The 288,358-nt window shown below is 38.1% G+C and overlaps 1 protein-coding gene across 2 annotated transcripts; it reads right to left on the minus strand.

The window, feature by feature from the left end:
• Positions 1-511: 511 nt before the first annotated feature.
• Positions 512-213,039, minus strand: THADA (Thyroid adenoma-associated protein homolog). 2 transcript variants are annotated; one of them, XM_083111408.1, is made up of 24 exons: positions 212,936-213,039; positions 132,940-133,037; positions 131,935-132,059; positions 128,342-128,584; positions 117,594-117,864; positions 108,837-109,054; positions 80,573-80,826; positions 76,881-77,071; positions 71,614-71,982; positions 66,933-67,088; positions 61,944-62,318; positions 58,845-59,023; positions 53,525-53,695; positions 52,839-52,975; positions 50,763-50,935; positions 49,687-49,895; positions 45,249-45,381; positions 44,222-44,449; positions 34,582-34,866; positions 29,710-29,901; positions 25,394-26,194; positions 17,285-17,417; positions 15,053-15,315; positions 512-2,142 (listed from the first exon to the last, which is right to left on the minus strand). In XM_083111408.1, exons 3-24 carry the CDS (start codon positions 132,054-132,056, stop codon positions 1,606-1,608), a joined length of 5,640 nt encoding a protein of 1,879 aa, XP_082967534.1. In that variant the 5' UTR covers positions 132,057-132,059; positions 132,940-133,037; positions 212,936-213,039; the 3' UTR covers positions 512-1,605. The 2 variants fall into 2 exon arrangements, with proteins under 2 accessions (XP_082967534.1, XP_082967533.1); XM_083111407.1 differs by lacking the exon at positions 212,936-213,039 and adding an exon at positions 136,612-136,787.
• Between the last annotated feature and the right edge of the window lie 75,319 nt (positions 213,040-288,358).

Raw genomic sequence — 288,358 nt, forward strand, 5'->3', positions numbered from 1 at the left:
GTGTGGTAGAATTAATAATAAAGAAAAAAATACATGTATATATAAATTAAAAACTCAAAGTAAGGGTAGGTAGTCTCGAGTCAAGTGTTGTAAACATAGTTGGTTATAAAAAAATGGGCAAGGTTTAAAATCCTTTCCAAATCTTGTTGTATCTCAACAAATGTACAACCAGAAGCTGACCGTATTGTATAAACACCTGTAAATCATTGATATCAGGTACCAAGGCTTAAATTACTTTAATAAGATTAATAATATCAAACACTGCAGTCTATTATTTATTGTATATGAGACTTGCAGTTGGAAATTCGCCCAATTTGCTAACTGGTTAAATCAAAACAACACCTTTTACGTTATCATGCATACAAAACAGGGCCATACCTAGGGTGGTTCCAGACCACCTCCCCTCTCCTCTCAAAAATCTTACTCCTCTGTGCATTTAGTGTAATATTAAGCATAATTATATACATGTCATACCTCTCATGTAGAGATGCAACTCACATTTATTCCAAGTAAAGATAAGCCAAATCTCAACAAAATTCATGACACTTCTTAAACTAAAACTTTCACCACACACACACGCTTGTAAATTCAATGTAGATATATTTAAAAATATTGCATAGCATTGAAACACTGTTACATTAAAATGAACTTCCACAGTCTTGGAAAAATATTTTACACAGAATGTTTCTCTTCATTCATTTGGTACAAGAGTTTTAAACATCTCCGTTTTGTCACTAATGCACCAATTACTTAAGAAATAATGCACCCTGCGCCCTTCTCCGTCTGTTGCTTGCAATTTTCGTTGGCATTGAATATGCTTCATCTTCTTAAAAGAGTAAAATATTATCATTATAGTCTGCACCAAAAAATATATCTGACAGGAGTCTGTGTGCTTCAGTAGGTCTCACTGTTCACCACTGAGCATTCTAATATTATAAATTCTATGCATGATTGTACATAGATATTTACTCATGATTTATCCCTTATTTGTGTCAATGCAAACCTTTAAGAACATCACCAGAAAATGAATAAAATAAAGAGAAGAAATGTACAAAAAATTATATAAAATTTATTATATCTACATTTACTTAAAACAAACTCTTAATTGCACCATTAAACCTAACAGTTGTACATGTAGACAAGAAACTTGATGAGGAAATTATTCTAGTTTCGGAAATGCAACTTCATTGAACCACCACTTGCAGTTTGTTCAACAAAACATGGAAAGTGACCAGGAACATTATATTATCTATTTAGTTTGTAGACGTCGAAATGTCCCTTCGAATATCAACAGAACACACACACATACACCCATAAATTCACAGAAGAAAAAATAATTTCTTGCAATGCAAATAAAAATCTGCTGTTTACTTTAGAACGTCAAATGTAAAATTGGTACAGAGTTCATTTAAAACGCTGTCACAACAAATTTCCTTTGTATAAAATCACAGCATTCAAAAAAATACACACATCAGATCTACTTCATGTGCTTAGTGAGAAAACTTCAAAACATGATCCGTAAAAAAGGTCATATGTAAATTTTTTCTCCACAAACCAACAAATAAATATTGAAGGCACCAGAATTTGTATTTGTTTGCAAAATGCTTATTCTTCTTCAGTAAAGTTTTCCCTTTGAGAAGGGTTGCTGCACCAAAAGACAATCCCATTTGAATGCGTACAATAGGCTAACAAATTGTTCATGGATCCTTCCCGGAAAACATGCTCCAATTTTGTTCTCAGTTGTACTTGAAAGAGAAAGAGCACTTTCACTTCATAAAATGCTGTAAACACACTCATTATCTTGTAAATTCTCTGACACATACTGCTGTAGGTTTGTGACAATAATCGAGATGCAGTAGTCACTCTGGATGCCAAAGACATCTGGTCTAATATATTCATTGCTGTACACTCAAGGTAACAAGTGAGAGATACTACACCTTGACCGAGTGAGTAATGACTTTGTAACCACTCCATCACATCACGAGGCAAATCACATTGAAGCATTTTACAGATATCTTCATGTCTTTGTTTTCCTCCATAGCTGCAGAGAAAATACTTCAAATATTCAATTGCAATATCAGTTAACATTACTTCTTCAGCATATGTATTTGTTTCACCTTTATCAAAAACTCTTTCTTCATCCTAGAAGCAAAAAGAAACAATAATTAATTAAATAAATGTTGTATCTTAAAATTATTAAAATATTATTGTAGGAATTTAATATTGCTACTTCTGCTAACTCATTCCACACATGAATGATGTGAGTAATAACAATTCTGCAAAATACGTATAAAGCTATCCGTACACGATCAAATGAAACATGTACAACACATTGAATTCCACACTTAAAGGAAGTGACATCAGAGCACGTGTCATGTTTCTTCTTGCATTCATGGTTACAGTCCAATAATTTCTCATTAGCAATGGCTCTAAATAAAACCTTTCAATATAAGACCGTTGACCAATCAGAAGCACATGCTATGAAACTCAATTATTGAAAAACAGCATCAAGACAGAATGAATATTTTGTAAAATTATTTTGTCATTATGATCACACAGTTTTTCTGGTGGATTATATTTATAATACTGAGAGAAAATACATCACACTTCTTTTGAGTTTCCGAAATACATCTTCCTATGGAAAGAAATTATTCTCTTTGTTACAGTTGATCTATTTATTTCTTTTTCTTGCTGTACACACTTCCACACACTTCAGTAAAATTGTTTTGAAATGATTCTTTGATCATGTATGGGTGCAACCTCAGACATTTCAAGATTTCCAATAAATAAGAACATTGTTCAACAACTGCTTCAGTGACAATCAGATCATGTAAAGACAGCTTAAGTTAAGTCTCTGCTTTCCTGAAATTCAAGTAATCAGTTGATTATCTCATTTTGAAAACTGTACTGTCAGCTATTATACGAGGGTCATACTGAAAGTAATGAGCAACAATTTTTCATGAACCAAGTTTTGGTTTTATTAAAGAAAAACATGCTACATCATAATCTACAGACTTTTCCTTACTTTTCAACAAAGTCTCAATTTATTTGAATGCATTTTTGCCACCTTTCTGGTAGCTTGAATATACCCTTACGGTAGAACTCCATTCCAGCTGCTCGAAGACACTGACCCACTGCTTTCTGTATGTCCTACGTCGTCTGGTAGTGTTGGTCTTGTAACGGATCCTTCACAAAACCAAACAGATGACAGTTGGAGGGTGCAATGTTGGGACTGTAGAGAGGGCTCCCATGCCATTTTCCCAATTTCCTCCCTGGTGAACTGAGCAGAGTGCGAGCATACATTATCATGTTCAAGGAAGGGTTTCTTTCCAGGACGTTTATCCCACAATGCACGATGGAGCTTGTGAAGTGTTTGGATATAACGGTGAGCATTTATGGTTACACCAGCTTCAAGAATGCACCCTCTGCTTTCCATGTTGCATTTTGTGGAGGCAGTTTGTGGGTAACTGCTCCGAGGCTGATCTTCGATGCTCGTGTTTCCGTCTTTAAAATGTTTTACTCATCTTCTAACACTGCTAGCACCCATGCATACATCTCTATATGCACGCTGAAGTTTAGTCTGAATTTCAGCAGCAGGAATTCCCTCCTTAACAAGGAATTCAATCACAGCACATTGTCAAAACGAAGCATCACCGTCAGCCATATTTAAACAACTGACTGCACTCACGAGATCAAAGCTAATGACATCACACTACCTCGATGCGTTCAGTAAAGTCTATATTTTGTGATGATTTACTTTGTTTGCATGTATTGATGGATTCTGATTTTTTTTAAATTGTTGCTCATCACTGCCAGTATGCCCCTCGTATATTCATGACACTAGTTTTTCACACATTCACTTTCAGATCTTCACAAATATTTAATCTGAACAAACCTGGCCAAAGCTCTTGTTGAAATAAGAAAGCTTTCTGTTTCAATTTTAACAATACCTGCAACTTGCATGCTGATGGAAAGGACATTCTCTGTTAAATTTACCTGTGCAGTACAGTGACTCAGGAGTAATAAATTACTTGACAATAATAAAGTAAACACTTCTGGAGGATTTAAAGAAGAGTCCTACAGTCTACTATGATGCTTTGCAGAAAACAAGTTGTGATGAAATAGGCAAAGGGATGCATTTCTTTTTGTAATTCGTTTATTTAGTGATTCCCAATCAAACATTTTAAATGTATTTTTGATTGATTTGTTGTTTTAAGTCTATTTTATGCACAGAAAGGCTAATCGGGACTGGACATACAGTTTATAAAGTGGGATCCGAACCACTGTACCATGTGTCTCCACCAGGTATCGAACCAGGGACCCCTTTACCACTATGACATCGGGGAGGCACTTGAATTTATTTCATCTAATGTAGCAAATTACACTGGTCAGCATGGAATTCCTCCTTGAAATGAAAATGGGTGTTTCTTATGTTTTCGAGGGTGCTGAATCTAGATCTCATAGCCAAATTGTTCCATCACCCATCAATTTTGAGGGAGAAGATATTTCTCGACTCGTTGTAATGAGCTCATCATCGAGCAAAATATCAGGCTTTTATAATCTGCTCCAAAGATGGCTCTGTATATAAGTGAATAACTATTGTATTAAATTTCAAAAAAGTGTCTACAGAGATTCTCATAAGGACAAGTATTTAATATACAGGGTGGCTCAATAAGTCACTTAACACCCCCAGTACAAGGCCACTGCGGCATGGAACGTGAAAATGGCGATGACCAATCGTTGCCTGGCCAAGGGGGAACCACATTGACGTCACCCACATGGTCGGCAGCCATCTTGATGTCCGCCATATTGTATTCAACTTCAGAAATTTAAACGGGAAGGGGGTCGTGCGACATATCAAAATGGGCTAGAATTTCACCAGGAAAACAACTGTGACATTTGTTTTAACCTAACTTTAAATCTAAGGGCGATTCCTGCATGGGAGAGTGACATGTCCTTTCCTTTTTGCTTAAATGTTTATTGTTCAAATTATCGTTAGTATGTGATTATGTGGTATATATTGTTTAGGCCAATCACTGAAAATGTCCGGATATTGACTTACTGGTATGTACATATCTTGTAGTATTGGTTGACATGGGAATTACGATTGTGTTTTGCCTTTACATAAAAGTTTAAAAGAGTGATGATGTGAATTGATCGTGTCAAGAGTAGCACATTTCCTTTTTCACTGATCTGAACGAAAATGCCACTAACACGTGAGGAACAGATTGCCATCATATTGATGTCAGGGGAGAGAAGTACGTGTGACATTGCTGCAGACTTCAATAACCGCAATCCTGCAAGACTACTGGTGTCACTACTGGTGTCACATGTGGCCGTCAGCCAATTGCTGGCAAAGTTTCAAGATACTGGATCTGTGGACGACAAGCCACGACATGGGCGTCCGAAAACAGCCACGGATGAGGGTACTGCTGTAGCGGTGTTGGCATCATTTGCAAAGTCCCCAACCCGCAGCACATGGAGACTGGCACTGGAAAGTGGTGTCAGCATGGGTTCAATTCAAAGGATTGTACGTGACCACCACTGGCATCTGTATAAGATACAGCTGCAGCAGCACCTTAGTGAGGACGATCCAAACAGGCTTTTGCAGTTTTGTGAGTGGGCTATAGCACAACTGCAATGTGACCCTGCCGTCGATAGCAAGATTCTGTTCAGTGATGAGGCTAATTTTTATGTGTCGGGGGAGGTGAATAAGCAAAATCTGCGGTACTGGTCACCCAAAAATCCACATTGGACAGATCCCAGCAAGATGACAGGAGGCGGGAAGCTAATGGTGTGGTGTGGTACTTGGGGTTCCCGACTTGTTGGTCCCTTTTTCATTGAGGGCAACTTAAATGCAGAGGGCTACTTGCTTCTGCTACGGGAGCAGATCTTACCATCCTTACTGTCTGAGGATGGGAGCTATCCTGAATGGTTCCAGAAAGATGGTGCTCCACCGCACTATGGGATGATAGTCCGTCAGTACCTGGATCAACAATTCCCTCACCACTGGATTGGTCGCCGAGGAACTGTGGAATGGCCTGCACGCTCACCTGACCTGACACCATTGGACTTTTACCTCTCAGGACACCTGAAAGCCATGGTGTATGCTACGAAAATCAGGGATCTGGCCCATTTGCGCACACGCATTGTGGATGCCTGGACTGCAATAACTCCTGAGGTTCTTCAGAATGTGGTAAGGTCATGGGAGAGACGATTACACGTGTGTATTGTGCAAGAAGGACATCATATTGAGCATGTTTTATAACTTAGTGGTATTGTTAACTCTGCAACAATTAAAGTTAGGTAAAAACAAATGTCACAGTTGTTTTCCTGGTGAAATTCTAGCCCATTTTGATATGTCGCACGACCCCCTTCCCATTTAAATTTCTGAAGTTGAATTCTAAATGGCGGACATCAAGATGGCTGCCGACCATGCATGTGACGTCATTGTGGTTCCCCCTTGGCCAGGCAACAATTGGTCATCGCCACTTTTACGTTCCATGCCCCAGTGGCCTTGTACTGGGGGTATTAAGTGACTTATTGAGCCATAACTTCGTGGTATTGTTAACTCTGCAACAATTAAAGTTAGGTGAAAACAAATGTCACAGTTGTTTTCCTGGTGAAATTCTAGCCCATTTTGATATGTTGCACGACCCCCTTCCCATTTAAATTTTTGAACTTGAATTCAAGATGGCGGATATCAAGATGGCTGCCGACCATGCGGTTCCCCCTTGGCCAGGCAACGATTGGTCATCGCCATTTTTACGTTCCATGCCGCAGTGGCCTTGTACTGAGAGTGTTAAGTGACTTATTGAGCCACCCTGTAGTATCCAATTTCCTCTTAGAATCTTGTATAAGCAATTAAAAGAAAACAGCAAACATGTATTTGTTGAGCAAATGCATTACTTCTTACTGAACTTATTTTCTTATACTTCTATATATTCAATCTATGCAAATTTTGTTTTCTACGTTACCCTCAAAGTATTACGTGAAGTGAATTCTCTGAAATGTCTCGTACGTGTCGTAACCAACCGAACACCTTCTGCTACATTTGCAGAGAGTTATCACAAAAATCTCAAGGGAAACCTTTAACTCCTCTTGTGAGGAAGGCTTATGAGCTTTATTTTGGCTGCAAGGTTGGTGATCAAGATAAAGCATGGGCCCCCAAAATATGTTGCAGTACTTGTTCGAGAACTGTCGTTGGTTGGTTGAACGATACCCATAAAAGAATGTCATTTGCTGTGCCAATGGTGTGGCGTGAACCACGTAATCATCTAGATGACTGTTATTTTTGTATGGTGAATGCTAGTGGTTTCTCCAGCAAATTGAAACGAAAATTGGAGTACCCGAACATACCGTCTGCTCTCAGACCTATCCCTCACAATAACTTAATGCCACTGCCAAAGCCTCCGGAACAATACACCGTGGATTTAGAACTGGAAGATGATGCAAGAGATGCATTTTTTGGAATGAGAGAAGAAGAAGATGATGAGTTTCATGCACCCATGACCAACATCCTGCACTTAATTACTCAAACTCAGTTGAACATCCTAGTTCGAGACTTGGATTTACCCAAAACAAAGGTGCAACTGCTTGGATCCAGCCTTCAACAGTGGAACCTTTTGGAAAGTGATGTAAATGTGTCATACTTCAAGAAGAGGGAATCAACGATTGCAAAGTGGTTTTCAATGGAGGGTGACTTAGTGTATAGTACGAGTAACAGTGTTAGAGGATTGATGAAGGAACTTGAGATCGAATATGACTTTGATCAATGGAGACTTTTTATAGATTCATGAAGGGTTAGTTTGAAGGCTGTTTTACTTCATAACACTGTTCTGCAGCAAAAATGAGGTTTTCAAATGAATGAGTGTTCCTAAATGGAATTTTCACGCTGAGTTCAGTGGTGCAATCCGTTTTTTCCTATCACGTCAGGTTTTCGAGAAAATCAGGAATTTGTGTTTCATAAAAGTCCCGTTTATATACCACAGGAGGGCATGGAGAGTATGTGGTCTGGAAACACTAATGTAACTGTTTTTTGTTTCACAGCTGGTAGAGTGATTTGTATTCCTAGTGCTGAACGGTTGCATGAAGTGACAAATTGTGTATATTCGGACAACAATGTTTTCACGTGGCTGCAAAAACGACCCGAACACTTTCTCTTAAGTATGTGGGAAGTACATGTTGTGTAAACAAAGACTAAAGATAACGCCATTCACCAAACAAGCCTACCTTGCATATTTTGGACTTGTGCTTGGCAATGAAAATAAACCATTGGTACCCCAGAAAGTATGTAAGACTTGTGTGGAAGGTTTGAGGTTCTCGATGAAAGGACAAAGAGAGAAATTCTATTTTGCTCTGCCAATGGTATGGAGGGAACAATTAAACCATACGGATGACTGTTATTTTTGTCAAGTTCAAGTGCAAGGTTTTAGTGCCAAGAACAAAAGTGACATAGTGTATCCACATTTGCGATCTGCAATGAGACCAATCAAACATGACGAAAGTCTACCTATTCCTTCTCGTCCATCTTCAAGCTGTACATCGCCTCGAAAGGAAGTTGTAAGCGATACAACGTACATCAGTGGATCAGTACAAGTGATAATACCCCACACTTATTTAGTCAGACCACACTGAATGACTTGGTACGTGATCTTGCGTTACCAAAGGAAAGTTCTGAACTGTTAGCTTCTGAACTGAAAGACAGACATTTATTGTTACCTGGCACTAAAATTTCATGTTACAGATCCCGGGAACAAGAAATAGTTTCTTGATTTTCAGAAGAAGGGTCTATGACCTTCTGCAATGACATACCGAAACTTGTAAGGTGGCTTGGTGTGAAGTATGTAACTTCTGAATGGAGGTTTTTCATAGATTCTTCTGTAACCAGCCTGAAAGGTGTTTTACTCCACAATGGTAATGTTCTTGGATCTGTTCTATTACTTCGAAAGAATCATATGAAAGTTTGCAGTTTCTATTGCAGTGTGTGAAGTACTCCGAGTATGGGTGGGTTGTATGTGATGACTTCAAAGTTATCAACCTTTTACTGGGACTACAAATGGGATACACAAAAATGACCTGTTTCCTGTGCGAGTGGGATAGTCAAGACAGACAAAATCACTGGCAAAGGCGGGAGTGGCCAACCAGAGAACTCTTGACACCCAAACAAAGAATGTTAGGCATGTGCCCCTTGTGGAACCAACGAAAGTTCTTCTCCCTCCTCTACACATTAAATTGGGTATCATGAGTCAGTTTGTACGTGCCCTAGATAAGTACATATGTAGTGTTTATCAGAGAATGACCCTACATAAGCTGAAAGCGGTCTTTTTACTGGACCTCAGATCAGGAAAGTAATGTGTGACACCAATTTTGAGGATACAATGAGCTAAACGGAAAAGCAAGCCTGGGAGAGCTACAAAGATGTAAAAAACTTCCTAGGAAACAGAAGGAGTCCAGTTTACAAAACCATTGTGAACACCATGTTGGAAAATTTGAGAAAACTAGGTTGTAACATGAGTTTGAAGTTACACTTCCTACATGCTCACATTGACTATTTTCCAGATACCTGTCTTGGATTTTACAGCGAGGAACAGGGTGAATGTTTCCATCAGGATTTGAAAGACATAGAAAGAAGATACCATGGTTGGTTGGACTGTGAACATGATGGCAGACTACTGTTGGTCCCTGAAAAGGGAAAGTTCTTCTCATGCATATGGAAGAAGTTCAAAAAGACGAAAATTCCTGCCTGTAAAATAAGTGAGGTCACTGTAAATAATATCACTTGTTGGTAGTTCTTGTGAACTGTACGTACACTGTGTTTACAATTACATAATTATAATATACACCACGTTTTTAAGCATGGCAATGATCTTGTAGAAGGGTGTAAATATATGTCGGTAATGGTTCAATATGCACATTTTGTTTTACATTTTTTTTTAACAATCTGGACGTGATACAAGAAAACTGCTTACATATTTGGAATCAGCGTCCCAAAATTAGGGGGAAACGACATTCGAAACCAAAACATCAAGAAAAAAATTTCAAATTGCAGAGCAGTGTAATGGGAACAAGTTGCCATCAATACCGCTGGCTCATGCATTTCACATGAAAGAGACGTATGCAAACCTTGAACGAATGTTGCAGAAAATATGTTACCAAGTACATCAGTGGAACATATGTGTGGACTTAAAAGTTGTTGCATTGCTGAATGGGTTACAAGGGGGTTACACAAAATTTTGCTGTTTTATTTGTGAGTGGAACAGCCGAGCAAAGGACAGACATTATACTGTAAAAGAATGGCCACTTCGTGAAGAAAACATTCCAGGAGAGAAGAATGATCACTGCCAGCTTTAGTCGAGAAATCAAAAATTTCGTTACCACCTCTCCATATCAAGCTCGGCCTGATGAAACTGTTGGTGAAGGCAATGGATAAACAGGGACAAGGGTTTATATATCTAAAAGAAAAGTTTCCATGCATAAGTGGTGCCAAAATAAATGAAGGTATCTTCATTGGTCCACAAGAAAGACAGCTATTTCAGGATCCCAATTTCAGACAAGTTTTGAATGACACTGAGAAAAGGGCATGTGATGCTTTTGAAAATGTGTGCAAGAACTTTCTGGGAAATAAAAAGTCTGAAAATTATGTGGAAATAGTAGAAGAACTGATTTCCTCTTACTACAGTTTCGGATGCAACATGTCACTGAAGCTGCATTTCTTGCATTCCCATTTAGATTTTTTCCCGGAAAATATGGGTGCAGTTTCAGACAAACATGGTGAAAGGTTCCACCAAGATGTGGAAACGATAGAGTGGTAGATGGAATGGAAACATGTTAGCCGATTACTGTTGGACTCTTATGCGTGAGACCCCAAAGGAACAATACAAGAGACAGAAGACAACAAAATAGCATTCTACGAACCTACGTGTGTGAATAAAGCATGTCTGCAGATTGTGAAAATGTTACACTTTTTTACCTTACATTTTGTGCCACTTTTATGTTCTCTTAATGTATCTAGATGTGAAGAAATTTAATCTGGACCATTAAGTATGAATATGTAAATTTTTCACGCTACTAACTGTATGAAATATTTGATCTTTACATGTAAGTTTTGCGTTTAAAATTAAAGGCCCTCATGTATGGTGTGTCCGTTTATAAAATTAGAGCCCAAAACGTTTACTCATTTCTTCTTTATCCTATTTTTAGTACAGTGCCATCTATTTGTCATATTCGACTCTCACTGAATGCATTGGAAATTTTGTAAATTTTGAAAGTTAAATATTTCAGAATTGGTGGGTGATGGGAAGAAAACGGTTTTCAGATTCTCAATCAGAACCTCGAAATCTATAAGAATCACTAAATTTTGCCAGGAGGAAAAAAAAGTTCCAATTTGCCGACCAGTGTTATTAACATTAGGCTAATCACTATGATAGAAATAAATGAATACAGTTATCAATTTAAGTTAATGAAATCACACCCAAAGGAATGAAAAATCATGCCTACCAAAAATAAGTATGGTTTATAACAGAAATAGCCTTCATCATGTTAAGCTTATGCTGTTTGAAAAATAATGTTTCCAAAATGTTCAACTTTAACATTGAATATTAATTTTTTTTCCATTTTTCATATTATACAGGGTGTTTCCGGGCTGATGATGCAAAGTTTCAGGGATGATGGAGAAGGGCACATGTATCAATTTGAGATAAGTAACCCTGGTCCGGAAACGACTTAGGCATGACATCATTGCACAAAGTTCTGCCATACCCATTGGAACAACCCCGGGGTCGTTCGAACAATGTCACAGGCAGCGAGAATTCTTGCCAGGAGATCCTCTTCAGTCTACTACAGGTGTCTCATACACAAGTCTGTCTCGTACACAATCATGAGGAGTGGGGACAGGAAACTCCACTGCACTGCAGATGGCGTGATGTGTACGTCTCCGACATGGTCAGTCCAGATGTGAAGGTCGGTCGACTGTAGTCTGTGTTTACAAGTTGAAGTGTAACAGTAGATCAGCCGTAGTGAAATGGAGTACACGGTAGCGGACTTTGCAGACATGATTTTCATGTACGGACAAGCAAATGGAAACAGTAGAGAGGCCGAAAGGTTGTATTGGGCCAAGTACCCACGTAGGAGACATCCGACCCACACCATGTTTCCAAGTCTGTTCCAACGGTTAAAGGAAACAGGGCATATGGAACCACAATACCAGGACCGAGGAGGACAACGATACGTACAGACTCCCGAATTGTAAAAAGCAGTGCTTGCAGGTGTGGATGAAGAGCCTTCAATCAGCACCCGATCAGTTGCATGTGAAATGGGTGTCGCACACAGTACTGTGTGGAAAATAATACGGGAACAGCAGCTACACCCCTACCATCGTCAGAAAGTGTATGCTTTGTCTCCTGCTGACTTCGGACCTCACGTCGAGTTCAGCCAATGGTTACTGCTATGCTGTATGGTTGATCCTAACTTTCCTGCGTGTTATTTTCTCGGATGAACCCTGTTTCACCAGAGACAGAGTACTGAATACTCGCAACAGTCATGTATGGGCAGGTGAGAATCTCCATGCTACAGTTGTGATGAGCCAACACAGATTTGCAGTGAACCTGTGGGCGGGCATAGTCAATGATTATCTAATAGGCCCGTATCTTCTTCCTCCCTGCTTAACTGCACCAGTGTACTGTGTACTTGTGTTTCTGTGAGACATACTCCCCACGTTGTTAGAACATATCCCACTTGATCTTCGTCAATGTATGTGGTTCCAACACGATGGAGCCCCAGCTCACTTTAAACGTACTGTTCGTGAACACCAGAGCTGAACACTGTTCGTGAGCGTCAGACATTCCGTGAAAGGTGGATGGCAAGAGGGGGGCCTGTTCCGTGGCCAGCTCGGGGTCATGTGAAAAGTCTTGTGTACGAGACACCTGTTGAGACTGAAGAGGGTCTCCTGGCAAGAATTCTTGCTGCCTGTGACATTGTTCGAATGAACCCGGGGTTGTTCCAATGGGTATGCCAGAACTTTGTGCAATGATGTGATGCCTGCAGCGAAGCTGGGGAATGTCACTTTGAACAATTGTTGTCAATGTAGCAGCTTGTGAAATTTGTGCAGGGAATAGAAGTATTACATCTTCATACACCGATTTTCGCTTATAACTTCCGACTAAGTTGTTTCCGGACCAGGGTTCCTTATCTCAAATTGATACATGTGCCCTTCTCCATCATCCCTGAAAGTTTGTATCATCAGCCTGGAAACACCCTGTATATACTCAGTGGAACCTTGATTTTATATTTTTCAGGAGATAAAGCTGGAAAAAACTTAGAAAGCAGGAAATGCAAAATCAGGGAATATTTCTTAACATTTTATTATGTTGGGACCATCAAGATTGAATGTACAGAGTGGTGCAGAGGCAACTGACACATTCCAAATTTGAATACTGAGCCTGCACGATACCTTGTTGTGATTGTCGGGAAGGAGAAAGGTAGAGGAGACGATGCCATTTCGTGTAGTCAGTTGCAATGCAGCATTGGAAAATGCAGCAACGTGATAGCTGTTATTACGAAATAAAGTGTGACAGGAGTGCAGTGCATCTTTAGATGGCATTTTAATGTTGGTCGACATGGACACATAACATCTCAGAATACCATATTGGCTTGGGTGAAGAAATTCCAAGAAACGTATAATGATTATTAAAAACTAAAACAAGCCATTGTTGATGAAGTTGCAGATTGATCAGGACCTACAGAGATGTGTCTATGGCAACTTCAAGACACGCTTGCAACAGCATTGATGTAAATGGAGGCGATCTACTGTAGTTTTCAGCTTGTACTCTGTAAGTAATAAATAGCATACTTGGACCTATTTGTGGATGGTTCCGCTTATTTTCCCATTTCCATATATTATTTATAATCATTTGAAATGTGTCAGTCAGCTCCATGCCACTCTATATAGCGGAGAAAAATGTAAAATATGGGTTCCACTGTATGTGTTCAATTTCCTCATTATACAGAAGGTTGTTCGCTTTATATCCGACAATTGTCGATTTGGTGCTGCCACCTGGCATATCATGCTGGAACTATGGCTCTGCTGGCGGAAGCAGTGTTGTGTCTGACCTTGTAGGTGCGTGAGTGTTGGTAGTGAATGTTATCAAATGGCGCCGAACATCAACTGGTATTGGGAGGGTTACGTAATGGCCCTTTTCCATGCTAAGTTTTCATACGTACGCATTGTGAAACTGTATGAAAAGTACCTGGCGAGTTCCAAATGGAAGAAAGTTGTCACAATGGATGAATCATATGTTCATGTCACTGCTGGTGGTCACATTTGGGCGATCACATACCTCGACATTGATGGCAAGGGGCGCAGCAACTTTGTTCGTCAGTGCAGGGAAAGTTTCCCTCGTGGCTTTATGGTTGTGATGGGATTCAGATATGAGGGTAAGTTGATGATACGCAAGGTGGACAAAAACATGAAGGTGAATGCCAGATACTTCCAAGACTCCATTCTGACACCTATCTATTGGAGAGACATCCCACAATTGTATGGAATGGATGTGAACCAGGTGTTGATCCATATGGACAAGGCTTCGAGTCATATCACCAGAACATCACTACGTTTTTATCAGGAAATGGCAGAGGAATTAGGAATTCATGTCATTCCGTTTGAAGACATTCCTGTGAAAAGCCTAGATGCCAGTCCAATGGATTTTTGCACATTTGGACTGTTGAAACGACGTCTTCAACATCGCCGCCCGCGCACCCTGGATGGTCTATGGAAAACTTGCAGGGAGGAGTGGGACAGAATTCCCAAGCCTGTCCTGCGCCGGAGCTTGCTGCAATGGAAACTGCGATGACGGCTATAGTCCACAATGCTGGGGGTCCAATAGAACATGATCGGTGGTGGCGGTGCGGTATCTCTTAAGGTGAGTACCCGTCAAACATGGTTGGATATAAAGCGAATAACCTCTGTAAAACTTATAGCACCAATGTGAACAATTACTAGTGGAATGAAAACTATTATCATTCATTCTAGTTTAAAAAAAAGATCATGTATTACCATTGTTTCCTCCTCTACAACTTCATTATCTTCTTTCAAGGACCAATACAGAAGAACTGCAAGACAAGCAAGGGGATTGTCTTTGCCTACAGTTTCTACAAAGCCCCTCATGGCAAGAGACAATGCAAATACTGGAGTAACCTTCTTGAAATCACTTCCCATTGCTACAAGAGGAACAAGGTCAGACGCCCTCTCTCTCACTTCTGCATCATCATCTTGAAGCAGGTTGATGGCAGCTGTCCACAAAGTACACCTATCCATAACTGGAAAGATACACATAAAATAGAAAGCTTTTCTTGAATATTTAGGGCATGTACTTAAGGGCACGAGGAACAGTTTGTGTCCAACCGAGATGCAAGTACCCTAAACTTCTCCTCCCCAATGACCTTTCCCCACGTTGAGCTGGGGAAAGAGAGGTCTGTGTGCTGGATGGTCGTAGGAGGATAATAAAACTTAGCATTATGCATATGGGAGTACTAGTTTCATTGTTCCCTTGGACATATCGAACTTTGGATGGCACAGAAAAATACATGAACGGAAGGAGGACAGGTTAAAGATTTGATTGTCAGGAGGAAATGTCGAAACTTCCATTTGATTAGTCATAACTTGAAGTTCAAGTTGTGCTTTTTTTTCTCCATAAGGAAAACATGCTATTCTGAAAATTCTTATTCATCATATTTTTCAAACATCGTATCTAGCTTAATAATCAAGTTTACGAAATGCTTTCACTTGCAACATGGGGAGAAATTCATACTCTCTTGTTCACTGGTTCTTTTTAAGTAATAGTGCCCATTCCGATATTGAAATACGCGTAAATGCACACCTGGTGCAAAACTGTCGCTCTTCACCTTACCCCTTCAAGTCTGTATGATATACACGTGTACGTACATTTGGAGATTTTTGTGTTCAAAGTACACACATATGTTCAATGCACAGCTAGCAGAAAACTGCTGTTAGATGCCATCTATTGATGGTAGATAAACTGTTTGAAACAGTTGATCATATGAGGCTTAGAATTTTACTGCCATCTACAGGAAAGGAAAAAGAACTATACAGTAATGTTAAGAATCTCGATTTTACTTCAATAGTGACAAAAGTTAACTAGATTATGCACAAGAAAAATTTATTCTTGTTGCAGATAATGAAGTTGAAGACAAAAATGGAGAAGACATTTATACACCTGGAAATTGTGGTGATCTTATATAAGAGTGGTGTTACTTGCAATATATTTTTAGAGGTCAAAATATTAATTTTACAGGACTATCAGGAGTTGAAAAGAATCTTTTATCATGTTTTAGTTCCTTTCTCATTATCCTTTGCTCAAGAAGTGATCCATCTTGTTGTGGATGACACAAACTATGCACAACTAACACAAAGTAGTGACCAATATAAATATCACTTGGAGTGTAGGTCATTTAAATCTTAGCTTCAGGGGTTAATATCATTATAATAAGCATGTGCACATTCTTTTTTTAATATTACTGTTGTATCAGTTTGGTTATCTTCATTACTTCTATTTTTCCTCACACATGAAAGACGGCTAGTAAAAATATTTTCATCAGGTAGAAAAGGGAATTCTGGTTCACAAGTAGAAAATAAAGTATGGTATGTATGTATGTATGTATGACAAAACAAACAATTTGTTTGCTTCTGTAGAGTGCAATGTCAATGCTAAACCAAGACCAGTTATTTGCTTTCATGAACAGTAACCTAGTAAGTTGTGAAAAAAAAAGTATTTACATAAGAATGCCATCGATTTTGTAATAATTCTATTATATATGTTTCTGCATACCTTTCTTATTGCAGCAATACAAAAAGATAATTATTCATTTCACTTTCAATCACAATTTGCAGTTTATTCTCTCAATTCTACAGTAATAAAAAGATATGCTTGGAAAAAGCCAAAAGTTAGGCATGCAATCAACACAATTTATTCTAAACGATACTCAGCCACCCAGGGAGCACATAAAAAAAATGTTTCCTATATAAATTGCATGTCATTTAGTAAAATATAAAGTTTGGAAATTACACTGGGAAACCTCATTAGTAAATAAATTTCAATCACTATGTTTCTAATATTTACAAACCAGAATTATTCAATTATACTGGAACATATTCATTAATACTGATTTCACTATATTTTTTGTTTTCATGACTTATATGAGTTTATTTAAGGTTAGCATACACTTTGTGCACATTCTGACAATATATAGTAAATATTTTAATGCATACCTGAGAGATATGGGACCTCTTCAGTGAGTAGGAAGAAATTCTTCACCAGAATCTGAGCTACCATCTCCTTGCAAGAAGTGTAATTTTCAGACAATGACATTTCCAATATCATTTCACAATATTCGTGACCAATCTGAAAAGATTAATAGAAACCATTTGTCACAAGGACTGTCACAAATTACAAGAAAGTCTAAAGTATGATTTAACAAAAACACTACAGTATAGAAAAATAAAATATTAAATGTTATTGATAGTGAGAGCTTCAATTATGGTGCTTTGTGGAAAACAATTCTATAGATTTCCTTTCCTTCTATGTTGCGTAGGTGACGTACATCTTAAATACATTAACACAAAATGAAAAATAATATTATTTATTGGTTGTACTGAATGAATTGGCACATCACAAGGTACTTTCTCGCTTAACTGTGGAACATTGTTGAAATTAAATTCAAACTGATGCAGCAGTGTTGATATTGACTGACATTCTTATTTATGATGTTAATTTTGATAGAAAAAAATAATACTAATAAAAACATACCTGTAGCGGTAAATGCCCAGATAAAATCCAAAATTCCAAACTTACAAGTGAGAATCATAATTTGAAATGTTGGTGCTTGTTGTATTCAGAACTGAACTCATGGTCATCCCTCATGGTTTGTTTGTGCTTATGTTGCCTATCACATACAAATTTGTAGCTACAGTTAAATGTACATTTGAAGCTACTCCTAGACAATGCATTTTTGTAAACTATCAGGGTAGCTACGATTTTTTGATTATGAAATTCCCTGACATTTCCAGGTTTTCCAGTCCAAAAATGAAATTTTTCCAGACATGTTTATCATCATGATTTTTTCCTTTTGAACCTTGTGTTTTTCAATTAAATATATAATCCGTTAATTATTATGAATATTCACTTTCACAACTTTTTTTTTTAGCAAATTTCAGTCTACACGCACAAAAACAAATAAAAATTCGAAGAATAAAATATAAAATTACAATCGGCATCAAATGTATTGGGTGCTACAATCATGTGCATCTAGCCTTCAGGCTAAGTTAACAGATGTACATTATTTCATCATAACTAATCTCCACAATATAAAAACAACAGAAAAAGTTCATAAACAACATAATCTTCATAAACCTTACACAATTTTTCAGTTTCTAGCGGATTTATAGTGTCATAGAAAATGCTGCTTTTTTGCTTACATTTATAAGTACACAGCATCAGGAGAAATTTTTGTTGCATATAGGAATTCTATAGGAAATGCCAACAAGACTAAGATCTATAAAATAATAGACGATAACCTCATCTTCACCAACCTTTCCAATAATTATGATCATATTGTCAATGTACTTTAGTTATCAATCAGATATCTGGACTGCAAGTTTCACTTCGATATTCTTTCTAAAATTAGTGAATTATAAAAGTGAAAATTTATTACAGAAATTCGAAGGAACCATAATTTCGCACAAGACAGAATCAGAAGAACGAAAGAAACAAGTTTCTGAATTGAATATCTTTTTGGGAGTGGAATCACAAGAACCGAATCCAGAAGTGGAAATGAGCCACTTGTTCCTTGTGCAACTTTTTCTCTTGCACGTAAATTCCAGATGATCTGCAAAATTCCCTGACATTTCCATTTTCCAGATGATCTGCAAAATTCCCTGACATTTCCGTTTTCCAGATGCATAGCAACCCTGAACGGTGCAGCTGAGGAAACACATTATTTTTGAATGGCCAATACACAGCAAGGAGGCAACAGGCAGCTTAGCCAATGCAATGTTACTAGCCATGCAATGCATCATGCATCTGTAAGCATTAGATATGGACGATATCGGAAATTTGATATCACGATATATCGTCAAGAAAATATCATCACAGACAATACGATACGATAATTTTTCCGTATCGTGGTGTATTGTCTCCACGATATACACTAGCGTGCAAAAGTCTTTGCCCAAAGTCATTATCTGCGATTTATGTTATGAAACTCAAATAAATATCAGTTTTGACTCTATTCTGGAATGTCTTTGGTGTATATCAACAAGTTAGAACAGCCTACATTTTAATTCGGAGCATACATAGTCGTATTTTATATGAAAAACCAGACAGATGTCGTGATGACGACAAATTGAACCTGTATGTGTATACTGAATGTTGCACTTATTCCTTTTTTCATATCAAATTTCAGTGTGTATATTGACGAATATGTTCTATTATTATTTTTTTAAAGATATACTTAACATTAATTTACATTTAACGTACATTTTGTAATTTTATATGATTTGCAATTATATCTTTCTTATTGCGGGTGAAATAATATAATATTCACGAAATGAAGAAAAGACAGGAATATTCAACTGAATTTCGTGGTAAAATACAAATTTTATCAGAAGAAGGTTATACTCATGTGAAAATTGCAAAACATTTGAATATTCCAAGGAGAAGTGTTACATATACGTTATCTCGTCTGCAAACAACAGGGACAAATATGATGAAGAAACATTCTGGACAGTCCAAAAGCACAACAAGAATGCAAGATAAACATATTATCGTCATGAGCAAGTAAAATCGAAGACTTCTAGCAACTGCAGTTGTAGAAGATACAAACAGAATTAGAGAAACTTCGATTTCGGTTGATACGGTTAAGAGGTGACTGCGTAGCGTAGGTTTAAATGGTCGAATATCCTTTCAAAAACCTTTCTTGTGGCCTCAAAATAAAGTGAAATGTCTGAAGTGGGCTGACACATCAAACATGGACATTAAGACAGTGGAACAAAGTGTTATAGACTGATGAATCGAAGTTTGAATTGTTTGGAACAAAAAGACGATTATACATTCGAAGAAAAGTCGGAGAACGAATGCTTGACAGTTGTTTGAGTCACACTACTAAACATGGAGGAGGTAATCTCATGGTCTGGGGTGGTTTTGAAGGAGGAAAAGTTGGAGATTTGGTGCAAACAAAGTCAACAATGGACAAAAACATGTACCATAATATCTTAGTACGTAATGCAGTGCCATCTGGAACGAAGACTATTGGAAAGGGATTTATATTTCAACAGCACAATGACCCAAAAGACACGTCCAAACTGTGTACGAACTATTTAAAAACAAAGGAGAGGCCAAAAATTCTCAAAGTGATGTTGTGGCCTCCACAATCACCCGATCTCACCTGATTGAGAAACTGTGGGATAAGTTGGACAGAAAGGTTCGTATGATGGCTCCAACGAATCTTCAAAGTTTGTGGCAGTGTTTAGAAGATGCCTGGAAAAATATTGGACACGAAACACTGCAAAATTTAGTATCTCGAATGTCGAAGTTATGTCAAGATATGATATGTGCTAAAGGGGTCATATCGATAAGAGCAAAATATAAGTTTATTTACGTTGTTTATGTTAACTAATGAACCTCTACATTTCTATTTTGTTCAAATGTGATATAATATAACATTTCAAATAAAGTTTATCTCATTCTTCAATATATTTTGTTCATTTTTGACAGTTATTACCTTTGGGCAAAGACTTTTGCACGCTAGTGTATATTGCCAAATATCATGACGATATATTGCTGGCACAATATATATCACCAAATATTGTGATGATATATCACCAAAATATCGTGACAATATATTGTCTGAATGATATATCGACCAACAATAGTGAGCATTGGGTGTGTCTCATTGAAAATTCCTTGAAAATTAGTGAATCCATAATTGCTGCTCGTCGCCTTTTCCGCAGACTATTTTCTGGGATTATCTTAGAGCAATAGTTCACTAAAACAAATCATACAGCACTTGAGGAGTTGAAAAACTCCATTCATCAGGAAACTGCTGTTGTGGGGGAAGAAAAGATAGGAAGAGCAATGCAGAATTTTGAGGAGAGGGTGCAGGAGTGCATACAAAAAAAAAAAAGTGTCAATTGATATGTTACTTTTCACACGTAATTTAAAAACTGAATTGTAAAACCTTTCTTCTTGTGCAATTAACGATTTTGTAACTTGACAATCAAGTGACTCTTGAGGTTTGAAAAACATGCATTATTTATTACCTTTTCAGTGTTTCAGTAATTTCATATGAAGGGCTCAGGTGTAAAACACGGTAAGTGTCATTTTGGTCATTTCTGAGTTCATTAAGAAAAAAGGTTATTAGAAGGGTCAATATTGCTGACACAACCTTTTTCTGTTGTATTTTTCTTGTAAGAGTCAAACCCAACTAGCCTAACCTAACCACCACACATTATATACTACCTCAAAAAGCTACCAGCCAATGGCAATGTTTGAAACAGTTGTAGCAGCAATTACCTATTAGAAGCTATACTCTAGATCAGTGGTTCTTGAACTTTCCTAGATGGCGGAGCCCCTTCAGAGATCACTCGCCCTCGCGGACCCCCAAGAATTAACTCAAAGTTTAAAGCCCGGAATTTGCATCATACATATTTATTTCTAGTGTTGCATCACTGATTTTCACCATTTAAGGAAGGGAAAATTAAATGAACACATATATTTTATATTTATTTGCATTTTATTGTAATGTTAAATGTAGCAATTAATCAAAAGTATATAAAATACAATTTTTGTATTAATAATGAATACTAACAAGTAGGGACACAAATTTATGGTAAATAAAAACTGAGGAGAGCGGTAAATAAAATGTTAGATCAGCAGTATATACCAGCGGTGGAAAAAAAAATTGGCACAAACTTTTTCATCATGAGAGGAAACAACATACAAAAGAGCTATAAATTGATAAACTATTTCTTCATTTTTATATACTGTACACATACACAAGTACTTAGCTGTCCAACCAAAAATAAAACATCAACACAAAATCAATTCATTTCTAAAATACATATTCGGGGGAAGAATGGAATGCAGCTTGACAGGGAGCAAAGTTTTCGAACTGAGATTATGTGCATGGGAAATCCCAATTTGCAGCATCTTCCTGTGATGTGATCGAAGATAAAACGTTCTTCAGCTGCAAGTGGTAGGAAACTTTAGGCAAACGTTTCATTACAAATCGACAGTTTGCGCGCACAACCTCGATTGCCGGTTTTTGCGTGTTTTCTACTTAATTTGATGATATTTCACGGTTATTTCGCGAAAAAGCGTTCATTTCGTGGAAAAGCACACATTTCGCATTACTTCGCGAATAAAACTCCTGCATATTTCATCATTGGGGGTGTAGTTACGAGCAGAATGTTCAAAATTGCATCTTTTTTTCACATTTCGCGATTTCGCGCATCGCGAAAATTCAATGTCCCTACTAACAAGAGATGACACAACACTACTTGTTAATCTTATTTCCTGTGAGAGGAATGATGCTGCATTTCACTGACAAGTCGTGATATATCGGGCTTAATGGTAGAAATCTGAATCCTAAGTTCTGATTCTACATTTTCCAAACGGTTTCTGTACTTTTTTTAAAGATAGATGAGAGCAGAGAATGATTTTTCACATAAGTAGGTTGTTACGAAAGGCATTAATACTTTCATGGCCTTCTTTGATAATCCAGGAAAATCATCCTGTAAGTAAGCCCAAAAGTTTGCAAGTGTCTTTTCTTTGAACTGCATTTTCAGAGCACCGTCCGTTGTTAATTCCACGAGTTGGTCTTCTTCTGATTCTGTAAGGCTTTCTACTTCATGCACGCTAACTGAAAATGGATCCCTGATCCAATTTTATGCTTGCATCAGGCACAGCAAAATATTCTCTGAACAACTGCTACAAGTGTTTCAAATGTTGTGCAAAGAGTGACTTGTCGTTCTCTGACAACTCTTCTTCAGTGGAAGGAAGAAAATTTGAGAAGTTTGGAGAGGTCTCCTCATATTTTCCATTCAGTATACGCAGACGCCACAATTCCAACTTTTTGATCATCGCTTCGATCTTGTCTTCAACTAAAAAGACGGTTACTTTTTCTCCTTGAAGGCTTAAGTTCAGATTATTTAAATGGATGACGATATCTGATAAGTATGCTAACTTGACTAAACAGGAAAAATCATTCAAACGATCGCTGAGATGAAAATGCTTATCCAAGACAAATATTGTTATTTCGTCTCTCAATTCCCAGAATCAAGACAAAACTTTACCTCGTGACAGCCAGCAAATTTCAGTGAACCAAAGTTGATGATATTCACTGTCCATTTCTTTGCAGAGCTGCCCAAAAGGTTTTGAATTCAGTGACTTGCTTTTTATGAAATTGACAATTTTCATTGATTCATTTAAGGTCTGTTGAAGCTCTTCTGGTATCTTCATGGCCACTAGTGCATCCCTGTGTCAATTTCTTTTATTCAGGCTGCAAGTCCAGTAAGCCTTCCCGACATTACTCGTGCTCCATCTGTGCTAACTCCAACGTATTGTAACCAGTCCACATTATGAGATATTATAAACGCGTTTAAGCTGGCAAATACTTCTTCAGCTGTAGTGTGCGTCAAATAGGAGATGAAGAGCAAGTCCTCGTAAACACTTTTGAGATGTTCATATCTAACGTAGCACATTAGCGTTGCTTTGTTGTAATGTCTGTGCTTTCATCCAGTTGCAAAGCAAAATAGGAGGGGGGGGGGCATGCAAACTCTTTCTAATAACTGCTCCTTAATATTTTCGGACAAACTGACGATTCGCTTCTTAACGGTATCAAAGAGAGATCTTTGGCACCTGGTAATACAAGTCCTTCAGCAATTATGTGAGGTTTTCCAGTTTTTGCTATCAGGTGAGAAACTTCAAATGACGCCCTCACGGCATTCCACTTGTAGACCTTTTCACAATTTTCTTGCTTTCGCGAAGCTCCTTCTCCTTACTTCTAAAATAGTCAATCCTCTTTGCGATGTGTTCTTTGTGTCTAGTTTCAAGATGCCTTCGCAGTTTCGATGGTTTCATGGCTCCATTGGACAATACGTCATAACATAACACACACTGTGGAAGTTGCTTGTCTTCTGGGTCTGAACACGTGAAACCCATGAACAGATATTCCTTGCTATAAAGGTGGCACTTTCTAAGAAGACTGGTAGGTTCACATTGCTTCGAACTCGACGCACCCTCATCATCGGAACCCTGCACTTTTTTGTTTCAAATTCAGCCAGTGGTCCATCTTAGGTCAGAAGTCCCAAGCATAAAATTCACTGAGGAAATATCGAGAAGTAACTTTACCGTTACCCGACAATATGCAAAGGGCCGAACAGAAACAACTCGCGATTACTGAGAAGTCTTTGCTAACAATCGTAGACTGACTCAGATGCGAACGCTGCAATCCTTTTATATGCGGCTTACTTCGAGAACATACTCCAAGGGACGAGAAAAATTCTTAGAAGTAGTACAAGACTTTCCGAGGACGCAAACATCACACGATTCTGAACGGCTGTGAAGGCCGCTTTTGTTTGTTTGCGCTGTGCAGCAAAGTCACGCACGAAGCAATCTGAGCCAAACAATCAAGCATCCCCCCCCCCCCCAACAAGCACCAGCCCAGGCAGCTCTCAGCCAAAACATGCGTGCTGTTGCTGTGGGAACTGGCGATGCTTAGTCATATCTACGTTTTCGGCTTATCTACAATTCAATTTATTTTACCTCAGTAAATAGACACCATACATTTGTATAATTTTTGTTCTTTCATAATTCATTCTTAGCATTAAAGAGTAAATGCTCTTGTCTTAGTATTTTTCCAAACCTTTGTGGAAAATTGGGAGGGTTTTGCGGACCCCCTGGGGGTCCGCGGACCACAGTTGAAGAACTGCTGCTCTAGATAAATTGTTTTTGTGTTGCATTTGCCAATTTCAGAAGGCTTCACTGAGTCCAATGCAAATTGTATGACATGGCAATTTTCACTGAAAATTGAAGAATGGCACATTTTACTTTATAACTAAAAAATTACCAAAATTTCACTTAGCATGTTTCACACCTGAGCCCTTCATATAATAGTTACTTAACCTACATTTTGTAAATGATTAGTAAAAAAGGCTGTTGTTATAATGAAAAAATATCCCACAAGCATGCTTGCACATAGGCACATTAGGATTTAATTGTACCAAACATTCAGTGCACATATTTATGTCAAAAATAGAGTTTCTAATATGTACTAATACAGCAATAATAACAAAAATAGGATTGATTTCTGATGTACATACCTGATCATCATGATCCATGAGTTGAATTGCTAGATTTCCACTTAGTTCTAAGATTGCACACTGTAGATTTTCGGACTTCTTTTTGTTCATGTTCATCAGTAGATTTTTAAGGAACAGTGCACTACTATTCACACGTGGATTTCCTTCAGCACTTGAAGTGCTACCATATTGCAAATAACAAAGAACAGATAATGTTTTGGCATAGCATTCTGGATACACTTTCACATTTTCAGTGTTTTTTAGAACCGAATCGGCAACTTTTGTAGATGTCCTTAAATTTTCCTTCCAATCTGTTTTGTAACACTCTCTCACTTCTATAAATTCATGTTCACTACCAGGTACAGTTGAAACTTCAGAGTTTTCATGTTTAAAGAGCCACAATATATAATTCAAACCTGCCAGCACAACATGATAGTCTTGATGACTTAAAAACATGTGAACAGTCCCTTCAATGTTACAATCACTGATCACAATTCCACAATCTACCACCGTATGTAGAATATCAAGATAAGTGTACACAGCTGATAAAGAACACAGTCCATTGCTAATAATACTATGTCCATGATGAGCATTAGTGAAAAAACTAGAGATTAATTGCATTACTTCTCTCCAAGTATCACTTGTCACTTGGTTGTAGTATTTACGAATAATAACTTGCAGCAACTTCAAGTACATTCGTCTGGTAATGTGACATTTATGTTCCATTGTTAATAGCCATATCGTGCTATCCAGCCATGACTGAATTTTATCCTTTATGTTTCTTGCACTATCTGGTGTGACTTCTGCAAACAGATGGGCTATCTGATTTAAAAAAAAAAGGAAGTTAAAAATTAATATGGTTAAAATAAATAAACACTGATGCAAACGATGTAATCAACGATTTATGATGAATACAGTAATGACAAAATAATAACAACAACAATTACTGGAAGTATTTGTGATGTTCTTGGGCTTTACGTTGCACTTAAATGCCTAATATTCTTGGTATTTTAAGTTGATTCAACATTTATTATTTCATTACATATCAATTATGCCACAGACAATCTTATTAAGAAGGAAGATCAATTATTATTTAAACACATTCGAATTCAGTTTTCAAACTGTTTTCAAACACCTTCACACATCGTTGAATAAGAATCAAGAAGACTCACACAAGCTCTATTTATACTTCCCTCAAGAAAGAACAGAAAGTGCATTACAAAACAACTGAAAGACACATTTACAATCATTTTACTGATGAAGTAAACAGAAATGCTTAAAATCCTTTGGTAATCAAATGAACAAATTTTATGTGCCACTTTCTAGGCCTCTTTTCTTTGATATAAAAATTAACACTTGCCATCATAAAGGTTATAATTATTTTTTTTAGAATATAAAAGAGATTTCATGTTGAGGGGAATAAACAACGCGGTTGATAATATAACACGTAAGCGAGTTACTAAAGATATATCCACGAAACTTACTTGTAAATGTTCTATTAATTTTGATGGCTGAATATTGACAGCGGTCAGGCTCATCATGTTTACCGCTATTACAACAGCTCAAACCCATCGCACGCAGCAAACAAAATGGCTACACCAGCACCCCTAGCAGTAGTCGAGGAAACAACAACAGGAACCGGAAGTCAACCTAACAGTAAAGCATCGAGTTCCCAAGTGGTTGGTGGCAGAGGCCATCAAAATTAATAGAACATTTACAAGTAAGTTTCGTGGATATATCTTTAGTAACTCGCTTACGTCTTATATAAAAAAGATGTGACATATTACAGTTACAGAACTTTAACTTTGCCTACTTGGATTAAACTTTATTTTTTAAAATAAAGGTGAGGATTAAAGTTACGTGAAGATGAAGCATGTCAACATTTTTCTTTCATATTCTTGAACAATTTCATGTCACATGTACACCTTTCTGTTTTAAAAAATATGACACCATGTTGTTCATATATGCTTTCCAGATTCCCCTCTCCACTGCATCATGTACTGGTATGTTTCATTCATGTTTCACCATCCGTATTTGTTTTAAAGGAGTGTTTACATACTTGTGGACCACCCTGTACATTGACCAATATAACATGTGGCCTCTGATATCTTCCTGGACTACAAATATCCTGGGATTATACGAGTATCCAATTTTCATAATTCTGCACACAATTTCGATGACAGCCAATTTAAAATTCGGAAAACTGCCTAACTACAGCATAGAAATATTCTGACCATGTAATGGTAGACACTGGAAGAGTATCAGTATCATTAGAGATACATACTAAGGAATGCATAAACTTGTCTAAGACAAAATTGGTGTAAAATCATGATTCATTGAAATTTTTGTATCTCATATATGAGGAGGGTCACCCTGATGGTGCAGTGGTAGCGTCGTCACCTTGTAATCAAGGGGTCCCGGGTTCGATATCCGGTGGAGGCACAAGTAGTTCGGATCCAACTTTAAACTGTAGGTCCAGTCCCGATTAGTCTTACTGTGCATAAAGTGGACTTAACAGTTGGGCTGAAAAGTTCGTAGGCTGACTCATAGATGGCGTTACTAGAATTAAATCCATGTGATTTTTACTTAGTACTAACCTTCAAAAGATACGTGTATAAATTTCACAGCTGCCGGATAATTAGTTCGTGAGATATAGCATTGTGAGTGAAGCAGCTTTTGTTATTGTGAAAAAATGGATATAAAAGAATTTCGTGTGTTAATAAAGCATTGCTTTTTGGCGAAAAAAAATACTGTTGAAGCCAAGGCTTGGCTTGATAAACATTATTTGGACTCTGCACCAGGAAAATCAACCGTTGAGAAGTGGTTTGCTAAATTTAAACGAGGCAAAATGAGCATCGAAGACGATGCACGCAGTGGACGCCCCAAAGAGGCTGTTACCGACGAAAACATCAAAAAAGTCCACAAAATAATTTTAAATGATCGTAAAGTGAAGTTGATCGAGATAGCTGAGACTTTAAAAATATCAAAGGAACGTGTTGGACATATTGTGCATGAATATTTGAACATGCGAAAGCTGTGTGCAAAATGGGTGCCGCGCGTGCTCACAATCGATCAAAAGCAACAACGTTTTGATGATTCGGAGCAATGTTTAGCGATATTCAACCGTAATAAAATTGCTTCCCCATCCACCATATTCTCCAGATCTGGCCCCCAGTGACTTTTTCCTGTTTGCAGACCTTAAAAGAATGCTCGCTGGAAAGAAATTTAGCACTGATGAAGAGGTAATCGCCGAACCTGAGACCTATTTTGAGGCTAAAGAGAAATCGTACTATAAAAATGGCATCGAAAAATTGTATGACCGCTATAATCGTTGTATCGCCCTCGAAGGCAACTATATTGAATAATAAAATCGAATTTTGTCAAAAAAATATTTTTTACTATGTTAGCCTACGAACTTTTCAGCCCAACTGTTAAAACCCAAATCAACCAACCAATCATATGTGAGGAGCTGATTTTCTAAACCTTTCTTGTCCATCAAAAAATTTACGTTGTAAATCATGTAAAAGTGCTTTGGTATTAGTCTACTACAAAGTCGACAGCTGGATTCATGACTCTTTGCAGCACAAAGATACTGTTTCCCTAAAATCTGTACATTTTTGTAGCCTACATTTGAAGACAATTGCACATTTTCATGACTTGCCACTTACATGTGTTTGATGGAGAAGGGATGTTTTGAAAATAAGCTGCTCACATGTGTAGAAGATGATGAACTGAATGCCAATTTAGGCACTAGATGCTAACTTTACAGCTGAGCTGATATCGATGTCAATTTATCAATAGCCAGCCTCTGTGGCAGAGTGGTTAGAACAGCATGCTACGGCATCAGGGGTCCAGGGTTCGAATCCCAGCCTACACATGGGTTTTTGTGAGTGTCCTTTCATCAATTTCATCCTCATCTTTACAATTAGCCAAAAGCGGCAGAAATGTGAAGTAAAATCAATCAATCATCAACACTGGCTAATACTTTCCCGGAGCCCAGGTATCTCATGGAGTCTGCAAAAATGCCTTTTGACACTCTTGTGGAGTCCAATTGGCCTCTAAGCTGTGCAAAATATATAAATTTATTTCATTTTGCACCAACATTGTGAGTGTATTTCACAATTAAATGGTAAGTGTTTAAATATTCCAATTATCTTTTCTGTAATTAGTTTTGAAGCCAAACTCTGGTAGATTGATGTGATATCATTGTGGTAATGGTACAGGAGAGAATCAATACATGTTAGCGTCCATATGGGTATCAGTTAAAAGTGCCATGGGATCATCAATAGTTAATTTTCTTAATCTTCAAAACTAACAATAATTCAGGTTATACATACATTCAGCAGAAGACCATGCATTCTGTTATGAGAAACTTTCCTTGGAGCAGACAATTCATCGAATGCTTTAGTCAGGTACTGGCAGTATTGCTCTGGAGATATGAGAGCTATTATGGCTCTAGCTACTAGAACTCTTGTTTTATAGACGGGACTTCCTAGGCACTGTTGTAGATATGGAATATACAGATTTAACTGAAAATAAAATAATATTAATAAATATAAAAAATATAAATACGGAGAAACTAGTACTCACTTTTATCTGCAAAGCTGTTTTTTCTTCTTTTTCGATTAATTTCAGTGGCCACTGCCACCATCCTCGTTGGAACTTGCTGCGCTGTTGCTTGGCGTGCGTCTTTTGTTCGTAGTTCTCTGGCTGCCGCTAGGTGCGCTGTTAGGTGCGCCGTGCATCTTGGTGCGTCGTCTGCTATTTCCGGGCGATAACTGCTGCAGTAGTGGAATCTAAGTGTGGTGCGCTTGCCCGCTATCGATGTTTAGTTCGTGCGAGAAGTGCATTATGGCGTGCGTTTCCTTGATTTTGGTGTCTATGAGCGTGTGGGCAGTGTGTTTGACTCGAACCTTTTGAATTTTATGGCTATTGTATTTGATATGTCTAGCAAGACCAGTAGTGGGTTGGGCTTTTTTCGCATCTGCTAGGTGCTGTTGGATTCTTTCATTGACAGATCTGATGGACCTGCCGATGTAATGAGCCTTGCATTCACACTCTGCATCATATACACCTGGGTTGTCAAGGGGAGAGAGGAAGTACCGTTTGTGCTTGTTCAGTTTATCAGTTATTTTGGAGTTGGGTTTGTGCGCTACTTTGATGCCAAATGGGAGAAGGGCTTTGGCTATGCGGTTGGAAGTGGTGGGATGGTAGGGGAAGGCAAACCATTTATATTGGTCGCTGGGGGTTGGTTGTGGCTGGGCTGTTTGTGGATGGGTTGATTGTGGTAGGTTAGGGTGTCTGACCTGTATTTCCGCCTTACTGCACCAAGTGGAAAGTTGTGATTCAGTGTAGCCATGTTTCAGGGCTATTTCTGTGATGGTGGCTATCTCCTCTCGTAGATCCTCTTCTTTGCCACAGTAGGAGAAGGCTCTTCGATAAAAGTTTAGCCACACATTGACTTTTTGCTTAGGGGGATGGCTGGAGAGAGCATGTATGTACTGGTTGCCTGCATCCGGTTTTCTGTAGACGGTGGTTGTGAATTTGTTAAGTGCACGGCTGATGGTGATGTCCAGGAAGTTGATTTTACCAAGTTTTTCATGCTCTACGGTGAAGTTGAGCCTGGGGTGGATGCTATTTAGCTTGTTCACTAGGAGGTTGAGTTCTTCTGCCTTTTTGTATACAACTATTGTGTCGTCCGCGTACCTTCCATATCGGATGTGTTGTAGTTCTGGAGTGTGGAGTATCTCTTTTTCAGCCAGGTGCATGACGATGTTGGCTAATGGAGCTGATAGCGGGTTGCCCATCGCTAGGCCCTCGGATTGGTTGTAGAATGGGCCTTGCGATGGGCAACCCGCTATCAGCTCCCTCAGATTGGTTGTAGAATGGGCCTTGCGATGGGCAACCCGCTATCAGCTCCATTAGCCAACATCGTCATGCACCTGGCTGAAAAAGAGATACTCCACACTCCAGAACTACAACACATCCGATATGGAAGGTACGCGGACGACACAATAGTTGTATACAAAAAGGCAGAAGAACTCAACCTCCTAGTGAACAAGCTAAATAGCATCCACCCCAGGCTCAACTTCACCGTAGAGCATGAAAAACTTGGTAAAATCAACTTCCTGGACATCACCATCAGCCGTGCACTTAACAAATTCACAACCACCGTCTACAGAAAACCGGATGCAGGCAACCAGTACATACATGCTCTCTCCAGCCATCCCCCTAAGCAAAAAGTCAATGTGTGGCTAAACTTTTATCGAAGAGCCTTCTCCTACTGTGGCAAAGAAGAGGATCTACGAGAGGAGATAGCCACCATCACAGAAATAGCCCTGAAACATGGCTACACTGAATCACAACTTTCCACTTGGTGCAGTAAGGCGGAAATACAGGTCAGACACCCTAACCTACCACAATCAACCCATCCACAAACAGCCCAGCCACAACCAACCCCCAGCGACCAATATAAATGGTTTGCCTTCCCCTACCATCCCACCACTTCCAACCGCATAGCCAAAGCCCTTCTCCCATTTGGCATCAAAGTAGCGCACAAACCCAACTCCAAAATAACTGATAAACTGAACAAGCACAAACTGTACTTCCTCTCTCCCCTTGACAACCCAGGTGTATATGATGCAGAGTGTGAATGCAAGGCTCATTACATCGGCAGGTCCATCAGATCTGTCAATGAAAGAATCCAACAGCACCTAGCAGATGCGAAAAAAGCCCAACCCACTACTGGTCTTGCTAGACATATCAAATACAATAGCCATAAAATTCAAAAGGTTCGAGTCAAACACACTGCCCACACGCTCATAGACACCAAAATCAAGGAAACGCACGCCATAATGCACTTCTCGCACGAACTAAACATCGATAGCGGGCAAGCGCACCACACTTGGATTCCACTACTGCAGCAGTTATCGCCCGGAAATAGCAGACGACGCACCAAGACGCACGGCGCACCTAACAGCGCACCTAGCGGCAGCCAGAGAACTACGAACAAAAGACGCACGCCAAGCAACAGCGCAGCAAGTTCCAACGAGGATGGTGGCAGTGGCCACTGAAATTAATCGAAAAAGAAGAAAAAACAGCTTCGCGGATAAAAGTGAGTACTAGTTTCTCCATATTTATATACTACCGCGTCTCTCTTTTCCCAATTATGAATAAAAAATATATATGCAAAAGTCTTCATAGAAAACAATCCATAACATTGTTAATAAAATTCAATGCAATTGCAATTAAGGAAAGCACAACAAATTAATGTGGCAAAAATTTAGTGAATCAAGATATTTTTTGTTCATTTGTAATTATACGAGGTGGTATCAAAAAGTATGGAGACTAGTTCTGTAACACAGCAACAGATGGCTCTACAAGGCTGCACACACAGTCACAGGGAGCACCAACATTCATAATTCACTAACACCATTGCGGAGATCCAACACGAATCACATAAGGTGCTTCATACAGTTTATAAAGAAGACTTGCACAGCAATCAGTGGCATGACCAGGATATTCGAAAGGGAGGGGATTATGTACACTTTTTCCGGTAATCAACCCCATTTCGCCACCTTCTCGTACTTTTGTTTTGATGTTCTTTTTTAGAAATACTGGGCCAAAGGGGGGTTTATACCTCCCCCCACCCTTTGGGCACGCCACTGACAGCAATACAGTGCTTCCAGCATTCTTTTTGTTTAAAAAATTACTAACCATTGTTATAACTGTATCTTTAGTCAAAATGAAAATAAATGTCTGATGAAAGGAGCGTGTGTTCTCCTGAAACGTCACAAAGAAAAACTGTCTTCTTATGCTTGTTATAACCGTAAACTACAGGAAAATAATTCCAGCATTCCTGCTACTTCTGGAATGTGTCCTGGAAGACTTCTTGTATTGCTGTGCAAGAGGACAATTTTGAGGGCGATAGTGTGTAAATGTAGATAAATAAAGTACTTTCTTGTAAATAGAGCTAGTCTCGAAACCTTTTGATACACCCTCATACTGAATAGTAAATTGAACACTGTGCACAAGTTATGCCTGACAAATTTCAAATAGAAATTTCCAGTATTACAGATTGGCAACACTGTCTTGCAACATGTAATACACCCAGGAGTTCAATTCATCACAGAACATTGGAATGTGTGCGACTGTATTTCTGCTGTTGTTTCGAAAATATTTAAAAAAATTAAAAATATGAAAAAATATTTTTTTTCAAAATAAAAAATGGTGATGCATTCATGACCTATAATTTACATAAACATGCTCGAAAAAATACAAAAATATGTTCCTCCAACAATATACATTGTAAATTAATAAATTGCATCCTCTGATATAGCTATTGTCAGCCAACAAAACATCTCCTTTCTACTTCAACTAACACGAGAGAAGCAAATCTAATCCACTTAGGAAATAACTAATAAAGTAAATTTTGTACACCTTTAAAAAGCAAAAATATGCTGAATATAACAGAAAACTTGTTAAAATATGCTCAATTATGTAGAAATGACCAAATTCAACAAAATCGTAAATTTGTCTTGCTTAAGGTTTTCGTATTTTATCATATTCTGTGCTTGTCATATATGCATACTTGTTGGAACCTGGATTTGTATGAAATCACATTTGTTTTTTTCCTTTGTATGTAGCTAAGCAAAAATGACAAATGTCGGTTATGAACACTGCTAGGAACAACATACATGAATTTCATGTTACATATTTTGAGGTACCCATATATTTTCCATTTAGTGTATATTATTTCATAACGTGATATTTTGGGCATTTCTCTAGTTTTCAGTGAGTAATCAATGGAAGTATATTTGTGGTACAAACATTCAAATATATTTTCCAAAAATTTTGTAATTCTTATATGATACGGCAGGCCGGTTGACTTAGTTTCACTTAATCTTCCTATAGCCATGAAAATCACATTGCAAAACTCAAACGCCATATGTATTGTGTCCTTCACTACTGCCATATTTTGCAAAATTCTCCCTATCCCAAAAGTAGGACACGAATGGAGGATATGATTAAGAACTACGAAAATTATTATTTAATATTTTTTTTACATATTTCAGTGATTTCTTACATATTATGCATTAAGAGTTAAAAGTCTTCAAAACACAGACACTGAGCATCATGCAAGAAAACTTTTTAATAAAAAACAACTAATATGTACCCAATTAGTGTAATTAATGAAAATTAATTCTTACTTGAATATTGGAATCTGTTCCTTCCAGAGACGAAGGATAAAGTCTTCCCAATATTTGTAAGACTGGATAGAGGCTCACATGTAGATCAAACACATTCTCTGCAGTTTTCGAAGCCACCGTCACAGCTTTTATTTCCTTTAACAAGAACTCAAACAAAGAAGGGAATCTGAGGAAAAAGATTCTACCAGTCATTCGATTCTTCTTTGACAACTCATCTCGAGATCTCTTCACTCCAAATATTCTGCTGATAAGACTACTAAACAGTAGAGAAGATGAGTTCCTCTCCTGTAACAATAATACTTAATATTAATCATCACATCATGTGGGAGTATACAGGATGTAATACACAAGACATATATTTTAGTTTTGTTTCTTCTATATGCATAACATTTACATCACAATTAAGTTGTAGGAATTGTGTGAACATTTTCAAATATGTGGAAATATATTTACTCGTTAAAATGTATTCAATTATTTGTAACAAACAGAAAATAAAGTGGCAAAGGTGTCTTACGACAGCCTGTAACATTATGCACTGCAATACTATTATATTTATTAACTTTTGTACACAAAGCAGGGACCTGTAACATAACGTAACTTCTAACACTTTCAAGTTACGAATGGAACTATCGATATGTGTTACAAAGGTAGTGGCATTCCAGACAATAACGGAAGGACTGGGCCTACCCACAACCTGGGTAAACTAGGCGTACCATTACTCAACAACCTATTAGCTTCAGGTGCTGAGTGGAACGGGTCTCGGATGGAACGGGTACAAATGTACCCATACATACTGTACCGAAACAGTGGCTACTGGGTACAAAAGGGAACCACAGGTTGCTAACTGGTATGGATGCACTATGACCAGTGCATGTGATTAGAAAACCAGTACATGGATAGAAATGGATGAAGCAGGTAACATTTATAACCGGAGGTTACAGAACCATAATGCATATTGGGCATATCCGAATTAAGTTTACTGTCATTTAAAATTCCAGAAAATCAAAAAGAAATAGCAATAAAATAATACTTCTTTGTTTAATAACTAATTGTAATGAATTGAAAAAAGTAATTCACCGGCTTTCTGCATAATTATTTATCAGAAACATATCTGTAAATACTATCTAATTTATCTTTTATAATGGGTTGCGCAGAAGACTACATATTCATGGTTTGGGCAATTAATATTAAGAATGTACGCTAAGTCCGATCATGTTAATTTGTTAATAACAGTAATAAGCTATGGAAGCTGTTCAAAGATCGTCACTATGGCAAACCATTAACAGTAGGTACCATTAGGTTTACCTGTTAGTGCAAAATATACTAATTGTATCGACCTGCACAGTAATTCGATATTAGTCATTCTTGCAATTTGTTAATAGGAGTCATGCGCAGTACGCACCATTAGGTTGCATGCTCGCACGTAAATATATATTGAAGGGTTGGTAACCTAACATTACCACCGCAAATATTTCATGAGCAACAATGAACATTGAAAAACGTTTTGCACAGACATAAAGTTAGGAGGGGGACTCATGAAAATAGTGGATACAGTACTTTCAAGAATGTAAGGAAATATGATTTTCAACACAAACTTACGTTTTTTTATTTGAAACTCCAAATTATTTTTAGCACAATTGAAAATAGGAAAAATACATTAAGAATGGCGTTTGTTACATTGTAATGCTTCAATTACTTCCCAAGTAATTTTAATTGTAACTTGAAGATGAGATGCAACAACTGATATAAACCTCAGCAGTGTAGTCATGCATCTATCAGAGGACAACATAAAGAATGAAAGAGGAAGAGTTATAAAATGTAACTTTTATTGTGTAGAACTAAGAACGGTTTAGGATGGAATTTAAATTCCAATTTACATGTACGTACACATAAACATTGTCAATATTGTTCTTCTACAGTGCCAATTCTCTCTGTCAGAGCTGGCTGCCTCAATGCGATGTTTCATGTCCTCTGAGGTTGTAGGGCTATCACGATAGACTTTACTTTTTTAACCTACCCCCAAAAAGGAAGTATAAGGGAGTCAGATTGGAAGACCGGGATTGTACAGTAGATTAGATACCAAACAAACAAACCATTGGTGCAGTTAAAATGGCAAACATATTCGTTACAACACACAAATGACGTCAAAAGGGGAAACATGTTTATTCCGACACACAAATGAACAGTCAAAAGGGAAAACATGTTTGTTACAACAAACGAATGAACTTCTTAGATCTTTGTTTTAAGCGTCAAATTCACATTACAATTACTTGGGAAGTAATTGATGTATTACAATAACACAAACCTCATTCTTAATTGTATCTGAAGATATCAGTTTGGCAGTTACGCAGAGATAGGTAATTAACTCTGATAAACTTACTATTCATTTTTCCACATAAGTTATTTTCAGTGATCGATTTCGCCACTCGTCTGGTGGTTCATGCCTGATAAACCCACCAGACGAGTGGCGAAATCGATCGCTGAAAAAACTTACGTGGAAAAATGAATAGTAAGTTTATCAGAATTCAATTGAGCTAAAAATAACATGGGGTTTCCAATTAAAAATAGTAACTGTGTGTTGAAAATCATACTGTCTTACATGGTTGATATTGCATGGATATATAATGAATATCTATAAAATACATGAATGTGATCTGGACATTTTCCGATATCTGTGGATATCACCTGGCATTATATTGTAAAATGAACTTTTCCATTACATTTCTCCCTATGAAGCTCATTTCCCTTAACAAAATCACTGTCAAGGGTATTCTCCCCACACGTACACGGGATGAGAATTATAGCCCTGTGTAGAATTTTGGCTTCTCTCTCTCGCTGAAAGTAAGAAAGGTTTGGTTCATGTAAATGCCGATAGATGGCACAGAGCAGATATTACGTCACTCAGTCTACTGATTCAGTATAGGTATTCTTAATCACTTCACTCCACTTCCAGCTGGCACACTTTCAACTCATAATCGAACAGGGCACCCGACATGACGGAAGAGGTCAACAAGGGATTGGAATTAGTCTGGGGGTTTATATAATTCATTCATCCCAGAATATGCTCAAATAATAGGACCATTAAATAAACTTAGTAGTCCGAAGAATAAATTTCATTGGACTGAATTTCATGAAAATGTCTTCCAAGAAATAAAACTTGTATTCTTTCTTGATCTGCTTCGGAATTAATCTCTAACCATTATGTGTTCAATTATGTTCTACATTCAATTGCATATTAAAATGCAAAGTTTGGTTAGAGGTAAAGTCAAGATGTGCAAACGTGAACACAGCTGAACAGTTTTACAATTGTGCGAAAAAATGCATTTCTGGAATAAATATTAAATACATGCCAATAGAAGAAATTTCGAAGTTTGAAGAAATGTTGACGTCAAGATGGGAAGGTATCAAACCCATACCCATTCTGCAATCGATTCATTTTTTTGAGCCCGCAAGTTTCACCAAAATCAGATATGGACGAACTGCTAATTCAGAATTCAAGGAATTCATTATCAGGAATTCAGAGTTGAATACACTACCATCAGCCTCTATCTCATCCCTACCTAGACTGAGATATAATGATGTTTACTCAGACTCAGATACAAGTTTTCAAAGTGATGAGCGACGTGACCAAGACATAACTGAGGTAAATGCACAAAAAGTCAAGGAAGGTTCTTACCTTCTTGTGGAATTTCCATCAAAGAGAATGAAAAGGAATGTGTACAGGTATGCAGCAGTGGTGTTGAGCGACGTGGATGAAGAAGATGGGGAGGTCAAAGTGATGTGCCTTAATGTTTGCTCAAAACAGCAAAATCTATTCCAAACTAATGAGAAAGACGTTTAATATGTAAACTTTGAACAAATCAAAGAAATATTGCCTAAACCTACCGTAATAATGGAGGGAAAAAAAAGGATTTATTATAAATTGCCCAGAAATATTGATGTCTTCCAAAGTGCATAAATTTTTTAAAAAATATGATATATTCTTTAAGATTTGTTTTACATTAATGATTCTAAAACTATGATTGTTATTAAAAAGTGATTATTGTATATTAAAGTGTGTTAAATGTAGGCTTAATGATGGTTAGAAGTTCAAATAATCACACGCTGTTGCACCCGAAACCAAGCATGTAGCACCCGTAACCTGCTAAATGTTCAATTTTTAAAATAACTGTGTAAGACTTTCCAAATATGTCATTTGTTTATACTTCTGTCCCTTCGTATTTTTATTCATAATTTTTTGGTGTACTTTTACCGAGTTTTAAGTATTTGCAAATGCTCTCAAAAGGCACTTCCGAAAATTGTTGCACCCGGAACCACACATTCAAAAATTGATAAAAAAATAAACTGATGTGTAATTACTTTTCTCATACTCTATTTTATTGCTAATTTTGAGTTGTATTTTTCCATTATTGTATAACCGATTTATCTTTCATTAATAAATAATAAAACACTAAAATGTCTTATGAATTTGCTTCTAAATGTCACCCTGTAACCAGGTGTAGTTATATTGGAAAATGAAATTTTCCATTACATTTCTTCTTATCAAGATCATTTTCATTAACAAAAGTACTGTCGGGTGTATTCTCCCCACACTTACATGGGATAAGAATGTAAAATAGAAGATTAATTACACTAAACTTTTTTGGAATGTGTAAAAGTGTGAGTTGAGGTGAACTATCAAAGTCAATTTGTAAATATAATATCGTGAATCCATATAAAAGTGTTCTAGTTGACAAATTTGCCAGCTTCTGGTCCTAATCCTGGGTATGGGTGTCCTTTGTGAGTGACTATTCATCAATTAAATCACACCATCAGTTCTCCTTATTGTCACAATTAGAAAAAAATGGCAGAACAGACACCTTAATAACAAAAATCGTATGTACACTCAAAAGAACCATTTTTCACTATGGCATCTATCTACTTCCTATTTTCTAAAATGATGTTGATTTGCCATACTCTAATTAGCATAAGCTACCACCATACAGAATTCATTTATTTATTTATTCCAAGTTTCAGATACAGCACTTCTAAGGCCATTTTACACTGAAAACTCTAATAAATCAACAAGAACAAGTCAAGATGGTTTTAGGTAAAAACAAAGTAAATATAAACATGATAAGACATAAACAAGGAAACAAACAAAAGATTTACAGATGAGGGACAAAATAATACGAACACCTGTGAAATTAGAGAAAATCTTTATTACTATGGGGTTGGACCACCCTGTGACTGAAGTACACTTTGTATGCAACGTGGGACGATGCATAGAGGTCATGTACAATGTTTAAGGGAATATGGAGCCATTCTTCCTCCAGAGCAGTCTCCAATTCCGAAAGTGTGGCTGGAGGCGGACTTCGAGCACGCAGTTTGGACTCCAAATATCCCCACAAATGTTCTATAATGTTCAAGTCAGGAGACTGTGGGGGCCATTCAAGATGCCCTACTTCATCGTCATGTCCTTCGAACCATGTTCGGGCAGACCAAGTAATGTGGATAGGAGCGCTGTTGTCTTGAAAAAGCATCCGCTCCCCAGGAAATAAAGTCTGGACAAAAGGATGGAGATGATCCCCCAGAATGGTCCGATAGTGATTGGCATTGAGCTTCCCATGCAGAAAATCAAGTGGTCCCACACCGTGCCAAGATATAGCACCCCATACCATAATAGATACACCTCCATGCACCACAGTCGGCAAGAAGCAGTCAGGATGAAATGCATCTCGGGGCGTTCTCCACACATAAACGTGCCCGGTGGTCTGAAATAACGTGAATGTTGATTCATCAGACGAGATGACTTGTTGCTACTGCTGTGGGGACCAACTTCTGTGAGCTCTGCACCATTGGTGTAGCTTGACAGCATTATGTGATGTCGCAAACAGCTTACGAATTGCCACTCTGCCATGAATGTTTGCAACATGGACAGTTTTGGTTGAAATGGGGTCCTGGAGTTGTCTGTTAATTTCAGATGTTATCTTGGATAACGATTGCTTGTGCTTTTGGCCGCTATGCACTTCAACACCCTTCTATCTCGAGCAGCAAGCTTTGTCTTTCGTCCATTGTTGTGCTTTGAAGATGCGATCTTACCTTGTGTTGTGTATGCTGTCATAACGGCTGATACTGTGCTCCTTGCACACCCTACAAGGTTTGAGGTTTCCGTCACCGTGGCTCTAGCTGAACGTGCTCCAACAATCATGCCTCTTTGGAACTATGTCAGGTCTGACATTGCAGCGTCTCTTGAGAGTGTAAGATAGACGAATGCACCACCAATGACTGCTGTTGACAGACTAATACCTTCCCCTTCATGGCCACCAGGCAGCAGACTTCAGTGCCAAGTGGTGCTGCTGTACTGCCCGTGTGAAATGTGGCATACTTTTTCACAGGTGCTCGTATTATTTTGTCCCCCATCTGTACATATTCACTGTACGAGAAGATCGGAAAATACATTCAGGAGCAAAAATGTCGATGTTTGTGGGTAGTTTATTATAGAACTGGGGCAGCCTGTGGAACAGTGTGTGCTGTATAAGAGAAAGCCTAGCGGTAGAGTTGTGGAACAATTGAGTGTTTCGGGTCGATCAAGAGGGAACTCTGAAATTGAATTCTGTAAGCAGAAATTCAGATCTGTTTTCCATTGATGATTTTATAGAAACATTTCATATCGGCCAAATCGCGTCGGGTCTGTAGTAACTGAATGTTCAAAGTAGTCAGGATGTCAGGTTTCTGAAGATGCCGCAGAGAAGGAATTCTATGACGAACAATGGCGGTAAAGAAGCTGAGAACTGAATCCATGCTAGAAAGATTTGTATTGGAAGCCATGGCCCAGACTGGAGAGCAGTATTCAAGAATCGGAGAAATTAATGACTTTAAAAATAAGCTAAGAGAAGTTGGAGTATCAATTTCAGTGAATCTGTAGAGGCACATTGCACTTTTATTTGCAGCTGCGATGTGTTCCTTAAAGTTGAGTTTTTCATCTATGATAACACCTAGATCTTTTTGGGTCGTAACTGTAGTAATATAATTATTTTCAAGAACATAGTGAGAATGTATTTTATTCTTTTTTAAAGAGACTGTGAGGGAAGAACATTTCTGTGAGTTAAGTTGTAAATTCCACTTCCTACACCATGTGACTAGTTCGGAAAGAGCATTCTGCAGAATCACAGCATCTTGTGTGGTTGAGATTTCTTAGAAAAGTTTACAGTCCTCAGCAAACATGAGTATATTGACAGGAAGTGAGGAAAGTCCTTGAAAGAGATCGTCCATGTATAGGATGAACAGGAGAGGGCCCATGACGCTCCCTTGTGGCACACCAGACAAGACAGGAAGAAAATCAGAAGATGCAACTGAAAGGGTGACACACTGTGTCCGTAAGAATCCTTAATGATTTTTTCACAGATTGTAGACAGAGGTGAAAGGAGTGATATTGATCTGTATGATGTAGCACTATTTTTATCTCCAGATTTGTGAATGGGTACAACATTGGCTTTCTTGAACATCTGAGGAAACACACCTTCAGAGTAGCACCTATTTAGCAAGAGAGAGAGAGAGGATGAGCCAAGAAGTCAGCAGTGTTACGGAGGAAAATTGTGGGAATTTCATCTGGTCCTAAAGAGCGATGTATGGGTAATGAGGCAAGGAGAGATTTAACTTCTTGAGAAGAGGTTTTAATAGTGGAGAGAGAGAGTGTGAACAGACCGACTGCACGTCGGGGAGTGGCTTGGTTGTAGCATGTGAGATGAAGTTTTCGTGAAGGAAATTGTTGAATAAGTGCACTCTTTTATCTCCACAGGATGTTTCCAATTTGTACTTGATTTCCATGGGGACGCGTGATTTTTGCTTTCTTGAATTTAACAATGTAAATAATTTCTTTGGGTTGGTAAGACACTGTGTTGTTACATTTTCTACGTAGTCCTTATATTTTTCCTAAGTAAATACTTGGAGTGATGTCTAATGCTAGAGAAGGTTTGCTGTGTATGCACATTGGGGCTTTGTTTCCACAGATTCCAGGCTTCCTTTTTGGTTTTTTAACACCAGGAGAATTTCATTGTCAAACCACACCGGATATTTTGTCGATTTCGGGTTCTTGGTTCGCACGAAGTCTTTACACAGCGTGTAGTACGTCCACAAACATCTCCACTGATTTGTTGACATCATCATACTGCACCAGAAACCAAGTGTAGAAATGAAGAGCTTGGCGAATGTCATCCCACAGGCAATAAGGTTGCTTTTGCGGCCGAAACTTTCTCTTCTCCATGGGGGCAGGTACACAAGGACATCTAGTGAGTCGTGGTCCGATGGTAAAATGTTTCTTTCTGGGGTTACTTCTGGATCAGGCAGTGTTGCCAGAACGTAGTCTAAGTTGCTATCACCATGTGTCTTATGCATATTGAATTGCTTCAAACCAATACCATTCACGAATGTGTCCATGAACCATTGGTCAGCCAGGCAGTTTGTAGTACCAGACGTGGGAGTGTTCCAATCGATGGAAAGGTTAAAATCACCAAAAAGCATTACGTCACCACACATTAAGGTTGCCAAGACTGAATCCCTGCAGGCTTCTAGAATTTGCAAGGAAGAGTTTTTGTTTGGTCAATAATATAAGCCAATTAAAATTTTCCTACCTTTTTCGATGTTAATTTCAACCCACACGATTTCACAATCATGGTTCAGATCCTTTCGAATTTTGCTTTTCCACTTCACATTTACGCACACCATCACACCCCCTCCCCTTCCAACAGGCCGATCATTTCGAAAAATATTGAAGTGATTTGCAAAAGGCAATTCATTGTCTGGAACAGTGTCATTCAGCCAGGTCTATGTAAACACCAAGCAATCATAGTTCAACTGATCTGTCAGATGAGTAGTGCAGTCGGTGATTTTATTTTTTATGCTTTGAACATTGTGGTAATAAACTGAGAGGGAGGTAGCATTCCGTTGGAGGGGCCCGGGATTCAGATGAACATCACCACACAGGAGCGTGAGGCACAGGAAGTGACGGTAGCTGGCGAGGGTGGTTGACTTACCTCAAGGGTGCGGGTCCCGTTGTACCAGCAGCCGAGACATGGCTGCAGAGAGCTCGGGAACAATTTGAATGGCTGGAACAAAGTAACTCGTGTAACCAAGTATCCAGTTGGTGATCACAGGATCCCTAGCCCACAATGACGAGCCAGAGTGTAACTTCACAGTTTCATGACGTTGAAAGACACAAGTGGCACAAAAAACTACAAGAACACAGGCTAAACTTGAGGAGAGAAGAAACGTACTCTGTCTACCAGCCGCCATCTTGACTTGACAATTTCTTTATCTTAAGAATTAACATTCTTCAACATGGCATCCATCAACTTCCGGTTTTCCATAACCATGTTGAGTTGCCATGTACTAATTAGTATAAGCTAACACCGAACCAAATTTCACTTTTCTATCTCAATAATAAACATTTTTGAATATGGCATCCATTAACAGTAAATGAACTAATAACCTAATTCAACATGGTGAAATAATTTATTTCTGACATACATACACAATTGTTTTAATTGCTCTTTTATTTAAAAAAAAAAAAACAATGTAAAAAATCAAAACTGCAAGCTCAATGAAGCCTCATTTTATCCTCCTCAAACTTCTATTTAAGTATTAAAATTTGTTTACTTACACCCCAACTCCTCCCCTTGAAACCAATTATTGCTACTTTGACACCATCTGCAACATAAGGAGCAACCAGTTCTCCTAGTTTTGCATCTCTGTACAGAGCTCGAAGGATATTCAGAGAATGGACACGAGCCTCAACATTTGTTTCTTGCTTTGCAAGGGACAGCAAAGATTGCATCGACTCCTTAAACGTATTTGAGGCACCAACTTCTAATTCAGTTGATACCAAGGCCTATTGATGGATGAAAATATAATTAATTCATTTTTCTACACAGAATTCTTTACACCATCTATTACTTTTTTTAAAAAAATTAAACCAAAATATAACTATATATCAAATAAACACTAGTTAATTTTCTTGCCTTGTTAAAAAAAATCAAAATATAAAGAGAAACAGAAGAATGAAGAAAAGGGTAATATTTTGTCAACATATAAACAATGCACACACAAGGAACTGCAGCAAATGAAGATTTATTTGAATCCTCTATAAGGACTTCTCAGCAGATTTAATATTTTGGAATTTGGAATACTAGAGTAGTTTGTCGAAATCAAAATGAATTTTCAAAAAATTATTTGCCGACAAAGGCCAAAGATCCAGCCAGCATGGCCTTAATGGTTTTGCAAACAAAAACTGGTAACATAAATTAGATATGCTAAAAACCACAAAATTGTAAATTAATTTAGGAGTAAATTTTGTAACCACTCTCCTCCTGCATCTAAAACATAGCACTGCTATTGAAAATGTCTAAAGCAATAAATTGTCAATAAAGGGCACTCCTCTTTTCACACAAGAAAACGTATTGTCTGCCACTGTTGAAACAAACAGTATTTTAAAGGAATTTAGTGTTTTTAGTGCTGTACATATGAAAAAATACAATAAATGTACTTGTTGTGACTACACTGATTAATGAGGGCAGATAATAATCAATGCCTATTAAATTAGACGTAACTAGTTTTGTATATATAAGTCATTTCCTCTAATAAACAGACAATAGCAAAACTGAAATTAGTTGTCTAAATTTAAATCTTACCTGAACCATGAAAGGAACACCAGCACTTCTTCTGGTAGCACACATTTTGGTGTTCGGTCTCTCACCATTTATAGCGCACATGAGCTCTGCCAGCCAGCTTCTAGGCAACTGATGCAGGTCATCAACAGGAGATCTGGACAATCAAATTACATCATTAAATCATAAATCACTGTCATGCTTTTCAGTTAGTTCATTCAAAAATCATTAACTGCTTTTACCGACCCAATATTTCTAAAAATCGATTGCATAATTATGCCACTTTGTTGTTTTGTGTATAGAAACAATATGATTCAAGATGGATGCTGTAAATGTGGTTTTAATATTGCATATGTAAAATTTCATGTTTCTGCATTATGATTGCCTTTATTAACTGAGGACATGGTGTTTGGGATGGAGATGGTAGTGCGTCACTGCTTTGTTTGTTCTGGACAGTGGTAGTTAATGAAGGCTGTGGTCCTTCGAATTTAATCAGGAAAACAATCCAATTCACAATGCGGAAACATGAAAATTCACTTATATGCAATATGATTCAAGTATAGCAAATTTCTAAATTACAATTAATTTTTCAAAGGCAATGCCCATTGCAGTCACCTGAATAAATTAATTAAGGAGGTGAATGAATATATTTTCACATGGAATGTTTTCTACTTAATATCTGATGAGTATAATATTGGCTATCAGTAGGGCTGAACAAATACCAATGCTGATGTATCGATATTGGAAGGTATAAGTTCAAATTACTATTCTAGAATCTTGCAGGATCATCAAAATGTAACACTTTTGTGGAGTCTAAATATTCTGGAAATTATTTTGCTGACAGTATTGTGGGGAGGAATTGTACTGTGATCAAATACTTATATCATGTGAAATTATGAATATTTTATAACAAAACCTTGTTATGCTATAGTCCTAATGAAAATTATACGTTAAAATTTTTAAAAAAATTAACTACCTGAAATTGTGTCAATTTCAAAGTATCTACACTGGTATCAGTGAGAATCAATACAAGTATCAGCACTGCTATAAATATCAGGTCAAAGTGGTATCAGCTTGACCCTATTTATCAGTATAAGTTACAATTTCATATCAGTCCATCCTTAGTAATAATAATAATAATAATGATAATACTGCCTTCAAAATACTTGGGCATAATAAAATGGTGCCTTGTGATCAAGGCTGATAAATTGTATGAAAAATTAATATTAAGGTATGTAATTCAAATCAGCAGGAAAAGACAAATACAGACATAAAGTAAGCAAGAATCTAATATGAAGTAAAGCAGTGTTTGAAATTAGTGATTGCAAAACTAGACTATATATTTTTTTTTCCTTTTGACAATTATATATATATATATATATCCTATATGCACTTGTTAATTAAAATGTTTCACCTTTCAAGATACATATCACAGTAACAAATTAAGACATGTATTAATTTTATTATACTTTCTTCCATGCTCATAAAATATGTTTATACAATACATATAGTACATATAACAGTAAATGTGTTTTTGCTTCCCTGGCTTTCGCACATTGATGATTATTTGGATTGGGTGCCTAAATGTGATGCACTGGAAGCCAAATGTGGCCCCTTCAATATTAAGTATTCTTTAAGTATTAAAAACCTCTTTTGATATTTCATTTTAATATGTCACATTATGATTTATTATAAAAGAAAATCCTGATGAACAGATTCTATCGGGCTATCGACCACGTGAGTTGTGGAAATGATTCCAAGCTTTCCAGAGCTAACATCACTCTCATCTTCAGGGTAGAAGTGCAGTTCTGAGCGTCAACCTGGTGTATATACGTTCGTGGACGGGCGGATCAATCAAGTGGCATGTCTGCTACGTGCACGTTTCTGGTTAAATAACGCTAACCAGGCTGGGTCCAGTTCGAGCACCGTGTCGAGATTAAGATTGTCTTTTTCTTCATGAATGGCTATTGCTTCCTTGATAATACGGTCCAAGTAGTGTGAAGTTTTGGCTATGATTTCTGTGTTGCTGAAATCTGGTCTATGTCTCTCGTTGATTGAATGTTCTGCTAGTCCCGACTTTTCAGGGTGGAAATACTTTATGGAGCTTTGATGTTCTTTACAGTGCTGTTCTATTTTCCTACCCGTTTGCCCAATGTATGCTTTCCCGCATTTGCAGGTAATACGGTAGACTCCCGGTGTTTTGAGTCCTAACTCATCCTTGGGGTTGCGTAGTAGGCTTCTGATCTTTGAAGGTGGTTTGTGAATGGTTTTTATGTTATGTTTCTTTAGAATTCGACTCATAACTCCGGAGAGATTTCCGGTGTAAGGAAGGATGGCTATCTTCTGGTCAGCTTTGTCCATGTCCCCTCGTGTGTCTGGATTCCCCGATGTGTCTGGATTCCCCAGCGTGTCTGGATTCCCCGGCATGTCTGAATTCCCCAGCATGTCTGGATTCCCCGGCGTGTCTGGGTTCCCCGATGTGTCCGGATTCCCTGGTGTGCTGGTCTTCTTGGACAGTACTTGTTTTAATGTCATGTTGATGTTGTGTTCCGAGTACCTGTTCTGTTTGAAAGCTGTGCAAAGATGTTGTATTTCTACTGATAGAAATAAAGTAGAGAGAACTGTAGCTCGTTGAGATGGGTGGTGAAAACTGTTGGCATTGAGATATAGATCGGTGTGAGTCGGTTTCCGGTATGCACTGTGTCCCAAGGATCCGTCTGGCTTGCGTCTGATGAGAATATCCAGGAACGGCAGGCTGTTGTTCTTCTCAGTCTCCACATGGTGAACTTTATATTTGGGTGTTGATTGTTTAGATGATCTAGGAATGGCTGAAGAATTTCTTTACCATGCGGCCAGACGGCATATATGTCGTTGACATATCTGTAGAAGGGGGTGGGTTTCAACGGAGCTGTGCGCAGCACTTTGTGTTCAAAGTTCTCCATGAAAAAATTGGCTATGGCAAGTGAGAAGCCCATTGCCACACCATCGGTTTGTTCGTAGTACTGTCCACCGTAGATGAAGTAGGTAGACGTCAGTGTGTGCTTGAACAGACTGATGATTTCTGGTGTGATTGATTGACTGATTGATTTAGTTTATTTTACTTCGCGTTTTGTGCTTCTTGGCTAATTTGCGAAGATGGGGATGAGTGATGAAATGATGAAATTGATGAATGGACATTCACAAACAACCAAGCCCGACCAGGATTCGAACCCGGGACCCTTGGCATCGCAGCGCGATGTGCTAACCACTCGGCCACAGGGTCGGGCAATTTCTGGTGTGAAGTGGCGTTCTAGTAGTTGAAGGGAATCTTGAAGTGGCACTTTGGTAAAGAGTGACACAACATCGAAGCTGACTAGGATGTCATCTGATGATGTTCTGATCTGCTGAAGTGTCTTGATGAATTCAGTGGAGTTTGTCACATGATGTTCACATTTGCCTATCAGTGGTTGAAGCTGGGTTGTCAGGAATTTGGCAAGTCTGTATGTTGGGCATCCAATGGCGCTGACGATCGGTCTTAATGGCACTGCGGTCTTGTGTATTTTTGGCAGTCCATACAGTTGTGGTGGTATTGTTCCGGCTGGTGTCAATTTGTCCTGAATGGGTTTCGGCAATGATGTTTTCTTCAAAAGTGCTCTGATCTTTCTTTCAACTGCTGCTGTAGGATCTTGGGAAAATTTCCTCTATGTGGAGTCTGCTAGAAGTTCTGAAATTTTCTTGTCGTAGTCTGCGGTCTGGAGAATAACTGATGTGTTTCCTTTGTCTGCTGGAAAAATGTTAGGTCTAGGTGGAACGGCCCTTTTAAGGGCCACATAAGTTTCTCGACGTATGTCTTGAGCGGTCTCGTCGGGAAGATCTTTTACAGTTTGCTCAATACTGCTGATTATGTCCCTGATGAAGATACTTTTGGGTGCTGCAGCAAGTTTAAACCCTTCGAAAGGATAGATATCGTGACTTCATCCAAAGTCCTGTCCGTTAGGTTGACCACGGTCTGGTTGGTGTTCTGGTCGGCTGGCTTGGCTGTTGGTAGACTGGCTGCTTCTAGATGGCTGAGTTTTCTTGTTTGTTTTGCTGTAACCTGGTTCATTTGTAGTTCCATGTGGGCTCTGGTTGTGGAGTCGGTCCATTCCCAGTCCATCAGAGATACAGAAGATGCAATTTCTAGGTGGATGCCTAGTAGACTCCTGTTGGCATGCTCAAGTTCCCGGCATGTGGAGTGTACCCTTTCCTTACCAGCACCATGCTGGCGTATCTTAAAATTCTACTGGTAGCGATGTTCTTGATGGGGTATTTTAATGTGGTGAAGGTTGGGATGACGTTCTTGTCTCTGAACTGAAGTAAGAAAGCTAAGCTTAAGAGTAGCTTCGCTTTCTTGATCTGTAAGTCCTCGAATCTACAGATGTAGATTCTACAATTTAATTATGCATAGGAACTGACCAAACAACACACAATCTAATAGACTTACCTCCACAACCTGAGGCACAGTTTACAGAAGCCAACATATGCTTGTTCAAATGCCCCTCGGTGTTTTGTTTCTGCCAGCAATGCAGTGAAATGATCTCCTATTGCAAGAAGGCTTTCCTTGGTTATAAGCCCACCACCATCTTGTTCACGCAGTTTTCCTTCATTGAAAAGTGGTGCATTGTACGAAATTTCTCCAAGAAACAATGATACCTATGGCAGACATCAACAAATATAATTACTACAATATATACATACTTGTAGATTACAGAGACAGTATTATGCCCAGGATTTTTGTAGGTCGGGAGGGGAGAGATATGATGGTAAGTAACACAAGAGTTAAAAAAAAGCATTGTTAAATAACAAAACTGCACACTACAATCTATATACATAAATTGTAGTATTATTCATGTAAGTGCTCAAAGTGGATATTTCTAATGTTCTGTCAAGCCTTGGGGAGAGGGAAAGCTTATGCAAATTATCTTGGCTCTAAGCACTGATTCCCATAACCAATAAAACTACCGGTACTCTACGGATATCTCATGACCACAACCATATTTCATTTTACTTCTTTCAAAACATGTGTTTAACAAAAATTCTTTGAACTTTTTTTGTCCATGTTTCTCATTAAGGTATGATATGCCTATTAAGATAGTTAATAGTATCTTTATATGATTAGTTTACTAATCAATATTACGTATATTTAGCCTTCTGTTTCATATTTGGATCTGTGATCATGCCTCTGCCACAGTAACTGATGGTTTGCATTCTTGCAGGAGTTTGTAGGTTCGGCTTGTTTGCACATGTTTGATGCACACGTTAATATAATTTATAAAATAATTGAAAAATACACAACCTCAGTCATTTGTGGATATGATGTGATCACCACCATACTCCAGCTGCCTTCAATCCTGAAAGGTTGCTCCTGACTACCCATTCATTGGAAAAATTCCCATCTAAATTCACCCACCCCAGGAATTGAACCTGGGTCTCCCACATGGCAATCAGATATCCTACCAATTAGACAATCACGGTTCTTCACAGAAAATTCTACAATATTAGAATGTAGCCATGCTGTACCTCTTTAACTGTTCTCCAGGAGCACAACAAGACCATTTGGGCTGTCACACACCGCATCTTAGATCCATGGGCCAAAGAACAAGACTTGGAGGCTTCATCCAGATCACCATTTGAAACAACTTCAAATTTGATGCTGCTGCCAGATAATGCACTCTCCAAACAACGAACAACATCTAATAACAAAAACAATATATAACTGAAAGACTATGCATTATTATACACTTCATACATGACAAATCATTGAAAACAAAATTATCTAGCCAAATATAAACATAAAGCCTCAAGTTGTCTATGTTTGGCGTGGTTAATAAAGAAAAAAATAATGACACTCCACACACAATTAAAAATCAAATCATTGCAGTGAAAACCATTATTCGAAAGTACTGTTGGAATATAATAATAAATTAATGCATAATAAATGCAAACATTTCCACACTGTATTAACCTTTAAATGCTGGGATGTGACATACATGTCACATTCACGTGAGTTTGCTAAAGCAGAGATGTGGCATATGTGTCAGTCACACTTGGTTTTTTCTACTTTTGGACCATAGTTGTGAGTCAGGTTATGTTTGGACATAACATGTATTAGGTGCTACAGGAACCCTGCTTAATTAGAAACATTTAAATTGATTCTGGCTTCATCTGAAGGAGGGGAAGATTTCCCACTGAAAAAAATCTTGGCTATTACGATAGAAATTATATTTTTTCTCCAAAAGCATCAGCAGCAAGTGTGCAATTCTTGCCATGGGAATGGAACACATCAGACTGTATGTAGGTAAAAGCAAAGTAAAGTGCTCCCTTGTGTTTTGCAGCATGCCATAAAGATGTTTAGGGGGTGTGAAGTTAGGGCCGCACACTTTCTTGATCACGGCCGAAGGTAGGGGTGATGTGATCAGCACCAAGTCCCTGGCTGCCTATTACCCCCCCCCCCCCCAGAGTTTCATACAGGTACCCACTTTATATGACTTTGGAGCAGCTTGAACAGGTGGAAAAAATCCCAGTTGTCCCCCACCGGGGATCAAACCTAGGTCCCTCGCATGGCTACTGTGGTTTGTGGCTGCATGTAGGTATCGTTTTGAATCTTCACATCCTGGCATTGCCTACGTGGGATCCGACAAAGTTCAAATTTTGTAAAATAAGAAGGAATTTTAAATTTCTCACAGAAAAAAGCAGAGCTTTTACATTAGAAAATGTGTTTTTCTCTGAAAGTATAAGCAGCAAGTTCAAATTTCGTATAAGAATAAGATTTTCTTTTACTTTGTCTTCTTATTTTTCCATTTAGTAAAAAAAAAATTTTTTTCAACCATAGGCTTGTGTAGTGGAACCTACATTGACCAAAGAGTCCAGTGCATCCTTCTCCCATATGAGGGGAGGGGCAGAGTGGAGCATGCTTCCTTATAGCCCGAGTTGAACAGATGAAGGAGAAGGTGCACAAAGAATTTGGGCCAAAGGGTTCTTTTGTTTGTGCCTCAACTTCACTAAAAAACGAGCTATATAATTTGTAACTTTAGCATTTGTAGTTTCCAAGATATAAACTTTTATTTAAAACCTTGAGCAATTTTAAACTTCACACAGAAAATCACACCTTATTGCATAAAAGGGCCTTGGCATTTAAGGGCTAAGCACACTTGCACAGAATCCTGTATCTACTAAGCTAGCAAGCCAAATTTGTCACTCCACATCAAAAATTGCTAAAAGTCTGGCTAAAGTCAAATTTTCCAACCCAGATAATGAACAACACTGTTTCCAATGTTTCAAAGTCTTCTTGCTTGCATCATCATTGAACATGTACGTATATTAAGACTAAATATTTAAACTACTTTATATACAGCACATGATATTATAGTATATTTGTAAAAATGATAAACTATAAATACCTAATAGATGAAATATCGAAAGTATTGTATGGTTGTTTCAAGAAGAACAATATTATATCATGTAACAAAACATTCAGTCCTTGTAGTGACTCTGAAGTTATGAACAATATATTTTTTGTAAGAAATCATAAAAAGCTGTTTTAATTGTAATGCCAACCTCATCTGTAAAATTACACATGCAACATTGCAATCCTACCTGTGCCAATATTGAGAGGAACATGTCCCTCTGGTGAAGCACTATTTACAACATGTGACACAGCATCTGTCAGTTCGAAGCACAGGGAGATGGTTTCTCCCACCAATTGTCTCCATTGTGCACTATGGGAAATTTCACTGAAAGAAATTTAAGTTCAATTAAAGGGTTAAAATTGTGATATTCAATGGAAACTTTACCAGAGAACTAAAGGAGAATATCAATAGTTAAAAATTTATTCCACAAATATTAATATTGTACTAAATAAATGTAATTTTAAAACAATAATTTATTAACCTTAAAGTTTACAATTTTATTTTCTAAATTAGCTCCATGTTTTTTGGATAGTAAAAATTTTGATGCATTATATTTCAAGTATATCAATAGCCATAGTCAGGAAATATAAACTTTGAACTTCAAAAATTTGAATAATGGTAGTCTTAATAACTGAAGACTCACTTTTCATGAACTGACCTCCTTGTCTATTTCAAATAAATTTGGAAAAAAATTGTTACCATGGCACATAACAAATAAATTCCGCTAAACGAACTTATATGTAAAATATTTTGAGCAAATTTACTGACCTTCTGTTGGTCATATAATGGAGCTGATAGTGCTAATTGTCGATTCACATCATGCTTTTACAATCAAACAATTTAGGTTTTCCTCAATTCACACTTAAACCATACCTCATATTAACATCCTGAAGCACATATCGCAAACAGAACAAGGTTCCATACATTGGGCCACTTCCTGCAGCCATTAGTAGACTTCGCTTTGAAACATCCAACTGTTTCTTGAGCCTTCTGTACAAAATACTACATACTCTGAATGCTGATCTTTCAGGAATATCATTTTCCCTGCAACGAGGAGAATGATTATATATTTTTTTAAATACTAGAATTTAGGTAATAACATTTATTCTTACAATTCCACGGTTTCCTTTTACTAGCTGTAGAAGTACAGGGTTATTCAAAATTATTGTTGGGGTTTCAATGTTTTAACCTAGGAAGATCGTGAAACATACAGCATTTATAACCATGTCTGATGCAGACACTCCTAAAGTTTTATTTCATTGCAGACAAGTGTCCTGTAGATACACATTTGGTCACTAGGAGGCAGGCTTTACAAGATGGCAGGTTGGCAGGTTACAGCTCCATTTTTGTGCTTGCATTTTGTAAGTCTGTTACCACTGCCCAAAATACTTCTCAAAGTTTTCCTTTATGATCCCCATGTTGATTAATTGGTTGATTTGGTTTACTTTATTTCGCTGTTTTGCCACACTTTTTGATTTGCAGATTCCCTCTGATTTCCTAGGACTCTGTTGGAAGGCTCTCTAACCTGGTCAACTCGTGCTTCTGGTTTTTCCTTTATGCAGCACCCTGTCTCCTGAAACTGCGCATACCACTGGTGAATGAAATTTGTCATTGAACAACAATAACTGGCAAACTATGATGAAGTTCGAGCACAAAAAACCATGCCATGACCTGCCATCTTCAAATTCTGACTCCTAGTAGCCAAATGCACAACTACAGGAAATTGCCTATTATGAAAGAAAACTTTGAGAAAGCCTCCATCAGTTGGTATGGTTATCAATGCCATATGTTACATGACCTGCCCCGAAAAAAAATATTGGAACCCCAACAATGATTTTGAAAAACCCTGTAAATGGGATTGTACATGTTTGTAAGTTTAAAACATGATTAGAACAGAAGGTTTACACACGGATGGTAATTATTTATCAATGCAGAACATTGTATACTACAATCCTGTATACATTCAAGAATCTATGCATTAGAATTTATAATTGTAGATATACACAGAGGTGTGGCATGCAACTAAGCATTGTAAGCCATGCATATAAATAATAATATTTTAATCCGCATGTAATCCTACAGGGTGAAATTTAACATATTCAAATGTTAATCAGGTGGCTAGTTCGTTATGGGCTCAGTAATCATTAATGCAACAGATGTCACAGTAAAACACTTGTCATTCCGGACAGATACCATAGAGGTCCTTGTTCTTTGCTAGCCAGCACCATGATGCAGTAAGTGACTGTAGACTCCCATGTAAGCAACTTCAAGAATGAATACACTTTTAATGTTGTGCTCAATATTTCAGCGATGTCCTCATCTGAGGGATGGCGTAAATGACTGTAATTGTGTGACTGAAGACTTAAAATTGTTTAGTGCAAGTAATTTCACAAATTGAACATCATACAAGGGTCGTTCAAGGTTGACCGGGACTTTTATTTCTGCAGAGGAAATAGGTAGCAGAAGAAACACCAAACTATGTCAGTTTTTCAAAGTATTCTCCGTGTGCGCCGAGGCACCGTTGCCATCGTTCTGGCAGCTCCCGAATTCCTTTGGCGTAGAAAGAACTTGGTTGTTGTCGTAGCCACTGGAGGACATCGCTCCGCAGTGCTTCATCTGTCGTGAATTTCTTCCCTCCCAGATGGTCTTTAAGGGGTGCAAACAAATGATAATCACTGGGGGCTAAATCCGGACTGTAGGGGGGATGGGGCAGAACTTCCCAGCGCATGTCGGCCAGAGTTGTTGTTGTCACATTGGCCGTGTGAGGGCGGGCATTGTCATGGAGAAGAATGACATTTCCAGACAACATCCCAGGTCTTTTCTTGCGAATGGACTTTCGTACAGCACCACTCAACAATGTGGAGTAGTACTGGGCATTAATCGTGCTCCCTTTGTCCAGAAAATCCACATGGATAACACCCTTCATGTCCCAGAAGACACTTGACATGATCTTTCCAGCGGACGGCTGCGTTTTGCTTTTCTTGGGGGGCGGGGAACCTTTATGTCGCCACTCCATGCTGCGTCTTTTGGTCTCTCACTCGAAACCGATTCAGAAGCTGTTCACAGACCGTCCTGCGTGTCCACTTCTGATCGAATGTCAGCTGGTGGGGAACCCACCTTGCACAGATTTTGCGGAAGCGTAAGTGGTCGTGAATGATTGTCTCAACACTCCCGACACTGATATTCACCTCGGCAGCAATATCCCGCACTGTTACTCGCCGGTTCTCAAGAATCATTTGCTCAACACGTGCGATATTCACTGGTGTGACTGCAGTCGGGCGAATGTGTCCATGCGCTTCATTTGTCACCAGCTCCCGTCCTTCGCGAAACTGCTCACACCATTCGTACACTCTTGTCCGCGACATCGTTTGTTCACCATACTGTGCTTGCAATCATCTGAAAATCTCAGCTGGTTTCACTTTCTCCTTCACGAGAAATTTGATTACACACCGCTGCTCCACAGCCACAGACACACTGCTTGCTGCCATGTTCGCTGCAACTGCTGCGCATGCATGAAATACGTCATGCCCGGCGCTTACTCGCGAAGGAATACATTACGTCACCCGCACGTTTCATCATGATCCGGCTATTCATCGATTTTTTACGTACGAAAATCCCGGTCAACCTTGAACGACCCTTGTATTAAGGTATGGCCAACTCCATTAATCCCCACTCTACCATGAGAAACAGAAGCAGTGAAAGCACTACTTGAAGAAACAAAATTATTACAAATTGTGCACATAGTGTAATATGTGTCGTTCTCCTTGTGTGACACTTAGGGCCAGTTGCATAAACATCACTAACTGGAGATCAGATTTGACCTACGATCTGGGAGTGAACTAAGCTCAAGCTTCTATCATGTTGTATAAAGCTAATTGCCGATTTGTTAATCTTAGATCAAATCCTGATCTTTGGTCAAAGAAATACGTTGGCAACATGGCAAATCCAGACATGTTGCTAGTGTGCCTGTGATGTTGCCAATTGTCCAAAACTGAACAGCAAACATTTTTAAGTCGGTTTCGGAAAATGCACGTATTTAATATTTGAATAAAGAATAAATCTGAGGTGCTGGACGTAGTAAATATTCGAACATGTTGCAAATTTAGTAAAATTACGTAAAATTAGATACTAAACAGCCATTTATTGCTTGTACAAGTTCCACATGGATGATTTGTCATTGACAATGAAAGCAACTATTGGTTCTCGGTTGCAAAGAGGAAAAATATGTTTGCATAAATAGAATTTTTTTTAAATTTGTATTTCTTTTTAATGCTAAAAAGAGATATAACAACTTTCGTATACTCGGATTTGGAGCTATTGTTCATCTGAGGAGATGTTTATTATATTTATTTTGTGATTACACGATAACGTGTTACAGGTGGACCATTAGTTCCTGTAAGTAGTATACGGAATTTTCCTTGCACTTAATTGAATAATCTACGTTGTGAAATGCAAAATGTGTTTGCATTTTTCCGAATGGAAAGAAATATTGAAACAACAATGGCGTTTGTCCTCTCGGATGTAAATTATGTCCAAAACAAATAATATTCAAAATAAAATATGTGTTATTTATATATCAGGAGGAGAGAAAGCTTTACCAACTAAAATGCAACATTCTCGGTTCATAAAGCAGTAGATATATATATACTACAGCCAATGTTACATGCTCTGTTCCATTCTGCGGACAAAATTGGATTGCAATGACACTTGGCTGGATGCAGTAAAGCGAAATGGTAATATTTTTATACTCTCTGTTCATCCCAATGCAAGTTTTATAATGATATCAACAAGAAAACGAAAACGGGTCATATTTTCTGCTTGTATCAACACTTCATTGTTCTCAAGTTACCATTCTCTGATTGTGAAATTAAACAATATTACAATATGCTCTTGCAGTCATATTAGGCACATTTCAAGAAAAAAATACATGGTATTTCAAACAGTAAATAACAATGACACACAATATATGGAAAGAAAGAAAAATGGAAGAAATATTTATCATTGTTCACCTCGTTGTGCATGCTACTTCTTTATTATTATGGAAACAGGATTTTATGAATTGATTCTCCGGTCTTGCCATCTTGTTACGTTCACTTGCAACACATTTTACAAGCAAATATTCGTTAGTACAGCCATGTTACAACAGCTGAACTTCGGTCAATATCTGTTGATCAGAGAAAAATTGCGGGTCAACTTTGACCACAGATCGCAGGGACTTAATCTCAGTTCAACTTTTATACAACACAAAATCAGAGTTCAGCGTGACTGCAGATCAATTTTAAAACATTAAAACATTACACCCATGTGTAAACTGATGGTTCGTCACAGTATCCATTGTTCAACATTTACCCCTTCTTTTCGAAAAACTCAAAACAAACTCTGTCCTTGAAACATTTTCAGAGTAGTTAGAAACAGAGATGTCCAGCCTCCAGAGGCCAGGCCTCATGAGGCCCAACCTCAGCCTCGACCTCCAACAGACTTGCAAGGCTGAGGCCATGTGAGGCCAGAAGCCAAGATAAAGTTTGGAGGCTGCAGCCATTGGAGGCCAGAGGCCAAGATGGAGTTTGGAGGCTGAGGACATTAGAGGCTGGAGTCCAAGATGGAGTTTGGAGGCTGAGGCAATGTGAGGCTGGAGGCCAACCTTGAGCTCGGAGGATGAGGCCGTTGGAGGCCAGAGTCCAAGATGGAGTTCAGAGATTGAGGCCCTGTGAGGCTGGAGGCCGAGATGGAGTTTGGAGACTGAGGCCCATGTGAAGCTGGAGGTCATCCTTGAGCTCTGAGACCGAAGTCAAATGGACATCTCTCGGTGGCAGTGAGTCCAACGGTCGGTAGGTAGGCACTGGCCCTCATGGGCTGTTGCACCACACGTTATTATTTTATTATTATTACATTTCCTACGTCATAGGTTTTTAAACCATAAGATCTTGGAAAAACGTTTAATCAAGTTTTCACTGCATATCCTTAATCTTGTTTGCATTCATTGCTATCTATAATAAAAAATAATAACAACAGATATAAAGTTAAGAACATATCTGCTTGTGTTCAATATTTTAATACTAATATGCCAAGAGAGCTCATGTTTACTTATGTACATTTAAAATAAACACATCTGATGTTTTTAGAGAAACTTGACAATCATCACTGGGCATGTTGTAAAACAAAAGACAAAAACCAGTTCATAAAACGTACTTACAATTCAAATTCTATTTTGTCTGTATTCTCTTGCTTTGCAATTAATTCCCAGGTATTTTTACTAATTGAAAAATGAAGAAGAGCTTTAAGGATGTAAGCAGCAGTCACAGAATCTGCTGGACGAGGACTTTCTGCTAACAGCATGCATGTCTCAAATAGTGAAGAAACGTTATCTTCCTTCTGGAAAAAATTGATACAAACATTATATAGTTAAAAATTAATAATTAAAATGAGGTATATTATTCTGTTGTTTCAAACTGCAAATTTTTCAAATTGCATGTGATTTATTTTCAGCTTCTTTGAACTAAATAATTTAAAAACAGCTGAGGTGATACTGATGCTAATGTATCGATATTAGCCAATACCAATGATATCAGTTGGACTTTACATATCAATACTGGCTGATACTTCTCCTGAGTTTTGGTCTCTCGCAGGGTGTGCACAGATGCCGCACAACACATTTGCGGTAACAAATTATCCTGGAAGTTATGCATAATTCAATTTATTTTGCACCAAGATACATAACATAACCGGTACTTTAATATTCTAAGCATCCGTATCAGTGGGAATTGGTATGAGTATCACTATCGCCACACACCTAATTTCAAACATAAATATATATTCATGTTGAGGGTAATAAACAACGTGGTTGATAATATAAGACGTAAGCGAGTTACTACAGATATATCTACGAAACTTACTTGTAAATGTTCTATTAAGTTTCGCAGATATATCTTTATAGTGCAGGAGGCCTTAGAAAGTGCGTTTCGCGGGCTAACAGCAGATGTCGCTCGCACACTATTGCCGATACTCTCGCGTCGTCTGCTCCTCAGCCGAACAAACAGGCCGAGGTAGAAAGAGGCAGAGGTCACACACCCTTCCAGAACGGTGCAGCGAGCTAGCTGTGGCAACCGGGCTCGCTCATTCGCGGACCTGATTGGTTCTCGCAGACACACCCCCATATTGTCGTCTGCTGGAAGCCCGTGAAGCGATCTTTTTAAGGCCTCCTGCACTATAGTAACTCACTTACGTCTTATATAAATATATAGAATGTATTATTTTTTTTCCTAAACATTATGACAGTTAATAACAATTACATATAGAGCAATACGTAATACAATAAAAATGATGTCCTTCTGCACATGCTTCTAGTTTGTCCTCAAATTTTAAAATTATAATGAGCATATTTACCTTTAAAAAATGCTGGAATTAATAGAAATAAACTTTAACTAAATAAGATCCATGCAAAAAAAACTTTACCACATTTTTAAAAAATATTTCACATACATAAATAAGAAAACTGTACATGTGAAGTTGCATGTACTATTAAAAATAAATTTATAATTTTGTTGCATATATTTTAATAATTTTAGCACTTATTACATTATTTTTTTAAAATTTAGCAGCAGATTGTACAAATACATACTCATAAGAATATGAAGAAAAATTTAAGAAGAGCAACCAATAATTCCTATACATACAGAGTCAATGAAAGGAATGAGGGCCAGAAGGAGAAGGAATAGGAAATACTCACCAGACACTGGAAAAGGTTAAATTTTCAAGACTGCAGGCCACATCCTCAGATTTAGATTAAAGATGGCAGGTGAGGTGAACTGCAGGGATGTGAGGAGAAGATAGAGTGCTTGGGAATTGGAATGGGGGTGCAGATGTGGTTTGGTTCAGAAGGATACTGACTGGTCATTTCAAACCAGAGGGAGCAGTTACACTCGTGACTAATATCTACATCCTCTCCTATCTTTTCTGTACTGAGGTACTGGTGGATGATCATTACTAGGACTCGGTAGTTGATGACAAATCATCTTTTTTTTCAGAGCTTTGAAAACATTACTAAACCTGATATCAGACCATTTCCCTTCAGTTAGAAACAGAAAACATTATTTATTTATTTATTTTTGCATTTTTCGGCCTCTTTTTACTTTTAGGTAATTTTTCAGTATTTTTTGCCATTTTTTCATTTTTGAGGCTTTTTTCCCCCCTGCCTTGTTGTTTCGTGAATATTAAATGCATTTCCTATCATAACTTACGAATTTAAATTTCCTGACGTAAGTTCGCCGTTAATTGAAAATATGGTCAAAGGAAAGCACAATATTATTTTCACTGAAATGTTTGGCAATGCATTAAATAATTTATTGTGGTAAATTTATATTTCCAGCAAACTTAAAATACTTTGTGTGAAGCCTTCTTTGAGGCTCCCTTGGTGGCCTCTATTATTGTTCTAATCTGTGGTTTCAAAAATTAGTCACAATATAAAATAAAATAAAAATAGTATCTGCTGTATGCGATACTGATACACAAGTGCTAACTACTCTCTTGAAATTTATGAAAAAAATCAAGGTTTCAATTGAAGAGCGAAAATTATTTTTAGGTCAATTTTAAAGTATTTTAATGTCATTCTACAGTAATTTTTTGACATTTTTTAGGTCATCAACTTCCGAGTCCTAATCATGACACAAAAGCAGAGTAAGGAGTATTGTGACTGTTGGATTGAGACAGTGAAAGTCCAGGTTTTGGATGGATGAACAGTGGTTATCTTGAGGTTGAGGACTGGATATTTACCCAGAAAATAATCACCACAGATGTTGCAGGTTTTAGGTGCATGGGTTCTTTTGGGGTGAAAGGTAAGTTTGCCTGTGGCAGTGTGAACCTAGAGGTCATGAGAATGTCACAGGTTTTGCACCTTAGGTGGTTGTATTTGTGAGAAGAGGGTATTGGTTTTGGTGTGAAGGGGTATTTGCGACCAGGATATACCAATTTACTAATACTGACAACCGATATTTTGACATATAAAATTGAAAATGTTCCTTAAACAACATAAATGGGGTCACTAGCCTCCTTGATTAACGTATGTAACAGATGATTGTAATTGATTTTGATTTCAAAACAGGAACTACATAATTGGACATTTACTTAACAAAACCAAAGTAAATAATCTGTATCTGTATATTCATACACAATGGCAGAATTTTGCACTAAATAGGAAGTACAATGACTAATACCAGCCAAAATTAGAGTAATGATTAACCAGTTCTCAATGTTAAATCAATCAATCAAAATGCATTTTAAAAAAATTCATTCTTACCTGAAAATTTAAAATTTCCTTTGGAAATGTTTGCAAAAGTTTTAAAGCCATAAGTTTATTGTTTTCGTATGAGTCTTTTAAGCATTCGAGCAGTGTCTGGCCATTACTTTTTGTCCTCACTCCACCTGATCCTCCAATGTTATCAAAACCAACTGTCTTAGACACCAAAGTCAGAATCTCTAGAGCAGTGCAACGTCTCCCAAAGCTGGCTCCCGGAAACAGTGACTTAAACATGTAATCACAAAACCATTTCATGAACTCACTGTAACATTCTATTTGAGACTTAAGAGTTTGAAACTTGCAAGGCTCTTTCTTCTCGCACTGTTCAAGCTGGCGTTGTAGTGGCTGAAGGCTTTCTGCAAATCTTGTAATCATCTACAAAATAAAACAGGCAAAAACTCAATGATTAAACTGAGGGATGGACCAAAATGAAATGTTAGGCAATACCAATAAAGTGCCAATATAAAGTTTACAGATACCAATAACCGATATTCTACTGATCAGATATAAAACTTCAAATTCTCCTTGAAGAGTCTGGTGCTGAACCTGAATCTGGTCATTGACCTCCTTAATAAATATATGTTACAATGCAAAAGAAACTGTATATTTGGACATTTACTTTAATTATAAATCAGGGAACGGAGAGTATAAGTTAATATACAGGGTGTATCAGAAGTGCCTTACCACCCCCTTTCAGTTGCCAATAACTTTTCACCAAATGAAGTTACATCAAATCTGATTTCAGATTTGACATTCTGACAAAATTCTAGCCTATGGTCATATATATCACATGACCCACCTATCATTTTAAATAAAAAAGTTGAATTCAAGATGGCAGAACCAAGATGGCGGCCGTCCATGTGACATATTCCAAAAGGTGTCCCCCTAGGCCTATTATGTATCCCCCATATCAAATTCCATGAAAATTCAACACCGCCGATTTTACAAGGAGTGGTAAGGGACTTCTGATACACCCTGTACATAAATGCTATGTCAAAAAGACAGAATATTGCATTATCATCATCATCCTTTGCCGTTTCCTGCCTCTGGCTGGGTCGGCATAGAAGTCAAGCCTCTTTATTTTCTCCTGGTCTTCCACCACTTCTCTCTTTCCACGGTATTTCAATCTTGTCCTCTTCTCCTAACACTCTCCACTATCTGCTCTTTCCACCGACATCTTGATCTCCCCCTTGGCCTTATTCCCACTCCTTGTGCATTGTAAGCTCTTACTGGTAGACTTTCTGCATCCATCCTCTTCATGTGTCCAAACCATCTCATCTGTGCTGATCTATCCTGTCCTGAAGTTCCACCAACCCCACTGTCTGTCAGATCTCCTCATTCCTTATTCTATCCCCTCTAGTCTTCCCCAATATACTCCTTAAAAATTTCATCTCCACTGCCTGCATCTTTCTTTTGTCTCTCTCTGTCATTGTCCAAGTCTCTGCTCCATACGTAATTATTGGCACATAGTATGTGATAGATTACGTTCTTGCATTTCATAGGTACATCCCTGTTCCATATTAATCTTCGAACGTTTTGATATAGTCCAGACATTTGTCCTCTTCTGTTAACCTCCTCATCTATTCTTCCACTTTTCTCAATTATGCTTCCTAGATATTTGAAGCTCTCCACTACCCTCAATTCTTCCATGTCCATCTTTATTCTTGGTTCATTTCTGGCTGTTTCTTGTTGTTATTAACACATCACTCTTTTATGCACTGAATTTTATTCCTGCTCTTCTGATTTCCTCATTCCAACTATCAAGCTGTCTCTGTACTTCATCTTCCCTGTTCCCCATATTACTACGTCATCAGCGAATAACAGGGCCTTCATCTCTTCCTCTCCTATCTTCTTCCCCACCTCTTCGTTAATTGCATCCATTGTAATTATGAAGAGCAGTAGGGAGAGAGCACTTCCCTGTTTTAGTCCATTACTTATACTGAACCACTCCATTCTTCCCACTGGTGTCTTCACGCAGCTCTGGTTGGCCTTGTATGTGCTCTGAACTCTGCACACTATCTCTTCCTCGATTCCTTTCTCTCTTAGAGCCTTCCAAATCTTTGTTCTGTCCATGTTAAAATATTGCATTATATTATATTAAATTAAAAGATATTTATAGATACATCAGATTAATAAAATTATCCATAATTTTACCAATAAACTGATACACCGATATGCCTATATCGGCCGATATCAATCTGTCACATCCCTAGGTTGGATAATAAGGGCAAGATGGTCATTGCAGCTATAGTGATACAAATATTCTAAGAATGTACATCTTTAGTGTACTTCTAGTTATCTCCTTCTCTTGTATATTTTGGCATTTACCATGAGATGTTCATTGCAGCACACACAACCAGTGCCTAAAACTTTTCATCTAGGATTATACATCTTATGTGAAATTTGTCCAAGTCCATAATGGTAATAGATAAAAAAAAAATAATAAAAATAAAAATAAAGTGCTCCCCTGTGGTTAGCACCACACCATGAAGGTGTATAGGGGGTAACGCCCCACACTTTCTTGATCTGGTCGTGAGTGGGGGTGATGTGATCAGCATCATGTCCCTGACCACCTTTACCCCCCAGGGTTTTTCCCCAGGTACCCATGTCATTCGACGCTGGGTGGGTGCTGGGGCCATTTCCAATATTAGAAAAGCTCCCGGATTTGAACTGGCCGGGGATTGAACCTGGGACCTTTAGCATGGTCGTCAGACATGTTACAACTGAGCCACCATGGCCATAATGGTGTCAATACTTTTTTTAAAAAAAATGACACTGGAATCTACTCAATGATATGATGAGGAGTTACATGATCTAAAAAAATATTGATTTGGTAAAACATTCAAAAACTAATTAAAAAATAGAAACTTAATTTTGCTAAAGTGCTCCCCTGTGCATAGCACCACGCCATGAAGTTAAATAAAACTGTCCAATGAAGAATTGTAACACATATGATAATTGAAATATGAATGGATCTATTGAGTTGTTATTTTAAGTCCACTTTATGCACCAATAGGCTAATTGGGGCTGGACTTACAGTTTAAAGTGGGATCCGAACTACCATGTAATGTGCCTCTAATGAAACCCAGGACCCCTTGATTATAAGGCGATGAAACTAATTTCGAGGAGGATATGAGAAGCAGCAGCTAACATTAATGGAACAAAACTATTGACTCATTCAGTTAATATAAGTACTAATTTAGGTATATTGATTGGGTAAATTTTTTACAAATGAAGCATGGTGACAGACTATGAAATCAACAGCATTAACCTGTCAGTACATAGCATGAACACAGACTATGAAATCAACAGCATTAACCTTTCAGTATATTTTCTTCTTTACAAAGGCAAGACAGTGTGGTCAACTTACTTGTTCATTTGACTGAGTGAGAGAGTTTAGGCATAAGCATTACACTGGATTATTAATTTTGCCACCTTAGTAAAGTGCATATGAATTTGCAGTCCCTTGCAAAAACATATCTTGTGGCCAAAAAGACTAATTATATTGCGTTGATGCATAAGTTTGTAGCATTTGGTTTTGGTATGGCAACACTGCAGTGTTACAAGTTCGTTTACTGTTAAACGTTCATCATTTGGAGTGACATTATTGTGCTTGTGAATACACCTTGAATTTTGCAAATTTGAAGGAAGTTAGTGCTATCTGTGCACAAAAGAATATGGAGTGTGAAGTACAATAAAACAGACACTTCCGACATATTCATCTGCTTGAATTTAACTGAGGAATAAAGGCAGCAGATGCGACTGGAAACAGTTTTGCTGTGTACGGGGAGAATGCCATCAGGGAAAAGCAGGGTAAGAAAATGGTTTTCTCGTTTCAAAGATGGCAACTTTAACTTGAGTGATTCTGCATGTACAGGAAGATTGATTGATTGGTTAATTGAGTTCGTGTTTTAAGTCCACTTTATGCACAGTAATGTTAATTGGGACTGAAACTACAGTTTAAAGTGGGATCCGAACAAGTACGTGCCTCCACCGGGTATTGAACCCAGGACCCCTTGATTACAAGGCAACGAAGTTAGCATGTTCAGGAAGACCATTCAGCTATGATGAAGACTGTTTAAACACTTTAATCCATGATGATCCACGCCAGTCAACCCAACAATTGGTAAATGTGTACGTACATGAATGTTACCATCACTGATTACTTTTATTGCCAACAACTCAGATGCCTTGCGCGTGCATTTTCAACCAAAACTACCAGGAAGGCTGCATCGAGTGTTACTGCAACATGACAATGCACGCTCACACTCTGCTAACATGACCAAAGACGCTATCCAGGAGCTTAGTTGGGAGGTTATTTCACATCCCCCTTACTTACCTGATCTTGCACATTCGGACTTCTACCTTTTCTGCTCTCTATTCAACAATCTTCAAGGATAACAAAAGTGCTCCTGAAACTTAGCTTAACAACGTCTTTAACTACAAATTCAGATGATTTCTTCAGGCTTGGAATCGAAAAACTGCCCAAGCTTTAGTAGACAGTCACAGACAATTATGGAGAATATATTACTAATAAGTTTCTGTCTTCTGTTCATCTCAGATAAGTATCAAATATAATAAAATAAAAAACTTTTGCTACAGTGATTAAAAAACGCTACGAACTTATGCATCAACCCAATAGTAAAATTGTCCCCGATGGCACAGTGGTACCATCATCGCCTTGTAATCAAGGGATCCTGGGTTCAATACCTGGTGGAGACACATAGTGATTCGGATCCCACTTTAAACTGTAGGTCCAATCCTGATTAGCCTTACTGTGCATAAAGTGGACTTAAAACACTAAATTAATCAATCAAATCAATAGTAAAATTGTACCAAATGCAACACAAAATAAATAACTTACTAATCTATGTAACATTCTAAAAAATTTGCTTACAAACTTATATCAATAATCAAGCTTTATGTGAATAACTCGTGCGGCTAGTCAACACATACATTGAAATCAATTCATGTATATTTAATCCTTACCTTCTTGGTAAGTGCCACTGTTTGCTGCCTTACTGAGGGACTTTGACAATTCATATTGTACTTCAAATAATTCTTTATGAACATGAAATCCTCTGCTGTAAATGCTTCAGTAGTTCTTCGACTTTCAATAATCAGGCTTAAAGCTGATATTCTGAGCTGAAAGGTAAAACACACAAGGCTTAATAAATGTAATAATAAAATCATGAAATACACTAAAAATACTCTCAAAATGGGGGCAATCATGCATGCATGGAATAATGCTAAACAAAGAAGGGGGGATTTATATTTCCACCTGCGTGTTTCTGTGTAACAAGATTAGAATTGTTTCATAGTACTGTAAAGATTTTGACATTTGAATCTGAAAGTTAATATATTTAAAAAATACACTGGGTAATATCCATTATTTTGCAGTTTGGCAATGCTGGGGATAACTTAGTTGTGTGAAAACCATTTTTGGAATGTAATGTAATTCCAAAAATGAAGTCTTTATTTGGTCTTCTTTTAATGTATCTACTCATCTTGAAGAGTTCTATTTGTAGTCAGGTTGATGTATCTTAATCTCTTCTCCTCCACAGTAAAGGGGAGTCATGTATCTACAAATTTACTAATTTTTTGGGATGATACATTGATCTGACTTCAAACAGAGCTCTTCAAAGTTAGTAGATATGTTTAAAAAATGCAAACAGAACTATTTTTTTCGAATCACATTCCTCTGGTCTCGCACAATGAGTTATGGGGTATATTAGTTAGTGGTGACGTCACAGCAGACAACAAACCAGGATTTGAGTAACAATGAGTAAATGTGTTTTTCTCCTATCCAAATCAATGGAATTTTCCATCGGAAGGGGTAGCTTTAATCATTGTGACAGCAGTTATGAAACAAAATTATAATGTGTATCATACATCAATGTAAAGATGAGATTTTGGAGAATACGTCTATATATCACACATACCTTACAGAGAATAAGGTAAATAATAACAGGAGTAAGAAAATCATGCATTTTTATACAAAAGTTGGACATTCCAGTTTTGAGCACAGCCGAAGCCAGCCCGAAGCTCACCCGATCTCAAGTTGGTCACACTGGCACTATGGATGATGGGAAACCAGCAGCCTCAGGCGATTGGTCGGATTCCGTTTGGAGCATTCACTTTACTCGATTTCCTACTCCATTTATTCTTTACATACTCATCTGTAAGGTATATGTTATCGTATATAGACGTATTCTCCGAAATCTCATCTTTACATTGATGTAAGATGCACATCACAATTTTGTTTCATAACTGCTGTCACGATTCTTAAAGTTACCCTTTGCAATGGGAAACTCAATGGATTTGGATAGGAAAAAAATATGTTTTTATTTTTACTTACGTGAAATTTAGAAGATTTCACACTTCCGCATTGCACAATTTAATGGTGAATGAAGATAGTGGATCTTCGAAATTAATAGGATTGAACCATTAAATTGTGCAACACGGAAGTGTGAAATCTTCTAAATTTCACGTAAGTAATTTTAAACCGCGTTTACTGCAACCATCATGAATGTTTTTATTTGTTTAGACTCAAATCCAGCTTGTCATCTGCTGTGACATCACACTAATATGGTCCATTGTTCATGAACATGCGGTAGTGACGATTGGGTCCCAAAACTGGGGGGATGGGGGGGCAAGGTGCTAAAACTGGGGGAAGGGAGCAAGGACAGTTTGCTTTCCCTTGGTAGATAAGGTTTAGCATAGTGTGGGGGCAAAAGTAGCAAAAAGTGGTGGGGCAACTGCCCCTGCTCACTCCCCCAAATCGCCACCACTGTGAACATGTGATTCAAGTGTGACTTTTGTGCAAGTTATATATTGTGAGTAAACTTGTTAAAGACTATTTCCAATTAAAAGTTGTTGTTTTCCAATATTTGTTATATTTAATATGGTAATAATTACAGAATTCTGAAACTGTATTACAAAAATGGGGCAAACCTGAGAATGGAGCAATAGTTAATAACAACATTTGAGTTGCATTCAAAGAGTATTGAATACTTCAATTTACTTCATCAGTACAGAACAGTAGGTTATCAGTCTAGTTTCAAGTCCATGTTTTGTTGATTGATTTGGTTTATTTCATTTATCTTTTCTTTCACTTTTGGCTAATCGCTAAAATCAGGATGAATGATGATAGGATGAAATTGATGAAGGGGCACTTACAAAGAAAAACCCATGCCCACTCTGGGATTCAACTATGAGCCACTGGTGTTATAGCGTGTTGCACTGACCACTCAACCACAGAGATTGGCTCCATTTTTTGTGAACATACAGTTGAAGGTGGTGCTGTGTTTCAGGAATTCTGAGAGAAAAAAAATTAAAACTACATAATATCTAGAAGTATTCAGGTGTTGCATTATAATTTCAGAAAGAAAAGAAAAAAACTGTCTACAGCCATCTGTCATTATTTTCCATGGTATTTGAGGTACTTTTGTGTGTTTTACAGGACCTAGGGACTTTGTTAGAATTATACTACAAGGTTCATTCAATATATATACGGAAATATGTTGTAACAAATATTTATTACAAGCAACAAAACAACTACAGTACTATGTTTCAACATAGTCCCCCCTAGTTCAATGCACATACGCCAGTGCTTGATATGGGCACCGATTCCACAGGAAAATAACTATTTTGGACTTGTGCGTAACCACTCATGCACCGCTGATTGGCCTTCGTCGTCACACTAGAACCTTGATCACTTAGCCCATTTTTCAGTGGGCCAAAGGTGTGGAAATCGGAAGGTACAAGATCAGGTGAATAAGGAGGGTGGGGTAAGCACTCAAACTTTAGGTCTTCGATGTTAGACACTGTGACACTGGCAGTGTGTGGTCTCGCATTGTCATGGAGCAAAAACACACTAGTGGACACCAGACCACGTTGTCTTTGCAGAAGGGCTGGTTTCAGTTTTTCGCACAAAAGGTTGGAGTAGATGGTACTGTTTACATTACTGGCCTCATGTCATGTAATGTTCAAGAATTGGCTCCTTGTGGTCCCAAAACAAAGTTAACATGACCTTTCCGGCACTCGGTCTGGGAGATGAAGGATGTCGCCATTCCATTGTTGTCTTCTTACGTTCTGGTTCATAGAAATTAACCCAACTTTCATCTCCAGTGACAATACGATGAAGAAATGCCTCACCGTCAGCTTCATACTGGCACAAAAGCTCCCTGCACACATCAACACATTTTTTTCTTCATTTCCGGTGTCAAACTATTTTGAACCCACCTCGCGCACACTTTCCTGAACTTCAGTATGTCATGACTGATATGGTGGGCTGATCCTACACATATTTCCAACTGGGAAGCAATTTTACTGACAGTAATACGCTGGTCCTCCCGTATCAAGTCCTCCACTTGAGCAATGTTGCTTTCCGTGACTGCAGTGACAGAGCGACCTGGACGTGGGAAATCTTCAACACGGGTTGTTTAAACTTCTCAGTCCACTCGTACTCTTGTGATTGACTCATACAGTTATCACCATACTGAACTGTCATGCGGCGATGAATTTCTATCGGTTTAACGCCTTCACTCAACAAAGTTTCACGACACTTCGCTGCTCCAGCTTGGAGCACTTCTGTAAAGTACCGCCATCTTGTGAGCACTTCTGTAAAGTACCGCCATCTTGTGTAACTGTTTCCCAGCATCCCCTGTGCGAGGCAGGCGTGCCAGCCCCAGCTATGAATAGTTTATACATGCCTTCACAAAATAACAAACATATAACAATCACGGTCGTATTTTAGATTTCTTTATACTACAATTCCGGTTACTTATTGAATGCACCTTGTATATATTATGTGAGTCCAGATGCCAGAGCCTCACTAGTCTGAAAAATGCAGTCCCGGATGTACTATGTGAAAGGGAGGTTGACTTTTGGGTGTGTACAGTTTTGTAATGTGATTAGAGTTGCTCGCTAGATGGCAGTGAGGTCCTGCCTCATGAAGTACGCATCGTATGCATGATGTAATAGGACTGAACTCGGTGTCTTCGTGTGTGTGAGAGCAGGCTAAAAGTGGTGGTACTTCATCGCCGTACAAATTGTTGTGTTTTTTTGTGTAATATCCATCATTATAATACAGTTTTGTAAAGGAAAGTGTGCGAGATTTCATTCTTTCCCCCAACATGGGATCAACACACTCCTGGATTTGGGAAAGCTACGCCAAGTGTTTGAACGGTGCTGCTTCAGGGTGACTTCGGAGGGGGTCACCTCTTGTGCCTCAATGGGTTACTTGTACCACAAGCTTTAGTTTTTGTTTTCCCTTCACTTAAATGCTGTAACTATTACTCTCCCCACACAAGAAATGAGAAACACAAAAAGTTATTATGTATCAATGTGGAACATAGATCTGTAGCACCAGATTCTGTGAATATTTCATGGTTGGCTCATGTAATACTATTTTGAAATAAAATTTTCTTCTGAAAGTAGTCTCAAAATGAATGTGAAAATTTAAATGCTATGAAGGATTATGAATTTGGGATTAAAGATATTTCCAAACTTTATATACCACACTGTGATGGTAGTGATTAAAAAAAAAGGTTGATGAAACAAAAATAATAACAACAATAAGCTGAAGACTGAAAATATATTTTTTTTAAAAATTGAAATGGCAATGCAGAAGTAACAATTTTTTCCAGGTGTAAATACTACAACTTACCTCATCACTTTTATGAAACAAAGCTTCCATCATCAAACCATGCTTGACAATACCTTTCCACATATTTTTGCCACAGAATTCTGCATTCGTCACTTCCTCAATGTCATTTCCATATTTTCTTCTAGTTCTCCAGCACACAAATAAAATCTTAAGTTGATCTTCTGTTGGTGTTTTCTGCGTAGATGCTGAAATATAGTCACATATTTCTGGATGTTGTTTCACTGCCTTTGTCAATATGTTTTCCAAAAGCATACTTGATGAAGTTTGTGGAAAGGCCGCCAGAAGGGGATCTATCCAAACTGTTGCCCATATTTTCCTGTCCACTTCTTGCAGATGCCTCAGCATTAGTGAAAGAAAAGCATCTGCTGACTAGAAAAATTAAAGAGTAAGTACATAAACTCCATTCTGTGACTGCAGCATTTCTTAATGCAATAATAATATTAAATAATAATTAACAATGTGCATCAAGTTCGAGTTAAATCTAACAGAGCAATCACTAATGAGAAAAATAAATCTTCGTAATGTTTAACTACAATTAAGGCATGGTGATATGTCCAAAGAGAAGTTTGCCTCAGACATAAAAATACTGGCTACACATAAACAATGAAAAAGTGTAGATTTGAAAAGAAAAAAGTTTTCTTTACAATTATTACAGGCACATATTTTTGGCAAATAAAAAAGCAAAATTTCAGTACAAAAACAGTCAATTTTAGGTTCAAAAGCATAAATAAAATAAAATTTTGATTTTATAGTGGAGAAAAATCGTATCAAAAGCGGTATATAAAATTACATTTTGGTTTTAAAATTGTGAATGAAGGTGTAATCCTACATTTGATATAAAACCTGAAATTATTACAAAAATAAATATATCTCTTCCAACAGCCCATTTGTGTAGTTACCAGAGTATTAAGTTTATTCTTGTATAAAGGGTTCCAGTTTTGCTTCTCAAATATTTACAGCAGAATTAATCAATTTTCCGTGAATTGCATAACTCACAGGATATTTGATAACTTCAGAAAGTGTTGTGTCAGTAAAAAAAACTCTAAATTTCATCTTTAAGAGTTTCTTTCGCATCATTTGACAAAACAGGGTAGGGAAAATGTACCTCACACATTTCAGAAACATGAAAAATTAACATTATCATGTGCTTTTCACATTTTGTGTTTTCATCAAAAACAAAATATGCATGCCTCTAACAATTATCTTCTATATTTTATTATATTATATTATTATTAGTGCTGAGCCGATACCAATGCCGATGTATTGGCATCAGCCAATACCAGTGTTATTGGTAAAGTATCTGCTGAAATTTATTTGCCAATACTAACCAATACTTCTCTGGAATTTATATCATTTGCGAGGTCCACAAAAATGTCACATGACACATTCATGGAGTCTAATTATCTTGAAAGTTGTGCAAAATATAAAGTTTCCATTGATTTTGTATGTACGAGGTGATATCAAAAAGTAATTGAGTAAATTTTTTACAGCCAAACGGAAATGTATTCAAAAAACTGAAATATACATTTTCAAGGTTGAACATTACTCTACTATTCGCATAACATCCATCACATTTATTCATTTGTCCCACCATGACACCAGTTTTTCGATGCCCATGCGGTAGAAATCGTTCGGCTGGATGCGTAGCCAATGATGCACGGCTGTCACAACTTCAGTGTCACAGCTGAAGTGTTTGCCGGCAAGGTGTTACTTCAGGTGAAAGTGTGATGGGGCCAGGTCTGGACTGTATGCTGGATGCTTGAGAATTTCCCAATGCCAGGAATTTACTTTTTGTGTCACTGATGCAGCCACATGGGGACGGGCATTGTCATGGAGCATGATGACCTCCTCCAGAGATTTTGTTGAACGTTTACAGTGCAGAGCAGCTCGTAGACGATCCAGTGTGGCACAATATGCAGCAGCATTTACAGTTGCTCCTTTTATCCCCAAAATCAGCACGAATGACACCCTGGCTGTAACAGAAAACAGTAAGCAAAACCTTTCCTGCAGACGGGTTTGTCCTGAATTTTTTGGATGGGGGCAAGTTTGTTTGTTTCCATACCATACTCTGTCGCTTTCGTTCAGGGGTGTAATGAAAAACCCATGATTCGTCATCGGTAACAATGTAGTGACTACATTTCAGTTTGGCTGTAAAAAAATTACTCAATTACTTTTTGATATCCCCTCGTATATTATGTGAAAAATGTATGTTGTGATTACATAACAAGTATTTTTATAGTTTTTCTTGTATGTACGCATTGCTTGCATGATAGAATTATTTTCCTGTAGTTTACGGTTATTACAAGCATAAGAAAACAGTTTTTTCTTTGTGACGTTTCAGGAGAACACACGCTCCTTTCATCAGACATTTATTTTCATTTTGACTAAAGATACAGTTATAACAATGGTTAGTAATTTTTAAACAAAAACAAGTCAGAAAGGAGACTTGATAGGAAATTCTACCAGCTAATTCAAGAAGAACAAGTTATATACAACAACAATGAAAGAAGGGAAGCAGTTAATGTCACTGGTAAAATAGAAACTAAGAACATTGACAACAGATTATTTATAAATCTTACGGATATTGAGGTACCTGATGAGTATATAGAAATTTTTCAATTCGGAATGAAATTTTCAGTTGGTAGTGCTTATATACACAAGGAAGATTTCGTGATTTCAATAGAGAAAGCACTGAATTTCTTAGATGATGAGGAGGAAAAAAGAAAATTACGAAGTCTCACACATGATGCTCTTGATGAACGTTTAAGTTTTGAATACAACAGAAGAACTAACAGAGGTCCAAAATACACAGAACGGGAGAAAGAGCATATAAGGTTGGGAAAAAAAAGTTCATGGTTTCAAGATCTGGTTGAAAGAAAACGACATTTTCTTAATAAAATCGGACAAGGAAAATAAACCTGTCCTTATCCGAATTAAGGACTATAAAGAAAAAATGGAAGAATGTTTCAAATTAAACAATTTCACAGAAACCTCTCGAAACCCTATAACTAAAATAATAAATGAGGTAAAGAAAGTAATTGAAAGCAGTATCACGATACCAAGAGAAATGAAGAAAAAACTCATTGTCAAAAATTCAACCCTGCCGATTGCCTTTGGACTACCAAAAACTCACAAACCGGGAACTCCAATACGACCCATCATTGCAACTTTCACACATCCTGCATACAAACTATCCAAATATTTAGTTGAAAGACTTGCTATAATTAAACAACAAACACCATTCAGTGTTAAAAATGCATATGAAGTCAAGCAGAAACTAAAAAATATTGTTTGGAATAGTGAGTATCGTATTGCAAGTTTTGATGTTGAAAATTTATATCCTAGTGTCCCAATAGAAGGTGCAACAGATGCATTACACAGATGGCTTATTGAGATGAAGGTTAACCCAGTAGAATCATGGGAAATGGTTCGATGGTTTACTGTATGTGCAAATTACAATTACTTTATATTTGATGGCAAAATCTATCAGCAAAATAATGGTCTATCAATGGGAAACCCAGTATCCGGAATCATCTCCAGCATTTTCCTTCATTACATAGAATCTCCAATTGTTAATGCGATAGGTGCGGATATCAAACTCTACATCAGATATGTAGATGATGTGCTAATTATTGCTAAAAATGAGAACACCATCATGGAAGTATTTAAATCGTTAAATGAATCACATCGTCGCATAAAATTCACTTGCGAACCCATGAATAACAATGTAATTTCTTTCCTTGATCTGCAAATTAAGACAGCTGACTCAACAATTCAAACATCAGTCCATAGAAAAAAATTAGCGGGGGAAAAATACATCCATGCCAAATCAGAACATTCGCGTATAACAATGGATAACATATTTTTAAATTTTTTCCTGAGAGCACAAAGACTATGTTCTAATAATGAGGATATCAAAAATGAAGAAGAAAGGCTCTTTAATATAGCAAAAGAAAATGGCTTTCACACTAACAGAATAAACCAAATCAAAAAACAAGTTGCAAGAAAACTAAAGGAAAAGAGAAATACAGACAAAGATGAAAAATCTGTTGAAAAGAAATTTGTGTGCATTCCATTCCACAAGGGATTCTCACATAAAATTGCAAAAATTTTTAAAAGTTTTAATTTCAAAATTGTTTTTAAAGCACCAACAAGTTTGGAATGTACATTTAATGAATTCAAAATGAGAAACTCGCTACCAGATGTGGAAACCACAGGAATATATAATATAAGTTGTTCATGTTCAAAAGATTATGTAGGACAAACAGCAAGGAAAATGGCAATAAGATGGCACGAACATGATTTGGATATTATAAATCTAAACCCAAGAACAGGTTTGTCAACTCATATCATCGAAGAGAAGCATTTGATTAAAAAGAGAAGGGTTTTAAAAAGATTAACGGGAAACACAGAGTTGAATGTCTGGGAAGCCTCGTTCATTGCAGAAGAACACTGGAATAAATTAAATAATGAAAATGGTAACATAGATCCAGTGTGGAATTTTCTTTTTCACAAATGGAGTAAGCCACCATCTTTAAAATTTAATGTAACAGAAAACATCAAGAGACTTTGTGAAAACAATGATGAATTTGAATTACCTGATGATATTTGGGATTCATAATTTAAAAAATTCTAAAATAAAAATAAAATAGACTGCTTTTTTCACAGTTAAGTTGCTATATTACAACAATGTAACATTGACAACATCCATTATATAACAGATTCTTTTTGTTTAAAAATTACTAACCATTGTTATAACTGTATCTTTAGTCAAAATGAAAATAAATGTCTGATGAAAGGAGCGTGTGTTCTCCTGAAACGTCACAAAGAAAAAACTGTTTTCTTATGCTTGTAATAACCGTAAACTACAGGAAAATAAGTATTTTTATATTCTGGCATAATTTTTTAATATTTTAGAGCTTAAGTCTGGTAAATTGATGTTTGGGATTGGAGTGGAATACTCACGCAATAATATTAATTAATATTTTGAACAGCTTTTAATTGTTACAATTTTCAAGCATCGATATCGGTAAGCATATTGATATGAATATTGGTTCACAGAAGTATCAGCTCAGCCTAATTATTATGGTTTATTTTTGTCGTATTTTAAGGCCTGTATACTACTTCAATCTGACCTGAGGCTTTCTGGATGGTAAGCTGATACATGTATTGAATGAGCAAAACTAAGGTTATCAGAAGTTGAAAAGAACAAACTTTACATTAGTGTTAAGTATAGCTTAAGGCAATAATGCCAATAATTAACTTACATGAGTTCCCACAGCAGAATTTTCAACAGCTTGCAGTAATGAAACTGGTAGGTTGGGGATTAAGTTTAAGATCCTTTCTGCTCCAATCTGAATCCCAAGACTTGAAAATACAGCATATTTTGATCTTCTATGGGGTGACATATGTTGAGCAGTCTCCATTATTGTCTTCAGGAAGTTTATGCTGCTATTCCCTGTAAAATTACATGAAACTAGTTTGAAGATTGAAAATGAATGGATGAAAAGAAATACTCCTACATTAAAAACATCAATATTTTCAACAATTCTGATAAATACTAAACAAATAACATAAGGTGTTGCGGATATTAAGGGCAAACTCACAAAATACAGTCTGCAGTTTTCCAAATGTCTGTCCTATTCTAGAGCTTGTGCACTGCCCTATTCTAAAGCAAAGTTTAGAGTATTAGAGACTAGGCAGACTCCTGTCAGACATTGTGTTAGTTCCTAGTCTTCAATGTATATGATCCAACAATGAAAGAAAAATCTAAGTTTGTTGAGTTTGTGCCTAATATCCCAACACCTCATATATTATATGTACAGAGTAGAATTTGAGGAGGTATAATGGTTTCAAACCCCTTTCACACCCCCCCCCCCCCCCGCACCCCATTATTAATTTTTGGTACTGGAAAGGAAGAACTATATCTACAATGTATATAATATCCCAATGCTTGAAATTTTTTTGATGGAAATTTGTCAAATACCACACTGGGTAAATATATCCCCTGCACATTTCACTCTACCATGGTGCTGGGACGTGTGGAGGAAGAGCTTCACATGATCTGGCTGCCTTCAGCCCCCTCCCTACAGGGTTACTCTCCCCCATTGGTACCCAACGATCATATCATGATCAAAGGAAATAAATGAATCAGGAAACTACTTGTTCATTTGTTTGTATCTGATTATGCAACATTAAATATTATGAAAGAACAAACATAGACAATACCTAGGGGCATGCATATTTCGTTTTTGACGAAAAAAATAAATTTGAAAAAACACATTGTAGTGTTAATTTTTCATGTTTTTGAAAGGTGTGAGATGCATTTTGTGGCCATGTTTTGTCACGAAATAATGCGAAATGAACTGCAAAATGCGAAATTAACAAACACGAAATTTAGGATTTATTCACCGACGCGACACCTTCTGAGGTCTGAATTATCCTAAGAGTTATGCAATTCCCGGAAAATTGATTAATTCTGCTGTTAATATTGAAGAAGCAAAAATGGACTCCTTTACACAGAAATAAACTTAATACTCTGATAACTACATAAATGTGCTATTAGAAGAGAAATGTTAATTCTGTGGAATAAGTGTAGTTTTTAAATCAAATTTAGGATTATATTCACAATTTTAAAATCAAAATGTCTTTTTGTATACCACTTTTCATCCAATTTTTCACCGCTATAACACCGATATTTTATTTTATTTATCGCTTTTGAACCCGAAATTGACTCAGTTCTTGTACCGAAATTTTGCATTTTTATTTACCAAAAATATGTGCCTCTAACAATACCCATGTATTTGCCAGAACATGAAACCACACATCAATCATGAGTCAACAATCACTCAATTCATTCATCAACTGAGGCAGAACATCCATTCGTAGGTGTCTTGTCACTGTTACTTGTGAAAACTAGGGTTGGGCATATACAGGGTGTCCAGGCTAGAGGTAAACAAAAATGCGAAAATTACTCCTTATAATGAAACTCAGCCGATAGACCATCCAGCCCAGATTTCAGTAGTCCACTTATATGAACAATTGCGATATTGCACAGAAACTGCCTGGCCACCGAGATCCCCAGATTTAACACTAATAGACTTTTTGCATGGGGCTTCATTAAAAATGTTTTGTACAAGAGGAAAGTTCACAATTTGGGCGATACGAGACAGCATATCCTTGCACTAATGGTGGTCAACACTTTGCACGAACTTCAGTATCCTTTGGATATCTGTCAAGCTACAAACGATGTCCACATTGAGGTGTACCAGCGAACATAAAAACTTTGAGTTACTTTGTACAAAACCAGGACAATGAAGTCAGTAGCGTACGCAGGATTTTATCAAGGGGGGGGGGGTATTTCTAAAGCTTTCTCCAAATTTACATTACCATTGTTCTTTATACTTTAATTAAATAATAATACTCGTAATTAATTAATAATACTTATAATTAATTAATTGGCTAAATTACTAATAATAATCCTACTAATACCACTACTACTATTAAGTAGTAGAGATCTACATAAATATAGTATTTATGAAAGCAATAGGATGAAATTACTTTCTAGTCATTCGATATTTATGAAATTCTGGGAGCATTTCTTTGTATCTTTGTTACGAAATAATTGTGTGGTCAACGAGGTGAGACATTTTAAGTGTGAAGAAAATCCATAAAAACAAGAAAATATATTAAAATAAATTGAAATAATCAAGGTATGGAACTCATCCAAGGAGCTGCGATGGTCTGGTCGGTAGAGCATCTGACAACCACGCGGGAGATCCGGGTTCGATTCCTAGAATACGTTGGAATTTTCCCACTTCTTCCCCGCATAAATGTTCCCGATCATTCACATCTGGATTGTCTCGCTGTTCTTACCAACAAAACATTTTGCAATATTAAGCATATTGTCGTTTGAATAATTGTCTAGTCAACAAGGTGAGACATTTTAAAGAGAGACATTGAAACGTGCTGCGGTAAACAATGGGAAGGCGGACTGGTGACTTTATTCTTCTCCGCCTAGGAATTGTCTATACATTAGCCGCCTACAACGAACCAAGAACTTTCTTTAGTTAATTCTCACTGTTCACACAAAAAAAATACATGTTCATTGAACACTGGCGTACGTACAGGGATGGCTGATGGGGTTACAACCGGTACCGAAATTTTGAGAAAATCAAAATTTTCAAATAAAAATCCGTTAAGAACTTTAAAAAATCAAAATGTGTAAATGCGAAACCTAATTTAAAGTGAGTCCCGATTACTAATTTTTATCTTTGAATACAATTTTAATAGATTGAAAAGCTCAAAAAATACGAAATATTTTATTATGCATCCTGCCCTCCAAAATGAAACCATGTGCTTTCCATATTTACTATTCCAGCCCGAAAAATAAAATCCTGTGTACACCAGTGTATTGAAGATTGTTGCAACTGAGATACAAAACAACTTTTCTCTCTTTTAAATCATAGTTGCCTTCATATTTCACTTTCAAGAATTCGTGTTAATTTTCAAGCCATTCACTCTGAAAGACGAGTGTGTTTGGAATGCTGTGCTTTTCTCCGTGCTGCATGGAAATAATAATTCAAATTATTATTATTATTATTATTATTATTATTATTATTAGTAGTAGTAGTAGTAGTAGTAGTAATAATAATAGTAATAGTATTGTCCCAGATCTTTTTCTGTGATAAATTGGCCATTTAATTTTTTTCCCCACAGCATTTTTCATAATATTTCACAAGCTCAAGGGGGGGGTTTAAACCCCGTAACCCCCCCTTGCATACGCCACTGAATGAACTTAATACACTTTACAATTGCAATTGCGTGTATTTTTGTATACCTAGCCCGGATATCCTACATTTAATTTTTAAAAAAAGGCAATGATTATTTTGTACTCAAATCTGTGTAATAGCTTTGTTCACAAGTAAAGTTTTTATCAAAATTTTAGGTTAATACTAGCCTTTCTGCTCCACAGCCAATCCTAATTGTATGATATTTTGCATAATGTTGTTAGCAGAGTGCCTGACACTGTCCATATAATGATCCATATGCACCCACATGAAATCTAGAGCTTCAAATATTAAACTTGGATCTTTATGTAACAGAGAAAGTAGTATTAATGATGTATCTTCACTCTTCATACCAGAACACATTAAGTGAGTAAGCAACTGAAGCCCTCTACATCCAGCTAAAATTATACTGGATTCTGTTGCACTGAAAAATAAAAATAATGAATTAATTACAATGCAAATATAAAGTTACGATATGGTTAACCCTTAGATGCTGGAGCCCATTTCCCCGGTTTTGCCTAAATGCAGGGAGCATTTTGAAGCAGGAAATTTAAAATTCACCAAGATTTGAATAATATGTTGTTTTTTTTAATCTTGGAAACTACGAATGCTAGAATGACAAATGATATCTCGTTTTGTTCAGGAAGGATTAGGCTATAACCTTAAGTCCAAAAACCCTTAACCAAATAAAAGAAGAAGAAAATAAAATATCTATTTTTATTTACGAAATTTGCTAGGACGTGAGGGTTCAAGACATCTCCATATTACCTGATATGTGTACCATTCTCTTGGCAAAAATTGCTCATTTACTGCTGATAGTTTGGGATAAAAAAAATATTCCATTGTAAAAAGCCATGTGGCTCTTGTTTAGCAGCAAATTCAAAATTCTTATTTTAAAAAATATTTCTCATACTAGCTTTTCTTGTATGTACGCATTGCTTGCATGATAGAATTATTTTCCTGTAGTTTACGGTTATTACAAGCATAAGAAAACAGTTGCAAATCAAAAAACAAGTTGCAAGAAAACTAAAGGAAAAGAGAAATACAGACAAAGATGAAAAATCTGTTGAAAAGAAATTTGTGTGCATTCCATTCCACAAGGGATTCTCACATAAAATTGCAAAAATTTTTAGAAGTTTTAATTTCAAAATTGTTTTTAAATCACCAAGAAGTTTGGAATGTACATTTAATGAATTCAAAATGAGAAACTCGCTACCAGATGTGGAAACCACAGGAATATATAATATAAGTTGTTCATGTTCAAAAGATTATGTGGGACAAACAGCAAGGAAAATGGCAATAAGATGGCACGAACATGATTTGGACATTATAAATCTAAACCCAAGAACAGGTTTGTCAACTCATATCATCGAAGAGAAGCATTTGATTAAAAAGAGAAGGGTTTTAAAAAGATTAACGGGAAACACAGAGTTGAATGTCTGGGAAGCCTCGTTCATTGCAGAAGAACACTGGAATAAATTAAATAATGAAAATGGTAACATAGATCCAGTGTGGAGTTTTCTTTTTCACAAATGGAGTAAGCCACCATCTTTAAAATTTAATGTAACAGAAAACATCAAGAGACTTTGTGAAAACAATGATGAATTTGAATTACCTGATGATATTTGGGATTCATAATTTAAAAAAAAAAAAAAAATCTAAAATAAAAATAAAATAGACTGCTTTTTTCACAGTTAAGTTGCTATATTACAACAATGTAACATTGACAACATCCATTATATAACAGATTCTCTTTGTTTAAAAATTACTAACCATTGTTATAACTGTATCTTTAGTCAAAATGAAAATAAATGTCTGATGAAAGGAGCGTGTGTTCTCCTGAAATGTCACAAAGAAAAAACTGTTTTCTTATGCTTGTAATAACCGTAAACTACAGAAAAAAATATATATATATATATATTTCTCATACTATGAATACTACAGTTAAAATTTATATCTCGTTTTCTTCAGTATGAACTAGGCTATAAACCTTTGGTCGAAGAAACCTTATTTTCATTTAACAAGTAGAGGAAGAAGACGAAAGTCCCTTTTCAATTTATTTTTTTTTTTTTTTTTTTACAAAATTTGAACGATGTTGAACCCCATGTAGGCAACGCCGGGACGTGATTGTTCCAAGTGGAACTTGCATATTGCCTGATATGTGTTCCATTCTTGAGGTAAGAATTGCACACTTGCTTCCTAAACTTTCGAAGAAAAAATAATAATTTCTAATGTAATGATCGTTATTTTCTTTCAGACAGGAAATTGCCCACCCCCTCCCTCTAAATATAGTGAGAATAAAATTAAACTTTACAAAATTGCTACTGATATACATTAATGTCAGTAGCATATGTCATACTCATATGACACTCAAAATATGTATCTCAGAACATTATTTGATGTTTCCCCGATGGCGCAGTGGTAGCGTTGTCGCCTTGTAACCAAGGGTCCCGGGTTCAATACCTGGTGGAGGCACATAGTGGTTCAGATTCCACTTTAAACTGTAGGTCCAGTCCCGATTAGCCTTACTGTGCATAAAGTGGACTTAAAACAGCAAATCAATCAATCAGAACAATATTTGAAAAACAGGTTCTTCCCAAAGTCACACAACATTCCTTGTGACATGGGTGCCACAGCCGGCGTTAGCGACAATACCTATGTGTGACATGGGTTGCACGGCCAGCATCTAAGGGTTAAAATATTGGCAATTTTATACAAAACAGGGTTGCTACGATTTTTTTTAGAAATTCCCTGACATTTCCAGGTTTTCCAGTCCAAAAATGAAAATTTTCCAGACATTTTTATCATAATGATTTTTTTTATTTTGAACCTTGTGTCTTTCAATCAAATACATAGGTCCATTAATTATTATGAACATTCACTTTCACAATTTTTTAAAGCAAATTTCATTGTACACACAAAAACACATGAGAATTCAAAGAATAACATGAAATTACAATCAGCCTCAAATATGTTGGCTGCTATAATCACTTGTATCTAGCCTTCAGGCTAAGGCAACAGTGGTGCATTATTTCACCATAACACATCTCTACGATCTAAAAACAACAGAAAAAAATCATAAACAACATAATCTTCATTAACCACACATTTTTTTTAACTTTCTAGTGGTTTTACTATAAAATTCCTATATGCAACAAACATTTCTCCACATGCTGTATGCCTATAGACATGAACAAAAAGCAGCAATTTCTACGACAACCGTAATCATAATCTTCATTCATCTGATATTTACTTTCTGCTCAATTCATATTCTTACTACTACTGTGCAGAATCAACAGATAGCAGTCAGGCTAACGTTCATTATGGAACATTCTACTAGTGTTATAACCAGGACCCGGAAGTTGAGGACCGAAAAAATATGACAAAAAGACCCTTGAAAATACCATTGAAATTAGAGATAAGGACTGAAAAAAGAAGAAAAAAGACCTAAAAAATATGTTGTTTCTCTGATCATGTATTAATACAATTTACAATATCTTTTCACATGTTCCGGTCTGTTCTCAGGCATCACATGCTTCCAAAACACATACATTGACCAACATTAATAAAAAATTAATGGCTCTCAAATGTTTCTCACACCCTATGTGCTGCTGCACATGGAATCGTTTTTCCGCAGAAACTTTTGTTTCACACAGTTTACAGAACAGAATTGTTCCATCAGTTGAAAACACATAGTCTCCGAAATCGGTACAAGTTGTCGTAAGAAACATGATTTTGATGGTTTAACCTTAGGCATCTTGAAGAGTACTGAAACAAGTGGCCTCACAGCAGTGATTTATCCACACACCCCTAACACCCCCCCACCAACACCCTCCCAAATTTTGACGAACCCCCCCCCCCAAGCAGAAAGTGGAATGGATTTTTATATCAACAATAGAATAACAATACTTCAACATAAAGGAACCATTTGTAGCTCTACAAGAAGCGTAGTCCAATGGACCTTTCGATCAACTACAACCAAAGTGTCAAAGGAGGGTGGAATGTTCAGCATGGACATTTCCTGGAAACACCAGCTTCTTTGACAAGGCTTTGGAAGGGACACTGCCATCTGGAAAATGTCAAACTGACCTCTCGCCCTCCTTTTAGGGAGCACATACCGCACACAGTGTTGACAGTTCAGCGTTTGAATACCTAATTAAATATTTCTTACGTTACAGATTTGTAAATTGAACTCCTGAGTCAATTAAATTTACATTTTGTTGCATTTTCCTTTCGATTCTTTCATGTGAAAAATATACGATAAAAGTAAGGGAAGATATTCAAAGATACAGGTTTGACTTCTTGTAGAGAATTGTGTTACTATGGTTAGCAACACTATTTTCTGTAACTTGGGCGAGATGGATGATTTTGGAGTGGTAGAGAAGAGAACGGTCAAATGCCTTAGGCCTTAGGTCAGAATCTCAGTGTAGTATCCATATCAGTTCGTGTTGTTGTCGTTCTGCTTAGTGTAACAATGTCTGAAACTTTACTGCAAAAGTGGTTGAAGAAGATACGGGATTTTGAAAAAGGGAATGAAATCAGACAGAAAGAAACCAAAACGGTTAAGTAGAGAAGCAGTGACACTATATGTAGGTATAATTTCTGCCAACGGATATTCATAAAGTACCAATATAAAAAAAATTACTGACAGAGTATTCGATATAAAACGGCAAGTATTTCATGAAGAAGCGAAGTGATTCATTCACGTCTATAGTTGATGTAAGTGACCATTTTTGTGGCTATAAGAGTTCTTACTTTTGTAAAATAAATTATATATTAGAAAGAGAGTTGTAAAAAAAGGGGGGTTCACACGAGGTGGTTGCTTGGGAGCTAAGGACAAATGGGGTGTCGAACAAGCAAGACAGATAAAAATAGAAAAACATTAACGTCGTGGTGTCCTGTGAAATTACCGGCATCCTATTAAATTAAAGTTATTCTCAGTTTGCAAAGATATAGATTTAGTAAATATTGTCTTCCTCTTTTTATGTAGTCGGTTCCCTGAGATAATGACATATTTAATTTTTTCCAACTTTAAAGAGGAAGGAAAGGAAGTATAAGGAATTAAACATAAAAATAAATTTAATTTACATTAAGTCCCAAATTTATATCTGACCATAGGCGCACCAGTGGGGACACGACGGCGCTTGCCACTCACTGCCTGCTGGAAAATGTGGAGATAAAAATTTTGTTTGGTTCATTGTGCTCTTTGTGCTGGAAAGTGAAATAAATGCTTTCAATTTTTAAAAAATTGAAAAAAAAAAAACATTACCTCAATTTAGAAGTGAAAATTCCTTGCCTTCCCTTTGCAGCTAACATGCATTACCAGGGTGGCTACTCTAGAACCATGATAAAATTCAAGTATAATTCCCGGTTTTCAAGGTGAACTTTCCAAAAATTCAAGCAGATGTTTTCTCTATTTTAACCTTATGCATTACCGCCTCTCAACATCCACACACAAATATCTTAATAATAGAAAGGGTCTATGTGATTCCATCATCCAAAAATTATAATTCAATTAAAATATTTATTTTAAGGTGCTGAGTTTCTATTTACAATCAGAGACGCAACCACAAATTTTTGTCTGAGCGGGCAGGGAGAAAATGTCAGGATAAACGTACTAATACTACTACTAATAATAATAGTGTTAATAATAATGTTATTATTATAACATTATTATTATTATTATTTATTGATTTGTTTTATTTTACTTCGCTTCTTGTGCCACGTTTGGCTAATTTGCGAAAATGGGGATGAGTGATATGATGAAATTGATGAATGGACAGTCACAAACATCCATGTACAAGCCGGGATTCGAACCTGCCGGGACCAACATTGTTGTTGTTGTTGTTATTATTATTATTAGTAGTAGTAGTAGTAGTAGTAGTAGTAGTAGTAGTAGTATCAAAGACGTTATTATTCTCGTAAATTATGCAAAAAGGGGGGTAGAAGTTGGTGCTAAAGCATTTGTGTTCGAACAGATGATTTCAATTATTTTTTCAACACATGGTACAGTAGTTCGGATCCCACTTTAAACTGTAGGTCCAGTCCCGATTATCCTTTCTATGCACAAAGTGGACTTAAAACCACAAATCAATCAATCAATTTTACAACATTTTTTCATTTAGATAGTTCGGCACCCAGGGCCGACTCCCGCCAGCCCCTGGCTATGGTTATAAACTTGATAAGACTAAGAAAAGGAGGAATTGCGAGCCAAGCGAGCAAGAAAATTTTACGAAAATAATTTTTAATTGCATAAAATGTGAATAGGATTTGTATTTAAAAAGTTGTAATTTTTCACGTCTACGGAGAAAAATTGAAGTAGAATTCACGAATAATTCCCGGAGCCATTAATTCTCGCATAATTCCCAGAATTCAAGGAATTCCCGGTGAGTAGCCACCCTGCATACATTTATTTGCACATGTTTTTTCGGTTTTTTTAAGGCAAAGATTCACATGACTCCTAATTCCCTAGTCTCTCTCGTCCAGTATTTGAAAGATAAACTCTGAACAGCGTCAAGAGTATTTTCCAAAGTTTTGTAAGGGTATAGGACTTCAATATGAAATTCCTTGATCGATTTCGTTCAAAAGCAATACCAGGCATCTATCAACTTCCATCCCAACTTCTCACTATATTTTAAAGTCTTCATAATCATGCTCTAAATATATAGTTTCATTACTTTATTTCAGTTTGTGAATCATTGTTTAAATAGAGATTTGAAAACAACAGCAGAATTTGCAACTCACTCGCAACATAGAACTATTAAAAATTATATATATATGCATATTTTCTAACTGAAGCTAGAACAGGAGGGGGCAGGGGGCATGTGCTGAGGTAAAGAGGACACCGAACGAGCAAAGCAAGATTGTAAAGAGTAAACATCGTGGGATACTGTGAAATAAAAGTATTGTCGCTATGTTTAATTAATAATATGCATTATCAGTTTGCAAAGAAATAGTTCTAAAAACTTTCTTGCTCGCTTCGCTCGCAGTGTATTCATTTATTACGAGTCATATTATATCTGTATTCAGACATGCAAGCACGCGCACACCCATGCAATGCATTCTCACTGATATTTCATCAATGAATTGGGCACCCCCTAAAGATGAACTCTGACTTACACCTACGACAAGAACCATACAAATACAGTTAGAGAATATTGCACAAGTGTTCCTATTTTCTTTATAACTAGCTTAAGAATTGCATGAAATGATTTCTGGTAATAATATGTTTAAATTTTGTGTTTTTCAATGTCATCTCTTGTCTTTTCTCTAACGATTGATTAAATCAAGCAGTGGACATTATCGGAAAGCAATACTCCAAACGTTAGACTAAAATGTTAACATTATCACAAAAATCTATTTTCCATCTTTTCCTGCATTGACATATCTTTTCTACTGAAATGTTACGCAAAGGGAAGGGGGGGGGGGTTAATCTCTGCAAACATCTATGAACAAATTGAATTAGAAACGGTCCAAAATATTCATTTAACATCCCCAAACTTACACCCCCCAAAAGTTTCCAACACCACCCCAAGATAAAAATCCTGGATAAACCCCTGCCTCGCAGAACCGACTCCCACTAACATTGCTGCCAAAGAGCAAGGAATAAAACTCTTACAGTTGGCACTCTCCGCTGCCTGCTCCGTGCCTAGTATTGCCAACAAGTGGTAGTTAATTGTTGCCACAGAAAGATGTTGGTTATTGTTTCAGTAATCCTGCTCCTACGTGAGCAATTGTTAATTTTGTATGAAAATATTACAAAAAGTTGAAAGAAAGCTTAAAAAGGACCAAAAGGATGCAAAATATTAAAAAAAAAAAAAAAAAAAAAAAAGACGACAAGAGGCAAAAACTGGGAAAAAGGACAAAAAAGGCAAAATAAAAGTTACGGATTCTGACTCCATTTCGTGTGAAATGGATAAATACCTTCCTTGGATACATCTATTACATCACAAAGAAAAGAAGACATTTCCTCAACTTCTGGGCCCTGGTTATAATGTTGCTAACAAATAATTCTTTTCTTGCTATATGAAAATGTAAATGGCAACAAGATGTATAAAATAGCAGACAATAACCTCTTCTTCACCAACCTTTCTGATAATTATGATCATTGTCAACCTACTTTAGTTATCAATCAGTATAGCTGGACTAGAACTTTTACTTTGATATTCTTTCTAAAACATAGTATAAAAAAGTGAAAATTAAATATATTATCCACAAGCCTACGTAGAACTGAAATTCGAAGGAACTATAATTTTGTACCAAACCGAGAAACATAAGAACGAGAGAAACAAAGTTTCTGAACTGAATCTTTTTGGGTGGCATCACAAGATAAATGGAATTTCCGGAAAAGGAGATTAACCACTTGTTCATTTTGCAACTTTTTCACTTCATTTTCAGATGATCTGCCAAATTCATGCTATTTCTATGATATCCCTCCTTGTATTAAATACCAAAGGTTTTTGGTTCATCTGTCTTCCGTTCATTTTGTATTCTCTGTTTATTTAAAATATTGATAATAGACAATGGATCTGTTATTCTAACATTATTATCAACAAAGAGACTGCAAGTTTAAGTTTTCGTGGTCAAATACATGGCATATTTTAAATATACTCCCATTCCTTCACATTATACTGAATGCACTTTCAGTGAATATAAATCTCATTAGGGACAACAGGAGGAGATTCACGTTTCAGCACTTAAGGGGATAGACTACGGCTGCCATGGCCGTAGGCAGGAAAAATTTTCGGGGGGGGTTCATTCATAATTATTCCCAGGGCGTCGCCAGAAATTTGAATAATATAAATAATAATAATAATTGTACAATAATAATTAAAATTTCATAATAATAAAACAATTTTATTCCATAATAATAATACTAATAATTATTATTATAATATTATTGTTATATCCTTGAGGGGGCTTACTCAATCCAGCAGATGAGTGAATATCCAGCGCAAGTTTCTATTCGTTTTTTTTTTTACGTTTCATACAGTGTGTACTGTAATGCACAATTATTTTACTTCGTCATTAAACTTTAGATACCTTCAAGAAAAAACTTTAAAAGTTGGATGGAAATTTTAGTCATAAAGTTTTTGTTGTTTGACTTTAAAATTAAATTTTTGGAATTTTGAAAAGTGTGGAACCAATTATTCTCTTTAAAAGCTTAGCCTGGTGCATGGATTGTAACCTCAATCGCGAACGTAATGTGCTACGAATCTGGAGGTACTAGGTTTGAACTCCTATCAAGGGGGATTTATTTTCGACTTTATCAGACGGGGAATTTAAAAGCTGGAAAGGGAATTTTGGGACAATCATAAGGGAATCTTCAGTCTATATTCCTTGTGACGCAGGAACAACACTGGAAAGATGACAGCAGAAGTGAAAATGGAGGGGTCGCAGGTGGGCTGCGATTCCGAGAATAAATCCTGTTTCACTCAACTTTCAGAATTCCAAATGTATGAAAATTGTAGCTCGATCGTTTCAACATTGTCTCCTTGTATTTTTGTGATGCTTCGAAAAAAAAATTGAAAATTTGTTACAGATTTTGGTTTCTGAACATCCATTAATGCAACATGTCAGAAGTTTCGGGGGGGGTTTGAACCCTAGAAACCCCCCCTCTAAATACGGCCATGACGGCTGCTGCCATCTTGAAAATTCGTCCCATTCATTTACATGGTAAATTGCTACCGTGATTGTGTAGCTCTGAAATGGAATTTCGATATTCTGCTTGCAGGACATTGTTCTTCGTACTCGTCCGTGTGTGTACTCGTACCTATATTATAGATTGTATAATTACATTATGCGCATAATAATAATAAATCGCAAAATACATCTCTCATGTCTTTCCACTTAATTTTCTTATTTCACAAGAAGAATATTAAAAAACCGACTACGTGGATCACAAGAGGAAACATTTATGCTGCGATTGCTATACTTTTGTTACTGGCAAGATTGCATATTATTTTGCAATTATATTAACATTCCAGTATTTTATCACGGCAAATTGTGCTGCCACCTGCGACACCGCCTGGAACTTCCAGCGGGCGGAGGGATATTCGAGTTGGACAGCTTCTGCTAGCTAAAAGTTTTTCGAGTCTCGCAAGTCGCGAGTGTTGTGTTGTCAATATAAAATAAGAAATTACGTCACCACCAAGAAAGAAGAGAGGATTGTTTCTATTAGCAAGAAAAAAGAGGAGAGCAATTAACTTGAAAATTTAGCGAGAGAACAAAAGCAGTATAACTGTCTTTTATCACTTTCCTAATGCAGATAATATAAGAAAGTATAATTGTCATGCCAACAATTCCGGCCGCAAATTCATAGGTCCGCGAAATCTGTGTTCTCCATACCCTCAAAATAGCCGGAGGGGAATGGGCTGTACCGTTCCTCGACCCTCTCTCAGAGAGCTGTGTTGTCACCGCCAAATGGTCAAGGTCGAATTTCAGAATCCTTCTTTGGAATGAATGGTCGATTACCAGAGCCAGACCAGGAAGGAACTTTCATCTGTTGGGAGCTGGGCTATCTTTTCCATTGGAAAGGAAATATTACGTTTAAATGTACTGAACCCTTCTATTTTGTTTGTCCAAGCTTGTGTTACATATTTATGCTGGTTGATCACATGACATAATAAATAATAATGATAATAATTGACCTCCATGGTGGAGGTATGACAGAAATTGTCGTAGGTTCGAATCCCAAGCAAATATGCATGTGTATTTGTTCCATCGCTTCATCGTTCATCATCATCGTCGCAAATATCACAAAAGTTACAAAAGCGACGTAAGCAAAATAGAAATAGAAATAACAATAACGTTTCCATTATTTTATTTACATCCGGATATCTGCTTATTTTTCTTGTTTCCTTGAATATTTGAGAAATATTTGTTAAAGCATTATCACTAAATTCTATGAAACTATTGGCTGCGTAAGGTCCCTCTCAAGAATAATAGCGAGTAAATTATGATTTACTCAATGTGGGGTTTGAGAAATGAAAAATAATGAAAATTTAAAATAAAATATTTGAGTGAAAATAATGGAAAGTAGTTTACCTGCTGATAAAACTTTTGGGGGCCACGGACAAATCAACTGGATTTTACTGGATAAAAAAATGCTATGGTCCTAATAGGTGGAACACTGACTATCATGGTCGTATGCAATGGAGGGCAAGGGGGGGCACGTCCTTCTGGAAAATGAAGGTCCACCTAAAACTTATATATTTCACATATAATGTCATTTCAGTTACAGTAATTCATGTTCATTATTATAAATAAGTTGAAGAAAAACAATAATTTCAGACTGAAATACTGTTTTTCGAGAGGTCATCACTATTATGGGGAAAAAATGTGCCTCCCTTGTTCCCACCTGGAAAGAAAATTACCTTGTTTGCCCCTCCCTGGAAAGAATCCTGGGGACCCCCATGCTGACTAATGGTGCGATTATACCCAAATGACAGTCTGGCCTAGCTCTACTAACATGTAACGTATCATCATCTTTTATGTGAACGACAGAATTAAATTTTATATAATCTCATAATCAGTAGTGGTGACAATGAGAATGAAGATGCGAATGATTCTATTTCGATAAAAAGGGGCCAAAATGTGATTGGATTCAATGAATTAAATGTAAGAAATTGCTCCACGAAATTTGCAGAAAGGACCATTTATATTGTAAAAAATTCTAAACAAAAGCAATTTTTTACTTCAATGCTTCTTGTATTACTATATATTTAATTTACATTGTATACTGAATCTTATACATTGTAATACAGTGTTCAATTTCCTTTCTCTCTCTTTGTGATATTGCATATCTTGTTCCACTATCCCCTTGTTGAAGATAGATGTAAGTTTTGACGCATTTAGTTTCATTGCATTTCTTAACCTTTTCACATTGGGCCGAATACAATTGTAATAGAATTAATTATTACTTTTCTAGTTTACAGTTAACTAAACACGCACTATATTGACTGATAATATATATGTTTTTCCCATTTCCCATTTCATTTTAAACAAACATAACTATGTCATCTTACCCAGAGTTACCTTGTATGTTAATTGTATATGTATGTGTTGATCAGTATGCATCCATTTGCGTAATATAATGTTTTTAGTTTCACCTCATGTCCTCACTGTACCCCTTAGGACTGTAAAAGCAAACGATTCGCCAACAACCGGAAACGATCTATGCACCTGAAAGATCATAATCAGGTGAAAATGCACAAAATCAAATGATCCCTCAAGTGCCGGGTGAGGAACTCCCTTTAGTATGTAAGAAGGGGTGCTTCAAATAGTGGATAAGAACCCGTGGAGCTGGCCCTTGTGGCGGAGTAGTTAGCACATCGCGCTACAATGCCAGGGGTCCCGGGTTCGAATCCTGGCCTGGGAATGGATATTTGTGAGTGTCTATTCATCAATTTCATCATATCATCATCACTCATATCCATCTTCGCAAATTTGCCAAAAGTGGCACAAAAAGCGAAGTAAAATATAGCAAATCAAACCAAGCAGCCAGTGCAGGGGGAGGGGTTATATCCAGGCTACCATTCTCCTCATAAGGGGATACAAATATTGGGAGGGCCAGTTGTCCAGAGGTAACGGGGCCCTCGGTTGGACTCGTAACACATGAAATATCATCTGCATAGAAGACACAACATGAGATTTGGAACATGGAAGATCGTCACTACTACTGGAAAGGATAGTGAAGTAGAAGCGATGCAAAAATATAAATTTAAATGACTGGGATTAGAGAAAAGGAAGAAGAAGAAATTGAGTAAAGCCCTCCGTGCATTGTGCAATATTCTCCTACTGCTCTGTGTATGTAGTATGAATCAATGCTTCGTTTCTGTGTAACAATAGAAACTAGAAGTAACGTGTTCTATTTGCTTGTGTATAATAAAAACAACAAGTGGCCGCGGTGGCTCAGTCGATAACGCATCTGACTCCCATGCTGAAGGTCCCGGGTTCGATCCCCGGCCGGTTCAAATCCGGGAACTTGGAAGCGGCCCCGGCGCTCACCCAGCATCGAATAACATTGGGTACCTGGGGGAAACCCTGGGGGGTAAAGGCGGTCAGGGGCGTGATGCTGATCACATCACCCCCAGACACGACCGGATCAAGAAAGTGTGGGGCGTTACCCCCACACCCCCTATACGCATTCATGGTGTGGTGCTAAGCACAGGGGAGCACTTTACCTTTTTTTTTACCTTTATAATAAAAACAACAGTACATTATTATTTTCTTCGGGCACTCTAGAAATCAGTATTGACAAGAGATTCTCTCCCTGCAGGAAATGAAAATTCTGGGTACACACTTTACTACAGAGAGAGAGATCTGTAAATGCTAAAGTCGAATATTTTGCGCATGAAATGAAAAATTTCGCTATCGAAGAGTTTTACCACAGAGTAGATAATTTAGAAATTATCTAGTCTGTGGTTTTACTCATATTACTGCATTTCAGTTACATTTTCCTTGTAGTTTAACGACCAATTCATCTGCTCGATTTTTAGAATTACCGTTCTGTCTCAGTCTCCGTTCGTTCGTTCGTGTGTGTGTGAGGGGGACATGTGTATAAATTGATAATCGCGTTTTTATATCATGCTGATGCCACCTAATTTGCGTGAAAATTTTCAACCACCATTGAGCCCAACTAAAGAAAATTTACTGGTGACGTCACTGCTTATCTATCTCAATGGGGGGGGGGGGGTTGGTTAGCACATGGAGGAACAACCGCCCCCTGGAGATAAGCAGTGGCGTCACCAGTAATTTCTCTTGGGGTGGGTTCAAGGGTAGTTGAAACTTTTTTCGGGAGGTTCTGGGCTATCATAGCTTCCTCAGCCGAAATCGAAATTTAAAAAGATGATTTCTCATTTAGTTGATTTTCTTACAAACTGTAGTTCAATAAAACGTGATAGGAGCTTGACTTACGTACGAACATTTTGAACAGGTGAAGAAAGCTGGGAGGGAAGTGACGAATTCTGAAGTGATTGTTGGAAGATAGACCTTCCTAGGATATTGCGTCACGCCACTGGTTGACAGAGATTTCTGACCCCGGGGAGGGGAGAATAGAATTTGGTGTCTCGTGAACTTATTTCAGCATATTTTTATTTATGCCGAAATTATTTTTCATGGGAAAGAAATATTTGAATTGACTTACCTATTAAAAGGTTTCAGCTCCTAGTAGAGCGATCCAGACCATTTATCTTATTATTTGCAAATAAAAAATGATATTCATTTAACACAATATACGAGTTTCTCGCAGCGCCGCCATATTTCCGAGCCGACTTCCAAACAAAAAGTAGGAAAGTAACTACGCGTTGCATAAAAGACAGAATAAGTGAAACAGTAAAATCAGATATATTCCACTTTCTGAGGTTGTATTATTTAATACCGTGCGTCCATTTCGATCTGCAGCCGAGATATCGGGAGAAGCGTGGCGGGCGGCACTGACGGAGATGCCGACATTTGCGGCATGAAATGCCCGCTTATTTTTATGGACATATGCAGACATTTATATAAATATTGCAAAACGAGCACTAACCTGTGTTATAGGAGTATGGTTTTAATTTTAGTAGCTTAGTGACTGTATGTGCCGATGATTTTGACATGCCCACCTCTTGTGAAACACGGCGTAGAGGTTTGTTTGGAGAACGTTCTAACGCTGCACCAATATCATCGAGTTTTGCTTCGGTTAGAATCCGTCGTTTTTGCTTAGGTGTTTTAAAATTTAACGATACAGTTCCTCGTAATTTAAGGACAAGATGTCTAACCGTATCTTTGTGTTTAGTTGAAACGCATGGGAATTTCTGTACAAATTACCTACACACGTCTCGACACGAGTTTGTTTTCACGTAGGTACGTGTCATACATAAAAAAATCTTTGTTCTAACGTGAATCTTGCAGCTGGCATTCCAATCGTCTCACTGACACGTCACACATACACACTACAATAACACAAACAAGTAACTGCAAGTAACCAAGAATAACACTCTTGCGCACAGTACGAAATTAACACGCTCTTGGTTTACATTGCTCGCCACTATACAGGGTGCTCGGAAATTCCCCTTACAAACTTCTAGGGCAAGTAGAGGGGACTGAGTAGACAATATTTGGAATAGGAACCCATGTCCGGAAACGTACAGTTTCCGTTCTACAACCATGACAATGTATCGGATGTGCCTGTGTTGGTATGCAACCGGGTAGGCAGTACATGACGTCAGAAGATCAGCTGATGGCACGTGACATCTACAAATTGTTGCGTTCCACTGTTGACACAGGTGTTGATCATTGAATACAGTAGTACGTTTCTTTTTTGTTCCCTTGGCATTGTTACCAAATAAATTTGTTTGTATTATGGACTGAGTCACAAGTCATTCACTTCTGTACCTTACGTAACAACTCATTTGACATGGTTGTAATAAATGATTACACTTTAGGTCATCAGGTGATCTTGTGACGTCATGTACTGCCTACCCGGTTGCATACCAACACAGGCACATCCGACACATTGCCATGGTTGAGCACGGAAACTGTATGTTTCCGGACATGGGTTCCTATTCCAAATATTGTCTACTCAGTCCCCTCTACTTGCCCTAGAAGTTTGTAAGGGGAATTTCCGAGCACCCTGTATTTACAACTCTGTCTTCATCTAGTCGCGAAGGAACAAAAAACTCGAGCTCGGAGATTTCGGATTGCAAGGAAGCTCACGAACACTATTGACTTTTAACGGTTTCTTCTACAGCGTAATCTTGATACAGTGTTGCACATTCAAAACCTCCAAACGATCCCCATCGGCACAAAACTCTTTCAAGGATATCAACTTAAGCAGGACGTTACTGGTCAAAACTATGATTAAAATGTTTTATTATCTGTGGCTCTTAATATCGTTTCTAAAGCGTATTTATTTGTGCATATAAGAGCAGAACTTGGATGAATTACAGAAGAACTTTTGCGTGTTATAACACAGGTTAGTGATCGTTTTGCAATATTTATATAAATGTCTGCATATGTCTATAAAAATAAGCGGGCATTACAGGCCGCAAATGTCGGCATCTCCGTCAGCGCCGCCCGCCACGCTTCTCCCGATCTCTCGGCTGCAGATCGAAATGAACGCACTTGACATTAATTTTCTTGCTTTTATACAAATTTTGGAGATCTTCAGTACACGCAAGTTAGATAATAAATATATGATATTATATCTTTTTACATATTCATGTAATAATAAAAATGCAATATTATTAAATTTAAATATTTAATTAGTATTTAATTTAATTACAACTTAGTTATATTAATTTAAAGATTTACATTATTGTTGCTATTATTATTATTATTGAGACGGTTGGTTCAGATCCCCCTCCGAAAAAAATTCTAGATACATGCCTGAACGTGGACTACCTGTTGAGGCAGCATATACGAATACGAATATGTTTGTCCTCTTCAACGCGTTGCCCTGGGAGGGGGGGGGGGGGGGGCAGAGGGTACGCCTAATCAGTGGCGAGCGTGTTGTGTGGTAGACTCTCGTCTCTGGGTTCCATTCGATTTTGGTTATTTAGCGTCGCTTTTTGCAACTATTGGCTAATCGCTAAGATGAAGTTACATGACGATATGATAAAATTGTTGAATGGAGACTGCCAAAGAACACGCCCAGGCTGGGATTTGGACTCTGGTGTCGTAGCGCGCTTTGCTGATCGCTGCGCCACAGAGTACGGCACGCTAAATTACAAAAAAAAAAATTACTAATTATTGGTGTCGTTTTTTACTCGTATTTCTCGCGAAGGTGAATAATGAAATATTATATTTGCTTATTTAGCTCTTGTTTCAGATACACACTTGCTTGTTAAAGTTGCTTTTTGTTACGTTTATTTCATGCACAAAGGCTAACCGTGAATGTGTCTAGAGTTTAAAGTGGGATCAGAACCACTATATGCTTTACAGGGCGACGACGTTGGTTTAACATATACCCACCACAAAAGACAAACCACAGTGAAAACGGCAGTTCGTTGATATGCACAAAACAATTATTTATACACTCATACATACCTAAATACGTATATGTAAATACATATGCAATTACCAGGCTCCCGTGGTAGAGTGCTTATCACAGCACACTACGATCCCAGGAGGCCGGCTTCGAATCCCGACCTGAGCATGGATGTTATTTCTGAGTGTCTGTACATTGAGTTAATCACTCTTCTTCATGATTAGCCAAAAAAGTGGCAGAAAAGCGAAGAGTAAACAACATCAACCATCATATTCACACACAAATTTATACAGGGTGTCCCACGAACGGCGCAACTGGGAATTAAGAGTGGCGTTACTTGTAACCGAAACCTGTACATACATGAGTCATACACCAAATGTTAGCCCTGTCCAAGTAGATATTTTTAAACATAGAAACAACAAACGGGGTGCAGTGTTGTTCATGCAGTGTTGCCAAATGTAAGTGAAAGTGTAAATTTATTTTTCCACAAAGCATGGAAAATTGCATGTCAAACATTTGTACGGAAATTTGGACGTCAATTTCCACCTTGGGTAGGTGGACTATTTCGCATGGTTACCAGGAGTAGGTAAGTAACACTATTTTCACCATAATTTTCACTTTCTTTTTTTCCTGTTTCCAGTATTTCCATGTCATAGACCATCACTAAACATACCTTTTGTTGCTTTCAAACATCAACAGTGTTGCCACTGTACCTCATATTTTTTTTAAAACACCCATTTGGACCGGTACGCCTTTACGAGGCATTTCAGGATTGGCTATACGCGAAAACGATCGGTTTTCTTCTCTGAACTATAGATGGCGAAATAGTCCACCTACCCAAGGTGGAAATTGACGTCCAAATTTCCGTACGAATGTTTGACATGCAATTTTCCATGCTTTGTGGAAAAATAAATTTACACTTTCACTTACATTTGGCAACACTGCATGAACAACACTGCACCCCGTTTGTTGTTTCTATGTTTAAAAATATCTACTTGCACAGGGCTAACATTTGTTGTATGACTTATGTATGTACAGGTTTCGGTTACAAGTAACGCCACTCTTAATTCCCAGTTGCACCGTTCGTGAGACACCCTGTAGTATATATTTCGAGAACTAGACGAGCATTTACAATCCCTCCACACTCTTTAACTGCGGTGGGGCTACAAAAGTATTTCGCCTCTTCGCTTCCTGTAGCGCTTGTCGTTTCCTCATTCCCTAACGGAGCAGCGAAAGGGTTCAATCAGATCGAGTGAACGGGAGAGCGAGGTTTATACATTCAGGGAAAGCAACACGAGTGAGTTGTAAAAATAAGGGAAGCAAAGTAATAATTACTATCAGAGCAAAAGTTAAAATGGGATTAGCAACAGTACATAAACGATCAAGCGCATTGTTGGCTCTGAATATAAAGGGGAACACGTTGCCCGGTAATTAGACCTGCGAATACAAGTATTTGGACATAGAAGTGCGTTAAACGTTGCGAAGAAAAAAAGGTGCAAAACTTAATAGAGCGCGCTATGGATCTTGTATCGCAGATCTTTGGTGATTTAAAGTCTGCCAGGACTAAGCTGCAAATTCTCAGTCGAGAAACTACAAGTGCATATCATGCCCCAATTCGGAGAAAACTGCTTTCGGGACTTTGCGAATCATATAGAAATCTACACGAAGCAGAAAGGTACTTAGCAAAATTTGTCAATTTGGACGAGCGTTACTCGCATCGTGCATATCGGATACAAACAAACCAGTTCTTTACACTATGGACTTTCAAGGATTATTTTTACAGCTCTTCTTTCATCTATCGCCTCGTGTCTTATCGATCTTATTCAGTTTTAAGATGCGGTTATTTCATTCAGACGGACGGCCAACCTCGAGTATTGTATTCTATCAACAGGAGAGAAATTGTTAAGATGACTGACGAAACGCTTCGAGTTAATGCTTTTGATGTGCTGGTTAATGGTTTCCACATGATTGTTGAAAGTTCAGTGAGAAGAAGCAATGTGGAGACCAAAAATGAAGCTGCTGTTCTCACACAAGACGAGCACGTGAAGATTACAGAGACGATGAAAACAGATAGAATTGTACTCAACAAGGATCCAAACTTCTTTTTGAGTGAGACCAATGAAAACATTACGAAGAGAACGAACATTGATTTAAAAGAAAATGATATTCTACTAGTTAATGTAGAAGATAGGCATTGGGACCCCAACTCACACTTGCACCCAATTCGTGGCCAAGAGATAAATTTGCCTCAAGGAGAAGCCCTGGTCGTCACTCTTTCTCCTGCATGGAGGGTGAAAGATAATGAATCGCCAGGTGCATACATTGTAAATGACGAGCGTAGATATGGCATCGCTGCTAGGGCACTGAGCACTTCGCAGTCGCTCAGAAAGGCCACCGACGACCAGAATGAGTGCACTGGAAAAGAAGAGAGCGTCAAAGGGTCAAGCAGCCACTTGCCGCAGAGAGATTTTAAACTAAACCGTGATTTGCCGATAAAACCCCTGGAAATGAACTATATTATAGATTGTGCAGCACCCTGTGCTTGCTGCGACAGATATTTTGAAGGGAAAGCAAGGAGAACGATACAGGAAGCAACGAGTATTCCTCAGAAGGAAGAACTTGACAAGATTGCCGAGGCCGTGACTTGTCAGCTGGCAGAAGACCGTGGCAGAAGACCCACGGATCATGACGAGAGGGAACCGACATCTGAGTATTCTTCTAGCTACGTACACGAAAGCGGTGACATTTACTGCGAACTCTTGTCCCACGGCGTACAGTTTCCTTACAATGCAAGAGAACTTGAAAACATGTCCGAGGCCGTGACGCATCAGCTGACGGAAGACCGCGCAGGTCCACGCACGAATCATGGAGACGCTCTGTCTGCCGATGTGAAACCACCTGGAGAAGCCAGCACATCGAAGGAAGGAAGCACTGTTAGGAACGTCTACAGAAGAGGCGACGACTACAGTAGAATTTCTTCCCACGGCGTGCAGGTCGCTGGAAAGGAAAAACATCATGAGAGGAATTTTGAGGCCACGACACGTCAAATGGCAGAAGATCGTGAGGAATCGACCACGAATTATGAAGACGCTCTGTCTGCCGATGTGAAACCACCTGGAGAAGCCAGCACATCGAAGGAAGGAAGCACTGTTAGGAACGTCTACACAAGAGGCGACGACTACAGTAGAATTTCTTCGCACGGCGTGCAGGTTGCTGGAAAGGATAAACGACATCATGAGAGGATTTATGAGGCCAGGACACGTCAAATGGCAGAAGATCGTGAGGAATCGACCACGAATCGTGAAGGCGCTCTGGCAGTTGATGCGATCTCGCCCACAGACACTCAAGATTCGGGAGACGATGCAACGCAACACGGAACTACTAAAATGGATCGCTTTGATGGAATTAAGGTTCAAGTAGAGGAAACAACGCCCTCGCAGCTTGCAGATGAAGATTCGCGCTCTCGACGGGGCGAAAAGTTTATCAGGACTTACGTTAGTGCTGAGTGGGAGGACACGATGGTGATGGTTAACTGCGCTGTTCAAGCAAAAAAATCCTCTTCAATGAAGAGCTTGAAAGGGAAATTTTTGAAGAAAAGCGCGTTAACCGTCTTCCAGAAGGAGGTTGCCAGCTTGGAAGCAGCATTAGTATGGAGGTGCGAGGAGCTGCAATCGAAACAGGAGGAAGAGCTGCAATACTTCCTGCTCTCCAAAAAAAACAACAGAGCACATTACACATTGAAATTCGCTACGTTCCAATGCAAGACTGTAAAACTGTTCAGGAGGAATCTAATGAACCATATAGAACGAGAGTTCAGGAGGATTCTGGAAGAGAGAAGTTTCTACGAGATGGTTGGGAAGAAAAAGGAGAAGCCGCTTATGCCATGTTACTATTGCATTCAGTGTCGGCGGGGCTCCGTGGGAAGTCCACCACGAGAGGAGCGAACCCCCCCGGCACCTGAGATTTTAACTTTCGCAGGGAAAAGAGGGCAAATGATAGTTGTCCATACCGAAAACCAGAAGAAGAGAAAGGCAAACGGCGACAAAGAAGCTGAAAAGAGCGAAGGTAGTCCCATATCCATAGTTTATAACAGTGAATGGAAGCGTGCGGAGGAAGAAATTAGTCAGTTCGTGGACTCCCAGAAGTCCTCACTGCAGAAAAAGCTGTTTTCTACAAGTGCGCTATCTAGATTTGACAAAAAGATCCAGGATTTGGAAGCAAGCCTTAAACGAAAGCTTTCGGACGAACAGATGGCTTCCGAAAACAGACTCAAATATTATTTTGAACAACCCAAGCGACTCGACCACGAACATGCTGTGCGGTTCATGAAAAGTCATTGCCTGTCAATTAAGGAAACGAAAAAGAATCTGATTGAAGAGCTGAAGTTGGATTTTAGAATCCTTGAGAAGGAGATGGAGTTCTATAAGGTCAAGACAGGGTGCTGGAGAAGGTTGTCATGTTTCTGCCGCAGGAATTTCTGCTTGTCGAGTGAAAGTGGCTTATGAACATATAATTGCACGGATTCCGTTGGAGTGATATTGTTATTTCTGAGGTAGATAGATGAAGAAGCATTCAATTTGAGATTCAAATCCGTCTGTAATTATAAGCAAATAAAGAAAAATCTTTGTTATGTGTTATCATATGAAGGGTGTTGAATATTATATGCCTAAGGTTCTATTGCTACAAATATATCTTGAAAAGGATAATCATGAATTTTACGACTTTGGCACTAATGTCCACTTTAGTTTTAGTTTTCGTTAATACACCATGTAGCTATATTATTATTAAGAGAGTTTTTATAAACTATTTAACAAATATAATTTTAAAATTAAACGTGCCCCATAAAATGTTTTAGTTTTCGGCACATTTTAAGAATTTCGCAGAAATTTAACTATTTTGCATTAATTCTTCTCCCTGCCTGTTTCTAAACAACGTAACTGGGCGTACACTTGACTGTTTCGTTGACATTTTTTCTCAATTCTGGAAATATTACACTGCGGAAAACTAAGTTAGAAGTCTAAGTCCGCTTTATGCACTGGTAGGCAAATCGGCGCTGGACCTATAATTTAAAGTGAGACCCGAACAACTATATGCCGTTGGGGGTATCGAACTCGGGGGGTCTTTCTTTACCACTACGGAATCGAAGAGGCCCTCGAGAAACAAAACGAATTAAAGTGAAGAAGGTTTGGCCGGCAATATTTCCATTCAATCCGAACAGTTTTCTGATTTTTTCTTTGGGGGGGGGGGGGGCAGGGGCTTATAGTGACTTCAATTTCTGGATTCAAATATAAAAAGGAAATGCATATATTTGGAAGGAAATGTATTTTTTTAATGGGGAGTAGATTGTTGCATATTATTTATTATAAATATTACTGGTAGTAATAAGTAGAAGAGAACACTAAAATACATACATACAAAAGAGATTTTCATTAGGGCGCTAAATGTTGAGACGACCAAACGAAAACAGAATGGAAGAGATGAATCTCTGGTACAAGATTGTGAAGAAGGAGATGAAGTTCTGCAAAGAAAGAAAACGATGCTGGATCATCGTTCTGCCGCCGCCATTTTTGTCTTTGGTAGTGGGCAGTTGTTTACGTGATGTTTAGTGGACTATGTCTTGTGTCATGAAGACAGTCATCCAGAGATTGAAAGGAAGAGGAAAAGAAGAGAAATAAGATAAGAAGCAGAGGTAGAAGACGACGGAAATGAAACAGCGAATACCAAGAACGAAATTATGCTAAATCAGAGTTTGGAACTATCATCATACTCAATTTCCTTTCTTTAGGAATTAATCCCATGTTATGTACACTATGTAGCCAAAAGTCACCGGACACCCAAGTAAACGTGACGGTCAGGCCAAGGCAAATATATTAAATTCCTGATGGGACAAGTATTATGGCTCGGGAACGGATTTTAAGGTGCAGGCAGCACCTTTGCAAAAATATAGCTGCTTTCATAACAATCGTTTGAGATATGTATTAAGTAAAGTGAACACACTTTGTTGCATCTTTTCGTTATATTACCTTTTTTACCCATTTTTTACCCCCTCTTTTTTGTTTCAGCACATTTTTCCTACTCTTTTTTCATGTTTTGTTAAAAAATATTGGACAGAAAAAAAATTCACTCTTTTTGAGCAGCTATATAAAATCCTATAGTCTCATTTTGTAGAGCGGAACGAGAGCTATAAAATAGTACAATATAATCATTGCAGACCCAATAGTTCTTAAGATAATGTAGCAAAACCCGCGAGAGAAAACACAAACTTCAACGTAACCTATTCGGCAGAACCACCGTTCTCTATGCGGTCCGCGCGCATTATATACAGAAGGCGGGCGCTAATTAATCCCCCATCAAAATACGCCGAATTGCAAAATCAAAATAAATTAGGAATATGTAAATTCATATACCTTTCTTGAAATTTCCTTGTACTTTCTTTGGAAGAACCAAATCCTTCACTTCCTTCATACCAGCCGAGGGAGACAACCCCCACCCCCAACGAACTGGCGGTACGCTCAGGCTCTAAGGAGGCAAATTAAACCCTTTCGAGGACAACACCTCAAAACTTCAAGCTCCAGCCAAGTAAACAGGAGCAAAAACCTCTTCCCTACCCTAGAAACTCAGCTGTTGCAGTTGCAGCAGGAATAAGCATATCCCAAAGACGAAAGCAACAAAATTTTCCACTCCTACCTACACTCAGAGAACTAAATGCGTCATATAGATTGATGTACCAGAATGCATCGATTGATGCACTAAAGTGTGTTTTGTAGCTTCTTCAAGGAATCAGATTCACATTTGATGCATTGTGGTGCATTTTTGCATATCGTGAAAGAAACACCAAAGTGCATCATTTGATTCAAGTGAGGATTTCTTTCAGTCAAGATGCACTTTAATGCATCAGCTGATGCATTTTGATGCTTCATGTAGCTCAGACGAAACGTTTAAGTGCATCATCCAAGAAGATGCAGGAAGGTGCATCAAGGAACATCAACTGATGCATTAAAGTACATCTCGACTGAAAAAAAAACCTCACTTGAATCAAATGGTGCACTTTGGTGTTTCTTTCACGACATACAAAAATGCACCAAAATGCATGAAATGTGAATCTGATTCTTTGAAGAAGCTACAAAACACACTTTAGTGCATCAATCGATGCATTCTGGTGCATCAATCGATATGATGCATTTATTTCTCTGGGTGTAGCACCACCCTTCAAAAGAAAAGCCAAGTTACACGGGACGTTACTTACACCAGTAAGAATGATGATGATGAAGACAGTATGGAATAAAGTCATTTTATCAGCACCTTCTTGAAAACATTTTCAGAAACATTTTTTTTTCCTTTCCCGACCATAATTTGCACCTTAAAATCCTTTCCCGAATCATGACACATTCATGCCTGATCATGGTTCAAACCTGGGGTCTCTGGCTTGTTAGCGTGATGCTCAGAGCACTCAGCCACGGTGGTCGTCAACAGTGTTTCCCATTGTTGCATACGCAAATACCGTGCGTTCATTTCGATCTGCAGCCGAGAGATCGGGAGAAGCGTGGCGGGCGGCGCTGACGGAGATGCCGACATTTGCGGCCTGTAATGCCCGCTTATTTTTATAGACATATGCAGACATTTATATAAATATTGCAAAACGATCACTAACCTGTGTTATAACACGCAAAAGTTCTTCTGTAATTCATCCAAGTTCTGCTCTTATATACACAAAAAAATACGCTTTAGAAACTATGTTAAGAGCCACAGATAATAAAACATTTTAATCATAGTTTTGACCAGTAACGTCCTGCTTAAGTTTATATCCTTGAAAGAGTTTTGTGCCGATGGGGATCGTTTGGAGGTTTTGAATGTGCAACACTGTATCAAGATTACACTGTAGAAGAAACCGTTAAAAGTCAATAGTGTTCGTGAGCTTCCTTGCAATCCGAAATCTCCGAGCTCGAGTTTTTTGTTCCTTCGCGACTAGATGAAGACAGAGTTGTAAATATAGTGGCGAGCAATGTAAACCAAGAGCGTGTTAATTTCGTACTGTGCGCAAGAGTGTTATTCTTGGTTACTTGCAGTTACTTGTTTGTGTTATTGTAGTGTGTATGTGTGACGTGTCAGTGAGACGATTGGAATGCCAGCCGCAAGATTCACGTTAGAACAAAGATTTTTTTATGTATGACACGTATCTACGTGAAAACAAACTCGTGTCGAGACGTGTGTAGGTAATTTGTACAGAAATTCCCATGCGTTTCAACTCCACACAGAGATACGGTTAGACATCTTGTCCTTAAATTACGAGAAACTGTATCGTTAAATTTTAAAACACCTAAGCAAAAACGACGGATTCTAACCGAAGCAAAACTCGATTATATTGGTGCAGCGTTAGAACGTTCTCCAAACAAACCTCTACGCCGTGTTTCACAAGAGGTGGGCGTGTCAAAATCATCGGCACATACAGTCACTAAGCTACTAAAATTAAAACCATACTCTTATAACACAGGTTAGTGCTCGTTTTGCAATATTTATATAAATGTCTGCATATGTCCATAAAAATAAGTGGGCATTTCATGCCGCAAATGTCGGCATCTCCGTCAGTGCCGCCCGCCACGCTTCTCCCGATCTCTCGGCTGCAGATCGAAATGGACGCACGGTATTACTAGTATTATTTTACTGTTCTTGGTTCTTGAAATACTGTAATTTATAATGTTCGTAAAAATAATACTATTTCCTGGTGAGATAATTTGATTTTGCCTTGACGTTGTATTTATTTGTGCCTTTAATATATTTTTATGTCTACTTTCTTCAGATTGAAACATAATTTCTATTACGATTTTTAATAGCGATATTAATGATTAATTCATATGTAGTCCCAGTCAAATGTTGCTTTTGGTATGAACTGTCTGGCCTTCTATACCCAATGGGAGTCGCAAATGTCAGTGTTGGCCAAGCATCGTGAGGATTGGAAAGGAGAAGGCTTCGCCAAGAAAGCCAAATAACAGCGACAATTAGTTTGATTGATTTATTTATTTGGCTTATTTTTCGTTTTTCTGCCACTTTCGGCTAATCGCGAAGATGAGATTGAGTGACATGATATTATGAAATTGATAAAAGGACACTCACAAAAAACATCCATACCCAAGCCTGGATTTCGAACCCGGGAATCCTGGTGTCGTAGCGCGCTGTGCTAACCATTCGACCACGAAGGTCGGCACGACACTATAAAGACAATTGGACTCGTTTTGCCCTGAGCAGGTGTTATCCAAAGAAAAGCCACTCGGCAGGTATTGAACCTCAGATGACATTTTCACCAAGGAGTGTATTATTCCAAAGCTGCCACCTGGGTGGTGCAAAACTGACTTCTGTTCTAAAAGGCTCTAGGTTCGAATTATGGCCATGGTTTGGATATTTTAGTGCATTTGTTCTATTCCCTGCTTCATCGGCTCAACATTTAACCTCGCTGTGAAAAGCGACAAAGGTTTTGGTTCACTAGTTGCTCAGATAGGCAAATCGGAACTGACGTACAGTGGAGTTTCCGAGCCACTGTATAATGTGTTCTCACCTGGGATCGAACCCGGTCCCCTTGATCACAAGGCGACAGCGTTATCCACTACTCTATCGAGGAGGCCTGAAATGCAGATTTTGGAATTTATTGGTAACAACACGGAATAACCATCACCAAAACAATCTCATAGAAAATTCCAACCCAACCTGAGTCGCTGGTCAACCTAGCCTCGGAGACAGACAGAAATCAAAACAAAAGCAGTCGAAGGATGTTGGTTGAATATTCTGCGGGGAAGGAATTTACAGTCCCGGAAGGATGGGGAGGGGAGCTTGAACGAGGGTCGGCGCGTGTTTCGTATTTTGTGGGTGAATGTTTTATTTTTGCATATACTATTTTTTGCTGTTTGTAAGTAAAATACAGAGTGAGTAACTTACATTTTAGGAAAGGAATCAAATGGCAACATTGTACACACATAACACTATAACACTTCCTTATAGTAGTTTGGGAACATCAACTATACCTTTCATCTTTTTTCGCTAAATTAAATTGAAATATAAAACAACCTTTCGCATCTTGTCTAGTCCAACGCATAACATACTGCCAAAGCACATCTACGTTTCGTGTGCTGCACTAAGGATGGGTAAATTGTAGAGGAAGAACTGCAGCGACGGTGGAAAATGCAAATGAAACGGGGAACTATATTCCATCGTGGAATAAGTCACACTCTTGCGTTGGGCCCGCTCGCGAAACTATCGTTGGTGGCTGCTAGTAATTCGGAAGTTTCACCACCAGATGTCTCAGACGTAAGGGTGACAAACTCGTCTCCTTGATCCATCGCGTTAAGATAAAGTTTATGTAGGCAACAATAAATTAAGTGCATTTTGTATTTGAATTTTTTATTACAATTAATATCATGTAAGCTTAATGATTTTATTTAGTTAAGTGAGCTGCTTGCTTAATGGAAATTGCCATTTTTCACAATTGTATGTCAATATTTAATTCCATATTTTGATTAAAATAACTAAATATATATTTACATATCTAACACATTTTTGTACATATATATCCGTTCCCTGGTCATAAGCAATTCCCACTTCATCAGCAAGGTGATGAATGGTTCACATCAATAATCACAAAGAGTTATTGAACTTTGGCAACAACGTTGGGCTTGACTGTGTGATCGTTGTAGTCAATGGATGTTGGACTGGCCTTGAACGAAGCAAGCCATTCAAATACCCATCTTCAAATCATGTTTTATTCCCTGAACACTTGTATAATCATTGCCAGTCTCTCTGTCGCATTTTTCATGATACTTGCACAAAATTTGATGCACACTTGCTATTTCTTTCTTGGGCCCATTGTGAAATCACCACATGCACAACTCCAAGTAAAAGGACATAAATGGTCAGGCGGTTCAACCACCTGCATGATATTTTGTACACCAACTCCAAAGACATATTGGTACTATCAAGCACTGTTGCATCACACTATTAAAACTGATGTCCAGATGGCAGCACCAGTCCTGAAAATTCTGGATAATACCTTCTAGGACTGAGTTGAAACCACTTTGACCGAAAATCAATACCAATGCTAATAAAGCACATGTATTTATGTTATTTTTTAAAAGCCTTTAATAATAAACAGTGGTGCAATAGTCCATGAGGGCCATGCCAGTCTCACTCCCACCTGCCAAGGTGGGATATCTATCATCCAACCAGTTACGGGGTAATGCGTGGTCAGCATGATGAACCCCGTCGTTGTTTTAGGTTTCCTAGACCGGGCTACCCTACTCATTCGTAGCTCCCCAATTTCCTAACGATGGTGGGATAAGGAAAAATACTATGGATTACAAAACAGGCTTTTTGCAATATTCAAGCACATTCTGACAGAACTGAAAGAAATGAGAAACCTTATGCATAACTCTAATACATGCCCTTAGGACATTTCATGATGAATATCTTAAAACTGTTACCTTTGGACTAGTTTCACCAGGTGATGCAATATTGAAAGGATGGCAGTTTGGCTGTCACGAATCTCCGTTGAACACAGCACCTCAAAAGGCAGGGTACTCAGAACTGCCGTGGCGATGCTTAATGATGCTGCTGGTGATTTCAGATGCTCATAAGGCCATTGAATAGGTAATGTTTTTCCACCAAGTTCTTCAGCATCAAAGAGGCTCTGGGACAGAATCTGAAGAAAAATGAACACAGTGAAACATCTGTCCACTTGAAAAGCATTATACATAATTTAATAATTAACCTTTTCCCTACCAGTAACATGGATATGAATCAAGCTGGAATTTCACTTTATTACCACAGGCTTTTTGCACGAAACACTTGCTTACATTTAGAATTATTCTAAGAGCATGGTAATTACATTAGCAAAAAACCAAATGATCTTGTTTTGTTTATTAAACATCAGGACTTTATTCTAATTATGCCTACACATTATTTTGTTTATAAATCTATTTTCTTCTGCTCAAATTACCCCTACCTTGGTCTTGAATCACATTTGGATAAAAATAAATTATTAAAAATTTTATTCAAGCTTTTGACATGAATACCAACGTTTGAAAAACAAACTTGTAATACCGTGCGTTCATTTTGATCTTCAGCCGAGAGATCGGGAGAAGCGTGGCGGGCGGCGCTGGCGGAGATGCCGACATTTGCAGCCTGTAATGCCTGTTTATTTTTATGGACATATGCAGACATGCACTAACCTGTGTTATAAAAGTACGGTTTTAATTTTAGTAGCTTAGTGGCTGTATGTGCTGATGATTTTGACACGCCCATCTCCTGTGAAACACGGCGTAGAGGTTTGTTTGGAGAACATTCTAACGCTGCACCAATTTCATCAATCCGTCGTTTTTGCTTAGGTGTTTGAAAATTTAACGATACAGTTTCTCGAAATTTAAGGACAAGATGTCTAACCGTATGTCTATGTGGAGGTGAAATGCCTGAGAATTTCTGTACAAATTGCCTACACACGTCTTGACACGAGTCTGTTTTCACGTAAGTGTCATACATAAAAATTCTTTGTTCTAACGTGAACCTTGCGGCTGTCATTCCAATCGTCTCACTGACACAACACACATACACACTGCAATAACACAAACAAGTAACGGCAAGTAACCAAGAATAACACTCTTGTGCACAGTACGAAATTAACATGCTCTTTGTTTACATCTGCTCGCCACTATATTCACAGCTCTGTCTTCATCTAGTCGCGAAGGAACGAAAAATCGAGCTCGGAGATTTCGGATTGCAAGGAAGCTCATGGACACCATTGACTTTTAACGATTTCGTCTGCAGCGTAATCTTGATACAGTGTTGCACATTCGAAACCTCCAAACGGTCCCCATCGACACAAAACTCTTACAAGGATATAAACTTAAGCAGGACGTTACTGATCAAAACTATGATTAAAATGTTTTATTATCTGTGGCTCTTAACATCGTTTCTAAAGCGTATTTATTTGTGTATATAAGGGCAGAACTTGGATGAATTACAGAAGAACTTTTGCGTGTTATAACACAAGTTAGTGCTCATTTTGCAATATTTATATAAATGTATGTCCATAAAAATAAGCTGGCATTACAGGCCGCAAATGTCGGCATATCCGTCAGCGCCGCCCGCCACGCATCTTCCGATCTCTCAGCTGAAGATCGAAATGAATGCACGGTAGTAGTAGTAATACAAACAATTAAGATTAATGGCAGTAATTGTTCCAAATTTTCATGAGGAAAAATAACTTCTAAATGATAGTCATAGAACCTGTATTCATTGCTCTTCAGGTCTATTAAAATAAAGAATGGTACTTCCTCTTTAACCATGTGCAGTTATTTTAACTTTATGACTCCAATCTAAGCCATTTAATGACATAAAATGACACAATAAAAAAATGATGCACTGGTGTGTCAGCAGTAAGGAAGGAATGCAAGAAATTGGTCACGGTAAATTAAATTAAAGGTTGAGCTCCGGAAGCATGTAATTTGCAGAAAAACTGAAAGCAATTTAAACTGAGAATACATGTTAATATTCTTCAAAGCAATTGCCTTTATATTAGAGGAGGGCCAATACTGATGCCAATGTATCTGTGTCAGCCGATACCAGTATTGATTGTAATATATTTACCAACACTGATACTTTTCTAGCATTTTGGTTTTTCATGGGGTATAGAAAAATGATGCACAACACTTTTGCCGAGCCTAATTATTCTGAAAAACATGCAAAATTTTGGAAAGACCACTCAACAGTAAATACATGGTACAGTCATGGACATTTCTGGGTTGTAATGATCCTATTTGAAGTCAATGGGTTTGTTACAATCCAGAAGCGTCCGTGACTGTACAATCCAAAAGTTTGAGGTCTCTGCTCATAGTTCCTTACTGTGATGACTTCAAAACACCGATGCACAATCACCTTCAAAGAAATCCCCTTGGGCGACGATATGCTTTTGATAGCACTGGTAAAGCTGTTGGAAGCAGAACTGGAAGCCATGCTCTGGGAACCTCCCATAATGCCTCTTCTGATGCTGCTTTCACCTCAGTTTCTGACGTGAAACGATGTCCTTCTAGATGGGTTTTGATGTTGGGGGAAAAGGGAGAAGTCCCAGGGGGCTAAGTTTGGTGAATAGGTGAAATGTTCCAGCACAGACATTCCATATGTGGCCACAAACTCAACAACGAGTATGGGCCGGTGAGCAGGAGAGCATTATCATTGAACATTTTGATTCATCTCAGACTGCTTACGGCAGATAAGACTCCAGAAATTACGTAAAACTTCCACATAGAGATCCTTATTTACTATTCTAACCTCTGGAATGTATTCCGAATGAACAATTCCTTGAGAAAAAACGAAAACCACAGGCAGGATTTTCTCTTTGCACTCACAGGTCAACCAGAGCACTCATTATCGGCAAAAGATTCTCTGCAATCTTTAAAAATGTAGATGCCACTCAAACACTTTTAACGTGCCATTGTAGACTCACTGTCCTTAGCAGTGGTAGTCTCCGATGACATTTTTCCAAAATGCTGCCAAAATTTCCTGTTCGGACGCTGCTCTTGAAAATCCATGTTTCTTACTTCACAGCAGCACCACAACTAACAATAGAAGAGCATGTCTATGCTCCCCGGTACCTCACTGTCCACGGGAGAATCCATTATTATTACAGAGGGGATGGATGGTAAAAATGTATTTTAGTCACAGTTACTTTCCCTGCATTCTCATGCTTTAACCCTTAAAGGATGGGCCGTGACACGGGTGTCGCAGCAGGTATTTCCCTTAAGGACAGCTTGTGACACCAGTGGTGACTCGTGGCTTTTTCGGGGTGTAGGAAGAAATTATGGTACACCGAGGAAGGTTTGAAAAATGGGTTCAATTACATTCATACGTCTTGCTTGTACTACCCATTGCATTTAGAATGTTAGCTGCAGGGCCATGCTCAAGGTGTGGCAAGGGGCCCTTGCTCTTCACTTTGAACTACAAAATATTTAAATGTGAACCTATAAAAATCGACGAAAATCACATTGACGATATTTCAGATTTTGCAATAATTTATATTTTCTTCCCCCTCCTGTCGTGTGGATTGACGATAATAAAAAGTGTTGCTTAAACTTTGAAATTATGCCAACTAAGTTGTGGTAAGATTTATTATTAATTATTTATTTATTTCAGATAATTGTAATTCTGCATCTGCTTTTCTAGAGCTTTTAACTTGCGTTACTTATTTTTACAGTTATGTAATAGTATAAATCCCCCCCCCCCAAAATTGTTTAAAATGGTGCAACAAACGACATCGAACATAAAAAGGTTTGAGAAAAAAGTTTACCCCCAACTTTCTACCGATTTCCTACCATAAAATCTCCTGACGAACTAAATCAGGCAGGATGAAGAAAAGATAGAGGATGGATTGTGACATGGTTGTATAAAAGCTTTCCGCTGGATCGGCATACACCCTTTCATTTGAAACATGTCCGCTGGTGAAGTAGAAATAAGATTTGGACATAATTTTATTTTTATTTCCTGAAAACATATTCCTTTGAATTCGATTTTCCTCTCCCGCGGATTGGCGTTTGCAGATTTTGCTAGAAACGGTGCTAAGTGCCAACAAAGATCAAATTGTGCTGGGTTTAGTAACATTTTGTTGGGGTTGGCATCTCTGATTGAAGAAAGCCTTGCTGGTTCTTCGATCCTCGCCGATCTTCGTAACCTTTCCCCACTCCCTTGCACTTCCCCTTCCACCCCCCCCCCCCACCCATCTGCTTGTAGGATGACCGCCGAGGTTCCTCAGCGAGCGACAGAAAAGCCCATGTCCATCGTCTTTGGACTGCTAATGGAGTGACCGAGAGCAGTCAACTCTTGACAGTAGCTAACCTAGGCAATTGTACGTTCATTGCGCTCATAATTTTATAACATGCATTAACCTTTTGTGTCCCAAGCGTCTCAATCGAGATACCCAAATGAATGTAACCCTCACTGTCCCAAGCATCTCGATCGAGACGCTGTGTCAAGGTCGTAGTTTTTACGTTATAACTTTTCTATTTTTGGCTAGAATTTCTATTTTTTTTATATTGTTCCTAACACATGTATTTAACAGAAATCTTTTTTTTCATTTTTTTTTGTCTTCATGAAAATGGAGGGGGAAAGGGGGGGAAAGGCAGGGATAGGCAGGAAAAGGGACTTCTCTTTTGCGTCTCTTTTCAAGGTCAAATTTTTGCCGACAAAGGAACACCGGCTTTGTTGTTCTAAAGCAATGCTTTCTCACTCCCGCCTGTGAACTGCTTTCGAAGGAAGCTTGTTTATCAGTATCAGAGGTCAAAATGAAAGTTTTCCGTGAGGGGGTGGGGGTGCGGGGAGGAGGAAGACTGGTTGTTGAATCTGCGTTGTGAGAATGGAATTTCGAAGCACGCTGAAGGAAACCTTTGTTTTTTTTTAGCACACGTGTCCACAAGTTGCCACAGGGGTTACCCTGCATTGTCTAAAAATAGAATTTCAAGCAGCTGCAAGAATCGGTGCTCATTTTTCACTGCATTCTAGCTTTTCGTCCGTGAATGTTGTGCGTAGGTGTCGTTTTGTGCCCAAGTGCAAGGACATTTTTTGGGTGAAATGACAATTTTTTAAAATAATTTTTGGGGGTTTTCTCCCTTCCCCCTCCATATATACACCAAATTTGCATAAGTTTTGCATTTTGTGCATTTTGACATTTTTTTTGGGAGGACGGGGGGAAACACCATTTTTTTTAAGAAAAGTATTTTTGAGGGGATTTCCCCCCTTTCCCCCTCCATATGTACGCCGAATGTGCATAAATTATATATCGTCTAAATCTGTGATTCATTCTGCGTACAACGGTATATCTTTCATATCTCTAGGGCATTTAGTTTCTGAGCTATAGTCATTTCAAGATACCGCTGCATTTTGAAGCTTGAATCAGTGGCCAATCCTTTTGGGGGTACAACTCAAGTTACATTGGTCATACGACAATGATGCAAATATTTTTCTATTTCTTACATGCCAGCGATAATTTCTATGTGCATTTTGAACTTTTCATATCCTTTTTTTCGGGGGGGCGAAACGCCCCATTTTTTAAGCAAAAAAGTATTTTCAGGGGATTTCCCCACTTTCCCCCTCCATATATACGCCGAATGTGAATAAATTATATATCGTCTCAATCTGTGATTCATTCTGCGTACAACGGTATATCTTTCATATCTCTAGGGCATTTAGTTTCTGAGCTATAGTCATTTCAAGGTACCGCTGCATTTTGAAGCTTGAATCAGTGGCCAATCCTTTTGGGGGTACAACTCAAGTTACATTGGTCATACGACAATGATGCAAATATTTTTCTATTTCTTACATGCCAGCGATAATTTCTATGTGCATTTTGAACTTTTCATATCCTTTTTTTCGGGGGGGGGGCGAAACGCCCCATTTTTTAAGAAAAAAAGTATTTTTAGGGGATTTCCCCACTTTCCCCCTCCATATATACGCCGAATGTGAATAAATTATATATCGTCTCAATCTGTGATTCATTCTGCGTACAACGGTATATCTTTCATATCTTTAGGGCATTTAGTTTCTGAGCTATAGTCATTTCAAGGTACCGCTGCATTTTGAAGCTTGAATCAGTGGCGTCCTGACCATTCCTTTTGGGGGAACAACTCAAGTTACATTGGTCATACGACAATGATGCAAATATTTTTCTGTTTCTTACATGCCAGCGATAATTTCTATGTGCATTTTGAACTTTTCATATCCTTTTTTTCGGGGGGCGGATGGGTTGAAACCCCATTTTTTAAAAAAAAAAGTATTTTCAGGGGATTTCCTCCCTTTCCCCCTCCATATATACGCTGAATGTGCAAAAATTATATATCGTCTAAATCTGTGATTCATTCTGCGTACAACGGTATATCTTTCATATCTCTAGGGCATTTAGTTTCTGAGCTATAGTCATTTCAAGGTACCGCTGCATTTTGAAGCTTGAATCAGTGACCATTCCTTTTGGGGGTACAACTCAAGTTACATTGGTCATATGATAATAATGCAAATATTTTTGTGTTCCTTACATGTCAGCGATCATTTCCATGTGCATGTCGACACTGTCATGTACTTTTTTCTTGGGGGGAGGGTGGGGAACCAAATTTTTTTTTCCAAAATTTTGGAATTTTGAGAGTTTGCCCCCTCCCCCCCGCCACATATACGCCGAATTTGCATAAATTTCATATAGTCAATCTCTGGTTCATTCCGCGTACAACGGTATATCACTCATCTCTCTAGGGCAATTAGTCTCCGATCTACACTCATTTAATTGAAACTCTGCATTTTGCTCAAAATCGGCTCGGGACAGAGAAGCTTACATGTGAAAAAGACCTTGGGTCTCAAAAGGTTAAACTCCTAAAAAGTAGAGAACTGGAAATAAGTAAAAATGAACTGTAGGAAGTTCCTCACTTCCTACATGGAGGAATTGCCCCTGTGTGACACCAGTGTCACAAGCCACTTTGTTTCATAGTATGTTACTTTTTAACATGTTTTGAGTTCTGCATGAGTGTGTAATTAACAATTAGTAAAGTTTAATTTCATTGTTACTATTTGGGGAGTGGGAGGGGAGGGCAATGTCCGAAAAAATTGTATTTTTTTTTTTAAATTTATTTTCATTGATTTCAAAAACATCGCTTCTTTCTCAATTATGGCGTTTCAAAACACACTTTTGGCAATAGAAGTAAGACTTTCAAAAATTCCTGGTGCCAAAAGCATGGGTGGGGGCAGGGGAGGGGGAAGGGGGAGGCAGTAGGGCAAGAAAGTCAAAAGCCTCCAGCCGCCAACCAAGAGTTGGAAAACAGCTGACTGCTCTTTGCTGTTTCACAAAACTGCACAATAGGATTACAAAGAAAGTATTGTTGAATGATGTGCCTTGTTTTTCTCTCGATCATGCAATTTTTAGCCCCTTGCATCACGTGTTTATTTAGGTAAGTTGCCGCAGGGGGTATGAGAGACTAACAAAGCGAGTTGGACAAATTGAAATTATTTGAGTGTGAATTTTCATTCAGTGGATTAGTGCTTTGAAAAAAAAAATCTCCGAAAGTATTAGCAATAATGGCGTAAGTTTTTCCACATCAATGGCAAACGTACCAGGCATTATGCAGGTACCTTTTGGAAATTCACGTACTGGCGTACCCTGCATGGGGGTTCGATGAATTTCAAATTTTGTGTAAAAAAATAGTTACTTTCCCTTTTTTTTTCTTCTAACTGATTATGGAAAATTATTTTTTATCCATCAGGATTATAGCCCAAAGTATACTGAACAGAACGAGGTATCATTTGTACCTCTAACGTTCTTATTTCCGGAAATATAAAATTTCATTTAGAAGGATACAGAATTTCAAATTTCCCACTGAAAACATGCTCGGCGTTAGTGCTTTCAAAATTATTTTTCTCCAAAAGTATTAGCAATAAGTGGGTAAATTTTTCCACATCAATGGCAAGCAAACATACCAGGCACTATGCGGGTACCTTTTGGAGATTCACGTCCTGGCGTAGCCTGCGTGGGGGTTCAATGAATTTCAAATTTTGTGCAAAAAAATAATTACTTTCCCTCTTTTTTTCTTCTTCTAACTGATTACGGATTTTTTTTTCCATCAGGATTATAGCCCAAAGTATACTGAACAAAACGAGGTATCATTTTGTATCTCTAACATTCTTAGTCCCGGAAATATAAAACTTAATTTAGAAGCACGCAGAATTTTCAATTTTCTGCTGAAAACATGCTCAGCGTTAGTGCAAATACCTGGAAAATGAGCCTTGATGTCTAAGGGTTAATGGGTGCATGCAGTCCCTGAATTTATGGATTGTACCAAGTATAATGAAGCAAAGCTCTTGGTAAATTGATGAAACTTCTTATAGAACTAATTTAATATTGTGACAATTCCAATCCTATGTTCTTGAGGATTTTGATTGATATGCTTTATTTTACTTCGCCTTTCTGCCACTTTTGGCTAATTGCAAAGATGAGGATGAGTGATGATATGATGCCGGAATACGAACCCAGGACCCCTGGCATCACAGCACTATGAGCTCACAAGGGCTGGCTTTGTTCTTGAGAAATGAAAAAGTATTTTTCAAGAGTTTTCTTGACCATAAATTCAAGTATACATCCTTGAGCACACCAAATATGTATCTCATGCAACTGAGGTATTACTAACTCCATCAATATCTGCAAATAATATTATACTTACATTTTTCCATCCTTTGTCTTCTAAATATTCACACAGTGTAATAGCTATAATACCACAGTTTCCTTTAGTATCCATTGGAATTTCTTTGTTTCCAAGAAAATCTAATGAGTGCTTCAAAATATCTTTGAGAACAGCAACTGAGTTGTCAGAGTCTTTTTGAATATAGTTCTTCACAGATACATGGCATTTTTGTAATACTGCTATCACAGCTCTTGTCTGATAATGAATATTCTGTGAGATCTCTGCTTTTTCAATTGGTGTTCTTGTCTCCCTGTAGAAAGGAATAATTATAAAATGATTTTGCAAAAATAAAATAAAATTAAAAAAAAAAAAGTTCAATGGAAAGCAAAACTTATTTACCTATTACATTACCTTTCTGGTTTCATTTAAGGTGGCATGCTTAAAAATTATGATTTAATTCCTTTCATTTCAGAAGTAAAATGTCCATGAGAGAGCCGTTTTCGAGATGTGGAACTGCATTATATTTAGGCAGAACACTTCAAGCTCAAATAGGCTAATCAAAACTGTACCTACAGTTTAAAGTTGATTTTAAAATACTGTTCATATGTCCCTGCACTGGGAAATAAGCCCAGGGCCCTTTCATTACAAAGCATTTTATTTAAGGGTTTCAAAACAGGTGAAGAAAGATGTGACTGTCATCTGAAATGTAAGAACGGCTGCAGGGCGACAGCAGCAGGCATAGCTTGTGAGTCACCAGGTGACGATGGAAGGAAATGCCCCTACCTCCGAAGTTGGTGCTGCTTGGAGAAGGTAGGCGAAGGCGTTGACTGATATGAATGCGTGGCTGGGAGAAGTGGAGAAGAATAGGAGGTGTCTCAGTCACAGAGAAATTAACAGAGAGTAAAGCAGCGCTGGCTGCATAAGCAGTGAGGCTGGGAGAAGTTGAGACGTAGAGGTGTGCTTCCAACCAAGAATCGGGTGTCGGTTGCATGACCAACATGTGGTGGCTGGGAAAAGAGGTGAAAGGGAAAGGTTTTCGCAGACCACTACTCTCAACTGATGGTCTCTGCCGTCATGTTAACACAAGGCGAGCAAAGTTCCAAAGTGTAAAGGTCATTTTTCTTCAGATCTCCATGTTTAGGGGAGAAAGCGATGATGTGGCTTGTCCAGCATGGAAATGCAACCTGTTTAGGTTTCCTGGCAGGTAAAGGCATATTCAGTGCGGCTGGGAGAAGTTGAGACGAAAAAAACTGGGGCCTAATCGAGCTCCTACACATGTTTAGAACTTATATATCCAACAACTCTGACTACTGTAATAAAAATTAACTGAAATCAAAAAATAGAAGTACATATTGTGAAAGATTTTACATGTTTTCAGCACCATGTAGTTACATTTGACATTTTAAACAGAAATAATCACCGGTCTGCACGGGTTTGGATGTATTACAGATGATTGTTGTCTGAATAATTTCAACATGCTGATTCCAAAAATGAAATCCATTTTTACCAATCACGTATAGTTTTTCAGAGAACAGCAATATATTAACTGCCTTAATTTCATAATAAAATGTGTAGTTAGTTCCATCACTTCACAAGACACATTGGCATGAAAATTTCATTATGTAAGTTTCATTTTCGAAATGCCTCCAAAAATTTCCTTCACAAGATGTCCAAAACTCAATGTCATAATATAGTGGGTTGATTGAACGTAGTGACATTATGACCAACTTATCATTCCAGTCTTGTAATATCCCTGCCCCAGAGGGATGAAACAGCCGTGATGTAGAGAACCAAAATTCTTCCCACGGGACAAAAAATTTCCGGCAATAATTGGAACTTCACCACAAGACCAGCAGCAGGGTGGTCTTGCTATGACCTCTTGATCCTCCTCCTTCGCTCCAGAGGTGCAGTTGTAAACACCAATTTCGTCATCCCAAAGGCCAAAGCACTCTCACTCTCTACAAGAAGCAGATGGCCAATCATTGCAGCACTCAGAACTTTAAATATACAACAGTTGTTCCTCGAAACAATTTTCTTACCTCAGCCCAGTCTGTGAGCAACCCTTGTTCCATGATGCCAGCCAGCTGCCTGGAGGTAAACAAACCCGTGCTGAGACCTTTAAACACACAAAACCAATTACAAGAAACCAGTGGCGTCGTGTGAAGAAAATCGTTGGGTGTTCACACCCAGCCTAAATTAAGATAACATTTTAAACCCCCCACCCTCCAGACCGAGATGGGCTACAAACAGAGAAAATCAAGAAAATCAATCGTTGATCACAATCACAGAGAAGAAAATGCTAACCATGAGTAACACTGATCAAGTTAAAAATTGTTAACAAATTGAAAAGTACAAGGAAAAAATAATAAAATAAAGTAAAAGAAGAAATATGAATATAATAATATATGTTTTATGAAGAAAATCCATTTACAAAACACAAACTAACTAACTAACTAACTAACTCTCTAGCCTTCTTAAACCTGAAGGTTCATGGCTGCAGCAACACAGGCCTTCCATCTGTCCCTATCTTGAGCAAGATCTATATACTCTTTTCCATCCATACAGATTTCCCTTAGGTCCATCTCAACGTTGTCCCTCCATCTTCGTCTGGGCCTTCCTACAGGTCTCTTACCATCTGGTTTCCCAACAAGAATCCTGTAAACTCCTCTCTCCTCTCCCATTCGTGCCACATGGCCTGCCCACCTAAGTCTTCTTGATTTAATTATTCTAATAATATCTGGACATGAATACAAATTATGTAGTTCTAAATTATGTAACCTTCTCCACTCACCTGTCTCCTCATCCCTTTAGGTCCAAAGATTTTCCTAAGGATCTTATTTTCAAATACTCTTAATTTATGTTCCTCTTTCAATGTAAGGGACCAAGTTTCACACCCATATAATACTACAGGCAAAATTACTGTTTTGTATATTTTAACTTTTAGTTTCTTAGATATTAAACGAGAAGACAAAAGTTTATGAAGAGAGAAGTAATATGCATTTCCTGAATTAAGCCTACTTTTTATTTCCTCTTTAATATAATTTTCATTTGTTAATATTACTCCTAAGTATTTGAATTTGGAAACTGGTTCAAACGAGTTGTTATCAATAATTAGATTTTGATTATTACCTAACACTTCGTTTCGGCCTGTAAGCATATATTTAGTTTTCTCTTTGTTAACTTCCAAACCTATTTCTTTAGCAGTTTTGAAAAATATTTTAGCATTATTCTTAATTGTATTCACATCATCCCCCAGTAAGTCTACATCATCTGCATATGCTAACAACTGAGTCACACCATTTAATTTTAGTCCTTCTTTAGTTTCTTTTACCTTCCTTACAGCATATTCTAAGGCAAAATTAAAAAGCAATGGAGATAATGCATCTCCTTGTTTTAACCCATCATGAATTGTAAATTTGTCAGACATATTAATACCCACACGAATTTTACTTTCTGTTTCACTGGTGCATATTTTTATCATACTAACAAGCTTCTTAGATATTCCAAACTCTACTAATATATTATATAATTTATTTCTTTTGACCGAATCATATGCTTTTTTGAAATCAATGAATAGCTGATGGACATTTTGATTATATTCCCACTTTTTTTCAAGTGTCTGTCTGATGTGAAAAACAGTGCAGAGTTGTCAGCTCTACGCCTAACCCCCAATATGAATGGAGGAACTGCTACACAAGACAAACACATTAGACAGCACAATTACTACACAAGACGAACACAAACACATTAGACAGCACAACTACTACACAAGACACACACAAACACATCACAACTATAACACAATATAAACACAAACACACCACAACTACTACACAATATAAACACCACACACACACACACACACATAAATCATTAAAAATCATTAAGAAAGAAGAAAAAACAAAACAAAAAAAAAAACATTAAATAAAATTCGGATAACCGATATCCGGATTTCAAATTATCCGGTATCCGTTTCGGGTGCAACGGATAATCTGGATTTCCAAAATCAGGATAATTCGGATATCCAGACAGAACAAATTTGATGAAGAATTTGTATAAAATCTTACGAAAATGGACGAATTAAAAATATGTGGATAGTCCGTAAAACGGTTAACGCTCCGGATAATGGATAATTCGAATATTCGTGCATTTTGGATAATCCGGATAATTAGGATACTCCGAATAATTTGATAATATATTCAAAATGAAAAGTTGCTTCAAAACCTCACATAACCCCACAGGACGAGATATCATTGCACCTTTAAAAAATATCAACACAAATTCACTGGCAATTTGTTTCGTTTCACTGACAATCTCACTTTCTAGAGACATCTAGCGACTAAAACCTCAAACAGGCTAATTATCAATGTGGCAATAATATTTGAAATTAAAATTGAATCGTACGCGGCATTCTTAACTAGGCACGTAGCCAGGGGGTGGGCTCCGGGGGCTGAAGCCCTCCCCGAAATCCTACAAATGTTTTGTTTCACTGTGATAATTACTGTAATATTTTCGGTGAGAGTTTACATGATTCCTTATATTCATTGTTAATGAACAATACACATATTGTTAATAAACTCTTGTTTATGATCCAGTGCCTTTTCAATGTATCTTCACATAAAAATTGTTACTGACTTCATATATGTAACTTTGGGAGGGTATCACAGGTTTACAGCACTTGTTTATCTCAGTTACGGAGGGGTGTTGGTTGCCTTCATTGTGCACACATTTTTGACACCTCTTCATGAAGTTATCCATAACTCGCTGCAGTTCCCGTTGATTAATCTTCGTAATTTCTTGTAGATGTTACATTTCAGTTCTTCCAGGATGTGTGTTTACAGCATTTTTAATCTGCTAGTAGATTTCTTTACAAAACACAAGTCAATTTTAATTTATTTCGATTCAGTAGCAGCGATTGAGTTCCAGAACCGGGGAGGGGGGGGGGGGCAAATACAGTATATTTCCCTCTGTATATGAGGTTTAGCATAGTGTGGGGGGGAAAAGTGCCCCCCCCCAATCGCTGCCTCTGTATTGATTTAGCATTTCCGCTTAACAAACCCCTTGCCCATCAATATCCTCAAAAACAATGAAAAATTACTAAGGTAAACACTTTGAATTATTGAAATGCCTTCTTCTCTCCTTATTTAGTGTTTGAAATTATTTTACCTATTCCTAAGAATTAACCCCACCACCACTTCCACTAACCATGATACAAACGAATTATTATTATTTTCAATTTCAATAGCAATTTGTAATTTCACAACAGCTTTCCTATAATGAATTGGTAAGTCTCTTGCAAAGCTCAAACTTCATGATGCGAATTGCAATTTGCGATACTTCAAATTATTGTTTTAAGTTTACCTGTAGGAGTTTATAACAATTATAATTTATTTTCAATAAAAATATAATGGATATTTATCCATACTTGTTTACATGTGTACCAAGATAAATATTATTTTCTACTAGCAGTGTCTATGCCTTCTTTCTTTTTGACTCATCTACATTATCTAAAGGTTTAAGCAACACATTTAAAATGTCGATGTAAGTGTAAATCTGCTCATTATAGTGTTTGAAAACAAAACCTTCGCCATGCAACTGCAAGGCTTTGGGTGCACGACAACTTTTTGGAATGGAGTTATTGAGGAAGTTTACGCCCTTTATTTTTGGTTAAATGTATTGGAAAGGAAAGATATTAGGCAAAAGCATCGAAAATCTTAGGAATTACTATAAAAATGCAAACAGTGCTTGCATTATATTTTAAATACTGCTTACTTTTCTCCAATACAAAAGCCAAAGGAAACAAAAAATAAAATACTTTGGAATAGCAAAAAAAATCGTGCCTCTGCCGCTATCCGCACCATCTGTTGAGTTTTTTCGAAAGGAACATGTGCTCCAATTTCCAGCTTCCCCCCTTGGTTTCTCTCGGCTTCTTCGTTGGAGCAGGAAGAACACAGCAGAGGGAGTTCATAGTGCCAGATGTGCCCCGGGCTCTCGCTGCCTAACCTGGTGAACTTTTCTTGTGAACAGTAGGAGGAAATTGGTAAATTTGAAGCATTGTGAAGACTTTAGGAATGAATAAAGCTGATTTGTAAAATAAGTATCTTGAAATGTAGTGTTTTATAAAGCAGAGAAGAAAACAAATTGAGGTTTTTCATTTTCAGTTGGGGGTTCGTGTGCTCCGTGAACCCCCTTCAGATGATGCCTCTGCAATAAACTACGGGCTGCAGGCAGTTAGGCGAATTTCAGAACATTTCAGGACAGGTGACCGATACGAAAGAACTTCACCCAGTGACCGTGCTCATGTAAAAAAGCTGCAGACACTGTCTGGATATCCTGACATTTCTGACACGAGTGTTTACGAGAATTTGAAAAAGGAAAGTAACCAGACCTCCTAAGTTTCTACCTCCGTGACATTACATCATCAAGCAGGAACAGTGACTAATTGAAATGTCCGGAGTTAAAAGTGGTTGCAGGAAATTTACTGATGTGCAGCTTAGCCCTGTGTAAACAATTTTAATCATTTCCCGCGGCAGTGTTTTGGTCCTGAAAGGCTGTTTTTTAGCCATGAAAGCCCTGTAGTGTTTAAAAGACATTTCCATGGTAGTCGAAGAAGGAAATCACCATTACCTTATTTGCCGACGAAACAGCTTTGGCTTTCTTTGGCATTCAGAATCATAGTGGTGAAGCCAACTCTCGTCACCAGTTACGATGGAATTCAGGTAGGCCTCTGAAGCCATGCTCCGCTACCAGACGCTAAAGCTCCCGACATACCTCCACTCTCACATGCTTCTGTTCAGGCGTTAGCAATCTTGGCACCCATCTTGTACATATGCGTCTCATGTGCAAGTGATCGTGCAGAATGATGAACGCACTAAAAAAAAAAGGTAAAGTGTTCCCCTGCGCATAGCACCACGCTATGAAGGCGTATAGGGGGTGTGGGGGTAACGCCCACACTTTCTTGATCCGGTCATGAGTGGGGGTGATGTGATCAGCATCATGCCCCTGACCGCCTTTACCCCCCAGGGTTTCCCCCAGGTACCCATGTTATTCGATGCTGGGTGGGCGCCGGGGCCTCTTTCACCGTTAGAAAAGTTCCCGGATTTGAACCGGCCGGGGATCGAACCCGGGACCTATAGCATGGTAGTCAGACGCGTTACCATATGAAATGTGTAACATGTCCGCCAGTTCATCTATTGATATTCGACGATCCTCCTGAACAATGACAGCAGCTGTGTTAACCATGATCTCGTTCACTGCGGTGGCGGGAGCACCCAGACCACCCTGCTTTGTGGACGAAACACGGCCCTCCTCAAACTGTTTGAACCACTGAAATGTGGTTGATTGTGGAAGGACATCTTCGCCGTATGCCTGCTGCAACATTTCGTATCCTTCCGTGGCGGATTTCTGAGACGGACACAAAATTTCAACATCTACTGCTCCGCACGAACTGACTCAATTTTTCATATGCAACTTCTGACCATTCGTGTTTTCTTTGTGCAGTGTTGCCAGATGCATTCCACGAGACAAGTTTTTCTTGCGTATGTTCACTGTGTGATATAAAAAAAATTATTCTCACTCTTTTTTGACTAGACCTCGAATAATAGGCATAATGGAATAGCAAAATATGAGAATTTTGAGTGTGAAATTGTGAAAAATTCTGACAAGATGGGGAAAAATGGATATCATGTGTGTTCAGCATTTAAAATACTTCCATAATCACCTTTTGGTTTGTAAACAGCCGAAATTTCCCTTGCATAAATTTATTTTGTTGCATTCTGTAATAAATGTAATGGAATGGTGAATATGAGAATCTTGATTGTGAAATTGTTAAATATCCTGACGTGATGGAAAAAAATTAATTTAATTTTCGTAATCACCATTTAAAATACTTTCGGAATCACTTATTGATTTGTAAATAAACAATATTTCCCTTGAATAAATTTTTATTTTGTTGCCTTAGGTAATAGATGCAATGTAATGGCAAATATGAGAATTTTAATTGTGAAATGGTGATAAATTCTGACAAGATAGGGAAAAATATATGTCATATGTGTGTTCCGAAATTCAAAATACTTCCAGAATCACCTTTTGGTTTGTAATTTTCGCAAAGCATCCCCCAGCTGTTTCGTTGTGATCATATTAAACCATAGGACCATCCCCAAGCTAACATATTTTACTCAGGGCTTGAAAAAACTGGGTTTTTCAGGTTTAATTTGTTTTTTTTTTTCGGGTTTAATTGGGTTTTGTCAAGGTTTTATAACTAAAATGTAAATACATGTAAATTATTCATAATTGTAATTGCTGCTCAACCCACTGCACTTCGCCGCCCGGCACACCAACTAGCAGACCACATCAAACTACGAGGGCAATTCGGAAAAAACCTCTGTTTGCGCATGCGCGAGAAATGTCCGGGAAGAGCGACGTCAGTCCTGTGGCAGTATGTGCAGTAGTCCAGTAGACAGTGAGCAGTGGAAGGAGAAGGTTGTGTTGCAGTTCACTCGTCCGTTACAACAATTGAAAATAAAAGTTCCAATAGCAAAGCCCGCCAAATGTGAAGTGCGTGCCGTAATTCGATTTCTGTGTGCGAAAAATCTTTCGGCGGCTGCGATTCATCACGAACTGTGTGATATTTACGGACCAAACGTGATGAGTGACAGTGTCGTACGTGAATGGTGTCGCATGTTTAAAGATGGACGAACCGACGTTCACGATGCGGCAAGAAGTGGGCGCCCATCTGTAGTCAGCAACGAACTCATGCAGGAAATTGACAAAACTGTCCGTGAAACCCGTCGGTTCACGATATCGGAACTTTCTCTGCACTTTCCCCAACTTTCTCGGACTGTTTTGTACGAGGTGGTGACAGAAAAGTTGGGGAACCACAAGTTCTGTGCTCGTTGGGTTCCAAAACTCCTTTCGGAGGAGCACAAAAAAACCAGAATGGGCTCTGCTTTGGACTTTCTGTCACCTTAATACCGAAGAAGGAGAACAATTCCTTAACAGAATTGTGACTGGCGATGAGACCTGGGTGTCGTACGTGAACTCTGAAACCAAACAGCAATCAATGGAGTGGGGACATACGCACTCACCAAAGAAACCCAAAAAGGCTCGGCGAACATTGTCTGCCAGAAAGGTTATGGCAACAGTCTTCTGGGATGTGAAAGATGTACTGTTAGTGAAGTTCATGGAGCGTGGATCGACCATCACTTCAGAAGTCTACTGTGAAACATTACGACAACTCAGACGAGCCATCCAGAACAAGCGTCGGGGCATGCTGACTTCCGGTGTGGTGTTGGTTCACGATAACGCTCGCCCGCACACTGCTGGACGTACTCAAGAACTTTTGGAGCAGTTCCACTGGGATGTTTTTGGTCATCCTCCCTATAGCCCAGATTTGGCACCGAGCGACTACCACCTCTTCAGGCACATGAAACAGTGGCTTGCATCGCACCGCTTCGACAATGACAATGTGCTTCACGATGCTGTTAGCAGGTGGCTTCATTCCCAGGCGGCAGATTTTTTTGCAGAAGGAATTTCAAACCTTGTAAAACGTTATGACAAGTGCCTCAATTTGAATGGTGATTATGTTGAAAAGTAATGTCATGTTCTAAGTTTCAATGTATATAATACAAGTTTTGTATCTACGAATGTATGTCATTGATAACCAAACGGAGGTTTTTTTCCGAATTGCCCTCGTACTAAACCATACTACGGTTTATTTTTTATCCTTTATTCTCTTACGATTTCCTGGTTACCTCTGTGCCTCTGTGGATAGCAATTGTACGTTTAAATTGATATTAGCAGATGCTGTATCAATAATGGATACATTACAATACAAGATAAATTATGACTTTTGTCAGAAGCTACAATAGAAAGAATCTTTTCAACTTTTGGAATAAAGTACGCAGTAGACCCGGGGTAGATAAGGCCATAAAGTTGGTGAAGGTATACAGGTTTATACGTTCAAGTGATAGAGAATCTCAAAATATTGATTGGTAAGTTAGGTATATGCGACCTCCAGAAACAGAACTGAGTGTTTTTTTTAATACTAAATTTTGTAATGGATAAATCGATCTGTTGTTTTTCTTTTTCTTTCTTGTTCTTTAAAAAATACGCTGTTACGTAGAACGTAATAGTTGTGTTAATGTAATAATGTAGTAATCAAGTAATTCTATACTATTTGGTATACAAACTACAGTAATGAATGTATTCAATATTGAGCAAACATAAATATGTTGCTGTTCAACATTCATATTGGAATCTTTTGTCTAAAGTACCTGCAGAATCTACGGCTTACAAATAGGCCTATGTAATTTCTTAATAAAGATTAAACGTTTGTATTGGTGTACTGAGCTCTGATATTTCGTTCTACTTCATTTCAGTATTACAAGTGTTGTGCATTTTAGATAGCAAAATTAATCTCGAGTTATAATGACAGTTGTGATCGCATTCTAAGAATCTAAAATGCAATCTTCATTAGTATACTCCTCTATGACGTTCCTTCATTTCAGAAATCATTGAAATACCAAAGTTAATGAAAAAACTCACTGGGTTTTAATTTTTTTTTTTTCAAGTGGGCCCAACCCGAAAAAACCCAGGCCCACCTTGGCAAACCCTGATTTTACTCCGAGTCAAGAATGGATAAAACACCAAATCAAACTAAACCAACTTGATTCCTCAGAATTCTTACAATTAATATTTTCTTTCCATTATTCTGAATAACTTTTGTCATCAGTCAATTTTCTTTAAAATTAAAGCAAATAAAAAATATTGCTACCAAATAAACTTACTTGATATGTGATGTGTACAGCTGGAGACAACGACAAGAAAACGGCACAATAGATTTGATACACAATGATAGTACATCTGGTCCAAGAGTAAAGTTTTCAAAGCATCCAATAACATTTACAGTTACCCGGTTAAGGAATGTTTCATCAGTGGATCCCTCACATTCTTGAATTTGATTCACAAGCTCTTGCGACATGCAATTCAGTATATGATGTCTTTGCTTTTCCGGGCACCCAGAAAAATACCTGTAATGAAAGTACAAAATTATTTGTATGCAACTTCATGTTCCGATGCCAAATGGATTCCATTTGGAAATTATTATTATTAAACTTTTCACAAATATAAAAACACTCCTCCATACTCCACGGTGAAACAGCCCTTTGAGAGACAACGCCTGCCACAGTGTTTTTCACTGGGTGACATGTGATCAGCACACAAGTCATATTGCCACTGATTTCTGGCTTTTGAGACAAAGTGGCTTCACAATTATGCTCATGGTGCTGGTTAGATAAACACTGAAATTTTGAGTTCTCACCAGATATCGAACACAATACTTCTGTGTCTATATGAGCATCAGTAACAGTTCACTTCAACAAGATGTGTGTTGTCATTTTACTTAAGGGAATGCAAGACAGTCTCCGCCTGGCTTTTCCCTCCAAGTCAGTGTTGCCAACTTATCTCTCTTTGAGCCTGCACTCATTTGCCTGTGAACTGGGGTGCCCACCCCGGGCCTCACTATGATACCATCACTGGTTCCGGCACACACAGACCAACTTTTGCCATGATTATATATTTTGCATGTCACGTGATATTGTTATATTGGCTGCATCGCCCCATCCCCCTCTTATATCCCCAGCTACTTCTTTTATAGGGCAGTGTTGACATGAAATTGGCATAATATTGTTATCAGGGAATCCTTTATTTTCGATTTTGTACGACCATGAGATGGGTGATGCTGCCGGATCTAGATGGTGAAAATTAAGAATAAATTGTCATCAATTTAGAGTTAACAGTAATAGCAGCACCCCACCCCTTTGACAACTAACATTACTCTAGGAAGCACTTCGTAAATCTAGCTCTTTGAAAGTAAGTTTCAACTCCATTTAAGGTGAAATTTAGCTCTTTTATGAGCACCAGGTTTGGCAACACTGCCAGGAGGCAAGGAGAAATGCATTGGGCATATGGGAGTATTTTTTCATTTGTTATCTTGGGAATATCATACTTCCAATGGGATAGAAAATTATGTCAATTGGAAGAGGGCAGTTTGAAGAAGTGATTGACCAGCAGAAAAGTCGAAACTCCCATTTGATTAGCCGTAACTTGATGTTGAAGTTGATTCCCATAAGGAATACATGCGATTCCGAAAATTATTATTCGTCATACTTTACAGGTGGTATCTAGCTTAATAATCAACTTTGAAAAATGCTTCGACCTACCACATGTGGAGAAATTCATACTCTCTTGTACCACCACGTCTTTCATCAGTAGCATTACCCATTCCGACGATATTCAAATAAATGCACACATGGTGCGTAACTGTATCTCCTCTCCTTAAATGGTAGAATGGTAGCAGAGTAGATGTTCTGCAAGAGCAGAATACATCCTCCATTTTACATAACTGTAAAGTATGACCAAAATTCAAATATTAGCATGAATATTCCTTTGCAAGTGTTACTGAAACAATTTTATCTATCACTGTCTCTGCGATTAGCCCAGAAGCATATATTCAGGGTTATATAGGCTATCTGCGAAGCCCAGTCTCTGAAACCAAAATAGTGAGAAAAAAATAAGAATAACCATTTTTAAGAGGAAATCATTAGCTATAAATTTGGTCCAGTGACTTTGGGATGTAAATCACATAGTTACTTATTTGATGTTATTTGTGTCAGAAACCAACTATTACGCCAATTCAAAATATTAAGTAAGTAATTGGAGCTTTATAATTCAATTAGGATTCAAGGTAGCTCCATTAAACAAAAAACATAATTTAGCAAATTTTCTGCTCTGACATTTCGGTTATCTTCACTTTTTGTATACAATTTGCCATTTTCGAGATATTATTTTTAAAACTTTTCAAGGTGAATTATAGTGCCATTGTTTTTCAAGATGGCAGCGCTCCTACAGGTCAGAGTGATAAACTCTTCAAAATCAGATTCTTCACATTTTTGTACTATACAGGCAGTTGGTTTCATTTCTGTTGCAAGTAGTTCCCAAAACGACATTACTTTACTAGACTGTAAGGTGTTCACTGAATGTAGCATATACTACTGTCAGATTTTTCTATCCCTGTTCAAAAAGCCAGGGAAATATTACATTTAACTGCATACCTTACCTTATTCCACAAAAATTGAAGATATGTTTTTTTAGGACACATTGTGTGACCTTGAAATGAAGATATCAATATTTTCATATGAGACTATTTTTTATGAAAACTATGCTCCCTTAGCTTCAAAATAAGTCCAAGATGAAAGTTATACTGTAATTAGAAGAAAAGTTATGATTTTTTTTTTGTTGATCTTGTAAGCATAAATTTGACATTTTTTATGAAGTTGGAAACCCTGCTGTACGAACACAGTGTATCACTGATTGCTAAAATTTTACACATGTAAGTTGCTTCATGTCCCCTACTATCCCACCAAATTTTATGAAAATCTGAGATGGTCGGGTTGAAAACTTCATTTATTGTGATGATTTGGCATGGAATAACCCATATGCAGTGCTCGAAAAATTTTCTTCAGAGCTAGGTGCCAGGTCTGAAAATGAGGCGCCAGGAAACCACCTACTAGTAATTGTGGATACTATAAGAAGCTGAGCCAGCCCCTGTGGTAGAGTGGTTAGCACATTGTGCTACGATGCCAGGGGTCCTGGTTTCGAATCCTGGACTGGGCTTGGATGTTTGTACGTGTCCATTCATCAATTTCATCATATCATCATTCATCACCATGTTTGCAAATTAGCCAAAAGTGGCACAAAAAGTGAAGTAAAATAAAGCAAATCAATCAGTCTATAAGCTGAGCATCACCATATTCAAAACATCACTAAATTATGTGAGAAAGCTGGAAATGGGGGGTTGGGGAACAAAGAGTAATAAATTGTTACTGATTCTATAGAATGTTCAACGTTGATAAAAAAATAATTTGCTAACTTACGCTGTACTGCAATTTGAACTTAGAATCTTGAAAGTTTCGTACACTAAAACTTAAAAGAATGGCAATATTACAGCAAAAGTACAGTCGCCAAGCTGAAATTTTTAGTCGCCATGGTGACCTGGCGACCAGGATTTTTCGAATGTGCCTGCCTGCACATATGTGCTAATTTTTTAAACGAACAAGACATATTTAGTTTTTTCAAAGTGATTTTATGTTATTTGATTTGATTTTTCTTATTTTCTACTACTTTGGCTAATTGCAACAATGAAGATGGGTGATGATATGATCAAATTGACGAAGGGGAACTCAAAAAGAACACCCATGCCAGGATTTGAACACAGGACCCCTGTACTATCCATTCCACCATGGAGGGAGGTCAGCTGATTTTATGTTATATGAAGTTCCTGCATTAGCAAATCAAAATTACAGCATATTTACTTTCTTACCTTGCAATAGCATACTTCAATGGGCTTTTTGGTCCTCCATTTAAAAACAAATAGGAGAATAATTTAATATAAAAGTGCACAACATTTTCATCAACTCCATGGTTATGTGCCAGGGACTGCATAACCTGAAATTAGATGCAAGATAATTGTAGTGCCTAGTAGAGAAAAAAAATCTTAATTTAACTTTTGCTTTACTTTACTAGAAAACTATAATTACCAGCATTATCAAGAAAGTAAGAATATATCTATTGCTAATTGATGTATACCACTATTAATGAAGTATTTGCTGTAGCAGGGCATACTTCTTTGCATCTGTTAATCGTAGGATTATGATGCCTGTAATGCAAACCACGTGGTAATAAAATCTCTGATCTTGTTGTCATTGTGGAACACCTGGTCAGCAATAAAGGATTTGAGGTAGAGGAAGGAAGGGGAGGAAAAAACCATGGTGCAACAGCCCTTGAAGGGCCAGGGTCTGCCAGAGCTGCTTTTATTATTATTGTTATTATTATTATTGGGTGATGCATGGTCAACACTTCAGGTCCCACTGCCACTCTTTTCTGGTTTTCGTGACTGGAGCGACTACTTCTTCTTTTCAAGTAGGCCCTCAATTGTCCTTACGGCACTTGATCAATGCCAAAATTTTAGGGTTAATTGCCACTAACAAGTCCCGTACAAAACTCAATTTCCCAAGCCGTGCCTTCTCCTTGTAAGTCTGGGTCGGTGGGTCTGTTACTTGTAGCTTTCGCTACCCCTCTTTCGAAGGCACACTGGCTCTGACAATGAAATATCTGATACATAAAACAGTCCAGTGTCTCCAGTATAATGTATTTCCTCGATTGCACCACAATTTATGCCATTTTTAGAAGGCATTAGGTTACCATCATTACATGAAGCCTAAAATTAATCTGCTTTGTCATCATTGTTAAACCTGAAATTAATGTTTCAACACATAAACTGCTTACGGCTTATTTGGAAAACACCAGTAAAAAATTAAAAACATACTCTTTTCAGTACTCCAACTTGTGCTTCTGCTGATGTAGCATTATGCAGTGTTCGCAATTCTTCTGCAATGGAAACATTGAAATCTTCATCCAATTTCTCTGTGGAAAAAAAAAGTATAAATATGTAACATACATAAACAGAAAAAGTAACGGTTCCGATTGTATTATGATTTATTCCAAATTATCCTAGCAGGAAGACTGTAATGGTTCTGATTGTTTCATGATTCATTTCAAATTCTGCTGGCAGAAAGACTAATTATCATAGAATTTTGGAAATCATTGTCGCACGAAATATGAACCTTCCTTAAAGCAATGAGCACTGTTTGGATTTGAAGAAAAAACTTAAAAATTATCTTACGCAAGCATGCGCGCCATGGACAAGGTATTCTCCATTGACAAGCGACTGTAAGTGTCGTACAAAAGTGGGAATGAATGTAGAAGTAGATCGGAACCATAGTAGAATGCATTTAGGGACTTTATTTTGATGTTAAGAGAACCAAACCTGACCTGCCTAACCTAACCATGAAAGCATATATTGAACAAAATCTGGTAACAGTTCGATATCGGCACAATGTATTTCTTCATTTTTACAGAAGAAAGTACTTACGGAAATGAGTTTCTGTAGCATTTTCAAAGTTCGTGGAGATATTTTCCTTGATGTTGGAATCTATTTCACTGGGAATTCATGTATTTTTGAAGAGAAATCTCTCTCCGACACACAATTGCCTTAGCTTTCCATTTCCTTCCTCTATGTAAACCTTATGTTGCGTACGTTTGATGACGTAACCCCCTGTCAGTGTTTCCAACCATGCCATTATTTTGCAAGATGATGACAATTTTAACTATGTTTGCCGAACCTAACCTAACCTTGCCATGCATGGTTCGTGAGGCTATTCATGAATGGTTTGTGGGGTTAAGTGTGCATGGTTCTTGGGTCTATTCATCCTAACGCAACGTAACCTAACTATGTTAACGTAAAGTACAAAATCAGTAACACAGAAGTAGATATTTTTCGATGAAGAAGGTTGGAAACACTGCATACCCACTCATGATCCACAACTCTAGTCAAGCTGTGCCCGCCATATTGTGTGTTATGCAAGCAAAAAAAGGAAGAACAATAATTACTCCTAATGCGAAAAATTGAAATTATTTTTGTGGAAAAAGCATAATTCCACCTTGAAGAATCTTTCGCAATGCAGAATATGTAAGTACGAATATTAAAAAATGATGAATTAAAATTTCAGTATCCGCCAAACGTCTGAAATTCCGTTATTTTCTTCTTTTTTCACATTGGTACTTACGTATTCTGATTTGCTAAGGATTCTTGAAATTGGCATTTCGTTTCTTTTTCATGAAATATGTTCAATTTTCCACATATCGAGTAATTATTGTTTGTTCATTTATCGGTTGCGTCATACACAATATGGTGGGCAAATCTTGACTAGCGTTGTCTATGATCACTGGATGTGCAGTGTTTCCAACCTTCTTCACCAAAAAATACCTACTTTGTGTTACATATTTTGTAGTTTTTCCCAGGTTCAAAAACCCCACGAACCATGCACGGATAGCCCCACAAACCATGCACGTAGCCCCACAAACCATTCATAAATAGCCCCACGAACCATGCACGGATAGTTCCACAAACCATTCAAGGATAGCCCCACGAACCATGCACAGCAAGGTTAGGTTAGGTTTGGTTAGGTTAGGCAAATATAGTTAAAATTGTCATGTTCTTGCAAAAAAAAATGGTGTGGTTGGAAACACTGACCGGGGGTTACATCATCAAACGTATGCAAGATTTGGTTCACGTAGTAGAAGGAGATAGAGGCAACAGCTTCCGTGCATTGAACAGACATTAATCTTCAAAAATACATGATTTACCAGTGAAATAAATTAAGCGATGGGAAAAAAAACTTCCACGACCTTTCAAAAGTGTACGGAAAGTCAGTTCGGTAAGTACTTTCTCCTGTAAAATTGAAGAAATACATTTTGCGGATACGAAAATGTTACCAATGACGAAATAAATGAGTGAGAGGTGCTGTGCCCGTATCGAACTGGTAATCGAAATCTTAAATAATCGCTAAAACTTCGCGGGGTAGCAGTTCGTTATATCGGGGACACTTTTCTTCAATATTATGCAGTTGTTTCCATTATGTACCTGCAGATGGTGTGAGCGTCGAAAGTCTCGCCAGTGTTTCCAAACGTGCCTTTTTTTACAATATTTTTTTCTTTTTTTTTAACTATGCTTACCTAACCTAACCTTGCCAGAAATGTTCCATGGGGCTATCATAAATGGTTTTTGGGGTATCCGTCAACGGTTCGTGTAGCTATCCGTCAATGGTTCGTGGGGCTATCGATAATGGCTTTTGGGGCTATCCGTCAATGGTTTGTGGGGCAATTGTGAATAATTTTTGGGACTATCCGTCAATGGTTTGTGGGGCTATCGTGAATGGTTTTTTGGGCTATCCGTCAATGGTTTGTGATGACATAATGAACACGAAAGTAGGTATTTTTCGGTTAAAAATGTTGAAACACTGCATACCCACTCCAAATCGACAAAACACAAGCACGACGCGTGATGATCCACAGCTGTGCTCCCCATAATGTATGTTCCGCAAAAGAAGAAAGGAACCAAAAGAATTCCTCGTAATGTGAAAAATCTATGTTATTTTCGTGTAAAAAGCATAATGGCCCCTTTAACTATGTGCCGCAATACCCAATTTGTAAGTACGAACCATGAGAAATACAAAATATCAGATTGTAATATGTGTCCGATATAACGAACTGGGTAGTAGTTTACTATGGGGGTGACACCTATAAATCATAAGGTGAAATAATGCATTTCTAACTAAGATAATGTCTATTTCTTACATTTACGAGTGCTTACTGTTACTTGTTATTTAGATTCTGTAACACACATTATGGCGATAGTGAACTGGTTCATCGCGCGTTGTGCGAGTGTTGGCGGCAGCAGAAACAGCGTATGGGACAGAGATTTTCACAGAAAATAACATGTATTCGCATTAAAATGGATCAAAATTACATTCACGAACTTCCACAACGCTACAGAAAATGATTTCCGTAAGTACTTTCTCCTGTAAATTTGAAGAAATCCGTCACCCCCATAGTAAACTGTTACCATGAACAGTTACCCTCCGCGGTATGTGTTAACAGAAGTAAGTCGAAATCGAACCATGTAAAAATTGCATTTGTAGCATGATGAAATCGCAATAAAACAAAAGGAACTTGGGCCGTTTTTTCCGTTGACAAAAGCGACTGTAAGTATCGTAGACTAGTGGGAATGAATGTAGAAGTAAATCGGAACCTTAGAAGAATGCATTTAGGGAATTTATTTTGATGCTAAGAGAACCAAGCCTGGCCTGCCTAATCTAACTACGAAAGCATACATTTAACAAAATCCAAAGTGATCGCTAAAACTCCGCGGTATCTGTTAACAGAAGTAAATAGAAATAGAACCATGTTAGAATTGCATTCGTAGCATGACATTGCAATAAAACAAAAGGAACTTGGGCCATAAATTTCATCCCCAGTGAAACATGTATACCAACATAGCAACTGATCTACCACGCTTCTTACATTAAAAATATTGCAAAATAAATATAACGTGTATCAAGCGATATCAATAATTGTATCTGACAAGCTAGCTGCCTACCTGCTTCTACAAAATAACTTGGCTTTATCAGTACAACCATTTTGTCAGATTTTGAATAATTACGATGCTTTGATTCGGATGAGATGCATCCGACTCTCAGCACCAGGGAATTCATTTAATTTAATGTTTTACCACTCTGTGGTTTTACTTTCGAGTATTCGTGCTACAAGTACATGCGTAATTCACGTATATTTACAAAGACGATACTACAATTTGTCCCAGAAAGTTTTGGCAACAGCGAAATAATAACCACAGAAATTTGGTGGTTATTAATTTATATATTTTCATTCATGATAAAATATACGAAATAGGAATATATATATATATATTATTCTTTAATTTAATATAAACCTTTTTATTGTCAATGGGTTTTCTTTTTCTGTTCTCCGCCACTGGACAACCCGTCATAACTGGACGCTCATGTTGCCAACGGGTGTATCTATTCCGACTCCTCTCTCCCAACTAAGTTGAGTGCTATAGGTAGCGCAACTTCGCCGTGTCGCAGTGGATGACGAGTTGAGAATCACAGATTAGGTTGAGAATCGTCTGCTGCAGTGGGCTGAAACAAGTACCTTCCCCAGCGTTGCCAACCTTTGTACACGATAAGACCCCGTACGTACGTACGTACGTACATGGCATACGTCTCCAGGTCCGTACGCTAAGTTTAAGAATTTATTAGAGAAACCCCCCCCACACACACACACACACGCACGCACGCATCAAAAATGTTGACAAACTGCATCTAGAACTTACAATTTCATATTTTTGCCATGATGGTCGCTTTTTATTATTATTATTATTATTATTATTATTATTATTAAATATGTAAGTAAGCTCCGAAACAAATGGCACGTTACAAATTCTGGAATATCTTCCCAGGATTTCCCGTATTTCTGCTGTCTCATTGCATTTGTTGTTCTTACCTTTCTGGAAGATGACGGGCGAGAATCACTGTTTTCTGAATCTGAACCCATTTGCACTAGTACAAAATGCACACGAGAAAGGACACAAATGAGGAACAAATGTTACGGAATGCCCGAAACACAATCTTTTCGGTCCCCACAGTTGAGCGAGTAATAAGAACATGTTTCTTTGGGCCTTGGGGAGAGAAGGGGGAAGTCTTTTGTTCTATGTCGATTGGATTGTTGACGTTCAAGTTCACACTCCGTGCGACAAAGCCTTTGAATGTTTTGAAGTCCTGGCAATGCCTCGTTCTCGAAAAGATTGATTATTATTGATTAAAATGCTGTTTTAAGTCCACTTTATGCACAGATAGGCTAATAAAAGACTGGACCTACAGTTTAAAGTGGGATCCGAACCTCGTGCCTCCACCGGGTATCACAAACGGGACCCCTTGATTACAAGGTGACGCTACCACTGCTCCATCGGAGAGGCCCTTTCTTGACGAGAGTTAAGGTTACCATACGTAACGTTTTGACCGGGACAGTCGGGGTTTCAGAGTCGTGTCCCGGTCGTCCCGTCAATATTATTTAAAAGCACTATTTGTCCCGTTTTATAAAAGTTTAGGAGTTAGCTTGAAAATCAAGCATAAATTTGAAACATTTCCTGTACTGTTACATTTCGTGATAAGAAAAAGTTGTATTATTTTGTGGGTGTTCCGTTATTCGTAGACCAGTGCATAAGCGTGGCCAAGAAGCGAACATGTAGTTTCAATGTGGATTTGCAACAATAATGTAAATTAATGCTTCTTGAAACAAACTCCAAAGACATATCTCGCTTTGTGTCAGATTTTTCGGGGAGTTTTATGAACGGTAGGTAAAGTATAAAGCTGTTCTCATTCACTGCTCCATAAACAATCGAATAATAAATAATTCTGACATTTTTCAACTTCAGTATAGCGCAAACATAAAATGCTGGTCAGAAGGGTGATGTTATATCGAGATTATAATTATTTTGACAACAGGAGATCATATTAAATTATATTGTATGTATCCTTTATGAGATTTGTGTCGCCCCTGTCAACACATGCCTTTTAAGCACTAAACTATTCAGTCTATGTTATAAAAATCTATGTTGTTAAGAATTAGTGTTGAATATTTTCTCTAAAGATTTTAGATTTCTTTCCATAAAAATGTTATTGTTAATGTTACAATAGGTAATGAATTGTTTAACTTAAATCAGGAAAAAATGCTGAAACTATAGAAATATAAAACAACTATGTAGTAACCTTGGTAAATTGTAAACAAAATTATGATATAAAAGAGACGGGACATTCTCCTGGTCGCCGAAAGGCTGATGGTTCAGGGGACGTTGGATAATATCTTGCTTCAATCTTCGGATTGGCTGGTGTACTTGTGCTCCATTTGGCAGATATTCCACAAACCCAACTCTGAATAAGGCGTTCTCCTGCATCATCAAAAAGACCAGGGTTATAAACCTAGGTACAACTAATAGGTTTAGACCTACAAGTTGTATCGGGTGAACTGTCTGTTTGTAAAAAAAAGAAAAAAAAAGAAGAAGTTTGTATATCATCGGAAGTTTAAATAAATCTCCTATTAAGAGATCTGGATGATCTTTTATTCCTAACCAATATAGGATAATTAAAAATAAATCCTGCCCCACAGACCACGCAAGAGCTTGGTCCTACTAACCCTAAGAAGCCTTTGAGAAGTCCGATAAAAGGGTTGTAACTGACTAACATAAAGCCCTAAAGGCAGAAGGTGCGTGTCAGATTCTTACTTTAATAGATAATAATAATATGTAACAATACATTAATGATAACAATAATTTTATAATTAGACGTAACCAAATTTTCAAGAGGGATTAAACTGACCTCATGAAATTCCCGTACATGTACGGTTAGCAACGCTGTTCGGGTACGCTGAAATGTCGTCTGCTCCACCCCGCCATTTTGAAACAACAGAGTTGAAGAAAAGTAGCGTAGGGAAAGGGAGTTGGGAGAGTTGAGCCGCAAGTGCATCCACTGTGGTAGCGTCCCAACAGTTGCGGAACTGTTGCGCCGAGTAGATACGGCCAATATCCACGAACGAAAAAACACTAGAAATGACTGAACTTTCATTAGACAAGAAAAGGGATGAACACCGAAAAACACGGCGCGGCGTTACGAGCCGGGAGACGGATGAATATAAGTTATTTATAAAAAGCAATGTTTAGATGCTGCTGCAAAGTACCCCGCCCTACACACAAAAAAATAGTCATTTGTAAGGGATCCATGGGATCAAAACCCTTTCTCTTCGTCAAAACGTTTCCGTGGATGCCGAGAGCCTCTCCGGACGGGAACTTTTCACGCGCAAGCTTTTCAAACTTGCTGTGTTTTACAAATAATAATAATAATAATAAATAAAGGTAGGTACAACTAATTGAAGACTAAAATTGATAAACGATGTAAATGCCAAAAAAAATCAAACACAGTTTTTCACGTTAAATTGTCAAAAGTGCCATGCTTTATAATGTGGTAAACGTGAAAAGTGGCTGGTAGCCCTCTAAGTAGTTCAAAAGAGCGTGTAAAGAGGTCGCTAGTGTAAATGTCCCTGCGGGCTGATTTGGTGAACGATGGAAGTGCGAAGCGAGGTTACTGAAAATCACAAACAATAAATTGAAAAAGAACGAATACAGGGTGGCTCAATAAGTCACTTAACACCCTCAGTACAAGGCCACTGCGGCATGGAATGTGAAAATGGCGATGACCAATCATTGCCTGGCCAAGGGGGAACCACATTGACGCCACCCACACGGTCAGCGGCCATCTTGATGTCCGCCATCTTGAATTCAACTTTAGAATTTTAAATGGGAAGGGGGTCGTGCGACATATCAAAATGGGCTAGAATTTCACGAGAAATGCAATGGTGAAGGATTTTTCGACGTATCTTTAACCAGTAAAAAGTTATGACTGAATTCTTGTACCAATTTGCTCTTTTGCGAGGTGTTAGAAAAATGCCTTAAAATTTGTTTAGCGCATCGGTAATGCATCGAGATCAAAGTGACGTCTAGGGAGAGAAGTTCGCATGCCATTGCACACGATTTTAATCGGATACATCCATGAAGAGCTGCACATTATGAATGGTTGTCGCGAACAATTTACAGTGTGACGCTTCCATTGAATTAAAAGTCCTTCACAGTGACAAGGCTAATGTTTATGTTCAGAAGGAAGTTCATAAACACAATATTCGATGCTTTTTATCTGATAACCCATTTTCGACAGATCAAAGCTGAATGGTTAGTGCTGGTAAGTTAATGATGTTGCGTGCTGTGTGGAACACGATTGGTTAGTCAATTTTCCATCAACGGAACCTTAAATGCTTAGGGCTACTTGGATTTGTTAAATAAACAGTTTTTTTTCATCCTTGCTTATGGAAGAAGGTACTTTTTACAGAGTTTTTTCAATAGGGAAGAACACCAGAACACTTATGGGAACGTTATGAACCTGTTTTTGTCCAAAGTTAGTTATCAGATTACAAGGGTCGCATATTGTGTTTATGAACTTCCTGTACACTGTAAATTGTTCGCGACAACCATTCATAATGTGCAGCTCTTCATGGATGTATCCGATTAAAATCGTGTGCAATGGCATGCGAACTTCTCTCCCTAGACGTCACTTTGATCTCGATGCATTACCGATGCGCTAAACAAATTTTAAGGCATTTTTCTAACACCTCGAAAAAGAGCAAATTGGTACAAGAATTCAGTCATAACTTTTTACTGGTTAAAGATACGTCGAAAAATCCTTCACCATTGCATTTCTCGTGAAATTCTAGCCCATTTTGATATGTCGCACGACCCCCTTCCCATTTAAAATTCTGAAGTTGAATTCAAGATGGCCGCCGACCGTGTGGGTGGCGTCAATGTGGTTCCCCCTTGGCCCGGCAATGATTGGTCATCGCCATTTTCACATTCCATGCCGCAGTGGCCTTGTACTGAGGGTGTTAAGTGACTTATTGAGCCACCCTGTATAACAAGAGAGACCACTGTGTGTAATTTAAATAAACAATATTAACAAATAAAAAAAACATTACAAACAGGAATTTATTATCTCAGGTACCAAAAGAGGTTTCACGTTGAGGGTGAGTGAAAATCGTAAACGTTGTAAGTTCCAGATATGTGGGAAAACAGTTTTTTGCGATTTCCAAACACGTTCGCTTTTGGCACTTACAACGTTTGCCACTTGTAGTCCTCAATTGTTCTACAGAAGATATGAAATCTTTTTATATGGGGCTGTTCGGAGTGTAAGGGGCGACCTTCTGCTAAGGCGCCCAAAAGTCAACGTCACTTCCACGTAGTACACCCTGGCATGGGCGTATATATAGTTCACGTAAGGGGGTGTTCAACTTTCGGTACAATTAGGGTTACTATATTTCATAAGTGAAAATCCAGGACACTACTGACCGGTACAGTAGCGTACGCAGGATTTCATCAAGGGGGGGGGGGTTATTTCTAAAACTTTCTCCAAATTCACATTACCATTGTTTTATTATACTTTAATTCAATAAAAATAATAATAATCACAATTAATTAATAATACTTATAATTAATTAATTAGCTGAATTACTACTAATACCACTACCAATATTAAATAGTAGAGATCTACATAAATATAGTATTTATGAAAACAATAGAACGAAATTACTTTCTAGTCATTCGATTTCTATCAAATTCTGGGAGCATTTATTTGTTTTTTTGTTACGAAATAATTGTCTGGTCAACGAGGTGAGACATTTTAAGGATTAAGAAAATCCATAAAAACAAGAAAATATATTAAAATAAATTGAAATAATCAAAGTATGTAACTCATCCAAGGAGCTGCGGTGGTATGGTCGGTAGAGTGTCTGACAATCACGCGTGAGATCCGGATTCGATTCCCGAAATTGGTTGGAATTTTTCCGGCTTCTTCCCCGCATAAATGTCCCCGATAATTCACACCTGGTTTGTCTCCCTGTTCTTACCAACAAAATATTTTACAATAGTTAAGCTTCTTGTCATTTGAATAATTGTCTAGTCAACAAGGTAAGACATTTAAAGAGACATTCAAAAGTGCTGCGATAAAAATACAATGGGAAGACGAACTGGTGACTGTATTCTTGCCCGCCTAGCCTTTGTCTATACATTAGCCTCTTACAACGAACCAAGAACTTTATTTTGTTAATTCTCGTTGTTCACACACAAAAAAAATACAAGTTCGTTGAACACTGGCGTATGTAGAGGGGTGGCCGATGGTGTTCCAGCCCCTAACGAAATTTTGAGAAAATCAGAATTTTCAAATTAAAATCCGCTAAGAACTTTAAAAGATCAAAATGTGTAAATGCGAAACCTCTTTTCAAGTGAGTCCCGATTACCATTTTTGACTTTGAATATAATTTTAATAGACTGAAAAGCTCCAAAAATACGAAATATTTTATTATGCATCCTGGCCTCCAAAACGAAGCCATATGTCCACATTTACTATTCCAGTCCCTCCCGAAAAAAAAATCCTGCCTACGCCAGTGTATTGAACATTGTTGCCTCTGAGATAAAAAACATTTTTCTTCTCTTTTAATCATAGTTACCCTCATATTTTATTTTCAAGAACGCGTGTTTATTTTCAAGTCATCACTCTGAAAGACGCGTGTGTTTGGAATGCTGTGCGTTTCTCAAGCTCCATGGAAGTAATAATTCAAATTATTATTATTAGTAGTAGTAGTAGTAGTGGAAGTAGTAATAGTAATAGTATTGTCCCAGATCATTGACAGTGATAAATTGGCCATTTAATTTTTTTCAACAGCATTTTTCATATTTCACAACCTCAAGGGGGGGGAACCCCCCTTGCGTACGCCACTGCACCGGTAGCTTGTTAGGGAGCGGTGGGGGGGGGGGGCTGGACCCGATAAAGTTGTATGTATGTACAACATAATTGTCATTTACATCCCACATTTTGTGGGAACTTTATTTGAACAGGCTGAACAGATAGGCACCCAAGCACTGACTCCTTGTAGTAAGCAAGTTACTATAAAATGGAAGAGAATCGTAACTGAAATTCAGCACCGCTAGCAGACGGCGGCGCCATCGTGAAGTCAAAGAAGTTTGCAGGTCCTTCTTGTAACTCGATAACTCATGTATTATGGAGAGGGAGCGGTTCATTTGTGCATCCCGAAGAAACTATTCGGGACACCGGGACAAATGATACCATTCCAGGATTGTTCCTGAAATTCCCGGACGTATAGCACCCCCAGGTATGAACTGGCTATCAAAATCCACTCTGCCACCACATGAAAGGTCACAAATTTATTAAATTAAGTCTATCTACGAACTTCTAACTTCTCTACATAAGATTAGCAGATAATGCTTTTGAAAAAGCTAATCCCAGCTTCTCTTTTAAAAAACAACATTAGAATTAGTCTTTTTCTCCTTGCTACAAAATTGAAAATAACATAATCGGTGTTATTTTAATATTCGCATGTATGTACACTTAACAGTGCAGGGTCCATTAGTCGAGAATTTTTTCCCTCTCCCTTCCTACCTTCTCTGTTTTTCTATCTCTTTATTCTTCGAATGCCTGTTGAATTGCGAGGACGTTACCTATTTCAAACTCTTAATGTTGAACACATCCTCTCGGGTGTTGAAGATGAAACTGGCAGTGTAGCCAAGACCACCAACAATTTGTGCATATTTGAGTACAAGAGCTTGTCACAATTTTCCACTGCCTACAATGCAGACCCTGGACATTTCTTTTCAGTTACTGTTTGCCAAATTTTTCATTCAGATTTGAAAATGTAAAAAATATCAACCAGGCCATCCAACATTTTGACACTGTTGGAATGAATGAGGAATAGACTTTCATATTGGAATAAGTTGTTGCAATTTTTTTATGTGTTGACTGTGTTCAGAGAAACTTTGGTTCATTTCTATTACAAAATGGTCCAAAAATGGACAACAGTAAAGTTTCTACTATTAGTGTATACGATTTCACAAGTCACTCTACTTAGTATTGATTCTTTTCTGTCCTTATGTCAAACAACTTGAGAATGTTTCAGTATTTCCCTGGCTTTCTTGCACTGCATTTTTAAAACCAAATTCCTTTGAGAAGATTGATTTGCTTTATTTTACTTCGCTTTTTGTGGCACGTTTGGCTAATTTGCGAAGATGGGGATGAGTGTGATGACATGATGAAATTGATGAATGGACACCCACAAACGCCCAGGCTGGGTTTCGAACCCGGGCGTCATAGCATGATGTGCTTACCACTCCACCACGGCGGGCGGCTTCTTTGAGAAGACTCGAGGGGAAAAAATTATAACTGATTTGACAGTCTCAATATCGCAGAAATTCCACAGAAATGGCCAACAGCCAGAGTCAAAATATGTGCTGAACAATGTACACTTCTCTGGCACTTCACTGAAATTATCTATCTCACCCCTTAATGCTACCACTCATTACCTCAGCACCGTCATATCCTTCACCAACCATTTTTTTCTAAATCCACACACACCCAATCCAGAGAGAGTAGAAGTATTAATAGCTGAAGCTAACCCAGATGCAGTTACAATCTCCAATAATAGAGACAAATCGGAAAGAAACTTTTCCATTCCGATCTAGACTTTCGGAAATGATTTATCGACCCTTCGGAATTATCAAACTGTTCAGAAATTTCAAATTATCAAAAAAATTAGAACTGATGAATACTTAATTCTTGAATGGTAACAAACCATATCGAAATGAAATGATTATATTCGCACTATAAGTTCACAAACAGCTGCTTCGGGCAGAAATTACATGTAGCATTATAGAATTTGCGAGTATTTCTGAGTATATTCCAGAAAAATTCCGAAACTATCAGGAAATTGCAGACATTTGCTTTGCAATCCCATCTGGTGTGAGGAATTAATCTCTTCCCCATCCGTATCCCGTTCTATATGCTTGTAACGTAGGGAAACAAAATAAGTTTGAAGAAATTTTTACGAACAAGTCTCTGCTCATAGCGAATAGAACAGGTAATCTGGCAATTTTACTGAACCAAAGGGGGGGTTGAACCCGTTGAACTCCCCCTTAAATACGCCCATGCACCCTCGACTGCATATTGCACACTAACGAGGCTCTGGCAACTGGCCCTATCACCAGTATAATTCTGTGTTGTCCTGTGTAATGTCATTGTGTGTGCTGAGTGTCCCTTTACAGTCTCAGCTTTTAACCGGTCAGAAAGTTTTAATGTTTTACCTAACGACATTAAGTTATTTTAGTTATGTCACAATTGTGTTCTTATACATATATGTTTTGGATAAGGTAAGGGGCTGGACCCCGTATAACGTGACAGCTGCAAAATAGCCTTTAAGTGCTGACGCACCCAAAATTTTTAATTCAAATTCAATTCTATGGGACTGTTCATTGCTAAACTTTTCCGATGCCGGCGCCACCCCTGTTGTGTCCCTAAATAATTTCGTTCGTCATTTGGTTGCGCTAAGCTTTTCATTGGAGCGCGATTGGATGGCTATTCAAACGTTATTTTCAACGAAGGTAAGAATTTCTGGTGTAAATCGATAATTAAAATGGGTTTAGTAAAGCTTTAAGATTATATAGCAAGTCATAAGTTTCCGAAAATTGCATTCTCCTGAAACTAAGAATTAATATATAAAAGCGCAACGGCAGGGTATCTCAAACGGGCAAAATGTTTATGCACAAAGAGCACTAAACCTGACGTAATTTTGGTCGTTCCTAGCTGCCACGGGTCGATAATACAAAAAATCAGATTTTTACACTACGCAATATGTGTTTTTCTGGTTGCGCGTATATGTAATTTAACGGCGGGAGTTGGAATCGGAGAAAGCACGAGAAAATTACAAAATTACAAAAAAATGTATATATATTAAGTGCGTAAGTACATGATATTTATTATTATACACTATGACACTATGCCCTATCCGATAACTTAATACTCACCCATTTTTTTCGTTGTATTTACAATCAGACACTTTCCCTCGTATTTTCGTCCTTTTTTTTTTCTTTTTTTTAGAAACAATAATTTTAAAATTACAATTCCTGTAAATATGAAAGCCTTAGAGGTTGCGAGACATGGAACAGAAGATAATAATTATCATTCTCAATAAATGTGTATATATAAAACAGAGGACCATATTTACTAGTCATGCGGAAAAGTATATCACGTAAAAAAAATAAAAAAAGAGTCGGTTATTAAAAAAAACTTTAAAAATAAAAGTACAGTCCCGCGGAATTTTTGATTGATTGATTGATTGATTGATTTAGTTTATTTTACTTCGCGTTTTGTGCCTCTTGGCTAATTTGCGAAGATGGGGATGAGTGATGACATGATGAATGGACATTCACAAACAACCAAACCCGACCGGGATTCGAACCCGGGACCCTTAGTCCCGCGGAATTATTATGCATTATTCCTTACCGGATTCACAACAGTAAAGCACTTAAATTGTGAATATTGCAAGTGACGTAAAGAAGTGCTGTGCAAATTTTAAGGCTTTTTTTTTTTAGTTCCGATATCTTTTCTGTTGTTGACGATCGTATTTTTACAGCACTGGGAGAACAATTGCCCATCAAAAGCGTGGGTACACAACAGGGGGATTACCTTAAGCAACATGTATACGAAGTGAAGATTCGTGATCTGAAACATCTACGAACGCGTATCGAGAAAAGGTAACGTGAAATCACCGCCGAATATGCTACATAGCATTGGAAATAACATGACGTTACGCCTCCAAACATGTTTAGAACTTGGTGTAGGTCTAGTTCTATGATTTAGTCTATGATGAGGGACTTGTCGGACACCCTGTATACATAAAGAGTGCAAGTGTAGGCTAGAAATGTATCTTGGTGAGTTGAAGCACCCGACTGAAATTCGCCCCTCCGAACTGTCACTTCTGGATCGCCACAGGTGGAGGCACATGTAGTGGTAGGGATCCCAATTTAAACTGTAGCCCTAGCAGCGCCAAGGGAGGGCCACAGTGGTCCATAATAATAACCGTGGCGTAACAGCCCGTGAGAGCCAGTGCCTACCTATCGCCTGCCAAGAGACACTCCCACCAGGTGTGGAAGATCATCCAACCAGTTGTGACGTTTGGTCAGCACGGCGAACCCACAGTCGTAGCTGTAGGTTTTATATGACCGGCTACGGTACTCATAGCTCCCCAATTTTCTACCGGTCCCATGCACAGGCCTAAATCTCAGGAGAAAAGTTGTTACGCTTCCCCCAGGAGACTCGAATCTACGCGCGTTCCGTAGCCGGAACCCAAAGCTTGCGCCTGAGGTTCTGTCCAAAAGGTGCAAAGTACATACTTGAAGTATGTTTTGACGGAAGTGACGTCACCTAGTACAGTTCGAAAGCGTCAAGAACAGAAGCACGCAAGGGGTGACCTTCCACGTAGGCGCCCAAAAGTCAACCTCACTTCCACGTAGTGCACCCTGGACTAAAGACTAACGAGGCTCTGGCGACTGGCACTATGGCCAGTATAATTTTGTGTGTGTTGTCCTGTTTGTTGTCCTTGTGTGTGCTGAGTGCCCGTTTACGGCCTCAGCTTTTAACAGAAGTCACAACATTTTAACATTTTTAGCTATGCAACGCTAGAGTTGTTATTTGTAATGATAAGGGGCTGGCCCCCGTATAATGTGACGGGAGCAAAATAGCCTAAGTGCTGACGCTCCCAAAATTTTAAATTCAATTCAATTCAATTCAGAAGCACGCAAGTACGCAGCTCTCAGCGCAGATGCTTGGTGACTAGGTCATGTGATATCCACACTCGTTGTTCATTTGTTTTAAATCGCGGAGATAGATGGGTCAGCAACACAGATTAGAAATAGGTTTTACAGATGGGAATGTTCCTATACCTCCCGTGGAAATCATTTGTCGTCTGCTAGCGTGCTTCTTCCGCCTGTCGCTGCAGCGCTAGTATCGCCGGGAGCGTGACGTCACATGGTTCCGTCATGCCGTTACCATGGCAACGCACAGCATTCTCTGAACCACCGTTCGTCTGCTTGCTTTCGGAACCACCAATCGTCTGCTTTGCGTTTCCATTTTCGCAAAGAAAGCCTTTTTCGTTCGAAGAAATACGCCAATATTTATCTTTTAGACAAATAAATTTATTTTTATCGTCAGAACAGTTTCACTGCGGTTATATACCGCTGCGCTGGATTGTGCCAAGCAGGACATCACACATGTGCATTAGTTTGAGATCTCCTTTAAACAGTCAGGGGAATGTCATTAGTACATAAATCACTTGTCTTGAAATAGTTTGGTTGTGGCTCAAACTGAACTGCTGCATCTAAACTGGGAACAGTTGTGAAGTGCCACTTCAGAGTAAAAGCAGGGAAGCAGATATTGCACATCCTCCATTTTGATTGTTGCTAACCAGTTGCAAATCTGAAAATAAGAACAAATGTTTATTAGTTTTGAAGTTTAAAAAGTCAAGCACATAGCACAAATGATAATTAATTTAATTACAAAGACATAAAACAATTCCCCCAGATTACCATACATATGTTTGCCCACAAACATCTTTCCTCTCCATTTTTGTTGAAAAATGAGGGAGTTGTTCCTCCTTGCATCGTAAGCCAACATTGCAAGCTGGGCACAAAAGTAGAGAGAGAGAGAGATGTGAAGATAATTTGCAGAAAGCATCACACAACCAATTTCATTATCACCATCTCATGCAAGCCTTGACTAAACACAAGTATACATGGTAGAATTTAAAATTAGCCAATATACGCAACTTTCGATGATAAAGGAAATATACAGAAAAGGCAGTTTTTTTTTTGTTTTTTTACGTGGTGCAATTATGGACAAAACAGACGAAACATTTGGCATTTATTCAAAAAGGACATCGTGCCGTGACTGTGCACACAGCTTTCTTTTTAGACAATAACGGAAACATAAGCCCACCCTCAATTTTGTTGCAAGATTCGACTTTTACTAAAAAGAAAGGCTGTTTCGAGCTAGTACACGTCCAAGCACGAGGTGAACATGAAATTAGGCAAAATAAATATTATTTTTACTGTACGTTCAATGGTATCAGGCATAGTTGTAAAAATAACGGCAACAGTTTACTATACCAGAGACGGATTTCTTCAAATTTACAGGAGAAAGTACTTACGCAAATCATTTTCTGCAGCGTTGTTGATGTTCGGTAATGTAGTTTTGATCCATTTTAATGCGAATGCATGTGGTTTTCTACGAAAATCTCTTTCCGACGCGCTATGCTGCTGCCGCCATTTGCTTTCTGCATGAGAGCACAATGTTTCATGTGTTTGATGACGTAAACGCCGTAGTCAGTGTTTCAACCCACGCAGTCTTTTCGCTATTAGATGACGTGTCGTTGTCCGTATATGCTAAATTGAATTAAAGGAGTGCTAATGGAACCTAACCTAACAGGCCTAACCTAACCTAGTAGGCATACCTCGTCCCCGTGATGGTTTGTGGGGTTATCGTCAATTGTTTTTGGGGCTACCCGTGGATGGTTTTTGGGGCTAACGTCAATGGTTTAATAATTACTCTTTATGTCAAAAATTGAACTTTTTTTCGTGAAAAAATTTCGTGGTTTTTAATTTTTTTTTAAATTTAGGTATTTTTCGGTGAACAAGATTGCAACACTGCATGCACACTCCAAATCGACAAAACACTGAAACACTGGCACAACGCGCGATGAACGGGTAATCTATCGCCATATTGTGTGGAAATAAGGAAGAACAGTAAGTGCTCGTTAATGTAAGAAATATACATTATTTTCGTTAGAAATTCATTATTTCACCTAAATAAATGTTCCGCAATGCAGAATAGTACGTTAGCAATGTAAAAAAAAGTGCGAAATAAATCATTGACAGGTGTCTTTGGTATAGTAAAGTAGTACCAAAATAACTTTCAGAGTTAGATAAATTTCTGATAACTAGTTCTACATAGAAAAAAATATATAAACTTTTATCGTACATACCTCGCCAGATCTTCGGAAATTTTAAACGTTGAGAACTCTCGACTTCTAGCTGCATTACGTAACATGTTTGAAAGATACAAATCCACCAAAGAACAAACAAACTCGAGGAAAATCGGCAAACACTATATAAGAAAAACTCATTGCAGGTTCGACGATATAAAGACGTTGCCAGTTAAATTCAAAACTCGGTGCGTCGGTAACGCGTAGGCTCTCCGAGATTCTCATAATTCCCGATATTCACACAAGTTCCGAGATTCTCGCAAATCCTGGAATTCGAGCTTCGTCCGCCTGCCACGGCAGTTCTAGTGTCGCCCCAGTTACCGCAAAAGCCGTCTGCTTCCCCCGGTTGGTCAGCAAGTTGTGGGTTAAAGTTCTTCTAATGTGTGGAAATGTATGTGAATGAACATTTGAAAATACTATGTGAATTCTATGGTTAAAAACAAGTGTTTAAAACGCGAGTTCTATCTACTGATGGTATTTGGCGCTGCAGTCGAAGTGCAATTCGAAAGACAACACTTCCAGTCCACGACTTGAAGACCGCACTCCAAGACCATACTCGGAGGATGCTCGCTTCAAGTACGGTCTTGCACCTTTCGGACACTGCCTTAGACTGCCACGGTGCGGGACACACAGTGGGCCATGGACCAACCAAAATCAGGCCAGGCCGGCTCACCAGTCAAAATGTAATATTTTTCGAAATTACAATTTTTATAGAGACCATGAGTATGGAAAAGTTTGAAATAATTTTATCTAAAAAAAAAAAGACGGTGGTACAAGAGGAGGCAAATTTTTATGAGTCCGCAGCCTTTCCCCTCTTAGCCTTAGTATTGCCACTGTAACCATTAGTTACAGAATCACTTCAACAGGATAACATAGACTGTAGTGATAAATAAACCATCGAAAAAAAAGAATTAAAGAATGAAATAAAAGGTTGATTTCTATCTACATGAAAACAACAAAATCACAATTTTAACAATAAATTATTTTTTAAATATTTCTCAATTTTTGTTACATTTGCTTCCTGATGAAAGCACATTTGTGCTTCGAGGTCACGTGGTTAGCATAGGCGTAACTTGAAGAATGCAATTTGGGGCCTAATTTTGAGGGGTCAGACTCAGAATCTAACCTGGCGCTTAACTTTGTGGGGGAAGAGACTCGCTTGAAATGTCTTCCATCTCAAAAAAATAGCGCCCAGGATATTTGATAAATAACTGTGATGTTTGGGAAATCAGAAGTATTACTCTTTATTACTTTGCACCTAAGGTCTCCTTACTTGTAAATTTTAATAAAAGTGATTTTTTTGGAGGGGGAGGCAAGTGCCACCCGGAAAGTTACGCGTATGGTGGTTAGCGTTGTCCTCTTCTCCACCCAGAGGCACGTTAGAGGTGGGCTTGTGATGGCATAAATCTCCTTTCAAAACGCGTTTGTTTTTTTGTTTTTTAAATGGTTTAAGTTGCAAAATGTTAAACTGGAAGCGGGAAAAAAATGAAAGCATATATCTCCCTTACGAAATTTCTGGGCAAATTTCTTGCAAAATAAATTCCACTACTATCATGTAGTACACAAACGTGTCGCTAGATGGTGTGTCAATGATGTTTCTCACAAACATTTCTTATCATAACTTCATGTTTTTAAGTTTATCCACCGAGGCATGAGAGGCGCCACCAGTTCTGATAAAGGCATCTTCCCTTGGTTACAGCGCTGTACCTTGGTTGAGGGAAATTTCTCTCAAAGCAGACTATTTCAAAGAAGAAAAAAGGGAAATGTGTAGATCAGTGTATACAATTTTGGGGAATTTATATTCTGCGAGATTTTTTTTTATAGCTATAAAGTCCATCTATCCAGAGCTGTTAACAATTTAGCAAAGTTCATGGTTTTAGTTTGTAAAAGTATCGTGTTGATAATACATTATAAAAATAAGTGTTAAAAATGCAGTGGCGTAGCGGCAGGGTTATCTATGTTATCCTACAATTTTTATAATTTCAGAAATTTAACAGATACCTAGGTAGTGCCGCTTACATGGGAAATATCGATTTACGATTGGATTGAGTTGGTGTTTTAAGTCCTCTTTATGCACAGTAAGGCAAATCGGGACTGGACCTACAGTTCAAAGTGGGATCCGAACCACTATGTACCTCCACCGGGTATTGAACGCGGAACCCTTTGACTACAAGACGACGACGTTACCACTATTTTTTATTTCCCTTTTAGAGCATACAATTACAATATTGTTTTTTTACAAAAGTAATACAAATTGTGTTATTCATAAATTACCTTTAAAAAGTTGGCATAATGTAATTTTCTATATAGTCTTGAGACATTTGGTCATATTCTTGTATTAGAGTCAGTCCAAAGTCCAAATAATTATATTTTTTCCCTGTATGAAATAAAAACATTAGGTATTGTGCTATTAACCATTGAATTGATTTTGGCTTTGTACATGGAAAAAAATGAAACTCTGGTAACAAAATGTATTTTGCTAATACTTGGTTTGGTGAAGTACGACAATTTTTTACTGAGCATTATTCTTAATTCTGGCAATGCAATGGCTGCTTTTTGCATTCTGTGATCTTGTGAGTAATCGAATCTGGGACATGACAATTATAACTATTTGGAGAATTACTAAAGGCGAGTTTATAGCATCTGTCTGCTGTTACACTTATGAAAAACTAAATATGCTGACCAAGGCAGTAATTTATTTTATTAAAAACATAAACTAACGTAACGTTTCAACCTTCTAGCAAGGTCTTCTTCAGACTCTGTATCAAGTACAAAAGTAACCAGATACAACAAGAAGGGTAATATATATACACAAACATTACTACTTTACATTACATTACAACTTTCTAAATAGTCTGGAGGGAGTAATGTTTGTGTATATATATTACCCTTCTTGTTGTATCTGGTTACTTTTGTACTTGATACAGAGTCTGAAGAAGACCTTGCTAGAAGGTTGAAACGTTACGTTAGTTTATGTTTTTAATAAAATAAATTACTGCCTTGATCAGCATATTTAGTTTTTCATAATCATGGAAACAAGGCTTAATGGAGTTATAACTGTTACACTTACTTGTTGGATTACTTTATACTATATAGATAACGCCTTTTTCGTTAGATGTGTCGCCATTACATTATTCCAAATTTGCTTCCAATTACATATTGGATTTTCTCTTTCAATTCGGACAGGTGTTGTATATATGCAGTAAGTTGCTCTCTGTACATATGTTTAACAGAAGGAATGCCATACGTATGTTGCACAGTTCTATAAAATGTATGAATAACAAAGTCATTATGGAAAGTTAATTCTTTGGGAATGATTTTTATATCCATTGGTGCTGTTAATAGTATATATTTTAACAAGGTAATTATTTGTTGCGTAGTGGAGTCAATAGTAGAATCCCACTACGCCATCGAGGAGGCCCGTATCGATTTACAAAACAGACGTGGCTCAACAAAATCAATTCGAACTTGAAATTGTTTTAGACGAATACTGAATACTGAATAGAGAGATGTTGTTTCTGTCGTGAAACTCAGAACGTGTATTCACAGAGTTAGCTCTTGGACACCACAAATTACTTTACGGCATTTATTATTATTTAAAATGTTGTATAGGCTGTCGAGCTGGTTCCCAGTAACAAATACGACTACTGTACTGACCCAGCCATAGGGGGTTGGACAACTTGACATGTGAGTTGCAGATGGCCATCAAGAGGGATAAAAAATCCTTATCTCACACTTTCATATACAACGTTCGTCGTAAACTTAAGGCCAAAAGAGAGGGTTTCCGTGAGGTTCTTCCCTCGGCGGCAGCTGGGAGCACTGTTGCAAACTTAGCTCTTTTGGAGCCAGATCTGGCTCTTTCGTGCACTCGTTTGGCTATGAACTGGGGCGACCGGCCCCCACGTCCCATCGTGATGCCATCACTGGGTCCGGCGGACATAGACCAATTATTGCCATGCGTATACATTTTGCACATTCTATTCCGATGATAGCCTATTGAAATAAATGCACGACTGGTGCGAAACTGTCACTCTTCCCCTTAAGAGAGTGTAAATACAGTTAATTCAGTTGCTCAGCTAGCCTGTTTGTTATTGCTGCACAAATCAAACTTTGATATGTCACGTGCCAGTTCCTACGACACAATGAAAAATGCAAGGAAGAACTGTGTCCCGAGAGCAACGATAGATGGCAGCACGCCATATAAAGAAGAGCAGAGTTCATTATAGAAACTAGGAGCGGAGAAGAGCGATTATATATATTATAGTAAATGAAAAATATATAAAGGGAGAGTATAAAAATTATAGAAGGAGTGAATAAAATGTTGTATGTAGCCAATTAAGATAATTAAGAAAATCCTCATATATGAAACAATTAGAAAAGTTAATAAGTGAGCAAATGAATTCAGAAATTGTATCTCTCTCTCTCTTTTTGATTCTCTGACGTGGAGAACATCGTCAGCTTTTGTATTTGTCCGTCCCTCGGTGGCGCTGTGTTCAATTAGACGCCTCGAAGCACTTACGGTTGCGCGTTTTATTAGACGCACTGGGCCATAGGCAGCGCTTGCTGTTATCGATCCTGGGCTATTCCCCTTTTGGTCGTTTCATAGGAGGTGGCGCTATTGTCAGTTTAGTCGACCCTAATCTTTCTATAAGTATAGCTTGTGAAGCGGGGAAAGCGAGCGCATATATGTAAAAAATAAGATTACGCTTTAAAAGGACAGAAAATAAATTAGAAGAAAGAAAAGAAGAATAAGCCTTCTCCAAAATTAGAAAGAAGAAAAGAAGAAGAAGCCTTTTCCTAAATAGAAAGAAGAAAAGAAGAAAAAGTATTTTCCCAAAATAGAAGGAAGAAAAGAAGAAGAGGCCTTTTTCCTAGAAATTACGAGAAGAAAGAAGAAGAAGATTTCCTTTCAATTATTCATATATGTATAAGAAGAATATAACCGACGTAAATTTGGAATCAGCATATATATATATATATATATATATATATATATAACTTTTTTAACGATGGAAGCGGCCCCGGCGCCCACCCATCGTCGAATAACATGGGTACCTGGGGGAAACCCTGAGGGGTAAAGGCGGTCAGGGGCGTGATGCTGATCACATCATCCCACTCGCGACCGGATCAAGAAAGTGTGGGGCGTTACCCCCACACCCCCTATACGCCTTCATGGCGAGGTGCTATGCACAGGGGAGCATATACAAGCTTCGCTATATATTTTCTCTGTATTGTGTATAGTTTCCACAATATAGATCCGCATTTAACTATATCCTCTTGGCTATAAAACGCTTTCTTATTTGGAATTCTCGAATAAACAACCTATCCCCTGAGATTAAGATATTTCTGTAGCCGTGGTAAATAACATTTTTGTACGTACCCCAAGGGCGTAGCAGATACTTACTTTATGTGTGGTGTTTAAATGTAACTTCCCACCAAATATATTCAAGGGGATCGTAGCCTCTTTCATATTGAAATCAGAGCTAAGATAAATTTCTCAGATTTTTCAAGCCAGTTCATATGTTACACATTATTCACGATTTTTAGCTGTACTGTGACAAGGTAGTTGATTTTTCTTTTAAAGTAGTTGATTTTTCTTTTAACTGTTTGACACGCACCTTCTGCCTTTAGGGCTTTAGGTTAGTCCGTATGCAACCCTTTATCGGACTTCTCAAAGGGCATCAGAGGGTTATTAGGACCAAGCTCCTGCGTGGTCTGTGGTGTAGGATTTGTTTATCTTTTACCTATATTGATTTTGGAATAAAAGAGCATTAGTATCTCTTTACTTAGAGATTTATTTGAACCTTTGACGATATACAAAAACATTTAAACAGACAATTCACCCGATATAACTTGTAGGCCGAAACCTATTAGTTATACCGCAGTTTAAAACCCTGGTGTTTTGGTGATGCAGGAGAACGCCTTTTCAGAGTTGGGTAATGAAATATCCGCCTTGGAATACAAGTATCCCAAAGTCGATCCGAAGAGCGAGGCAAGATATTTCCCCAACGTCCCCTGAATCACCAGCCTTTCAACAACCAGGAGAATGCCCCACATGCTTACAAAGCTATCGCTCTTTTATACAGAGAATTTGTTTACATTTTTTCCAAGGTAGGTGATACTAAAGTTGTTTATACATTCATAGTTACATTGCTTTTATAACGTTTTACAAATACCTTGTGTTTTAACAAAATACTAAAACAAACTAAATTATTTTTCAGTTATAATTCAGTTTAAAAATTGTTTGCATATTGTGATATTAACAATAACGTATTTTTAAAGAAAGAAATCTAACATCCTCTCACTCATTCATTCATACTTTATTGGTTTTAGCTGTTATATCAGCTCTACACAAAGTGTCCTAAAAAATAAGTCATGCATGTAAGATAATACTGTTACATCAAATTACAAATTTTGAATATATACAGTTTTCATATATCTACATCAATATCATGCAAAATCTAAAATTGATAATAAACACAATTGTTATATCTGGTGACTATATCAAGTTACACATTTTGAATATTTACAATTTTTATATGTCTATAATAATACTTGTATTATGAAAACATCTACAAATGATAAATACAATTGTTGTATGTGGTGACGATATTAAAGAGGATAAAGAAGTTTGGAGAGCATGATGAGCATCTTTCTGGTCTATATTGCACTTGCACATAGGTGAATTAACTAAATTAATTTTATATAAATTGTGATTTAAACGTATGTGACCTGATCTCAATCTTAGTATTAAAACTAAAAGCTTTCTGGGTATTAATTGTATAAAACCACGGAGTCTTATTGCTTAAATTTAGTACATTTTTGTATGAATGACACATATATGTAAATTTTTGTTTAACTCATATCTCCCAATCTTGTTGAATTTTATTTTTAACTCTTGGTAACATATCTGTATATGATAAATAATATATTCATTCTGTGATCCATTATTCTTGCTTCTTTGGCATTTTTATCTGCCACTTCATTATAATGAAAATCTGAATGTGCTGGTATTAGTGTTGCCCACGAGACGAGACGAGACGAGACTTTGGTCTGTCCCGTCCCGTCTCGTGAAAATGCTGTCTCGTCTCGTGTCTCGTCTCGAAAATATTCGTTTGTCCCGTCTCGTGTCCCGTCTCGAAGGGTTCTGTCTCGTCTCGTCTCGTCCCGTCTCGTTTTGTCTCGTCTCGTCTCGTAAAAGTGATCCGGGATATCATGCCAACAAAAGTCAAAAGTAGCAGAAACACGAAATATTTTTCCGGAAAATGGGATAAAGCTCCAAATATTTTACCCATTGCGTGGTGAGAATAAATAAGGTTCGTTAATCATGAGGACATTAATATTAAAAATGCAGTTTGTTGGTTACTGATTGCTAGGTATCTTATGAAATCTACCTTGTGGTTTTTCTCGCTTCATACAACTGTACATTTATACCGAGTTTGTTAGAACATGTCCCGTTTCCCGCGCTAACGATCGCTCAACAGTTTCGGTGCCAATGAGAAACGAGAAAAAAGTCGTCTGCTGAGCAGCGAGGAGCGAATGGAAGCCAGAAGAGAGGAGCTTATGTAGACGCTGTTGTCACGTTGCGTATTTTAATTTGCTGCCTGGCTTTGGCTTTCCCCAGCACGGAGTTCAGGCGGTCTTCAGCAGCAACACCGCTTGGTTTATGCTAGAAAAGCCAGCAATCTGCTAGCGTGGGAAGCGGGACAGGTTGTAACAAACACGGTATAAGTGAGTGCTCTTTTTCATTACTGCTATATCTTTTGGAAGTCTTGAAATGTTTTCCAATAGACCTTCTTTCTTTCTGAATGTCGAACTTCCGTGCACTATGAAAATGTACATTTTTTCTTTAAATTCTAAGCTTGGCGCTGGGGAGCAACAAAAATGTTTTTAAATGTGTAGTACGAACACAAAAGACTATTCAAAATTTCAATATTTAGTATATTACAAATAGAAAGCATTTATTGTTCTTAATATTGTTAAACATCTTCTATGACATAAGTTTCAAAAAGTGTTTCTTTGTTATATTGTGCTGTTTCTTATGCTCAGCTTATGACGCACATACTTCTTTGTTTTCCCTTTAGCCTCTAAGTCCGGTACCACCACCGCTTGATCTAATTTATCCTTCGGCAAGCACGCATCTAGAAATATATGTCGGGGGAGGGTGTCCGACCCAAGTGTTTCAGAAAAAATTATAATAACAACATTAACGACAACAATGAAGCAAATGTTTAAATTAATACATTAATATAATTCATAGGTCTATTCACTTGAATATGTAAATTAATCAATTCTATTATTGTTATTGCATGAAATGTTACAAAGATGGTAGAAGAATAGTAATATAACAGCACGAATATTAGCTAATATCTAGCTTACGTGTAGTTAAGATCGTCAAAATCTGCATAAAAACAGCTGTCCTGGCAAGAAAATTAATGTCAAAAAAGGTGATGAATTGAATATTTGCTGAATAACAAAAAAATATGTTACATCCAGTTGACGAAAAATAAAGTTCCTGATTAATATTTTATGCTCATTATTATAAGTAGTAGCGTACGTAAATCTTCATTCAAAGCAGTATGATCCCAATAGAATCTTTGTTTTCTAGTAAGTTCGGCAGGAATATGTAACCCTCGATTATGCTAAACAAATATATTTTTTGTTTAGCTAGAGCAAGGCCCCAGGAGGATGCAAGAAGCCGTTCCTGCAAAAGTGTATGCTTTACGAAGCGAAGAACCGTGACAAAACCACCACGTATGGAAGGCAAACCTGCATTTATTTTATATCGCACATTTACAGAGCCGTGCCTCCTGAAGTTATAAAAATCCCAACTTCAATGATTCTTTTAGACATGCTATAGTTGAAAAAAATATGTTTAGATGCACCAAAAGTGCATCATTATCAGATGATGCATATAACGTGTTATTGGAATCAACATATTTGCGTAAATTGGGTGCCTCCCCGATGTCGTAGTAATAACGTCGAGGTCTTGTAATGAAGGGTCCCTCCCGTTCGATACCAAATGGAGGCACAAAGTGGATCGGGTCGCACTTTAAACTGTAGGTCGGTTCGTGATTTAGCCTATTTGTGAATCAAGTGGACTTAAAAAAATTAGAAAAAAAATATCAACCTTAAGAATAATAGAATCCACTAATTCACCCGCAGGTAAGTCAAATTTCACATATCCCTCTTCATCCTCGTTCATAGACTTCATGCAATACTCTTGTGTTGCATCCCACCAGGTGCGAGAAATGTGAAGTTATTATTTCCTTGTACTGCGTTATTTCTTTTCATAACAGTAAGGCTAAATTCTCGTTTTATCTGAACTTTTAAAAAATGTGCAAAATACGTCTCTATCTTTAAACAACCACCCTTTCCCATGTATGTGTAAAATAATCCCACTCTGTCTCAGAAAACCTCTTCCTACGATGAAATGAAGGAAACAACTCTCAAGTCTCAACAATTATAAATTTTTGCTTAAATTTCCTATCATTTATACAAACAGTAGCACATATCACGTCCTTGGTTCAACACTGTCAACAGATAATGTTACTTTCCTCGTCCTAATAAATTTACTTCCAACCAGTGACGGCGCCAGGGAAATATGACTGGTGGGGGGAAGGCTGGCAACAAAATATTGTAAGGGGGCAGTCACATTAAAACGCCCGAAAACACTACACATATATATACTTATATAATAATACTTATAATAATAATAATAATTATTATTATTATTATAATTATTATTATTATATTCATGTATGGTGTTTTGTGTTTGTCTTTTATTTAGAGTGGACGTTTACTGCCTAAATTTACATCTTGATTACGAGTTTATCTCCACATGATTCGTTTTAATAAAGACATTAATCTTTTTTTTATTGGTAAGTTGCGTTGTCTCTAGTGGCCTATTTCAGTATTGGAAGACATTCATAATTTTATAATTCATCGTGTTTCTTGAGATGAAACTACTGATATAAATATTTTAGTTATAAGATAATAATATAAATGACGAAAAAATGCTTCGAAGAGTTTAATTTTCATGCAAAATAAACGTGACGTTGGAAGAAGTGAATCTTCTTAAGTATTAGAAACAATGTAAGGCACTTCTCCTGTAGGAGAATTCTGCTCTATGTGCTTTGGAGAACACATTGCCCACCTTTGGTACGTCCAGGACTTGAGATTTCTTCTCAATGGCAAGAACAGCCAAATGAGGCAGTTTGCATATAGCATCCTGTTTCGAGCAAGCCTTTTCAAAGATTTTTAAGGACAACCATCTTCGTAACGCTGAAGAGTTTTGGGCAAAATTTGTGTTTCACCTTTCAGGGAAATGTTACAGACAAAGGTTACAGTTATCTGATAATTCAAGAAATATTCTGACCCTGGCATTACTTACTCTTACTCTACCACTCCAACGTATGTCTGTGCTACACAATTACAGGCACCTATGGAGTTCGTGGGAAGAAGTTCTTCGATTTTGATATGTACGAGAAAGAGCGAACCTGCATCCAATGATTGAAGAGTGGCAAATCCTAATAAGCATTCTTTTACCTGCCCGCGATATGTTTTGAATCGAATTTTAAGTGTAATTTGCATTTAAGGTTCACGTTCAATACATTTCCAAACAATATCCCCTCATTAGCTTCAAGAGTATCGAAGAAATTCCCTTTGTTAAGGTTTCCTCAGACTCATCATCTCGAAATTCAAGTCCCTGAATAGTAAGAAACCGCGATGAATCCACAACAACTGACATGGAGTGTCGGGTTTTCTTCGATCACCTTTGGTCCTGGGTTCGATACCCAGTGGAAGCACTTTAAACTATAAGTCCAGTCCCGATTAGCCTTACTGTGCATAAAGTGGACTTAAAACACCAAATCAACCAAGCAACCAAATCTTGAATCAACTTTGAATGTCTTTTAATAATTAGCGTTGTCACTAACGACCACGATTAGAATAATTTCCCCCTACTACAGATGATGTCTTGTGGTCCTCAAAAAATTCGTGATGTTTTAAAACCATCCACATTCAACAGTTTTTCCCAATTCTTAAGACTGGTTAAAACTTAGGTTAATCTCGGCTATTACAGGACATAAATGAATGAGAAATCACCTATGCCCAGGTCGGCGCTCGAATCTTGGACGAAACAAATTAATATTTGTTAATCAAGTTGGTATTATAAGCAGGAAAGTGATATCATGCAGAATACACCACTTTGAAAAGGTGAAAATCGTCATACTCTTATAAATGAACTCTCTTATTATTCGATATTTAATTAACTTCAGTTGGGAGGCCCGGGTGGGGGGGAGCGAAGTGTCTGACATGGGGCGTCCCCCTGCCCCCAATGGCGTCGTCACTGCTTCCAACCCTCTAACAACTTCGCTGCTGATAGCCTCACCTTCGAAATGGAAGCTTGTGTGTCGGCGAATAATACAAAGAACTTGTGTTCACTGTCCCTCTTTCATTCAAAGTCTGCCGTTTTCCTTTTCAGCTTTTCCTGCAAAACTTCCTGTCAGCAAGCAAACCAAATTACAGAATTTTTATTGCCCCTCCCTTGCATCAACTTTCATTCCTACTTTAGGCCTGGATTTATGGCACGTACCCGCTACTGCAGGTCAACCTCGCCCTATGTTTGGTGTTTGCCCCCTGAAGCAATGGTGTCCATTGTTCAAAGCGAAACCTCTGTCAGTGGGGAACGGCGAAAAATAGTCTCGGAATACACCATGGTCGTAAACAAGCTCCCGCCACCCTGACATTGCTGTCAGCTTCCCTCTGAAGTTCGATAAAGCTACTTTGTGAAATGTGTTTAGTAACTAGTGAAAATGTAGACAGTAGATACTACTACATGTATTTTGCTCATAAATTTGAAGGCTGAATTTACAGAATAAAAAGAACAGCTACAACATTCCTTCATCTGATTTACAGAAAGGCTAATCGGGACTGGACCCACAGTTTAAAGTGGGGTTCAAATCACAATGTGCCTTCACCGGGTATCGAACCCGGGACCCCTTGATTACAAGGCGACGATGCTACCACTGTACCATCGGGGAATCCCCTCATAGAACAAAGTTTCCTTCTACGACGATTATACAGAACTTAGTGCACTTCCTTCATTTGAAATCTATTCTATATCAGCCTCAGTATTTCGTTATTCCAATCCAAGGAATAGTATTCTCCTTAAATAAGAAATAAAGAAATAAAAAAAAGCATTGGAAATAATCTTCAAACGGACGTAAAAAAATCCAATCCAACCACCTGTAGAATGCCTGAGGGAAACAACAAGAATTTTCTCAACAAAGACATATCCGAAATTTCCATAACATTCTAATAATTTCGCAACCCGTGGAAATAATCATGTGGTAAAATCTTGTCGTGGTTCCCTGTAAACACTAAAATCACCAAATTACTTCTTTCCATATTTCCCGTATTTTCTCCTCCTCTTTAGCTCTCAGCTGTTCGGAGTGGGATAATGCAAGATTATTTGTCCCTAATTATCTCCTTCTCTTAGTCTTGCTAATATCTTGGACTCCTTAATAACTTTCCCAACAACTCCTTATCAATTTGTACTGCCATGTTTCCTACAATGTTTTTCCTACTTCCTAATAACAATCACTTCTGTACACCCTTTGATGTAAAAAATAAATATTAAAAATAAACCATATCTGTCGGTCCGTTTATCTTTCCAACCTATAGAGCTGAGACTATTTTTACAAGATAAACCTCGGACGCAGACATTCCACGATTTTTGGTCCCTCCTTCCACCTTCTCTACCTGCCCTTTTACTTGATGTTATTCAGAATTGTATTAGTATCTGGAGTACTATCGTAACATAAAGTTATTAACCTGGAATAAATTGAAAAACAAAAATGGGAGTAATGCTGTGTTTTGAAAGATTGAAAATAAGTTTAGGTTTTCATTCATTACTCTCTCTACAATAGTCTTCTTTTGACTTAATACACGCTTATCAACGTTTCTAATTGAAATATTTTATTCCAAGCAAACAAGTATTTGCAACTGATTAAAAATTTTGCTTTATTTTTTCGAGACATTCGAGACGAGACGAGACTTTTCAAAAGCCGTCCCGTCCCGTCTCGTGTCTCGTCTCGAAAACGAGACGAGAAAGGCATTCGTCTCGAATTTCAAAATGCTTGTCCCGTCTCGTGTCTCGTCTCGAAAACGAGACGAGACACGAGACGAGACGGGACATGTCCCGTCCCGTGAGCAACACTAGCTGGTATATATGCCAAATGAATTGACCTTCCCTCTGCAGTTAACTTATCATATAAAATCTTATTATGTAAAGCACCAATGATGATGTATTATATAACTTTTTATATCAAGATTGCACACTGTATAAAACACTTTTAGCATCTGTTAATATTAGTATCCTTTTTTTCTGGAATGTTATTAATGTACATCAATACACGATATATTCCCATATGCTTCTACTAACATCCTTCTAAAGAAAACTGAGTTCAACACAGATTAATAGAACACAGATGCAACAGTTAGAGCTTGAAAAAGCTGCAGTCGACTGGTGCGACACATGTTAAACACTTCAATAGGGTCGAAAACTCCAGTAGGAGATGAGGCACAGGGGACGATTGCCCCCTTACCCCCAAGGGATATTACTACTGTCGGATTAAAAATTATAGATACTCGAGATAGATACTAAAGCTGTACGTGAAACGTGGCAACACCGCAAGCATGGACTCGCAGTGTGAGCCCGCAGTTTCTACGTTTCAACGGACATCGCTGTGTGCTGTGTTGCCACGTTCGACGTACAACTTTACTCCGCTGAATAAAAATCTGTAAAAAATTGGTTTCGCAATGTGAATTAACAGTGATAATGCATTTTAAAAATAGATGTAAAGAGCTTCAAAACAAGACTAATATTTTATTTGTAGGACTACCCAATACTAAGAAAAAGTGTTTTCGCAAAATTGCTAAAAACGGATTTTTGACAAGTTTTTGAAATCTGAAAATTAAGAATTGTGTTTAAAACATTTCTCCCTGCACTATACTAAAATTTCAGCACGATCGGACAGCCCGTTTTGGATTTATAGAATTTCAAAGAGAGCGATCGTTTGCAAACCTCCGAAAAACCGGCCCCTTTTTTGTTCTCACGACGATAAAAAATATAAAGCGTACTCGAAGAATAATTTGATTATCATAGATTAACCCAGAATTGAATAAGCTAAATTTTCATGTAAATTTGTTTTCTGTAGGTCTACTGGTTAATTTTTAATTGCAGTCTGACTTGAGTATCTATAATTTCTAATCGGATAGTAGGGCTGAGCCGATGCCGATGTATATACCAGTGGTATCGGCATCAGAAAGTATCAGTTGGAATTCATCTACCGATACCAGCCGATACTTTTCCGACATATTGGTCTTTCACGGGGGTCGCAAAAATGCCACGTGACACTTTCGCCGCGTAATTATCCTGGAAATTATGCAAAATTCAAAATTTATTTTTATTTTGCACCAATTTTGGGCGAAAAATTATATTTTGTAATTACATAATATCTATTTTAATATTCTGATTAATTTCTTGAATATTCTAAAGCAAAGTTCTTGGTAGTCCTCCTCCGTGGCCGTGCGGTCTAAGGCACCTTTCTTTGGACGGCGGCTGCGGGACGGCATGGGTTCGATCCCGGGTTCGGACTCCGGGAATTTTCGGCCTGTGTATAGGGCCGGTGGCAACCCATCATCGTGAGGAAATTTGGGAGCTTCGAATGAGTAAGCGTAATCCGGTCACGGATACCTACTATAACGGCTGGGGATACGTCGGGCTGACCACCTGGCTATTCCAATACTAGTTGAAGATCTCAACGCTTAGAAGTGACGAAGGAAAGCGTGGGAGGGAGACCGGCAGTCGGTAGGTAAGCCTAGCCCCTTCATGGGCTGTTACGCACAGGATATTTTCTTGGTAAATTGATGCATATAAATTGGAGAAGAATATTTACACACCAATATTGATCAATATTTTGAACAAATTTTAATTATTGCAATTTTCAAGTATCGATATCGGTATCGGTGGGAATCGATAAGAGCATCGGTACTGGTATCGACTTCAAGGTGGTATCGGCTCAGCTCCAGATATTATTACCCCCTGATAAGAAGTCGTATTCCACATCTCAATTCTGTAGCATACGGGCACAGCATACGAGTTAAATTTCACAATTATTATTCCACAACTCTAGTGAGAATCAAATGTGAAGTTTTGTAACTGTGCTTCCAGGAACCTAAATGCAACGTCAGTATCCCGCTGCCCGTTCCAAAAAGGAAAGAAAGGTCTAAAACCCTGGAGGCATAGAGAAGCCACGATTACTCAAGCCGTGAAGATCGTGAGGAAACGTGTGCTCAGAACCGAATACGGAAGATAGGTTGACGGTTTCTCTTCCTATATCATATCGACGGTGAAATCTGTAAGGACCGAGATGAAAGAGAGTTGTCAAACTTGTGACCCACAGGACACACGAGGTCACATCGTAGGCGGTAGGTGATCCCTTTTTGAACGTCTAAGCAGCGAACAGTGATTTTATTCCTTCAGAAAGTAACTGCTTCAGATGCAATTGCTTATTTCGGCAACTGAGTTACCTACAGTCACCATTACTTCCTAAAGTAACTGCAAGTTCTCCACTCTGTTTATTTTAGATAAGATATAATCAGTCACAAACTGCAAACGGAAGGTTAATTGTTCACAGACGTGATAATCCCAAAATTAAGAAAAACCTCAGAGTTAGCTTAGCCCAACCGGCCTAAGTTAACCCAACCCATGGCTTGAGTTTTGGTTTAAGTCACTTCATGCACAGGCAAGATTATCGGGGCTGGACCTACAGTTTAAAGTGGGATCCGATTATCCGAATCTCTGTACAATGTGCCTCCCACGGGTATCGAACCCGGGACCCCTTGATTACAAAGCGATGACGCCATCGAGGAGGCCTTCTTCCATCAGGAAGACGCAAAGATGGATACGTATCCTTGCCAACATATTAACCAAGTTACAATATTAATCTGTTTAATTAACAATGAAATTATTCTGTAAAAATACCAAATTTATATTCTTTGTTCATAGATGGAACCCTCCACCCCCCACCCAGATCATTAATGTTTATTGCTCACAAAAATCACGTAAAGGTATTAAGTTGATCAATTGTATTTACATGTTTCTTTAAGCGTAATTGAGCTCTAAAATATACGAGAAAATTATGGTGCGTGTGTTATTAATTTGACTATTATCTAGGTATAACGCAAGTCTTCAATAAACAACTTTTGCAAGAATTCATGAGGCACAGTAGTAATGCACCGGCGTTGAGTCCGATAAATCAATTGATTGGAAAAGATCGATCAAAGATCAATTGATGACGCAGCAGTTTTTTTGATGATGTCATAAAATGGGCGGGGCTTATTTTGTAAGGATGAATTTGATTGGTTGTGACGTCATAAATGGGCGGGGCTTATTTTGTAAGGAGTGTTTTGATTGGTCGGAGGAAGTCGGGTTTTTCCCGCGGTAGTTTCCGGCGTCTGAAAACAGATGGCGTTGATGAGCCAGAAAGTCTGGTGAGGAGGAAAAGTATGCGACGCGGTTGGTTTTCTGGTAATTGGAGTACGTGTTTCCGGTGTCTGAAAACAGATGGCGTTGATGAGTCACAGGTTTTTCCAGTGACGGTTGGTCGGTAGTTTCCGGTGTCTGAAAACAGATGGCGTTGATGAGTCAGAAAGTCTGGGTTGGGGGGGAGGAAAAGTAGGCGACGCGGTGACGGTTGGTTTTCTCGGAATTGGAGTACGTGTTTTCGGGGTCTGAAAACAGATGGCGTTGATGAGTCAGAAATTCTCGGAATTTGGGTGTTTCCGTTGTTTGAAGAGAGATGGCGTTCATGAGTCATTGTTGGGAGGAGGTGTTTTTCTCGGGCGACCGTTGATGAGTTTGAAATTCTAGGAATTGGGTGTGGTCTGAAACATGCCCGAACATGTTATAGATTGATGAGTCATTCTGGGGAGGAGATGTTTTTCTCGGGCGGCCGTTGATGAATTTGAGTGCTGGAGAAACGGCAAAAAGAGAAAAAGGAGAGAGAGCGTCTAGATGTAAAGAAAATAAATAGAGTAAAAAAAGTAGGTTTCACGGAGGGGGTGACTGTGCATAGCGTACCAGGGCAGGAAGAAGATAGGAGAGGCACGTGGGCGTTGGATGCTCTGCGCAAAACAATGCGCGCCGAATATAATTCGAAAATACGTCACGGAGACAGTACTATATAAAAAAGAAAAATTGTGTACGTACCGCAGAACTGTTGATCGAAGCCTACCGACCGGAGATCATAACCGAGACTGGCACATCTGTTGCGAGAGTGAAGAAAATTGAAAAGGTAAGAGACAAATATTTAGTTTTAATGTTCTACCTAGAACAATGCAAATCGCTGGTCAAATACTATTATCACCTTCACACAGTGAGAATCGTAAACATAAATACATCTTTCTTTTGAAGCAGACAGCTTGAAAGGTGTGAAAATAAAAAACGGTACCTGTGTCATCAACAGTTTAATGCAGAAGAGGATGACGTTTAACAGTGATCGATGGTGGGGGGTCGGCTCCCGGTCCTCTTCTGCTGGGGGTGGGAGAGGGGGCGTATAGCGTCCATCCTCCTCTTCTTCAACCACATCTTCTTCCTGCTCTGACAAAACAGGAGAAACAGTAGAAGAAATAGAAGGAGAAACAGGAGGCACCAGTTGGCGCTGCCGATTGGCTATATCGTCATTTCGGTTACGCATTCTGAAAAACAAAATATAAGAATTAGAATATATTCCGTTCCATGTAGATATCGGCTAGAAAGAAAAGTTATCAGATATGTAGCATATATAATCGGAAAAACAGCATGCTATAATAAACGATGTTATCAGAAATAAACTGAAAAATAATTACCTAGCTCTATACCGACGGAGATTGGCGTGGAGCCTTTCCCTGTTCCGGGTACGTCGAGCCCGGAACATAGCGGAGGCACGCTGTTGGGCCTCCTCAATTCTATTCTCTTCCTCCAGGTACCGCTCAATGTACCTCGTAGCCTCTGCGAAATGCGCAGCGCCTTCAGTGCCTGCCTGATGTCGATAATATGCATTTCGCAGTGCCTCCCCGTGATGGAGTATGTGTTCCTGAAAATATGTGTGAATTAATATATGAAAGTGATTAATTTGTGCAAAACATAATGAACATATTTTCTGTCTAATTTCAGATGTCGACACTCCCTCTCGGATTCAATTTGATGTATGGCGATATTAAGGAGACAACAGCAGGTCCGACAGAACGAAGGAACTTATGGAGCAAAACACATGCAAGACAGGTTGAAAAACACATCGGCAATTATGTGAATTTCTGTGAAGAAAATGGACTGGCGGAAGAGTTATTGGCAAAATTAGAAGAGACATGTAAAGATATCGAGGTATCGGTGGACTGTTTGGTCAAAATATTTACTTACATTGTTGACAAGAAACGAGATGCGCCAGTGTTTGGCGATTTTGTAGAGAATATACAAAGAGCGCAATATGTACCTTCCCATCTATCTTTAAGAATATGTTTCGAATTGATGGAGGTGTTTAAAGGTGTGAGAAATGAGAAGGGTGAAAATAAGAAGACAGGGGGAACAGGGGAAAATATACATGAACGAATGATGGAGATGTTGAAAAAAAGAAAACTGAACGAGTAACAAACACATACTAATACACTAACATCTACCAGTAGTGTAACAAAATATGTAAAAATATCTAATAACCTGTAGTACGAGTTGAAATAAAAAGTTTGTATATGTAGAAAACTTGTAATTTTCTGTAGAAGTTCAATGTGTTAATAAAAGATTTCGTACAGAACAATATTGTTTTTGTATATAAATAGTATTATATTAGAATGCCTAACACAGGATAAAAACCCCAAAAGTTTAATGAAAAAAGTACCACGAATCCTGAAATTAACTATGTTTTGATAAAAGAGGTACCGGATTCGAAACCCTCCAGACATGGTTCGAATCCTGGAATTGCCAATGTTTGCATAAAGAAAACCAGGATTCGAAACCCACTCAGGTATGGTTGCGAATGTCGCCGGAGACCCTGGATTCGAATCCTACAATTAACTAAGGTTCCCTAAAAACATGTTTGATTCTGCTCAGGTATGGTTGTGAAATGTAAAAGGGTACTTACAACATGTAATAAATCTTGGCCATCCATGTTGCTGCCCAGATGAAAAGGAGATGAACTGGAGGGAAGGATGCCTGCAGAAGGAATTATATCCACTTCCTTATAGACACACACATCTGCAATTATTTTTTGCAACGTACGTTAGAAGTCTGCATATGAGATCACGACGTTTTTGTGAGGCACAACAGTTCCTTGATAATTTTCACAGAAGTTCCTTGTTTTGTGTCAGCACATGTTCTTCGAACAAGACTTCCTTATAGAGACGGACATCTGGTATCATTTTTTGCAACGCGGCCCAGATGAAAAGGAGATGAACTGGAGGGATGGATGCCTGCAGAAGAAATTCTATCCACTTCCTTATAGAGACACACATCTGCAATTATTTTTTGCAACGTACGTTAGAAGTCTGCATATGAGATCACGACGTTTTTGTGAGGCACAACAGTTCCTTGTTCCGTGTCAGCACATGTTCTACGAACAAGACTTCCTGATAGAGACGGACATCTGGTATCATTTTTTGCAACGCGGTTTCCTAATTTCTTTATTTGCAATCGTAGACCCCCCTTCCGACCACTCTAACGAAAGGTCTCGACGTGCAGATTACGAATATGTAATCGGATTTGCTCTACGTCAATTAGGGGAGGAGTTAGAGCGATTTGAAAATTTCGTTTTTTTTTTTTTTTTTTTTTTTTTTTTTTTTTTTTTTTTTTTTTTTTTTTTTTGCGAAAATTTAAAATCGCTGTAGCTCGGCTCCTAATTGAGCTAGGAGGGTGATCGATAGCTTGTCGGACTCGGAGTGAAGTCCTCTTTCCTGTGAACCAGGTTTCATTGTTCTAGGACCGGTGGTTTCCTACTTTCTTTATTTTTAATCGTAGACCCACCTTCCGACCACTCTAACGAAAGGTCTCGACGTGCAGATTACGAATATATAATCAGATTCGCTCTACGTCAATTAGGGGAGGAGCTAGAGCGATTTGAATATTTCGATTTTTTTTACCTTTTTTTCTGCGAAAATTTAAAATCGCTGTAGCTCGGCTCCTAATTGAGCTAGGAGGGTGATCGATAGCTTGTCGGACTCGGAGTGAAGTCCTCTTTCCTGTGAACCAGGTTTCATTGTTCTAGGACCGGTGGTTTCCTACTTTCTTTATTTTTAATCGTAGACCCACCTTCCGACCACTCTAACGAAAGGTCTCGACGTGCAGATTACGAATATATAATCAGATTCGCTCTACGTCAATTAGGGGAGGAGCTAGAGCGATTTGAAAATTTCGATTTTTGCAACTCATATGAGTCAGGAAGACATCTGCGTTGAATAACAGAATGTGTCACTGCTAAAAACCATCTTGTAAAGACGGTTAATTGATTCCGAGAATTTACATGAGCCTTCGTATCAGTCAGAAAAACATCTGCTGAAGACGTTTGACGATTTCTGAGAATTTTACATGAGTTGTCATATCTGCCAGGAAAACATCTGGTGAAGACGGTTAACTAGCCGCAGTAGAACCGTTAGGAACGGGAATAACTGCTTTGTCATGCTTGCGTATATAAAGAAAGGCGTTCTCTCCACAACACAGTGTTCGTGAAACAGTCATCGTACGATCATGGATGTACAGTTATCCGCTGACGATCTGTTAGCACGTTATCGTGATGGTTATTACACAACACATGGACAGTTGCGGGAAGTGTTGACGATCATCGCGCAAAAAATCATCGCGGGAGAAAGTATCTCCCTAGTAGAGGAGTATGACCGTCTACTACAGACCGTGACATCATTCGTACCCGATCTTACCGGAGAAGGATGGAGAGATATTTCCGAAGAGTCGCCAGGCCCGTCATCGACACCTGATCCTGTATCCAGAGTTGCCGAGGAGAAGCAGATAGCCGTCACATCACCAGGAACTTCCAGAAGCACCGCATCCGGATCAGACCCGGAACCTTTACCAGGACCGTCATGGAGACCGGACCCTTTACCCTCAGCAGAACCGTCATCCCAAAGTGCTTCTGTATCAGATAGAAGAGGTAAGAAAAGAAAACGTGATACAGTGCCTCGTGAACAAATAGGGAACATAATATTACACAACATTCAAGAACGTGAATATCCCAAATTCCGTTCCAAAGGACGTCGTGTGGAATTCAGTTTCTCGCACCCTCCAGAAAATGTCGATCCTCACACATGGATCCGTGAAGGTGTTGAAAATCTTCTCACCTATGTTAAGAAAGACACCAAGGATGAAGACAAGATAGGTTTAACTCTCTCTAACATATCTGACCCAACCGTGAAAGATATTTATGTCGGGTGGCACAGAAGCGACCAGTTACACAGTGATATGGTGTGGAACATTATGTATAAAATATTGCAGAGTGCGAAAACATTCACGGCTACAGATCGGTTAATTTTGAGAGCCGACCATGTCAATATACCTGTCGGAGGTGGTGGAGGTAAACGAACATATTGTTTACCTAATTACATGTTAAGCACGCAAAAAAGGAGTATCGTTGGTGTGCCGAATAGGAAAAAACCACTCTGTTTAGCTGAAGCTTTGGTAATAGGAAAAGCCTATGCTGATAATGATCCGTCCTATTCACAGTATCGAAAAAATAGAAATCTTCTTAAACCTGTTTTCGAACTTATGCGGAAAGCAGATGTAGATCTGACAGACAATGCGTGTGCCGGAAGCGGAATTCCTGAACTGAGAAAATTTCAGCAAGTTCTCACAGATCATAAAATTATTGTATACAACAATCTTCGTGATGCTAAAGATGTTCTGTTTGAAGGACAGGTTGAACATGTTTTAAAATTTATATACCTTCTGTATGATAATGCCAGACAACATTATGATGTTATAGCAATTCTAAGTTGCTGCAAGTTGAGAATACTTTCCTTCGGAAAGTTGGGAACCAAGTTTCTTCCTGTGTGGGCTGCATTTCTTCCCTCCCCAGCCAAGAAGGGACCCGGACGAAGGAATGGGAGAAGTGACAAATGAGCGAGCCCTGTATCCCTTCGACTGGACACGGTCCATCGTCGCCGAACTAATTTATGTAACATGTGGCAGAAACTGTAGGATCCAGGGAATGACCAGGAGATGCTGTTCTCACGGTTTGGTAAAAACAACGCCGAACGATTTCATTGGGCCAGGGGGACACGTGATCAACCAAAACCTAGAGTTTTTGGAAAACAGTTTTGGAAGAGAGAACAGTGTGCGACTAGGCTCGAAAAGGAACATTATCCTCCACAGTGTGCGACGAGGCTTGAAAAGGAACATTACCCGCCAAAGTGCTTGACGAGACTTGAAATACAGAGTACCCGCCAAGAGTGTGTGACGAGACTTGGAATAGAGTAACTTACACGGTGGAGTGTGTGTGTAAGAGTTCGAACCCGGCACAGTATTGTGTTATAAGTGTACATTCGTGTGTGGCGATAAGTACCAATCATGTGTAACAAGTGTATCCTTTTTCTTGTGTAAGTATGTTAGGTTTATGTCTTTATTAATTAAACATGTTAAAATCTATGTTTGTTTCCCTTATCTGCAGGGTTTAGAAATTAATATCTGATCATTGGTAACTGCAACGGGTAAACAAGACCAGGTAATGTTAGGTCGAGCTCTTGGCTCGTAAATTCCCCTAGCTTCCCTGGCCGAATCCTGGAACGGACCGTTGATAAACCACCAAATTTGTTATATATGGCCATGCCCTTGAACAGGGACCTAAATTAATCAAAATTCGACCGTTGTAATCATCATGATCAGGTCTTAATTTGCCGTCTGTTCGGGAGTGTTGCATGCGCGTCATCCTCACAGCATGTAGAGGAATAAAACAGGCGATAAGTAAGGAATGAGAGTAGGGAGTGACCCAACCCCAATTGGAATTTCTAAATTTCTAAATATTAATAATTCGCGAGATGTGGTGACTTTTTAAGTTTAACTAAAAGGGAATTTTTTTTGACTATTGCTCTTAAGGAAAACTCATTTTTTAATGATTTATTAGTTATGCCCAGAACTCGCGCCATGGACGCCGAACTTGCTACTTTTATTAGGGAACAAATCGAAGCAGCCGTCTCCCCACTTAAGGAAATTAATAGGCAACAAAATGAAAAAATTGCAGAATTAGAAAATAGGCTACAAAAGCAAATTGACAATGAAAAAGAAAACATCAAAGGGATTGAAAGTGACATAAATGACATAAATGAGAATATTGCGGGAGGGGGCGATAATCCAGGTGTAAATGGGAAGCTTGATGTTATTGATAATTCGGTGAAGGAATTAAAATCAGAATTAACGAAGCAAGGGGAGACCAATGAAGAAATTCAAACAAAAGTAACCATCTTGGAAGAAAGCCATAGTAGTCAGAGTAAACATTTATTGGAACTTGCAAGTGAAATTGAACAAATAGATGGGGGAATACGCGAATGTTTTCAGTTACTAAATCAAATTGAAAAACCAAAGGAGACAAAAGATTCTCCGCTAATGAATCCTCAAGTACAGGTGCCTGAAGTCGATAACGACACTGTTCACAAGTCAACATGTGGATGCAGAAGGGATCATATTGATAGTAAATACGAGACTATTAATAACAGGGATGTTCCTCAGTCCCGTGCGGTAACTAATCAAAGGGTTCGCTGCGAGGAAACACGAAACAGCTTTTGCACGTCAAGAAGGGGACAAGTGTCTTTCAGTGACGATGAGGAGTCTGTCCTTGATGCACCTTGCGGTAAGAATTCCGGAGGGCAACTTTCCCACAATCCTAAGATTATTAAATATGGAGACCTACAGCGATTCCCAAAGTACAGCGCGGCGCGCACAGATTATCTCGCATCTCAGTTCCTGCAGGACCTCGAAGAGTCATTCGAGTTATTGGGTGTTCCTGAGTCCGAGTATTTAAGATACATACCACTACTTTTGCGGGGGGTAGCAAAAAATTGGTACCTACAGGTCAAGCACAGCATTGTGAACTATAAAACATTCAAATCAATGTTTCTTGCCACTTATCAATCCGATTCGTGGAAATCGACTTTCCTGGCCAATGTAATGAGCGCTCGTTACCAGAAAGAAAGCGGAAAAACCATGCTCAGTTACTTCTGGTCACAGATTCATCTCCTTAACAACATTCAACCGGACATGTCTGACCAGCAGAAAACTGTGCTGGTGGCCAATCAAATGCCTAATAAAGTGAGAGAGGCTTTATTGGTTCATCCGTACATAAGCTTGGAAATGGCGGCAGAAATTGTGTCGAGATTCGATGCAATTTATCATAATAATGAGAATGGAAGATACAAAGCAAACGATAGGGATAGAAATTTCAAGGACAATAGAGAGAAGGGAGACCGGGTCTATGGAACCAGGCAAATAAACGTAAGGACGTCAAAACCGCAAAGTAATAGTCGTCCTCCAAGCCCTCTTAGGGTCAATTCACGCTTTCCACCATATAACATGCCCAGCAGAGAGCGGAGAGAACAAAACAATGCTAGACAATGGGGGAGAAACTTCGGAGACAGACAGTCTGATCGGAATTTCAGAGGAAGCGATGGACAGAATAGGTGGACTTCGCCAAGGAGATATGACAATTTGCAACAGAGAGGACAGCACGAAGGCATCATAGGAGAGCGGCGCCCTATTTCCCCACGAAGAAATTTTGAGGCAGATCGCGGTGGCTATGACCGAAGGCAAGAAACAGTCAGTTCACCTAGCAGACCTCCCATATATGAAAATGCATCTGGTGGGCTACTCCATGATCAAGATCCCGTCGGAAATGCTCCTTTGAACTACCAAGAGAACCGCCCATTTCAGTCATAATGGAGGAGCCAACAATTGAGATGTAAATATGTTATAAAATGACAGTTAAACTTAGTGTAAATTTTCTTTCTGTGCCAATTGCGTTATTTTATCAAGCGAAATTAATTAAGTGCTTACTGCGTCCGCTAAAGTGATATTAAGCGAGTGATTAGTGTGTTTTGTTTAACTGATAGTGAGTGTACGTGAGAGTGTTGTAATGTTTTTTGATGAGTAAATATTATCAGAGGTTAGTTTGTGCGATGAGTGAAGATTTAATTAATACTAAAGAAATTCGTATAACAGTCTATTAAGTGGTGACCCGTAATCCAGCAGTATGAAAATTAAACGCTGTGAAAAAGGAAATATTCAGTACATGAAAAAGTGAACTTTGGTTAAAAGTTAAGAAATGTGTGCACATTTTCATTTGTGAAAGCTGAGGTAATGTGACAAATTTAATGCTGTGACATTGAAGTAAAATTTAAGTTTAAAGTGATACGACGTGATGTGACATAGTTAAAGAGCGATGAAGTTTTTATATTGTGTCCGCCAATGAGCGATGAAGTTATTTTATTGAGTCCGCCAGAGAGCGTAGAGATTATATTTTATTAGTTTCGCTAAAAGAGCGATTACTTTTTGCGTCCGCGAGAGAGCGATGATTTTTTTTTAAATGGTTCCGCCAGGAAGGCGATGGGTTTTTACTTTATTGTGTCCGCCAATGAGCGATGAGGTTATTGTATTAAGTCCGCCAATGAGCGATGAAGTTGGTTTTATTAGTACCGCCATAGTGCGAGTAATTATTATTATTGTGTCCGCCAGAGAGCGAAGAATTATTTTGTGTGCGAGTTCCGCTGGTAGGAACGATGCTAAGTAGAAGGGATATTTTACTAGAATAGGGGGGATATACGACGATTTATATTTCAGGATGAATGAGTTACATGCTGAAATGTGCTTCAATTATAATGTCACAAATGGAAAATTATATTATTAGTCAATTTGAACAGTGCACAATGTCATAAGATAAATGTAATTTGTTTTATTCTGCTTGAGGTATGCTCGGCAGTGAAAATTAAAAGTCGGAAGTATTTTATAGTTACATATATGCAGCGTCAACGAATGCAAATTTACTTTTAAAAATAGATTAAGAAGGTCTAGGGTCCACCAATCAATTTGTCAGTCGTTACAAAGGTTATATTAATTTAAAGATTCGGAAGAAGAAAGGTGTTGGATACATTGGTAAGAAAAAAGGAAAGGAAGAAGAGAGGGTATTTTAGCAACCATCCCTCCCAGGTCAATGTTTTTCTTTCTCTCACAACGCACTCGTACTCACAGCACATGAAAAGGAAATGATAATTAGTTGTTAAAAATATATATAACGCAGTTGGTACGTACTATTTCGCTAGTAAATGTTTGAAGTTATCATATAATTAGTTACTTTCTTTTATTTTTGTGATTTTCAGTATTATTGTGTGCGTAAAGAAATAGGACGGTCCTAGAAGGCCAGGTTTATGGCTTTTCAGGCAAAAGAGGAGAAGTTTCTGTTTCTCCCCCTGAAGGGTAGGAATGGTCAGTCAGCTGGGGTGGCCGGAGTGAAGGTCACAGCGAAAAAAAAAAAAAAAAGGGGGGATGTCTACCCTAGTGACACAGTTTCTTTCAAGAACATCTGGCTCGAAAGATAGCATTCTTGCGCCAAGTGTCATAGTTAAATATAATCAAAGTATATTTTAAGTGTCATATTATTTTAATTTTTCAATATAAGGATATTCATATTTAGATTTTTAATTTTAAGGAAATTATGTCAGGACATCTCTTCTGATCTAGTTAACTATACTTAGTGTTGCAACAAGTGTCATTTGTTTTTGTTTAGAATTCAGATTTATTTTCTAGGAGTTAAAGAAACAGGTTCTTCACTGGCGAACAGACTTTTTTATTCTATAAATTTGAAAAAATAGGAAAGAAGGTAATCAGTAAGTCGGTCAGTAAAAGAGAGAGAGGAGATTCCAGATAGAAGGTAATTTAATTTTGTAGGTAATCATATTATTTTAGTATTTTGATTTGAAAGTAAATAATAAGGGTTATTCTAGAAAATAGTTAGTAGTAGCTAGAAGAATGTATTTCAGTAGTGCTATAGTCATTACTTTATAAACAAGTATCGATTGGGATTGCTTAGCGTATTATTATTGCTGTTTATTAGTTCATATCTTTATAGGAATGTATATTGTATTCATTGCATTTGCTACAAGTTATTAAGTATAATTAGTTATAGGAATTGATCATAAGATTATGCTAGGCATTTGTATTAAAACTAACATTGCCTATGCTGCATTATGCCAAATGAGCATGCATTTCCTGACACGTTTCTCAAAGCATGAGCTGCACGTGATTAATTACTAATTGGTGAGAGAGAAGGTGAAGTAAGAAAGACAAATTTATTCTTAGGTCGAATGATAGAATGATCAAATGATCAAGAGAATTTTATAGCATTTTTATGACAAAGAAGTTAGCATAGTAATTTTCATATTAAATTCTAAATACCATTTCTTATATATAAGAGAATTAGTTAAGGTGTGTTTACACTTGATATTTATAACACTTAATTTGTGTAAGGAGGTTATGGAATTTAGTCCGAAAGATGATTTACGTAACTTTTATTGATTAATAAATGCATTCTGAGTGAGGTGTACTCACATTTTTCTAACAGATACTAATGTACTCGTATCTATGAAAATTTAGTTATGTGTCAATTTATAAAAAAAAAAAATAGGTATTTTCTTCGAAGTAATAGATGGTAGAAAGAGGTTTTAGTTTTACGTTATGTATACTTTTTTCCAGTACTCTTGATAAACTTGTGAACAACATAATATTAAGGTGTGATTTTGGGTTATTGCCTGAGAAAGATTACAATTGTTTCAGTACGAATAACAATTAACAATTATATCTGAGATATTTTATAGAAATAAATTAATTTAGAAAGAAAAATTATTAATGATGGTCACGATAATTTACAAAGACCAAACTTGTCTGTTACGTATATTGTTTGCTTATCATAAAAGAAAAACTATACATATAAAAAGTGGCGATAGCAAAACTTATTGAATAAAAATAAACTAATCACTATTAACATGTTGATAGGTCAGTATGAAGTCATGCAATTGTGACGTATTTATTCTTCTGTCGATCTATTTTAAACTTATATTTTTGAAGGGCATGAAATATTTATTATTGTCATGGTTTGGTATTTCATTCTGTTTTCGTGCAGAATCATATAAAAATCTAATTAACAGAAAGAAAAGATGATTTTATTCATAATTATGTCTTGAAAATATGAGTATTATGTCAACTTTTAACTCAGGAAAAAATGGAGTAGGTGACATCTTGAACTCTTGTCTGTTTATTATGATCAATATCATAGTTTTAATCAATTTCAAAATAAATGTGTTATCTGGTAGTTTTAAAAATGAAACTTAAATAGAAGGTTGTTTATTTTCAAATAGGTGTATGTGCATGAGAATCAACACCTGTGTTCATGAGGTGATTGAGTTCAAAATGTTTTAATTTCATTTTAGTGATATTCAAGTGTCCCATATGTTATGCTTAGAATTTACTGATATTAGATAAAGGTTGAAATTTCATTTGCTTATTAGTGTATTTTATTGATCATTTTTTATGTTTACGTGTATGAGGTTATTGTAAAAAGAATTATGAAAATGTCGCTATTTTATCATCGTAATGGTCAGGTAATTGCTGAGGAGAAGGATAATTATAATTAACTGTATACAATTGGTATTCACGTTGCTTCTTTTATTCAACATTTATTCATGTACTTTTCAGGTTCCAAAATGACCATTTATAAAGTAAGGAAATATAATATATTGCTAATAGAGTTCACCATTATCATATTATTAATATACTTGATATGGTCATATCATTCATATTTTGATTTTCAATAAATATATTCGAGTGGATAATTCTCTACTGAGTGTAATCATGATACGTGTAATAACATTATCTCTCTATGTGTGAACGGTAGAAGTAAGATGTATGTGTATAATATATCCTGCAATTTTTGGAAAAATGAAGTAAATGAAAACGAGTATATTCGTAATGCATGGTGATGAAGTATTTAGGATAGACAATTATTGACATTAAATAACATGTGATTAAGCGCTTTCTAAACAAACACTAAGTGAAGTGATGGTGATAGAACATTTCATCGGAGACAATCTGAACATTTCGCCAAGGAGATGAACTCTCATCAGTGGTGCGAAAGAAATCACGTGTCCCTTACCCACACATCCAGTTAATCGACATGCCGTGGTGTAATTTGTGAAAAGCTTCCAGAAGTTCCCCATAGACTCAAAGTGACAAAAGATTTGTTTCCTCTGTAGACACCTGAGAACACCAAAACTTTATGAAGTCCAAACCCAGTGACGTTTGGCATTCCAGATAGAAAGAAGAGAGAATAACCCATCCTTCTTCCTTCCCATCCCAACGACTTGCGAAGACATCGGCAGTTATTAATCCTTGTTAACCGAGAAGACAAATATACCCTTCAACCTTATTAAGTCAAATTTACCCAACCTTATGAAGAAAGAAGAAGATATCATGGTGTGACAGAACTTAATGGACAAAAGTCCAGCTGAACTTTATACAGGGTGTCCACCAAGTGAATGAACAAAGTTTAATGTGATTATATACAGGGTGATCCACGAGGGAAAGACAGTTTCATCTCATCATGTACAGGGTGTACAGGGTGTTCCACTAGTGGACAAGTGATGAAAAATTTCTTCACAAGTTCAGAAATTTTTCCCCGGGGGAACGGGAATATATAGCAATTCTAAGTTGCTGCAAGTTGAGAATACTTTCCTTCGGAAAGTTGGGAACCAAGTTTCTTCCTGTGTGGGCTGCATTTCTTCCCTCCCCAGCCAAGAAGGGACCCGGACGAAGGAATGGGAGAAGTGACAAATGAGCGAGCCCTGTATCCCTTCGACTGGACACGGTCCATCGTCGCCGAACTAATTTATGTAACATGTGGCAGAAACTGTAGGATCCAGGGAATGACCAGGAGATGCTGTTCTCACGGTTTGGTAAAAACAACGCCGAACGATTTCATTGGGCCAGGGGGACACGTGATCAACCAAAACCTAGAGTTTTTGGAAAACAGTTTTGGAAGAGAGAACAGTGTGCGACTAGGCTCGAAAAGGAACATTATCCTCCACAGTGTGCGACGAGGCTTGAAAAGGAACATTACCCGCCAAAGTGCTTGACGAGACTTGAAATACAGAGTACCCGCCAAGAGTGTGTGACGAGACTTGGAATAGAGTAACTTACACGGTGGAGTGTGTGTGTAAGAGTTCGAACCCGGCACAGTATTGTGTTATAAGTGTACATTCGTGTGTGGCGATAAGTACCAATCATGTGTAACAAGTGTATCCTTTTTCTTGTGTAAGTATGTTAGGTTTATGTCTTTATTAATTAAACATGTTAAAATCTATGTTTGTTTCCCTTATCTGCAGGGTTTAGAAATTAATATCTGATCATTGGTAACTGCAACGGGTAAACAAGACCAGGTAATGTTAGGTCGAGCTCTTGGCTCGTAAATTCCCCTAGCTTCCCTGGCCGAATCCTGGAACGGACCGTTGATAAACCACCAAATTTGTTGTAATGTGATAGTGAACCGTGTTGGAGCATTTGCAGCAAACCAAGAATGTCATGGGTGTAACCAGCTCATATTCGGTAAACCTCATAGTCACATGTGTAAGCAATTATGTTGTATGTGCCGTGCAACTCCACCGTGTGTACCTGAACCGGGTGTCCGTAGAACATGTCTGTAGCGAAATCCAACAGTGTCCCCGATGTTTCAGAATTATTATCACAAACAATAGTTATGAAAAAGTACATACATGCAACTTGAAATATTGTACTGTGTGTAATTGTGTGAAACCTGTAAATCATTTCTGCTACATGCCTATACCGAAACCTAAACAGTACTCAAAATTTCTATTTGTGTTTTACGATTTCGAATGCTACACTGATATTCCTTTTTCTGACAAAGAAAAAACTTTTCTTCATGTTCCGAATCTTATCGTGGTGCAGACAGCCTGTCACGCATGTCACAAAAGAGAGGATTTAACAGCTTCGTGTTCTGTTTGTGGAACAAGGCAGTTTATATTCTGGGATGACCCTGTAGATACATTCCTGTCCTACCTGGAATTGCAGCATAAGTTTTCCAACATAACCATCTGTGCACACAATGCACGAGGTTACGATTGTACATTTCTATTACGGAGAATGCTGGAAAGAGAAATGAAACCTCGTGTTATCTTAGATGGTACCAAAATTGTCTGCATGACATACCAAAATCTCCATTTTGTAGACAGTCTCAACTATGTTCAGTCAAATCTTGCAGGATTTTCAAAACTGTTTGGTTTACCTGTGCAGAAAGGACATTATCCGCATTTGTGGAACACTTACAAGAATAGAAATTACATAGGACCACCACCTCCTCCTTCTGCATACGGATATGAATATATGAAAACGGTTGAAGATCAAAACCGTTTCATGTTCTGGTACAACAATGAATGTGAAAAAAATATACCTTTTAACAACAAAAACGAACTTCTCCAATATTGCATCAAGGATGTGACCCTGTTGAGACAAGGATGTCTAAAGTTGAGGCAGAATTTTCTAGACATATGCAAAATAGACATTTTCAGGGACTGCATCACGATAGCATCTGCCTGTTCATTAATTTACAGGCAGAAATTTATGCCGTCTAACACTATTGGAATAATCCCTAAAGGAGGTTACCATCATGCAGATCAGATGTCCAAGTTCGCATTGAAATGGTTAACCTATGTTGAAGAACAGAATCATGTAATACTTCTTCACGGCGGACGTACTCGTGAAAAATATGTCATAGGAGGACGTTACAAAGTGGACGGCTATCACGAGGAGACGCAGACAGTGTACGAGGCGCTTGGATGCTACTGGCATGGTTGTCAACGCTGCATGTCAATTAACAGAGATATGTATCCGAAAAACGACGACGAAGAAGAAACAGATCAGGATAGTAACAGTCAGAAATATAACGACATGTTGAACACAGCAGCCTTCAGATACGAGACAACATGCCGTAAACTTGAGGCTCTACGTTCTGAAGGATACCGTGTCGTTACAATGTGGGAATGTGATTTTAACAAAACATTAAAAGCCGATCCTGAACTCGATAGACATCTATCGACGCATCCTATCGTCTGCTGCATTCCTTTAAATCCACGAGACGCCTTATATGGAGGAAGAGTTGAAACAGTCAGGACGTATTACAAAATCAAGGAAAATGAAAAATTACAGTACTATGATTTTACAAGTTTGTACCCTTATGTGAACAAATACTGTGCCTATCCTGTCGGACATCCTACCATATTTCTAGGAACTTCTATTCCTTCGGTAAATGAGGTTTTGAACATGGAGGGGCTCATAAAATGTACTGTTCTACCACCAAAAGCCCTTTTACATCCTGTTTTACCTACAAAAATGCATGGAAAACTGATGTTTGTCTTGTGTAACGAATGTGCTATCAGATTAAAATGTGAAGGTACATGCAGCCATTCCGATGAACAACGCACACTTTCGGGGACTTGGGTCATTGCCGAGGTGCGTAAAGCTTACAGTTTAGGCTACAGAGTACTGTCAGTGTCGGAAGTGTGGAAGTATGAAACATCGATGTACGACCCTGTCACAAAAACTGGAGGACTTTTTGCTGGTTATGTCAACACCTTCTTGAAAATAAAACAGGAAGCGAGCGGCTGGCCTTCATGGTGTCAGAACGACGAGGATAAAAAGAAGTACATACAGAAATATTTCGATAAGGAGGGTATTCTATTGGAAGAAACAGTATCGAAGTCAATCCTGGTAAACGTACTCTGGCTAAACTCTGCCTTAATTCTTTATGGGGCAAGTTCTGTCAACGGGACAACCTTTCCCAGACAACCATCTTCAAGGAATCGAAAGATTTTCTCGATAAAATGACTGATCCAAATATAATGATTGGAGGAGTGGTATTCATCAATCAAGACACCGTTTTAGTGAACTGGAAATATGTTGAAGAGGATGTCAGTCTGAACAGGAAAGTAAATGTTCCTATCGGAGCCTTCACAACATGCCATGCTCGTCTGAAACTGTATGAACTTCTCGAAAAATTGGATGACAGGATATGTTATTGTGATACAGATTCTGTAATTTACGTAGATAGTCCTGAAATGGAATATCATCCCCAGACAGGTGACGCACTAGGAGAACTCACCGATGAATTGGCAGATTTCGAACCCGATGCAGTTTGTGAACAGTTTGTTTCAACGGGACCGAAAAGTTACAGCATGAAAATAACAAAACCGTTCTCCGAACCGCAGTATATCTGTAAAGTGAAAGGAATCACATTGAATACCTCCACATCGGAATTGGTTAATTTTGATACCATGTGCGACATGATAAACAATGAGCAATCTGAAGTTATGGTCGAAAATATTTTCAGGATCAGAAGAACAAAACAGTTTCAAGTAATCAGTACATATGAAAAAAAGTTGTTTCAGCCGGTACTGTTGAAACGACGTTTCGACGATGAACATTTATCGTATCCCTTCGGATACTGTGCTGACTAAAATATGTCTGTAGCGGTCCAGAGTTCGAACCCTTCTTCGGACAGTCAGTGTATAAAATGTGTTTACAATGTGCCAGATCTTCATTTTTCTTCAAATCTCCAGTATAAAACATGTTTCCTAAACTTTCCCATCCTTTCACCATGATGGTCTGCGGAGCATCAGGAAGTGGAAAAACTACTTTTGTGACAAATATGGTCGACTCCATCGTTCATCTTGTCGAAGGACCCATCAAGAAAATCGTATGGTGTTACGATCAGGAAAACAGTATTCCGCAAAATCTTCGAGATGTGCAATATCATAAAGGGATCGTCGATTGGCAGTCGTGGAACGGAAAAACCCCTACTCTCATAATCCTGGATGATCTTATGATGGTTGCTCAAGGAGAAAAAGTCGCCGACCTTTTCACAAAAGGCAGTCATCACAAAAACATTTCGGTGGTGTTCATAACACAGAATCTTTTTCATCAAGGGAAAAATTGCAGAGACATTTCGTTGAACGTGAAGCATTTCGTTATTTTTAAAAATCCTCGAGATATGAACCAATTCACTGTGTTTGCACGACAACTTCATCCTCACCACATGAAGGAACTCGAAAAAGTATATATAGATGCTACCACTCAACCTTTCAGTTATTTGTATATTGATCTTTCACAGTCAACACCGGATCCTTTACGTTATCAGACAGACATTTTTAACCAGAATTACTCAACTGCATATCTTCCTCAGGAATGTTTAAAACATCGAGATGAGGAGAACGAGGAAGACACGTACCAAATCACGTTCTAACAGGAATAGACATTCGTCTTCTTTCAAGAAACATTCACCTTTCTTGCACGTGTTGAAAAATTCACCGACCAAAATCCGTAAATCATTATTGAAAAGTGCTCCGAAAAAGACAATTCGTTTCATCAGCGAATGCTGCCTGAACGTTTTAAAAGGAAACGTGAAAATTAAACCGTCAACAAAACGTCGTCTGACACCTTACAAGTCGGTCTTACGCAATCTCGTGAAACCGAAAGTGAACATCGAAAAACGAAGAAAACTACTTGTGCAAAAAGGTGGATTTCTACCCTTACTTCTAGGTTCTTTGTTATCGGGTCTTCTCGGTACTCTCATTCCTCATTGAGAAATGACATCTTCCTACAAGAAGATGATCGTCCTTTCACCGGAACAGTTAGCACGTATTCGCGGTTCCGACTCGTCTGTAACTCAGAAATTATCCGTTCTGGATAAAAAAATGAATGATATTCTAAAAATGAAAAATATATCAGATGATCAGAAATGGCGTCTTTACAGAAAGGAACTGGACGAGTATTTATGGCTGAGTCGAAAATCCAAAGAACCATTACAAATTCCTATTGTTCAAGATAACGACGGTTCTTCTACTATTTCGCCAGGATCGACGTTCTTTCCTCCGAACCTGGCTGAGACGTTACCCCGTAATACACGTCATCAGTTACAAAATATCATCGACGAGTACCAATCTACGGCTCAACATTTGATAGACGAACGTCAGGAAAAAACACTTCCTGATCCGAAGACGTTGAACTTCTCAGCGTCGTCAACGGAAAGCCCTGGACCGTCTCATCGACAGAAACAGAAAAAGAAGAAGAAAGCGGCTGTCCGTGTTTCCAGAAAAACTACACCGTTTCTGAGAACACCTGACGCATACAAGCTGGTTCCTCTGAGAAAAAGCCGTAGACAGAGAGATCAGTCATGGGAGTCCCTAAGTTAAAACACGATAAAATCCTCACCAAAATATATTACGATCCCCGACACCGTGCTTCATTCTCATCTGTAGATCGTTTATGGAACGCGGTGCGGGATAAAAATATATCCCGCAATACGGTGAAAAAATGGTTGATGCACCAGGAAACGTACACACTCCACAAACCTGCAAGGAAAAGGTTCCCCCGAAATCATTACAATGTGTGGAACATAGACATGCTTTGGGAAGCCGATCTCAACGACATGACATCGATACAAAAACATAACGATGGATACAGATATCTTCTGACAGTGATCGATGTATTCTCAAAATATGCCTTTGCATTACCACTAAAAAATAAAACAAGCAATTCGGTAACCGAAGCTTTCAAAAATATTTTCGGACAAAGCAGACGAAAACCTGTCACACTACAGACCGACCAAGGAACGGAGTTCACAAATTCTACATTCCAGAAGTTTTTAAAAAATGAGAATGTAAATTTCTCGATCGCTTCAAATTATCCTGTGAAAGCAAGTGTAGTGGAACGTTTCAACAGAACATTGAAAGAACGAATGTGGAAATATTTCACATCAAAACAAACAAGACGTTACGTAGACATTTTACCGCAACTTCTCGAAGGTTACAATACAACTATCCACAGTTCCATAGGAATGGCACCTCGAGATGTGAACGAGTCTAACGTTTACATCGTGTGGAAACGTCTCAACAAACCTGACAAACATATTTCACAACCGTCTTCAGATCTGAATGTTGGTGATATCGTACGAATCTCTGTCGTCAAAGGACATTTTGAGAAGGGATACGAACAATCGTGGTCACGAGAACTTTTCAAAATCCACTCCCTTGTTCAGCGATCACCTGTACCTGTATACATATTAGACGATTTAAACGAAGAACCTGTAAAAGGCACATTTTACAAACATGAACTGCAAAAAGTTTATTCGGATCCTGACGAAGAGTATAAAATTGATAAGATTTTGAACAGCCGGGGAAAAGGTAAAAATTTGGAATACCTGGTTCGCTGGCTCGGATATCCACCTAGTTTCGATTCGTGGATCAAGGCATCTTCCGTAAAACAGTTATCAGAAAAATAATTTCCAAAACATATTTATATCAAAATATATCGTCACCACGATCCAGTGAGTTCTTTGTGTTCGGCGAGAATGGACGATAATTTCTATGTTTACCTACCGTCATCTGCATCGGAGAAGTATTTTCCGAACAACACGCTGACCCATTTCAACGTAAAACTTGCAAAACGGATCGATCTGTCTCCAGAATTGTGGGAAGTCGGATTAGCAGAACTGAATTATTCAACTCTATACGACAATGTTTTGGAAACAGATTACGGAACGGTAACCTTTCCTGTTCGGACGTATGCAAGTGCTGAGGATCTGATCTCTACCATCGAAGAATCCCTCCCCAACGACCTGGAAATACGGAGAAACGTTCTTAAGCAATTCTGGCATTTTCTGTTGGAAGCGCAATGGGACGCGTCGGGATCTTCTGTTTCTACGGATAATACACTCTATATTAACGAGCAGCCATTTTATTTTCCTGCAGCAACATATACAATAGAGGAGTTCATTCAGTTCCTGAAAACAAACCCTGCTAATGCCGTTGTTCCTACTCATCTCAGATTTTTCTTTAAACAGGCTGTGAACAAACATCTGTCCGTGATAGGGGTTCCCGATCCTGAATCGGAAGGTGTTCCAACAAATACTGTTACACCCATAGACGAAACTGATGACTACGCTAAATTTCGATATGACGTATTGAAATCTATTTATTCTACGCACGTAGTGTCCAATAACGTCGTGGATAAAAACCCTTACATATTCATTTATTCCGATCTCGTGAAACAGCAATTGGTCGGAGGAGAAATGCTACGTCTTTTACGTCTTGCCCGAAAACAGTATTCGGAAACAGAATCATCTTGCACAGTACCCGTAGCCCATCATACATTTAATCCGATTCATTACGTTTCTCTGGATAAAGGTTCTTTCGAAACAATAGAAATTGCGATGTATGATAGACAAGGATATTTCCTGCCTTTGAGAAACGGCTCCGTACCTACAATAGCTGTTTTACATTTTCGTAGGAAAGCAAAATCCTTTTAAAAAACAGTAAGGAATCATTTTGCTCAGTCTATGTCGAAAAGCTGATGAATCACCATGAATTCGCAGACCGAATATTACAGTAATCAGATCCGTGGGGGAATTGGACCCATCTATCGTTCAACTAGAATTCAGAAAGGGAGAGGATTGGGGTCTCTCTTCGCAGGACTCTTTAGAATGGTGAAACCTCTACTCTGGAGTGGTGCAAAAGCGATCGGAAAAGAAGCTTTGAAAACAGGCGCTAACATTATCACCGACATTGCAACAAGCCAGCAAACTCCGAGAACTATCGTTCGTCAACGTGTACGTGAAGCGGGTCAAAATCTTCAAAGTAAAGCACAACGGAAAATCGACTCTCTGGTAGGTTCCGGTATAAGAACAAAACCTGCAACAAAAATTGCTCAGTCGATGTTAAAACGTTCAGCCACCCGTATTAGAACATCTACGATCCGTAAAAAAAGCGCATCCAAAAAGCGGAGAAAAACATCCACAAAATCTAGGACAACACGCAAAAGGAAAATTAAACAGAAGGCGGCAGGAAAAGATATTTTCGGATAATGATGGAGAATAACACTTGCATGATCTCGCAGTTCGATCTTTTCAGCAAAAAACCTATTCAGCAAAATGTCGAAAAAACTTACACGGTCGCCTACAAGCCTATCACTTCCATCGATAATCAGAACATACTTCAATTTGCCGTTCCGCCGGCAGGAACAGATTTTCTAGATCTTTCATCTGCCTATCTCCGTCTGCTAACGCAGATGGTCAATCAAGATGGGTCTCCCATGAGTGCTTCCGAACCTTCCAACGCTCTCACAAAAAACTGCGGGGTCGTAAATTATCCTCTCCATTCACTTTTTTCACAAGTTACAGTGGCTCTCAACGGTATCGCTGTAACAGTTGCCGATAACAATTACGCATATAAATCAATCTTCGAAGCAGAAATCAATTACGGCAGCGATGCTGCGAACACGCATCTCACAAATGCCTTGTGGTACTTGGACACACCTGGACATCAAGATGCAATCACAGCCGACAACAAAGGTTTCACCACCAGAAAAGACTTTTTCCAGCACGTTCCGACAACCGGAAATCCTACGGAAGTGTCTGCCGTAGTCGAACTTATGGGAAAACTGCACATAGATTTTTTCCACCAGCCTAAATACCTGATCAACGGTGTTGAAGTACGTATCGATCTAGCCAGGTCACGTGATACTTTTTACATCTGGGGAGATCAAACTTCACCAACCACCAGATTAAAAATTTTAAAGGCTGTTCTCGAAATAAATCACATCATTCCTACTCCTACCACCAGTTTGGCCATAGACAGAGCACTCTCTTACGCTCCTACCCATTATCCGTTCACCAGAAGCGTCATCAAAGCTTATTCTTACGTTGCCGGAACGCAGCAGATTTCGATCGATAATGCTTTTCAAGGTCCTTTTCCGAATGTTGTTCTTTTTGCTATGGTATCCACCGCCAGCTTTCTCGGAGACAGTAAGAAAAATCCGTTCGACTTTAGAAGTTTTAACCTATCTTCTTTCCATCTTGTGAAAAATGGAGAACTCGTACCTTACGAACCCTTGCGGGTCACCACTGGAGGAAACGGAGGATTGATAACACGTGCCTATCAAACTCTATTTTCCGGTACAGGCATTCACCACGCCAATTACGGACACCAGATAACAAGGAAAATGTTCGAGAACGGATCCTTTTTCCTGATTTTCGACATAACACCTGACTCTTCAGGAAACGACACGCACACCAGTCTCCAGGAACAAGGTATCATCGGAGCCGAGATGCAATTTTCTCCCCAGCTGTCGGAAAATATAACATGCCTTCTGTATGCTGAATTCGAATGTGCAGTAGATATAACAAAAGACAGAAGTGTTATCCTCCATCAGTGAGACCGAATTGTCTATAAATATGTGTGCTCGTGTTTCTGGCTCGCAGTGTTATCCAGACAGTTCTGACGTAGACATTATACTATCTGTGATGGAAAAACCAGCCGAACGGAAAGCCCGTGATATTAATCATACTAGTGTTTCTTCGAAAGTGACGACTTCCAAACCTGTTGACACACGTTTGCTTCCACGACTGCCAGACGCCAGATTTTACCCTGGACTCGTAGAAATGACCAAAGACAGAGATATTATTATAAACATATGAAAACATATGTAACGTGAGATGGGAAAACTCATCGAACTGTTAACCTGTGATGATATTTATAATAGTGATTCTTCGGAAGTACTGTCCGCCAAACCTGTTGACACGCAACCGTCCCCCAAAATATTAGAAGAATATCATCTTACTCTCATTTTACGTTTTCGGAAACATAGGCAGCATGAACACGTCGCAGATCAGGGAGATTGTATCTCAAAACTGTTCCACCAAGAACATTTTCTACGGTGTTTACTCGAGAGATCTTTTACCTCGGACGTTTCCTACCCCTGCCTTGATAATCGCAAACACTGACACTTCCAACTTCCAGGGTACACACTGGGTGGCCTTCTATTTTGGCAAAAACAATATTGCTGAATATTTCGATTCATACGGATTTCATCCTTTCTATCCAGAATTCGTAACTTTCCTGAATCGTCATTCCTCGGTCTGGACTTACAACAACATTCCCTTACAGGGGGTATTGGCCACGACGTGCGGACATTACTGTTGCGTGTATGCTTATTACAAAGCACGCCATGTTACGACCAAGGATTTCATTCAAGCATTTCCGCCCGGTGTCAGTAAAGATGGATATATCCTACACCGTTTTCGTCAGATCTTCAAATGTTTACCCCATTCCAAGTGCCCGAGAGGGGATCAATCGTGTTGCTCCATCCACACGATCCGGTGTCGTGTTATGCAAAAAGCTATATAAATGTGTGCTGCTGTAGCTTTCTCTCAGTGTCGTCGAGACAGCTCTAGTGAAAACATCATGGAGCCTACTAAGGATTCTACAATAGAAAAACACGATAAACTAGTGAAACGCATGACCCATCAGGATGATGCTTCCAAACGTAAAACCCGCAAACGTGTGCAGCCCCTCAAAATCGAAACTGTCCCTATCAAGAACGAACCGATGGACGAGGGGATAGATTTGACTACTGACTGTGATTTCATGAAACGGCGTAGGGAGATCGGCTTTTCCCCAGATACAATCGAATGTCCTGGACTACACAACGTAGAGACGTGTTTAGATCTCTATCTTGCTAACACATATTTTCTGAACAAGGAAAAAAACAAGTTCGTGGCAATAGGATTCGAAAAGCAATCCCCTTTCAATTTGGTGTGGGAGTTTTCGCAACAGGGGAGATCACCCGTACGCATCGATTCTAAGCAGATTAGAGAACTGTGGGCTTTGAAATCTGACTTACTGAATTACGTCGAAACAGGTCGTCGATTCAATTACTTGGTTACAGGAAATATCACCGTCAGTGCTGTAAATTTTTTCGGGAAACGTTGTATCTCGATGTATCAGCATCATTCATCCGATGCTTTTATTTTCACAGCCTCTGAATTACACTTATTTTTGTGTAACCTTTTTTGGCCTCTGCAGAAATTAAAGAACGAACGTTATCATAAATTGCAACCCGAAATGGAGGCTTTTGTATATTGCATCAAGAAAAATATGGTTTCAGAAAAAAAAGAAGTGCCCAATTTAGTGAACTATTTTTATATTCTTTGGTACAACGAACTGATGATTGAAATATATCTTGAGAACAATCTTGGGCAGACATTGACATTGTAAATAAGTTCTGTTACTTTCATGTACCTGATGTTGTAAATAGCCATTGTAAATGAATCATTGTTCTTTTATGTATTGTACATAAACCGCTGTTATTTTATGTATTGTAATATAACCCTTCAGGTATTGTAAACCTTTCATATTCAATTGTAAATACAACATTTGTGTTATGCTATGTATTTAAACCCATATTACCGATTGTAAATAAAACATTTGTATATTTTAAAAAAACTCTTTTATTTCTTGTACTTATTACAATAGAAACTGTACATCTTCCAGACATTTTCAACTGCACAGGTTTTTTTTACATTTTCACATTTGCTATGTTCTTTGCATCTTCCTGAAGTGTTTTTCACACTATTCAATTTTGGACATTCAAGTTCTTCGATGTTACGTACGGATATTTTATTTTTACCTTTTTTTCCAAGTAATTTTTCAAACCATTTCACTTTCTCCGTACCTTTAACGTACACTATTTGATTCACAAGCACAACATATAACAGATCTCCTAATTTCTCATACGGCAGCCATCCATCTCCCCAGTTGAGACCGTGTTTGTTGGCATGGAGCCAGTAATTCACTCGGCGATACTTTTCACTCAAACAGTGTAAACCATATGGAGATTTCAATAAACAGTCAAACGCATTGTCAAAAGGAAATTTTAAAATTCCGACTTCTTTCCACACAAATTCTCCTCCTACTCCTCGAAGACCTTGAACGTCCAAAAAACAGACATTCATTTTGATCATCAGGTGAAAACTGTCAACGTATCTTCAATGCTACCCCGGCATACGGCGCACTTGTTCAATTGGGAAGCACAGGATCCGCAGGAAACAAAATGTCGACACGGGAGAATTACAACACTGCTAGGATTCTCAAAACATATTTTGCACACAGAATCCACACTAGGTTTATCGGACGTTTTCTCAAGAGTCTCTATACTGTCGCAATACTTGCAGCTCTTGGAGTTACGATGTAACGCCGCAACACTCTGTATAAAAGGACACTGGGGTACCAACATGTAATGTCCTAGAATCGGACAATCTTTGGATGTCCAATCGCAAAGTCCGTACGAACAATGAAAACATAATACTCTGTCGCTAAAGCCTGAATAGTAAAATCCTGCAGTCACTAATTCTTCCGGAGTCTGACGTAATCCTATAGGCCACTTTCTGTATGTTCTGTATCTCGAATTCACTGATAAGTAATTGATAACATACGGCTCGGCGTGAGTCCTGCAGACGTGATAAGTAAACACTCTCATACGTCATAAAAGGTGAAGTAATCGGATACTGTAGGTGACGGCGTCCCAGGTATCGGCGATAAAGGAACAGCCAGAGGATCGTCGGGGAACAGACGTCTGCGGACACCGAAACCTTCTGCAGGAACCACAGGGAAACAGGGATGTCCTTCTAATTTACGTAACAAAGGACGATCACAGCCAGAACACCACAAGGAATTTCTGTTCGCCAACAAAGACAGCCACTCTTTCACTCTCTCCTTCAAAGCTTCACCGATCTTATCCTCTTCCTTCCTGCGACGTAGTTCGCACATACACCCGTGACTTGGAAATCCTGTTCTCTCGTCCGCTCTTCTTTTCCTCTCTTCTATCTCCTTCAACGTCTCGCAGTGATGATGGACTCCTTTTCCTAATCCGTTGAACAGGTAACATCCACACCAGGGAGATTCAGGTATCGCTACATACATAAACGGGAAATAACTCAGCACCCGATGCAGGGCCGTTCGATCGTTGTCCAGGTCGCCGCAAGATCGAACAAGTTCCCAGAACTCCTCGTAGCTAACCTCGTAGAAATTCACGCCATTATCAGACAGTCTTGTACCGCACACATCCATCCTCGCATGACGCTATTATCATGTATCACTTCTATTTATACCTTCTTTTTTTTCTACGTCACGATTTCCGTTAAACACACTTCAAATAGTCCTCTAGAAGACCGAGCCTAAAACATGTTCGAACATGTTCCTTTCGGACAGAAAATAACCACACCCGATTCCAAGAATTTCCAAGAATGGCTCATCAACCTAAAACATGTTCGAACATGTTCCTTTCAGACAGAAAATAGACACGCCCAATTCCTGGAATTCCCTAGAATGACTCATCAACGCCATCTCTCCTCAAACACCGGATACACGTATCCAATTCCGAGAATTTCAGACTCATCAACGCCATCTGTTTTCAAACACCGGAAACACGTACTCCAATTTATATATGACGTCACATGCCAAAATAACATAACAAAAACTTTTCCTCCTCCCAACCCAGACTTTCTGACTCATCAACGCCATCTGTTTTCAGACACCGGAAAGTACCGACGAACCGTCACTGGAAAAACCCGTGACTCATCAACGCCATCTGTTTTCACACAGCGGAAACACGTACTCCAATTTATATATGATGTCACATACCAAAATAACATAACAAAAACTTTTCCTCCTCCCAACCCAGACTTTCTGACTCATCAACGCCATCTGTTTTCAGACACCGGGAACTACCGCCCAACCGTCACTGGAAAAACCAGTGACTCATCAACGCCATCTGTTTTCAGACACCGGAAACACGTACTCCAATTACGAGAAAACCAACCGCGCCGCATACTTTTCCTCCTCCCCAACCCACACTTTCTGACTCATCAACGCCATCTGTTTTCAGACGCCGGAAACTCCCGCGGGAAAAACCCGAATTCCTCCAACCAATCAAAACACTCCTTACAAAATAAGCCACGCCCATTTATGACGTCACAACCAATCAAAACCATCCTTACAAAATAAGCCCCGCCCCTTTTATGACGTCAAAAAAAAAAAAAAAAAAAAAAAAAAAAAAAAAAAAAAAAAAAAAAAAAACTGCTGCGTCATCAATTGATCTTTGATCGATCTTTTCCAATCAATTGATTTATCGGACTCAACGCCGGTGCATTACTACTGGCACTTCCGACGATTCTTGAAAGACAACATTTAATATTTTCTCAGTAGTAATCATTCTCATCACTGTTTTGAAAGTACGGTTCAACGAAGAAGATGGGTGTCCAGGGTGATTGTTGGAGACTATGCTAGGGATGGGCACAAAATCCGGCTAATCAAATTTTCTGATATCCGTTTCTGACGCAGCGGAAAATCTGGATAGCTTGGGTATCTGCATGTTAAAATAATCCGCATGTGCAGATCACTATTTACTTGTTCAAGTTCAGTAAGTTATTCTGGTATAATTCTTATATCAGAATACCCAGATCATTCGAATATCAGAATATTCGATATCCGGATATTTTGAATGTGGATAGAAAATTATATAAAGTTTTATCCGGGTTTGGCCATCCCTGCAATATACCTAGATGCTCTAAAGTACACTTGAGGCAAATCTAGTAATAGTTTGAGCGAAAAAAAGACATACGCATCAACTCGTTCATTCTTTCAGGCTAGTATTTGATTCAAGATGTATGAAATAAATCTGGCTGAAGAGAATAGAAAGTTCTTTCATGCGAAAAAGTTAATTTGAATTTTATTGATTTCCTTTATTTTACTTCGCTTTTTGTGCTACTTTTGGGTAATTTGTGAACATGTGATGTGTGATGATATGATCAAATTGATGAATTGACACTTACAAACGTACATGCCGAGTCCGGGATTCGAACTCGGGACCCCTGGTGTCGTAGCGCAATGTGCTTCACCACGGAAAATATGAATTTGAATTTTATTACTCTACGTAAACCGTAGCTATATTTGGAGGATTCAGTACAGTTCAGACAAAAATATAATTACAAAATTTCTATAATTTACAGTTTGAGTATTCACTAACGCTATAACATTCCTGATTTAACAATAGTTTTGGTAACAGTTCGTTATATCGGAGACACTTTTCTTCAAATTTACAGGAGAAACTACTTACGGAAATCAGTTTCTGTAGCATTGTCGAAGTTCTTCGAGGTATTTTCTTTCATCTTTCAATCTATTTCAGCCGGAAATCAATTCCCGTTGCTTCAATTTAAGCGAAAACGTAACCACGCCGTTTTTTAACTATGTTTGCCTAACCTAACTGAACCTAACCTAACCTTCTGTGAATGGTTCGTGGGGCTATTCGTGGATGGTTATACGATCCCAAATGGTTTTTGGGGCTATGCGTGAATGGTTTGTGGGGTTCGCACCATGACGTGCGTTCCGTAACACTTCGAGAAATGGCTTATTTTAGTGTAGAACATGTTTCTAATCGTGTGAAAACCTTAATGGAACCTTCAAATATGTTCCACAATAACACAATTGGTAAGTACGAACCATACGAAACACAAAATATCCGATTTTAAAGTGTCTACGATATAACGAACTGATACCATAGTTTTTTCTTATTGTTTTTGAACCTTGTCATATTTTCTGCTTTTATAATATTTGGTAGGTTATTGAATATTTTAATTGCCATATGTTCAGGTCCTTCTTGAACTGGTGAAATATGGCTGTAGAAGCTGTTTATTTCGGGTGTTATATGTATGATATACTGATATTCGTGCTGTAATATTTTTTCTCGCATATAATGCCATTTCATAAGTGTACAGTGAAGGGAGGGTTAATATCTTTCATTTCTTAAATACCGTTTTGCACGATTCCCTAGTCTTCATTCCTGCTAAAATTCTAGAATCTAGGACAATTGCCAAAATCATGGACAATTGCGATGATTTTGACGGTCAAGGTAGTTTTAAAATTAATGCTAGGACAATTGCGATGATCAGGATGATTAACCCATAGGTGCACCATAATTGACAGCTCTTCATTCCTCCCCCTACCCCAAGTCTGAAATGATTTACTCCCGTTCCATCGCTTCTCGAAAGGTGGGCGTGGTTTGTCCCGATCCATCGCTCCTGATAACGAAAGTGTTTTTTTCCGGCTCAGGTGTTTCCGATCCATCGCTTCCGAAAATAAGGAAATGAACACTCACAGAATGTATATAAAAATCTGTGCCACACGCACAAACAAAACTAATAAATGTTGTTACACACATACTAAATATGTAAAACGAAGTAAATAAACAACTGAGCATTTCGCAATAATAAATGCAAATAATAGCAATAATTGCAATAATGCAAGTAGCAAATCGTCAACTGGAACGGGAAGACACCTAGAGAATAGAAACAAATATGCAACACGGATTAATGACATTTCACTCCAGCTTAACCATATATCCAAGGTATCGAAGGACTCTGCCTAAGTCTCTATGACGTTCACAATCATTTACAGCAGCAACATTTCTTCTATCGACATAAAATATATTTATTTTTCTTCTTTTTCTCATTCATGTGTAATTCCGCTCGTAATTGCAGTGCATCGTAATATATACCATCTTCTTTTAGAGCAGTGGTGAGTTCGACAGCATTGGGATGACATTTTGCAAGTTTCACCCTTCTGACATATTTGTGGTTCTGTGCTTCTGCCCATAACAATTCCACATGTCATTAACAGTATCATTATCAAATCACTGTTGCACAAAGTAGTCATAAAACTTTTGCAGTAATTCTATATCCGGTGAGGTTTCCATTATTTTTAACCAACCATCGTCGACATCCAAAGGTGACAAGAACCTAACCTAACCTAACCTAACCTTCTGGGACGCTTCTGGGGCGATGGATCCGGAACAGCTGACCCGAAAGAAACACTTTCGTTATCAGGAGCGATGGATCGGGACAAACCACGCCCACTTTTCTAGAAGCAATGGATCGGGAAGCTATGGAACGGGAAGACACCGTCACAAATATCTGGAATCCCCCTATTCCCCGTCTAGTAGCGGAAGTTTGCTAAGGGGTAAATTTTTAAAAATCTGCCATTTCTGATCCATACTTGCTCTGTGCACTTCACTTAGTAGTAATTCGGATAGCATACTTAATTATGGAAGTTATTGAACTGGAGAAAGGAAAACCTGCCGCGCTGTACGATGGTCATTCTTATCGTCTAGTTGCTGTAAATAAGAAGAATGGCAATGTTACGTGGCTGTGTCTGCAAGAGAAAGCTAAACATTATAAGGGAAGGTTAGTGAGTAACAACAACCAAGTCAGTCATCAGAGTGTCCGATCACGTGTGTCTTCCTGACGCTGCGAAGTTAGATGTCACGAGATCGATCTTCAATGCGAAGAAAAGGGTTAGAGAAGAAACTACGCCCGTAGCTAAAGTGTATTCCGAAGAACTGGGAACTCTTCACGACAGAGGTTATGACTTTGTAACTGAAATGCCAGATAGCTCGTCGATTAAGAGAACTCTGCGCCGCCAAATAAGTCAGGCCCAAGGAATGCAAACAGAACCTACCACGCGGCAAGACATAATCTTGGATGAGGAAAATCTGAAGATGAGTGATGGTACCAGCTTCCTTTCGGCGGATCATGGAAAAGAAGACAGCATCATGGTTTTTGCAGGCAGCAAGGGAAGGGAGAGTTTGAAACACCAGAATCATTTCTTCATGGATGGAACATTTAAAAGCTGCAGTAAACAGTTCGCACAAGTGTACACTATTCATGCCGATATCGGAAGCACTACGGCAAAAACAAACGTTGTTTCGGTTGTTTTCGCTTTTCGTCCGAACAAAAAGAAACAAACTTATGTTCGTCTCTTCAGAATGGTTATCGAGAGCATTCCAGAGAGTGGAAACCCATGAAAATCAACGTCGATTATGAAGCAGCAGCTATTTCAGCATTGAGGAAAAAATTTCCATTTGCAGAAATAAATGGTTCTTACTTTCATATGAACAAGTGTTTATGGAGGAAAGTTCAAAACGTAGGTCTCACGTCTGAGTACAAGGACAATGAACAAAATGAGATAGCACTAACTATCCAGATGTATGCCACTCTCGCTTTCCTGAAACGCGAGGACATTGACGAAGGATGGCTCTCCCATAAATTGCAGAATTTTTTGGATTACTTTGTTTCGCAGTGGCTGGAAAACGAAGACATCCCGATAGATATGTGGACTTGCTACCAAAGGTGTCACAGAACTAATAATGTTGTAGAAGGTTGGAACAACAAAATAAATAGGTGGCTTGGAATACCGCATCCAAAACTTCATGAAGTTCTGGCCTGCCTCAAGAGCCAAGCGGAAGACACCAACATCAAGTACATGCGGATGGAACTTAATCTAGAAGGCCAGAAAAAGAAGAAGCGTGACATTAAAATCGACGAGAGAAAAGTGTATTTGCACGTATGAGGAAACGGATGACTTCAAAAGGTGTCTATTGGCTCTATCCCATGTTCAAAAACTTGATTGAACCAAATTCCCAGCCAAGTTTGACGAAGCACTTCCGTGCTGACAAGAGATAAAGAAAAGAGAGAGAACAGTAATAACAAAAATACGAAAATGAGGAAATAGTTATGACTGACGATGTGAGAATAACACTGATTTTAAACGCCCCAAAGTGGTTAAGTCACCCTTCAATTTGATAGCAGATTTAAAATGTCATCGCAATTGTCCACCCACCCTTTCACTTCTAACTGTGTTCATCGCAATTGTCCGGCTACCAAAATTATAATTGCTTGCTCTTCTTTTCTAAATACTTTAGATTTGCAGATGTGTTGCCCTAAAATTCTATTGCATAATTCATTAGTGAATGAAACATTGCATAATATACCTGAATTAGTGAATTTGAGTTAAGTGATTGTTTTAATATCCTGAGTGTATATATTTTGGAATTTTAGTTTCTTAACAATAATTTTTACGTGGTTAGACTAATTTACATTTAAATTCATTAATCAAATGTAACTCAGCTATTGTCATTCGAAAAAGTAACAGTTACCAGTTATTCTGATGATATCTTCAGGTATACCACAAAATATTGTTACAAAGAAGATTTCAAGATGTATTCGTCTCATGTGCTACAAAGTACCCATTTTAGATGACCATATGATTCAGTTGTGACGTCATTGGAGGTGACGTCAGGAATTCGGCAGAAATTTGTTGTGGATTATGCGGAGGAAGCATGCGGTACGCAGAAGAGCCGTCGGCCTCTGGAAAGGACCTTCTTTACGTCATCCACCCATATGACGTCGTTGCCCAGCGGTCTGGAATCCGGCGAAAGGAGAATGAATGCGTAGAAGGCGGCGGAATATAAACTGGAGGCAGTGACGTCACGCAGTGGCTATAAACAAATTTTCGTCTTGAATGAAAACAAATGACGGCGACGAGTTTAACGTCAAAGTGTAGAACCAAAAAGAAAAAGCTTTCTATGTTATCCAACCTGTTTTCTTCCCGAGGTCACTTCAAGTCTGCTCAGATGGGCGACAAAATGACGCACTGTGTTTTTCACATCCGTTTTCGGGCATAGGGAGAACAGACGTTCTCCCGTTTGTCGATTTACAATGTCTCTGGAACTTTCCATCATTTTTCTAAAATTTACAATTTACATGTAGTACAATTTAGATTTCTGATTACCAGGGAAGGGAATTATATGTTCTTTAAAAAAAAGTGTTGCATATGCAAATTCATATTTAGTTATTTTAATCGAAAGATATAATTAAATATGAACTTACAATTGTGTGTGTGTTGGTAACTAAAAGCGATGAGTTAATCTCAATGGCAATTTTTCAAAATGAAGTTTTGCTATCGGCGGATAGTTAGGCAACCAACTTAACATATTGCAGAATAGCCAATGGATCTAGGTGTCCCATTTTTATTGCCGGCGACTGTACAAAATTATGCAACAAGAAATAAGCCAGGTTATCTCGTAAATGGATTCACATTAATTTTCATCTCGTAAGCACTTGGGAAGACTTCTTCCATTTTGTTTATTATTTTGTTAAGACCTGCTTGATCCTCAATCAGTAGTACGGTGTCATCTGTAAATAGGAGCAACTAATTTCACTTATCTGTCCAGAATTACCTCCAGATCCTTCATGTGATGGTATTGTCTAGAAATATGAGATAGAAAAATACACTTGCGGCGCCACGAAACTATTACAGTCAACAGCGAGAACAAAATACACGAAATTTTACTCAAATGCTCTACAAGGAATTCTAAATACATGCAATTGTTTTCTCAATTAGAATATCGAAGCAGTTTTTCAAAACAAGACAAATTTTCGAAAGAGTCCTTACTGAGATGGGACAAAGGCATGGAGGGATTTATAAAATTCTAGGCTGTAGTTTGTTTTGGTCCTGCCGACACTGTTAGTATTATTATTATTATTATTATAATGAACATGGTTCTTCACTTCCACTAATTACATGCTCTGTATTAATAGCACTTGGAAACTTTAAAATATAAGACTCATCGAATTAAAAATTATTCATTAAACTTCGATAAAACAATACACTTACATTTAACAAGATAACAGGCACCTACAACTGTTTTCTTCTGGCTTTCATGCCAGTAAACTGATGAATGAGAGACTCAAAGTCAATTTCTTCCAGGTTCGCTGTAAGGATGCAAAACCAGAAAGACTGACTGAACTTCTGAGGGTAGTTTTAATTAATTTTAGAACACAGAATAACTCTCCACTGGCATTTGATGGTAAAATACTCATACAAATTCTCAATGTCAAGATTCTGGAAAAGCACTGTTAAATGTTTGTTGTAAGAAGTTTTTTAAGCTAAATGCCTCTCATTTACCTTCTTTCATGCAATAAATAACTAAAAGAACTTGAGATGTTGTTTTATTTTGCTATTATTTTAATAGTCGATGGTCTTTGTCACTTCTGCTCCTTCAGCATTTCATTTTTGTGTGCCTTCATAAACTTGCGACCCCTAGGCTATAGCTTAGGAAAGCCTAGTGGAAAATTTCCCCCGGGGCAAAGGCTCATCAAGACTCAACAAAGGCTCCGGGTTCGAGTTTTGGCTTGGGGATGGGCACTTCCCCGTGTACAGGGTGATTTATAAAAATGAGGCCCCTAGGCTGTCCTTTGTTTTTGGCTCTACCGACATTATTATTATTATTATTGAGTTTGACTTTCGTTTTAAGTTCGCTTTTATGCATAGATAAGCTAATTGGGACTGAACCTACAGTTCAAAGTGGGATCCAAGCCAATATGTGCCTCCATCAGGTATCGAACCTGGGACCCCTTGACTACATATTATTATTATTATTAATGGTTTTGTTATAATGGTACTTCACTTCCACTTATTGCACACTTTGTATAAATAACACTTGTAAACGCTAGAAACTGCTTCCTTCTACATTACTTCGTGAAATAAGCAAGTAAAAGTACTTGACATGTTTTATTTTGCTATTATCACAATATTAAGGAATTTTTAATAGTCGGTCGTCTTTTGTCACTTCTGACCCTTCAGCGTCTCATTTTTGTGCGGCCTCTAGGCTATATCCGTGCCCGTGTTCACGAATGTTATATCAGCATTCATTGACCTAAAACAGCAGAAAGGCGACGTGAAGTAAGAAAAAGTAAAAATAAATAGAAAATTCAGGGGCGTTGGTTTACAGGAAGTTAGGGAACCACTGCTCTTAAACCACCAGTGATACCCGATATAGGCAATATGAGTAATGTCGCAGCCACACGACACCATAATCTTCCACACGCTTGTGAAACCTTCTGTTTGCGCACGCCCTCGCACTCCAATGAATGAAATCAATGACCCCGGATGACGTGTTAGGAAACTCCGTCAAATAAATAACTCTCACTTCCTGCAGTGAGGGATTATTGAACAAATAACAAAACACGTGACCTCTATCCTTTGCTACATGACACACTTCCCCCGGCGCGTTTTGCTCCGAAATACTCACTCGGTGCGGGCAGTGTTTGCCAACTTTCTCTTCTAATCGACAAAAAGCTTCCTGCGAGCTCACCAGGCGGACAAAAGCGAATCGGTCAGCAAAACCATAGGCCACGACCAACACGCCAATATTGAAAGTGGAATGGGAAGGGTAGATCTACTCGAACGAACGCTGAGTGGCAATCTGTTGTTCTTGCTTGTGTGTGTGCATGTTTTAGTATGCAAGTGGGCAGTTAGGCAGAAAGAGAGTATGTTTGGGAACAGGCCCGTACCCAGGAAAGGGGCCATGGCCCCCCTCGAGCCATGAAATTTTTAAATGCGACCCCATAAGAAGTTACGAAAATAACATCGACGATTTTTCAAACTTGTAAAAATTTCAATTTTGTTCTTGCATGAATAAATGTGTTTGTTGTGTAGAGAGGCAGTCTCCAGACGAACTTTTAGTTTTATCACCATTGATGCACTTCTATCAGCAGTGGCAACGATTAGAGGGCATGGTCAAATTGTCCTTGCCCCCCAGTTTTGACACCCAATCGCCGCTACTGGCTACCAGGTGAAAATCTCTCTCTCTCTCTCTCTCTCTCTCTCTCTCTCTCTCTCTCTCTCTCTCTCTCTCTCTCTTGGATAGTAGCGAGCTATGGGTTAACTCAACTCCCTCTGTCCCATAATTATTATCCGGTACACTTTTGTTTGTTGTCCCATAATACTTGTCCGATATTCAAACTGTGACATTGGTGTATACAGAAGAAAAAAATGAAACACGGGAATGAGTCATACAACGTTATTACTCAAGGATCAGTACAAATTGGCCGATCAAGTATCCAAAAGAACATAAATAAAATGTTACCACTTTGGCATACCGGACTATAATTATGGGACAGAGGGAGAATTTAGAATTATTTATTGTAATAATAATTGCTTATGCGTATAATTTAATTTATAAATATATTATTTTCTAAACATAGAATTATCTTGGCTGTTCAATGGTTCTGTTATAAGAAAATTAAGGAAATTTGAAAACATTTTTCATTTGCGAAACTCAGAACTATGCGAATACTTCTGACCAGTATTGGTATTTTCTCTTGGTAGACAAGCATTAAGGTTCCATAGTACGGGAGCAATAAAGTCGGGGGCAACTGCCCCCAGGTCACCCCAAATAGCCGACACTGTGCATATATATATATATATATATATATATATATATATATATATATACACACACATGCAGAGAGAGAGAGAGATAATCAGATAAACACGGATCTGGCCCCCTATCAAAAAAAATCCTGGGTATGAGCCTGTTTGGGAATAGCTGAATCACGATTAAACTAGATTTGACATGATTCATAGATGTAGTACATTCAACGAAATTAGTTCGAGGTTAGAGTCACATCTAAATCTTAATTTGTTTTCGTTTTTCTATCTAGTAGATTTCTGCATGTAGAGTTGCACAACATTTCTGCATTTTAGCATATATCCATTACTACTGATCCACATAAGTCTTGAGCCTGTGAGGAAGAAGCAGTCACTTATGATAAGTTATGACTCATTGCGAAGGTCTTTCACCCATCGTACTTTTCCCTCGATTCGTAAACATGCTGGCGTGGTAATCATGCATAGACACATTGAATTTTCATATGCCAGATACTTTCTATAAGGTTTGGACTTTCAGTGTGCAAGAAACCACTGCTTTTCACAGTGCAAGTGAATGACGAAAATGGCGTTGTGAAGCTACTTGATCAGTGTTGCACCCTTGAGGTCGTTTTGTAAATAACAGTTTATACCAGATGTGAATTTGACCTGTATACAGTCTGTCATATAATTTCTATCGGACTTTTAAGGTTTTCATTTGATCCCCCCCTAGTAGAACTGTGTAATTTTTATGTACTAATTTTAACGTTTTGTAAAATTAATGAGAAAATTTCACTTTCACTGAGAATAATGAAATATGAATTACACCAAGTAACAGAAAATTCTACTTAAAAACAATATATCAATGTGGAACTCAGGGAGCCGCAAGGGTCGGGCGACTGCCCAGGGCGCCGTCCTCGGGGGCGCCAAACCAGGTCGTTTCCCTTGATTAGCACCAAAACCTTATTCCTATTACACAAACGTGGCTATTTGTTTGTCTGAGTTATTTCTAAGTACATTTTAATGCACATAGTAAAGGCTAATCGGGACTGAACCTATAGTTTAAGGTAAGATCCGAACCACTATGACTATTTTTTTTTAATAAGGGTTGGATTTATTCTTTTGACAAGAATTGAAGTTACGCTGCATAACATAATAAGCATATTTATTTAAGCTAAGACATTACTGTTATTTTGATGTGATTGTGTAGATATTAAATAAAAATACCTACAACACACGTGTTGTTTTACAGTAACACTTAAAGTATTTAAAAAACAAGAGTATTGTCTTTAGTTATTAAAACTGTAAATATATAACATGGTCATGTTTTATTATTATTATTTATTTTATTCGAGGAAGGTGAAAAGTAACAGAAAGATTGATTTAGTTTATTTTACTTCGCGTTTTGTGCCTCTTGGCTAATTTGCGAAGATGGGGATGAGTGATGAAATTGATGAATGGACATTCACAAACAACCAAGCCCGACCGGGATTCGAACCCGGGACCCTTGGCGTCGCAGCGCGATGTGGTAACCACTGGGCCACAGGGTCGGGCAAAAAAAGTAGCAGAAAGATTGAGGGACGGGGTTGAAGGTGGAAAGTAGAGGAGCGCCAAAAATCCACCTTCCCCGGGTGAAAATTTTATCTTTAGCCGCCCCCTGGTCGAACTAACTCCACCTTGAGTAAAAATGCTGCATAAAGTAGTGAGGTGATTGTACATTATTATACATTTCTTACTTTGCGTCCCTTTTCTGCCACTTTTTGGCAAATCATAACGATGAGGATGCATGATGATTACATGAAATTCATGAAGGGACACAACACACAAAGAAACGCCCATGCTATAGCCAGGAATCACATCCGGACCCTTCGGTAGCGAGATCGCGAGGCGGACATACCCACTAGCGTAATGGTAAGGCTGTTGTCTTGTAATGAAAGGTTACCGGGTTCTATCCCGAAGGAGGCGCATCTTGGGGACAATTCGGGAGCTACTTACGAACAATGTTAGCGGACTTGGGTCTCGAGCCAAAAGACAGAGGCGATGGGACATCCGTCACATAATGAATAGTTGCTTGGCATGCATTGCTCCTGAAAGGATAGTGCTCCATGGGTGGTTGTATTTTATTAGTAATTTCTCACCCCCATACATATTTGCAGAAATAATATTTTGCAAACAGATGGGGCAAATTTCCATTCTTAAAACTTGATTTCTGCTTTTTTCCAAGTTGGGTTGCCAGAACAACTGCGAGAGGGTTTAAGTGCGGAAATGAAATTTTCGTGGTTGTAGCTTTCGCGCTTATTCCGGTGTTCAAGTTTGGTTTCGTGCTTAATCCGTTTCACTGTAATTCCTTTCACTCTTAATTCATTTCGCGGTTATTCCACCAGCGTGCAAATAAGGTTAAATGATTGATGATTCAAGAAGGGTAAACACAGTTATGTTTATTTATTTATTATTATTATTATTATTTTTGTGGTTTTGCTTATTTTCTCTTGTTCTATCTTCCTACATTATAGTCATTCTTTCTGATTCCATTTCACACAGAGCATATCTGATCGGTTTGACTATTTTTAGTTAATGCCCTCTTTTATTGAACGCTTCAAAGGTTTGCTTGTTCTTACTTCTTTGGTTCTCTTCACAACCGCCATTTTCTTCTGAATATATTCTTCATATATATCTGTTGTTTTGAACCTTAAATTATTATTTCTTGACACATTTCGCGCCTTTTTGCTTATGTTCTTTCAATATTGTTGTTCTTGAAATTGTTTTAATGTTTTGCTTGTTCTAACAGCCCTTTTCTCTTTCATGATCTTCAGTCTGTTGTTATCGAGGGCTTCTTTTGGGTATCCGTCTTGTTCCGGTGGATTCACCTATTTTTGCCTCCAATTACATACTTTCTAGCTCTATTCTTTGAGTTCCCTCGTTGCATTTTAATAGTTGATGCTATCGCGTCAATTATATTTCATAATCACGTCGTCATTTTTAAATAATTCAAAAGTCCCAGAAAGGCAAGGACAAGAGGAGGCGCTTCTTTGGTTTCCAGGACTACTTTGTCAAGTGGAAAAGTCACGACGGCCTTGCACGGGAGTTAATTTCATACATCAGATCCTCCGTAAATGTGCAAGTTCACTTCCGGAAGCGAGCATAAAATAACTCACGTGGATTGGATGCTTAATGGCATGAACACGATTCGTTAGGCCGCCATGTTTCCCTTCTTCCATATACACTCTAGACTAGACGTGTCTTCACGTGGCAAGTCGCGGGTGTTGTTTTTTCCCTTTTTATCGGGAGGGAAAATCTCATCCTTCTGTGCTGCCCTCTTTGGCTCAGTTAACGCGACATCTTGCCTGGTGTGCGCGCCACTTCCGGCGTCAGGGCTCTTCATGCGCTAATCTGATCCGGAAACAAAGTCCACTGCACGCTAGCGTGCAAGGTCATTTTATTACTAACCCACATTTTTCGCTCCTGAGAAATGGATGAGTGTTTTTATAGCTTTTGCAAGTCTGAAATTTGGTCGGGTTTTTTAAAAGATGGGTCACGGTTGACGAGATTTATTTCCATACAGTTTTAGCACGTCATGGGTTGATGAAAATTGGACGCCCTGTTGCAAAAAAAACTTAATTTTTTGTTGTGGACAAGATACATAGTGATGTAGAGCTCAGGACATGGTTAAACGAACTATATTTCCTGTAAATTATTGCAGCTATTAATCTCTTCCTTCACCATTTTTCAGTGTATACAATGGAAACGAACCGTTGCTGAATTTATTCTGCACAAATAGTCAAAGTCAGAATAGTCAATATTGTAATATTGTATTAGACAGAAGTTTCCTGAGTGGGTGATATCAGGTGAGTATATTTCCAGGAATGTACATGCACGGAGCAGCTCTGGGATTCAGCCAACCTCTATTAATGGGTACCTAGGGGGTAAAGGAAAATGCGGCTTTAACCTCCACAAATGGCCGAGATTGTGAATGTGTGAGGCATTACTTCCACATCTCCCCCATGCGTTCACTGAATGTTGCAATATGCTGGAGATATCTTATTGGACACACGTGTCTACTAAAGAGTTCCAAGTCAGTTGAGTTTCCAAATAAATGTAGGCTGAGTACCCGATGTCAAAGTTTTACGAGCGAGCTCGATATTTTAAATTGTCATCTAGTGCCTGGCTCATCTCAAGTCCATTATAATCTATTCCTACCTGAATAACCATTGTTATGTATTTTCTTTATGTACAGTACGAACAGCACAGGCTCACATATTTTGGTGCATTCTCCTTACTGAATTCGTTGTTTCAGTCTGGTCTTATTGAATTCCATCGTACTTGTCTCGAATTTTCAGCATTAATCGTACCTCCTCTACCAAGTCGAGAGATTTTGCGCTTCCGAATTACATTACCACCTCAGTCAACGGATGTAAACCCCAATACTCAATATTCTTTCTTGCCCTGTTGCTAAATGTGAGAATATAGTCTGCTTCAACAAAATTGCGGAACGTATCAATAACCTTCTTCAATGACGAAAATAACCATTTATTTACGTAGTTTGCACTTAAGTTTCATCACAGATAAATTTTTAGTGTAACCAATAACTTAGAACAATCGTGCACCAACTTGGAAATTAAACTAGGTTATGTGTTAATCTGATAGCTTTAAACGCCCGATACATAAGCAACCTTAAGGTTATTTTGAGCTGTGAAGAAAGCTTTATAAACGCCCACGGGTTTCTTAAACAAAAGAAAGATAATTTGATTTGCGATAAATACTTATCAACAAAGATCTTGATAAAGATATCCGGAATACAGATAAGACGCTAATACTCAAATGTGAGTGACGTGCAGACTTGTATATCTAAGGTCATGGTTTTACGTCATGTCATGTTATGTTGTTTTTTAAAAATTCGTCTAGCTCTCTTTTCACACTTTTCCTTCCCTCTTTTGTTATGGTGAACTTAACAATGTTCAGATTTTATTAAGTTTACCTATATGAGAATTTCCTATCCCTTGGTCATCGAAAAAAATCACTTAGCAAACGTACCAACAGAGGAACCAATCGGATAGCGCTCCTGATACAGGTAACTGAAGCTAATTGGGTGACTCATGTACAGGCTATTGCGGCATCAGTGTCTATTATTATTCTCAATTTATTAGGGACCAGATGAGGTTTAATTAAATCGACAGGGTAAAAATAGGGAAAAAATTGTCAGGGGAATTTCAAGCAGAGAAAGGAGGGTGGTCTAGCATCATTGTTGGCTGTAGAATCATTAATTTGAAGAGCTGGTACAATTAGAACAGTGACTCTTGTGAATAACATCTTAGAAATTTCTACCATATGGTGATGACCTTAATAAAATCGGAAGAAGTAAGTATAAGAAGTGCAGAAGAAACATTCAGTAACATAGTGAGAGAATAATTCAAAATAGGATTAGAATGTAATGAACAGAAAACACAATTTATGGTCGTAACCAGGAAAGAATCAGCATGGCCTGTATATTTCCGTAGAGAACTATAAATTTCAGGTAGCAAGAGAATTTACATGCTTGAGATCAATAATCAACTCAAATAATGACCCAGTCAAGCAAAGTGAAAAAATTACGATATTTCAAGAGTAAAATTAATTAATTTTTGGAACGTTGATGCAGTAAATCAAAATATCAAAAAGTGGTTCTCTAGAAATGTTCTTTCTCAGTGCTCAGTTAAAATTTGAAAATTTCTTGTCGATGGTTCCCGTGATAATTGTGACAAGAGGCTTGACGAGAAAAATCAGGGTATAGGATGATGAAGCCATGAGAAAAAGCTTCATACATCAAGATGGTCGATATGTTTCAAAATGGCGACTAAAGTTTAAATCCAGCTTGCTCAGGTGAAGTATTTTTGGATGTCAGGTAGATAGGAGTGTATTCAATATTGAATAGATCAACAACTAGGGTACAGAAGCAATCGAATTGTCTTTCGGGTGCGACACTGCATTGTAAAAACCTGTGGGAATGAGAGAAGACAGTTGCAAGTTTTTTTTAGTAGATTGTTAACTCTCATTGCTCGCAAGAACTTTTCATCCTGGAGCTATTTGTGTTTTTCTCTAGGTTTCTCCCCCTTTCACCCAGTACTCAGGATATGACGTACTCGTGACCTCCTCGGTGAGGAAAGAAATTCAACACCAAAGAGTCACTTTTCTCTGCGTGAGTCACTTGCGAAAGCATCTGTCGGGGAACAACAGTCAATTTGTCGGTTCTGTGCTTATTCATAACTCCACGTCACCGGGTTAAGGCGGGAAGCCTTCTTTGACGAGGCGATTTCCGGTCTAGTGTGCTGATAAGAAAAGTTTGGAAGGAAAGAACAAGTTTCGTGCGTGTTTCGCTTATGACTCATTGCATGATCTAATTAGTTTTGAGGTAAATAGTAAATAACCCCCCCCCCACCAGGAAACATTTATCAACATATCTTCTAACTAGGACTAAATTAAACATTATATGTTGTTAAATCTTTTAAGGTCATTCAAAGATTACATAACCATCCGAAGTATGATGGTTGGTGCTCTATTGAACAGTTACATGGCTGGGAGTTGAGGTTGATTTAATTTCTACAAAAGCAATTAATATGTAAAGTATGGTAAAATATACGGATCACTAAAAGTCACCCCGTTTAGGCCTTGTACGTACTTGTGTATTATACCATCATCATGAAGTTCGTAAACAACGTTATCTAAGCTTAATCATAAGTAAAGCCTTGATTTTGCACTAAATGCCTGTTTTCTTCTTGTGAGCAGTTTCGCAGGTTTTCAATACAAGAAATGTAACATGTGCTCTCCCTGCAAATCAGTTTCTTTAAACGATACATAAAAGCAAATTTTCTGGAGAAAGCAGCGATGAAAAGTCTACCATTCTATGGATCCGCTATGTATGTCTATATGCAACATGAGCTAACATTTTGGCTTATGTGTTTCTCGGAACTCTAGCTACTGTACTGAATGAATATTAGTCTTGTTAGATAAATTATTGCCATCCAAATTGACAAGGATCACTATTCGAGCATTCCAACGTTACGTGTGCGACAATTCACACACAAAATGTAAGGTTCTATACATAAGATTGGATTAAAATATTCAAAATAAACTGATTTCATAGAATTGTGAAGTAATTGGTGCTACATGCAAACAAACGAAAAGAAAAACCTTGAGTATGATATAGCGGGAATGCATGAAAAAGATTGACGAAAATATGTTACGTGAGTGACGTTTTCAAAATGTAGCAAAATTTGACTTCATTTGTCTGTGAAAGATGCTAGTAATTTTTGTTAGTGAAATATACAAATCACATGCATTCACAAACATTTAAACATTAATGCAATTTACACAACACTAATAGTTTTCACATTAATTCATTTTGTCATTTACATGAAGTAGGACCAATTTTCGTGGAATGCCCCTATTACAGGATGAGGTAAATATTCTCACTGTGAGTTCTGATTTCTTTTTAACGCGCCATCACTTTCTTTACTTATTATTTTGGTATTTTTCAACTTCGGCAAGAACACTTTCTCACCATGGCTCCATGTTGTATCACTGCGTACAGCATTACAGCAGGTAACAACAAATGTAGATACAAAAAGCTCAAATGAAGGGGGAATGCGGGAGTATGGTATCCCCCAGCTACTAAAAGTTTCGCAAAGCTGTCTCACTATCACCATGTTATATCATGCATCCCCCAGGTTAACACCAGGGTTCGACCAAACATCCTCCCAGCTAACATTTTCTTCTTGAAGCGCTGATGTAATTAAGTATATGTGCATTACTAGAGTGCGCGTCAAATCTCCTGCATATGGCCTTAAACGGCTGAAGAGCACCAGCGAATCACAGACGTGCGGCGTTGCCTAGTTCCGTGCTCTCCGTGACAAGGCGTTTCGCTCAAACACGCTGTCTCTTTTCCGGTGTATGATTTCGACATGGCACAGCTGCAGTGCGCTGCTATTGGCTATCGCCATATGCAGGAGATTTGACGTGCACTCTAGCACAGTGTAAATTTTGTAGCTTATAATTTTCTGAGGAATATGAGCTTGGATTTTCACAGTATTCATCCATTACGTAATAGTTCTGTAGCGGTTAAATGTAAGATTAAAAGTGGAAATTTCGGGTATAGTATAGGAACGTTCTTCTCAAACTGAAATGGCCTTTAGAAAATTAAAATCCAATAATGAGTTACGGAGTTACTCACTCATAGAGATATGTCCACTTTATGTACAGATAGACTAATCGGAACTGGACCTACAATTTAAAGTGGGATCCGAACTACTACGTGCCTCCACCGGGTATCGAACCCGGGTTGACGACATTACCACTATGCCATTCGGGGAAGTTAAGGATCTGAAGGTAGCGTTTCATGCCAGCCATTGTTATGACTACGGGAGAACTGGATATAAAATTTGGTGCTAGTTGCCAGAGTTAATGACACACTGTTCAGGCACGTCTTCTGAAACGCCATTCGAATATATGGTCAAAACTGCAAAGGAACGTTAACTTACTTTAAATTATATGTATATAAACACCTCCCCATGTGTGTGTGTGTGTGTGTATATATATATATATATATATATATATATATATATATATATATATATTATATGCTGTGTGCTACCTACAATATTTAGCAATTTCAATGTGCAAATATAGTCAACTGTCAATTAGTAAAATGTTTTCCTTCATTTTTAATATAGAGTTTTTAAAAGTTGCCCTTCATGGAAAGGCCGGATACGCCCGTGGCCGTGCACAACAATGAATAGAGTGGACACCATTGGTTCTGAGAAATTATTGTTTCAGCATGACTACGTTGCAGAAATAAGTCAATAAGAGTAATTGTAACAACAGAAACTCAATGTTCAATGCAATCTGCACGAAAATTGTTCTGAAGGCTGAAATGTTTGCTTAGACAGGAGTGGAACTGCTTCTGGTTTAGCAAAATGCATAGATCCTTGAGGGTTGACTACTTGTTGTTGTCTTCTATTTCTTTATTGTTCGTATATCTTGGCCAATAATAGACGAAATTCAGCAAAGCTATAATATAGCCAGTGCTCGAAGGAAAAATTGATAGGTGGGGTGAGTTTCCTTCAGCCTTGGGGCTAGCTGGGGTAGCTCCTATGATTAAACATAGTGGCAATATTAACAACTGGGATGTCTTGAGTAATGATTCCCTGCTGATACTGATAGCATACTTCGGGCATATATTACATGTGACCTATATTACATGCATACTGCAACGGCTTCTAGGATGTGTTTTGTCCTTGGACAATGTTGATGACGAAGCGTGCAAAATTGCATGTCAAAGCATGTGCTTCTGTAATTCCATTCCCACTGAAGCCTACATAAAAACTACTGATAACGGCATAAGATTACTGCAGAAAAAAATGTAAAGAAATAACCTTGATGGATCTTTTTCTCACAAATTAACTGCTATGTACTTCAGGAACTGTCTAATATAGTGTTTGATGCCCAATTAGCTTCATGATGAGAGTGTCCTTCAAACTTTTTTTTTTACGAATTCTGAAATGAAAGAATGGTTTAACTTAGAAGAACAAAGAAGCCCGACATATACCTATTTCTCATTGAAAATTTTAAGCAAACATTTAGAATCAGTACCGTGATAACGAAAGGTGTGACTATATTTCCAAATAATATATTGTTATGGGAATTATAGTTCATGTTTGCATACATCTAACACTGAAGATAAACATAGACGATGTTTTAATAATTTCCGCATTGCGTCCTAAGTTCATACTTAATCTGTTTTATCCACTACGGAAAAACTGACCTGAGAAATAGTTATTATATAATAATTGTGCAATATCAATTGATTTTTATCTCGTTACTGTTATTTGTGTATGGTTGAAGTTTATTTTTGTGCGGATACCTTAAGTGCCTTGTTATAAAGATATTAACATTACGGAAATAAGGAATAAGTGCTGAAAGTTAGTCTCCTCAATGTCTGAGAGCGTCGAGTGGTTGACTCTTGCCTCGCCATCGAAGGTTAAGTGTTCGAGTCGTGGCTTTGACATGGGTGTTCTCTTGCGAGCATCCCTTCATAGGTTTCATCTAATCATTCATCTAATTCATCTAGTCTGAGTTATTGAAAAATACTGAATGCAATGGATGTGCTCGGTAACAAAGAAGAAAGAAGGACGAGAGTTTTGTCAGACGATAATATTAGAAAGGACTTCTTGCAAGAAATTACTGGCGAGAGTATTATTATCTCAGGACTAAACACAGGACATGAGGATTGTTGTGACAGGTAAAGCATACGCTGGGCACGTTACATTACTCTTTGAGAAGATTGGAATAAGAAAATTGAATTGAACAAAATTGCTGTTTAAGTCCATTTTATGCACAGATAGGCTAATCGGGACTGGACCTACGGTTTAAAGTGGGATCCGAACTACTGTACAATGTGCCTCCGAACCCGGGATAAGAAAATAATCACAAGGAACTCGACGTGCATGAAATCTACACAGTTAAAGTGTAATTTTGCTATGTGTGATCTTCTCGCATGATGCATTTTAGTGCATCACACGGAACAGCAATCCCCCTCTATGCATTTATCTATGCATTTGGATGCACCGAAATGCATCACCAGCATTTTGCGCATTTTAATATGTTACTGGAGTCAACATATTTGTATCAACTGACACATTTGGAATTCTGTGTGTAGGTTTTGTTGCTTTAGTAGAGTCAGCTTATTTCTGGAGTCTCTGACCCATCTTACATGAAGGTCCTGAGCGAGTATATTGTGCAATGTTGCTCAGCAGGTGCCTCCCACTCAACGCTCTACGGCTCGGGACGCATGCGCAGAAGGTTACAGCGCATTTCACTGCGCAGTCTTCTCCGCAGCTGGCTCTAGACTAGGATCGCTTGCTAGCATTACGATTAAACCCATATTATGGACATGGGAGAACCCTCTTTTCTCATTCTACTTTTGTCATGTCTACATTGAGTTTGTGTACAGTAAATCCACTGTTCGCCCCCAACGATTCATGTCTTCATGTATTTAACATAATCATTCCTTCTGATAATATATCCTCATGGTTGCAATTTTCCTGCTCTCGTCTTGTTCCTCTGTTTACCCTTTGCTACGGAAGTTCCTGGTGATGTAATCTTCCCGAGGCTTGGGTCAACGGACATCCTGTTGTCGACTTATTTTAAGACATGACAAAACACTTACACTTTTTATCCATTTCTTTGTTTACCACTCCCACTAGTGAGACAATGTTTGCCGTCCAATCTACCGCAATCAGCCACTGTTTGATTGGCAAACTAAATAGTTAACACTCGGTCAGTGATTTCTCAAGAGAGTCTCTGTCCACTGGAATGTTTATATGTAGATGGTTTATTCATTTAAAATTATAATGGGTGCGTCAACACTGAAGCTATTGGCTACTCCTCATACGATGGCATAAGCCCTTGTTAACAATTAAAACTAATTTGAGTTTGCAAATTAAAAGAATAAATATCTTCACTATAACAAATATTATGGAAATGAAATCTTCACCAAGAAAGATAACTAAAATGTTGATGCGGTTGAAGAAAGCTGATATCGTAAAGGGAAACTCAGCACACTGCACAAGAGACATGGCACCACAAAAGATGTTCTTGGTTATGGGTCAACCCGCAAGAACCTCATTAGTCTACAAAATACAATTTCCAAGAGAACATGGTACTCGTGTCTCTACCATAGACGTCAACCTTAACACTCTTCAAGATTTCTTATAGCGATCAGATGCGATGTAGCGGTCGCATGGATCACAATAGTGATCCACTCAGTGGCGGCGATTGGGTTCCGAAACCGGGGGGGGGGGGGCAAGGTGCCAAAACTGGGGAGGGGGGAAAGACAGTATATCTCCCTTTGTAGATAAGGTTTAGCATAGTGCTAAACCCTAATCGCCGCCACTGACCACTCGTATATTTTCACGTGCTATACTGCCGTTTGGCAACACCTTTACATTGGCTTCCAGTGTACCTTCCTGGAACAGTCCAGGAACTGTTAGAGCTCCTACTTCAGTGGAGCACAATAGTGATCCACGCGACCATTGACGGAAGTGTTTTCGGATCTCTAAAATCTGATATAGATATGAAGTGGGTGTGTCCAGATCACAGAAAACCTATTTTTTTAATTCTTCAGTGGAGCACTATAGTGATCCACGCGACCATTGACGGAAGTGTTTTCGGAAACATTGTATTTCCATATATATAAGTAAGTATCTCTAAAATCTGTCATAGATATGAAGTGGGTGTGTCCAGATCACCGAAACCTATTTTTTTTAATTTCTTGGGAAAGAGAATAACAAAAGTAAGATTCAAAGATATGTATTTTTGTTTGGTTTCATCACATTCATATGTAATACACTAGATTTAGAATTTCCTCCTTACTGTAATGTGTTGAGTGAAAAACTTATGATTTTTTGTAAATTGAACCATAATACTCAAAAGGACATTCTTACCATAAAACAAAAAAAAATTACCAATAATGGGTAAAAACGATAATATTCTATGGATCACAATAGTGATCCGCGCGATCAATGAAGGAAGTTTTTTTTCAGCGCGACCATTGCAGTGTTACGCTGTCCACAATGAAAAAATGTCGCTCCTGCAATAATTATGAAGACATCCTGCTATATTATGAGAGAAGTTTATTTCTTCCTCCTCCCTTACATATAATTACTATCAGACTTAAATGCTAAATGCATCAAAATTTTTGTAGCAGTCTTACGTCACTGTTAGAATTAGCGCATATTTTATGATAGTAACTTACACTCAATTGTGCCTGGTAGCCACTTATCCGCTTCACATAACACTCTATTCAAAACTTCTCGCCAATCAGACCGTTCTCTCAAAACAGGCAACAATGCTTCCTTCCTATTTAGAGCTTCTCAAGAACAACGTGGACGTTTTATTGTCTATTGTTAAGAAATTCAAACATTTTCTATTTTTGTCGAAAACGTTATTTCCTTGTCGTAAAGATATGGAACGCTTGTTAAATTCCTCATTTTAACAGCAACAAGACCCGCAGCACAGGATCCTGGGTAATAACTAGCAAACACGTGTCAGTTGGGTGATTGGTGCAATTTTGCCGCCCCAGATTCATGCGCTCCTGGATCCACGCTTGCTATCCCAAGGCTTAAAACTGGCCCTGTTAGATAACCATATTTTGATTTCTAAAAATGTGAAGATAAAATGCCGATCCAGCAGTGCTATCCTCTTGATTGGTTGGATGAATGTCACTTATTGTATCATTGATATATCCCGAAGAAGGGGTAAGACGATGGAAGAACCAGATCGTGTCCTTGGTTTAAGATGACATCTCAGCATTCGCCCAAAGCGAGTGAGGAAAACCACGGAAAAGCCTCGCTCTATATGACTGGTTGAAGGATTTCAAGCTGGGAATTTCCGAATACAAGTCCGTCACACTCACCCAAACTTGTTTTTCCACTGGTTCCAACCTAGGAGGAACTTAGCAGAGCTAAAATTCTGAGGATCTTCCATTCACCTCTTGGGATACTATCTTTTTCATACGTTAATCGAAAGGATGACGGTAATTGATGGCATCATGAAATATACGTGAGACATTCATGTGTAGCTCAGTCATCCTCCTTGGCGTAGTGGTTAGCACAGCGCGCTACGACGCCAGGGATCCTTACCTGAATTGGGTGTTCCTTGTGAGTGTTCTTTTATCAATTTCACCATTCATCATTCATCCTCATCTTCACGGTTGCCAAAAGTGGCAGAGAAGGGAAGTAAAATAAACCAAATCAACAATAACATGTATGCCCAAGATTCGACACATGCCTTCATAGTGCGTTGCACTAAGCTAACCACTCCACCGCAGAGGCTGAGTAGCCTCTGAGACATAAATTGTAAACCTCTGTACAAATAATGAGCACTGGCTTTTACAATAGTCAGGGTATGAATCATAACACCACCACTGAAATATCCCTGGCAAGAAATGTAATGTTTTTTCTTGTACATTGGCATGCATTTTCCTCTTTTTATTGAATTGTTAACGCCGCCGCCTTGTTATCAAGGGGTCCCGGGTTCGATACCCGATAGAGGCACATAATGATTCCGATCCCACTTTGTACTGTAGGTCCATTACTACAAATTAGCCTTGTGTGCATAGAGCGGACTTAAAAACTAATTTAAACTCTAAGTCTTATTGCTCTTTTCTACGTCACTTTCAAAATTATAATACGCCTTACAGATTTCGAGGCGCGGAGAAGATAACATTTTTTTTTAAAAAAAAGTAAAAAGGATCATTTTAAACCCACTAGCTCTCAACAATAAAGCACTAAATTCCAGTTTTAAAGCACTGAAATTCGTATATGGTACTCCGACACGCTTTCTTAGATTAGTATCAAATTAAATATGTAATTTAATGTAATAACCTGACGCCCAATTAATTTTTATTGCTTTTAAATAGGAGAGCAGTAGCCTGTCTCAAGCTCACAACTATTGTGCTGCCATCTGCAATTAGTTTTCCTGAACAGCTTCGTTCATTACTTAATTTTATATCATAGTAATGTGTTCCTCTAGTTATTATGGGTATTAATAATAACGACGTGCATTTATCAGTTATCACTCTCAAAAGAGTGGATATGTTTGAAAGGATATGGATTTCTTGTGTACAGTACATTTCAATCCAGTTAATGAGTAGCATACTCTACCCCCCAAAGGCAAAATTTTATTCGCACGCTGGCTACACTACTAGTTTGATCGAATGCATGCCAGGTGTGGTAAAAGTGAGACTGGCCACACCACTTCCATATAGAAAGCCTCATTCACTCTACATCCCGAAAGTCTCAGCATGGTGCATTAAAAAAATAAGAAACTCTTAAGTTGCTTTGGGTATTAACACACTGTGGAAATAATGCATTTATAAAACTGCGATAACATGCCCTCAATTTTGCCCACACCGTCTTCATTAACCTATAAGAAAAAAAAAACATGCCACACTGTCAGGCATTCTTGATGAATGAGTTGGAGAAGGACGAGGGGCAGAAACTATGTCTGGGTAACGTGAAAAGCTGTCTTCCACTCTTCAATGTGACCCTGGACAAAACAAGGAGTAATTAAGATAAGCGGTGCAAGTCAACTGAGGTTTCGTTCTTGAAGATAGCAGCGTAAATGCTACCTTTCCTGTATGTAACTGATAGCGGACATACTTGAAGATTCTTCAAGGCTTCTGAGATTTTAGTTCCTCTCGAGTGGATATATCTACAGCGCGTGGGCCTGCCTTTTAGTATTGGTAACCTTGCAACGTCCTTTTTCTATTTCTCCATGTTGGTCGTCACGAACGACGATGACGAATTTTTTTTATTTATTTACACTCCTCACAAGAAGTTTGGAATATTGTTATATTAGGCATTAGGTGATAGGCACAGCCTTGGAATGCAACACAACATGATACCTGTCTGTATGCTGAACGTTCTTTGTGTTTTCGCCGACATATGCCACCGTGCCTATCCCCTATTGGCTAATATAACAATATTCCAAACTTTTTGTGAGGAGCGTATCTATTTATTCGCCTCCTACAGAGAAAAAAATCTCAAATTACAGGAAAGCTTACACCTGTATACTTTTCTGTTCAAATAAAGAACATATAACAATATACGAGTACAAACACAAATCCATACCACACACACACTAACGTATTTATATACATAAGATAATAAAGTAAAGTAAGTACATACAACTGTAGGAATGGAACATATATCCATACGCACATGAGCAATTTATTTAATTACTCAGAACATAACCTTGACATTCGATACAAACATTTTCAACCAAATGCGTAGAAACGAAGAATTTCGGTTCGATGTAATAGCATTCTAATATTGAACGGAAATAAGTAATAACAAAATATTTAGTGTATATGTAACATACATAGTCACTATACATATATAACAAGAGAAGAATAAGGAAAATAGAAGGTAAAATAATTGTAGAATAATGCAAAATAATGTAGAGCAGAATGGACTTGCATATACTAGTATGTTAATTATGTTAATTTTTAAAATGTATGTATATTTATAGTTTATTATAAATGTTCTTAATACGATCCTTTATAATTGGGACAATAGGGTATGTTCTATTAAGGATCTTTGCTAAATAAATAAATAAATGTTTCAAAAATTGATCTTAATGTTTTTACATGCAAAGTAAGTGGTAGACTGAAATCTAAATATTCACTTTCATTTTCATGTGAAATGCGATTATATGAAAGAGTGTTTTGGCGTAACAGTTAATTTCTTCGAGTAATTGTAACTGTTTCTAGCTACTTTTGAAATGAGTAATTGCAACTGTAAATCAGTAACTTTTTTCAGGAAACTAGTAAAGAAATTAGAAGTTAAACTACCGTGAGTTTCCACAGTAATAAACAAAGGTTTACTACAAAATTCAAACATATCATCTTCAAATATACCTACATTTGAATGAATGAAATTAAAATGTTGGGTGCGTCAAAGCTGGAGCTGTTTGCATCCGTCACATTGTACCATAAATAAAATCAACACCTGTCTGTGAGGTATAAATTAGTAATTTTAAATTACATCTAGATTATAAGCTGAGGCAGTAAAGGACACTCAGCACATTTAACAACAAAATACAGAACAACAGAGCCCTACAAGGGACTATACTAACTGTGGGTCCAGACGGTAGAGCCTCGCGGGTCTGCAACATAGCAGTTACCGGGTGTAATACGTGGAAGTGATATTGATTTTTGAGTGTCTTCAGCTAAGGCTACCCATGTACCCACATTTATCAAGTAATGTTTTGCATAACCTAATGTTTTCAAGTATAGTAAGGTTTTAATTTGAAATTTATTATTTTTCATATTCGAAATTTCTTTCTTTTCTATTTGGACATATTTAATGAAAATTAGTGTAAATATTTGATGATATACAATGCAAGAACTAACAATGCGCTTGCTGTTCATACGTGCAACATGTTTAACGAGTTACGTCTTATCTATAATGAAGCACTGCAAAGTAACTTTAGTAAGTGATGGAACCATGGACAGTCGACCGGTCGTATCACATACAGCCCCTCAACAAACAAGGCTAGAACCAGATAAATGATATTATAGCCCAATTATGCATTTTTGTATGGTATTTAAGGGTATGATAAATGTGATTTTTCCCTAAAATTATTCATGTCCCCTCTCCCTCCAAACTCATTTATCTTTTTCAGCATCATCACTATAATATTATTATTTGAACCATCTCTGGTTGTTCTGCATTTTCAGCTTGGGGACGAGTCATGACTCTCGAAGCATCCAACCAGCAAGTGAGCCGCTGACGTCATCTCAACAGCGCCTATCCCCAACCCTCTTGCTCACTCTGTGCATTGTTGGTAGGCTCGCTAACTAGATAGAGTGAGACGATTTCTGGCTGTTCTGCATTTACAGCTTGGGAGTGAGTCACAAATACCGAAGCAGCCAATCAAGAAGTGAGCCGCTGACATCATCTCAGCCCAACACCAATCACCAATCCTCTTGCTCACGCTTTACACTGTTGGTAGGCTCGCTAGCTCGTGCAGTCAACATGAGATTTCCAAATGTAATCTTACTATAACTGTGACTGAGTTATATTTCAAAACGAGTAACTGTAACCGTTACTGACTGTAACGTAACTCAGTTACTAGAGGAATGTATATTTCGTTTTTGACGAAAACCCGAAATGTGAAATAACATGCTGTAATGTTAATTTTTCATGTTTCTACCCTGTTTTGTCACGAAATGATACAAACTGCAAAATGCGAAATAAACTCTTAATCACGAAATTTAGAGTTTATATACCCATGCGACACTTTCTGAAGTTTGAATTATCCTGTAGTGATGCAATTCTCGGAAAATTTATTAATTCTGCTTTAAATTTTTGAGAAGCAAAAATGTACTCCTTTATACAGGACTAAACTCAATACTCTGATAAGTACATAAGTGCCGGCCCCCGGAGCGGAGTAGTTAACACATGGTGCTACAACGCCAAGGGTCCCGGGTTCGAATCCCGGCCTGGGCATGGATGTTTGTGAGTGTCCATTCATCAATTTCATCATATCATCACTCATCCCCATCTTCGCAAATTAGCCAAAAGTGGCACAAAAAGCGAAGTAAAGTAAAGCAAATCAATCAATCAATCAACTACGTGCTTGTGCTATTAGTGTAATAAGTGCAGTTTTTAAATCAATTTCAGGATTATATTCACAACTTTAAAACCAAAATGTCATTTTATATACCGCTTTTGATCCGATTTTTCACCGCTATAACATGGAAATTTTATTTTATTTACTGCTTTTGAACCCGAAGGTTCATTTCTGCTTTTGTACCTAAATTTTGCTATTTTATTTTCCAAAAATATGTGCTTCTATGAATATTTTTTGAAATGTAACTTTCCAAACGCAGCAAGTGTCTTGTGATGGAAAGAACTTGGTCCAGTGGAGGATAATGGCCTCACACTATTTCTTCACTTCGTGTAAACTCCCAATCACCTTGAACTTCAGTGTTGATGGCAGCTGCGGACCAAAGACTCCTGAAAAAGTGAGGTGTCTTTTCACACTTTACAGCATGCGTAACAATTGTGTATAAACAATAACATGTCAAGCTGGGAGGCTGCATCACCGCCCGCGCTTTCATTTCCACGTGCAAGGTTATTACCACAATTACTACACGTTGGCGAATCCCATTGTCTCTCGCACTTTCACGGAGAGAGTCATCTCAGCAGATGTAACGTCGGCGATTATTCACTCCTCGGGGAAAGCTCAACTGACCTACAGCTCGTGTAAGAGGAGGTTCCATGTCAGAGCATGCAGGGAAGAAAACAAGTGACAAATTGCACTAAAAGTGATTAATTTTCTTCTTTCGGAGCCCGTTTGGAGTTTCTATTGTCCTGAGACCGTGGAGCGTTCAGGGGTGGCCTCTACATACCTTCACAGAGAGTCAAGCTGTAACAAAAGGCATGACATATGGATGCAAGAATGCACCGTGAGTTGACAAAACGATCTTCATTGAAGAAAGACTACCAACCCTGCCCATGCATATATCAAGTGGTTTCCAATGTAGTAAACACCTTTCCCAAACCAACAACTAATTTCAATTATATCTAAACCTACCTACTTATCTATCTGTGCATGTGTGTGTGTGTGTGTGTGTGTGTGCTGATAATAGAATGGTTCTAAATACTGCACCTCTATATCAGATTGCAGAAACGTTACGAATTACATCATAGTTAAAGGTGAAGAAAGATTGTGTTTTACGAAACCAGTCTAAATTTTAAGACCATACACACTAATTGAGACTAGATGTACAGTAAAAAAGGTAAAATTCCCCGTGCATATAGCACAGTCTCACGAAGGTATATTTAGGGCGTGTGGGTAGGGATCAACATTTTAAAGGGATGTAATCAGCACCACGCTCCGGCCACCTTTACCCTCCTGGTACTCATTGATTTTATTCTGGGTGAGCCCCAGAGCTTCCTTACGCGGGGACATGGCCAGAAAAATTCCGATCTTAGATCACTCACTCCGGGAATCGAACCCGGGTCGTCCGCGTGGCAGTCAGATATCCTTACGGAAAGCCCCTAAGCGAAAGCTTCCCCATCACACTTCATTCACTCATATCATTTTCACTCAAATCTCTATTTCAGGACTTTCAGGACGGAGCCGGGATTCGATCCCGGGACCCCTGGCATTGCAACGCACTGTGCTAACTTCAACACCACGGAGGTCGTCAGCGACTAGACCAGTTTAAAGTGAGATCCGAATCGCTGTCAAAAGCGTCTCAAGCGGGCATCGAATTCGTGATCACTTGATTACAAGACGATAATGTTACTCAATTACTCTATCGGCGAAACCCGAGAGGGCTGTCACAATTACATATACAAATATAAATATGAAACTTATTGATCAATATCAATACAAATCAAAACAAAACGCACAACCAATAATAGATACAATAATCTCAAGTAGCATGATCATAACTTATTAACCATTATTGTAGAAGTACAAGTGTGAATAAAAAGTAGGTATTTTACTCTTGAGGTAGAAAAGATTGAACTTACCTTTTCCCTCGATTATTTCAAAAAATAAAAGACGCGTCAACTCAGATTTCAAATACGACCTCACCTTAGAACAACGAACAACTCTAGCACATTCTCACAGTAACTCCCTGAATTACAGTTAGTGTTGCGTACGAGACGGGACAAGCTTTTTTAAATTCGAGACGGGACGAGACTGACCACCTGTCTCGTCTCGTTTTCGAGACGAGACACGAGACGGGACGAGACGGCTCCTGAAAAGTCTCGTCTCGTCTCGAAAGTCTCGAAAAAAATATAAACAAAATAACTAATCAATTGCAAATATTTATTTATTCGGAAAAAAGCATTTTCTTTGGAAACCCAAAACAGCTTATATTACAGGAATAGAGATCTGTAAGACTCCCCCTCGAAAAATCCTAATTCATCATACGTTGTCCGTAACGAATTTGCCTATACTTTAGCCTCGTGTCCCTGTATCTTCCTACTGAAATTTCCTCAGAATACCTTAAATCTGGCAACTATCTGCTACCCCAACAGCTCTCTTCCATTCATCCTTGCGCTAAACGATGCGGAGGTAGTCACCAAGACTACTAGTCTTGGGTAGTCACTGCCATTGTTTACTACGGCCCTGTTCCAGCCATACTGGCGACAATCGTCATAAAATTTCTCGCACAAACAAACCCTTCTTTCATTTGCGACCCTCTTCTCAAAATCCACAGCAGCCTCGAGTGCTGGTTGCAGACTTCAAAGATTTCACACTAAAAACCTAGGTAAAGGCAAAGTTCCAAGTGCATATAACACAGTGCCATGAAGGCACATTTACGGGAAATGGGGGCAATTATGCGGGGACAATGCGGAATAATTCCGACCTTTATTCACCCACTCCGGGATTTGAACCCGGGTCTCCCGCCTGGCAGTCAGACGCCCTAACAACTACACCACCGCGGCTCTAAAAAGCTAATGCAATTAGATACTCTGCTTTGACGTAACGAACATAAAATTGCCTGAAGTCATAGGAGTAATAAGCGACATGCGACAGCAACAAGTGTGGCTTGAAAATGAACCCACGGTAATAAATGCAACCTTCCGAACGGAAGCGACTAGACCAGCAAGCGCCAAGTGTTGCTTTGTCGCTTGCGTGTCGTTCGGACTGGGCCGTTTTTTAATAGCGTGCATTGTGTCGCCTCTGTCTGTTGGTAGTGAATTCACAGTGAAAGCTTGCTTATAGACTAAGTGAGATTTCACATCGAAGCGACACGCGACCCGTAACACGTGTCGCTTCAGGATTTCACCAATCGAACGCAGGTTTGTGCTGCCTGCCATGCTCCTACGCTGTGAAACATTGCTGTTGATTAGCTCGTTCCAAAACAACATGTGTCGCGTGTCGCTTGTCGCTCCGGTCTGAAATCTCCCTAAAGGAGCGTGTCGTTCGTTGCTTTGGTGTGAAAAACCTGTGCCGCCTGTCGCTTCAACCTGAAAGCTATCTTGTGGAAATTTCACACCGAAGCGACAAGCGATACGTATAATTCACACCCAAGCGACAAGCGACACAATCCCCTTCAGTCTGAAGGAAAACATTCACCCCGCATCCGTGAACTACGGACCGAGACTACAAGAGACACGTGCAGCTTTTCGTGTGTCTTCTGTTCGAAAGGTTGCATTGACTACTGAAAGTTTGCTTCCAAGCGACTCGTGTCGCTTGTCGCCTGTAACTTGGGTGTGAAGAAATCTTGCTCACAGCAAACTCTTCGAACCGAAGCTGCACGTCTCGCTTGTCGCTTGCTTGTTGTTCTGCTTAGGCCGTTTTCTGGATACAGTATAGTCGCGAGGGTTGTTATCCGCGCATGCGTGATGAATGCTTGCTTATAAACTGAAGTGTCCCTGTCGTTCGTTGCTTCAGTGTGATACTTCCGTGTCGCTTGTCACATTGAACAAGTCACAGGAGAGAAGCGACAAGCAACATGTTTAGCTTGGATACGAACCCTCAGTAAACGTAACCTTCCGAACCGAAGCACCACGTGTCTCTTGTCGCTCAAATTGGGTCGTTTTCTTAATATCGAGCGTAGAATCGCCTCGATCTGTTGGTACTACCCGTGCAGTGAATACTTTTATCATAGACGGAACGAAAGGGGATCCTGTCGCTTGCAACTTTGATACGCACCCACTTATTGTATCATTTTAGGTGTTTAATATGTTTAAAATGTTAATTGTCTATTATGACGTAATTTGTTTTGTTGAATTGGGTAGTCTTTTATGGTTATGAACTAACCTTAAAAACATTTGATTGTGAATTGTGAGGTGAGAGATATTATGGATGTTTTCTGAAATAATGGAAGTGATTTTGGAAATGTGAATGTTTTAATTTGTGTAGTGGAGAAGTATTATGATCGAAATACACTTTTGTTTGTAATAAGAAGTTTAATTGTGAGTTCTAGTGTAATATATTAACATTAACATATCCTTATCTGATTTCCCACTACCTGAGGGCTTCAAAGTAGGCTGATAAGTCTCACGATCGCTGTGGAGGAATAAACGTAAGTTGATCCTTTGAGTATATTCCGGGGAACGTAACAGGTTTAAACTTTTTGGCGCCGCAACGCGGGACTCGATAAATGTGTTTGAGTAGGGTATGCAGAAGCGTAATTTAAGAAGTGATCGTCGTAAGTTAAAAATGGATACTTTAAGTTGCTGTTCCGATAAAGGGAAAGCTGATGATGAAGAGGTCGAGTGCAATGATTGCAAAAGAAGCTTCCACTTACGTTGTGCTGGTTATCCTTTGCCAAAATCGCAGTATAAGGGGCAAGAATTGAAATGTCTAATTTGTAAAGAGAAGGGTAACAAAGGAAGTCCTTGTTTGGAACAGTTGTTTCAAACCCTGATGGAGAAAATGGAAATGGGAAGAAAAGAAGATAAAGATGAACAAGAAAGAATCAGAAGAGAAGATAAAGAGGAACAGGAAAGGATAAGAAAAGAAGATAAAGAGGAACAGGAAAGGATAAGAAATGAACAAGAAAGAATCAGAAGAGAAGATAAAGAGGAACAGGAAAGGATAAGAAATGAACAAGAAAGAAAAAGGAATGAAGAAAGAGGAGAATTGATGAAGCTGCTCAGTCAAGATAAGGAAGAATTATTATTTAGAATAGAAGAGGGGCGAAAGGAATGTAGAGAAATTAAGGAGACTCTGAGGAAGGAAATTGCGTGTGAGAGGCAGCAAGTAGCTGAATTAATTCTAAAGCTGGAAGAAAAACAAAAGGAGGATTATGACAAGTGGAACTTAGACTTGACACAGGAGAAAACATCTAGAGAAGCTAAAGAAAAGGAAATGGAAAATGAAATTGAGAAATTGAGGGGACGAATAGAGAGTGTGGAAATAATTGCAAGGCCAGAAGGAACACAGGGTTCCTCAGAATTACTTGATAATTTAGAGCTAAATCAGAGAAGGCAAGAAAAGAAACTTGAAGAAGTTACGGAGAAAGTCGCATCTGTAGATAGGCAGGTCGATCAACTACAGATGTTAATGGCAGGCTGTCGGGTTCTAGAACCTTCTCAAAATGGTGAAGCTGTATTTCAACCGGGAATGAACGGTTCAACAACGAGAGGTGATTCCAAGAGGAAGATGAGGAAAAGAAATCGTTACTCGTCAAGTTCTTGCTCTGCAGTTTCCTCTAGTTCTGAGGAAACTGAAACTAGGAAAATTACAAAGCCCAGGAAGAGACATAATAATGGAAAGTCTGAGAGATGGGGACAGGATGAGATATCTCGTGACAATGCCTATAAGAATAGTTCCTACAAATCTTTTCGCATGTCTGATGTTAACGCTCTTTCAAAGTTTGCTGGAGAGATTAATACTGTCTCTGCTGAGAGGTATTTAAAAGAGCTAATAACATACCTTGATCTAATGAATGTCCCTATGATTTTTAGATTGAAGTTATTGCCCTCTCTTATGGTAGGAAAGGCTAAGGCGTGGTTTGTTGCAAATGAGAAGAAGTGGAAGACTTTTGAACACTTTTGTGCTGCCTTTAGAAAACAATATGCCTCTGCTGATGCCAAACAAAGGGAAATGCAGACTCTGAGAAACAAACGGTATTCGAGGAGCTGTGACCTCTCACTTGAAGAATATTGCTGGGACACATATGGCTCGTATTGTAATCTTGTTGATAACATTGACCAAACAGAGGCGCTGAATTTGGTTATTAGTCAACTACCACAGCGAGTGCGTCAGTTGGTACTTACACGTGATCCACAAAACTTCGACCAACTCACTAGTTTCTTGGGGAGATATGAAGCCTCGGAACAACTGGAGGGCTGGAGAACAGACAATCCCAGAGTAGAGAACAGGAGACCACAACAAGCTAGGGTCCGGCAATTGAAGTATTCGAGAGACCAGTCCCGCTCTCAGGGAATGCCTGAACCTAATGATAGTTCTACTAAAGACCACTTTAATAGGAGACCACAGTACAGAAACGCTCAGAGAGGAGGGAGAACATTTTGGAATCGGAGAAAGAACCCGTTTTATCAAAGAGGATGGCCTGTTGATAGAAGTAATACTGTTACCAAGGAATTTGGAATTCAGACTGACGTTGTTCGAGAAGCAACGCCGAGTGAGCTTAATGTTAGAGCATCCCCATGGGACGTTCCTTCATCCCCATGGGACGTTCCTTCAAGTAGTAAAATGAGTTTAAACCCTCGTCCGTTGTGAATGAAGCTCTCTCATTCACAACGGTAACCCATGAAGATAGTGGAGTTTATGGGAGCGAGAATAGATTATTTACAGAAGAAATTTTAGAGGTTTTGTTTTTAGAAATAGATGCTGCTCCTAGTGACTGGCACTTTGTTCGATTGACAGCTTTGGAAGAATTTGATTATTCTAATAAGAAACCTGAAATTATGGCTGACGTTTTGGGAATTAAAATTAACTGTATTTTAGACACCGGCAGCGAGTGTACCGTTATGAGTTATCGAATGTGGCTAAAATTAAGAGAAAAGCTCCCAGGTTTGAGACTTCAAAAGTGTCCAGGAGTTAAGTTGAGAGACTTTGCCGGAATTGAAAGATCCCGAGTTGTGGGTTGTCGAAGGATTCACTTTCAAATAGCTGGAGTTACCTTTGAAGATTTAGTCTATGTCATTAGGAATTTAGAGGCTGAGTTACTTTTCGGATACCCATTTTTAAAAAAATATAAAGCTAATTTAGATGCGGGATCTGATAAATTATATCTTACTGTAAATGGACAAGTTGTTGAAGAGGGGCTCATTCCAAAGAGCACTTCAGAATCTGATTTGACGGAGAAAGGACTTAAAGTGGTCAATAGTATAGATTGTGAGAAAAATACAGTGGACGATAATTGCATAGCTTCTGAGGAGACTTTAAGAATGAAGGCCTATGAACCTGAAATATTAAGGCAAGAAGAGAAGGAAAGGTTGTTCGAATTACTCTTGAGTTATCGTCATATTTTCTCGGATAGGCCTGGACTTGCAAAACATTACGAATGTAAAATTGTGTTAGGATCTGGTGAACCAGTCTATACGCACCCTTATCCGATACCTATGGCGAAGAGGGCGAAGTTGGAAGAGGAATTGACCAAATGGAAAGCCTGGGGAGTGATACGTCCGTGTAACTCACCTTATTTAAATCCTATGTTGGTTGTAGACAAGCCAGATGGGTCGGTCAGGCCCTGCATTGATTTTCGGAAGCTAAATAGACTTATTATTTCCCCCAGGAGTACAGTGCCTCTGTTGCAAGAAGCGTTACAAAAATTTAGAGGAAAAAAATATTTCACTTGTTTAGATTTAGCGTCAGGATATTTACAGATTCCCATTCAGACTGAGCATCAAATCTACACTGCTTTCAACTACAATGGTAGGTCGTGGTGTTTTTCCCGTATGCCTTTTGGTTTAGCCAATGCAGTTGCTGTTTTCATGCATGCAATGCATAATTTATTCGGTCCAGATACAGAAGACTTTCTCACTGTGTATATTGATGACATCCTAATCTTTGATGATTCTATTCAATCCCATTTTGAACATGTTGATTTTGTTTTGCGGAAGTTGCAAGAGGAAGGCTTTACTGTAAAATTGAAGAAATGTTCCTTGGTAAAGGTAGAAATTAAATATTTAGGACATCTTGTTTCTGGACAATATATACGAATAGATCCGCGGAAGGATGAAGCCATTACGAAGTTTCCAAGGCCAAAGAACAAAAAGCATTTACAACAATTTTTGGGTCTCGTAAATTGGAGGCGGAGATTTGTGCGAGATCTTGCTCAAAAGACTGCTAAGTTAGAGGAACTACTGAGTAAAAACAAAAATTGGGAATGGAACAATGAACATGAGTTAAGTTTCCGAAAGTTGAAGAGGGAGCTGATTCAAATTCCTGCTTTGGCCCAGCCAGATTTCTCAAAACCTTTCTGCATTATGTGTGATGCTTCTCTCATAGGTCTGGGAGCCATACTCTTCCAAGGAATTCTGTCTGAAGCTTCCAAATTAGAAGAAATTGCTATCGTGCAGTACGCCAGTAGAAAATTAAAAACTTCGGAAAAGAATTATACTGTTCAAGAATTAGAGTGTCTTGCTGTTATGTTTGGTATTGAACACTTCAAGGTGTATTTATATGGCACAAAGTTCCTCATTTATACAGACCATAAGAATCTTGTGTGGCTGGAAAACAGCAGAAATTGGAATGCCAGACTTACTAGGTGGGCCTTAAAACTGCAGCAGTTCGATTATCGAATCCTTTACATCCAAGGCAAACAAAATCAACTCGCTGATATTCTAAGCCGTTATCCTCCTAGCGCTCCTGAGAAGAAGCTCCCTAATGAATCCACCCTAGTGTTTAATGTCTGGCATATAATGCCTAATAACTCGAATGAAGTTGAATTGGACAAGTGGAGGGAAAGGCAGATTAATGACTCATTTTGTCAAAAAGTACGGAAGAATCTAAGGGAAAATACTAAGGATAAAGAAAAATATCTGGAGCATCAGGATTTATTGTTCCGAAGGAACAAAAACTCCCAGCAATTTCATCAAATTGTAGTCCCAGAATCTCTTATTCAAGAAGTTTTGCATGCGGAGCACGACGGAACTGGACATTTTGGATTCACTAAAACCTATAATAAAATAAAGTCCAGATACTTCTGGGGAAATATGAAAAGAAATGTATCTGAATATGTAAGGGAGTGTTTAGTTTGTTCGAAGAATAAGCCCGACAGATTGGGTATCATGAAGGAGAAACTAACAACCACTCAAAGGGATCCGCACGAAGTTCTGTCCGTGGACCTGATCGGAAGGTTACCTAGATCCAGTCGATATCTTTATCTGCTCACCATGGTGGATGTCGGCAGTAGGTTCCTGATTGCCTACCCACTGCGGACTGCCAGCACTGGAGAAATTATCAATAAATTGGAGCTGGGATACCTAACACATTTTATGAAACCAAACTACATCGTGACAGATCGAGGAAGTCAGTTCACTTCGGATAGATGGAAAAAGTTTTTAGAAAGCCATTCCATATCGCCATTGCTTACATCTCCTTACCACCCTGCCAGTAACTTGATAGAGCGATACAATCAAGAAATTGTTAGATTACTTAGAACATTCTGCAGCAAAAGGCATGGAGACTGGCACAAATACGTAAATAAAGTGTGTTGGATGCTGAACTTTTCGGTATCAGAGGAAACAGGATATGCGCCTGTGGAATTATTTTACAACAAACCAGTTCCAGCTAATTTGTTAAAACAACTAGAGTGGCCCCTTAACGAGGAAAATGAATCAATTGCTTGGGAAGCCAAACTGTTTAGAGCCCAGGAGAGTAATAGGAGGAAAAAGGATAAGCATAAGTTCAGAAATAAGGGCAATGCTTATTCCCTGCATTCTGGTGACCTCATTCTCAAGCGGAATCGTAAACTCAGCTCAGCCAAAAATAATGTTATAGCTAAATTTTTCGAGTATTTTGTGGGACCGTTTCTAGTATCTGAAACGAAAAACAACGTTGCAACTCTGATAGATCCCTGGACTAATGAAGTGGTTGGACGAGAGAACTATGATAACCTAAAGAAGATTAGCTGCTCTGATTCCAGAAGGGAAGAATTGTTGCGAAGGTGGAAGAATGACTGTAATTAAGAACTAAAAAGAAAATTTACTCCATTTTCATTTTGTTAATTTTCTTTTTGTTTGTGGGAGGATGCCATGATACGCACCCACTTATTGTATCATTTTAGGTGTTTAATATGTTTAAAATGTTAATTGTCTATTATGACGTAATTTGTTTTGTTGAATTGGGTAGTCTTTTATGGTTATGAACTAACCTTAAAAACATTTGATTGTGAATTGTGAGGTGAGAGATATTATGGATGTTTTCTGAAATAATGGAAGTGATTTTGGAAATGTGAATATTTTAATTTGTGTAGTGGAGAAGTATTATGATCGAAATACACTTTTGTTTGTAATAAGAAGTTTAATTGTGAGTTCTAGTGTAATATATTAACATTAACATATCCTTATCTGATTTCCCACTACCTGAGGGCTTCAAAGTAGGCTGATAAGTCTCACGATCGCTGTGGAGGAATAAACGTAAGTTGATTCTTTGAGTATATTCCGGGGAACGTAACAACTTCAGTAACCCCAATGTGGCTTATCGCCTGTCGCGTGTTCCTTCTGTCTGAAAGCTCCCTGCGTGTACGATGGATAAAGAGTGGATGGGAGCTAGAAAAGCAAGGCAGATTCTATACATTATCTAGCTATTGATAATAAACAAACTTTATTTGATATACTCATGTTCTTATGATTAAGGAATCATATTTATTCTCACTATAGCTACAGTGAGCAAAGTGATTACAGGTTTAACCAATTTTCGAGAATAATATTTGTGATGTTATCACTTTTGTTGGCATAATATCCTGGATTACTTTCACGAGACGAGACGAGACAAAACGAGACGAGACGAGACGAGACAGAACCCTTCGAGACGAGACACGAGACGGGACAAACGAATATTTTCGAGACGAGACAGCATTTTCACGAGACGAGACGAGACAGACCAAAGTCTCGTCTCGTCTCGTCTCGTCTCGTGGGCAACACTAATTACAGTACTTGAGGCATCTCTCCAGGTGGGGGAATCTCACCTCGAATGACCCTATGGAAACAAAGGAAATCAATTGATATTCACTCATACTATATTATTAACAATAGCTGATTACCGAGCGTTGCCCGGGTATTTATTTATCCCAATCTTGTATTAGACAGGAAAATAATGAATTCTAACTATAGTGTAAAATGTAACTAATTTTAAATGTGATCGTGATTGTCACCAATTAGCTTAGCGACTCCGAAAACTATGGATTCGACCCTAATGTAGGTTATTTGTGGCATTTAATTTTTCACCCCCTCTCACCCCCCCATGCCGATAGGGGATGAACTTGAAGTAGAACCGCATTGGGAGTGTCGCTATTCATGATAGCGACCCCACACTAATATCGGTCGTTTTCGCAACACAAAGTCACATCAGCCTGAATGTTATACAACCCGAGGAACACTATCGTTGTGCGAGATTGCATAGAGTCACGGATGTCTGTTTGTGCGGAAATTAATATCGGTCGTTTTCTATTATTTTTACAGGTCACCCCTTGCCACCCTATCCCACCCCTAGGAGTGCCAGGGGTATCTAACCCCCAAAGTATTCTTTCCAGATTGCAAGACATACGTGCACCAAGTTTTGTTGAAATTGCTCCAGGTGTTCGAGAGTTGTGCCGGAACAAACATACATACACACCCACACACATACATCCATTTGTATAAATATAGATTAGTTTATAATAAGGGTTATTTGTTTTTATTATTCGATTCCCGGAATGGGTGATTTCAGGTGGTAAATTGTTTTCAGCAATTTCCCTGCTTGGAAGAGCTATGGGGTCCAGCCAGCCTCTAATAAATAGGTACATGAGGGCAACCCTGAATGGGACCCTGCCTCCGCATCCACTCATAGACCTTCACAACATGTTGTAAAGTTGAAGACAGGAGCTTTACTTTTACCTATTATTATTATTATTTCCAATTTTCAATTATTTTTTATTAACGGACTGTCTCCCCACAAAAATTTCTGCAGCGCCAATTCTTTCAGTTTCATAAATACTAGGGTTGAGCAGATAGGTACTTTGAACCGAAACCCAAACTGAAACGATACTCTTAGCGATTCCCACCGATCCCGATGCTTGAAAATTGTATCAATTAAGGTGATAGAAGAACTCGTGTTACATGTTTGTTCTCACTTATGCTGTTAGGAAGGTAAAATAAGCTAATGAAGGACTAGAGAAAAGTTATTCAAAGTATTAGAGGGTGAGTATTCTTCTCCAATTATAAGCGGGACCTCCCCGATGGAGTAGTTGTAACGTAGTCGCCTTGTAATCAAGGGGTCCCGGGTTCGATATCCGGTGCACAATTGTTCGGATCCCACTTTAAACTGTATGTCCAGTGCATAAAGTGGACTTAAAACATCAACAGCTCCAATTATAAGCATAAATTTACCACAGTATTGCTTCTAAATATTAAAACATTACATCAGAATACAAAAATATCTGTTAATTAATAACAAAATACAGACTTTTCACATAATATTGGTACAAAATCAATGGAAACTTCAAATTTTGCATCTTCCTGTATAATTAATTAGACTCCATGAAATTGTCGTGCCTAATTTCCGAGAAAGACCGCAAAAGGCCAGCAAAGTATCGGTCGTTATCGATAACTAAAACCCAACTGATAGTTCCATATACGTACGTACCAATACCACTAGCATCGGCCCAGCTCTAATAAATACACAAGGAATCTCATTGATTGATTGATTGATTTGAATTATTTTACTTCTCATTTCTGCCACTTTGGCTAATCGCGAAGATGAGGATGAGTGAAGATATGAAGAAAATGATGAATGGAAACTCAAGGAACACCGATGCCCAGCCCGGGACTCGAACCCGGGACCCCGAGCGTCACAATGAATCTCAAAATTTGAAAACGAACAGAAGACAGAACCTCCACTTGAAGTTTTATGCTTGAGAACATCTAAAAAGAACAAAATACTCATTACCTTTCCTCGAATGCCTCATAAGAACATAACACAATTAACGCCTAATTACTTTTTCACACAGTTCCATCCCGAGGCGCTGCGAATCATGAAGGTCTTGCCTGCAATAAACAGAACTGTTTTACAATTTCCACACGTAATGGAACGTGTCCCTGTAATTTATCGCTAATGTGTGTTTACGCAATGTGAGAACATGTTCTCTCGTCAAAGATAGAATCATATTGAAGTAATCTTAGCGAAGTTAGTGGTATCTATGCTTGACGGAACGATGGAAGAGAATGCAGATAGATTCTGCTGAGAGTGATCAATTAGTGACGTCAGCAGAGTTGAATGAATTGATCACAGGGACTTTAAATAGTGCATGATAACAAAAACCGTCGCAAGAAACACTGTGGCATTTCTCTCTCTTTCGAATTTTGCTCTGAGAAAGGAGCAACAGTTCTTCTTTCGTTTCTTGTGAAAGGAAAGGGTTGCTTTCTCCATATCTTGTCAAAGCAACGGTGGCCTAGAAGAAGATTTCTTTCAAAACTCACCGTTTCACGTGGCAGAGAAAATAGGTTAAGAAGATGATAAATAAATTATATTTTATTGCTTGTAATAACAATAATACCGTGCGTCCATTTCGATCTGCAGCCGAGAGATCGGGAGAAGCGTGGCGGGCGGCACTGACGGAGATGCCGACATTTGCGGCCTGAAATGCCCGCTTATTTTTATGGACATATGCAGACATTTATATAAATATTGCAAAACGAGCACTAACCTGTGTTATAAGAGTATGGTTTTAATTTTAGTAGCTTAGTGACTGTATGTGCCGATGATTTTGACACGCCCACCTCTTGTGAAACACGGCGTAGAGGTTTGTTTGGAGAACGTTCTAACGCTGCACCAATATAATCGAGTTTTGCGTTAGAATCCGTCGTTTTTGCTTAGGTGTTTTAAAATTTAACGATCCAGTTTCTCGTAATTTAAGGACAAGATGTCTAACCGTATCTCTGTGTGGAGTTGAAACGCATGGGAATTTCTGTACAAATTACCTACACACGTCTCGACACGAGTTTGTTTTCACGTAGGTACGTGTCATACATAAAAAAATCTTTGTTCTAACGTGAATCTTGCGGCTGGCATTCCAATCGTCTCACTGACACGTCACACATACACACTACAATAACACAAACAAGTAACTGCAAGTAACCAAGAATAACACTCTTGCGCACAGTACGAAATTAACACGCTCTTGGTTTACATTGCTCGCCACTATATTTACAACTCTGTCTTCATCTAGTCGCGAAGGAACAAAAAACTCGAGCTCGGAGATTTCGGATTGCAAGGAAGCTCACGAACACTATTGACTTTTAACGGTTTCTTCTACAGCGTAATATTGATACAGTGTTGCACATTCAAAACTTCCAAACGATCCCCAACGGCACAAAACTCTTTCAAGGATATAAACTTAAGCAGGACGTTACTGGTCAAAACTATGATTAAAATGTTTTATTATCTGTGGCTCTTAACATCGTTTCTAAAGCGTATTTTTTTGTGTATATAAGAGCAGAACTTGGATGAATTACAGAAGAACTATTGCGTCTTATAACACAGGTTAGTGATCGTTTTGCAATATTTATATAAATGTCTGCATATGTCTATAAAAATAAGCGGGCATTACAGGCCGCAAATGTCGGCATCTCCGTCAGCGCCACCCGCCACGCTTCTCCCGATCTCTCGGCTGCAGATCGAAATGAACGCACGGTATTAGCTTTAGCTTACCCCGGTGTAGCGTCAAATCATCGCCGACAAAACATCGCCAACAAAACATCGACTGTACAAAACATCGACGGTACAAAACATCGACGGTACAAAACATCGACGGTACAAAACATCGACAGTACAAAACATCGACAGTACAAAACATCGACGGCAAAAACATCGACGGCCAAATCATCGACGGCAAAAACATCGACGCCAAAAACATCGACGCCAAAAACATCGACACCAAAAACATCGACGGCAAAAACATCGACGGCAAAAACATCGACACCAAAAACATCGACGGCAAAAACATCGACGGCAAAATCATCGACGGCAAAAACATCGACGCCAAAAACATCGACACCAAAAACATCGACGGCAAAAACATCGACGGCAAAAACATCGACACCAAAAACATCGACGGCAAAAACATCGACGGTAAAAACATCGACGGCAAAACATCGACGGCAAAAACATCGACACCAAAAACATCGACGGCAAAAACATCGACGGCAAAAACATCGACACCAAAAACATCTACGGCAAAAACATCGACGGCAAAAATATCGACGGTAAAAACATCGACGGCAAAAACATCGACGGCAAAAACATCGACGGCAAAATCATCGACGGCAAAAACATCGATGCCAAAAACATCGACACCAAAAACATCGACACCAAAAACATCGACGGGAAAATCATTTTTTGACAAAGTTTTCCACACTAAGGAATTCAAATCTAATCCCGAATATTTTGAGATGGCTGCCCTAAATTATAAAGTGAAACGAACAATGCGTAATGAGCGAACTCAAGTTGCCAACTTACAGTACTACCAATGTACAAAGGTCATTGTTGTAAGAACGGCCCGCGAGGTCGAAACACGCCCTCTCAATAAAGACGTTATTATTAGAGCCCGGAAGTTCAAGCATTTATTTTCGTTAAAATAGGCAGGCAAAAAGGCATTTATAATGTGGAAAATAGGCACTAAAAATGAAAAAAGGCAAAATAAATAAATGGCACATTTGGAAGTCGCTTACTTTTATATATAATTTCTGGCAACATGTTAAAATCTACATTGGGAAGAGCATTTCAATTTTCTCCGTCTTGATTGCACAAAACTACAAGGTGTTTTTTTAAGTTCTCAACATTCATTGATAGTCGTCTGTCAGAGAGAATGTTTTTCATAATAGAAAATGATCTTTCTACTTCGACAGAAGTTATTGGAGCATACATAGAACAAGCTAATGTAGCTGGACTCATTTTGGTAACAGCATTTTCATCTTTTAGAATATCACAAATTGTTTTCAATTGTTTCAAGTCCTTATTTGCACTCACTACCCGTTTGCACTTCTCCGCAACAGCTGACCCCTTTTCTCCTGGCACTTCCATCATCTGCTGCATAGATTCGTCGAAGATTTTCATGGATGCTACAAGAGTCTCACCTCTTTTTTCTAGCTTTGTAATTGTCTCTGGCAATGCACCATAATGTGCAAAAATAAACGACAGTTCATTCTTCAGTTCTGAATAGCACAGAAGATTTTCACTTCACGAATTGAAGCCGCTTCATTTTCTGGATGAGCATCGATCACCTCACTGATTTTTTAAAGTTTGTTAGTATAATATATAGCTCCTGATATCCAGGTTCCCCATCTTGTCAAGACTGGTTGCGGAGGAAAACTAAGCTCAGGCGTAACTTCCTGAAATTTTCGGGTTCGAGAGGGAGATTTCAGAAATATCTTTTTTGTGTTCGAAATCAACCTCTCCACTTCAGCAGTCAATCATGCACAAGGAAATGTTAACCGAAAGGCAATATCCTAACTCAGCATGAAATACTTTTTTCTCACACTTTTCTCCTTCAGCAATGTTGAAACATGCGTGAGTTCAATATTACTTAAATAAGGCGAAAATTATTCACGTAATAAACGGAAGAAAAATAAATGCCAACATTTTTTTAAAAAAAATGGTCAAATTTCATTGAAAAAGGCAGAAAAAGGCATTATAATTAAAAATAGGCAGTGGGGTCCCAAATAGGCAAAATAGGCAAAATGAAAAGGCTTCTAAAACATTCGAAACAACATAAAAAACGTATATCCGGAAAAATTTTATCAATATATGCAGTAAATAAAAAGAGGCATTTTGCCAAACTTCCGGGCTCTAGTTATTATTATTATTATTATTATTATTGATAAAATTACAAACAATGAGATTGCGCAGTGAACGTGATTGTTTAGTTTCTGGTAACCATTTATCACTTCTCGCCGGCAGCGTTTGTGGTCGGGCGAAAGGGGAAGGAAGGCTCCTCCGTGTGAAAGATGAAAAGACCACCGACTATTGTTATTTCTTGTTTATTAGACGCAGGAGACCTAAAGGACCAAATACAACTTGACTTTTCCGTAGTGACTTTCTTTCGGTTCATGCACTGGTATACAACGTGTGCAAGTAATATAACTGCCCCCTTGCAATATTGTCTTGCCCCCTTCCCCTCCAGACATTTTCCCTGGGTGCCGCACCACGAAACGCCGTCACTGTGTAACGGTACCGCTGTTGTATTTGAATCAAGGGGTCCGAAGTTCGTTCCCCGGTTGAGGATAGTTGCACAGTGGTATGGATTCTTTAAACTATAGGTTCAGTTCCGATTAACCCTTCGTGGGTCACACGAGAAAAAATTACCTTGTTGATCGCTCATGGTGCCAGAGACCGGGCTCTTAATATATGTTAAATTAAAGGTCTAAAACGCCAAATCCTCAATTAATACGATTAAATATAATTTGTTTTTTTGTTATAAATATATTTGCAATCAATTGAGATTGTATAAAACTACAAATTGCATGTTTCAGTTTTAAAAAATAAATATACAGCACAAAATAAATAATAGGCTATTCCAAATACCGAAAATTTCAATGTTACATGTGCACCCATAAAATAATAATAATAATAATCGTTTAAGTCCTCTTTATGCACAGAGAAGTTAATCGGGACTGGACCCACAGTTTAAAATAGGATCTGAACCACCATGTGCTTTCACTGTGTATCGAACCCGGGACCCATTGATTACAAGGTAACACTGTGTTTATTGCAGAGACAATTGGAAAAATTAGTTTCTTTTGCAAATAAAGTAACTGGTGATTGAAAGTATTTTTAAATTTTTCACTGCACTCTTACAAATGTTACAGTGATGGGTATCAATGACCATCTGAATCAAACTGTCCATCTAGTGAGTCACTTTCCCTCAGAATATTTGCTCTTATTCCCTTATGTCCACCTTATCAGGAACGGCGTTCCAGGCGGGCTACGGGACTGAAGCCCCACAAAGCATCTCTGGCTCCCTTCTCCCCAAGATTATTATTAGGGTGACCAGATATTTGTTGACCAAAAAGAGTATAGTCTATAGCTTGTAGGTGCGCATGCACAAAACATAAAAAGAAAACGAAAATAAGGGTGGCTATTTGTTATTGCTTCTATTATAGCCCCTATAAAATAGGCCTACACTCTACAGATTCAAATTACTTATTGGTGTAATGTAATTAGCTACTTACAAATACTTTCTCACCAATGGGCACCGTCATTCATACTTCTGGGATGATTTTGCTTTCTTGAGTATGTATAAATCGTCCTCAATTGTGGTCATGTCCACATTAAATTTCAGTTTCATTACTTGTTTGAGTGTTGACACCAGGAGTGTACGTTTTTCCTCTCGCCAATAAGTTTTAATAACACTGAAGAGTTTTCACAATCAACATTCGTACCAGGCAGAGTAGAGTAAACAAGAATTTTATGAGGCACAATCACTTTTAAATTTGACCCAGCCTGTACTAAATCTTTGTACAGTGACCTCCACTTACCCATCATTGCTTCTTTTCTCCCCCCCCAATCTTCAAGATGTTTTTCAACGGCTTTTGAAACTGCACAGTAAGTGTCAAAAATATCATTCTCATTAAATTCCAATGAATTTGAAATATGTTTTGCTTGTTGATGGATATATGAAAATTACTCTTGAAATTGTTCATAGGAAATTCTTGAGTCAAGGAGTAAATACCTCAGTTTCTTGACATTTTGAAAAAAACGAAGTGACCATGTTTCTAAGTATTTTACCACTTCACAATACGATACGGTAAAACCTATTTGAAACAGAGTATGCATATTCCTCCTTCATACTCCCTTCTTTTACAAGTTTCATTAGTAAATTTTTTGCTGAGAATTGGGAAAAGTTCTGTTCTATTCTGTAGGAGTTGAAATATTGAACAGAAACTTCAATTACTGTTATATCACACCTTTCAAATTTTAAAATAGTATCATTAAACAGGAGTAGCTGTGCATGCAGAAAATATAGCCATAGTTCATTTGTATCATCTTGAAAAAAAATGACTATAGCAATTGGGGTATTTTCCTCACTCAAAAAATAGGCCTTTATCGCTTCATACTGACGTATAATTAAAGTAAATAGAGGAATCTTATCTTTGAGTGGTATAAAAGACCCTCATAATGGCACCCAATAAATTCACAGAATCTTTTCAAATTTTCTGTTCTCACAGTAAAAATACTAAAATGATTGTATATTTTGAAAACCAAGTTCTCAACATCTATGGGTATTATTTTCGCACATGGTACAGAAATTGCATTATGTAGAATATGAGCTCCACAACCAATAGGCAAAATATTTTTTTTCTAATCTGCACTCTAACTGTGCACATTTTTATTTCCTGATGTCTTGTTTATACTGCCAAAATTTAATTGTGCATTATGTGCTACAAATCCAACAACCTTAGTTTCCAAACCATATTGACTTACTGTATCCATCAATACACTTGAAGAAACTATCCAACTTACGTGTCTCAGAAACCGATGAACATTCTGTGTGTGACTTCGATTTTATATGTTGTTCAATATCATATTTACCTTTGTTTTTATGGAAAAGAGTATATTTGGGGATTTTTGCAAATTGAAAAGAGTATAGAGTATATGAATCTCTAAAAGAGTATAATACTCTTAAAAAGAGTATGTCTGGTCACCCTATTATTATAGTAGGTTAGACGCATTTCGACCAAAAATTGGAAAAACTAGAAAATTTCTCACTCAATATTTTCCATTAAAAATCTTCCATTTGGCCAATCATAATTCACCAAACTTGCTACAAAAATTGAATCACTATTTTTAGGAATAGGTCTATAAGGTGTGAAAATAACTAACTAACTAACTCTCTAGCCTTCTTAAACCCGAAGGTTCATGGCTGCAGCAACACAGGCCTTCCATCTTTCCCTATCTTGAGCAAGATCTATATACTCTTTTCCATCCCTACCGATTTCCCTTAGGTCCATCTCAACGTTGTCCCTCCATCTTCGTCTTGGCCTTCCTACAGGTCTCTTACCATCAGGTTTCCCAACAAGAATCCTGTAAACTCCTCTTTCCTCTCCCATTCGTGCCACATGGCCTGCCCACCTAAGTCTTCTTGATTTAATTATTCTAATAATATCTGGACATGAATACAAATTATGTAGTTCTAAATTATGTAACCTTCTCCACTCGCCTGTTTCCTCATCCCTTTTAGGTCCAAAGATTTTCCTAAGGATCTTATTTTCAAATACTCTCAATTTATGTTCCTCTTTCAATGTAAGGGACCAAGTTTCACATCCATATAATACTACAGGCAAAATTACGGTTTTGTATATTTTAACTTTTAGTTTCTTAGATATTAAACGAGAAGACAAAAGTTTATGAAGAGAGAAGTAACATGCATTTCCTGAATTAAGCCTACTTTTTATTTCCTCTTTAATATAATTTCCATTTGTTAATATTACTCCTAAGTACTTGAATTTGGAAACTGATTCAAACGAGTTGTTATCAATAATTAGATTTTGATTATTACCTAACACTTGGTTTCGGCCTGTAAGCATATATTTAGTTTTCTCTTTGTTAACTTCCAAACCTATCTCTGTAGCAGTTTTGAAAAATATTTTAGCATTATTCTTAATTGTATTCACATCATCCCCCAGTAAGTCTACATCATCTGCATATGCTAACAACTGAGTCACACCATTTAATTTTAGTCCTTCTTTAGTTTCTTTTACCTTCCTAACAGCATATTCTAAGGCAAAATTAAAGAGCAATGGAGATAATGCATCTCCTTGTTTTAACCCATCATGAATTGTAAATTTGTCAGACATATTGATACCCACACGAATTATACTTTCTGTTTCACTGGTGACTGGTGCATATTTTTATCATGCTAACAAGCTTCTTAGGTATTCCAAACTCTACTAATATATTATATAATTTATCTCTTTTGACCGAATCATATGCTTTTTTGAAATCAATGAATAGCTGATGGACATTTTGATTATATTCCCACTTTTTTTCAAGTGTCTGTCTGATGTGAAAAATTTGATCTGTAGTTGATCTGTTACGTTTAAATCCACATTGATAATCACCTATAATTTCATTAGCATATGGGGTTAGTCTTGTTAAAAGAATGTTAGACAATATTTTGTATGTTGTTGAGAGTAGAGAAATTCCACGGTAATTACTGCAGTTCATTTTATCACCTTTTTTAAACACAGGAACAATTATGGATTCTTTCCACTGTTGAGGGATTTCTTCTTTATTCCATATTAAACAAATTAATTTATGAATTTGACATATTAATGAATTTCCACCATATTTAATTAACTCAGCTGGTATTAAATCAATGCCAGGTGCTTTGTTATTCTTTAGCCTTTTAATAGCATCTTGAACTTCCGTCAAGTTAGGTTCTGGAACTAAAGGTTCTGCTGTGTGGACTTCATTTACTTCTGATTTATCTCCTACATGGACATTTAAAAGGTCATTAAAGTAGTTCTTCCATCTATTTAGAATATCGCTTGGGTCAGCTAGAAAATCACCGTCTTTATCTTTTATCAAGTTTACTTTAGGTTGCAACCCCTTTCTAAACTCATTTACACCTTTATATAAATCTCTGATATTTTTATTTTTGCTGTTTGTTTCAATTTTGTTAATTTTACTTTTCAAGTAATCTCTTTTTTTACTTCTAAACGTGCGGTTAACTTCTCGCTTTATTCTATTATAATTGTTTAGATTTGTATCATCAGAGTTATTTAACCACCTAAGTCTAGCCTGATTTCTTATTTCTATTAGATTATGACATTCATTATCAAACCATGGCTTACTTTTTCTCGGTTTATGGTATCCTATACTTTCTTTAGCTGCTGATTCTATTGCATTACGTATGTACTCCCAATTCTTATTTACGTCTGTTTCATTTATATTTTCATCATCATTTAAATCCTGCAAAACATCAAATCTATTTGACAGTTTAATTTGGTAATCTTTCTTAATTCTTTCATCAGTAAACTTTCCTGTATCAAATTTTAGAATTTTTAGATTTTGTTGCTTATGATTTATCACTGAGAGTCTTTCTCTTAATTTAGCAATTACTAAATAATGGTCACTGGCACAGTCAGCACCTCTATGTGTACGAACGTCAATTATACTAGTATGCCTTCTCTTATCAATGAGAATATGATCTATCTGATTATGAGTTTTACCATCTGGAGAAGACCAGGTATATTTATGGATATCTTTATGTTTAAAAGTGGTACTTTTCACAATTAAATTCTTTGAGGTTGCAAAAGTAATCAATCTTATACCATTATCATTACTTAATTCATGAAGACTTTCTTTACCAATCGTGGGTTTAAATGTCTCTTCTTTGCCAATCTGTGCATTACAATCACCTAACAGAATTTTCATATCATACTGAGAAAATTTATCAAAGACCTGTTCTAACTCTGCATAAAAATCATCTTTAGTATTATCATCTTTATCTTCCGTTGGTGCATGTATGTTTATTAAAATAATTTTACACCACCTACCCTGTAAAACTGCATATGATATCCTATCATTAATAAATTCTACTGTTTTAAGAGCCGAGATAATTCTATTATTTATGAAAAACCCTGTTCCAAAATTATGATTTTCAGTACCACCATAGAAAAAAGTATAATTTTTAGTTTTACAATTCCCTTCTCCTGGCCACCTAACTTCCTGGACAGCTACTACATCTAATTTATACTTAACTATCTCATTAACTGTACACTGAAATGCCCCAGGCCGGTAAAGACTCAGAACATTCCAGGTGCCTAATTTAATATCCTTATTCCTAATGTAGATCTTATCCTTAGTCCAGGGACTAAGGTGTGAAAATATTTTTCTTATAAGTAGGAGGACGTTCAACACCTAACGAACCTTTAAGCTTCATTTTCATAGACGTGCGCACAGGGAGGCAAGGGTGGCCGACTGTCCCACACTAATCCTTTACTTAGAAATGCAATATAATCTTATTGCAGTTATAATATTATACTCTAAAAGAATGTTACCTATTTTTAAACCGATACATGTCCAAGCAACTACGGGAGAGGGAGTTGCTTGTATTACTTTGTATATAATTGAACTATTCCACTCCTTTTTGTAGGAAATTTCTTGTTATTAACACTCACTCATACTTTATTCGTTAGCTGTGAGTTGTGATCTGTGTTGCTTAATGTGGCTGGCGAATAAATGGCTCATACTTGGAAATTAATAAATTATGTGTAGTTGTTTTGAATCTGAACCTGAGAGATTAATTTAAAGTCACATATAATTTAAACAGTGTGATCTTCTTTTTAATAATGCAATACATATATAGCTTAATTCCAAATAGTCCAACAAGACATATTATCTTCGAAAGCATCTTAAGAGATGCAGGATAGAAACTAATTCCTTTAAAGATCCTATCTGTAACAAGATGGGCTTGCTGTGCGAATGCTATGACAGTCATAAATTCTTTCCGTAAATATTTGACATAGGAAATAGTCTCAAATACAAAAGTAACTGAAGTGAAGGCAATAGAAGAGGACTGCTTTCGCAAATGAGAATGGCGGAAGCAAGGGTAGCATTGACCGTCTAAAAGTTTCCGGTTTATTAAAATTTACAAGTCAATGGTACTTTTATTGACCTCTTCGGACCAGAGGAGCAATTTTTATGATTTCACAAATGTGACAGTTGTTTCACAAAAAAAAAAAATCTTGGACGCTATTTTTATGGCCTAGAAAACTTTTTAATCCTCCCCAAAAAAGTTAAGCGGCAAGTTCGATTGTGACCCCCTACAGTTAGATTGCAAGTTACGCCCATGAACTTGGATAGAGAAATTCCTCGTGAAACAAAAAAAAAAAAGATAATACGTGGCAAAATGATGTCTAAAAGTGGAGGCGATTGGTTTCCAAAACTGTGGGGGGGGGGGACAAGGACAGTTTACTTTCCCTTGGTACATAAGGTTTAGCATAGTGCGAAAGATAATGTGGCAAAATGTATGGGGGGTGGAACTGCCCCCCCACGCCCCCATAATCTCCGCCACTAGTTAAATGTGAAAGAACATTTTTCTACTTTGCAGCAAATCATGGGTTACCTTCGTAATGGGATTGATAACTGGAGGTGGAGTGCTGTATTTATCCACTCAAATGTAACAGTTATTTAACAAAATAGTCCTGGATATTATTTTTATGGGATGGAAAAACTTTTTGATTATCGATTAGTGCAGTGGCGGCGATTATGTTGGCATGGAGTGCAGATGCTCCCTAACACTTTTTGCCGCTTTTGCCCCCGCATTATGCTAAACCGTATGTACGAGTAGAAAGTAAATTGTTCTTGCCCCCCCCCCCCCCAAGTTTTGGAACCCAATCGCCGCCACTGCATTTAACTGTTGATGAATAACACAAAGCTTATAAAGTTCGTTAAAGGCAATTTCGAACGTTTCAACCATTGCAGGCAGTTGCTGAAGGGTTCTTATTTCTAATTCCCTTCCATATCACAACAGTAGTGAGCGGCGGAAGATTGTAGCTTTCCGTAGTTCATAAATTCGGAACTTTCTGAATTGAAACGGCCAAATCCAATTAACACATCACTTACTGTCCTTAGTAAAGCTTTCCTTTAATTTAGAAATTAATAAATCATAATTTTAATATTCTCTTCACATGTAGCTCTTCTGCTTTCACATGCTGGAATCGAAATGGGCTACCATGACAGTGCACAAATTATTTTCTAACCTCAGAAATGAGGTTAATATACATCCAACCAACTAAATACTGCAATACGGTGCAAAAATCAGCACGCTTGGGGAATGTAGGCATACTCCTAAGACTCCGAAGAGCATTAACTTGCCCAAGCGTGCTGACTTTTGCACAAATTGCAGTATTTTATAGTGGAATTCGAGCCACTTAATGAAATGTACCGCCACCAGGGATCGAACTCGGGATCACTTGGTTACAAGGCAGCAGTCTTATTGCCAGACTACCTGGGTCTGGAACTCAATTTTAATATTTCTAATTCATAGTTTGTTAACTTCATGCACAATCTACATTTGGGACAAAAAATTCTAGCAACCCTTCTGGTGTGACTGGCAGAATTTATATCAGTTGCAGATTAACAAACCCTGATGTTTGTGAGAGACGATGTTTTGAAGGCTTCTGTCCAGTGGCTGTCACAAGGTGTCTGCTGCGTGAAGGTGGGCGGGGGAGGTAAAGCAAAGGGGCCCTCAGTCGGTTCGTACCATAGTCATAAAGGAACATTTCTTCCACATCCACAATATAACGAGCATACAACGATCCCGTCTATGAAGTTAAAAGCAGCTTGCTAGAAAGCAGAAGGAAACATGACACTTCGCATTGTTTACGATTCCATTGTTTGAGCTTTGGGGCAAGAATCAGGTGCTAATAATAATATTGTTTTGATGTCAGAAAGTGCGCGTGCAGCGCGAAATTATCGAATCAATGAAAATACCGCTCTTGCGCAACAACCGTGGCTGATAAGAAATCTAAAAACAAATCGACCAATGTAGGGAAGTTTGGTCGAAAGAAAGAAGAGCTGTAGCTTCATGATGCTATTATCACAACACTAAATTCAATTCATGGAACGATCAAGATATAAATTTCATCTGGGCGAGTTGGAGTTCTAGCGCCCCTCTACTTTCCACTCTGTTACTCACCCCAGTCTTTCTACCCTGCTCCTCCTACTTTCCGCCATCCTTCAATAATAATAAAACATGACTGCATTATAAATTAACGGTTTTAATGACAAAAAAATAGCGATGTTTTTGGTGTCGATGTTTTTGTCGTCGATGTTTTTGCTGTCGATGTTTTTGCCGTCGATGTTTTTGGCGTCGATGTTTTTGCCGTCGATGTTTTTGGCGTCGATGTTTTTGCCGTCGATGTTTTTGGCGTCGATGTTTTTGGCGTCGATGTTTTTGCCGTCGATGTTTTTGGCGTCGATGTTTTTCGCGTCGATGTTTTTGGCGTCGATGTTTTTGCCGTCGATGTTTTTGGTGTCGATGTTTTTGGCGTCGATGTTTTTGCCGTCGATGTTTTTGCCGTCGATGTTTTTGGCGTCGATGTTTTTGCCGTCGATGTTTTTGGTGTCGATGTTTTTGCTGTCGATGTTTTTGGTGTCGATGTTTTTGCCGTCGATGTTTTTGGTGTCGATGTTGTTGCCGTCGATGTTTTTGCCGTCGATGTTTTTGCCGTCGATGTTTTTGCCGTCGATGTTTTTGCCGTCGATGTTTTTACCGTCGATGTTTTTGTCGTCGATGTTTTTGGTGTCGATGATTTTGTCGTCGATGTTTTGTGCTGTCGATGTTTTGTACTGTCGATGTTTTGCACTGTCGATGTTTTGTGCTGTCGATGTTTTGTACTGTCGATGAAATGTAGGCGATGTTTTTGTTGTCGATGTTTTTGCGTCGATGTTTTGACGTATAACCGCTTACCCCTGCCGTACAAGGAACTTACGTGGGGGTTAGAGCCCACATACATTATTTTTACCATTAAAAATCAATTTAAGAATTTTATTAAATCACTGTTTCATTTTCTGTTTATATAGGTGCAGTTGTATAATAGTTACAAAATTTACCCTCATATCATTAATAAAAAAAATAACCAATTATTCACTGTCAGTTGCACACCCATAGGGGGGACGGAGTCGACTCATAGGCAACTCCTGCCAACACCGTGGAGTAAGGCAAGACACATAACAAACGCATTGCAGTGAAGTGACTATTTCGAATTTCAATTGCCTGATTTACTACCCTATTTCTAAGTTGTGAAATTAATGCTTCTACTATTTCCTTTTAATTAATTTATTTTATATTTTAAATCATTACTGATTTTTATCTGGTTTACTTAATTGATTAATCTCGTTAATTTAGTTTACACGGATAATTAAACGTGGTAAATTCAATCTTTATAACCATTTCATGCTTTAATAATAGAATAAAGAAAATTGAAGCAATTCAAATATTTACTTGTTCCGACTTGTTTTTGTGTGTATGTTTATGTGTGTGATCCCAGGAAATTATACCGCTACACCTTGTTTGTGTATGATATGATTAGTACCCTAACAAGTGGGCAACGATGCTGACCACACAACCTCGAAAATCGAAGTTAATAACGTTCGGTGTGTTGTTTCTATGGTATGGAGTAAACACTTATCTTTCCTTTTGTCCAACAATTAAGGTCACGTCAAAAATACAATTCTGTCCCATTTCATTTCTTGGAAAATCTTAATATTATCGTGGAAATCTTGATCAATTTGTTAATTGATAAGAAAAAGACAATCGCATTTCAACAAGAAAAAAGACATTTGTACCCAAATATCTTAACCGAATAATACACATTGGAACGAACGCAATATCTGTTCTAATGATATTTAACAGCTTCCAAACAAACAAATTGACAAATCATGTGATAAATACTCTTTATCTTATTCTAAAGATTTAGTGCATGTGATCACTTGAACTTCATTTTATCAACATTTGAAATTTTTTATCACAGAAGAGATTATAACTTCGTTTCATTTATAGTAGTAGTTACGATACGTACAATATTATGTGTTTTTAAAAATTGAATATATTATTTACTGTGGATTTATTGCCATAAAACTTCTACTTTTATAGTTGGCTTATCAATCGCATAGATAACCTTACTGGTGGCAATACGCGCAGTATTTACAAGACAAGAGAGAAATTCAACCAACCTTCGTGGAGAAGTGGTTATTTAATTGCATTGATTCTGTGTTTGACAAGTTCAATTTGTTGTGTAAAAGTAGATGGAACGCGCGTGGGAATTTTCAAATGTTACTCTTTTTAGAAGTTATGCATTTGAACCATTACATTTTGCCACATTTATGTACATATGTAGAAAGTTGCTAAAGTTACAGAAATGTTCGAACTCTATAATAGTGTACAGACTTGGCAAAAGTTCTGAATGTGCCCGCTAAGTAGTGAAAAATTTACATTGGCACAGAGTCACAAATTCTAGTCATATTTTGCAATTTGCGACCGGTAATTTCTTATATTGGTGTATAGCTACGCATTAAAGGACCTCTGAAACTTGAGCCACTCTCAAAATTAAATACTTCTAAGCACTAATTGGCCGAATTTAAAGCACTTTATGCATTGTTCTTGACAGAAGGACTGATTTTGGTTATTGTGTTTCTTTTTAAGTCAGTGCATCATCATGTATTAGAATTAGATTACAAAATGCAGAGACATTTGCAAATACCAGACAGGGGTGGCTCAAGATAAAGTTTTCACCCGGGCAAGGTAGATTTTTAGCACCCCCTATACTTGTCAACCTGCCACCCCTAACTTTCCACCTTTCCCCCTCTCCGATATAAAAACCTTAACCATGTTATATATTTACGGTTTTAATTACGAAAATAATAGCCTTATTTTAAAATACTTTGTGTTTCTGTTAAAAACACATTTATTGTAGGTATTGTAGGTATGCATTTGTATAATACCTACATAATGATATCAAAATAACAGTAATCTCTCAGCTTAAATTGCTTCATGATTTTGCAATATATTTATTATGTTATGCAGCAGTAACTTCAATTAATTTTTGTGCTAAAGGTCCCGGGTTCGATCCCCGGCCGGTTCAAATCCGGGAACTTTTCTAACGATGGAAGCGGCCCCGGCGTCCACCCAGCGTCGAATAACATGGGTACCTGGGGGAAACCCTGGGGGGAAAAGGCGGTCAGGGGCGTGATGCTGATCACATCACCCCACTCACGACCGGATCAAGAAAGTGTGGGGCGTTACCTCCACACCCCCTATACGCCTTCATGGCGTGGTGCTATGCACAGGGGAACACTTTACAACTCTTTTAAAAACAAATACAGTAGCCACGCTTATGCATTCAGAAATAAGATTTTGGCGCTAGACAAAGGGGACGCCTGGGTTAGCGCCCCTGAGGGAGGCACTCAGGGTAGTCGCCCCAGTCGCAAAATAGAATGTTCAATCAAAGACAGATTTAATAATTATAGAGAAAGTGAGAGTAAAGATTACGATTTCAAGTGGACATGAGCTTGGGAGTAATACTACAGAAAAATGGTTCACAAAATTGACAAAATGTGTAAAATTACCTAAATCGCCATTACTTCTAAGGAGTGCTGTGCATTATACCCCTCTAAAGGGGAGGAATTCCCCATTCTCCTTCCACTTGTTTAGAATTATGGCATTCATTTTGGCATTCTGGGTTTATTTAGTGAAAAGGTAAGTAAGTGTATATCCGAAAAAATATGGTAGTGACGTTATTCTCAGCGTAACATTTCAATCACTTTGGTCACTATTGCGGAAACTGAGGAAAGTGACAACATATTCGTGACTAAACCTTGCTGGAAGCATGATAGCTGCCACGGTTGTGAAAGAGTGTACCTAAGTTGAAAATCATGTCCAACCGCAAACTGACCTATAATGGAAGGAACACTGGAGATCACGTGTGATCCCAATGGAAAGGGAAAGGACGTTTCCGTAAGATTGCTTCCTACTTTTTCATAGTCTGGACGTTTGGTCACTTCCCTCAACTTTTCATCAAGGTTTACAAACACTTTTAAAAGCTGAGAACAGGTTAGAGGCACTAACCACAAGTCCATAACAATTACAAGACATGTGGCAACTGGCAGCACACTAAAATTACGTACAGAAAGTGAAGGAATGACACAAGTTGCGAAGCCAAAACACGATCCACCATGTATCATATGTCAGTGTCACTGTGTTCTGTTTCATTGTATAGACATATAATATGTATCGAAGTTACGACCTGAACACATTTAAAATATTAAAAACTTAGAGGAAGAATTAGTATGGGAAATCTATGGTTTGTGAAGCTAAATAAATTTCGCTGATTGTGAGTTTGAGTTAGATTAACGAAACGAATCAATCACTAGAAGAAACATGGTCTTACGATGAATCACTTTGCTTAGACACAATAGCATCTACACAATGTTGTAGTAGTTAAACCCTAAGGCAAAAGAAATAGTACAAATTGTCTATTGCCATTTTCGTTCAGTATGTTTTACACAATGTAATAATCAAAAATTGAAATACGAAAAAACGTCAATAAGGAGAGGACAACGCCTGTTTCAAATCAACAGAATCCCATTCCTTAAAACACTATAGGATGTCGAGTAATAAATAATGAAAATAGCGATGAACAATTTGCCTGTGGTTGACTGTAAAATCCAAAACTGATTGATTTATTGATTTGGTGTTTCAAGTCCACTTTATGCACTGTAAGGCTAATCGGGACTGGACCTACAGTTTAAAGTGGGATCCGAACCACTATGTGCCTCCAATGGGTATCGAACCCCGGGACCCCTTGATTACAAGCCGACGATGCTACCACATTGCCATCGGGGAGGCATAATACAAAACTGAAATCTCTATTTTGCACTGGAGAGGTGATGTTTAGCATTTTCGTGAGAACATTTAGATGTTCGTAACTTCAAGAGTATGCAACACATGCAAGTTGATACAAATGTTTGTTTTCAGTAGATCTGAAAGATATTCATCCAATAAAACTTTACGACACCCAGCCACCATCTGATTACCACACGGGAATTCTGGGTTAGATTCCCCACACAAGCTTAGTTGATTTCAGGTGGAGACTTTTCTAACAATGTCTCTGCATAGAGCGGTTCTGGGGATCATCTAGCCTCTAATCAAAGGGTACCTGGAGAGGTGGGGGATAATGGTGGCATGGTAATCACGTCACCTCAAGTGTGACCAGGATCGATGTGGCTTTATATAGGATACAATGCACAGAGTTAAGCTTTGCCCACTTTTTTTTTTTAACCAAAGTGGCTATACTTCTGGTCATATAACCACATTATATATTTTCTTTCTGGTATATCTCAATGGTTACATTCCTGCTGAAATATAACATCAACAGAAATTTTTGTTGGGCTCAGGCCATTGATAAAACTTCAATAGGAGAAATAATAATAATAATAATGGTTGATAATACACAATACAATAATAACTATTGCAAACAAAAATGTACAAATTCTATTCCAAATTTATTCTTATTATTATTGAGGACACTCTTCCACTCGAACCAGATGAGTGTTGTAACCACAAATTTATTCTATTTTGTTATTAACTGTTACCTCGTTCAAGAAAAAGCTTTAAAGACTTCTTGTAAATTTTAATCAAAGTTTATATGTTATGGCCGCTTACATGAAACTATAATTTTGGGCGTTTTGCGAAATGTGGAACCATTTGTCCTTGGTACTAAATGGTAGAATATGAAAATGGACGCTGGTTCCTGGATTTTACACACAACTGTTTTGATCTAACACAGTTTTTACTTAACTTTATTTGTTATTAACAATAGAAATAACAAGTTTTTCGTTTTTTATAAGGAAATAAACTTCCAAGGGGGGTCGACGGCTTCTTCGGACCTCATGGTAACGAGTTACTTTTAAAGGCAATAAGTGTAACTGCAATTCCTTGTGATTCTGGGAATAGTAACTCCTGGTAATCCGTTGAGGTAGTAACCCTTACGATTGAATGATTGGATTGATTTGGTGTTTTAAGTCCACTTTATGCACAGTAAGGTTAATCGGGACTGGACCTACAGTTTAAAGTGGGATCCGAACCACTATGTATTGAACCCTGGACTCCTTGCTTACAAGGCGATGACTGCACCATCGGGGAGGCAGTACCCCTTACGCTCTGCAGTGCACAGCATGAAAGAAATTATCGAATTTTACGAAAGATGTTTTTTTTTACATACGTATTTCAATATGCTTCTATACTTTTTTTTTTCACATGTACCTCGGTCAATATTCAACATATTCATGAACATGATTTGGCTACGTACTTAAATATTCAGGCTCTTATTCATCAAAAAACAAAGAATGGAAAACCTCTATGTAGCGTACTCTAAGCGACCTGACAATGAAAACTCCAGAGAGAGAGAAGGAAAAAACATGAACGAAAGGAAATGTCACGTGAATGAACCCACAAAAGAGGAAATAGAAAGTTGGTAATGACTGCTGAGCAAGGAGAAGGGTTCCGAGTGGTACCGAGTTCAACACACTCGATTGCCAATCGAGATCAAGGGTACGCGAGGTGTTGCTCTGTGGCCTGTTTCACGTCTCGAAGACTGGCTTCGTTTCAATGGAAGGGGAGTTCCAAGACCAACCAGAAGCATGGATTCACAAGATTCGAAGAGAGAAAACCAATACTTGATTTGATTTGATTTTTTGCTACTTATCGTCGCTTTTCTGTTACTTTTGGCTAATCCATGAGAAAGGGCATGACCTAACTTGGGGCCTTACTTTATGGAAGGGGCTGGGGAAGGGGGCAAAATTGAACTTGGGACTTCACTTTTAGGGGCAGAATCAAACTTGGGTGCTACTTAACTTTCGAGGACAGAATCAAACTTGGGACTTAACTTTCTGGGGCAGAATCAAACTTCAGACTTATACGGAGACAGAATCAAACTTTCGACTTAACTTTCGGGAGCAGAATCAAACTTCAGACTTATACGGAGACAGAATCAAACTTGCGACTTAACTTTCTGGAGAAGAATCAAACTTGGGACTTAACTTTCTGGGGCAGAATCAAACTTCAGACTTAACTTTCTGGAGCAGAATCAAACTTCAGACTTAAACGGAGACAGAACCAAACTTGCGACTTAACTTTCTGGGGCAGAATCAAACTTGGGACTTAACGTTCTGTGGCATAATCAAACTTCAGACTTAACTTTCTGGAGCAGAATCAGACTTATACGGAGACAGAATCAAACTTGCGACTTCTGGAGGCAGGATCGAGAAGCTTTCCACCCGTTTAAAAGTCCAGAACTATTTTGCTAAATAACGTACATTTTCGCAATCATAAAAAATACTCGTCAATACTTGATACTCAGAAGTTACGTTTATGAGAATGGGTGGTGATGTGATGACATTGATGAAGGGACACTCACAAAGAAGACTCAAGCGCAGGCCTGGATTCGAACTCTGAACCCTGAATAAAACCATTACTCTCGTTCAGATGAGGCAGCTGAGTAGCTTGGAATGGCCGTGTTGAATTATAACTTCTCAAGTTGTTTGTGAGGCATATTCAAAAAGGTCGAAGAATGACTTTATTTCGTACAGATTCAATTCGACGAAAGCGCTGGACAGATTACGCGTTGTCCACTTTTATGCAAATAGGCTAATTGGGACTGGCCCTACAGTTTGAAGTGAGATTCGAACCACTATGTGCCTCCACCGGATATCGAACCCGGTACCCCTTGGTTACAAGGCGACGACGTTACTACTTGGCCATCGGGGAAGCCTGTTTCTCACATATCACTCAGCAAAATAAACCGGCAATATTCATTATTCATAATTCAACCATCCGTTCTACATGTCAACTAAATTCTTGTGTGTTTTTGTTGAGAAACAGTTAAAGTGAAAAAAACTAATCCGTTAACTCGACGATACGAATATATGGAATATTCTCGACAATTGTATTTTTCTAAGGGAAAAGCTTACGAAACACTACTGAAACAACTGAACTATATTTTTTGTTATATTGTTGAATTCTGTGAATGAATGTAGGGAAAGCATTCCTGGTAAGGAGTTCTTCCGCATTTCTTCTTTAGATTCATATTTACATCATACACTGTGTTGAAACACTTAACACGCACAGAGATTAGATAAGGTGAAATGAAACGTAAAATTGCCCTGAACTTTTTCTCTTCTGCATTTGAAGTTAGCATATAAATATCTTCCATTCTTTCATGTAATGAGTAGATTAATAAATATTGCATTATGTTATGCTTGGTTGGTTGAGGGGGCTAGGACATATCCCACAAATGAGAATGTTTTTTACGTTTACATATGTAACTTGATTGTACTATTAAGAAACAAAAGTATCTCCGTACCATGGAAATGTATGACTGCTGTTTATCCTCTTGCAAATACAGTAGGTGATGAAAAAGGTTTATATTTAAATATGCTAAAATAATATTGAAAATTAATATTGACAGAGCACAGATAACTGGTTGTGATCACAATGACAAACACAAGCAGAAATAGTCAAATTTCACAAGCTGTCATGAACATTTCTCCTTGACTGCTCTTTGTTTCTCTTCTACAGGTATACACATACACAAATAAACATATTTTATAGCCAGTTCCTTTGGCGGGTACCATATACTCGTAAGTGATGTGCCCATCATAATTAATGTGACTTAGTTTTGATTAATGTCATAATGAGGAATATGCCTAAACATAAAAAACATGATCAATGTAAGGGCATTATTATTGCTCGTTTTAGTGCACAGTATGAGCTGTTATTCATTCTTTCACAAATTTGAAAAGGCCTAATCGAATATGCTGTAGACTACAACAAAAAAGACACAAACAGTATTAAGCAAAATCAAGTTTGCAAAAGGGAAAATAAACCTACGAAAAAATCAATACGAATATCATGATATGAAGTTACAAAATACAATGCCCATGTTTACAAAAACAATAGTCACTGAGGTGTTAAACTCAGTATCTCTTCTCATTTCTCTCTTTCTCATTTTCTTATGTCTCTCTCGCTTTCTCTCTCTTCCATTCTCTCACTTTCTTGTTTCTCTCTCTTTCTCACTTTTTATTTCTGTTTCTTACTTTCATATCTCTCTCTCTCTCCTTCTCTCTTTCACTTTCATATTTCTCTCCTTCTTTCTCTTCATTTCTCTCACTTTCTGACTTTCTCATTTCCCTCTCTCTTTCCTTCTCTTCATTTCTCTCCTTCTTTCTCTTCATTTCTCTCACTTTCTGACTTTCTCATTTCTCTCTTTCTTCCTCTTCACTACCCTTACTTTTTGACTTTCTTATTTCTCTCACTTTCTGACTTTCTTATCTCTCTCTCTCTCATTCTTTCTCTTCACTACTCTCACTTTCTGACTTTCTTATTTCGTTCTCTCTTTGTTTCTCTTCGTTTCTCTCAGTTTCTGACTTTCTTATTTCACTCTCTCTTTCTTTCTCTTTATTTCTCTCACTTTCTGACTTTCTCATTTCTCTCTCTCTCTCTCTCTTCATTTATCTCACTTTCTGACTTTCTTATTTCGCTCTCTCTTTGTTTCTCTTCATTTCTCTCACTTTCTCGCCTTCTTATTTCTCTCTCTTTTTCTCTCCATTTATTTTCTTCTCTTTCTTATCGCTCTCTTTCTTTCTCTTCATCTCTCTCACTTTCTGACTTTCTCATTTCTCTCTTTCTTTCTCTCTCTCTCTCTCTCTCTCTCTTTGTGTCTCTGTGCTTTTTCTGTTTTCTTTCTACCTCTCTTCTCTGTGTTGTCTCTTTTCTTGCGTACCATTTAAAAAAAAAACAAGAAAAATAATTAGGCCATAAATACTATTACGTCACTTAAGGTCGAGTTTCAGCTTAAACATATTCCGTGTTTTGGCCGTAGAGGGGAATGTCTGTTTCTACGAACAATATAAAGCAATAATGAAGACACTCACGCCACGTCTTGAGCCAATTGCCGTTACCGGTTTAGCAACTCACCGTGCTTCCTTCACGGAACTTTTTGGCCAATGCATATGCACAATTGCTACTACAGCACCGGTTGCATAATTGTAACGTATTCTGAATTTTTGCAAGAATGTGTTGCCTCTTGTGCCATTTTGATTCTAGGAAGTGTGATTCTGGAAACGCTTATCATGGAGGAAGTTGTTGGTCGACAATGTCTGACGGATTATCTTTGTCTTTTGTCACAGATGTTGCACCATCCTTTGATGGGAATCGTTCCTTGTTCCTGAAATTGTTCAAAGTTCAAACCCTTGCATTTGGTAACAGTGCCTTTTCATCGAAATTCGTGGACCTTTAAAAACCCTGGTTACAAGATAGCAGAATATGACCACTTCTCTCATGAAATGGATATTCCCAAAACCCATAAAGTTCTCCACGTCACTCACAAACATCCAATTGCGATCCTGGGGTAATTTCTTTTTCACTCCCGAAATTGACATTTTTGACAAATATTTATCCTAAATTTCCTCATTCATTAATTTATATGAGTTACGGCACAAATTGGCAAATTAAAGTATTAGAAATACATACAAACGTAAAAATCCAGGTGCAAATCTATTTTACGACTTTTGCGTGACGTTTGAAACACTGCATATTAGGTTTCTCACTTGAGTGTAAAAAGAACGCTTTGTAAGGAACTTCTCACATCGCCGTAGAGTTAGGCAACACACATAACGCCATGCGGGCTAGCGAGCATTTCAGGATCTAGGTGTCCCAATTTCTTTGCTGGTGGCTGTACATGTACGTACATTATCTTTTACGTTTCTGCTTTCTAGTTTCGATGGACCGATTGACTAATGTCGTGTGTTTGTACTATTAGGTTAATCGCGACGGGGGAGATGAGTGAAGGATGCACGGAAAGAGGTAATAACAAAGGTGACCTCCGTGGCGGAGTGGTTAGCACAACGATCCTGTTACGGAACCAAATAGAAATCATTGAAATGTATGAGTTCCCTGGATCTTTAACAAGGTCCAGGAAATGTAAATAAATTGAATACTCGTCCGATAGAGAAAATGAGCAAGTGTATATAGGTTCCAAACCGTAAAGAACCTTTCTTTGAGTTTAAATGCGGTCCAAGAATGTTTTTTCCGGATAAATTTAAATCCGGTTCAAGTTCCGCATTGAAAGAAACAATACGCAACTTGGAGCGAATTTAAAATTGTGTGAGGAAAAGGTTTCGATCCTGTTGCGGAACCCAATAGAACCCATTAGAATTTATGAGTTCCTGAGACCTTTAACAACCCTGCCAAAAGTGGCAGAAAAGCGAAGTAAAATTAACGGAATCAGTCAATCAACGAGACAAAGTGGAGGCATGGATGCCCGCAGGATTTTTTCCAGGGAGGAGCAAGCACGGTAATTTTTTTCCAGAGGGAGCAAAGTAGGCATATTTTTCCCTGCAATACTGATGCCCCCTCAAAAAACACTGCTGTGGTCTCAAATCATCATCTTTCTTCAACACAATTACAATAATTAACATAAATTACTGTGAATGAAATTATATTACGTGTGAAATATATAATTTTAAGGTGAGCATTCATTTTCCAGGGGGGACCGTGCCCCCTCCATGAGTGTAAATTATCGTATCTTACAAATCGTGGGATTCGTAAAATAGGCTACACAAGGTACTACAGCTAAGACTAATCTAATAGCATCTGCAAGAGCATGGACTTTATTTCGGGGGAGGGGTAAACAACACTTTCGCAGGGAGCGTAATGATTTTTTTTCAATTATTTGAAAATGGAATAACATTGATTTTACTTTCCATGTTAAAAACCACAATGAAAAGCATGAAAATTTTCGCCACTCGTTTTCTACAAGGGGGGGGGAGGGGGCAAGTAGCCTATTCCCCACCTTGCGCCCAAGCGCTTTTCATGAAGCCATATACAATAGCTGCATTACAAGACGAAAAATATTCTCAGTATTGATTAATAATGTCAGTTATGAATAATATATAGTTCTGGTGATTATCATTTTTAGAATGTTCTTGTATCATAAATACTACTATTAACAATGCTCTGTATGTCACAGTGATTGTAAGCAAATAATGTTAATTGGACTTTATCCATTGTGTAGATCTTGTATTATTTACACCTATTCTCACTCGTTTCGAGAGAGCTCGTCTTTTCTCGCCTTCAGGCGAACAATATTTTTTTTTTTTTTTTGCAGGTGGAGGGAGTCGAACCTACGGATACACCTGTGATTTCACTATACATCCTATGAGCTAGCTAAAAATCTCTAGCTACGACTCTGGATATTGTCAGAAGGAGAGATGGGTCGGGAATTAAAAGTCATGTGAAGGTAGATTTAGCACCGAAATGATGTCATAAATTAGGTCTGGTTGTAAAATTTTAGGTGTCAAGAAAAATTGGGTGAATAATAGATGATCTTAATAGGCAAAATAAGCAGCCAAAGAAGAACCTAATAGATTTTTTTTAAAAACTTCTACAACACGAAAACATAATATTGTATTGTATTTGTGTGCGCGCGTGGGGGCGTGTGTTAGAACTACAATGATTTACCCAATACAAGAACATCTTAATAATACATGATTGTCTCGGCAGCAATCATCGTAGATTAGTACAAAAAAACAGTAGAGATGGCAGGCGGAAGATGTTTATATTAAAAGTGTTCTCAATGTGACAAAAATATATTTTTCCAAAGTCTTATTCGAACATTGACGAGCTTTTCATAAAATTGTATAGAAAAATAATAAATGCTTTTCCAATGTCCCACATCAGAATTATTTTTTTACGATCACTTTCAATAAGTTGTATGAAATCGACAGTTTGTCATCATTATCTCAGATCGTAATACAAAAAATTTCGGGATGTTATGAGCATTCCATCTATGATTAGATATCTTTGGAAGAGGTATAGATTCTTGTCTGCGCACAATATTTTTTTAAAAAAATATTGATCATTTTGTGACTAACGTCTACGGTTGAAGTTTATGGTTACAGCCCTTATTCGAACGCCAGTTTAGTATTTGACACAGCTTGAGATGAAGGCGACTGGACACTTAACTGGCTTCGAGGCAGCGTGGTTGTCACTTTGACCTGCAGTGTTTAGACGCACATTCATTCACTGGAACGTTATAGTCCCAAGGTCTCCATATTGTATAAAAAAATAGCACAACACAATAACACATCCTAGCAAGATAACGGAACCGCAACCTCACGTTAAGAAATTTCTAAAGAAACTGAATGGCAACATCTCATTTACTCCACGTGGACTTCACAAGTACTGTCAGTTCTTGGACGGACGCTATTGGTGGGAAAGGTTTGAGGGGAGGATTTACTGGGCTCCACTTGGACTTGACATATAGGGAAACTGACCTTTCGGAACTTTTTTTGGTGTAAAGTGGCGTTCCAATGAGGACTGGAACTTTACCAAAACTCGGAAGGATGAAGGCAAAGCCTCACGCATTTATCTCCTAAAAGGATATAATTCTATATACAGTGGGGAGGAATCTCTTATGTGGCTGAATAGTTATTATGACTTATGTTGTTACCATTATGGAGTAAACTTAGTGTGCCTCCATTATGGTGTAGTGATAACGCCGTCTCAAGAGGTCCGAGGTTCGATACCCGATAGAGACACATAGTGGATCGGATCCCATGTTAAACTGTAGGTTCAGTCACGATGAGCCTTTCTGTGCATATAGGAAGCTCAAAAACAAATTCAAACACATTGACTAAATTTGTAAACGATAGTAGAAAAGTTTGTGTAACAATACGTTAATTAATACCATTCTAACTTTCTAAGTGCTAGCAAACTTGCAAACTCTGCGTTCTATGTAAGAATATTTCAACACCTTGCAAGATTTGATTATTATTTAAAACTGGATTTGTACAATATCCGGTAGTGGATTCCTTATGGGAACACATTCTTGTTCGGACTATATAAAAATGGACGTAGACATAGTTCCAGGCCTTATGTTCTTCAGTATAACCAGTTTAGTAAAATGGAGATGCGTGGTACACACAGCTTGCAGCAAACGTCAAAACTAAATGCTAACAGCTCTAAAACTGGCCCTTCTAACCTTACCACATATGCATTATTAGATCTAAGCAGAATTGTAGGTTAGGAGGGCCAGGTTGAGAGCTCTTAGCATTTAGTTTTGACGTCTGCTGCAAGCTGTGTGTACCCCGCACCAGGTCATCCCCATATTACTGTAAGGAGTATGCATTCTTTTTCAAGAGTCAGTCTTATACTATGCCATCTTTTCCTGCATCAAATAGTATTTTCCTTAGGAAAGCCGAGCCACAGAGTGGTCAGATAGTATCAATTCCTGTGTATTGACATATTTGCTCCTTGCTAAAACGATTACTCACGATCCTAACAACATATTTCTGGACTTCCTAAAACATTTGACCAGACACTTGTAAACACCCTGTGCGCGTGCGTGTTTCTGAGTGTGTGACATGAGGCAGAGGCGGGAGGGAGTAGAAGGGGGTGAGAGAGAATATGTGTGTGTGTAGCTTAGCTGGGTTCAATAAGAAGCAGGATACTGAAAGTGCATATGGAAACGTACTGAGAAAAAATTTCACGGAAGGAATTGAATGATTAAAATTGAATAATATGTAACTACATATCACATGAAATTGAACAATAGCCAAGTATAAATATTAAAATATAGCAGTAAATACACTAATTATGTAAGCCCTATGTATCGAGAATGTGAGATGCATAAACTTGAGCGAATCAGTCAATCCTTGTGACGGAGTGGCTATTGCAAGTCTATATTATCAATTTATCCTATCGCTATTAGACTTCAAAAACAAAAATGCACAGAACCTTTTTTGTAGAGAATTTTATGTACATTAATTTTTGTCTTAACTTAATTTGCTATAAAATTCTTTCATATTTGCAAAAATACTCATTTTGGCGCAATTATTCAAAGATGGCGCCCAAATCCTGAATGGCAGAGGGGTGTTAAGAACACTTTTAGGAAGGTAATCAAATTTGTTCCAGCTTTCCAGGATTTTTTCCTCATTGGACTCCAAAAGCATCCCTCAAAGATCTGAACGTTTGCTTCAAGTTTCAAGGGGAATAAAGAGGAAAATGAAATGTCAGTGGTTTCGAAATAAGAAGAAAAGTATAAAAGTTCTGAGGAAGTTGGCTGGGCGGGGTGAGAGACAGAGAGAGAGAGAGGAAGATAGAAAGGACAGAAAAAGAAATGGAGAGAGGAAAAGAGAGCGAGAGAGAGAAGAGAGAAAGAGAGTGAAATATCAAACGAGAGAGAATATAGAAAAGGAGAGAGAGAAATGAGAAGAAACAACAACCTGTTGGAAAGAAAACAGAAAAAGACGTCAACAAATGTAATGTATTTATAGAATATATTTGTATACAGATAACACGTTAAATAAAAAAAAACACGTTTTAGGGGAAGAACACGTGAGTCAAATTCTGTTAAACATCCTTTTTCCCTATATTTTATCCGAACCATGTATTGGTTGCTGGAGTTATTTTCTGGAAACAGCCCAACGGCGTCATCGATACACTCTTTCGGCAGAACCACACAAGGGAAGCTATTACTCTTTTCTTCGTGTCAGAAATTTTTTAATAGGAAGTTATTTTTAAGTTCTTTCAAGGAACTCCCAGTTGCTCTTCGAGTAGACGTTTATTGTTGTAAGTAATGTAAGCATACTTGTCTGGTGCAATTCCTAAACAAAGCCTTGTTTTTGCTGCGGGTGGTGACATGGGTACGTCAGCAGCTGGAAGCATAAATAGTGTGTGTTCTTGTGACGTCATCTCGTGACGTGTACGTAATGAGTATGGCATGTCGTCATACTCCAGTTGCATACGTGCAGGATGACGTAAAGGGAATTAATGAGAACGCTTGTATACGCAATACCTGCAGAACACAAGATTTTTGCCTCTCGCGTGTCCATTGTCAACAATCTCCCATAGAAAAGAAAGCCTTGGTGATCAATGGGTACTCAATACGGTGGTGGTACCTGACTTTCTGGTAGATGGCTGTCGGGTCAAATATTTGGGTGGGCCACGTCTTCAAGGGAAAATGTACGTATTTCGATATCCACATTCAGACTGATCCAAGTAAGAATTTATTGAGAAATAATTGGAAGTTTAGATACTACTACTACACTAAAAAAGGGGGGCGGAAAGAGCCCACCTCCACCCGCATACTTTTGCCATGGTACCTAAAAACTTTAAACCAGGGCGTCTGTTTCTCGAATAATGGTTCTCCCATTTTTTGTTGCCCTATATTGTTCCATTTTGGGCTATACATTTGCTGTTAGAATACCTTTTCTGTTCTAGTTTCCAGGACAGGGAAGTTATACAGTTTATTCATGAATCTTGTAGCATCTGTGTATACATATATTACTACAACTCTTGGTATTAAAGTACAACATATACTATAGATAATTAAATGACATGATTAAAATACATATTACATGTGACATGAATATTGGTAGTCAACATTACATGATCATGTTACGAGTTGGAGTAACTCGCCTATTGTGAATTCCAGGACAGGCTAGACTTACAGTTTTTTCTTGAAAATATATTGAAATATACTAAATGTTCTATCGTTTTTATTTATACATACGTGTGTTCACATATTTCTATGTATGTTGGTGTTAACGTACAATAGATACAACAGATAATTATGATACATATTACATGAGGTACCACTTCGATCTCGTGAAAACACCTATAACTCATTTATTTCGTCCTTTTTAACATTCCTACTTACGTATTCTGCATTGCGGAACATTCTTTAGGGTGGAATTATGCCTTTTTCACGAAAATAATAGCGGATAGCCCCACAAACCATTCACGGATAGCCCCCAAAAACCATTCACGGAGAGACCCACAAACCATTCACGCATACAAACACCATTCACGCATAGCCCCAAAAACCATTCACGGCAAGGTTAGGTTAGGTTCCGTTAGGTTAGGCAAACATGGTTAAAAATTCATTTTTCTAGAAACAAATACACGATGATTACACGATGAAAGAAAATACATTAACGATTCGATAATGCTACAGAAACTGATTTCGGTAAGTAGTTTCTTGTGTAAAAATGAAGAAATCCGTTTTCACTAGATCGAAGTTTTACCTTACATGATTAATAATAGTTAACATTTTGTATGACCATATTATCAGACCAAGAACATATCTCTAATTGATTTACCCAAGATAGGTTTCGTTATGTGACATTTATTTACACGATTCGATTATTAATATAATAATTAACACTACCACCAAAGCGAAAAAAAGAAATATTAAAATGATTAAGATTAGGACCGTCCCCAAACTGATAAAGGTAAGCATGCCGTGAAGTGTTCTGCTCGACACCAGCAAAGCACGAATATGACTAATTTAGTTTAGTTAGTTTAGATACTGGAGTAAACTGAAATTCAAGTATTGCATTGAAAATTTTCTAAAGGGTAACGGAGGCCCTGTGCGAACTATATCCGCAAGGCCCTTATATTTTGAAAAGTGAAAAAGTAAAGAACTTCATGTAGTTAGTGTCAATTAATTTCTCTCCTCCTTTTTTGGTTTGAAATTTTACAACTTTGTACCGTTAAAATTTGACGGTTGCTAATTTAGAAAAACGGAACGCGACCGTTTTTATTTAAATTTGAATATTTAATCATGCAAAAAAGAATGACGGCGATTGGGGGGGGGCGTGGGGGAAGTTTCCCTCCCATTTTTTGCCACTTTTATCCCCCGCACTATGCTAAACCTTATCTATCAAGGGAAAGTACACTGTCCTTGCCCCTCCTGGAACCCAATTATAAATTGCAGTCGTGGGCACCTTAAATATATTTCTAAAAAGCTTTTCATTAAAAATATAATAATTAATTATGGTAACTATGTAATGGCTGTTAATACTTGTACGTACTTGAAAAATGCCCATAGTAATTTTTGCGGCAGTTAGTTGGCAGCGGAAATTGACGTCATTCCTCCAGTCAACCCTTTTACAGTGTGGGTGGACAGAAATCAGGAAGGTGTAAAGTTACAAAGAAGCGGAACCACCTCTCAGCTATAAACAGCCAATGTTTATATTTTCCTGTTGAGCCGGTCGGTCTCTTAATCCTTGGATTTGAAACCTTATCTTACCAAAAGATCGACATGCTCCGTGACCTACATTTCTTTATGGGAATAGGCACTGAAGCTGGATTTACATCAAAGCGTCCTCAGCTTATGTCGGCAGCCGCGGAATCTGCATTTCGGGTTCTCAAAGCTGGTGCGCAAAACAAAATCTCAACGACCGCCATTCATGGAGACTCGCTCCTGTGACCTCAATGTGCACAGATATGCAGGGGTGTTTCGTTAAATGTGACAAGCTGGGTGCGTGGGACAGGCCCGTATCCAGGATTTTTTTGAGGGAGGGGCCAAGCCGGAAATCTTGGTTTTATATATATATATAATTGTTGTCATGAAATATATGTCAATTATTAAATAATTAATTAATATTATTAATTATTTTATTTATTTATATATAATTATATTTATAAACATACATAAAAAATTTAATTTGCTACATTTATAAACTAGCAAATTAATTCCTTTAACGACTGTTTCAAAATGTCAAGAAATTTGAAGATAGGTGAAATGATTTTAATACGTGTTAGATATTATCTAATTATTGATTTTTTTTTATTAAAAGTGATAATTAAATTTTCTGTTATGTTTTTATAATGGTGTAAATCTATTAATGGTCTCTCGAAAGGAAATGTTTCCTTATCAGAGCTGTAGCTAGAGATTTCAGCGCCCAGGACGAGAATGATTTTCACACCCTCTGAACCGAATTTGCACCCCCTACCTAGATGTAGCTGGCATACTTAGACATTGTAGATATTTTATGTACTTACTCTTTTCCGTTGAATCCGATGAGAAGAAAACTTAGCATTCAAGAAATGTGGCTAATAATAGGACAGTCGGTTGTGCATCCCACACCATCTTCATTGAAGCAGTGTGTGTTATTGTTCACATCTACAAAATCGATTGCAAATTATATATATCTAGGTGGGGAGACAAAAAATGAGAAACTTTAAGAAGACATTAGTTTCCTATTAAATTAACATGTAAGTGCTATGTTTTATTCCCGACGAAAGGAGGTGAGAAATGGAGGAGAAATGACAGGTCGGTCTAATTTCTATGTTCCAGGGCCCTTCGCACCTACGGCTCCATTTCTTACTAGTCCAATTTGATTTAATTTGAAAATCTTATCTATGACTGTAGAAGTACGTTTTTACCCCATCATTTACCTGTCCTAAAGAGAGAGAGAGAGATGTATGCAACATTCACACACAGGCTGACAGCATTCTTTGTGATTCCTTTTTTTTATGTGTGTTTATGATGTTATCCTTAGTAAAGTATGTTTGAAGTCCAAACGAATTCCTTATCTTTGTTGTTATAACACAAAGTCTTACCCTCGGAAAATTTTATTGGGGGAGGGGGGTTTCCAAAAGAACAAATCGTTGGTGGGAAGGTGGGAGATCCCCCTTCCGCCATGAAGATTCGTACCCTGAATGTGACCACCAACGCTATGGAATTATCCTTATAATGAAGAACATTTTTGAATGTGAATTAACCACAAAAAGACATTTTCTCATCGAGACTGCAGTTCGAAAAATGTCAAAACAGGCAGTAAATATTGTGAACTGACCCGACAAAATTAGAACATTTAGTAGCTTCGCATAAATGGTTATAAAACAAAAATTACTAAATATAGTAGACTGCAGACTTCTGGAGTCTGTCTCTCTCCAGAGACAACCCATTCATTTATGTAAGAAGTAAATCTAAATTCTTGCAAAATCTTAAAATAAATTATCCGTTATTTTTGTGGGCGACGAGAGAGTGGGGGGCGAATAAGGATAAAAATGACGAAAGATAGGGGCGACGAATGATAAGGGGCGACAAGAGAGAGGGGGCGACAAAATATAGGAGGCGACGAGAGACAGGGGCGAACCATCGTAAGGATGACGAAGAAAGGGGGAGGGGCGACGAAAGATAAGCACGAAATGAACTTAAGGTGAAGGACTATAATAATATTACTAGGGTGGATCAGAGGAGTCGGGAGATGACCGCCCCTTCACAGGAGATCTAGAAAATATTTCCATCACCACTGCCTCCTCACTCATTTTTTGCATTCAAAGTTACTGTGGAGAGGCCGTAGCTAGCAGCTGACAGACACTAGGGTGGTGATGAAAACATTTAGGCAAACTACAACTATCAATCTCAGTAGTTTTCTGCAAGAGCAAATTAAAGGCTTAGGGAGGCGATCATTCTTCTTCTGCGCCTCTCACAAGGGCTTTCTTTTATTTTAGTTATTTATAAATTTGCAAAATTTAGAAGCATTTAGAAAACAAAAGCAAGCCATTAGGATTATAGCAGGTATAAAGCCTAGGGAATCGTGCAAAACGTTGTTTAAGAAATTTAAAATATTAACCCTCCCTTCTCTGTACATATATGAAATGTCATTATATGCGAGAAAAAATATTGCGCAGCGAAGTTCAATGGAACACACATATAACACCCGAAATAAACAGCTCTTAAAGCCTTACTTCACCAGGCTAACATTAGTTCAAGAAGGACCCCAACAGATGGCAATTAAAATATTCAACCATTTACCAAATGATATAAAAGCAGAAAGTATGACAAGTTTCAAAAATAAATTAAAGAAACTATTAGTTAATAAGGAATATTATAGCGTTAGTGAATATCTAGATTGTAAATTATAGAAATTTTGTAATTATATATTTTTTATATGAACTGTACTGAACCCTCCAAATACCAATGTATATGGTTTACATGGAGTAATGAAATTGAAATTGAAATAAAAAATTGAAATTAAAATTGAATGATATATATCAAACACTGAGGCATTTTATAACATACCCAAGAGCTAAAAATTAGCAACCATGGTAAGTGACACAGCAGTGCTTTTCTTGCCTGTTGGAACAAGACTATCCACGCTTTCAAGAATAAACCGGTGGATGCGCTGGTGCACCGCTGATGCACGCTTTGGCTTTCCGTATTTCACCGGGGCGCACCAAAGCTTTCACCAGGTTAAACCATGACGTCATCAATTTACACCAGCCTCAAGAGCTTGTGCGGGTGGTGAATCAAAATTGCGTCGTCTTCACTGAAGCTTCTTCTGATTCGTGATATGCGTTCTGTAGGCAATAGGACGGAATGTCACGCCGATTTTGTTGCACGGAGGGGGAATAAACTGGATGCAGACATAAACTGTTGACATTTTAAATACTACTACTCCTTCACTTCCACGCAAAATGAAATAAAATATGAAGATGCATGAAAACATGCGTCCATCTTCTGCTGCAGCATCCATTTGCAAAATTCGATATCATAACAAAAGAATACCACTTAAATTCGTACTGCACATGCAAATTAAGATTATGTTAAGTGAAAATATATAATATTTATGAAATATCTTCTGTGATTTAATCACAATCAGTGATATATTACCTAATAAACATGAATATGCGCGCGCATTCTGAATCTAGCTTTCACTTACTGCAGCATGAAGCTTTCTGTATTTCACCGAAATTGACGTCATTTTTGGTGCACCAGTCTGATGCACGCTGGTGAAATCTGGAAAGCGCGGATAGGTTAAGCTGCTCCACTGTTCCCGACAGTCACATCTATTGTATTGAAAAAATCAATTAGTTTTGATTTTTGAGAAATCTATTAATCTTTACTTCATTGAAGTTAAACAACTTAGAATGATTCGTGTGCTCAGCAAACGTTGTAGTATTTTATACAGTGCTATAAGAACCGGAGGTGCAAGCGGTGCTTCAAGCTTTGGGTCCGTGGACCCCCATCCAACATTTTTTTTTAAAAAAATAGAATTAATATTCCTTTATTTCTTAGTTCTACAGTTAAATAATAATAATAAATTTTCTTTATTCAGCGGGCGAGGTTCAGCCAAGGGCTGCTCTGCCACCTAACCCTTGTCAATATGATAATACATATAAGATGATATAAGCTGCGTATGGAGCAGTAAGCTAAACGTAAAAGAAAAAAAAATCAGATACAAAAAATGAAGAAAGAAAAGTACATAGGAATTAGTTGTATACAAAAAAAAGTGTAACTAGAAATACAAAAGACAATAGTAATAATAATACAATTCCTTATAGTGAGTGACTTGATACCTTCAGTATGTGCCCCGACTCTGCCATTGTTCCATTAACAGCAGATCTTTTACTTTACCTTACTTTTGAAATTTAATGGATGAATTTGAAGAAAACAATAATGTATCACTTATTTATCACTTATTAAGTAACATAGACTTGTGTTAAACTTATTTGCATCAGAACGCCGCAAGATTGAATAAGACTTTGCGGCCCTTTAACAAAATCGTTTCTTTGCTCTGCGGTGCTCCTTGATTTATCAAAAAACGAACTTCAAAAGTGTACCAGTGACGTTAGTTCTAATCTTGTACACCTAATACATTCAGACACAATACAATGGAAGATAACAATCAGTGGCGTGCCCAGGATTTTCGAAAGGGAGTGTACATTCTTTCTTAGACATACTGGGACAAAAGAGGGTTATGACTCCCATCAACCCACTTTGGTACGCCTCTGATCACAAAACTGCAGACGTCACTACTTTCACCCTGGAACACTACTATTACACTTCTTTCCGGGATTAATTTACTACGTGTTTGATTTCTTCACTTTACCCATAACTGTGGCCCGTAGAACGCGCACTTTCGAAACTTCAGCCGATAAAATATTATCTGCGGAATAGTGCTCCTCGTCAAAGATAAACAAACATGTCAATTTTGAACAATGAGCACAGGTAAACGGAACTGCTAAACGTTGAACACGCTGTGAAACACTTTGCTCATGCCAAAGCACGCAAGCGAATGTTTTAGTTATTCGAACAATTATGTTATGCTGAATTTAATATCGTTACTTCTACTTGTATCCTGATTGTTCGATATGTGTTAAATACACATTCATTACTTGATTTGCTGTAAAATGCAAACTTCTTTCAATAAACATCAGCCACAAGATGTGGATTTTGTGACATGACATTATAAGCATGGGATTCATAATTGTAACCTCCCTTATAGCGCAAGAACTATTATGGCTGGGGAGGTAGGAGGAAGGGCAAAAACATGACACACGGCTGGGTCTCGAGCATTTTAGTCACGACAGTGATTGATGGCTAATTGATGACATATATAGTAGGACCGTAGTTTGTGAGGGAAGTGTGCTGGGCGCCGAAAGTTCGGGGGGTGGCGCCGTAATGGGTGTCCGCCCCCTTCGAGAGAACGTCTTCAATCCGCCACTGCATAAAAGGTGTTATATTTATAGAAAACAGCTGATTACTCGGCGTTGCCAGGGTATTTATTTATCCCAATCTTGTATTAGACAAGAAAATAATGAATTCTAACTATAGTGTAAAATGTAACTAATTTTAAATGTGATCGTGAATGTCGTCAATTAGCTTAGCGACTCCGAAAACTATGGATTCGACACTAATCTAGGTCATTTGTGGCATTTTATTTTTCACCCACTCTCACCCCCATGCCGATAGGTGATGAACGTAAGTTGAACCGCATTGGGAGTGTCACGAAAACTATGGATTCCATTCGCAACACAGCCTGAATGTTAGACAACCCGAGAAACACTATCGTTGTGCGAATTGCATAGAGTCACAGATGTCTGTTTGGGCGGAATTTAATATCTGTGGTTCTCGATTATTTTTACATGTCACCCCTTCCCACCCCACCCCTAGAGTTGCCAGGGGTGTCTTACCCCCAAAATATTATTTCAGATTGCAAGTGATACGTGTACCAAGTTTGGTTGAAATTGCTCCAGGCGTTCGAGAGTTATGCCGAAACAAACAAATATACACACCCACACACATACATCCATTTTTATATATATGGAAGATTACGGAGTAAGTGGGTGTCGTCTATCTTCATCTACCATTTTTTGCCACTGGTGGTGGTTCTGATCTGAGTTCGAATCTATAGCAAGGTCAAACTGTACATTTTCACGATTACAATCATTTCATTACTACTCGTAGTTGTGTTTACAATCAGAAGACTGCTGACGTCAAAGGGCGGGGGTAAGCGAGAGCCCTATTTCGAGAATACTGTCATGTACTACATCTCTAGAAAGTACAAATTTTTGCATTGTACAGTCACCGGTAATAAAAATGGCGCACCTAGGATCCTGAAATGTTGGCTTCCCAGCAGTGCGTTATGCGTGTTGTCTAACTCTCCGGCGATAGTATAACTTACTATTGAAAAGAATCTATAGAGGTCGCCTCATCGCCCTAGACTGTACAATCGAGTTTATAAAAAACTACTCCTCTCCACAGAATATGCCCCTATCCAGTGGCGAAGCATCCTAATATGCCCGGAGGCCGGGCCTACCCTAATATATTTGTCAATTACGGATTATTTTATTACTTACAAATTTCATTAAACGACGCTTAATAAAAGCAAACTGAAATTCTAGGTCTTCCGATAATTACCGCAAGTTTGCAACCCTGCCTGGAACCGTATCTGCGCATTCAGCGAGGCCCGCCTGAGAGTGCCTCAGCTGGTCCCATAACAACCTATGTGATTCGTGCGGAAAAACATAATTTCAGGGGCGCGTTCGCCTGTAACGTAAACTGAGAGGCCGGCCTCTTTTCTCTCTCTCTCACCCTCTCTCCCTGACTTCCGAAAAGTGCCGATCGTGTACGAGCGAGTGACGAAGCAGGCAGTGGACGCACAGAGCTTGTTGAAGCAGCGTTTCCATGGAAGATTCAGAGCTGTGCCGGGAGCGGAGCACACCCAGCTGCTAACATGTAGCGAAAATGTGTTGCTAAAACCTCTAAGCCTGGCCTCCTAACCTTTCAAAGTAGGCATTATTAGAATTCTAACTGCAAATAATGCATGCAAGTTGGTTTACCAGTGTTAAGTTTGGTGCTTTCAGCTCTTTTGAGGAACCGCTTTTCGCGAAGTGTTAGCTGCTGGATGTGCCCCACACCAATCTCGATTCAGAGAGGGAAAGTATTTTATTTCTTTGAGGAAAGGGATATTGAGGCGAAATTTCCTTTCATGATTAGTGACATATCTGAAAACGCGCTACTTTTGAAATGGGGCAAAGTACAATGCAAACGTATAGAGAAAATCCATGTTACTGAAATTTTCTGGTCGGTGTGTTACACAGAAAAGTGTCCGTGTTCTCATTTAGCATTTCATCATTTTCTAAATCATATTATAATTTTTAAAAAAAGTTGCGTGTTGAAGAAGAATTATGTGCATAAAAGAGTTAAAAAGAAATAATTGATTGATAGATTTAGTTTATTTTACTTGGTTTTCTGCCATTTTTGGCTATTTGGGAAGATGAGAATGAGCGATAATATGATGACATTGACGAAGGGACACTCCCAAAGAACACCTATGCCCCGGTGGGGATTCGAACCTGAGGCCCTTGTCGTAGCATGCTCTTATAACCAATCCGCCGCGGAGGTCAGCATTAATAAGAACTAAATGCTAAGTGACGATCAAGTGATCCATTTCTTTAATGCGAGAAACATTTACAATACCGTTATTGAAGTAGCAAATATTTTTTACGAGCAGTTTCAATATAAGAAATGTAAGTTGGCTAGGGCCTCACAGAACGGCTTTATCATTGGGTAACGCATGGTCAGAACATCGAGTCCGATTGTCACTGTTACCTTCGAGACAGAAGCGCCTTTATTCTCAGATATCTAATCGAGACTAGAATAAAGTAGAATCTGAACCAATGCCTCCAGGGGGAATCGAACCTTCTACTTCTTGATTATAAGGCGAGAGCGTTAATCACTACATTATCCTTTACAATCACTATCCCGACTTTTTCGAACAGCAGTAGACGAGATTCAGGCAATATGTTATATTTTATTTTCTAGGGACTATATTTTAACATACTACTGTTTAAAAAAATCACATCTTCCCCTCCTCCCCCCCCCCCCCAATCACTGCTCCGTCCTGAGACAGCACGCTTCGCCACTGTAGATGAGAATGAATTATAATGATGAACCCAAAACCTGAACCACAGTTGAGCGACTTTTCCATGTCTGATGCGGCCGGTGCACCGCGTCTCTGTTTACTGATTTTCGATACCGGATGAATCGTCTGAGGAACTACACGAAGAGATACATTTCTGATTACGTTGCAAGTGTAAGAGCGTTACGGTATATACATTTTCCATTTTGCACTATAGAAAATAATGGTTCGAACTTTCAATCCAATGATATCAACTTTTTAAAACCCATGATAGTTTTTCAGCGGCGAATGATTTTTGTATTGTCTTCTTTCCAACCATCGAATCTGTATCTGCCTTTAACAAGACTCAAAGGAGGTCGAAGGCGTTGATTGGTCAACGAACGATAGATCAGTTTCATCTATTCAAGGTTCATCCGGATGTCGCGATTAGCCAAAGTGTCAAAAAGAATGCAAACCCAGATTATCTCTGTCTTCTTATCTTTCTAATTTCGTTACTTGACGTCGTTTTTCTACCTCTTGGCTTAATTGCAACGACGAGGATGAATAATGAACTGGAACATTAGGCGTGCCTCTACCATGGTTCGAACCAAAAGGCACCCGCAGAGCGGATTTCTGGAAGATTGCAGATTGAATTGGATGAGAGGTGCCATGAAAGTGGTCTCTGCTTTGTGAAAAGTACAAAAAGTCAAGGAACTATTCATCAAAAAGTTATAGATGTTTATGGGAAGGAAGTAAGTCGAATCGTTTCTATTTAAACAGTGGACTAAAGTCTGAACTTGACAACAACGCCTAATTATTTCCAATTGATGATACAGGTAAATATGAGTTTTTATGACAGAAGGACAAGATATAAAACCTTACTCTGTTACATCCGCCCTGTTCGAAGTGGAAATCCTCGCTGGGGAGCCAGCCTCTGTGGCGGAGTGGTTAGCACAGCGCGCTAAGACGCCAAGGGTCCGGGTTCGAATCTCGGACTGGCCAATGGGTGGTCTTTGTGAGTGTTCCTTCATCAATTTCACCATATCATTACTTATCCTCATCTTTGCGATTACCCCAAAGTGGCAGAAAAGCGAAGTAAAATAAACCAAATCAATCAATTCTAACTGGGTAAGATACTTTTCCCAATTTGGAAAAGGTCGGATGCCTCTGCAAATTATCCTGGTGGGGGATGCTTTATGAGAAACTTCTTAACTATAGGATGGCATCCCCAAGCGGCTTCCACCCCACTTTGAGCACTGCTGTCCCCCAAAGAAAAAAAGTCCTGTCGGAGCCCATGGTTCGAACTCAGAACCTCTGATCACTCTGCCACGGAGGCTAACAACACGACTATCAGTCTAACTATTAACGTTCTCGCCATTTTGTTCGCGGTCCTGGGTTAGAGCCAAAATTTCAATCTTGGTTCCTGACCAAGTATTACAAAGAAGACTCTGAAAAGAAGGCTCCAGTCCACACACTCAGATAACAACACGTTATGAAACAAGATACGCTGACAATGCGTTCTTAGAAGGTGAATGGGTAAGGGTACATAAGATTATTTCATAATGAATACATCGCGCGATTTTTTTCACTTTCAGACCTGGCAACACTCCTCCAGATTATGGCGCCACAATCCCTCGGTGGCTAGACGCAACAACTCACTGACCCCTTTTTCGGAGTGCAGCACAAGGGCAAACGCAGTGAGAGTTTGCGTTGGTTGGTCGTTGAACCCTGAGAGGGGAGGGGGAGAAGAGCACTCACTCCCTTCACATTCAATCCACCACAAAAAAGCACAAACGCGAAAAAAGAAAGTTTTATTTTCCCACAAAAAAAAGACCAGCGAACGATAAACGGATGCTGCCTTCATCTTGTGCAAGCCCATGTTTTTCGATTATAATGCACTCACATACGACCGCCTCGGTATAATAAAATTTCGCTCTGTGGCTGGTGTTTCTCAATGACCCTTTGCTTGCCATATTGTCTGGCGGAAGTAGAGAGCTATAATAAGTATGTAAGCGGTTCTGTCAAGGCTAAGCAATATCTGATCTCCATAATGGTATTCAACAGCGCTCGATGCTGCCAACGTAGTGGTCAAATAGTTCTATTGGGCTACTACCAGATGGAGCTGGTGTGCGGCACCAAATCCTTATTTTCTATACATTTCTCCTTTGCGCGAATCAGCGGTTTATTTTTTACATGCCACACGAGTAGTGACTCAACATAATATTTTCACTCGAGCGAGGTAGGGTTTTACCCCCCCCCCATGGCGCCATTTTTGGGGAGGGGGCAGAATCAAACTTGGCGCATAAATTTGGAGGGGATCAGAATCAATCTTGGGGCCTAACTTTGAGGGGGAGAATCGAAATTAGGGTCTAACGTTGCAGGGTGTGTGGGGGGAGGGTTTGCAGATTCGAAAAGTTTCCAAATAGCGTTCAGGACTATTTTGTTAAATAACTGTTACATTTGAGAAATCATGAAAGTTATTCTTAATTTCTTTGTTCATCAGAGGTTAACAAAAATTAGAAGAGCTGAAAAATTTTAGGGGACAAGTTGGTGTTTCTTCTTTCCACCTTCATCCAATAAAAAAAACTGACCATGTTTCAATGACGAAAAATAATATCCCAATTTTTAAAATACTCTAAGTGTTACTGTAGGTGTTCATTTAATACCTACATAATGACATCAAAATTACATTTTGGTGTTAAAAGATTACCCTTCTAGCTGGCACCCACTAGGCGGAAATTTATGGGTAAACTCATCACCATGTGTGTGATCATATTATCATTCCTTATGAGCGAGACAATCTTTTGATCATCATAATTATCATGTTTGAGATGGTGAAAATTGTGCATTTCTCCATTTCATATTACTTCAGTAAAGTAAATAATGAAATATTTTAATTCAGTTTATAATTATAAATATTTTTCATTGATTTCCGCAAGTTAGACCTTATGTACTGACTGAATTGCCTTTATTGAGAAACACACTGATATTCGTACAACTTACACCCTATGCTGCAAAAAAGCATGCATCGTGTTAGTGGCGGCGATTGGGTTCCAAAACTGAGGGGGCAAAGTGCCAAAACTGGGGCAAGGACAGTTTGCTTTCCCTTGGTGCATAAGGTTTAGCATAGTGCGGAGGCAACAGTGGCAAAAAGTGGGGGGGGGGCAACTGGCAACTGCCCCCTAATCGCCGCCACTGCATCGTGCATTTCTTTGTCTTTCAGCTTTGTCTGCTGAAAGATATTTTAGGTTTAGTATGATTTAATGATCCAACAACAACGGATTTTTTTTCTAACTGTACATTTAACAACAGTTGTAGTATCACCTTTCTTGAAGGTAGAAGCCAAAGAAATGTATCAGCTTTTAAAAAATGTTGCACATGTCGTGAATCACGATAAAATTCGATATTGATGTATTTTTTTTTTCATGCACGAACCAGCTGGCAGTAATCAGTGCGTATATATTGTGTACAGTTTTGAAATACATTCTTTGAAGTTGAAGATCAATAATAGAAGAGAGTGTAAAAAGATACAGTTTATTGCACGTCTAGGGCTTTTCTTGTTCTAATTTCAAACGAAGGGAGGTAATATCCAAGTTGGGGGTGGGGGGATTGGCGCCAGATCGACCCCAATCCCCACCCCTCCCAATGCCCATGTTCCACCTATTTTATCTAATGTTGCTTGGGTAAGTGGGCAAGTCAGAAATGTCCTGTTCTGGAATTAATCCAGAATTTCTGGTTCAAGTGATACTACGACATATCGAATACACTGTGGGAGTTCAGAACATGATCTCCAACGGGGAAAGTAGTTTCTCAGACAATCGTACAAGTGTTCCGCAATACGAACAATATAAAGCAATAATGAAGACACTCACGCCACGTCTTGAGCCAATTGCCGTTACCGGTTTAGCAACTCACCGTGCTTCCTTCACGGAACTTTTTGGCCAATGCATATGCACAATTGCTACTACAGCACCGGTTGCATAATTGTAACGTATTCTGAATTTTTGCAAGAATGTGTTGCCTCTTGTGCCATTTTGATTCTAGGAAGTGTGATTCTGGAAACGCTTATCATGGAGGAAGTTGTTGGTCGACAATGTCTGACGGATTATCTTTGTCTTTTGTCACAGATGTTGCACCATCCTTTGATGGGAATCGTTCCTTGTTCCTGAAATTGTTCAAAGTTCAAACCCTTGCATTTGGTAACAGTGCCTTTTCATCGAAATTCGTGGACCTTTAAAAACCCTGGTTACAAGATAGCAGAATATGACCACTTCTCTCATGAAATGGATATTCCCAAAACCCATAAAGTTCTCCACGTCACTCACAAACATCCAATTGCGATCCTGGGGAAATTTCTTTTTCACTCCCGAAATTGACATTTTTGACAAATATTTATCCTAAATTTCCTCATTCATTAATTTATATGAGTTAAGGCACAAATTGGCAAATTAAAGTATTAGAAATACATACAAACGTAAAAATCCAGGTGCAAATCTATTTTACGACTTTTGCGTGACGTTTGAAACACTGCATATTAGGTTTCTCACTTGAGTGTAAAAAGAACGCTTTGTAAGGAACTTCTCACATCGCCGTAGAGTTAGGCAACACACATAACGCCATGCGGGCTACCGAACATTTCAGGATCTAGGTGTCCTATTTTCTTTGCTGGTGGCTGTACATGTACGTACATTATCTTTTACGTTTCTGCTTTCTGTTTTCGATGGACCGATTGACTAATGTCGTGTGTTTGTACTATTAGGTTAATCGCGACGGGGGAGATGAGTGAAGGATGCACGGAAAGAGGTAATAACAAAGGTGACCTCCGTGGCGGAGTGGTTAGCACAACGATCCTGTTACGGAACCAAATAGAAATCATTGAAATGTATGAGTTCCCTGGATCTTTAACAAGGTCCAGGAAATGTAAATAAATTGAATACTCGTCCGATAGAGAAAATGAGCAAGTGTATATAGGTTCCAAACCGTAAAGAACCTTTCTTTGAGTTTAAATGCGGTCCAAGAATGTTTTTTCCGGATCAATTTAAATCCGGTTCAAGTTCCGCATTGAAAGAAACAACTTGGACCGAATTTGAAATTGTGTGAGGAAAAGGTTTCGGTCCTGTTGCGGGACCCAATAGAACCCATTAGAATTTATGAGTTCCTGAGACCTTTAACAACCCTGCCAAAAGTGGCAGAAAAGCGAAGTAAAATTAACGGAATCAGTCAATCAACGAGACAAAGTGGAGGCATGGATGCCCGCAGGATTTTTTCCAGGGAGGAGCAAGCACGGTAATTTTTTTTCCAGAGGGAGCAAAGTAGGCATATTTTTCCCTGCAATACTGATGCCCCCTCAAAAAACACTGCTGTCGTCTCAAATCATCATCTTTCTTCAACACAATTACAATAATTAACATAAATTACTGTGAATGAAATTATATTACGTGTGAAATATATAATTTTAAGGTGAGCATTCATTTTCCAGGGGGGACCGTGCCCCCTCCATGAGTGCAAATTATCGTATCTTACAAATCGTGGGATTCGTAAAATAGGCTACACAAGGTACTACAGCTAAGACTAATCTAATAGCATCTGCAAGAGCATGGACTTTATTTCGGGGGGGGGTAAACAACACTTTCGCAGGGAGCGTAATGATGTTTTTTCAATTATTTGAAAATGGAATAACATTGATTTTACTTTCCATGTTAAAAACCACAATGAAAAGCATGAAAATTTTCGCCACTCGTTTTCTACAAGGGGGGGGGGGGAGGGGGCAAGTAGCCTATTCCCCACCTTGCGCCCAAGCGCTTTTCATGAAGCCATATACAATAGCTGCATTACAAGACGAAAAATATTCTCAGTATTGATTAATAATGTCAGTTATGAATAATATATAGTTCTGGTGATTATCATTTTTAGAATGTTCTTGTGTCATAAATACTACTATTAACAATGCTCTGTATGTCACAGTGATTGTAAGCAAATAATGTTAATTGGACTTTATCCATTGTGTAGATCTTGTATTATTTACACCTATTCTCACTCGTTTCGAGAGAGCTCGTCTTTTCTCGCCTTCAGGCGAACAATATTTTTTTTTTTTTTGCAGGTGGAGGGAGTCGAACCTACGGATACACCTGTGATTTCACTATACATCCTATGAGCTAGCTAAAAATCTCTAGCTACGACTCTGGATATTGTCAGAAGGAGAGATGGGTCGGGAATTAAAAGTCATGTGAAGGTAGATTTAGCACCGAAATGATGTCATAAATTAGGTCTGGTTGTAAAATTTTAGGTGTCAAGAAAAATTGGGTGAATAATAGATGATCTTAATAGGCAAAATAAGCAGCCAAAGAAGAACCTAATAGATTTTTTTTAAAAACTTCTACAACACGAAAACATAATATTGTATTGTATTTGTGTGCGCGCGTGGGGGCGTGTGTTAGAACTACAATGATTTACCCAATACAAGAACATCTTAATAATACATGATTGTCTCGGCAGCAATCATCGTAGATTAGTACAAAAAAACAGTAGAGATGGCAGGCGGAAGATGTTTATATTAAAAGTGTTCTCAATGTGACAAAAATATATTTTTCCAAAGTCTTATTCGAACATTGACGAGCTTTTCATAAAATTGTATAGAAAAATAATAAATGCTTTTCCAATGTCCCACATCAGAATTATTTTTTTACGATCACTTTCAATAAGTTGTATGAAATCGACAGTTTGTCATCATTATCTCAGATCGTAATACAAAAAATTTCGGGATGTTATGAGCATTCCATCTATGATTAGATATCTTTGGAAGAGGTATAGATTCTTGTCTGCGCACAATATTTTTTTAAAAAAATATTGATCGTTTTGTGACTAACGTCTACGGTTGAAGTTTATGGTTACAGCCCTTATTCGAACGCCAGTTTAGTATTTGACACAGCTTGAGATGAAGGCGACTGGACACTTAACTGGCTTCGAGGCAGCGTGGTTGTCACTTTGACCTGCAGTGTTTAGACGCACATTCATTCACTGGAACGTTATAGTCCCAAGGTCTCCATATTGTATAAAAAAATAGCACAACACAATAACACATCCTAGCAAGATAACGGAACCGCAACCTCACGTTAAGAAATTTCTAAAGAAACTGAATGGCAACATCTCATTTACTCCACGTGGACTTCACAAGTACTGTCAGTTCTTGGACGGACGCTATTGGTGGGAAAGGTTTGAGGGGAGGATTTACTGGGCTCCACTTGGACTTGACATATAGGGAAACTGACCTTTCGGAACTTTTTTTGGTGTAAAGTGGCGTTCCAATGAGGACTGGAACTTTACCAAAACTCGGAAGGATGAAGGCAAAGCCTCACGCATTTATCTCCTAAAAGGATATAATTCTATATACAGTGGGGAGGAATCTCTTATGTGGCTGAATAGTTATTATGACTTATGTTATTACCATTATGGAGTAAACTTAGTGTGCCTCCATTATGGTGTAGTGATAACGCCGTCTCAAGAGGTCCGAGGTTCGATACCCGATAGAGACACATAGTGGATCGGATCCCATGTTAAACTGTAGGTTCAGTCACGATGAGCCTTTCTGTGCATATAGGAAGCTCAAAAACAAATTCAAACACATTGACTAAATTTGTAAACGATAGTAGAAAAGTTTGTGTAACAATACGTTAATTAATACCATTCTAACTTTCTAAGTGCTAGCAAACTTGCAAACTCTGCGTTCTATGTAAGAATATTTCAACACCTTGCAAGATTTGATTATTATTTAAAACTGGATTTGTACAATATCCGGTAGTGGATTCCTTATGGGAACACATTCTTGTTCGGACTATATAAAAATGGACGTAGACATAGTTCCAGGCCTTATGTTCTTCAGTATAACCAGTTTAGTAAAATGGAGATGCGTGGTACACACAGCTTGCAGCAAACGTCAAAACTAAATGCTAACAGCTCTAAAACTGGCCCTTCTAACCTTACCACATATGCATTATTAGATCTAAGCAGAATTGTAGGTTAGGAGGGCCAGGTTGAGAGCTCTTAGCATTTAGTTTTGACGTCTGCTGCAAGCTGTGTGTACCCCGCACCAGGTCATCCCCATATTACTGTAAGGAGTATGCATTCTTTTTCAAGAGTCAGTCTTATACTATGCCATCTTTTCCTGCATCAAATAGTATTTTCCTTAGGAAAGCCGAGCCACAGAGTGGTCAGATAGTATCAATTCCTGTGTATTGACATATTTGCTCCTTGCTAAAACGATTACTCACGATCCTAACAACATATTTCTGGACTTCCTAAAACATTTGACCAGACACTTGTAAACACCCTGTGCGCGTGCGTGTTTCTGAGTGTGTGAAATGAGGCAGAGGCGGGAGGGAGTAGAAGGGGGTGAGAGAGAATATGTGTGTGTGTAGCTTAGCTGGGTTCAATAAGAAGCAGGATACTGAAAGTGCATATGGAAACGTACTGAGAAAAAATTTCACGGAAGGAATTGAATGATTAAAATTGAATAATATGTAACTACATATCACATGAAATTGAACAATAGCCAAGTATAAATATTAAAATATAGCAGTAAATACACTAATTATGTAAGCCCTATGTATCGAGAATGTGAGATGCATAAACTTGAGCGAATCAGTCAATCCTTGTGACGGAGTGGCTATTGCAAGTCTATATTATCAATTTATCCTATCGCTATTAGACTTCAAAAACAAAAATGCACAGAACCTTTTTTGTAGAGAATTTTATGTACATTAATTTTTGTCTTAACTTAATTTGCTATAAAATTCTTTCATATTTGCAAAAATACTCATTTTGGCGCAATTATTCAAAGATGGCGCCCAAATCCTGAATGGCAGAGGGGTGTTAAGAACACTTTTAGGAAGGTAATCAAATTTGTTCCAGCTTTCCAGGATTTTTTCCTCATTGGACTCCAAAAGCATCCCTCAAAGATCTGAACGTTTGCTTCAAGTTTCAAGGGGAATAAAGAGGAAAATGAAATGTCAGTGGTTTCGAAATAAGAAGAAAAGTATAAAAGTTCTGAGGAAGTTGGCTGGGCGGGGTGAGAGACAGAGAGAGAGAGAGGAAGATAGAAAGGACAGAAAAAGAAATGGAGAGAGGAAAAGAGAGCGAGAGAGAGAAGAGAGAAAGAGAGTGAAATATCAAACGAGAGAGAATATAGAAAAGGAGAGAGAGAAATGAGAAGAAACAACAACCTGTTGGAAAGAAAACAGAAAAAGACGTCAACAAATGTAATGTATTTATAGAATATATTTGTATACAGATAACACGTTAAATAAAAAAAAACACGTTTTAGGGGAAGAACACGTGAGTCAAATTCTGTTAAACATCCTTTTTCCCTATATTTTATCCGAACCATGTATTGGTTGCTGGAGTTATTTTCTGGAAACAGCCCAACGGCGTCATCGATACACTCTTTCGGCAGAACCACACAAGGGAAGCTATTACTCTTTTCTTCGTGTCAGAAATTTTTTAATAGGAAGTTATTTTTAAGTTCTTTCAAGGAACTCCCAGTTGCTCTTCGAGTAGACGTTTATTGTTGTAAGTAATGTAAGCATACTTGTCTGGTGCATTTCCTAAACAAAGCCTTGTTTTTGCTGCGGGTGGTGACATGGGTACGTCAGCAGCTGGAAGCATAAATAGTGTGTGTTCTTGTGACGTCATCTCGTGACGTGTACGTAATGAGTATGGCATGTCGTCATACTCCAGTTGCATACGTGCAGGATGACGTAAAGGGAATTAATGAGAACGCTTGTATACGCAATACCTGCAGAACACAAGATTTTTGCCTCTCGCGTGTCCATTGTCAACAATCTCCCATAGAAAAGAAAGCCTTGGTGATCAATGGGTACTCAATACGGTGGTGGTACCTGACTTTCTGGTAGATGGCTGTCGGGTCAAATATTTGGGTGGGCCACGTCTTCAAGGGAAAATGTACGTATTTCGATATCCACATTCAGACTGATCCAAGTAAGAATTTATTGAGAAATAATTGGAAGTTTAGATACTACTACTACACTAAAAAAGGGGGGCGGAAAGAGCCCACCTCCACCCGCATACTTTTGCCATGGTACCTAAAAACTTTAAACCAGGGCGTCTGTTTCTCGAATAATGGTTCTCCCATTTTTTGTTGCCCTATATTGTTCCATTTTGGGCTATACATTTGCTGTTAGAATACCTTTTCTGTTCTAGTTTCCAGGACAGGGAAGTTATACAGTTTATTCATGAATCTTGTAGCATCTGTGTATACATATATTACTACAACTCTTGGTATTAAAGTACAACATATACTATAGATAATTAAATGACATGATTAAAATACATATTACATGTGACATGAATATTGGTAGTCAACATTACATGATCATGTTACGAGTTGGAGTAACTCGCCTATTGTGAATTCCAGGACAGGCTAGACTTACAGTTTTTTCTTGAAAATATATTGAAATATACTAAATGTTCTATCGTTTTTATTTATACATACGTGTGTTCACATATTTCTATGTATGTTGGTGTTAACGTACAATAGATACAACAGATAATTATGATACATATTACATGAGGTACCACTTCGATCTCGTGAAAACACCTATAACTCATTTATTTCGTCCTTTTTAACATTCCTACTTACGTATTCTGCATTGCGGAACATTCTTTAGGGTGGAATTATGCCTTTTTCACGAAAATAATAGCGGATAGCCCCACAAACCATTCACGGATAGCCCCCAAAAACCATTCACGGAGAGACCCACAAACCATTCACGCATACAAACACCATTCACGCATAGCCCCAAAAACCATTCACGGCAAGGTTAGGTTAGGTTCCGTTAGGTTAGGCAAACATGGTTAAAAATTCATTTTTCTAGAAACAAATACACGATGATTACACGATGAAAGAAAATACATTAACGATTCGATAATGCTACAGAAACTGATTTCGGTAAGTAGTTTCTTGTGTAAAAATGAAGAAATCCGTTTTCACTAGATCGAAGTTTTACCTTACATGATTAATAATAGTTAACATTTTGTATGACCATATTATCAGACCAAGAACATATCTCTAATTGATTTACCCAAGATAGGTTTCGTTATGTGACATTTATTTACACGATTCGATTATTAATATAATAATTAACACTACCACCAAAGCGAAAAAAAGAAATATTAAAATGATTAAGATTAGGACCGTCCCCAAACTGATAAAGGTAAGCATGCCGTGAAGTGTTCTGCTCGACACCAGCAAAGCACGAATATGACTAATTTAGTTTAGTTAGTTTAGATACTGGAGTAAACTGAAATTCAAGTATTGCATTGAAAATTTTCTAAAGGGTAACGGAGGCCCTGTGCGAACTATATCCGCAAGGCCCTTATATTTTGAAAAGTGAAAAAGTAAAGAACTTCATGTAGTTAGTGTCAATTAATTTCTCTCCTCCTTTTTTGGTTTGAAATTTTACAACTTTGTACCGTTAAAATTTGACGGTTGCTAATTTAGAAAAACGGAACGCGACCGTTTTTATTTAAATTTGAATATTTAATCATGCAAAAAAGAATGACGGCGATTGGGGGGGGGGGCGTGGGGGAAGTTTCCCTCCCATTTTTTGCCACTTTTATCCCCCGCACTATGCTAAACCTTATCTATCAAGGGAAAGTACACTGTCCTTGCCCCTCCTGGAACCCAATTATAAATTGCAGTCGTGGGCACCTTAAATATATTTCTAAAAAGCTTTTCATTAAAAATATAATAATTAATTATGGTAACTATGTAATGGCTGTTAATACTTGTACGTACTTGAAAAATGCCCATAGTAATTTTTGCGGCAGTTAGTTGGCAGCGGAAATTGACGTCATTCCTCCAGTCAACCCTTTTACAGTGTGGGTGGACAGAAATCAGGAAGGTGTAAAGTTACAAAGAAGCGGAACCACCTCTCAGCTATAAACAGCCAATGTTTATATTTTCCTGTTGAGCCGGTCGGTCTCTTAATCCTTGGATTTGAAACCTTATCTTACCAAAAGATCGACATGCTCCGTGACCTACATTTCTTTATGGGAATAGGCACTGAAGCTGGATTTACATCAAAGCGTCCTCAGCTTATGTCGGCAGCCGCGGAATCTGCATTTCGGGTTCTCAAAGCTGGTGCGCAAAACAAAATCTCAACGACCGCCATTCATGGAGACTCGCTCCTGTGACCTCAATGTGCACAGATATGCAGGGGTGTTTCGTTAAATGTGACAAGCTGGGTGCGTGGGACAGGCCCGTATCCAGGATTTTTTTGAGGGAGGGGCCAAGCCGGAAATCTTGGTTTTATATATATATATAATTGTTGTCATGAAATATATGTCAATTATTAAATAATTAATTAATATTATTAATTATTTTATTTATTTATATATAATTATATTTATAAACATACATAAAAAATTTAATTTGCTACATTTATAAACTAGCAAATTAATTCCTTTAACGACTGTTTCAAAATGTCAAGAAATTTGAAGATAGGTGAAATGATTTTAATACGTGTTAGATATTATCTAATTATTGATTTTTTTTTATTAAAAGTGATAATTAAATTTTCTGTTATGTTTTTATAATGGTGTAAATCTATTAATGGTCTCTCGAAAGGAAATGTTTCCTTATCAGAGCTGTAGCTAGAGATTTCAGCGCCCAGGACGAGAATGATTTTCACACCCTCTGAACCGAATTTGCACCCCCTACCTAGATGTAGCTGGCATACTTAGACATTGTAGATATTTTATGTACTTACTCTTTTCCGTTGAATCCGATGAGAAGAAAACTTAGCATTCAAGAAATGTGGCTAATAATAGGACAGTCGGTTGTGCATCCCACACCATCTTCATTGAAGCAGTGTGTGTTATTGTTCACATCTACAAAATCGATTGCAAATTATATATATCTAGGTGGGGAGACAAAAAATGAGAAACTTTAAGAAGACATTAGTTTCCTATTAAATTAACATGTAAGTGCTATGTTTTATTCCCGACGAAAGGAGGTGAGAAATGGAGGAGAAATGACAGGTCGGTCTAATTTCTATGTTCCAGGGCCCTTCGCACCTACGGCTCCATTTCTTACTAGTCCAATTTGATTTAATTTGAAAATCTTATCTATGACTGTAGAAGTACGTTTTTACCCCATCATTTACCTGTCCTAAAGAGAGAGAGAGAGATGTATGCAACATTCACACACAGGCTGACAGCATTCTTTGTGATTCCTTTTTTTTTATGTGTGTTTATGATGTTATCCTTAGTAAAGTATGTTTGAAGTCCAAACGAATTCCTTATCTTTGTTGTTATAACACAAAGTCTTACCCTCGGAAAATTTTATTGGGGGAGGGGGGTTTCCAAAAGAACAAATCGTTGGTGGGAAGGTGGGAGATCCCCCTTCCGCCATGAAGATTCGTACCCTGAATGTGACCACCAACGCTATGGAATTATCCTTATAATGAAGAACATTTTTGAATGTGAATTAACCACAAAAAGACATTTTCTCATCGAGACTGCAGTTCGAAAAATGTCAAAACAGGCAGTAAATATTGTGAACTGACCCGACAAAATTAGAACATTTAGTAGCTTCGCATAAATGGTTATAAAACAAAAATTACTAAATATAGTAGACTGCAGACTTCTGGAGTCTGTCTCTCTCCAGAGACAACCCATTCATTTATGTAAGAAGTAAATCTAAATTCTTGCAAAATCTTAAAATAAATTATCCGTTATTTTTGTGGGCGACGAGAGAGTGGGGGGCGAATAAGGATAAAAATGACGAAAGATAGGGGCGACGAATGATAAGGGGCGACAAGAGAGAGGGGGCGACAAAATATAGGAGGCGACGAGAGACAGGGGCGAACCATCGTAAGGATGACGAAGAAAGGGGGAGGGGCGACGAAAGATAAGCACGAAATGAACTTAAGGTGAAGGACTATAATAATATTACTAGGGTGGATCAGAGGAGTCGGGAGATGACCGCCCCTTCACAGGAGATCTAGAAAATATTTCCATCACCACTGCCTCCTCACTCATTTTTTGCATTCAAAGTTACTGTGGAGAGGCCGTAGCTAGCAGCTGACAGACACTAGGGTGGTGATGAAAACATTTAGGCAAACTACAACTATCAATCTCAGTAGTTTTCTGCAAGAGCAAATTAAAGGCTTAGGGAGGCGATCATTCTTCTTCTGCGCCTCTCACAAGGGCTTTCTTTTATTTTAGTTATTTATAAATTTGCAAAATTTAGAAGCATTTAGAAAACAAAAGCAAGCCATTAGGATTATAGCAGGTATAAAGCCTAGGGAATCGTGCAAAACGTTGTTTAAGAAATTTAAAATATTAACCCTCCCTTCTCTGTACATATATGAAATGTCATTATATGCGAGAAAAAATATTGCGCAGCGAAGTTCAATGGAACACACATATAACACCCGAAATAAACAGCTCTTAAAGCCTTACTTCACCAGGCTAACATTAGTTCAAGAAGGACCCCAACAGATGGCAATTAAAATATTCAACCATTTACCAAATGATATAAAAGCAGAAAGTATGACAAGTTTCAAAAATAAATTAAAGAAACTATTAGTTAATAAGGAATATTATAGCGTTAGTGAATATCTAGATTGTAAATTATAGAAATTTTGTAATTATATATTTTTTATATGAACTGTACTGAACCCTCCAAATACCAATGTATATGGTTTACATGGAGTAATGAAATTGAAATTGAAATAAAAAATTGAAATTAAAATTGAATGATATATATCAAACACTGAGGCATTTTATAACATACCCAAGAGCTAAAAATTAGCAACCATGGTAAGTGACACAGCAGTGCTTTTCTTGCCTGTTGGAACAAGACTATCCACGCTTTCAAGAATAAACCGGTGGATGCGCTGGTGCACCGCTGATGCACGCTTTGGCTTTCCGTATTTCACCGGGGCGCACCAAAGCTTTCACCAGGTTAAACCATGACGTCATCAATTTACACCAGCCTCAAGAGCTTGTGCGGGTGGTGAATCAAAATTGCGTCGTCTTCACTGAAGCTTCTTCTGATTCGTGATATGCGTTCTGTA

The sequence above is a fragment of the Lepisma saccharinum genome, chromosome 25 (genome assembly GCF_977018435.1).
Source record: "Lepisma saccharinum chromosome 25, izLepSacc3.1, whole genome shotgun sequence".
Taxonomy (NCBI): domain Eukaryota; kingdom Metazoa; phylum Arthropoda; class Insecta; order Zygentoma; family Lepismatidae; genus Lepisma; species Lepisma saccharinum.

Bases quoted from the DNA above. Each gene is read 5' to 3' on its own strand.
- THADA (XM_083111407.1), bottom strand. From the start codon at position 136,726: ATGAATTCCCTGGTGCTGAGAGTCGGATGCATCTCATCCGAATCAAAG. The intron at 62,319-66,932 runs GTAAGGATTAAA...TTTATTTTGTAG, and splicing joins CAGTGGCACTTACCAAGAAG to ATGATTACAAGATTTGCAGA. The intron at 44,450-45,248 runs GTAAGATTTAAA...ATCCATCAATAG, and splicing joins GTGTTCCTTTCATGGTTCAG to GCCTTGGTATCAACTGAATT.